Here is a 225,341-nt window from a genome sequence, read left to right on the forward strand (position 1 = left end):
GGCAGTAGGACTAGAATAAAAAGTCTGGAAAGAGAGATATTTAAAAAAAAATAATTACATAGCTGAAATACTCCTACAGGAAAAAAATAAGAAAAGGGAGGGTGTCAAAAGAATTACAGCCCCAAGGCTCATTTTTTATAAAGAATATTTTACAGTGGTCCAGTCTAGTAGTGCTTCAATCACTCCACTTCATCTGCCATCAAGAGACAACCATCTCTAGGGTGAGATATGACTGATGGAGTGAGGTAATACCACACACTCTGGAAAAGTCTGGGAAAATATACAGCCTGGAAAAGAAAGTACGGAATATTCCTGAACCACTAAGACTGGGCTTAAATGGTCAGGAGCGGGAATTCTTCAGGCTCAATCCTGTGACCGGCAACACCACAAAGTGTGGAGGTGTGAGTGCTGTGAGGGTGGATCTCTGACCCACAGTACCTCTCGCAGCACAGGAGTCTCTCTGCTATATGGGATTATCGTCCACATCCAAAGGGAAGATCCTCAGATAAATCATTCACGGCAACATTTCAACATCTGAGGAAAGTTTCCCATCTGATATGATTAATTCCAATATTTCTTGGGGGATGAGGTTTGGCCAGATCATGGGACAAGGTGCAATAGCCTAACAAAATAATCCCATGTCCCTGCTTTCACCAAGCATGGGCAGGGCTCAACATCACTTTTTCCAAGCTGGAAGGTCAGGCTGATCAGCAGACACCAGCTCTCCTCTACAAGTGAGAAGGGGAGCTGGGGGAGCTGGCAGCCAATGACCTCACACAGATAAACTCCTCTGTTCATTTGTAGGATCCTATTTGCCCATCACACTGGACAGAACCTCTGGCCTGGCCATGGGACTTCAGTTTATTGCCTGTTGAGACTCAGCAGAAGACAGAATAGACTGAAGGAAAGGGCTGATAAACAAGGAGTAGACACTGCAAGGGAGGATGGCAAACCTGAAAGATACAAGGAAGAAGAGAATGGAAAATACAATTCCCTAAAATAGAAGAAGTGTGAGGAAGAAAAAAGAAAATCTAGAGAATGAGGAAAGAAAAAGGCAGAAAAATGCTAAGAAAGGCAAGAGAAAGCACAACTGGAGAGGAGGAATAAACGCTCTGTATAGCAGATGCAATCCTAGAGAAAGCAAGAGAAGCCCACATGAGATGGGATGTTTGAAAGAAGGCTGTGCATCACGAGAGAAGGGAAGGAGAGAGAGGAAGAGCAGAAAGGTGAAATGGAGAAAGCAAGAGAAAGAGGAACCTCCTGGAAATGCAGCAGGCCCTCTAGCAACCTTCTTCCCAGGAAGCTAATGCCTGTAAACAGAGGGGGAGGGGAAAAAACGTGTTGAAGCAAATCCACCAAAACCCCAGACAGAGGTTTTACTTCAAGTTATGAATCAAATCTTGTATTCAATTCATATTAGAGACACCTTCTTGGCCACATGCTTTCCAAATTTGCGTGCATGGCGGACCTCCAATCTTGGACCCCTTTTATCACATTGCTCAAAACACTCGGTTCCCCTCAATTATCTCACCAGCCAGAAACTGTCACAATTCACTCCCTCCAAAGCTTCTCTCCGAACATCTGCGGCATCAGTCCCGCGGCATCAGTCCCAGGTCATCTGGCTCATGAACTGCCAGGTGTGGGGACACGGGGTTGTCACTGCGCGTGACAGGCTCGCTCCCCCAGCCAGGGCACAGGAACCCGGGTACAATGTCCCCATTATCCAAGAGCTCCTTGATTTCCCCGGGGCACAGATGGGTGATGGAGAGCCGCCAGCCGGCCCCGCGCTGATGTGAGCGGCGGCAAACGAGGGGTGACAGGAGGGACCGGCGGAGAGGGCACAGCGGGGACAGGAGGAAGCAGCCGCGAGGTCGGTGAGCGGCAGCGGGCAGGGCCAGCGCCGCCAACGTTCCTCTCGCGGAGGAAGCCACCGCAGGCTGCCTTTGCTGTGGAAGCACGGGACAGTTTCTCCATCCGGGTGAAGTTAATGACTTCCACACTTCAGCTCTTCTCGTCAGCCAGTCCGAAGGCAAGCGGACACTTCCGAAGCCCGCAGAGATCCCAGGGACACCGGGGCTCCTTTCCCCACTCGTCTCGGCGCAATGCCTTGGCATCGCTCCCATTGCTCCAGCCCCTGCCTGTCGGCGCTCTACCGGCACCACCCGCACCCGGGCTTCCTAGACACAGCACAGCCAGAACTTCTGCACTGTCCTGAGCCTCTGGATCCAGACAGATGACACTTACCCCACCTTTGACAACAGCATGATGGGGAACAGAAGGTGTCAGAAACAGGGGAGGCCCAACTGAGGAAAACAAAAACAAACAAACAATTAGGAAGACATAGTTAGGAATTAGGAACATGTACAAAAATATATTCATTTTTTAAGTGATAGTGTTAATTCTGTACTCCACTGCTTGAAAAGAAAGCCTCCTATAAAGTGAATGAATACTTCAATTTGAGTTAAAACATGTAACTACACGTTAAAACAGGTAACTACAACTCCCATTTATTGTTGACCAACTTTACTGTCAGTCCTTAATATTGTACTCTCTTAATTACATTAAAAATAATCTATATTGAAATCTCACATCATTTACCACCCTCCCCCTGCATTAATTCTTCAAAACAGAAGTTTTTATGTATCTGCATTGTTATGTAAGTTTCACTTCGGAGCCACCAGATATAACCGTTTCTGTATACACATTAGCAATATTGATGCCTTTTATTTTCAAAATCTTATTTTAGGAATAAACGTATTTCATTTCTCTGTCAGTGCAAGAATTTTTGCATGAGATGCAATTTCATTTCTAATGTGGCCTGTATTTTGACCATGACACAGTAAAAGAAATAATAAGTATTTCAGAAATATGACTATTTTCTGTGTTATCTAATTGCATCACACACCATTTTTCATCATTAGACAAGCAGAAAAAGTTTAGCTCAAACAATAACTACAGAAAATATTTCACTTTTCCTAAGAAACACTGGGGTTTTCCTCCCATCACAAGATTTTCTCCACTCAACAGCTGACTTCATTTAAAAAAATAAAAATAAAAATCAGAACCTTTTTCTGTGATAATCTCTCTCTCTGCGCTGTGAAGCTTGAATGCCATGAACATTCAAACCTGGCAGATTGTTCCTTACTAAACCAGACCAAGGGAGCAAGATCATCATGAGCTCTGAACCTGGCTCAGAGCCTGTGACACATTGCTCTGTATTCACAAAGTGATTCTCGTGTGCATGTAGGGAGAAAGGCAAATGGATCTGCGGTGCCATCAAGGCTTTTCCCTCCCAAGGAGCACAACTCTGTGCCAGCCTGGTGCAGAGCAGTGGCTCAGCAGCATCACTGTCACCACAGCCTGGCTGTCTCGAGAGACAGAGAGAGATGGATGGCCAGGACTGCCTGATCAATAAACCTTTTGTCCAAGCCTTTATCACAAACAATAGGCACTGCAACAATCCAAAATATTCTTAGGTAAATACTGGGAACTAGCAAGCCAAATGCTGCCACAGAGGCCCAAACCAATTCCTCAGCAACACCTTTTCTGGGTTCCAAACAGGGACTGCCAGGAACCTCAGCCCTGCTTCAGCCTGTCTTTTATTATCCCCAATACTCTCCAGGTCTGAGAGCTGCATGAGGTTTTCCAGAGCAGTGACCGCAGGAGTGATGCATTCAAACTCAGTATTAATGTGAGGAACTATTGCAGCAGCTTTACTGAATGGCTCCAGCCCCTCTGGACATCTGTATTGTACAGCTTGGATACAAGTGATAGGCACCTAAGATTACAGAGACTGATAACTATATATTCCTAAAGGTTCCTGTCCCTCTGCATAGATTTTTTTCAGAAGATGAATTTGCTTTCTCCAATCCAGAAGGCAGGATCTTGCCAGGACTATCCACACATACCATCGCTTGTCTTCAGAAAAACCAGTCATCTTCCCTCACACAGAATCAGAGCAGGCAACCCCACCCAACCAATGCTAGGGCAGCAGGAAAGCACTCATCAAATGGCATTTAAAGACCAATGTAACACACACAGATAGGAACAAGTGAGAAAATAAAAAATTACATCCAGGAATTGCTAAGCCTTTTAGACAGAAATACAACAAAATAGTTTTACATGGTCAAGTGCACTTGCTATTGTTGTAAGACAAAAACAAATTGTGTGAAGCTCATCTCACACCCATTGAAAGGTCATGTTGGACAAGGTCACAAAGTTCCTGTGCCCCATCTGATCTGGCAGCCAAGAGAGGGTCTCGTGCCTTCCAGCAGACAGATGTGTGTGCACAAAGCTCTGATGCACAGCAAAAAAAGGCCATCTCTGGCCTCTGCTGCCCACCTCTCAGGGCATTCATCCTGCTCCTCAAACCCCTTGGTTCTTCCTACCCCTGATAGAGGTATTGGGCAAGAGCCAAAGGATTTGGTAAAGCTGCGATTTATTGCTGCAGTACTGGCTCTGCACAGTAATGGGAAAACCCACCATTATTCAGATGACAGAGGTACCTGCTGAGAGGTCTCCAGGTGGGGGAACAGAGTGCTCCCCAGCGTGTTTACACTTGCAGCAGCACATTACTATGGAAAATGTGATGTTTGGATAGTCTAAGGGTCACTTCCACAGAAGGACTGACGCTCTGACATGAGAATTACCTGTTTTGTGCAAGAACCTTCCAGCACAGATCCACCTGTGGAACACAAAGAAATAAAATGAAGGATTTTGCTCTTTCAAGTTGTGGGTTGGAGCCGGGGCTAAATAAAGATCTTTTTTCCTGACGATTAGAGGGTGCAGCTTTGTTACGCTCACACAGAGCTCCCTGAGCTGAAGCAGTCTAACAGCCTGCAGGAAACTTCACTATGTCTCCAACAACATTTTCTAGTACCCTAATAGCATCAATCTATCATCTCTGCTTAGGTAAAAGATCTAGATTTGAGTCAGTTTTATAGATATTATGTTTAACAACCAAAACCATAGAGAAATGGTTTTGCTTTCTCTTAAAGTGTTAATGATGAGTAAAGTGTTGATGAATTGGAGGCATGCAAAGCTCTGATCATCATTTAATGGATTATGCATAAAGGAAATACTTTCTGGAGTAGTAGAAATATTCTGCAAGGGTGAATTAATATCAAGACCATGACATATCAGCAATTCTGCATGAACAAAGGAAAACATGACCATGATGGCACATGGACCACTCAATTCTCTGACCCCTATTCTCCTACAGGTATGAGCTCACTGCTCAGACACTGATTTTGGAATTAAGGACAGAATTCAGGATATTATTTCATTAATTAACTGTTGATAGTTATGCTTTAAAGACAGCTACTTTATATACATACATGTATGCAGTTTGTATACAGTGAGTGCATTTCAGTCACTACAGAGTTAACAATTCTGGTGCAACAGAGGTGGAAGAGGCAAGTAAAGAGGTGGCAGACATTGTTTGAGCCAGGACTCTTGTAATGATCAGCTGTAGGACTGTGGGCAGGTCCTGTCCTTGTCCTGCTCTGCAGCTTTTTTTTTTTTTCCAGAGTGTACAAATTTTGGAGCCAAAAATCTCTATGATATTGTAATTACAGCCAGTACCCACAAAAATGACATCTCACATACAAAAGAAACAACTCCTGCAACACAAGTAATAGATGAGAACCCACTTTATAAAAATGGAAACACTTTTAGTCTATTTGCTCTGCAACTAGAATTCTTCTCTTTTCACATGCGATACTCCCGGTCACCATTCCAGTTTAATTGATCCTGCAAGCTTCCAGCTATCCTCTACAAAAAGGTGGATACCTGTGCTTAAACCTAAATAAAAATCACTTTGATGTACCTCAGTTGCAGAAAGTAGTGTCAGATTCCCTGGCTTGTGCTACTGTGTTCCATCACTAAATTAGCTAAGTCTTATCCCAAATGCTGGCTTGTTTCTGCCAGCCTGCACTGCTTAAGAAATGGGAAGCACTGAGATAAAAGGCAGTTCTTTTCTACCTACTTGAGGAAATTAATATGTCTCCCCCAATAAATCTCTCTTCCTTTCAAGAGTCACTCAAACCAAGGAGGATAGGTTAAAAAAATATTCTTCTGATAACTTAAAAATCAACAGTTTAAGCTTTATCCTCAAACATCCAAGATAAAAGTGCTTAGAAAAGGAATTATTTTAACAAACACATTTTCCTATCTTACAAGTCTCTACATCTGCAGAACACAAAGAAAACTTTGGACAGTGCAAAGGAAACATGAGGTCATTCTGGGATACCAAGGTTAAACAAATCATTGATTTCTGTAGCACACAGATATTCTGGGCTTGTCTGCCAGGGAAGATTCACCAGGCAGCTGCCCCTCTGCATTTTAATCACCATCCACAGCCACATGAGGCACTCATAATTTGTTGTCAGCAGTCTTCAGAATCCTGGAGGTCAAGAGCTTTTTCAGATACACTGATTTTAGGTATAGGCACATCATACCACCACAGCCCAGCTTCATGAGGGTACATCCCCTCACTGCTCTGGCTCTTGGCTGCACTGCTTCTTCCCACAATTCCTTCCTGGCCTCTCGCCACACACCCACTAAGTTACTTTCTGCAGCTGAGCTCTGTAATCCCAAATCCTTGTATAAGTGATCCCATTTGTGGTCACAAGGAGCCCTTGCTCCATCTGCATTAGGCATTGCTCTGCAGCCCTAGGGAATCCAGCAGTAAGAACAATTTCATGTTCTTGCACCGCCAAAATGTAAAGCTATTTAAAAACAAAAATTAAAATCACACTTATATAGTGAAGTTAATCAGGCAGAATGTTCTGCTCACTGTTCCCTGTTCCTATATGTCTGGAGCTGCAAATTTTTTTCAGAAATCTTCACACCACAGGTATAAAGAAGAGACCCATTAGAGCTGTAAGAACATCAGAGAGCTTCAGAGATGCTGAAGATTAAAGTGGATAATACTCATCTACATCTGAAACAGCTTCTTAAAAATATGTATTCTTGCTGTTCTATTTGTTCCCTCTGTTTCAAGCTCACAAATATTCCTATTTCTGAGAAATTGGCTGAGTCTTCTTGTTCTTCAGGAAGAACTATCTCAGAGCCAGCATCCCATCTCTGACCTTGACAGCAGCCTCTGCGATGACAAAGTATCATGTCTGTGCTGGTTCAGTCTCCAGCCCCTGTGATACAGCTGCCAAAGGAGGTGCCAAGTGTCAGGGTATTTCCTTTCTGCGAAGCGTTGCCAGCTTGGCTGGAACCACGCTGCCACTGGCCAGAGGATTGCTAGAACCTGGCCCACAGAAGAGTTTCAATTTTAGCAGATCCAGCCAGGAGCATATTATAAAACAGCAGCTTAAAGTCTAGCTGACTAATTAGGTCCCCAGCTTAGAATATTGATTTTGGTTTTAAATGCTCCTTTTCTTGTCTTCTTTCCAATCCCCTAGACTGTCTCAGTCTAGGCTTAAGTGGCAGAAGATGACAACTGCCCCTTGGCACCCAGCATGCTTGAACTATATTAGAAAATATTATAAACATTATAAATGCTCTAAACTATTATTTTCAGCGTTTCATCTTAAAACAACCTCAATCCTGGCTGCAGCTCCAGGAAGCATAAATAAATATTGGCAAACTCTGCTCCGAACTTTTTATGTTGCACGACGCCCATCGGCATAGTAGCGAAAAAAAAAGAAAGGACGCATTTGGAACACGTTCGAGCCGCCTTTCCTTGATCCCGCTGGCTGTGCTTGACTCGCAGGGTAACATTGCCACCCGGCGGGCAGAGGCTCCCGGGCCGGGAGCGGAGCTGTGGGAGGCTCGGCGGAGCTGAGGAGCCGTTCCGGGGCCGCAGCCCCCGGAGCCGCCGGCCTTGGCCCAGCACCTGGCCGTGGCCCAAGCCCACCTTTAGAAGCAAGAGGCCGCCGAAGTCCGGGGGATGGTGGTAGAAACCTGACAAAGGAGCGGCGGGGAAAGGGAGGTGGAGGACAGGCAAAGGGCACACCGGGTACGGCAGAGATGTCATCAGCGTCCCCCCCGCCCAGAGGGACATCTCCCCCCCGCGCCCCGCTTCTCCGCCGGCGAAAGCAGCCTGCATGCACCTGGAGGGAGGCAGCCGGGCTGTGGGAAGGGCTGGAGTACAAAAGCAGCACCCGGTAACAGTTCGGGAGCAGGGCTGGGATCCAGGCAGCGGGACTAAAGCAACAACCTTTATAACTGCAGCCAAAAGGAATTAATTTATTTTTAAATATAAAAACTCAACAACAAAATGTTTGAGAATTAGGAAAAAAAAAGTCCCTTTGTTTGCTGTCTCAAAACAACATGGAATTAGGCCCTAGGAACAAGTGAACTAGAATAGATCAGATAGTTTTTAAGAATTCATGAATAATGACAAAAGGGACAAAAAAAAAATCAAATATCCAGCATGTAAATGCTAAAGAATTTTTCATATGAAACCTGTAGTGCAGAAGAACATGTCAAGAATTTTGCACAAAACACCCCCAGCAAAAAAAGTCAGATGGTGCCCTGGTGTTGGTTCTCATCCAGCTCTCTTGTGCATAACTCATCTACAATGACCCCAATTATTTCTGTGATCATATGTACGATGACATAATATTCCCACAACACCCACAGTCATCAATGCAAGTTTCCTGGTGAAAAATAAAACAGCAAGGGAGAAATGAGGCTGCTGTTTAGAGTGACTTCAAACACAACCAAAATTGTGGCTGAACTTCCTGCATCCAGTAATAGTATTTTAACTAAATTTGCTTTCAAGTACTGGGTTATTTCTGTTTCTGTTCAGGAAGAAGGCAAAATTTTCCCGTGCTCTTAAGTTTAAAAACTCAAAAGGGCAAAACAATATCGGGAATATAATCAGCTTTGAGTTATGCAATTATCACACTACGAAGAGACTGGCACTGTATCTCTCATGGAAACAGTTTTCATTAAAGTGATGCATCATTACCCCACTCACCTTCTATTCACTTGTGCATCACCTTTAAAATTGCAACTCAAAAAAGAAAAGCCCAAAGGAATGATCAAGGTTCAGTTATTTTGGCAACCCACTACTGCGAGACCTTGAAGCAAATACAAGTTGTCTTTATTTCATACTGACCCTCTGATAAGGTGCTTTGAGGGTAGCATTTCCTCAGTCTCAGAAGTGAGTAACCTTATTCTACAAGTGTTAGAATTGTAACAGTATCCAAGCACCAAAAGCCAAGCACTAGCTCCAAAGATGTACTTTATTTCATTATAAAGCAGATTTTTTTAGGCATTATTTCTTTTTGTGAACATCCATTGTATGGTCAGCAGGTCCTGCTTTGAGGACACAGCTGTTTGATAACAAAGATTTACCACTAGACCAAAAAATACAGATGCACAGAACAAGCGCTGCTTAGACACCAAAGAGCAAATGGTCTAAACTGCAACCAGTTCAAACAGTTATGACCAAAAATACAAGTACAGCTCCAGCCCAGCCAGAGCAGCATGCACAGAAGTGGAGTCTTTCATATCAAAACAAAGTTTGCATTTGGCTTCCTGAAAAAACAACAACAAAAAAAAATCCCCAAAGCAGAATTGTATCAGAACCCTTTCCCTCTCCTTTTAATGCTACTTTTTAACTGTCCCCATTTCACATCACAGTTGTGGTGTGGTGCACTAGCACGTTATGAAAAACAGAAAGATGACTGAATGTAGTGTGACATCATAGTGAATGGCTGACAGTGATCATTTACTAGATACTTCATCTCAATTCTTTTATTCAATTTTCCAGTCGTGATCCTCACCCTGGGCATTTAATTTTCATTGATAGGTGCATCTCATTCCACATGTGCAGATTTCCCACATTTGGTATCTGAATTCAGGGTATTAACAAGGTCTTCTGGATGTCATCTGTGCTCCCTGGGTGTGTGACAGAATCCCACCACTCCAGCAGGAACAGTGACTCACATACTGCCTGCCCAACATGCAAAACCACACAGAAGGCATGTTGATGCAGTGTAAAGAAAAGTTCCAGCATTACAACTCCTCGTTTCCATGTTGTCCAACACTGACTGAGGAAAAGTGTATTTACAAGACTCATACACAAATATTTGCATTTGGTCCTAGGCACCTGATTAGTACTGACAACCTAAATTAAAATGGAAAATTAAGTTTTATCCTGGTCCATTACAGCCTTAACTGTAAACTCTCCAATTTGAAGGTGTGATCTTCAAAAAAGGAATCCCAATACCTTCTGAAAGCACATTTTCCTATGTACTATTCAAATCCATGAGATTATAGGATAGAAAATCCTTTTACATAAACCCCTTAGTGGAGTTATCTGACAAGGGGCTCCTATCTAGATCTACAGAAACAGACAAGCAACATCCATTCTTTCCACTCTTTTGTGGTAATGAGACTCAAAATTCAGTAGATATGAGTAATCAGATAACATTCTGATTGCTACGAGACCAGAATTCATTAGCAAGGAAAGAAACTTCACTCTAGCAAAGAGCACAAGCAAATTTGCATCTAAGCAGCCATAACACTCATTCTTTCAGCCAGCATCAGAAGTAGAAGTACAGCCACTAATGGCAGTAAAGACTAATTAGAAGGCTTTAAGTCGGTTTAACCAAGTTTCAAAATAGCAACTCTTAGGCACAGGTTCTGGCAGAATCTGGATTTACCTGAGTTTTCTGCTTGTGGGGGAGTGGTGGTGGGAAAGGACACATTTCTTTCTTATACAGAAACATGAAAACAGTCTCAAGCCAATACTCAACATCTGACAAGGTCTAGTGTAGTAATTACAAGACAAAACACATGGAATTAAAGATACCATTTAGTAAAAAGAAACAAATGCCTTTCAAATCTGCCATGCTGAAAAAAACCCTGAACACATGGAAACACCGTTTGTGCTTACAACCGTGATTATGGAACTTGAGCATCAGATAGAGAGGTTTCTCTCACCATTACTGCAAAGGAGCTAGAAAAACAAGTTAAATGGAAAAAAAAAAATCCCTTCCAAATATTCATTTAACAAACATTAATTAAAACCTGTAAAGGCTTCAGGTTACTAAATGTGAAAGGGGCTCAAAATTTTTTCAGGAGTCATTGAACTAAATCCAAGTCAGAAAGCAGATTCTCCTAACACATAATTAAAAACCAATTTTCTTAAAAAATTTTTTTGCACATCTTCCTCATCAGTTTATAAAATGAAAATAGTATGCTAGAAAAGTTTGAACAAAAGGGAATGTGCTTTGGAAACATTATTAAAATATGTGTTTCTATAGAATGACACTATCCAGTTTATAATACTTCTTTTCCCCTGACTGGCTACACTTTGAGAATGTCCCTCCTCTCTTTCTGTGTCCATGAGAAGCTAGGTTTAGAAAAGAAGAGCTCCCATACTGCCAACTTCACTCTGTTCCTTTACAAAAATTTCAAAGTACTGATAAATGATGGTGACAGCAAGCAGAATTCCAGTTCCAGAGCCAATTGCCCCAAGGAAGTCTGCCAGCACAGAGAGGGCACCGATACAGAGCCCACCAAAGGCAGCTGCTGTAGGGATGTACCTGTAAAACATGAAATGAGAATAGAAAAGGGGCCATTAGAGTTTGCCCAGGATAGTAACAAAAAAGTCAGTGGCAGTATACTCTCTTCTCTTGTGGATCTGCAATCAAAGGTAAAGTTACATGTAATAATATCAGTACACTGGGTAAGGAAATAAAAGGCACAACTTGACTGGAGAAGAAAAAAAATGCTACACTAAGAGGAGAAGATATTAAGAGTCCACCATGCAATTATGCACAAATACTAAACTTGTAGCCACTGGCTCTTTGAATAATCTGTAAATTACTGAAATCCAAAGTTACAGTAACATTTCTATAACACAAAGGGTACATAGATCTTACCCTGAAATCTAAAAACCTAAAGACTTTGACCCCTGCCCACCTCTGCACCTAGGAGACTTAAGTAACTACTTGTTTTAGAAGCAAGGTCTGCATGAAAACAGTACTCAAGATGAATAACACATGAAAAGTTACAGTAAGAAAATACTTTTGGGTCAGATAAAGTAGTAAAGTAAACTGAAATGCTCATTATTAGCTACCCTGAAAAGAATATATAAATGAAAAAATAAAACAGGAAAAGATCCAGAATTTAAGGCAAATTCTTTAAACGCAAGGCAAAAATAAGCCTGTACATGTCTCCCATTAATGAGATAATGTTCTATGTCTCACACATGTAACATCAAAGCTGAAATAATATCTGTGTTCTAGGATCTAGAAAATGGAAGTCACAGCAAACTTTGCCATGTGTTTGCCCATAACACTTTGCATGAACAGTCAGTGAATATGTAGCCCACCTGTTGAGTTCATGTACCATTGAAGTTTCTCTGTGGCCTCGCATTACCATTTGCTGTTCTTTCAATTGCTTGGCAACCTGTATTGAATCAAGGAATGGAGCAAGTAAGTTTAGTGTCCTTTATCAAGGCCATGAAGCGTGCCGTGCAAGTACTGTGGGAAAACAGAAGTGAGACATTGCAATAAATGGTGGTGGGGTTGGGTGCTTTGTGTATTGTTCTAGGGTTTGGATTGTGTTTTACATTATTCATTTGAGTTAAAAATATCCAGTATTTTAACTTCTGATCAATTACAGTCACAGGCACTTTTCTACTTGCCAATTATACAAAGTTTTCTGGATAATTCTATTCCTACTGAGAAAAGGAAAATTTGGATACTGGTACGCTCTCATACACATAATTCAATCCATGTTTTGCCATCTACCCTTCTCCTGATGAGGGTTTCATAGATGTTGCAAAACCATTCCTTGAAGTGTCCATTCCATTTCAGTCTCCTGCATTCGGCTGAGTCAACTATTTATTTGTGGAACCACACTAGAAACCATACTTAGAATCCCTTCTTGGAACATTATTCTTAAACTGGATTTCTGCAGTTGCACAGGGTTACAGCAGAGCCTTGCAAACACTTTACTAACAACTATGGGTAATAAATGCTAGCAGGGGAACATGAAGGTGCTCATCACTGACTCTACGCACTGAGAAAACACACTTTCAGATGAGTTAGCTGCCAATTTTCCACTTACACAGTGAACGTTTAAGTAATGATACATCAACCTTTATTTCTGACCTTTTTTGCATGAACTTAAAATAATTTTACTTGGTATCAGGATAAGTATTAAAGTGTTAAAACCTGTCTATTGGTTTACGCTGAAATAAAAACTTGACTGTACTTGGCTGTGAGTGCCCCCCTGCATGCCTGAGAAACAGGAGGATGTAAGTCCAAAATGAGAGAGTGCTCACACTGTTACAGTAACTATGCAATTACTTTTTTGTTAAAGAATGGATTAAACCATTCCATATGACTGCCAAACTTCACCTCCTACCCAAAAGTACACAATACAAATATACCACAATGACAGCTATTTTCCATTTTGTTTTCCAACTCCAATTTCAGGATGATATAGCTCCTGAATGTTAAATATCCTGTAGCAAATTGAATTTTTGAGAAGCTAGCCTCAGATACATTAATGCACAGCACTATATTCTCCGTTGTCAGTGTTCTCAAGTTAAAAATAACCTCTAGTTAATTCTCCCTCAAAGGAAGCTCAGAACTTTCTGTGTAAATAATGGCTGTCTGAGATTTACCTGCAGGTTTTTAAATGGCAGCTGCCTGCACACAGTGCACATGGCACTGAAAGAGCTTCTGCATCTCCTGTTACCTTTCCTGCTCTCACACTGATCACATATTTCTATGTTCTAAATGTCCTAATTCCAATGAAAGGAATTCACGTTTTGATGTTGCTTTGAAAAAGCAGTAAAGAAAACAGGAAAAAATTACCCCCATTCTGTCTTAATCTTTCCCAATTAAAAAAGATACAGTCCCTATTTACACAAACAATGAATACTACCAACAAGAATACCAGCAAAACAGCTTTTTCAGAAGAAAGTAAGTCTTATTCTTACAACAGCCCATCTGTTTTCATCATGTAAGCTTATGCAATTTATCATTTAAACTTACATCTTTGGCAGAAGAGCCAGAGACTTCAATCCATGTCTTAGAGAAGAAAGCACAGGAGCCCAGCATAAATACAATATAAACAACTGCATGTACAGGGTCTTCCAACACTGAAGAAAAGGACTCTGGAGGTGACAGGTAATAACAGAGTCCACCAACTGGGTAAGCACGAGCAGGGCCTCCAGATGATGTGTCCTGGAAGAAGGAGGCAAGCAGTCAGTCACCAATCTTCTCACTATTTCTTAGCCATTAAGCCAAGTCTTAGAAAGGTTTGTATCACTTTGGTGTCACTTTGCATCATTACTACTGCAGCAGCACACACATTTACATTCATCACAGCAAGCCTCATACGCTTCCATTAATTCAGACAAATTACTAATTTAGGAGTTTCAGTGTGCATGACTACCTATCAAAGTGTGTCTTAATATTCAGAGAACATCTCTTCCACCCCACATTGCAATGGTGCCCTTGTAAAGACGGATGCAAGATGAGAAGGAATACTCACAGACCAGGTGCCCAGTAGGCTGACTAGCAGGTTGCCACTGAAGCGGGCAGAAAGCATCTGGGAGATGACATACAAGTTTGACACCAGGGCAGATTGGAGAATAATGGGAATGTTGGAAGTATAGAACAACTTGATAGGGTAGGTGTTGTACTGGCCCCGGTAGCGAGCAGATTTGATGGGAAGATCCACTCTGAAGCCCTGAAAAGTTTTCAAAAGAAAGTCCCCCATTATATCTGGATGTGAACCCATACCAGAGATCATAAATTGCAAGTGCAAGGCCTTGACAGCAACAGAAGAAATCTGCAATCATTTTGTGCAAGTACCAATACTCTGCCCAGAGGGCTCTCCTCTCCATGAGGAGACTCCTTCCACAAAGGATCTGCAAGCCTGCATGATGGTCTAAACACACACCCACACACACTATAGAAGGTATGAAAGATTCAGACATCAGAAGAAACCTGAAGTTTGAAGAAGACTGAACAAAGCACCCAGGAAAAGAAACATTAAAACTTCCTATATTCTTCAGCAACAAACAGTAAGACACACAGGCCTAAAAACTTTGAAGTATTTCCCAATAAAAAGCAATAGCATTTGGGTTAGATAATATCACATCTAGGGTATTTTTGGTTTTTGTTTCTTTTTTTCAGAGACCAAAGTAAGTTTCAAGTCTTCTGTGTGACTACAGTAAGTGTGGAAACTGATTAAGAGAAGGCAGTGTAGAATGAACATCCAGATGTTGCAGGTACAAAAATGAGCCTTGTGAATATATAATTTCTTGTTAAAGGAAGCAAATTTCAGACCGACTTCCATATAGTTTTACAACCCCCATTATTCCAACAGACCTGGAAGTAAATGACAATTGCAAAGACAAAGATGGTGGCGATCAGATTCATGAGGTTGGGAAGATTCTGACGGTAAAAGGCCTCACGAAGAGCTCGGACTTTGTCTGTGCGGGTAGCCAGAAGATGGAACAGAGCAATGATGGCTCCCTCAAATTCCATGCCTTGGAAAAGAAAAAGGTGAGCTGTTATCTTCAAGCTTCAGTGTTTTGTCCCATTAAGCATACTTCTGAACTACAGGATTCAGAATGGGATTTCTCTGAGTCTTTTCCATCTTGAGCATGTTCTCAGGCTTTTGTAGTGTCACCCTTCATATCAGCTATGTTATTTCCAAGATTGTTTTTTTAAATTGCCTTGTAGCAGCCTAGAAACTAAAGCATAACCCAGCATAGGATAACTTTACTCGTTCTAAAAACATTGATAAGCACCAAGTCCTCTCTTTCCTCATCCTGATCAAAAAAAAAAAAAAAAAAAAAAAAAAAAAAGTAAGCTTACAGGGAAGCATCAAAGCATCAGGCTTTCTAGTGTCAGTTGTGGTGAGACACAAGTTATTGTTTGGATCAGCAACTGGCATAATCTCACTTATACTTTCTACTATACAGCAGTAAACAGGATCATCTCCAGTGGAGTTTGGAGAACAAGGTCTTCAGGACAAAGTGTAAAAATTGCAAGGAGCAGAAAGAAACAGCTAATATTTGGTCAGTAAGTTGGGCAGCAACCGTAATACAATGGCAGTCTACTACTGCTGACTTTTACTGAAGGCATTGTCAGAAATTCAAGTTCAATAAACATCTTATGAGATACTAAAACTGAGAAAAAATGTCTTTGTACTTGCACTTTGCACAGCAGCATCTGCTGCATTAGCAAGATTCACTACACAGTCAAGATGGTAGTAACAATATTTGACACTAACAGTGAAGGGAGAAAAAAAAAAAAAGATGTTGCCTTTTTGTACAAACTATTGATAAAGAAAATAGACTGTGCCACATTACCTCGCCCAGTGTTCACTGTGGTGGGGCTGAACGCTTTCCACACAATGGTTTCACAGATGTTGGTAGCAATGAAGAGAGAGATGCCGGAACCAAGACCATATCCTTTCTGTAGCAGCTCATCCAAGAGCAGAACAATCAAACCCGCAACAAAAAGCTACAGTAAAAACAGAAATACAGCATTAGTTCCATGTTTTTTCCATTTTGTTAGAAAAATAATGTGTATTAAAAGATTAGACTGAATGTGAAGAAGCAAGTACACTTGGGCCTTTTTTCTCTGCACATGGGACAGCCTGTCCATAAGGCTGTTTTTGGACCTTTTCAGTGGAACAGTAAGTAGAGAAGACTAGAAATTACCTGGATTGTGATAAGCAAGCAGATACCAGCACCCATCTCAGAGGGGTCTCCGTACATTCCAGTCATTACATACACAATAGACTGTCCAATGGTAATGATCATTCCAAACACTACAGAATAAAAAGAAAATTTATGTATTTGTCCTGGATATTTATGTCACAGGGCAACTAGAGAAACAGAAATCCCTTCTTTGTAGAGAATCTTGGTTTCGGCGGAGATAGAGTTAATTTTCTTTGTAGTAGCTGATAGAGTGCTGTGGTTTGGATTTTCCATGAGAATAATGCTGCTAACAGGCTGATGTGCTGTTGTTTTAGTTGTTGCTCAGCAGTGTTTACTCCAAGTCAAGGACTTATCAGTGTCCCCTGCTCTGCCAGACAGCAGGTGCACAAGAAGCTGGGAGGGAGCATGACAAGGACAGCTGACCCTAAGTGGCCAGAGGGATATTCCATACCATGGAACATCACACTCACCACACCAGCTAGGGGGAATGGCCAGGAGGGGCTGATCACTGTTCAGGAACTGGCTGGGCATCCATCAGCTGGTGGGGAGCATTATATTGTGCATCACTTGCTTCTCTGAGGTTTTATTTCCCTCTCTCCTTTTTTGTTACAGTTGTTATTGTTGTTATTATATTGTAGACTGTATCAGTTATTGAACTGTTTTTGTCTCGACCCACCATTTTTTTTTTTTCTGACTCTCCCCTCCTTCCCACAATTGAGAGAGAGAGCCAGCAAGCATCCCATGTGATACTTAGTTGCCAGATGGGGTTAAACCACAGCATTCGGGAAGGAACACATAAGTCACAGGATGTTTAAATTCACGGGCAACTTAACTCTGTTGCCCGAAATCTGGCATTGAAAATAGAAATGCACACAGTTCAGAAACAAATGCACTTAGAAGCAAGTGGGTTTGGTTACCAAAGGCTGCTTTAGATACTGAAAATTCTGAGACTTTTTTTCTGGAAGTCATTATCAACGGATCACAGAGACCCCTTACTGATGAGAAAGACTCATGCCTGGAGCTGCAAGGTATAAACTGCTACAACCAACTTCTCAATCACTATGAAATACTCAGATTAACACTGACCATTACAGTTCAAAAGTTGAGTCTCCACAGTCTCTACATTGCTTCACTTATCTGGGGAGATTACAGCAGCAATGCCAATTGCACTGACAGTTTTCCTTTTCACACCTTCCTGAAGCTTAACAGCCAACGAGGCAGAGAGCTGTCAGTAAAAGACCAATGAAATATAGGTATCTGCAGCAGAACACAACACAGCAGTACAGAAACCCACAGGTCCAACTGCACCATTCATCTCACGGTAAATTCACACCTTCACTGTTAGGGTGAGATACTCTAAACCACCAGTGCTCAACACGAGCTTTTACTCACATTTCTGGGCTCCGTTGAAGAGAGCTCTGTCCTTTGGGGTGTCACCAACCTCAATTATCTTAGCACCTGCCAAGAGTTGCATGATGAGCCCTGAAGTGACAATGGGTGAAATGCCCAGCTCCATCAATGTTCCTGCCAGACATAGGAAGAACAGTGAAGTTCAAAGTTAGTTTTTATCAACCTTTACATCACAATGGAGAAGATCTACAACTCCAAATCTCCATAAATGTAAAAGTTATCAATGATAACAAAAGTTTGTTAGAAGTCAGTTTGATATGTAGTACTCCTCAGTACCTCAAAAATACTGTGTTCCCTGAAAAAGACTTTTGCTGTCAAGAATAGATTTACTCTGCATAAAACAAAGTGTGAGATAAACTGATAGCTCAAATGATATAAAATGATAAAGTGAATTCAGGAAACTGTCACCATTCTTAATTCATAGCTGCATTAGCAACCCTCCCCAAAAACAAGTAATTTATATAAACTATTATGAATTTTAACCTTCATATCTGCATTAGAAAACTTCTACAAGAAACTGAAATTTATATAAACTACTATGCGTTTCAATCTTCTGTGTGACAGACTCAAAGATGTCACCCAGGAAACCACAGGACTCAAGGAATATGATTTTGAAACACAAATGACAAATCTTGAAGATTGCAAGCAATCTTCAGCAGCAATGCAGGTAATTAAGAACTGTCATTTCCATAATAATTTCCCTAAAAAAAAAAAAAAAAAGCAGCTCAATTTTATTTTTGTACATCTAATAGATTGCACACAGTCAACCATAAACTCATTTTGTCCAGAAAGCTGTGCCTTTCCCAATGCCACACAATGCCCTCCTGAAAGTCTGGCCATACCTCTATTTGATGCCAAAATCACTCTCATCCAGTAGAAAGGATCTGCAGAGTCTGATGACATAATGCCAAACAAGGGAATCTGCATTTCCAACCAAGAGCTTAAATTAGAGACTTCATAGCATGCTTTAAACATTTCAGCTCGTCCTTAAAAAGGGAAACAAGCATACCTGGCAGCATACTAAGAAGATGAAGAGTGTGATAGCTGTCCATAGCACCTTTTCCTTAAACTGAATCTAAAGGGAATAAACATAAAACCAAAAGCCAACAACAGATGATAAAGCTGTCAAGATAATAAGACTTAGTCCATCAAGCAAACTTTAATAGCACACTTGATTTTTTTGTGAATGGACAAAATACACAACACCCTAAAGAAAATAACTTACTGTTCATCCCTTTCATTCCAAGGAAAGGTACGAAGCTTTATTCAAAATTTAATCCAAATAAACAAGCTTATGTCAATGCAAGGTGATTGTAGTACTTCCACAGAAATGAGTCTTACATTTTCATGAGTAAGAGCTTATGATGAGAAAAAAGCAGTAATAGGGAGCAGCTTATGTCAGCAATTAATCTCAGATTAGACCTTATGAAGAAAAGTTTTCAAGTTGCTGCTTTAACTTACTCTGGTTTACACTTCAATCTGTACTGCCTTCAACATTTCACCATGCACTGCTGTGACAAACAAATCTGCCCAACTGCATTTATTCCTGTACAACCACATTTACACAAGATGCACCACACATGGACTCCAATAAAAACAACTGTACCTAAAACTGCCATTCTCCCATGAGGGAGGAAGCCCCAAATCCCATAAATGCAAACTCTGAACATTTTACATCACACAAATACAAACTTAGGAAGAAAATTTTATTAACCTACCTTTCGTTCTGGTTTTTGAATTTCAGGCAAGATAACACAGAACGGCTTGATCACTTCAAGAAATTTTACTGGATAGAAATAAGTTAAAAGACAAAGTAAACACACAGATACAATGAACACTGGAAAAAGCTCAAGTTGAATTGAATTTGGACATGTACTTTATATAATAAAGTCCCAGAAGATCTGGGGAAATTTTGGTTGGTTAGTTTGGGGAAGGGGGTGGTTTGTATTATTAAATTCTTATCTGTTTTAATTACACAGAGATTCAGCTAGCACATTTCAAGTACAGCATGGGCTAAGAAGAAAATTAAAGAAAGTCAAGCATTTTCCCTTTTCACCAAGTAGGTTAATAGCACCAAAAAACCTCTGTCATTGCTTTACATGAGTTTATCAACACCCCAGAACATTTACTACATGATAGCTTCTCCCCAGCCTGATATTAGAGAAAAAAGTGCCTTGGGTATTGAGCCATATAGTTTAAGAATTCCTACACACTTTTGGGCCATACAGCTTATGGCCACAGTTCCTATCCATGCAATTCAGAAGCATAAATTCAAGTTAGTCTACAGAACATCTCATGCTGTGATCCTCTCCTAGCCAAAAAGACACATCCTTAGATCAGAAGTCTGTCTTAAAATAAGCATATAATGAAGAGGGGATTTGCAAAGTCACAAGTTCTCCCATAAGCAGAGAGCTCTGAATTTGAAGAAGAGTCAATTCTAAATCTGCTAAGACAAATCTAAGGTTGCATTTGAACTAAGACGAGTACAACAGTGCAGAACTGAAATTACTTGTGCCTTTCCACCTTTTCATGGAAGGCTGCAACTTCAGCGGCAACTTAGTAAAAGCTTTAAGACCAGCCCACAAAAGATATTTTCTTAATTTCAAACGAATATGTCTGAAATATTACATTGGACCGCGATATTCAATTTAATGCAAATCAAGGGTCCCTCGAACATCTACAGTAACACCGCAATCGACTAAGACGCTTTCCAAGTAGCTTTTTCTCAAACTACGGGATCCTGCAGATTCACATTGATCGGATCACTCCGGGATGCAGACACAGTCCCACTGACAACGTTTTCAGAAGGGTCATGCCCGAGGTGACATCCCCCCCGCCCGATACCGCGCCCGGCACCCTCAGCCTGGCACGGGGCACACGGCGCCGGTTCCTTCCCCGAGATGAGCTGGCACCCACAGGAACAGCGCTTTCCCTGCCAGAAGGAGAAGCAAGAGCCCAGCGGGAGCCGCTAAAGCAGGGGTACTCACTGCCCATGGCGGCGCCGGGCGAGCAGCAGTGAGCGGCGGCCGCGCAGGGAGGGACACGTCAGGTTCCGAGCGCGGTTGCCCCTTTCCGCTTCCTGCCACGCGCCGCGTCCGCCGTCGCGCATGCGCCGGACCTTGGGTACGTGGCTCCCGCCTACAACTCCCATCGTGCTCTACGGCCAAAGGAGAAGGATAACCTCTATGGCGGTGCGCCGCTTGCTGGGAGTTGTGGTCCTGCGACTCCCGCCATCTTGATGTGGTATGAGACTGGCTCCTGTGTCGAGGAAGGCGTGTTTTAGCTACCAGGAAGCGTAGCGCTGGTTTAAGAGATTTCAAAAGCTAAATACATAAATAAGCATTTAAAATTCGTTTCCTGGTTATATGCTTTTGTGTCGTCATCGAGATGGCCACAGCACTCAAGGCTGCTCCTTCAAAAACTTCCGAGGGCTTCAAGCATCAATACCTTGTTATCTAAAAGTCTTTCATACCTTTTCTATGTTGCAGTCCCATGAGTAGCTCCACACAGCTCTGGCTCTTTTGCTCCTTCTTCTACCTCCCTTCTGCATTTCCTGCTCACCCCTACTTGTCCCTAGCACAGCCACTGAACCCTGTCTGTCCCTTGCGTAGTGTCTTACCCTTTCTGTCCCTTGCACGACCTCTTGTCCCTTCCTCCTCACAGCATGGCCGGCAGACTCTAACTAAGTCCTCTCCCAGGTAATTCACTCTTTTATCGCACCCATAGCTGTGAGGGTAAGGCTGTTCTTTCTCTTTGATAATTAACACAGTTGTAATGTATGGGGGGCAAGATTGCCTTTAGCACTATCTCTTATCTGTCTTCCCACATTTTTGTAGTGGGATGCTGTAGGCCTTGCTCTGCAGTAAGAACCTTGCACCCACCACACAACAACTGCATCAGAGGGTAGAAAGAGTAGCTTTGTCTAAATGCCTCAGCTGCCTTTGGGCATTTACAAGTGATATGTGTCAGTAGCTCTCTGGACTCTGTGGTCGATGGAGATACAAGTGGAGATGCAAGTGGAGACAAATTCTGGAGAAATCTGCTTTTCTCACACAAGTTTTCAGATGAGATTAATCATCCTCCAGACGTATTTATCTGTATTTATTTTAGAGGGAACTAAGATGACAACTTCAGCCTAGATTATTGTATTTTAGGTGTCTGATGTTAGAGAGCTCCAGGTGTCCGTGACCCACAGTCCTTGCCTGCCCAAGGCCATGTGTAACACACCCAGATCCAGCTGGGCTTTAATAAAATATAAGACATTGTGAAAATGTGAAGCTTTGGGCCGCATGTCAAGGAAGTCACGGGACATCCACACATCACTGTGTCACCCAGCAGCCCCAGCCAGGGAAACATGTTCACAGTGGCTGATTGAAGTGTTTCTTTCAGAGAACCACTCAATGTTCTGTGTGTTTTCCAGGCCTCTACAGGGGGAGTTATCAGCGGTCTGAAAGGGAAGGTAAGCAGAAGTCAAGGGAAAGATTAAAGCAAATAGCAGTGCTAATACAAAGCAATTAAAGTCAGCAACTAAATTTATACACTCTATAAAAGACAAAATCTCCATGATAATTTCTGAGCACTTAGGTATGCTTTGTTTGATTATTTCATCCCTACTTTTCTGGGATTAATTTAAAAGACCAGAACTAATTACCATGTAAATTTTTTTCTTTTACTGTTGTGGTGGGGGTTTTTTGAGTGGTTTTTTTTTGGTTGTTGTTGTTGTTGTTGTTGTTGGACTCTATATTTGCCCTTCTCCAGGCTTCTGAAACCATGCATCTCATATGTGAGTTATTGAAGACATCTGCCAATGGGTGTGAGAATGTTTTAATTCTTGTCCAAGGTCACTCATTTCAAAACATGCAGTTTATTGAAACTGGTTTTAATCCAACATTTTTAATTGGAGATAAAGCAATTGCTTTCCAACTGACATGCTGTCTTGCAAAGTTGATTCGATATGATTGTTTTGACTTAGTAACGGGGACACTGTGCTACTGTGCTGGTGTATCAGAGTGGGTAAGTGGAAAAGGGAGTGCCAGCAGTGATTCTATGGAAGTCTGGATAGGGAAGCACAGCAGTGATCAGGGGACTGATGGTAGAAGTATGCAACGAGATGCCAGAATTTGCACAGTAACACATGCTTTTTGTGCTAGTAAACTTTGTGCCATAAGAATAGAGAAAAATATTTCATAGGCTGTTATTTGCATGGCTCACCTGTCAGACTTCTTGTGTTTCAGTTTTTTATTTTTTTAAAATAATTTAAGACAATAAGGTAATTTTGATCTCTAGTGTAAAAAAAATTATAATTACACAGAATTGTCTACTTAAACAACTCCTTAGATTTTGCCTACCTCTATTTTGTCCATCCTGAGCCTGAACACCTTCACAGTTAGGGTAAAGAAGGTACAGTCCTATAAGTGAAATTTACCCTTGAAGTTCAGTTCTAGGTAGAATAAATGGTTGTTGAAACCACGCTTTCCTTGGATCTTAGAGTGAAAAAAAGAAACTGTTTTGCCAACTGCAATAAAAAGATACACTGAGAGGATACAAGTTCAGCTCCTTTGTATAATCAGGTGCCACTCTGCAGAAGTGAAGAGCCAAAGAAACTGAAGATACAGTTCTTAGGTCATTATTATAGTCAAGCCATGTGAGACACGGAGTCAAATTTTGGCCTGGTATGGTTCCCTGACCTTGACAGTTTATCCTCGGGAACTTTTTTTGCATCCAGTTGCAGACAGTGTGACAAAAATGGAATTTTATACACTAGGGCTGATTTTTACACTGTTTTGGAAGGATGTACTACTGCAAGAGGACTCAATGTGGAGTGGTGCCAGCAGGTACAACTGGAATGATGATGATGAAGAGGAGGAGAAGGATAGCATGTAATTAACTGCTCTTTGGAGAACAGCAACATCTGAGAAGCAGACATAGATTTAAAACAGCTTGTTCTTTTCATGTTTTGCTATTCTTCTTCAAACCAGATCAGTCTCTCCTACATAACCAAGCTAATCCTGCTTCTGAAATAATTTAGAACCATTAAAAACATTAGTATCCACTTACTGGCACTGAAGTTTGTTAGCCAGTGTGTTCCCCTATTTCACACAGTGCAAATCTTCATCCTTTAGTGCAAAATTATATGTTTCTTATATATATATTGCATTAGTGCAAAGCTGACATTTAATTACTGCTTTTCAAATCAAGTTTTGCTCTGTGGTGACTGACTACAGATGCTAGATTTAATTGTGGTGAATTGTACCCTGATGCAAACAGCAAAGACTATATGACTGCTTCAATAGCCAGAGGTAAAAATCAGAAAATGGGAGCAGAGAGTAGAAATGGTGAGATCAGCATAGATGAAATTATATCTGCCTTTAAATGGTTCCTTTTTGTTCTAGTCACTGCTTGCAGAAACCAGCTACAACCGCTCATGGAAAAAATCACGTTATTCATGTCTGTGACTTGCTCACGCCCTGTTCCCACACTAGTACATTTTATCAGTGTGTCATGGATTGCCTGTTGCACTAAAGGCCTTTCCTTATCAGGGAGGATGAAGGAGTCCTTCCAGCTGCTGGGATCCTGGTCTCAGAGCAGCTGTAGGCTGGGATGGCCAGAAGGCATTACAAAGCTTTTGTTTGTACACACGTGTGTGAGTGCACATACACAAACATGGACGTTCACCTTGCAAAACAAGGCTAGCTCATATTTGTAGCATCAGTCTGGAAGAGGGGTCCTGGACAGCAACAGCAGCCCTGCATAGGCTGGGTCTGTTTAGCTGCAGTGTTTGCATTCAGTTCCCTGCCAGTAGTTGTCTGTGTAACCACAAGGTGGAAGAACTGCTTTATTTATGGTGCCTTCTCAGCCTGTATGAAATGCACACGACTGTGTAGGCGAGTTTATTGGTGTCATTATTTAATTGTTACAGTACATCAGTGCTCAAGGGGCACTTTCAGGACAAGAAGTCCTTGTGTTAATTGTAATATGATACAGTCCACAGTCCTGCAAGAAGCTTCCTGCAGACAGATCCCTGGGCCCCACATGGTGCATCAGGAGATCACTGTGACCTCTCTGAAGAGTACAGCTATACTGCGAGTCCCCTTAAAAAATCATCACATGGGGAGCTCCATGAGATCCTGCTCAGATGGAGCAGCTGTATCTCCAGTGCTTTGACAGAGTGTTCCAGGGACCAACCACAACTGTGACATACTTGACGTCCCCTTTGCCTGCCACCCCCATGCTGTCTCTCAGGCTGTTTGGCAGGTGCTTGTTAGATGCTTCTAAAGATTTATTTATATAGCTAGATAGGCTCTAGAGGTGCGAGCATGTGTGGAACAAGGTCACTAAGTGGAAGGTCATGATCTGAATGGCAACTGAGCACAGACATATGGATGACCTTCACGAAACCCTGAGTAGACAACATTGTTTGCTACTCACCTAAAAGAGACAGCTGCTAGCTCCTTTAAGCCAATAGCCAGACTCCATTGATTTCCACAGAGCTAGAATTTCCCTTGTAGTCTGTAATCAGGAGACAATCTCCCAGCTTGCCTGAGGAACCCCAAGCAGCTGCCAGTTACAAGTGGTGTTCCCCAAGGCACCACACTGGGTCCAGTTCTGTTTAATATCTTCATCAAAAATATCATCTGGTCAAGGGGGTGGAGGGCAACCTCAGGAAGTTGCAGATGACACCAAGTTTGGTGGGAATGTTGATCTGCCAGAGAAGACACTACAGAGAGATCTGGGCATGTTGGACTGATGGGCCAAGGCGAACTGCATGAGGTTCAATGATTGTGAAGTACTGGGGCCTGCACTTGGTTGTTTCATACCTGTGCCCATTTGAAAAAAAAAAAAAAAATTCCAATTTCAATATCTAAAATGAGATATCCAAAGGACCGATTAAACAGAATACATCCAAAGAAGTAAGCTTAACTTCTCTGCCAGACATAAGTCCAAAATTGCAGTGCATGCAAGCATTTCCAGCATCATTATCAGGACATGAGAGGTTAACTAAATATCTTGCTACTGCTTTGCAAGGAATGTTTTGAGTCCTGAACTCCCGTTATGACTCATACCCCTATTTCTCAAGTTTGTTCACCCAGGTGCTCCTAGAACATCATTTTATTCCATGTATTTATGGCAATGCTTAAGAAGGTATCTTATGAAGGTAAAATACTGTATAACACTGTACCTTTAACACGCTGTGCTCCCAACTGGCAGCATTACAGCTTTCTCAATAACAAGGATCCTGATTTCTGACTCTGATAAAAAAGACCTTCTACATAACACACACTTTGTGTAGCACAAAGAGTCAGTGGCTGAACCCTGATCTTCTCAAAGAACAACAAAAGTGTAATAGAAGTACTGTTTCATCCTGCATCTTCACATGAAACCTCGATATTTCAAGTAGAAACAAAACATAACATAGTTTTGCAATGAGAGCAGTGCTATTGATTCAGCAAAAGCTCTGTAATAAAGCTACCTTCTGTATGCTAAACCATGCCATGAAGGGGACAAATTATGGTAAAATTATGCAGATCAGCCAACAAGGTCAGATACCATGACCAGTTCATGCAATTTGGGCAGTTGAAATATATGCAAGAAGAATGAAGTAGTTTTACAGCCTTCCCTGAGGGATACAGTGTTGGTGACTGCTGGCCACAGAACCTGTAGTAGGTGTTCTGTGACTTGATTGATAATGGCTGGTTCTCAGCTGACAGCCTGCAAATTGTACCTGTTCATGATGAACCAACAGGTGAGTAGTCCAGCAAGACTGAAAGGCCTACAGCTAATACAATATTAAAGTCTCTGTATGATCTAAATACTTCCCATATGTTCTCCTCCAGCTTCTTTAAGGTTTCAGAAGTCTTCAGCATGGGGTTTTTTGTGTGTTAAACCCTCCTCCCCCCGATAGATTGGTTATTTTTCATGCCCTGTGGCCTATCTAATTAGATTCTGTAAAAAATTATAATAGAGCTAACTAAACCAAATGTTTTCATATTTCTAGGGATTAAGAACTAGCTTTTACTTATATAATCTGGTTTTTTAGTCATCACACTATTGACCTGGAACCATTGTTTAAAAAAAACCAACAAATAACAGTGTTTGGAACATTAAGGAAAAAAATGTTTGTCTTGCAAGTATTGATACCAATTTCCCTTAAGGGCATATAGACTAGTAACCAGATACATACAGCTCTGATAATGGACTAATTTACATAAAAATCACTGCCAGCTTGATTGTAACATTCCCCATGTGGAAATTGGCCAGGGCTGGAAATCATTGGTATTAACCTGAGAGCCTTTACACCTTTGCAGAGACAGATTTTGGCACTAGATTAGAGCCCTAATATCATGCAGAATTTTATGAAGCATTAGCAAAAATACCTTTCATGCTGCAACCACATTGGACCTGTATTTGGGAATGGAAGCTTACCAACAGAGGAGGCTGTTTGATTTTCAAGTCAGCAAATCTTACCTGACACTGGGTCCCTCTAGTCCATCTGGAAATTTCTGACAGTAGTCAAATAACAACGTGAACATTGGACTTCTACTTCAGCTGTTGTTTTTCAAATCAATGTTTGGATATTGAATTTGAATAACCTCATGCACACAGGGCTGTGGAGTTACATTCCCCTCTTGCACACAAAGCTGTACTGATGGGGTGCACACAGAGCGAGGCTGAGCCTGTAGCTGCACAGCTTTTTCATGCAAATTAAACATGTAATACACTGACATTTCTGCATGCAGTAATTATCATGTACATACTTGAAAAGAAAATGCTGTACATGGAAAATTCTGCTTTTGATCCTGGAAATAGAACTGATTTGTCTTTATTTTATGGATATTAGGCTCTTCATAATAATTCTGTGATTCTTTCAATTTTGATCTCTTGACAACATCAGCTTTTAAATCCAAACTCTTTGTAAACTACATTTTGAGCGACTGTTTTTTTCTTTCTTCTGGAATTCTGAGCAGCAGCAGAAATTCGTCAAGTAAATTATCTTCCTGGCTTAAAAACCAAAGCTGAAACTTGAGCTGTTCTGTTTGGTACGTAGTGAATGGGCTTTGATTTGATTTTTATTGTATTTAATGCAAACTTTCTTATAAAACATCTCCCAGGGATGCTTGCATGAGAAACACTTTGCAAGTAAAACAGCATTGTATTTCCAGTCTCCCATTTTTAAAGGTTATTGTAACATTTTTGTCATGCTTGCTTATCTCCTTAATAATCCGCTGTATGGCACACAACTGCAGCAGTCAGGTCATACAGCTAAATGTCTCTGTAGGTTTTCCTAATGGATTTTTTTTTCTCCTACTACAAAAGGGTTTCAATGTGTCATTAACCCAGTGACCAGCACTTCTGCAGTCAGACTGTGGACTGTCCCCAGGCAGCTACATTTCCAGTGTTCTCTGACTCCAGTTTTGTCTCAGCTGATTTACTGACATGGAATTTGGTGTAGCTTTGAGTTCTGTCAAAAAACAATTATGGTTTGAATTGAGCAGATGATCTTTATGGATGGTTCAGTAGTGGGTTTTATGTTGATCCTAATAGCTGGTTCCTTTAGAATTTATCCACACTTATTTTTCAGTGGAATGACAGTGACCTTCAGCAGATGGATAACTTCAAGTTTGGATTCAGGCTGAGCATTCAAAATGTTTTCTTGATCCTCTTTCTTTTTAAGAATTGCAGTTTAAATCCAAACTAGACATAAATTACAATATATCACTTCTTTTTATTGATTTTTGATTACTATTTATCTCTTAGTCTCAGAGAAGCCTTTTTTAAATACTAACATTTAACTGCCTTGGTTTGATCCTGCTTCTGTTTCCATCATTGGCCAAAAATCCTGCTGGGTCACATCCTCTGAGTAGACATCCCTGTGGATCTCTTAATGCACTTTATAAAATGTATCCAGTAAATCCAATAACAACAGAAATATGATTAAATACACAGTGACAACATAGCTCCAAAAAAAAGCAAGTTATAGCTTCACTTTGAATTTTTACTTACAAAGATTTACTTTCCTTGTAAAAGTAGGCCATATAAATCTTTATTAATATTTACTTAGCTTAGCTAGGGAAACAAAACAGTAACTCCACCCTGATCTGTGCAATATCAGAGTAGTACAAACACATTAAAGTCCTCCTTAAATGCAAGTGGGCAGGATGCTGGCCAACTAGGAAGAGCAAGAGAATTGCTAACACGCCTGAGTTTTACAGACATGCCAAGAGGCTTAGCAACCTTTAGTGAACAGTGCTGTTACAGCAGCTTGCCTGAAATAAGAAACAAAGAAATCATATTAAAGACTGAGCTGCTTAGGGCAGCAGCATTAATATGGCAAACTTCCTGGCAAGAGAGCTGTGATTTTGCTGAAGTGCTGGGTAGCAGTGGATTCCTCATCCCTTCTGAAAACACAGAACAATAACTGTCAGGAAGGCTTTATCATCTGTGAATACTGGAATACTGGAAAGAGGGTAAATTTCCTGTCCTGTGGTTTTGTTCATCTGCTGTTTGGCTTCTTTGTATGAGAGCCCAAGAAGCCATCAAGAAGTAAGCTGTTAATGCACCAGCTATGACAAGGCTTTGGAGCAATTTCAGTCTTTATATATAGCCTTTGACTGTTTGTCCCCTCAGAGCACTCCAAAGAGCTGGCTTTACAGCAGGCTGGCTCCAGAGCTGAGGTGAGGGCTGGTGCGTCAAGGCACGCTTTGATGACTGAATTTTCAAGTGGCAGAGCTGGCACAAGCAACTGCTGTGCCACACACCCCTTAGTGAGCATTTGTTCTCGGTGCCTCTCTCTGTGCTGCGCTGGTATAAGCAATTTGTAGCTTCATGGCAACATGGACTACAAAATAATCAAGCTGCAAAATGCTTTTTCAAATCCTGAAGATGAACTACAGATTTAGTCTTTTTTATACTCATTTAAGAGTTCTGACTGCAGCATGAGTGAATACCTTGGTTAGCTTCAGCTGAGCCTGATAATTAATGAGAGCAGTGAGCATATAACAGCTTGGGCTTCAGAATGGGCTGTCCAAGCCAGCTAGAGATCACACTGAATTGCTCTGACAGCTGGCACCTGCACTATTGAATCTCCACTGCTAATCATTACATCTGGCTTGGGTACATCTATTCAGGTTAAAATCGCATCTCACAGCAACAAGATGGCCATAGTTTTGCGTAAATGGAGGTGTGTTCCTGCTGACAGAAGAAGGGAGATGGAATCGGACACCTCTAAAAGTCACTTTTCTTCTTACCTTTTTATCTTCTTACTTTTCCCTATACACTTTATAGTGTACCTGTGAACTATTCAAGTAGTTAAGTGGGCAATGCAACCTTAAAACATGTCTTTACTGAAGGATGCTCAAGGAATAAACAAATTAAGAACCCTTTAAGTTTTACTTAGTTTTATTTAATTCAGTAGCTGAGCAAGTAGGTGCCACATTGTTTCAGCAATATTGTAAAACCCTTTTATGCATATTCTGTAGGCAACTCCCTGCATGCAGCAGGGCCTTTTAGTGGCTAGTTAAATCAGTCACAGATTTGTTACAGAGCTCCCCAGAGAGCTGAAGCTTTCCTAGAAAGCATGGTAGATCATCTAAATTCAGGTCTCAGTTACTCAGTAAATCTACTACTGTTCTGCAAAGCACCTTCTCTTTTTTTGCACCACTGCAACTGTGTCTAAGTGGCATATTTTATTAAATCACATAAATCACATCTGCTTTGAGAAAAATACAGTTCATTCATCCTTCTAATTACTACTGTTCGAATTTAGCCTCAATTAGTGACCTCTCAATTTGCTTAGATTAGTTCTGCCTGTGTACAAGTGAGACTGGCTACAAAGGTACATGTAATAAGCCCTAGATTCCTTCTTCTACTTAACACATCAACAATTATATATGTGGTATTGTTGGCTGCAAACACCCAATCTCTCCCAGAAAGGTTCAGTTTTGAATGCTATGGACAAATATATTGCCAAAAATCGAGGAGGTGAGAGCAGTGAAACAGAGTTACTGTTCTACCACTGTGCAACACTTCCTGGTATGTGGACCTCAATATAACACTTTCTGGTATGTGGATCTCAATATATCTCAATATATCTAGAGATGTGAACCACTCCTTCTAAACAAACACACTGATGCAGACCCACAAAATGAGTAGAGATGTATTATTATAACTGTTTCATATGGGTGAATCTGGGTGGAGAGACCAGATGCCCAAGACTAGTAAATGGAGTCACTGAACTGAAAACACATGCCAGAGGTTCAAATTTCCAATCAGTGCTCAAGTTACAAGACATCTCCCTGTGATCCTCCTCCTCATACTGGGAAGCCTGGAAAAGCCTATTTAATGGGTATTACGGCTTTTTATGTTTGGATTCAGCAGTTGTTTTAGCCACGTTCAAAAGGAATGAGTCAGGAATTTGTGTATGTGGGAAGTGGTTCCTCTCACATTACTGCATGTATGGATGAAATACATTTCCTCTACTAGGAAGCTGCTGAATGAGAAAATAAAGTAGTGCAGCTGACTGGCACTTTAGTAGCTGTACTTTGATGTTGATAATGAAAAGCCAGCAGCCTTGGGAGGCTAGTTTGGATAATGCATTCCACAGAAAAGCTGGTGAAATCACTTGTATTATTATAAAGAATGACTAGAAAATGACAAATTGGAGAAAAAATACCAATATTAACACCTGATAAATTAGAGACCCAGCTCTTTAGTGGAACCTCGCCTGGCTGAAAATGCAGGAGGAAATCTGACTTTAAGACATGAGCTACAATGCAATAATGAAGACACCTCCCCCTGTGCTTCATGCAGTTTTTGTAGCAACCAGTGTTCAGGAATCAGAGATAATGATAATGGCTTGTGCCTGCAGTCATTACAGCCCTGGCAAGCACAGTATGTGGGGCATTTAACGTAAAACTCAGCAGCACCATGTGGTGAGATGGCAGCAGGGCTGAGTGGAATGCGGGTCACCTACCAAACCTGGCCATAGCCACAGGATCTGTGGCATTGCAGAGCAGGCAGGATTCATCTGGTATGAGAATGAAGAGCAGAATTTGGGCTGGGGCTAGAACCTGCCCCATGATGAGTGTCCACAAATCCAGGCAGCTGGTGTGATCTTCCTTTTGCCCTTCAAAGCTGGTTTGATGCTGTAGTGATAGGCTTCTGTAAGGTCTGGAGCTGGTGAACACCCCAAGTGGCTGTTCCCAATAGCTGGGGAACTTAAGGAGAAACAAAGGAGTTTAAGGACTGGACAGATAAGTGGGATGAGGAAGAAATGGGATTGGGGATAAGAATCAGAAGAGATTTGCATAAAGCTTTTGAGAAAACTCTGGGGAGAAAACTTTGAGAAAGAAGTTTGAGAAAACTTCTGAGGAGAGTGCTACAGCCAGCAAAAAACTGGACAAGGAAGAAGACATAGAGGAGTACTAAAAGATTTCCTGATTTGTTCCTTAGCTCAGCAAAGAATTTAAGGGTCTTTTTGACTTGAAGCCCAGAATAGTTCCAATTATTTAAAGACCAACACTTTTTTTTAAGTACTTTGATGAGCTAGGCAGAAGACTGGGTTACCAGGTATGTTTTATAAAAAGAATCTTACTGCTGTCAGTAAAGAACTTCTAAAAATAATGTTTTATTTATAAATATGCATATAAAATACATAGAACATTGTGGAACACTTAAAGGTAAGGTTTGAAGGTAATTCCTTCGGCAGAGTAGGGCAGCCGGTCAGGAGACACAGCTCCACACCGTGCTGGGTCCCTCTGCTCCAGCAATACAAACACACAGCCGCAGCCTGGCCCGCGCTGTGGGTGCAGCCAGGGGTGATGAGTGAATCCCTCCAAAACACCAGGCAGGGCAGTACACACTGAGACAGTCACCGAGAGAGAAGGGAAGTGTACTTCTGCCTATTTTCTATGTATATTTTCACTATTTCCAAATATTTCCTTTGCTTTCAACCTCCACATGTCAAATGATAGTAAATTGCAAATGTTCTAGTTCCAGCTGAGCACACCTGGGGGTGAAATAGCTTTTCTTTGAAGCTGGTGATACAGTCCACTTGAAAAGCTGTAGGGAGAGCTATAGATATTTGCAAATGAGAACTGAATTTCTGACCAAGTGATTCAAAGCATTGTGATTCATAAACTTATTTTCATAAGAGCTACAGAATCCATTAAGAGAGCAGCCAGTGAAAGGGACCACCCCCGTAGCTGAGACAGCAATCACTAGGTAAACAGCTTATTAAAAGAATGTCATAATTTTCCAAATCAACAGAAAAGCAACCTAGATTTTTATGAATATATCTTCACTTCCCCCCCCCCCCCCCCCCCCCCCCCCCCCCATTGACACGTGATCATAGATCTCAGTACACATCTCAAGTAGAGGAAAAAAAACCAAAACAGGATCAGGACCAGGGCCAAATCCTTTTACTTCTGAACCATCCCTATTAATAGATGGTGAGGATCATTCATCTCACCTTGTCTCTACCACATGTTGTAACAATCTGGGAGCACTTCTCATCTCTGTTGTCAGCCTCTTATATTGCTGTTCCCTCAGCCTCTTACCTGGAGCATCTTTGCAGTGCTGGTAGAAGAGCTGACAGCTCTGTGTGCACCAAGGCAATTTTCTTTTGGCAAATCAAGGCTTTCTGAGTGGCAATGTGTTTCTGCTGGAACACAATACAGACACTGCCCCATAAATTTCAGCATTGCACACATGCAAAATGGGTGTTTGCCTGTTGTGGGCAGGGACTGAGACACAAGCAACCAACACCAGCATTGCTGTGTGAGGATGAGTAGTCAGATGCCTGAAGTCTTCCTGTGTGACCACATGTATGAAAACAGACATGAGAAATCTGCGAGGATCTTTATGAAGTAGTTATCTATGGACAATTTCAAAATAAGATTTTGAAATCTGGGGTTAAAAATTGAGAGCTTCAATTAGCTTTTTGTAGCATTCTAATTTTTTTGCTTTATTCCCTGTGTGCCACATGACCAGCTACCATTCCAATATTTTCCTTCATGTATGGGAACTAGTGAAGTACTTCAGCACTTCAAATGAAACTGTAGTATATGCTTTTGTTTCATAAACCCCCCACTCATTTAAACAGTTGGTAGCTTCCAGCACTGCTTGCATTTTAGAGTTATGGATGATGTAAGTTCAGTCTCAATGAAACACTAAGCTAACTGCTGCTCAGATGGAAAGGGGCTGCAGTAAAATATTATTTCAGTGAAATCCACACTTGATGGAAGTTGGAGAATGCATACTCTGTAAATTTTTGTTGTTGTTTGATTGAGTTTGTTTTGTTTTGTTGGGGTTTTTTTTGTTTGGTTTTGTTTGTTTGTTTTTTAATGGGGTTTTATCATAGAAGAAATTAAGACTCTTAAGGACTTTCACAGCAATGTGAGATAACCCATGGACATAACAGACCTGCATACTCTTATACTCTCAGAGGGATGTTGGCTGAGATCTCTACCTCTCAATAAGCATGCTTTCTGCTTCTGCCTTCCTCACAGAAGCAACACTTTCAAATACTAGTCTGGAAATCATAGTCATCCCAAGGGCAACCCAGGAACTGCATAGGGCCCACATAAAATTAAGAAGTTAATGCCCCCATCCTAGATATTTAATCCAGAAAAAACCCATTCCCCTGCTTGATAAATAGTGCTAGACATTCTGACTTGGGCAGAAACAGACACATGAGGGCTCCCACTGGCAGTCAGACCCCATGGACAGGAGGAAAGGTGATGCTCAGTGCATGTGAGGGAAGGTCACTTGGCTGTGCTGCATGGAAAAAAACCTGGTTAACTGCCCAATGCAGTTCAAGCTCTCTGACTGTAAGGCCAATATACAAAATATATGTCATTACTCCCCTCAGTTATCAAGACAGACCTTCTCAGAGTACATACTTTCCTTCCATCCAGCTCATTAAATATCAGTCTTAAAAGCAAAACATTTGAAGTGAGAAAGAAACAGCCAATTCACTACTAAAATAAAAGTTTAATTGAAGAGTGCAAGCTGAGTTTCACATACATAGTCAAATATTACTAATGAAAGGTTGCAAATATCTCCCTTCTCCCCTTGAAATATTTGGAATAGACTGTCTTTCAGAGAGTGAAATCCAGTAGATTAGCTTTAGGTTCAGGCTTTAAACCGCAAGAACTGTAAGGAACAGACCACAGAGCAGAGATCAAAGATCAAAAAAAAAATCCCCTTAAAACAATCTTGCTTATATATATATATATATATATATATATATATGGAAAAAGCAAAATCAGTAGGTACAGTTGCAGAAATTTGAGTTTCACATGGAAATTCTTAATGGATGCTCCAGAGAAGAGCATTGCTTCCAGTTGCCCTAAGAACCTTGTAGAGAAATTAAGACAAAATCATCTTTATTTCACAGTAACAAAAGTCAAAGAGTTTCCAATATTGGATGGTTATTGATTGGAAGAACTTTCTACTAATTTTGTTTAAAACCTTATTAAAGCAGAATTTGCCTCCTTGATCTTACACCTACAACTGCACTTGATGAGGGGTTTGAAATTTCAGGAACGGGTCACTGATTTCTACTGCTGAAATTCATGGTTGTCACAACTCTGCTCTAGGGAGATGACAACCTACATATGAGCAATGGAAAGAAAAAAGGATGGCTGAATAATATCGAAAGTATACAAACACAAGAGTACATGTTTAGACTGTGACACAGATTCTGCTTGGGAAATGTAAAGAGAGACAAGCAATTAGCTTGTAATTAGTAAGGATCATGGATTTACTCTTCTTCTATGTGTTTTCCTCAGTTTCTTTTCCCCAAATCCCTTCTTGTGTTAGCATTCCTCAGTTACCAGGAGTTACCAGGAAAACTTAAGGATGTTCCTTCTAACAGTTTTTACATGACAGCTAAATAGTCCCACTGGATATTTATAGAACAATCAATGAATAACAAAAGTCAGAATTGGGCAAGGGCTTTTGGATCATCCTCTCCATCTCTCTCTGCCATAAGCACTGCAGTGAAAAAAGCAACAAAAAAAGCTGGCATTTTTGCAGCCTAAAACATGCTTGAAAGAGAAAATTGAGATGCTCCAAAATACAAATCCTGGAAGTAAATACAAATCCTGGAAGTAACTATGGGTAAACTACTTTTTTGTTGTTTTTGTTGTTGTTGTTGTTTGGGGGTTTTTTTGTTTTGTTTTGCTTTTGTTGGGGTTTTTTTTGTTTGTTTTGTTTTGTTTTGTTTTTTTGGTTTTTTTGTTCCACTCTTGTTGCTGCTTTTGTAGTTATCAAAAGCCACTTCTTGCTGACAATGATTATTCTCATACAATATCATAGTTTAGTCTTATGCTTGCCTCTGGCATTCAGTCTGCATTGCAGCATGCTGGCATTTACAACCAGGGCCCAAGAGCACAGTGAGATTTCCAGTTCTCTTGTCTGTACTGCCCAGGCAGTGACAGATACACTGCAAGGTAGGCACCAGAGAACTGATGAGTTATTGGTAATTCAAATGGGATAGCAGTATTGGTAACAATTTTCACTCTAACCTACTGTCTTCAAGCCCTATAAAGGCTAACACTGCCTTCAGAAGCACTGTTTGAATCGTTGCTCTTCCCTTTGATTATAGCAAATTCTGTTGGTAGAGAATTAGCCTTATGCTATTCCATTAAAGCTATTTCTGTTATATAAGCATTTATTGTTAGCACATCTCTCCTTTCCCTCTAGTTGCAATACTGATATGCAGATAATACTCGTCTCATTTATTACTTTTTAGTTTGCATCTTTTTATTCATCTCTCAAAGGAAGTTTCCTGAGCTTTAAGAACCCAGTCATACCAGACTTTGTAATAAATAGGATTTAGGTGAAAATTTAAGATTTTTCTTGTCTTTGGTAGAGACTGCCTACCAGCCCTAATGAAAGACTCATTTGTGACTTGCTGCCAAAGGATTAGTTTTCTACTAGCACAGGTTCAGGTCTATTAGCAAAGACAGACAAGATGTCTTGACTGTTATGTCTGTGCTTTAGATGATGTTTGCAGGAGCTGGTGTTCTTGGCTAATGGACCTTGGCTAATGGGATTTCATTTCAAACAAAGGCTTTTCTATGTTTTACCTTTGCATCAGTCAGTTACAGTCTGGCACTTGTTTTTCATCAGCTGACTTAATCTATTTCTTGGCTTCCTGGGTAGCTTAGTAGATCCAAGTGGGATGAACAGCAAATGAGGAATTTCCCTGGCTAGAGCTTTCTCTCATACATCTGCTGTGAGCTGAGTCCTGGGCTGCCACTGTGCCTGTGAGGCAAAGGGTCCCAAGCAGCCCAGGCTTCACTCAACACTGGAGCTTGCACAGCCAGATTGAAGATGAAGAGCCATACACAAAGGCTGGACAACCTTGGCTTTCAACCACAGAAGTCCAGAGCACCAGTACTATCAAATCAAGCATCGTCAGAGAAGCACAGCTCAAAGGGAATTACATCCTTAAGCATGTTGCCCTTTCCTCTCTATGGGATTCAGATGTGATGCAGAGCCAATGCAGCATTTGTCTCCCCAAATTCTTCAGTCTCTGCAGAATCTGGAAGCACTGAGAGTCACTGAACTTCTACTGGTTTACTAAATCTGGAGGAGGAGGGATAAGATCCCGCGGGTTCAGCCGAGCAACAAGGCAAACATCGTAACTGTCAGGCATGAGGACATTGGTGGCCACCACATTCCACTGGTTCTCCCACGTATCCAGCTCAAGGATCTCTTTGGTGATAACTTCATGGCGAGCTGAAAAATAAAGGCAACAGCAGCAGGCATCAGGGGGCAAGTCAAACAGGATCAAAGAGGTTTGGGTAGTTGTTATTATAAACCTTCTGAAAGGGGAAATTAAAAGGTAATTTGTGTGGTACTAACACTGTGTGAAGAGCATGTGAGTTGTCAACATACAGCAAATTAAATAGTGAAGATGGAAATCTCCACTGTGCATTCAGTTCTCATACTCCGGGTGTCAGGTGCAGCTGCAAAAACAAAAGTGTCAAGGGCTCCATCTTTGTACAAGTATGCAGGTGGCATTTTATCCTGCAGTCACTTGTCAGACGCTCATCTTTTAGAGACAGAGTATTGCCTCTTGTATGCCTGCATGCAGTGTGTTCTTTTCTTGGCCCCGACCAAGATGCAATTTTCAGGCTGCAGGAAACACTCCAATACTATGGCTTTTCTTTGGTGCACAGTCTGGACATCTTGTGATTTAGGGAGACAAAACACGACCCCTTCCCCCAGCCTCCCCCACCTCCCCAAGGCTCTGAATGCACTTTAGATGTTCTGAAATGCTGAAGAATTTGTCATGGACAAGCAGGTTAGAATAATGCAATTAAATCACAGCCAATCTCCAGACAAGAAGCTTTTTACAAAGACAAACAAAAAATAGAAGAATCACCATGAAGCAGAGAACCAGCAGCACTATATTAAGATTCTGACAAGACCAGAAATCCTTTCTTTGCTAACAACAGTCCTGAGCTCTGCAACAATTGTTGCTCAAAGCCAATCTTTCCTAAAAGTCATCTTTCATTTCTGCTCACTTCTTCTTTTTGCCTTAAAGTTGCTTTCTCATAGCAAGTAACCTTTGCCTAAACTTCCCTTACTTTGAGCTTAGGACATTCATGTTTTTTGCTGTCAGATGAGCCTTGGGAGAGATGTATTAAAAGCCAGGTCTCAGACTTCCAAGAACAGGCATTTTACAGGTACCAGGATAAGAACCATCGTAACAAGAAACACTGAATCCTCAATGCTGTTTTATTGAGTCTTAAGAAACTGGTGACAGGATAAAATTTACAGGCTCCAGAGTGGGATTCCCATTCAGTTATCCCTTATGGGAATTTTTTTTATACAAACAAACCCCCAGCAACAGCCCTATCTCACATCTATCGATTGCATTTCGTGGTTTGGGCATTGCCCTTATGTGTAACTGACACTAAGGGATTGAAGAACGGCAAAAGAATGAAAGCAGAAGAGCACCCAGAGACACAGATTGTTTCTCAAGCAATTTCTCCAGGGGAGAGCAACCTTGGGGGTTTAGTACTCCCAGGACAGTGCTGTCATGATTTAGGTTCCATGCAAAATTTCTACTAATGTTATAATGATGTAGTGTGGTGGGATTTAAAATACCTCTAAGGCTCCCCTGCAAGGAGGAGCTTTGGGATGTGAGCAGGACAGATGCAAACAAGACTTCTCCTCCCAGGAACTGGCTTCCTTACTGAGTGGATATAGGACAGTTCTGTTTTCTGCAGGTCCTGAACATGCACAAGATTTGTGGATGCTGCACAAGTTTTGTGGAGATTTTTGCACATTTTTGTCGCGCTTATCTAAGGAAAGCACTCACCATCACCCTCTTTCATCTGGATAAAGGAGGGCAGCACAGCATTTCTACCCCAGCTTCCATGACCTGTTCTCATTTCCTCCCCCTTTGTGTCACAATTTATTGTGGTATAATTTTTGCTGGTCCAAAGCTAGACCTCTGGGACTCTGATAGATCTTCGCAAGTTTACTCTCCAGGAGCTTTGAGTAAGATTTCAGGATATAGTCTCATCTGAATAGTCTTTGTTCCATTCCTTTTTGTGAAACAAGTTATGATGGTTTGCTTGTTGAACCTGGACTTTATAGAATAATAATACATTGGAAGACCGTATCCATTCAAGACAGAAGACAGCAAACTGCTAAAAAAAGCCATTTACATGTGAAGAGAGAAGACATGACTGAAAAAAAGCAAACAAGTAACACGTGCCAGTACCAGCAAACTCCTGTATGACCCTGCAAGAGTGAAGAGGTTTTTCCTGAGGCAAATACAGAAATACAAACAGACCAAAGCTGGGACACAGGAGGCTCCTGTCTCAGTGGGGTTTTTTATTAGATCGTTCTCTTTTATGCAATATATTTTAATGCCTCGATATTTTTGGCATGGATGATGACAAAAATGAGACAATCAGATGAAAAATTAATTGAATGCTGGAACCAAGACATTCTGTGAGTGATTGCAACACTTCAGAAAAAAAAAAAAATCGTTATTAAAACATCAAAGGCAGATTCAGCAACCCTTCCTTAGATTCAGCAACCCTTCCTTACAAGCCTTGCTGTGTTTTTTCCTGACCTGGGTGACTCTCAAACCTTTATGTCCCTTGTTTCCTTTTTCTGTGGGATATTCTAACTGGTTCAGTTCCACTCTAGAAATTCTACTTTCCAGCACATGGAGTGTTAGTTAACTCTTAACCCTTGGGAGATAAAAGAATACTATTTTTTAAACAAGGGAAGCAATAATTTCTCTAGTCTTATCTTGTTTAAAGGAAATTAAACAGCACCCTTTAGATGAGAAAGTTCATGTGAGGCAAAGCACTGCTCAGAACTATACTTTTTTCTGAAGTTATACTTCAGAAAAAAAATTACACCTTTCCTATTTAAAAGAGAAGTGAGTTGAGAAACTTTAGTTCTCAAGCCTTATTTTTAAATTTATTTTTTCTCCTAACTTTTCTTGGTGAAATCAACAGAAAAGGTGGTGCTTTTCAAAGAGAATATTACCTTTGATTGCAGGCTGTAATGCTGGATTTGGGCTTCAATCCCAATAAACAGCTTGAAGGTACAATAATTCCTGATTCTTCTTCATTGATTTGCCTTATCTAATTGCAATTTTTACAGGGCAATATCTTAGCAGACAATTTTGCTCATGGGAGAATCATGATACACCTACAAAAAGAAATTTGCTTTTTTACAGAGATTACCTTCTTAAAAAGCCACCCCACACAACTTTCTGTCCTCATACCATTATTCTGCCTCACCAGAAAACCACCTTACCTAATGAAAGGATTTCACTCATTTTATTTCTTCAAAATGAGGAAGTGTTTTTCTGCACATTCTTATTTAACCATGAGAAGTTTTAAGAAGCTTCTTACATTGTGTTTTTCTGCACAGGATTTAAGCCACTTTATATTAGAATTATTCCAATTGTACAAACCTAACCTTGATGCAGATTCTCTTCTAGAAGGAAAACAGTGATTTACTCATACTCAGGAAAGAAAGAGGCTAAAGCAGCAACAGGATCATTAATCCCAGTGTAACGTAATCCTCACCAGAAACTGTGGTACGTTTAAAAGAGTCAGAACTCTTTTGGTACAGTTTTGCCTTCTTGATGTGTAAGTGCAGACTGAAGGTTAACAATGAACCTACAAATCCATCTCTTCTCAGTGACAAGACTTAAATTACACCTGAAAATGCTGAATTTATAAGTGTTAAAATTGTATTTTATATATGCAAATACAGTAGTCAAAGCAAAATTAATCTAATCTTTAAATTAACTTTTATATTCTGGTCTGCAAACAAAACACCTTCCCACAAATTTTCACATTATTTTTTTCTTTGAACGTGCAGAAAGAAAAAGAACAAAAATATTAATTTTTAGTAAGTGATTCCCTGCACTCCATATACACAATCATGTCTTTTCTTGGAAAGGTTTGTGATTCACTCCCCAAATATGGCCAGACTTCATTTTATGCCATAAGTTTTCTCATGCCATTTGAATCAGGACTGAACACAAAACAGGATGAATGATTATTGGAAAGACCCACAGTATGACTGCAGGCATTATAAATATTTAATGTATTTTTTTCATCTGGGTTTGTTATTGTTTGTTTGTTTGTTCAGGTTTTTTTTAACCACATTCCAATTCTGATTTGGAAGCTGGGAAGGGAGGAACAATTTAACATATGACAATAGTATTTCAGTATTTATTGCCACTTTTTTTTTTTTTTAACCTTTCTTTCTCTTTCTCATTTGTAACTGAAAATTCAGGTACAATTATTAGGTTTTGAGTTGGGAGGGCTATAGGGAGAAAAATGTAGAAGAATTAAACAATATGCTTAGCAGGTAGAAAATCCATACTTCATCTAGGACTGCTGACCATGAAGCTATTATGATTGTAAGCCAAGATAAATAAATTCACTCTGCTGTAGCCTGCTCATTGTCCAGAGGACTGAACAAAAAAAAAAAGAAAATATTTTCCATTCACTTAAGTTAAATCTATGGCAAGTTTGCTGAAATGTTGTTGATATTTCATTTGTTTCTTCCAGAAGCCCATTGACAATCAGCTAGGAAGTTTGCTCCAGCATAGGAATGAGGAAGCAGAGTTGTGGAGACAGGGACAGCAGGTGCTGAGTCACAAATCATGATGCCTCTGCATCAGTGCAGGGCAGAGATATCCAAAGTATTTTGGGACAAGTTCAACTGCCTTCTAGCAGTGACAGAGCCACAATGGCACACTGTTAGATGGCCAGCAGCACCTCAACAATTTTATCCAGAGCAGGGCCACCTTGTGTGCTGGGGAAAGCCTCAGAGTCACACATGTGCTTGAGCTCAGTGCCCTGGGACATCTGCACACAGGCCACTTGTCTGATCTCCTCCTGATGTTGGTTCTCAGGCTGATACAACATTTTTTCCTTTACAGTTTGAAGGTTCCTACTATGCTCTGTATTCTATTGCCATAAATCAATCTATATAAGTTAAAAAAAAAAAAAAAAAAAAGACACCAAACCTGTAGCAGTAGAACTGCTGTGTGCTCTGCTTTTGTCATGGAAAAAAAGTACCTGAATATCACAAGGTGCTTGTCATTCAACAGTCCTTGAAATATTTGCTCAGGTGTTTCTTTCACTTGTTTGCCCAGTTCTTGACAGCAAACAGGCACGCAGAGCTGCCTTGAAGCAGTTCAGACTTCACTTCTGGTCTGTACCTGTTTCTTCATGCCATTATTTGTACCAGAGAATGATTTCAAACATATAGGACTAGCATCCGCTACTTATCTTCCTCACCACTAATTGCTGCTTTCCTAATTACATGAGGCAGAGTTAGGTGACCTGGGAATTCATGTTTGTGTTGCAATGGGATAGAAGTGCATTTAGATCATTACTACCAGATGTCCTGGCTCTTCATTTGCAGCAGGAAAAAGAATATGTTTATCAAGTCAGTGGCTTTCAATTCCACTTGTGTGTGTGAGCTGCTCCCTAACTCCACCAGCCTCACAAGCGAGACACAGCCAGCGCCCTTATGAGGTCAAGGACATCCACCATCTGTGCGTGTGGACAGAAGCAGGCAGAGAATGCACAGGAAAGGGAGCATGGTTTGGCTGTTTAACATGCTGGCCAGCCTTCATGATGTGAAGTACCAGGGCAGTGTATCCCATCAGACATACTCAAAGCTGGGAGGAAGGTTGGGGCTTGAATTCACCACTGTGGCAGCTTACTGTTTTCCCAGCACCTGCATGGAGTAAGGTAAGATATTCATTCTCATAGACAGGTCCTCTCCCCCCCAATCTGCTGTGCAATTCTTCAGCACCATAGTTGCATGATCCAGCCATTCACTCACAAATCAATGGATACTAAAATCATATTAAATACATATATAAAAATATTAATATATATATATAATACATATATAAAGAATGGGCTGTTTATAGAAGGGCACTTCTGTTTCAGTTGCTTCAACTGTTATCCTTGGGACTGACCCAGTTACTTAAGCTTTTAAAATCCTTCCAGATTTTGCCTTCTCCTCATGGCCAAGGCCTCTATCAGGGACAATCTTACAAGTAGGTGATAGCGGGATCAAGGGATCACAGGTTACAGAGGCAGCAAGTCAATGCAATATGAACTCATGGGTAAAAAAAGCAAATCAGAGTAAGAACTATTTGGCTCAGGCCATCCTGAAATACTGTTTCTAAATTCCTTACAATAGGTTCATCTATAATTTATAGAAGATCTAAAACATGTTTAGACTGTGCGTGACAGGCAGTTTTGAACAAAATAGAAGATGTCATACATGGCTACAAGCCATGTTTTCTAAACAACCTATTGACCTTTTCAGCAATTAATTAAAATGCATTAAAATATCTATTAATCATTCATTAACCCTTTATAAACAATAAATGAGCCTCAGTAAGAAGCAGGACTGAATAGCTAATACCATGCTTCCAGAGAGTGAGAAGGTCAAATTTAGACGTGAAATGAGCAGGTGCTGCCGCCCAGCAATTCCCCTGACCTGATTTGGCCTCATTTGTGGCAGCACATTTCCAGCTAATGAGCAGGGTAGATGAGCAGCCCTCCCTGCGCAGGCAGCATCTGCAGAGGTCTGTCCCAGCGCCAGGAGCTCATGCTGGTGCTGGGGGAGAATTTGGTGAAAGGTCAAGCTGCGTTCTTTGGGATGGATATGGCTTGTGAGCTGCAGAGCCCTGGCAGTGCCTGTAGCCTAAGTCCTGTGCTGAGCAAAATGCAAGTGTAGCAATGGCAAACACAGGCACGCAGCCCCGTGTGCATGCGAAGAGAATGTACGGCAGAAAACCTCTCTCACGTACCTTTAGTGTCCACCGGCCGTAACCAACACTTAACAGAAAAAAAGCGCCCATTGGCTGCTCAGCTCAGCTGCAGCGCTGCTGTCCATGTGACTCACCACCCAATCAGCTTCCCGTTCACTTGCTGTCCATGTGTCTCACCACCCAATCAGCTTCCCCTTCGCTTGCTGTCCATGCGTCCCACCACCCAATCAGCTTCCCCTTCACTTGCTGTCCATGCATCTCACCACCCAATCAGCTACCCGCTCACGTGCTGTCCACGCGTCTCTACCCAAAACAGACTCTGACACCCCCCCCCCCCCCCCCCCCCCCCCAGCTCACCTCTGATTGCCCAGCCTGCTGCTGTGACCTGCTACAGGGCTTTCTGGTAAACAGAAGCTTTAATAACTAACAGTTATAAGCCCATACCCCGTATACAAAGGCCCTGAATCCCTTCCATTTGCGGAATATTTATTCTAATGGCAACAACTGTGGGCAGGAGAACTTTAATTACTCATCTGTGCACACTAAATTTTAACAGAGGGAAACAAACAGTGCTGCAGATAAGCAGCCTGGGGTTCAAACCTCTGCTTTATTTAGCTGGGAACATGGGAAAGTGCTGGAGAACCAGGTTTTGTTCCAATCTCTCAACCCCCAAGCTTCACAAGTCCAGTATTTACTGTGCCAGACTCCTTAATATGTCTATATTTAATTCCAGTTATGTTCCATACCCACTATAATAAAAAACAAGCACTAGAATGATTCTCCATCTAAATCACAGAAGAGACTAAGGGGAACAACTTTTATGAGGGGTTAGTCAAATAACTATTAAGCTAGTCCACTGTTAGGAGTGGGCAGTGTGGAGATAAAAACTCATTAGCTCAGCTAGAATGCAGTAATTACTGCACAGTTCTGTACTGCTGCAAGCAGGGCTGCTTCTATTCTAATCAATGGATTGCAGATTATGTAAATGAGGAAGAATAGACAGAAAATAATTCCATGGTAATTTTTTTTATTATTTTAAGAATCAAAATTAATAGAGGTAATAGGACTCTGTATCACTGTTACCTATCCTGGGCAACAGTTGCAAGCACAAAATAATTTATATTCTTGCATGTCCATTTCATACATATTTCTTCCCTTTTCCCTTCCTCTGGCTGTAACACTGTTCAAGTGAAAATTAATTTCTACTTCATATCAGTAAGTAATTAAAAAAAAATAGATTAAGCAGCTCTGGTCCCACACGAGACTAAACACATTATGGAAATTTTCAACATACTTGGTAGGGAAGCAGTACATTCACCTCCTCTGCTCTAAGTTACATAGGAGGGAGATGGCAAAACTACCAGTTCAGAGACAGACAGCTCCACAACAAGCCCCATCACCTGATGAGATTATAAGACCTTGTAGGGAATATGTGCTGCAAAGAACAGATCTATTAAACATTTCATAATCTGCAGTGTGGTGGTTGTACTTGTACTTTGCACATTAGCTGATGTCATGTGGGTGACAGTATCACAGTAAAGGTGGCATTTTAGTTAACATAAAATCATTTAGGTTGGAAAAACCTCTAAGATTACCAAATCCATTACCAAGATTACCATTAACCCAGCCACTGCCAAGCCACTGCTATCTCATGTCCCTCAGTGCTGCATCTACATGGCTTTTAAACACCTCCAGGGATGGTGATTCCATCACTGCACTGGGCAGCCCATTCCAGTGCTTGACAGTGCTTTTGGTGAAGAAATTTTCCTCCCTGGCGTAACTTGGGGTTATTTCCTCATTTTGTCACTTGTTACCTGGGAGAAGACCCCAACCCCCACCCGGCTATATCTTTCTTTTAGATGTTGTAGAGCCATAAGGTCCCCCCTGAGCCTCCTTCTGTCCAGGCTAAACACCCCCAGCTACTCCCAAAGAGACTTGTACACCAGCCCCTTCCCCAGCTCTGTTGCCCTTCTCTGGACACACTCCAGCATTTCAACGTCTTTTGTGTAGTGAGGGGCCCAAAACTGAACCCAAGATTTGAGCCGTGGCCTCAACAGTGCCCAGTACAGGGGTCAATCACTGCCCTGGTCCTGCTGGCCACACTATTGCTGATACAGCCAGGATGCTTCGAGTTTAAAAAAAAAAAAAAAAAATCCACTCTGAATTTCAGTTTCTTTCTTTCAAATCTATGAAACAGCCAGCTGGACCAACATCTATAGCCTGAAACTGAAGCAACAATCCCCATCCACCAGTTACAGGCTATGAGTGACAGGAGTGACAGTGACAGCAGATTACATGGTCCCAGCAAACAGATACACACCCTTTCTTTCATTATTTTCATCAGAAAAACATTTATAATGCTTAGAACAAGTCAAAAAGAAAGGGAACCTGATCTGGCAGGCATTTATAAGGGTGCAATCCTGCATACCTGAAGAGCTGCTCCCCCCTCCATCGGGGAGCCACACTAATGAGGCTGCTTCTGCTGGGCACAGGCTGATGTCAGTAGTTGTCAGCCTGTGCAGGTTGACAGGTTTTTGTTCAATGAAAATAAAATAAAATATGTGAACAAGAATACTGTACAGTCAGGCTGCAAACACTGCTTTAAAATCCACAGTTACAGCAGGAAATGTGGCTGTATTTTAGCAGAAATCTGGTTGGCTATTGCGCACTGTGCCCTGCGGAGTATTCATACTAGGGGTAATGTTTCCACTCTGTGCTGAACTATAAACTAATGGAAAAAAAAAAATTAAAACATGTCTGATTATTTTGAGGAATGCTACAAGAGTGCTAGGAAATGACAACATTTGCAACACAAGGCTTCATGAGCTATAGCTGAGACAAGCAGGTTAATGGCTCCTGTTTACCGTAGTAGTTTTAGTAGAAAATGAGCTCATTTGTATAAACTACTGGCCAACAGATGAAGTTTTGCAAGTCTTGCTGAGGAGGAAACGGATTCAAAACGTTTTGGGGTACTTATGACTGTAAAAACATACAACATCCATCAGCTAGTGATAACAATACAGAGGTCTCTCAGGTGTTTGCACCACCAAACCATAGACACCAAGTTCCTGATGTGTTTGCCCTAGGTAAGCCAAGTTAGAGTCCCTCACATCCTGATTTAAACATGAAGCTTTAAGAGAAGGAGAGCTCCTCAGGGTTCTGAATTTATTTCTGCTCTTTCAGAGCACATAAAAAGCACCAAGGATCTGAATCTCCCTCTGAAATGTCTGTGGTTCTCCATCTGCTGCAGAGAACCTGGGGTTACCAAGGTCTTAGTGTAGGCACTGCAGAGAAGTGTCTAAGCTTCAGCTGAATTAATCCCCTTTTCTCTTCTATGGCCAGCTTTGAACAAGCCTCTAACTTGAGCAAGCCTCAGCAGGGGAAACTGTACAAGCTTTACCAACATATCTCAACATTGAAAAATACTCCTTGGAGTTCAGAGGAATCTTGAACACACTTTGGAGTTCACACATCTTTTAGAAGGACTCCTATTGCTACTGTCAGCTGTCCAAGCTGACTTCCCTCTTGAGTAGCTGCAGTTTTTCTTCCTTTTCTCCCAGGGATGATGTTAGGGCTGCACCATTTGTCCTCCCTTCAGGCAGACAAGGACTTGTGACCGGCCATACATATGGAATGGGAATCCTGCCATCACAAAACTTCAATTGTCACATGGCACTCAAAATATGGTAGCTGAGCAGTACTCACCTTTCTTACAAATTTAGGGCCCTTTAGGCAGTTAACAGCTGATTTTCAGCTTTGTTTACAGCATCACTGGGCTCTAATGACCTACTTCGGTCTATTTGCATGCAGGAAGGCATACAGAGCATGACACATACCAGTAAAAAATTAGCATGCAACTATGCGTTTACTAGGTCAACTTCCTGCTGGATCGAGAGTGGGTTTAAGCAAATGCAAAAGCAAGTGAAGGCTGAAGAGACTGGGATAGATCTATACTATCAAAAGAGATCGTTTCAGCCCCATAGGCTAAGACTTCCATCACAGCAGTGATTTTGGCTTTTCTTTTTTTTTTTTTCTCTGCTGTGTTTATTCTTGAATGATCACAGCAGCCCTTTGGCATTCAGCAGGCAGAAAATCCAAAGACTACAGTTGTGCTTCCAGCTTGTTCCAAGAACTCCACTTGGATGAAACTAAATTACAATGTTTTGTAAAATTGGAATATCCTCTTTCAGTTGCATCCCTCACAAAAGACCAAAGTGACATGCCAAGAAGCCCAAAGACCAAAACCAAAAAAACGCATTCTAAAATAATACTATCTTCTACTAAAGCAGAGCAGCACATGCTGTTCTGCACTTTGAAGCTGCTGAGAAGCTGTAATTGTGAAAATGCATAGTCAAATCACCCTCTCCAAGCTCCCATGTAACAGTAATAACACGCTCTCACTCCATCCTTCATCCTCAAAGAGTAAATCAGGCAAGAGCCCTTTCCAGCATGCAGAGAACATGTGGCCAGGGAGACATGCCAGCCAGGTGACATCTTCATATTCAGCTTACAGCTTCTGCCCATCCTTGTCTTGATGATGGTAGCTAGAAGCTGTTATTGTTTATGACCATTTAGAAAGCCCTTTTCCTACAGTAACTTGAAAGTCACATTAAGAAGGCTGTTTTTAAGGCAAGAGTTCCTCTCAATTCCTAAACTATGTGGTTACACTTGATTTGACAGTGAGACTCTTTATTTTGTCTGCCTTGTTAATAGACACGATAGCAATGTCTTACAACACAACTACACGCTACTCCTTTACTGGTGTACAGAATGCACATGTAGGAGGTCAGAATTCAGGATGCACCGGTAACTGCAAAACTGGCATTTTCTAACTTTGACTTCTTGTTTTCCAATCTAAATAACATTATTAGTGCAGAGGAGTTCTATACATAATGATATAGATTGCAATAGTGGAATGAGGAATCAGGACCCCATGGAGCTGGCATTATACAAATATAGAAAAGATGGCCTTCATGAAATCCACAGGAAGACTTTCAACCACTCCCAGAACAGCCACTCTTTATACACGATTCAGTAACAGAATGCGGTGGCATTGTACAGAAAGTGGTTTTATGGCTCTGAAGTTACCCTAGTCAGAAAATCTCATATTAATCTGTTAGTCACTGGAACAAAATTGCTTCATTTTTCAGTGCTAATGATCACAGAGTCATCGAATTTTTTAGGGTGGAAAAGACTTTTAAGATCACTCAGTTCAACCATTAACCCAGCACTGCCAAGCTCACCACTAAAACATGTTTCCAAGTTCCTCATCTACATGTCTTTTATATTCCTCCAGGGATGATGATTCAACCATTTCCCATGATTAGCCTTTTGAAATTTTTACCCACTAACTTTAGGCTCTTTCATAATGTTACTGAGAAGACAACTAGAATGGCGCAAAGTTTGCTATGGAAACACAGTGAGTTGTCATAAGCATAATTTCTCTGATGTCACAGAACTTCTATCAGAGACGACATGAGAAAATGCCTGCTAGGGAGCTGCCAAACAATTGTTTTCAGGAAGCAGCTTCCTCAAACAGTAGCAAGTGAAAGCAGAAGGCAAGTTGTGAACTAGCTGATGAAAATAATCCTTCTAAAATAACAGGAGCTTTAAGTTAGAGGTTGTTATACAAGTAAAAGTGTAATGACAAGGACTATACCATGTGACCATTCCTGATCAACAGTGAGGCTGACATGACATTTATTAGCAGTGGATAACTGCTATTGCTATCTGTACTATTGCTTTTCTCCTAGAAAAGAAAGCTGGGGTGGGAGCTGTATATAGCAGAGTTGCTTAAGTGTGCTTGTTTTGCAATCCTTTGCATTTATAATGAAAAAAAAAAAAAACCCAAAAAAACCTCCCCAGGTTATTGGCACTGGAGAGCTAGATAAAGCTAAGCAAAGTTGGAAGGAAGAAGACTTAAAAGAAAAAAAGTGTCCATGGGGCTAGGATTATTTAAAATTACCAGATCTGGAACTTTAGTTTCTTTGTATCTCAGTTCCCTATCCAGGGTTCTCATCAAGTACAAAAGCTTTTTCAAGGTTGATTACAAAAAGCACTTAAGTAAGTAGGCAGAGTGAGATAACATGGCTAGGGACTGATGGATGGGGCCTTAATCTTCAACAAATACACCCAAGTTCTCTAATATCCATAAAACACTAAGCTCCTCATTTCTGTGACTCTAAATGTAAATCCAGAATAATTCTTCTGAGGTTTTAGATTTGGACAGGTTTAGTGCAGATCAGAAACAGCCTTAAATTCTGCTAAGGGAAAAAGCAAAAATCAAACAGAACCCAATTCATATTGACATTAGGAGCTGGCTGTCCAAAGGGCAGAATCCGGTCTGTGGCTCCAGGGCATGCCAGTGCCACCTGATAGGCCTGATTACTCATCAGGTCAGTCTGTGTCCAGTGAAACTGATTTTAACTGCACAGAGAATGCTGGACTCATTTTAGTACCTGCTCCATGAAATCCTCCACAGAGGTACAGCTTCCCTTCCACGGAGCCTGCGCTGGTAGAGTTTGTTCGTAAGGAGAGGAGGGGAGAAGGCATAGGGGGTCCATCCCTCCAAAAGTCTCCATCAGGGTTATAAATCTCCACTGCATCAAGACATTTCCGTGTCTGTCCTCTGTCATAACCAAGGCACCCAATTCCTCCTGCAAAAGATACATAGGTCAAATGTAGCAGTCCCACATTCTGCTGTAAAATACATTGCTGGCTGCTTTTTCTGTTTACATCTTCTCATCTCCCACTCTTTCCTCTTTGCAGCTTCAGAAGTTTGTGAGAGAACTCAAAGCAGAAGCTACAGCACGTTATCCACAGACACCAAAGCAAGATCCTTTCTGAAGTGTCATATCAAAGGAAGTACAAGCAGAATGTCTTCAAAACACAAAGGTATTTTGTTTTGTTTTCTTCCCAGTTAGTAGAAATTGTCATAATTATTCGTTCTATTTGCCAGACAAATTGCAATGGATCAAAACCTATTTTTCAAATACCGTTGGTGGATTTGACCCTCACACGTTACCAACAATTATCTGTGTTTGTTGGTTAGTTCTCTTCAATAAAAGAAAAATATTACACATATCTCTTACAGCAAGTGACACCTTTTTCTTAAGGCAAATCGAATTCCAGAAACATACCCATCCAACATATTGCAGTGCTAGCTGAGTTATTAGCAACAAGCCGTACCGTTGAGTGGTTAATTAGGGTGCTTGAAGTCAGTATGCAGGATTGAAACAGATCCCAATTTCCTTTTGCTGGGGCAGGCTGCAGATGTACCTGAGATCCCTGTGCACACTGGAAACACTGTACCCTGTAGTACTTTGCAAACTCTGCCTTTCCAAATCCCTTCCAGTGATCAAATCCACATTTTGAATTTACAGCCTTTGGTTCTTGGGAATTAATATGCTGATGTCCCTATGCAGGTTTTCCATCTGTGCCAATGGACACAATACTCTGTAATGAGCACTGATGGCATTCTTTTGTGCATGTGTGTGTTTGTGACTACTTTTAAACATAAAATGACTGCAACAGGCAAGCCATTTCCATGTGAAGGCTGGCATTCCAGATGCACGTGTACGGCTGCTCAACTGTGCAAATCCAAAATGCATTGTAAGCATGTAATTACGCCTTTGCATATGCAAAGGGAAAGGACTGCAACTGCAACCTGTGCTGATTCAGCTGCTTTTAAAATATATTGGCCCTAGTACTCTTAAGCTGGTCAGTCAGAGAAATGAGCCCCAAGTGCTCCAAGTTTTACTTGCATATGATTTTCCATCTACCTCTTAAAATGGACTGTGTTATTTTTTAAATCTTCTGTGCAATCTCCAAAAGTGTTTGCAAGGGGAAGCTCCCTATGAATGGGGACTGCAACACTTCAAATCTGCTAGCACTGTATTCCTGATCTGGATTTTAGAGTCAGGCAAGGATAAAATCAGTTTAACCTGCATCAGAGCAGCAAAATTAGACTAAAATTCAGTGTCTACTATCATCAGCGGAAAGTTTTCCTCTGGCTGAAATTAACAGTTATTTATTTTGTTCAATATTTAATATTGAAAACCTTCACCAAGTTTGGTTTTCATCTCCTTTTCCAGCATGGCAAATCTTTACTTGCCTCAATACCGACCAGCAAGGTCCTTGCAGTTTGTACTAGATACCCCTTAGTGTGTGCATACACCCGGCTGGCATCTAAATGTGTTCAGTATTGACACCCTCAATTAAAGCAGCATTTGCTCTGATGGGCTCCTCCTCTGAGGCTTGATTCACTTGAGAGAGCTGAGGTAGAGATTAACTATGGTCATGGAGTTCTGCTAATCATTTCCATGTCAAAAAGGGAAGCATCACCCTGCTGAGCCTTTCTCATGGTGGAATCTCACTGAGCTATTCCTTGGGATATTTCAGAATTCAGATATTTACTTATTGTATTGTTCTTTACACCAGAAGCATTATCCTCTCCTGTGCAGTCTTTTCTGCTACTCCTTTATGCCTTGTGAAAGAGGCACCACTCTTAGGACAGGACAATATTTCCCTAAATTTATCAAGAAAAAGTTTAAGAGCTAATAAAATTTTAACTGTTAAGTCTATTTAATTGATTGCTTATCTCATAAGGTTTCTGATTGTACAGCTTCCCTTGACAGATTCATTGAGTACAGCATGCAAGACAATTTGCTACCAGTTTATGTACAGTCCACAGACTGCAGTGTAATGCAGAGAGAGATTCTCAAGGCAGTTTTAACTAGAACCAATAATATTAAAACTCCCCACAGACTAAACTGACCCTTTTGAAATGCAGTTTTGTGGTGCCAAAGACAGATGGCTGCTGGTTGTCAGGCTAGATATTTTTATATTAGTACAGTTGTTACTGTACCTCTAATGAAGAATATGCACTCACACAAAAGAAAAGTATTCATGTGAAAAATGAAAGAGGTTCTTGTTCAATCAGAGGAATAAATGGTACCAGTTAGGGAATGCATGTGGCATGTCAGAAACCAATAACTTTGCTGATTGCCTTATTATTTCAAGCAGGGAGGGGGAGGTGAACAAGATGGCCCTGAACTTTTCTAGAAGTATAATACCTGTTTATTTCTTACTGTGTTTTTATTGTAGTTTTCTAAATAGAGTAACTGTGGGGCAAGGTAACTTTAGAAATAACACAAATAATCAGGTACAAAACTGACAAAGCAGTCAGTGATTTTTTTGCAAAAAAAACCCTCACAACCATTACCTGCTAATGAAGACATTCAGCTGCCAGTCCAGGAGATCCACAACCAAATATTTTTCCTGTATAGTTATTAGAAAAGTAGATTTCCACAACCTATTGGTGCATCTTTTCAAAAATTTCAGAGCTACTACATGTTTTCAAGTATTCATGAAACCTTAATGGGGTGGTTTAAGTAACTTATATTTAACTTCTTTTAATCCTTTAATGTTTATCAGAGACAGTCCTGAAGGTACAAAAGATCTCCATTTTTTTTAAACCCTGCACAGCTATTTTCAGCTAAATCAAATTTCATATTCAATCTACAATAGCAAAACTAATTTCTCAGTAAATAGAAAGGAAGAAGGAAAAATCAGAGGGGAGTAAAATTCAGTTTTTCAAGCTTAGAAAAAGAGCATTCTGGCAAACAAGAAATCGTGAACTTCAGCCTCCTCTCTTAAAGCAACGTTAACACTGAAAGGTTGCTAACAAAGGAACTGAGGATATTAGACTCTCTGAGCGGAGAGTCTTTCTGTGTTCCCAGATGCAGAAGTTGAGAATTACTCCTGTGAGAAAGTATATTTTTTCCTCTATGGAAATGGCTGTCTCAGGACTCTTTCCAAAGAACTGAATACAAAAATCAACAAGAAAAAATGTCTCAAATTTAAATCAATTCACATCTACAACCAAGTGAAGGAGTCTCACATTAACAGGCTATTCATTGTCTACAATGTATATACCATGTGAGATTTCAAACTGGCGGGGAAAAAGACCTTGCTGTATCAGACAACTCCAGCCACTTTCTGCTCTATCACTCAAGAATCCAGATCATCCTGTCCCACTGGTTTCTTCATTCATATTTATGAAACCATCAGGAATGCAAGTGGAGACATAGGGAATTACAGTTAAGACCACAAAGATTGTCTTTATCTCAGGTTCTCTGGATAGAGCAGCTGAAAAACTGAGTTCATGTTCTGCTCCTGCAGGAGTCTCTACATAAAATGGGGGTGACATTTAGAGAGCTAAGGCAGGCCACAGAAGAGGGAATAGGAGCTTAGGTCATTTGAGGGACACTCCTGTACCAAGTAATCCATCAGCAGTGCATGGTGTACTTGAGATTATGCCTTAAACTACCGAAAACTATAGTTGGGGTCAGTAAAACACACCTGGTCACAGCCTCCTGGGAGTCCCATCAGGTGTCCCAAGGGCAGCAATGCCTATTTCCATGCCCATGATGTGGGGCGGGTTCTTTGTTAGCCACACTCATGAACAGAGCATGTGAATTCAACCCCACCTAGTTCAGTTCTCAGTTACATGTCCTTTATGCAGGGAAGATGGATTTCTCACTGGAAGTTTTAAACATTTCTGTCTCATTATCACAATGATCATATGAGAAGAAATACACCCTTTCAACACTTCAGGCTTTTTACAATTGCACTTTTCCTAGGAGATATTTCAGATGCCACTGAAGGACTAAAAAAACCACTGAAGCCGCCTTTGTGTTCCACAACCCATTAATGCTTGAGAGCTTTCCATATCACACTTGGATTAGTCTACAATTAAACATACTTTCAAGGGCACTCTGTAAGCAGTGGTACTAATTTAGCAGGAAGCTCCTTTAGTAAAATAAATATATAAATAAAATACATGATCTTTATTAAGAAGTCAGGATAAAGAAGACAAGCCTTTGATGCAAGAAGGCAAGGCAGAGCAGGTGATGAGATTAGAACATCTTCAGCATTTCAATGAGGCACAGTTCTGTGCCGTGCTCTACCCACACACTGCTCTTATCTTGCTGAAGGCAAAGCACCCAGCTTGGGCTGGGATCAGCTGCCTCTCTCTTACCCCATGATCATGAGGAAATGCAATTTAGAGCCACATCAGCCTTAATAACAACACAGCCTTCCATCACTTGAGGGGGAAGTTCCATAAATGATGGTGAAGTGGTAAAGAGTCACTGTCAGTAATTACTTCAGCAGGTGCAAAGGCAATAACTGCTTTAAATACCTCTGAATATTTCTATAGGAGTGAGCCTGACATGCAGTTGAGCTACAAGAAATAGGGAACATTCCAGCATCCACTGACTTCACCCATGTCACTGATACAAAGCAGGCACTGGTACAGAGGAATTGCACTTCTAAGTCTCATCCACGCAGAGTTCTTACGGAATTAAATTTACCCTGCAGCCAAGTCCAACAGTGACAATTTCTTTTCCTCTAGGAAAACCACACAGATGTCAGTCTCATTGCATAGACAGGGTGGTTGAACAAAAAGAACGCCTACAAGGTGTCTGGGGGTCCACACAGGACTGTGCTCCATTGAGACTGACTACCAGATTCACACCTCATAATTTGGTTGAAATTAGACATGCACTACTGTCTCTCAGACAGGGCAGTGTATCGGGGAACAACAAGAGCAGAGCAGCTTCCAAAGGGAAGTTGAGCCGAGTAATAAGCTCGCCATGAGGTCACAGCTCCACAGAACCAGAGATGGGCAATTGCAGGAGGCCCTACTAGCAGGTTTCAGGCAAAGGCTCAGAAGGAATTGACCCCTCAGGCCTGGGTTTAACAGATGCTCCTGGATCTATGTGCAAAAGTGGTGGGTGGAGGCTCCAAGTGCTGCTCCAGATGATCAAGACTTGTTCGTGCTCTCAGGGTACTGTGTTATTCTTTATCCTATAACTGAGTCCTCAGATCACAATATCAAGCAACATGTGCTCTTAGTAGTGCCTCTTTGAATTTTTATCAAAGGAACCTAGGAAATGGGTTAAAAGAAAAGAAAAGAAAAGAAAAGAAAAGAAAAGAAAAGAAAAGAAAAGAAAAGAAAAGAAAAGAAAAGAAAAGAAAAGAAAAGAAAAGAAGTAATTCTTCAACAAACAAATGAAATCCAATATTTATCTCCCATAAAGTAATTCAATATTAAATTGATCTCTGGAATGTACAACAGATTTAATAGTGCTAGTCTCTTATGTAACGTTTCCCTTCATTACCAGCACTCAAGCTGAGTCTCAGCAGTTAAATTTCTCTCTCATTCTCTGCTAAGCAGAGCTGCATAGCTGGTGCCTCAGAGAAATGAGGGAGCCATATACCAGCCCTGGCAGGCACTTCCAAAGATGAAACCAAGGAGCACTGTCATCCTTTAGTAACTCACAGCACAGCAGATGAGGTAATGCAGCTTATAGAAGACATGAGGGCAAGAGATTGATTAGAAGCAAGGCAGATAAAACAGATTATTGTCTTCCTAAGCATGGTCAGTTGTTTCAGATTCAGCTCCCTCTTTTCTCATAAAATGCCTTTCCTGACTTCCTTTGAAAATACTTAAGTGAGTAGAAAGCAGTTTCAATCTCATCTATCAGACCAATTTATCTGCCTATTTTTGTTCCTCCTTGTACATGGACACCTTGGAGGCTGTTGCACAGATTTAAAAGCTCAGAATCAGACCCATAAGCTGCTACTTGTCAGAAGTCCAAATCATATTTATAAATAGACATGTTTATTGCAAAAGTGTTATTCAAATGCACAGTTAATACTCAAGCATGAAAGCTAAAATGTCTCCTTGCACCTCCTCCTACACACACATTCTTTTCCAGAGAGACCCCAAAGTACATATTCAAATAAGTATTTTATGATCAAGACATTTAGTATTTAATTGAACCTCATTTAACAGTTTAAAACTTAAAGAAAGCTTTCAGCAAGAACCCAGGGGGGAAAAAAACCCCAACAAGTTGTAATAGGTAGGATGCCAGTCTGAGGAGGATAAACAAAAATTCTTTGGTTCCTAAATCTTCCATAATAGGATTTCTCATTTAAGTCCTTCAATACATTATTTATAAAGCAGGAATTGTACAACATAAAAGAAATACGTGGCTAAAACTGTCGTAGTGATACAACTTCTTTTTACCAGTGACCTGTATTTCAGAGACACTAGTTCTACAGAGTGTGTTTTATTGTAAGTAATGAATATGGCATACAAATGGATTCATTTGGATAAATTTTCCTCATTTGTATGTTGGCTGAGATATGTTTTTAGAGAAGTAGCTAGAAAAGATTTTTTTTTTTAAGTGAGAGATTAAAATGCATGACCTTAAATAGAGCCCTCCCGTCTGGTTTTCTTCCAAAAGTGTCTCAATTGCCTCTGTCATTAAGAACACAATACTGCTTTCTTGGACTTCCCAACGAATGTAGTTATGTTCCTAGGAGAATATGGAGAGAAAGAGCTGAGACTAGTGAAAACAATGAATGGGAGAAAGGATTTTGAGCCTTAGGAAATGCTGTTCATATACTTGTGAGGATTATGTATGGTGTATAAGTAGCATGAGATTCTCTAGGAACATTAACAGACAACAACATTAACAACAAACAGACAATAATAATGTTGAAGGATTGCTTATTAAGACACGTGGTACAGGTTCTTGAACAATACTCAGGCCAAAAACTCTGATGTATTTCTCATTTTCCTTCTATCAGCATGACTCTAGAATAATTCCAGTTAAGTCATTAGGGTTTTACATGCTGGAGCTAACAATTAGTCTGGGAAGGGGTTTTGGACAGTAGCAACATACTCTGTGCTGTGCCAATAGGACTTTTCAGAAATTAACACTTCAAAAGCTAGGCTTGGGATTCTGATCTGGGTGAGAATAAATGATCTTGGCACAACACAACTGCCATCAGCAGACTACTTACTACAGGTTTACACCTACATGGATGAGAACAAAAATTAGACTTGTCTATCAAAGAATCTGCTACTTCGCCTTATTCAAAGCTAGTATTTCATCAATTCTTTCTGCTTCATATTTATGATAGAAAATGCATTTATACATCACAGACATTAGAGAGAATCAACTTTCTCTGCAATGAGTTTTCATCTATGCTCTATAGTCCCTCAGTGTGCTGACACCTGTGTAAGAGATCCTGTTGGAAAGAGCTGACAATCTTACTTCATTTAAGGACTTAGTTTTCAAGACTTGCTTGAAAGAAATCTAATCTCTCTGCATCACTATGTGCCCAGCTGGAACTATCTCTTATTTCATGTTTTTATTCCTGGGAAGCAGGGTGTGATCCTCCAGGCATACAGAAGATATCTTGCATTTACCTGTTTCCACCTTGCCTTCCTTCCTTCCCTTCCTCTACCTTCAGCAGCTCCCAGTGGATCTCCTTAGCTGGCTCCAGACTGCAGGATGCCCATGGAGATGATGAACCCCAAAAGGAAAAAGAATGGTAGGAGAAGTGGGGGATGCCTTTGGGAATCCAGGCAGTGCCATTCCATGCTTCTGAATGGCCCCTTCATTCAGTGTTCCCTGACTGGGGCTGCATAGGAGCCTGTTAGATGTCCAAGTTCTGTGCACACACAATTGAACCATGAGAAATTTCCATTAGGATTGGGGACGGTATCAATAGCAATAGCAGAAACTCAACGAAAGTCTCTCTCTCATCTACAGCACAAAAAGTTTAGTCATTAAGTCTGAGCTATCTCTGAGGCCACTACATGAGAACAACCTAAGAGCTATGATCCTCTTCAGAATGTGTCTTTTTGCACAAATCACCCTTGACAGCCTCTTTCTAGACTCCCAGAGTGCCTGACACTCCTTATGAAGTGGGGCGATATCCAAGGTATCCACAGCTTTGAGGAGCCTGCAGTGGTTTTCCTACCCTCATGGCAGTTGCTGCTCTTTGCTGTGTCACTATCAAGCTCTATTCTTTCCATTCCTATTCTCTCCTGAACATCATCTGCATGATCAAGTCCCATATCAGCCAGATTTGGAACACTTTCACTACCTTCCTCTCAATGCCATGAATTGCTCGTTCCCCTGGCCAGGGTTACCATTGCAAGTGTGCCCAAAGGGGAACTGTACCCACCTCACAGCCCAGCAGCCTGAGAACTCACAAGGTGACAAGAACCTGTCACCACAGATAAACTGTGGAATATAGCTTTTCTGTGTGAGGTTTCATTACAGTTGGCGAGTGTGAATTTACAGCTGGAGATGAGGCCACGTGTGATGTCTGCAGGGTAAGATGCCAATATAATGTCTGTATCACTGTTTCCAGCCAGAGTTCATTTGGAAATTGCTTCATCACTTTGAGAGGTCTTGGAAAATGCTTTAATCTCTGCACAGAGTTTTCAGACTGTGATCGTTAACATTTAACAACCCCATTGTCTTCCTGCTTTAACAGGTAAATCTCTGTTTCCACATACTCCTGCAGGTGGATTTAAACTGGCATATTCAAAGGCAGAATTTGTTGACCAATCTTTTTTTGGCTCAGACTTGTCTTTCAATTAAAAAATTAGTTGTAATATTATTTGATTTCCCAAGAAAACAAGACTTATGGAATTCCTCTAACTATATGTGTGCTCTCTATCTACATTTACATTATTTTTTCTACCTTACATAGCTTTTGTGCCTATTGGGCAGTTTCGACTAAATTTTGCAGATTTATACCTGTTAAAGTTCTTACAAGGTTTGTGAAAACTGGCAGTGAGAAGTTTATGCAAGCAGCCCAGACCTAGGTCAAAATGTCTTCTCTGCAACTGATATTTCTGATACCTGATTGTAACTCATCTGTGTCCGCACTTGCTGCGGTTACACCTTGAGTGGGCAGATCATCAGAAGGGAGGCAGGCTCAGAAATGTAATGGTAAAATAAGCCCAATCTTTCTCAAAAATCTGGAGCTTGGAGCAGCATGTGAGCTTAGTTAACCTTGGTATTAATCACGAGCAATTTTGTTCATTACAGTGAAATTACCCCAGATTTACACTGTTAAAATGGAGAACAAGCACTGCCTTTATGAATGTTTAGTTAGGTTTAGAGGCAAGAGTGAAGGGTCCAATGCAGCAAACTGTTAAACTAAGCGTGAAGTGCATTGGTTCCCTTACAAACAGGCTCAAATAAAGACTGCCATGGGAAAGAGTGTGAACCAGAAAAATGATGGAGACAGAGCAAAGCCCTGTTACCATCCATGTGCAGATCAGAGTGTAGCGAAGATTTTCTCTCCTACACTCACAGAATTATTGGTAGCAGCCAGCAGGTAAGAATTAAAGTTAGTGTTCATCTCCCTGAATACTGCAGCACTGGCTGCTACACATACAAAACCAAGGCTTTTTATTTTTTAATTAGCAAAATGCTTCTGAAGGTCAATGAGACCAGGAACTTTCCTCAATGCCATTTAAACAGGCATTTTTCACATTTAAGGCTGTGTTTTGTGTTCAATTTGTACATTTCATTACTGTAATCACTCACTTCTTGCTTTGTGAGATTTTGAGGGAAGAAAATGAATGCTGTTTTTCTCATTTGCCACTCCTTTTCCTTGTGCCAGTGTCAGGCTTGCTGTGAAGAAGACTGTCAGTTTGTTTTATCACATGCATCCCAGTGCGGCTGCCTTTTTTGGTCCCTGATTCCCTGTGTCATCACAGCCTACGAGGTCTTGATCTTGGAGCGCTTCTTAATGAAACACATGAATGCTGCTGTTCTCTTCCCAGCTATTCCAGCTGTTTCTGCTGCCCCATTAGAGCATCAGTGTCAGTATAAATAATTATATGTATTTAACCTTTTACAAAGCATAAAGTTTCCACATTTTCAAAGCACCTTTGAACCTGGGCAGCCAAAACTCATTATTTAACAGCACACTGACATTCTCTGTCACCAACCTTTGACAATAATGACACATCTTTCTGTTTACAAAACTCACTTTTCCTTATGGGCTTCTTTCATCCTTCCTCCTGGTTGTGTCTATGGGCCTCTCTCAAACCGTTTAAGAGAAAGAAGTTTCTCTAAAAGAAGACAAATGCAGCATTAAAGCCACTTTCCTCTTCTGCTTCAAAGACACCTTTCCTGTATAACCCCTTGCAAGCACTTTTTGTATTATGAGCCAGGAACAAACTCTGTTTTATCCCTGGTATGTAACAACCCAGACAAAGCCAGAACACCCTGATACAAGAGTTGTATTAAGCTGATAAGACTGTATTTTTTTGTTCACTTTGGTAAGCTTGTAAGCAGGGGTAATTTGAAGCAGAGGGGATTGATATGTCATGAGGTCCTTATAGAATTGCTGCTTTCTTCATGCCTAAAGCTGCCCATGAGGCCATGGGAACAGAGAAGGGCATGAATCACTCACAGCCCACCTGTAGATTGACTGGATGAACTTTTTTCCCTGCTTCTCCAAGAACTTTCCAGTCATATATCTATCTACAACAAGATATTTGAGGCAAAAGATTTTGAGGTAGGTAGGAGATTATTGAACTCATTTCCACAAATTGTAAAACTTTTGGTCAAAGTACTGTTTTGAAACAAAAAACCTGAAAGGATTCAATCAAAAATTGACAAAAGGAAATATTTAGATTTTTTTTTTTTTTTTTATGTGCTGTGTTGAGGTAGGTGGAAGAGAAGAATTCACTGAGTTTTATCAGGAGACACTCATGATGTTGGCTTTGGGAAATCAAAATTTTCTTTATCCTTATGCCTTTCCTTCATGTTGCTGCATATATTCCTTAGCATTTCACTGCTCACCTGTGAAATGGTGCTTCAAGGCTTCTCTACTCACTTTTTAAAATTCATTATTATTTATGGCACTGATACCCCAAAGAAAAGTATCAAAAAAAGTAAATTATCTTTGTTGCACGAATCCAGAACACTCCACGTTCACATAATTTAATCTACATAAATCATAGAAGGAAGAAGTAACGTGAGGAACAAATAACTTTAGAAAAATAATCTCCATTTAGTATGAGGTACTTTGTCCAACAGTACGTAACAAAGGGTGAGATATTTCACTTCACAAAGAAAAATTGCTGGAAAGAAGAAAACGTCATGGTGCTATCAGTTAAAAATCTGTTTCCTCTTACCCAAGACATAAATCTCCCCATTGACTACAGCTGTGCTGAAGCGATACTTGGAGAACTTCATTGGAGCTCTTTCCATCCATTTGTCTTGGCCCGGGTCGTACTGAAATGTTCTGTTACTTAATCGATCCGGCTCCTCGTCAGGCAGATCCATCTGTATGAAATATGACAGCCATATAATAATACAACATTTGGAGCCCTCCACATATGCCTGCAGGCAATTAATCACAGCAGACAGCTCAGCAGATAAATAGCATAAACACATCAATTACAGCTGCAGGGGATTGTACTCCCCAGGGTTTAACAGCACCCATGGGTGGTGGCTGGAAATCTCCTGTAGAAGACAAAGGAATAAGTGGGTATCTATGTCCTGCAGCAATAGAGCCAACGATTTGGGTACTAACAATACATTAGGATTAGGGTTAGGGTTAGGGTTAAGGTTCCCAGCTCTGGAAGAGCATACCCCCTTCCACAAGGCTGCTGTACCATTCTAATAACAACGATGGAAAACCAGTCTGTCTTTTTTTTCCCTGCTAAATCTCTTTCCACTCTTGCTCAGACTGTACCATGTCTTAGTCAGGTACCTAACTCGCCTTTCTCAGTCCTATATCTACATCGATATCTATATATCTTATCCTAATAAATATTTGCATGTTTATTTAGTCAGCCTAACCACAGTGATGTTGTTTAACAGCTGTAACTTCAATTGTTTTCATAATAAGCTCCTAACCCCCTCACTATATTTTTGTTGCCTTAACACTTTTTGTACTCACTCCTACTCCTCTTGTTCTCTCTAATTTTCTTCCTGCTTCTCTGCCCATCTTATACAATGCAGGGAATTCAGATGTTGTTTTCTGGGTACAACACCCTTGAATGTTAGCAGTGGGATGTCGAGGGAGGATTCTGAATATTTTGGGATGGAAGCTTTCACATTGAGAGAGTGAAAAGGAGAGAATTACTTTGCTTGCTTGTGATAGTGTTACATGTGTCCTTGTTTTCTTGTTGTTTTTCTTTCACAAAAGACCTTTCCAACACTAATGTCATGGACAAGATAGTAGGAGGCAAGCTAGAGAGTAAATATAAAGCCCCTTGGTTATTCCCTGTAAGCGCCCGGGGCATGTTCTTTCTCCGTGCTAAGTGTTAAACACTAATTTATTCACTGAAAGAGGGGTATTTGAAAGCTGGTATTTTCAGCACAGACTAAACACGTACTTAGGAGAAGACACCAGTTGACATGCTGTAAATTCACATCCAACCTCATTTTTGTGGTAACATTCTCCTTGGAGTGCACCCTGTTCTCTCTGTGTACAGAAAATGTAACTTCCAGCAGTTCTCTGTGTCTCAGGGGTCTGAAATCTTCCTCTCAGCCTCACCAAACACTTTCCTCCATTTTAACAGCCCCCAGTTACCAAGGCTGGGGTCTCTTTGGGTTTTAACTGTGCTGGCATTGGGCCAGACCAATGCTGAGCAGAGCAGTGCTGCTGTAAGCAAGTCCTTGCCCTCCTAAGCTGTCATTTTATATCCTGGCTTGACTTTGTCTTGTCTTATTTCAATTACAAAGCCTGAGTGGGAAGGGAACATGTATTTATCTCTGTCCTGTAATGGACACATGCGTTTAGGGCACTCTGTCAGTGCTGTTGTTAGGGTTTTTTTCAGGATTGACAGAACATTCAGTGCCGCTCCAGCACAGGGACGGCCCCTGGCTTGGCCAGCTCATTTGCTTTCCCAATGCAGCTGTGGTAACCCCACATATACAATCACTTCATCTGACAGGGGGAAGATAGATGGTACCAGAAGAATTCAGCACTCTCTAGTGCTGGTCTTAAAGCACTTTTTTGAGAATTTTAGATAATTTATTCTGGTCTGTGCAGGTACACCATAATCTTACAAGGCTATAGGTTTTGATCAATTGCTGTTAATCTGCTCATCCCAAATATATTTTTATATAAACTCAGACATCCCTGCATTGTTACTGATAGTACTGATAGGCATGTATCCACTTTAAGTGGATTTTTACAAAATTATTCTTGGCTCAGTATTCCTGACTTGTACTTCTAAGCCACTTTTCCCTCTCACAATCTGTTCTGGAAAAAAGCTTAATGAAGCTGGTTGTCTGACTTCAACATCTATCTTTGTTATATGACATGTCTTTCAGTTCAAGTTTTTTTTACAGACAGATTGTTTCTACGTCAAGTGTTTTTTAGTTCTTTACATATGAGATACCCTTGCAGAGTTGTTTCTGTATCAGAAATACTCTCTATTCTTTCTGTGGCCTCCTTGGGGACTCCCACACTCAAAGTATTCAAAGAGGCGGGGGTCTTGTTAGCTGAATGCATCTCACTTTTAAATACTTTAAACAGTAATTTATTTCAAGAGGACAGAAGCCGTTGAGTTGTGATGACAGTCTGAACATACTGCAATGAGAATTACAGATGCTCCACTTCATTGTCAAGTGAATGTGGGGCTTTTCCCTGAGCACTCAAAATTAAAATTCACCAAGCAATAAGTAAAAATGGGCTATACTCTTAAAAAAAGATATTTTGCACTGGGAGCAAATGGAGAGAGTGAGCTGAGCACTGCCCTTGACATCCATCTTCCCTGTAGCATAGCGCTGTACAATCTCTGTACTACTGAATATGTATCTGTGGCCCTGGTGAAAATTCCTCTAAAAAATTTACATGGCCAAATAATGCAACAGAAGTAAATAAATAGATTGGTTAAAGGACTCTGTTTGCCAGAGAATGCTTTGACTTTTCATTTAAAATGTAATGCAATGAAAATCAAATAAATTAACTTTAACCAAGTTAACCAAGAAGGCTTCCTGAGAAATCAAAGTGAACTTTAAATGTCATATATAAATCTGTCCCTGAAGTGTGCCTGTGTACATGCTTTTTGAAGACAGGGCACGGTTGAGGGCCCCTGTATGATTAAATGCCATTATTTATTATATCTAGAAAAATTTAAAAGGTGGTAAATAAGGAATAGAAAGGATGGAGCCTTTAATGGCAAAGGAGATGTATTTTAAATTCTTGCCCACTGTCCACATCTCTGTGAATAAATACTGCCCTTCCTGAAGTTGTTATTCACAGTGAGAATGGCATAGATGGATATTATTCTTCTTCACTGTGTTTGGTTTTCCTACAGAATATGTTTAATCAGAGGAATGTAAGGAACTTATTCTTCTGTTATCACTCATGTATTTTCCCATGCAAGAAGCACTGTAAAATTACATAACAGTTCTTGTTAGCGCACAAAGCAAACGAAGTAAATGAGCACGATTCTCAACCTGTGGTGTCCATCCGCCCAGCACGTACAGCTTGTCCTTCACTGTCACCACCATGTGGCAGGCCAATGGTACTGGCAGAGGCGCCGTGCTTCTCCAGGTGCCTTGCTTCATGGAATACTTCTCCACACAGTTTGTGACCAGATACTGATTTTTCACTTTCATTTGCCCTCCTATTACATAGAGGTCGTTGTGAGCAGTGCCCAGTGCATAGAGTTCACGGAGCTGAGTGCTGCACAGACTGTGCCAGAAGCGGTTTCCTTGCTGGTGGTATCTGTAGGAAAATCCAGAGTTGTAAAATTTCCTGGTTCACCCAGGTCCACATCAGCCTGTTTGGAAATGTTACCCCCTTTAATTGCCAGTGTTTACTCAGTACAATGGCAAGAGGAGCTCTCTCCTTCACAGAGAAGTTATAAAATCAAGCCCAATGTTTGCAAGATCGAGCATTTTTAGTGTGAGGAATCCTAGGTGTCCTTTCAAAGGTATTTGACCCTAATTGAGGTAAGAAGTCACTTATTTCTGCACGTGCTGCTCAATCACAGTTTCTGCTGAAATTAGCAGGAGCAGTGAGAACTCAGCACTGCAGAAAAGAAAGCCACTTCACCTGACTCACTATAAAATTATTTCCTCAAATTTAGGCATTAGCATTTGAAAATGCTGTCACAATTTTAAAATTTTATCTGTAATCCAGGAAATGTCTAATTTTCTTTAAAATGTGTGCATCTGAAAAAGATATGAGTAAAAACAGAATGATGTTTTTGAGCTATCAATCATTATCTTTAATCTGTGACGCACTGTCATCAACATTAACAGAGAAGCATGTTTTCTCTGTGTTACTAGGCTCATTGGACCATTCACTTGGCTCATTTCCCCCTGCTAATGACCTAGAAAAGAAGTATCCAAGGAAAATACTGAGATTTGGGTAAGGAGAATATAAAATCTACATGCATTGATCTAATTGAGCTCATTTACTCAGACATACCACAAGAGTAACTCCTCATTCTTTCAGAAGAGGCATCAAGATTTGGTTTTATATACATAACTCAGAACTATGAAAATAAGTTGTGACAAATTGATTAAAGTAGCCAAAATTTCTAAGGAAAAAAAAAAAATAAAAACAACCCACAAAACAAAAAAAACCAAAACAAAACAACACAAAAAAACCCACAAAAAAACCCCCACACAAGTGAAAACTGCTTTGTGTATTTGTCTTTTTTTCCTTTTTGTCCTCAAGGACATATTTAGATTTAAAAATTTTAAATAATTAGGGGATTTATGACAGAGGGTACACACCTATAAATTTCAATGCTCCTAGTCCTCTGTCTAGACATTTTGATGGCGCTTGGTTCACCTGCCACAATGATATCATTTTTCTCAGTGACAACACCAGTGCAAACATATCCTAAGCCCTCTCCATACTTTGGGGAGGAAATGAAGTAAGTCTTTTGTGTTGCAGGAGCATAACAAAAGCTGGCATCTGCATAGCTGCCATGCCTGGACCTGATGCCAAGGGAGCTGTTGCCGATGCAAAGCAGGAGATCCGTCGTCTCCATGCCGTATCGCAGGCTGAGGGAAGGGTGGCTGGACAGTTGGATGGTTTTCAGTGCTTCCTCAAACATATCATTGCATTCTGAATTGCACAGAATTATTGTGTTCCTTTTCCGGGCTTCCACAAGAAAAGAGGGGCTGACAAGTACCAGTCTCACTTGCTTGAGGAGCTCAACAAGGTGTTCTGAACGTGACTCTCTGCTGTGCTTGACCCATCTAATGACAAGGTCCAGAATGCTCTCCTCCCTGGAAATATTCAGATCATCTGATTTGATGATAGTCATCAGCTGCTGGAATTCAATCTCTAGTATTTCTTCCTGCAAGCTCACCTCAGCAAAATGCTGATACATGTATTTCCTCGCTTGGTCACATAAATCTTCTGCCCCAATGTGATTTGCAAAGTAGTAGATGCCCACACAGTTGGAAGCATCCATGTGTTCCATCACGTATTTCTGACACATATTGCAAACCTCGTCCATCTGCATGAAGTAGGCAGCCAGGGCAACTGTCTGCACGTTGAGGCTGGTGAGGCACAGGTCCGCGCTGTACATGTAGTGCAGGATCACCGCCATGCCCTTGGCAGAGATGTTGTGCAGCACCACTTCCCTCTGCGTGCACTCTGCCAAGCCACACGTGAACATGGCTTTGAAGTAGGCACTGAAGGCCGCCAGCACCACCTTATGGCAGGGGAATTTCTCACCTTCTGCAATCAGCACCACATCGGTTATCTGTGTTGATTCTTTCATTCTCTTTACTTGCTCCAATAAAGTCAAGCTATGGCGCTGCTTTCTCTTCTCCTCAACCTTGCAATTCATGGTTGATCTCCAAACTTCCTCTCTTTCAATATCCTCAGAACTCAAGGTCTTCACTGGGAAAGTTTCTAGAGATAGAAGCATAATATTGTCCAATAAGAACAAACAAATGAATATTGCTGTAATTATCTAAAGTTAATAATCTGTATGATGTGATATGAATCAGTAATGTATAAAAATTGTGCAAAATTATGGTGAAGTCTCAGATTCAAGGCCTCCAAGATGAAATATAAGAAAAACCAACAATTCAAATGACCTTCAGTATTCAATACCTACCCCCAGGTTTTGTGATTATTTAAAGACAATTACAGATTTCCCTTCAAAGCAGCCTTTTTCAACTGCCTTCTCCCTCTTTTCCCTGATCCTGAAACAGAGCCTGTAAAAATTGAATTGAGAGGGTCAACACAGTGTTGTGGGTTAAGGCAGTTTTTATCCCCAAAATCCCCCAAATGGGGACTGGCAGTGAAGTGGAAGGAAGCAACTTGGTCCAACTGGCCAGATTCTTCCCTCTCACACACCAACGCACAGGTCACTGGTTTCTACAGAGTCGCTATGGGTTTTCTTCGGAATAAGTAAAGATCAGTAAATAGAAGCCAGCCTTCAAGCTGTCCTTCTTCTCAGCAGGGTGTTTATGTGCTGCGGAGTCACAGTTTTGGTTCCGCTCACGGTAAATTCAAGGGACACTTTAAATTAAATTGTAATTATTAACATACATCTTCCAGTTTTATTTATGATGGGGAAAAAGGAAATTTGTGGTATCATTATAATTTCTGCTTGGGTTTTTTTTGTTTGGGGTGGGTCTTTTTTGGTTTGGTGTTGGTTTTTTTTTTTTTTTTTTTTTTTTTTTAAGTCAGGTCCTTTAGTGAATCTCTGTCTTTCTGCAGAATGTGAGGTATAGGTGTTGAATTTCAGTGAAAGAATAACATTTACCATCACTTGAGGGATACCAGTCCTTATCACTGGTTTTGGCTGTACTATGGTAATGAGACAGTTCTGTTTTAGAAATGTACTACGGAATCACCAGTACACAAGTTCTAAACCTGTGGTATAACCATGTTTGAAACACATTGTAAACATGCTACAAAGTTCTTAATGAGACTGTTGCAATGAGTAACGTTCCTCAGCAGCATAAATATTTGCAGGATCAAGGGCTTGTATCGTAGATTGAATTGGTTTTCTCAAATCTTGGCAGCACTAAGAGAAGTCTTAGTTACATTAAACATAAAAAATGAGTATATGAAATTCTTTGAAATTTCATCTAAAGGTATTTTTGCAAACAGATTTTTCTACAGATTTAGATAGATAAATCTTTAAAAATATTACAATTATTTCCCAGGTGGAAAGAAAATCTACAGCTATATCACCAAACTCAAGCCTACTCTTTTAGCTGTTCAATTGTTTTTGGAACTAATCATCATTCTACAAGTTAGTAGCAAGATTCCTCACTTTGAGTGCTAATTTAAAAGCTAAGCATGCTTGAAGATTGGCATTTCCTTAATTTGATCAATTCTTTCCATATTCTTAATATGGAACCAGAAGCACCAAATCTGAGAAATGAAACTGGGTTATTACCAGATTTTAAAAAAGGATTTGGAAGACTAAATATTAACATCTGGATGTGGGCCAAGCTTTTCTTATGATACTTTTAAAATACAATCAAAACAGTAAGTTTAGTACAAAAAAAATGGAGATGGTATTTAAAAATCTTGATTTTTTTTTTTTGTCTCCTTTGAAATTAAATACTGCATTTGAGAAAACATGGGTCTTTAATACTGTATCACTGCCGTTACAGTCAGTAGAAGCCTTCTATGAGATAGGAAATGTTCTTGGTTTTATCCTACATGATAATTGGACAGTTTATTGTTTTCCCCTTGTGCAATTTCATCACTTTGTAATATTTGATCTTCACTGCATTTTGATAAAGGAACCTCCCTATAAGCACAGATATCTTAAAGAAGATGAGCTGTAGTGTCTTGAACAAGGTTGTTCATCTCAAGCTCTATGAAAATGTTAGTAAGCACCAACAAGCCCCAATCCTGTTTACAATCTGACTAATCATGACTTTTCCTCCAAAATGATCAACTTCTCTCCTTTCTCTTTTATGATGTTAGAACTTCATGCTTCCCCCAGCTTTTCTATAATGGTCAAAATGTGTATTTTTAATGTAAAGAACACGTGAGATAATTAATCACCCAGACTTTTGTACAGATCAGGAAGAAGCTGTCTGTAGAACTGAGTTATGATTTAATTTCCTTTGCTTACCACCTTTAAGGTTTCTTTCACTGTAAGAGCAACACTTTGTCAGTGATTACACTGTTCATTAGATTTGTGAATTTTAAAGTGTTCATACCAGTGATCAGAACATCTGGCACAACACCCTGGCAGCCATCTCCTCTGCGTTTTCATCAGTAAGGCCTCAGCAATGGCAAGGTTGAGGCAAAACATAGCTCGTGCCATTTATGTGCTACTTGAGGTATTAAAAATCTGATAGACAATAATCCCATCCCACATCCACTGCCCAGGCACCCAGGATAGGTCTCCTCTGCCACCTCAAAGCTGCTGGTTCTGCTGGACACCCTCTCCAGGAGCTGGCACTAGGAGCAGGAGATGGGATGGCCCCTTCTGGACTTCGTCCATACCCAACAATCACCTCATCCTGTGAGAAGAGTCTGAGCCTTCCAGGCAGGATCGCTGCAACCCCCCAACCTGACTTCACCCACCTCGCTAAGCTCTGCAGAGCAATGCTGCTTTGCCAGGCAGAGCTGTAGGAAGAGTGTGGTTACTTCACACCTGCAAGAAGACAAAATTCACTTTTCCTTGTCAGAACACTCCTTCTTTATCTCTGTGTTTTGACAGCACAGTCATCTCCTGACTGAACTGTACTCAACAAAATCATGCTGTTGACTTGCATGTGAGTCTACTTTCTCCATTCTACAGCTGAGGAAACTGAAGCTAAAAGGTTAAAAGGAAAACAGGATTAAAACCCAGGGGTGAAATCCTTTCATTAACTTCAGAAATTCATCCCTGTGCTTTAGCTGCAAACTTGTCACTTCCCTTCTTGCTTTTAGCAGTGTTTAGGTGAAGTCATTGGAAGAATATTAATATTCTCCTTTATATCTCTGGAAAGACTATTAAAGGGTAATGATGAAACAGTGCTGCTTTGCTTTCCCTCTGGGATACAGAGGGAAAAAGATGGTACATTGAGAGTAAAAGAGAGGATAAGTGTGATACAAACATAATTTGCAACAAGACACTGCTCTGAGATTGTGTCAGAGGCTGGGTTGTCATTATAAAGCTTCCAGTGCAAGGTTCAAATCCTTTATAATGTCACCAGAAGCTGAAATCAGAGTTAATGCTTTACTCAGAATTTTGGGATACTTTTTTCTTCTACTGTGAAAACCTCCATTGGATGTTACTTTATTTGAGAGCTGAGCTATTAATTATTCTCCAGCTCTCTCTGCTACTTTAATTTTTATATCAACCATTTAGTTAGCCTAATTTCACCTTTTCTTTCTGCCTTTGTGCCATGAACTTTATGAAGAGCCATATATAATGCTATGCAGGAGCTCCAGCATATACTTTGGGAAGCAGTAGCATGCTGCATGAGCAGTTTAAAACATAAATAAGCACACTGCTGTGAGCTCAGCTCTCCAGCTTTTATGAGGCTATCAAACTATAAATAAATGCTGTCCTCAATTCTCAGTTACACTGCAGGCTCTTTGAACTGCCCCAGCACAAAGAGACTGTAAACCAGATGGAAGTAGCTTGTTAGGAATTTCTCCCAACCTCTGGGGGGGAAAAAAAGCTACCCTGTAATTAGAGACATTATTTTATCTGTATTTTTTTGCCTGGGATATAGACTTTTTTGCTTTTTTTGTCTTTTCCCAAGGAGTCTTCTATTTCTGTGTTGTGGTGGGATGGTGGGAGCTGCGGGACCTGGCCCAGCAGAGGTCACACCACCCAGCGTGGGGGGCACCGCCTGCATCCTCTTCCCCCCTCTGCTTTTTTTTTTTTTTTTTTTTTTTTCCTTTGCCTTAATGAGGCTGCCCTGCCTTCAGGCGGCCTCCGTTCAGGTGCTGAAAGGATCAGAGTCCAATCACATCAAAGAACGAGTTCTTCTGCCTATGAATTATTTGTGCTTCCTTTGTTATCAGTAAGCTGAGAAGCAAATCTGTTAATTGTATGCATTATGACATTTGGCTGACAGCCACAGTGAGGCAGAAATCAGCACTCAGATGATAATAATGTTATAATCTCAGAGTTCAATTATGAAGGTTGTGCTGGCATTTAAGATCAAGATTTTAAACCGTACAAAAGATCCCACAGTGCTCAGAAAGAGCAAATAATAATGCTATTCTTGATACAAGGAAAATGTATAATATTATAAATAAAGGAAGCCTCCAATGAATTATAGATGTTCCTATATCTGTAGGACAATAGGAATCATTCTCTTAATTCTGACACCTGGAAAGATGCCAGAAGAAATTATTATGTGATTGAATTATAAGGATTTAGAGGGTAGCAAGGTGATAAAAGCAGTTATGGCACCTATTTATCAAGAACAAATTGTGTCAGCCCAATCTAATTTTCTTCATTCTCTTCAGGTATAATAGAGGATAAATTAGATACTTTGTCTACTGATATGCTCATATGTGACAAATTGTAATGAAATCCACAGACTAAACCAACATCAGTTAGGTGCCTAATTGGTTGAAAAAGCAGGTTCTGATTCTGGTAGTCAGACTGGGAAGCATCTCTAGTCTGTGGCTTGAGAGCTGCGCTGAAAAGGTCACTCCTAGTTTTAGGGAATACTTATTTGTGGAGTTTCTTTATGAGACCAGATGACCATCGATGGCAAAAGGAAAAGAGTCTGCTCTCTCTCACCGGGGGAATATTTGCTTTATTGTGGAGTCCTGCCCTTCCTTGGCTGGAGCTCTTTCCCAATGGCTCACCAGTGCCAGAGACAGTGACGCCCTCCCCTGCCGGGGCTTTTTCCCCAGGGGCAGGGCCCAGAGGCAGGGACAAGCCACTGCCCAATCAGGGATAAAGTGGGAGTGGAACAGAGTTGGGTTACATTCCCTTGTGGGGGATGGGCACTGCTGAGCAAGGACAGACCGCATGACACAGAGAAAAAACATTACAAATCCGATGAAACACAATATAAACCCAATTAATGCATTACAACACTTATTTCCTTGCTTTGACTCAGATATGATTTCTTGAATTGATCTAATCCATTCTGTCCAGATAAAATATATAGACTTGTGGCAGAACATTAAGTGAGAAAACAACCAATTCTTTTTAAGAAAATTTATGTCCATATGGCCATACAGGTAAGTGAGAATAAAAGATGGTTCTCTGTAACAATTAGACATTTAGTGTCTGGATGTTCTTCAAGTATCACTGTAGCTACCAGCAGCCAGGGTACCTTTCTGGAACTTTTCCATATTCAGTCAGTTGCCAGTTACTTAGAGAATTAGGATTTTTCAGGCTTTCAAAGGCATCTAATTAAGTTAAAAGCCCAGCTCCTGCTTCAGCTCACTGTGTAATGTAGGAGCTGAAGTGTCTGCATCACTTTTAAAGGTAAAACTTCAGCCTTAAATAGCTTAGGAAATTCTAAAAGATTTGCCAGATGATGAGATCACCTTCTGTTAAAGTCATAGAAAGAACCCTCCTTGCTCAACCCTCTTGTTCTCCCAGGATCAGCTCTGTAGCAGGTGCAGTTCAGGTGATCTGAACTGATTTATTCCTAGCAGGCAAGGAGGAATTTTGAAGTTTTGAAATTACTAACACTACAAATCAAATTACATCATTGGCCCATATAAGATAAAGTCTAACAACCATTCTGAGAGAGATTTTAACTATTTTTCTCCCTCCCTCCCCGTGGCATCTTGTTTCTGTTACTGAGAAGCCTGAGTCAAGGCACTCTGAAGTCTCACTATATCCGAGCATAGGCCTGTTCTTGTTGGGATGTGCCGTTAGGCAGGCTCATGGGAGCTTTCTTAGCTTGTTACAACCTGCAAGTAGTGCTAAAGGAGGCTCTCAGTGCAAGGAGACAGGCTGCTGACCAACAAGCTGCTTCTGTAGATGGAGGCAGCTGCGGCAATGTTGTGTTCCCCTGTGTGCATCCCCTGCATCCTTGCTGCTCCAAACATCCCACTCCAGCACAGCCTGCAGTCATACCTATTCAGACTCCAACAGACACAGCCTAGCCTTTCTTCAGAAGCTTCATTTTCCTCCTTATTGCATTACTCTTCATTTAAAATAAAAATAAAATGAGACTCAACAAGGCTCTCTGAGCTAGGAGAAACCTGGTACCTAACAGGGAGATTTTTTTAAGCAGCTTGCAAAGCTTCAAAAACTGTGTTTGGGAGTATGATTGACCATTGGAGACCTGAAGATGCTTTGATCAGTTTTCAAAGCCTTTGTGTACTTTATGATTCTGGGAAGATTTGACAGTTTGAGCTCCATTTACTCCCAAGACAGGGGCCTAGATGTGGGATTGGATTATTATTGATCCTATCTCAGCAAATACCAGACTTTTTTTTTTCTTTAAACTGTTATAAATTCATGAAAAAAATCAAAGCAGCTAGAAATGAAAGACCTTATAGGCCATCTTTCTGAATGTGCCTTCACCTGACTTAATCTGGTTCAAACCTCAGTGAAGTCAGTGAAAAGAGTCCCACAATTTAAGTAGAAAATTGATGTGGCTCTGTTAACAAACGTCTGTGAACAAACCCCAGTCTGAGCCAATTATGTGCATTAATTGTATGAGAAGAATAGAAGCTAAAGATATACATCCCAAGCCCATTTCTTTTACAGTTCACATATGCAGATCATTTTTCTTGTATATAAAAACTAACTGAAAGGGCGAAGTGCTCATTCACAGAAGGAGGTTGCACAAGTTTTTACAATGACAGATGCCAGCAGAAGGAAAATATATTTCTAAAATGCATTTCAGTAGCTCTTCAAGCAGCCTGACAAGGGCCTTAGGGGTTTATCTTTTTGCATTTCTCTAAATATACTGGCTAGTATAGGAAAGGCTCACTTCTTGGAACAATTATATTATATAATGTAAACAGGTGTATCACAATTAAAAGAAACATAATTTAATAACTGTGCAAACTAGGCTCTCTTTCCATTTTTACAAAAGATTGTGAACTCTAATTGCTAATATTTACATAACTCTGAAGCATGCATCCCTCAGGTTAGCAAATTCTAGTATGTAAAACTTTAATAACCCTATCATTCAGCAGTAAGTTTAAAGTGCAAATTGTAAACCCTTATAACTCAATGTCAGGATTCCATTTGTTACTGTTTGAATCCAAACTTACCACTGAATTTCTCCAGTTCTAATTTTAGTCACTACCAAGCAAACATATGGGTATGTCCAAATTCACAGAGAGGAAATTCAGAGAAACCCATGGCAGCAACACACCACCACCTCCAATATGGCCCCTGCATTGACACACACATTCAATATCTCCTAAATCTGTAATCCTCACTGAACCCTCATATTGAATATGTTCATCCCTTTGGCAGGGATCAGTCCTAGGCACATATAGATACCCTGATGGAAGACGCAAGAGTTTCTCTGAGTTTCCTATTTGGAAGCAATGCCAGATGTTTGCCAGTTTGTGGAGTATTCAAATTTCCCCACTGTGCACAGACCTCAGGCACTGAAATTTCTGCATCCATGGGCTGATCCTATTTCCACACTGCTGACAAAACCAATATAACTGCAATTAGACCCCAAGTTTGATGATGATCAATGGTTCCTGTCCTAACTTTGTAATGAATCTCTTCCAATTCCTTTATGAACTGGACAGCAGGCACTGTAAGGAATAGAGAGGGCTCAGTTTTGGCAACAACAGTGGGTCCTACAGCCTCCTCCCCCTGTTGCTGCCTTGTAGCTGGCCCCGTGTTTATGCTCCTCTGTAGTACCTTGAAGGGTTCCCCAAGACATTCAGATGTCCCTGCCTGCCCACAAGTTTCTCATGCACGCAGCAACCCAAAGCAAACTTGGCCCTGGTGATTCCACTTTGCCCATCTGTCCCAACACCAAACACCCTTCCCTTTCCTGGTCCAAGTGGGGATGGGATTTAAATGTACCTTTCCGATGCTGGAAGCGGCAAGGGCCTGTGAGAATGCATGGAAGAGGGAAGGAGAGCTCTCACACAGCAGCACAGAGCTCCTGGTAACAGTGAGGTGCCAGGGCTATAAATAGCCTTGCACTGGGCTCCTAGCTGGGATGAGGACCTGCTTTAATGTCAGGCACAGGGGCACATTAGGACACAGCTGACAGGCACTGGTACTGTTCTTCTTATCTCCTGTCCATGTGCTGCCTGCCCTGCTGCCTGCCAGGCACTATGCTAGGGAGCATCAGACTCTTCTTTGGGGTGGTGCAGCCACAGTTGGTGACTACTTCAGGAATTCTGTCCCCCAAAGACCTTGCACAGAACCAGGCATATCCCTGGGTGGCAGCTGTTCCTGGGTAGCTGGAGCAGTTCCAGCGCAGGAGCACGTGGCTAACCAACCACAACAGATGATACTGCTTGCTGACCCTATTCAAGTAATCTCCAAAACCAAGGCCATTGTCTCCATAGCTGATAGAAATTTTCCCAAACTGATCTTCCTGCCCTTCTGTGAGATCGCCAAGAGCTGAAGCTGTACACAAAAGAAGGATTGCTGACCAAATTGAAGTATTATCTGTATATTTTATGGCTGTCTTCTTGTTTGTGCCATGTAGATCCACTAAATTGGCCCAGGATAGTGGGGCTGCTCTGATGTACATCATGTACTCTGAAAATTAAAGAGGAACAGAGACGGCCGTAATACACTATTTTTATTTTCATAGGTTTAAGCCAAGATGGAAAAAAGATTAAGCAACATTTAGGTTTATAAAATCGATTAATGTTGAGCCAATACTTTTAGTTGAGAAAGACATGAAGGGGTTTTCCTTTTAAGAACATTTTAAGAATGATCTTTTTAAAATGGCATTAATTTATTTATTCACCATTATAATGCGTTGATTGATGGTAACATCTTCTGAGAAAACTGAAAATGAAATGTATTTCCTTATCTAGATTTTTAGTCGGATGATTTTATTACACAGTTTTTCTAAAATCCATAGAGGAAGTGTGCAGAAATGTCCAACTGCTAATAGCAGTTTGTTTGGTTTAGAGGGAATTATTTTAAAAGCATATTTCATAGCATTTGTGAACAAAACTACGAAAAAAAATCCAGTTATTAGAGTTTAGTCTTGTCAGAGAATTCAATAGACAAGATTACAGAGATATATATTGTCTAAACTCCCAGACTGTTCTTATTAAAGGTTTGGATTTATCTTAGAAATAAAAATACCAAATCTCATGCCACAGCTCTCACAGAAGCCTAGCAAGAACAGTGTGTTGATGAAATATCACAGATGTGATAAAAATGGACCATATCCCATAAATTTCCCTGTTCTCCTCTAATTTGGAACAATTTATAGCATGGTGCTGGTTAACAATGGAGAATTTATGTACTTAATTGTATTTATATGAAACCAGCCCCCTACCACAATAATAATTGTTTCCTTTATGGGTGCATTTCTTCTGATATTTTCTATGATGAGCCTGTTTCACAAAAATGCTAACACTTTTAAGGCAAATTTCTCTTTATTGCTCATGAAATTATGACTATTTCGCTTGCACTTCACTAAAGTAACTGTGACACCCTGTCATGCAGTGGGGGAACCCCCTGGGCAGCTCTCAGCAGCATTTCATGATGTCACAAATGGAGTGTGTGCCCCTCATATTTTTGCTGGAATTAAAAATTTTTTTCTGCTTTATGCCAAGCCTGGTTTTGCCTTCTTCATGTAATTAAGTCATAATCCTTTCATTCTGATATCATTATTTGTTGTCATGGTGATTTTTATTATAAAAATGAATGGCTGGGATGTGGGCGAAGACAAGTTTTTCCTGAACTTTGTTAAGCTAGTATCAAAGGCAAGAATATCTGTGATAATTCAAGACATGTGTGATCTTTTATCACAGTGTATTTGAAAACGAGAAGGAGTAGGCATCAGAGACAGAAAAAGCACGTTTAATGCAAATATATCCCTGTTTAGGAAATACATGTTGAATGCAATGTTTTAGAACAGTGTCTGCATGACACCAGTCATACAGTACATTCTGGTGCTGCATGAGCAAAGACATTCCTTTCTAAATCTCAACTCTTAGTGATTCACTTATTGGGAAAATAGCTCTTTTCTAAGGAGAAAATCTGACCGGTTTCCAAGTGTGTGCTTCTCACAGTCCAGACTTTGAGAACAGCTGCACAACGTTCACTCTTCACCCCAAAGCAGGACACCTGTTCTGATGCATGGGTGCACACAAAGTGTCCATGGGTGATGCTTTGCTCTGGTTTGCCATGAGCAGGACCATGAGTCACAGTCAGTTCTAGCTGAACTTCAGAGGAGTTCTACATCAGCTCAGTTAAACTCTGGTGGGCACCAGGACATGGTTTTTCTTTTCTGCCACTGAAACATTGCAACCGAGGTTCTGAGCTGAACTCATCTCCTCTGACACTTTTGACACGGTTCAAAGCAGAACCTCATTCTCCTCTGAAAAATACACAGTTGTGTTATTAAATGGTGGCACATCATCATGGCCTGGGAGAGGAGACACTCATGCCTGGTGACTCCATGCCCATGGGTGACTCCTTAGCATAGCCACTGCTCTTGTCTCTCGTCTCAGCAGTTTCTCAGGGCTCCTCAGCCTCTTTTCCTGGAGAGTGAGGCAGCCTATGATTTGGCAGCTAGTACCTCATGAGTACTTCTGGTGTGTTCATTCATCCATGTGGCATCAGCCGCGTGGAGGTGCCTCCAGGCTCAGCCAATGCACCAGCCAATGGCACTGGCACCATTCATGACACAGCTGTTCCCTGCTCCCAGAACATCCTGTGTGGGCAGCTTTGGCATCTCCTAGAAGAGAAGAGAGCCCGAGTGCTTTCAGCCCTCAGGGTGGGTCTGGACCACATTACAATGGTTGCTCTACAAACCATTTGTTGTCACAACCAGTAAGGATGTTTTAGTTATCATATATGTATAAACAGTGTCAGTTTGGATACATAGGGACAAAAAAATCAGAAATACAGCGATTTCAAGTTTAAATGTGTTATCTAGTCTCTTATGACAGTCCAGATACAATATTGGTTTGGGTTTTTTTCCTTGGGGTTAATTTTGACCTTTAGATGAGGCCAAGGGCAATCTGGAGCTTGTCCATGACCACAGGTCCGGGAGACAGCACCCTGCAGCCCTTCTGAATTGAAATCTCTTTCTGGCTCTGTCAACTAATTCCCAGTTGCCTGACAGATAATGTGGCATGCCAGAAACCCGCTGCTTTTCCATTTAAACAAATGAGAAAGTTCTGGTTAAATTAACACTCCAGCAGAGGTAATAAGGACCAACTCAGCAGCTGCCGTGATGTATGCAAATTGCAGTTCACACATTAGGAGCTAGATGTTACTTAATTTGTAGGTCTTTCTGTCTTTTAAATGAAAGAGCCTCCATCAAGTTCAGGTAATCTTAAAACAAAAGGCAAAAGAAACCCCTCAAAGTCAACCACTCACCAGTGCTTCTGAGGCACCTACAGTTTTTCTTCTGGGGTTTCCCTCCTGAGCCCCAATAAACAGTTATTAGTGAGTTACACTGCACTGTTGGGTGCTTTTAGGCAAAATATCTGCTGATTTCCAAAGAACAGACAGCCTGATTAAGGAGGCATTTCTGGCCCTTTGGTATAAACAGAAACCTCATTTAATTTGCAATGGTGCCACAATCCAGAGGCCCAATACCCATCAGGGATTTTCCTCTGGAAATGAAACTGTAACAGAGCAAAAGAACAGCTGTGATAGCTCCAGTTAATCAGACAGCAGGAACAGGCTGATAGGAGAGTCCTTTTTCTGCTTTTAGATCAGTAGAGATGAGAATGAAGATACAAAGAAGCATGTAACTGGATGGGGTTTTTGGAAAGGTTGGTGTGTACATTAGTTTTAATGCTTCTTAACCTCTCTAAGAAAATTAGGTATGTAACATATTTCCAAATGGACACCAAAACTGAAACTCAGTAAAGGAAGTGCATCCTCAGAACAGCTGAGCTTGAGGTTATTATGGACAGAGAAAATAGGAATAACTAATGTCCATCAAAGTGTGCTCTTTAAGAAGAAAATATTAAAACATTCTGAATCAAATTTTATCTGGTTCAGAAATGTGTAGCCTCTGTATATAAGGCTAAAAATATATTTGAACCTCACACGATCTTTTCCAGGTTTTATTCAGAAAGGCAGAGATTTCATTCTAAAACAAATCCCATCCACATGATTAAGGGATTTGCCTATCTTTTTTGTTCTTCTGACTTATGTGGTCAGTTCTTAAAAGCTATTGCTACAGGTCTTTGAATGCCTTTGGAGGAGATTCTCCTTCCTCTGCTCTTGTCACCAACCCCTCCGTGCTCTCTTCCTGATCCTGGTTGTCATCTTCTTAGCCTTCACCTCATCTAGAGATACCTTAGTGGCCCCTGGCATCCCATTAGCAAAGAAATAATAGGAACTTGCCCTGTCTAGTCATTGTTTGGCTGCAAACATTGAAACAAACTCTCACAGGAAAATGCAAGATAAAAAACTGCAATGAATTTATGTACAATAAACACTCAGACTATAACCAAAACATTGTATCTGAGAGGGATTCCCAGCTCCCAGACGTGAATGCATAGTCAGGCTGGTTTCCAGCTTCCTGCTGCAGTCAGAGCTGGCAGGTACCTCCTCTCCATTGCTCTTCCTTCTCAAGGAAAGGAAATCTGAGCAAAGTCAGGTGGGATGGGAGCTGCAGCCTGCCCTGAGCTGAGCCACTGGAGACAGGGATTGAAAGAAAAGCCCCAGGTTCCTCCATTCTGCTCTTCAGATGCAGTCCTGCCAAACTTGGGTGGTTTGCAGTTCAGAATACCAAAGAAGACTGCAATTCTGTCTGCTCTGACTGTCACTCAGTACAAGCCCTTGCCACTCTCTTTGGTCTTTGTCTCTCATTGCTGAACTGGGATAATGATGACTTCCTAACAATCTGAGAGATTAATTAGCATTTACTAAGCTTCAGGGCCCATGCGTCAATTGTGCAAATACATGTTTGTGCATTCCAATAAATTCTGCATTTGCTGCAGCCCCCAGCCTGGGATACAATGGAACCACAAAAAAAACACCAAAAACAAAAACAAACAAACAAACAAACAAACAAACAACAAACAAACAAAAAAACCCCCCCCCACTACCATTGTTCATCTGACAAGCAGAGGCAAAGAGGCAATAACTGAGAGACACAGAGTACTCCCATCATGGGCATGAGGCATTTGTCCCTAAAGTGGCATGAAGATGATGTTGGTTCATACATGTCCAGTTGTGAGTGCTGAGAGTGCTGAGCTGGAGGAGGTTCCTCTCTCCCATTCCCATACTGCCCAAAAGGTGACTGGGATTTGTAAAATGTAGTGCTGAAGCTCCAGGCCACATGATGAAACTCTGAACCAGAGACACACAGACAGCCTGGACCGTCTGGCCAGTCCTGGGTGTGCAGGTGACTGGGAGACAGATGGTCACAGCAGGAGCATGGAGGAAGGACCAGCAGCAGGGCCTTACCCTCACAGCCCTCAGTAAATGATGCACATCCGGACACGCTGAGCACCTGATATCCTCCTTCGCCCCGTGATCTGAGTCACCAGGCTGCAACCTTGTGAGTTCACCTCTGAGGGTTCTCCTGAATTAGGAGGTAAAAACTTGGAAAGATCTGCAATATCGCCACTCTTTTAATTGCCCACCTACAGTTACCCATATACATGCAGCTGATTTTGTTCAAATCTTGCAGCTGACCATAGTGGTTTTTCCTACAGCATCACAGAAAATAAACAGAAATTAGGATCCTTCCAAAAAAGTAAAATTTCTTCTATTTTTATTCAGGAGAAAAAAAAAAACCAAGAAAAAAAGAAATGTAGCATCTTCCAAGCTACATCCCATGTGGCAATCTTCCAAACCTCTTTCAATATGTTCCTAAGTGTTGAAAGCCCAAATGTTCCCTATCTTTCTGCCAAATTCTCTGCCTCAATCCAAAAGGCTCTTACAATACAGTTGGATATTGTCTAGTAAAAAAAAAACCCTCAGATTGATTGATAATTAAAAATATATTTGATCCTCAGATAGGGAGGAATGGCCAAAGGGTGCTGTGCTGAATGAATCATTCATGCTCACACATTTCAAAGCAGAAGGATATTTTTCTGATCTTAATGGAGTTGCCCCAGAAATCCCTAATTGTTACAGAACATATTGCTGAAGAGATTTGAAACTGGGTGCAGAGGAGGAGGCAGATGAGCCACAGCAGAGATCTGCACTGCCGGGTGCAGTCTGAGGAACATGTTTGGCAGGCTGCAGAGTGAGGCTTTGGGCTCCAAGAGACATCACTGGATTGGTCTCAGCCTTGTCTCATTTCAGGCTGAGCCCCACAAAACTAAAGGCTAGGAATTTCTCCTTGTTTTAAAGCATAGCTGCTGCTGTAATCCCATCCCTGCAAGTGCTGGGGTACTAGGCAGAGGTCTGGGGATGGGGCTGAGACTACATGTGTTGGTCAGTGCTTCTTGTATACTTTTTATGGCATGGGAGGGAAAGAAAGACTCTCCAGTTTAGGAGCTGAATGTTGCAGCCTCTGATCTGCTGTTCTCTTCCTCAAACCTCCCAAGGTCTAGGAAGGGAGCTTCGTATAGATAACTTCATCCAGGACCTGTCCTTACTGTTGCGTCTGAAAAGTGCAGCATCTCCAAACCTTAGTTTCCATTTAAAAACTTACCCTGCAGCTCCAGAGAAGGTTCAGTAATGTACATGAAAAATCAACAAGTGAAAATAAACATGTGCTGGTGTCAGAGCATAGCACTATGAACTGCAAGAGTTCAGGAATCCCCTCCAACAGGTCTGCAGCAGGAATGTGAACTGACAGGAGTTCATAGCAGCTGCAGATGCCAGTGACTCCACAGCACAAACAAAACCACAGACACCTCTGCTACATGAGAGTCAGTGACTGTAGCCAAGATACAATGGATCACTTGTGTTGGAGGAAACAGGATGAGGTTTGGGGGGCGGGGGGCGGGGAACTCTCAGATACTGTAACTTTTGATGTTATTTATAGTCCATGCTACTAATTTACAGTAAGATCAAATGACAGGTGTTGATGACCCTGGGGATTGAAGACACACCTCTAAAGCATAAGAGGCTCTGGTAACCATCCCTTTATATCCTGAGATTTTCCAAGAAGCATTGCCATCTAATGTAGGAGATACTTGGGGATGCTTTGTCCCATTCATTTTTCACTGCAGTGCTTCTCATTTGACTTTTCCTCTCTGTGTACCACTGGGTCAATTACCACATGCATTTATTCAACCTAGGAGAAAAACAGTGAGTGCATTTTCCTGCGCTAGAAGATATAAAGTAATTGTAGCAGACACCGTGAAAATTAAATAACTGAGAGGGAACAATTATAAACCAGATGCAAACAAGTCTGATGCTTAGTGCAGAATAGGTCACATGTGATTTCATGGTATTAGGGCACAGCACTGAGCACAACTGGGCCTTAGTTCTAATGGTCATCTGGTGTTAACAAAGTAAGAGAATCCTCCCAGGAGCTAGTAGTGCATTTGGAATAAGGTTTCTGCAAGACATTGAGATCCTGCCTAACACCTATACGGGGATGGCAGAGTATCTACTACAGATCTTTTGTTGTTCCATAGCACAATGCTTTATTTTTTCTTTAACATGTATTTCACACTAGGGATATTTTTTATTTTCTCTGGTACTATTTCCACTTTACATCAGTCTGGATGCAGCAGGATCAGGCCCCCAGTTAAATAACTAAAGCAGATGTTTTGCTGAACCAATTTCCTGGCTGGAAAATTAATCCAGTCAGCTGTGGATAAAAAAACCCAGTAATATAGATTTCAAAGTTTTCATACATTATTTTTTTTTCTTAATATTTGAAGAGTTACTTTTCTTACAAAATCTGTTAGGCAGATGTTAGGAATTACTGTACATGAATCAGAAAGAGAATGCACGTCTCACGTTGAACATGAGTGGACTGAGTAAAGAAACTGATGATGGATGAAAAAAAAAAAAAAAAAGGCAAAAATATATCTGAGTGAATTATGCCAGAAATTGCCTCAGGATTATAGGGACAAAGGAGCACAAAGCAAGCTCCTCTCATGAGCCATGTGTTCATTGTCTTTCCAATACAAGCAGCCTACTGCTTTTTTTTATCAGCAGCAGAACCATTGAGAGAAATTGGCTCTGGCTGGGCAGGCAGAGTTCCCATCAACATGTAACATCTAATTGCTTTCCAGGCAATATCATCAGTATCCAGTGTGGTGGGCAGAACTCAAACATCACAAAACTAAAATAATCTCAAGTATCCCAAATAATCCTTAGATCATTAAGCACACAGATAGGGCTGATCATACTAGTTAAACTCTTGTCTCCATCTACAGATTTATTGTAATTTTAATGCATAAATACAAACAATCTTCAAATTATGGTGTCAGGAGTAATAACACCAGAACAATAGGATAGAAAGCAAAACTGTAGAGAAAATGTTGCCCTGAAGAATGCAATTGTCCAGGCTGTGGTTTTGTCCAGGCCATAATATCCCATATATTTATGAAGCTGGGCAATCTTCAGTGGCTAAAAGTTGCTGCTTCCACTGCTCTGATGGGTAGAGTTTGAGATGAGGTGGGAGTTAGTATGACTTATTAAAGAAAATATGGGTACTGATCTGGTATCAATACCCAACTGAGATGGACAAAAACTCTCTAACAGTTTAAAGTTAGAAAGTGTATGTTTATTACGGCACCAGACAGTGTGCGGGATAGCTCCTAAATTCACACCACAATTTACAGGCGATTACAGAGTCCTTTTATTTACAAAAGTATTGAACACCCAAAACACAAATGCATATTCATAACCCTGGTACATCCCATTCCCTGCCTCATATGTCAATCAGCTCAAAAGCTATTAAGCATGCATAGTTTGCTCTTTGAAATGGGTCGGTGGTCCTTTTCATGGGGAGGGGTCCCCAAAATGAGGAAGTAAAGACGTCTTCCTCGTTCTGACCTTTCTACCTTTTCAATGCAAATGTGATAAATGAACCTTTGGTAGGACTCCTATTTCATGTCTTTGTGACCATTCAATGAGTTTCTGGGCAGAGGAGGCCTACAATTGTCTTATGTTCCTAAAAGCTATTCATCAGTTTCTATATTCTTCATTATAAACACAGCTAACCAAACAAAGTTGACAAGTAATCAGTTATTCTAATATGGAAGAGTGATCCCAAACCCAGTTTCTCTTAGTTAATTACTAACTTTTAATTTCAGCAAAGCCTACCTATCTACTTTAGTTAACTTCAGCAAAGCTTATCTCTAACTAAAATCTTAACCCCTCTAAAAATCCTTAATTCTCTAAAGTTTATGTCTCAAGTAATGGTACAATTGGGTAAACAAAATCAGGAGCATTAAGAATGGATTCTGCCCTTGGCTTGCCTCCAGCATTGAACCCTACTTTTCTCTGCCCTGTGGTTTTCCTATGTAAAATACAAAAAATTCTCTTATGTAAAATACAAAACAATATTCTTCCTTTCTGAAGTACTTTAAAATCTTAGGTTCAAGGTACTATATTAGAGTTAGATAAAATATCTCCATGTCTTGGTTTGGAAAGATGGGTGTCCACCAAGGAAAGCTGGAGCTTCCCTTGGAACGGAGAATGTAAAATCTCCTCCCTACAAATTATTATAATTTTGCAATTAGGGGCTTTCAGGCAAAGATATGGGAATACGAATAACAGTTCTTTACTAAGAATATTAAAACCACAAATGTAGTAGTACAAAAAACCCCAAGCAAACAAACAAAGAAATAAACAAATCCTAGAAACACTGACAGAGTCAGAATATGACCTGACACCTTGTTGGTCAGGGTGTTGGTAGCAGTCCAAGTAAATCCTGCTGGAGTAATAGATGCAGTTCTGCCCGAGTAGAGGTGATCCTGTAGAAGGGTCCAGTGGTGGCGACAAGGGTTCAGTATTCGTTTGGGAAATCCAGTGGAAAAACAGGCTTCCCTCCTGTTCTGAGTCTCAGCTTTTATCCAGGCAGGAATGTTTGGTTTCTTCCACTGGCTGGAGAATCTCACAATGGAATGATGTAATTTTATCAGTCATGTGGTGAGCCTTAATGGCCCATTAACAGAAGATACCCCCTTGGGGGGGGGGGTGGTGGCCTGGAGTTATGAGGAATGGGTCATACAAGAGATAAAGAAAAACACCTCCCTAACCTGTTTCAACAGATGGCAAACAGAATACATCCTTTTGGTTACATATTTGTCCTGGTTTAGAAAGACAGGTATCCACCAGGCAAAGCTGGAGCTCCCCTTAGAATGCAGAATGTAAACCCCCTCCCTCCAAATTATAATAATTTTGTAATTAGGGGCTTTCAGGCAAATATATGGGAATAGGAATAACAGTTCTTTACTAGTATGTATAACAAAGCAAAACAAACAACAACTACAACATTAACAACAAAACAGAACCAGGAACCTGGAGGGCTTTGCTTCACAGAACCCGGGGCACTCTGATCTTGGTGCCCCTGCAGGACTCTCAGGGCACCAAGCTGGAACGGTGGAAAATCCCGGGCTGGTGGCTGGAACGGCAGGATGTCTCTGGCAGGGCAGGAGGGTGCGGGGCCACAGCGGAGCAAAAAGAGCAGTGCCGAAGAAGCCGCCACGGCGGGACAAGGCCGGCTCAGCAGGGCAGGAGGAGGCGAGCTCAGAATTCCGGGGCACACGAGCAGGTGATGGTAGATTTCTCAGGACGGGACTTGGTGGTGACCGTAAACTTCTCTCGCAGCAAGCAGCAGCCTGGCCGTTCTCTCCGATGCTGAGAGCAATATAGCGTAGCTGCCTCTCGCCCCGCCGTTTACCTGCTCCAAAAACTCTCGTGATCTTCCCCCTCCCGACTTTTGGCGACCTCTTTGTTTTGGTCAAGCACCCATAATTACCCAGTAGTTAGTCTCTTAGCAACTTACGGGAGAAAAATGTCTAAGTAAAAAAGAGACAAATCTAACCCCCAACAATATTGCCACCCATGACACTCCACAACTGATAATAAAAACACTGTGTGTCTTTTTCCATCACTAGAAGTTAATGCCCTTCAGAGATGGGGTTTCTGTACTTACCTTTATGTCACAGTGTGGCTGGAATCAACTGAGGTCATAATCAAGGAAATGATTCACCTGTACCTTGAAAGCTGCCTTAAGATTCTTTTTTTGGGACATAAACCAGACCTCCAGATTGTGCTTATTGTCACACATAAAGTCAATTTCATTCAAACCACAAATTTCACATCAGTAACTACAGCTTTCTAAAATCCATCCCAGAGTCTATGACCTATAAACACCATAAACATAAATGTTACAAAGGAAGCCTTTAAAATTACAAACTAGACAGAATGTTTAATATTTCAAGTCTAATTTACAATATAAAACCTAATTTTGAGAAATGCTATGAAAGCATCATGGTTGAGTGCATTTTACAACAGCATTTGTCACAAAAAAGGGTTTGAACATTTGGCTTGCCAAGGCAGAAACAAGCACCACAGACTCATTTTACCCTTATGTGGATTCATCAAGGTTGTGCAGTGCAGCTGTTGTCTTAGCAAAAGAAAGTATTGGCCCCTGGCTGAAGGAAACAGAAACATAATTACGTTATGATGAGCTGGAAAACTTGCAAAGAAAAATTGGAATGCAAAGCGTGATAAATGATGCTTTGTCAATTGCAAAGCAGCAAGAAAAGCAGGCGGCACAATAACAACTCTTTTCCAGTCAGTGCTTCCAATTCAGCTACCAAAATAAAGCACTGCTCTAATCATGGCAGGGTAATGCTAGCTTTTGGCTGTAGCATTTACCCCTGGTGCAATAATGCTGGGTTATAGAATGGATTATGCAGTCAACTTTAGGAATAAAACTGAGAAAAGAAATGGCCAGGTACTCCTCAAAACTGAGACCATAATTCCTGCTAGAGAAAATTAATAGTGTTGTCTTACTCTGATTTTTACGCATATTAAAATTCGAAGGTTTGGACTTCTCCTTCAGTTTCCTTTTGTTTATGTCTTCTACCCCCAGAACCTTTTTTCTGCCAAAATGACCAACATTTTCTGAACATTACTGTGGCCCTATGCAAGGAAATGCTATTCTGTAAAAAATTCTTTAAGCTGTCTGTGCTGACATGACAAGGGCAGGATTTCCCTTCAGATAAACCACTGAAGTTCACTCTAGTAATGTGAATAAATCTACAGGGAGAATCGGACTAATTGTATACCAGTACAGGAAACTTTTATTTAGAAATTGCAAAGATAAAAAGGGACAAAAGGGTCTAAAGAAAACCTCTAGCTAGAGGGTAGAATGAATATAAACAACCCAAACCAACCCAGCTGAGGCGTTTTTGGTAGGGTTGCAATGCCCACATGCAGCCCTTGTCTAGCAGAGCTGAGGCTGTGTCCTCTAGCGCTGGCCACACGCAGAACTGAGCTGACACACCTCTGCTGAACCTGTGCACTTCCAGACCTTCCCAAGGCAGAGCTATTCTCAAGCAAAAAGGCTGCTAGAATAACTCCATCAACCTCCCTGCTATGGGAAAAAAGCTCTAGGGCAGAATTTCTACTCTCATTTTGGATTTCCTGCCTTTGGAAGACGCCTCCCTTTTCATACAAAAAATGTCTCAGAATCTGGTATTAATAATCTTGTGGAGTTTTTAATTTAAAAAAACAAACAAAAAAACTAACTAACTAACTAACTAACTAACTAACTAACTAACTAACTACCAAACAAACAACAATTAAAAAATTAACCACCCAACAAAATATGTATTGCTTCTGTAATTTAAAACAAGCAGTTCTCAAATTAGCATCTATGTAGGACAGGTAATCTATGCATCAGTTTAAAAGGCTGAAACTGGTATTCAGTTACTGTATTTTTAATTGTATATTTTTTTGCCCTGTCAAATAAGGAGCACAGGAAAGATACTAATCACTCTGTTCATACAGCTACTGTTTGCAAGTCACAGATTTGTGACTTTTCATGACAGCATGATTTGCAAATTTTTATTACCTACAAAAAAATAGGACTATTTTTACAACTAAATATTTTTATTTACATGGTAAAATTATTTTACTACTTGACTGTGGTTTACATCTAGGGGTATTAAACCACTTGTATCTTAATCTAATAAATTTATTCCTACTGATTGGGGAAAGTGAGATTACTGAGAGGCAACAAATCAGTGGAATGCTGCAAGCAATTTCTGTCATACTCGTGTATTGCCTTGTGCTTACCCTTCAACCTTTCTGCATTTCACACTAATTTGTGAGGAGGTCCATGAGGCTGTAAAATTTTGCAGAACAATCTTGAGCTACTTATAATTCCTCCTGACAGGTTAAGATTAACCTGATCAATACAATATTTTCCTCTAGTATTTTCTTCCTCAATCTGATTTGCATGACACCAAGCTTCTTTTTTGGCTGCAAGTCATTAAAATAGATATTTTACAGGAAAATGAGAACAGTTCATCCGAGCCCCCACTCCTACCTCGTCCCCATACTTCAAGAATACCAACAGGAAAGCAAAGGCAGATTACTGAAATAAGTAAAGATGAATGACTGGACTCTATCCAGGGAATAGTAATAAAAATAATAATAATAAAAATCAGCTAAAGAGAAGGGCAAATCCAAATCAATTACTCTAAACTGACAGCTTTAGCGGCATTGGCTTTTTTGCTTTTCACTTAACTTTAATTCTTCCTCTTCATGCTTCATTTCCCATCATTTCCCACATGTTCTCTTGCTTGTGCTGTCTGTTGCTCTCTCCAGCTGTTCCCTGGCTACTATAACTTCCAGCATTTTTCTGGTTTTGCAGCAGATTCTTCCATAACCACATACTCCTAATACATTTTATTATTCTATCCTTCTCCTCTGATATTTTTTTCCTCCTTCTTGTCAGCAAAAGTTCACTCTGTGGTCCTGGTGAGCAGAATCCCAAGTGGTTTAGCACACACAGCCTACCAAATCTACTTCTCAAACAAAACCACTGCTTTTAAATTTAGGAACATGGTGTCGTCAACAAGAGCAAGAGGCTCTCATACAGTCTATTTACCTTTGCATGCCAACAGGGTGGAATTCATTAAAAATTCATTTTGGGAACAAAAGCCTAACTACAAATAAAGTCCTTGTTCTTGTTCCCTTACCCAACTATCAAGAGCTACACACCAACCTGCTGTGCTTTTCTCCATTCATCCTATTCCTATAAGGAATGAAGCAGAAGAAAGAGAAGAGAAGAGAAGAAGAAGAAGATGCTACGCGTCAGGAAGAGAAGAGTCGATGCAGATCTAGAGAGAGAGCAGAGTATACTCTCCTCCCTCTCCTCTCCTCTCCTCTCCTCTCCTCTATCTCCTCTCCTCTCCTCTCCTCTTCCTCTCCTCTTCCTCTCCTCTCCTCTCGCTGTGATATCAAGTTGCATTACATGTATTTACTCTGTCATTCCAGCAATTGATCCTTTTCCTAAAATTTGCCTCATCTGAAGGTGCACCCCTTTTCTCTATACTCCTGTGCATATCTTGGGGGTCAATGGAGACACTTAAATTAAGCAGGGCTCAGCCTTTACTAAACCAAACATCCTTTTCTACAAGGATTGAGTACTTGCTGAGTTAGTGTAAAGATTCACCAAGTGTGAATCTATTTTTTATTAGAAGTTGATTTAGCTTAAACTCTATTTCTGAAACATATTTCACTGTACCGAGACAAGAGATGTTACAGTCTTATAAATACTGCATGCTCAGGCATCCCTTTGATTTCTCACAGGGAGACAGTATGCAATAATTGCTCTCCTGAAGCTTGGTGTATACTCTGGGTATCAGGTACATGAAGTCCAATCCAGTTTTCTCCAGTGGCTTTTCAATCACAGCTAAAACTCTGCAGAATAATAAGGCAACAAGTCAGCAGTTGCTCCTCATTCATTTTTATGTTGTTAACATTGAGATGGGGAAGTGTGTATTCCCCATGGGAAGAAATATCCTCAAATTTCTGGGGTCTTAGGGAAGCTGGCAAGAGGGGAAGGAGCTGTTGGTTGATTCTTCATTCCAGTGCTGGGGTGAGGATCTGGGCCTGCAGAGAGGGCAGGCTGCACCACAGTTATGCTGCCTCCAGTTTTAGCAACACCGAGGTTAACAGGGTATCAAGGGAATCATGTATCTGGAATGACCAGGACAGGGTCTCAAAGTCAGGATCTTGCCCTTGTGTCCCAACAAACATCTTTTTCCTTGAGATGCTATTTTTATCCAGAAGTTTAAAAGGAGATTTTTTCCCTCACTCCCTCCACCCCTCTGTGGCCCTGGGAACGCTAATATTCCCAGCACCACAGTAGGAGAGGAGCCTATTCCTGGCATCAGATTTCGTGGATGGCTGTAGGGAAGCAGTAAAATGTTCCTGGCAGATAAACCCTGAGCAGGGGAAGAGGCTTCTTTCCTTCTTTCTTTTCTTCTTAATCCAGTTATTATCTGATCTGTATAATTTAAATAATTATATATGTCCTTGCTTCTACTAAGTCTGGAGGTGGCTTGTGATAGCTCTTTAATTCCACCCATTCATGCTTAGATAGTAACTGGCCTAGCAAATGATACAGCTCCAGGTACAGCTCCCAGGGCTCTGCTTAAGAGCCATCTGACCTAAATCTCACTCATTATAAACAACCATAAATGTTTGGTTTGTTTATTTTTTTCCTAATGACAGCAGTTACGGGAGCATGTAATTTTGCTCCTGCCATTTATAACTAACATCCTCCTAGGCATTTAATATAAATGGCACTGAAAGATGAATAAAATAAAATCTGGTTTTGATTTTCTTTTTATTTTTATATGGCTCATCTTGGAGGTTTTACATTTATATCGCTATTAGTGTTAGCATGTATTTCTTTCCTTTCCTCAGCCTTTGTTCACAAATTTGCACTTGATGAGCATGTTGCCTCACTTTAAAAATAAGGTTAATAGCTGCCTCGTCTTAGAAAGGCTGGAGACCTCTAAGCATATGTAGGATGTAAAAATGAAAGGAGCTGATGAAATGTAAAAGTATGAAATGTAAAAAAAATGTGCTCAATATATGCGAAGCACTAAGCAGTATTAAATGACAAAATTCTGTACTGGGATACCTTGAAGCTGGGGAGCTATTTTGGCTTCAGGGAACCTTGATGTGACAATTTTTATAAGCAAGTATCATATACCACCAAATAGATCTCACATTACAGAGTAGCAGCACATGTATTGCATGTAATCTATAGTAATATAATGATTTTTGTGAGTATAAATCATATGATGTGTTTATAAATGGCCTTTAACCTGAATGAGGGTGCAAAGTTTGGGCATTCCTTTGAGATAGCATCTGAGCGATCTCCCCGGTATGGCTTTCAAAGCCCGAAGAGATGCAAATAGCGAAGTTTGGTGTTGGGATCCCAAGGAGCGGTTCGGACCGGGATGCCCAGGAGGCAGCACGGCTCCAGGGCTCTCGGACATCCTGCGCGAGCAGCCGCCCCCGCCCCCGGTGTGTCTCCGCCGTCCCCCAGCTCACGGCAGCTGAGCGGCCGCTCCTGTGGCCAGATCCGGTGCCAGGGATTGCGGGAGCGCTGCGGCCGCTCCCCCCGCCGCGGGGGCCGAATGAGCCCGGCGGGGCGGCGGCAGAGCCGGTGCAGAGCCCCCGCGAGCGGGCACCGGGGAAAGGGGCGGCCGTGCCTCCGCCCTCCCCGCAGCCAGGCGGCCCGGGGGCACCGCTGGGCTCCCCCGCCGCCTGCCCGGCCCGGCCCGGTCCAGTCCAGCCGAGGGTGCGGCACCGCTGCTCGCCCCTCCATCCATCCTTTCATGCATCCGTCCTTTCATCCATCCATGCATGCATCCTCCATCCATCCAACCGCCCAGCCGCCGCCCTTCCGCTGCTGTCTCTCTCGTCTCCGTGCGCACCGTGCGGTGGAGCCACCGCGCTTCGGCTCCGCGGGGCCGCCGCGCCCGGCCGCGGCAGGAGGATGCGTGTGCGGGGCTGGCGACCTGGCATCGCGTCGGTGCTTGGATCCTCCCTCCTCCTTCTCCTCCTCCTCCCCTCCCCTCCTGCTCCCCGCCTGGCAGCGAGGGGCTGGGGAAGTTGCGTTTACACGAGAGATGGCTTCGCAGCGGGGATCGCTTTGAGAAAAGGTCTCCCCCTTCCTCGCTTCCTCCCGTCGCCGCGGCCTCCGAACTGTAAGTGGCAGGAAGGAAGTAAAGTTGCAAACAACCTGCCGCGGCAGGAACTTTGTGAGTCGCTCCAGCTGCATGTGTTCAAGGTGCCTTTGATGTACGTGCAGCAGCTTCTGGAAAGTGGACTGCAGCTTTCCCACCCGCCAGCCCTCCCTCTCCCCAACCCTTCCCAGCTTCCCCTCCCACCACCGCCACTTCAGCCCGCACACGCAATTTGTTTGAGAAGGAAAAAAAAAAAAAAAAAGTGATGAACGAGAAGTGGTGAATTACCCAAGCGACTTTCCTCAAAGAGCGAGCGAGCCGGGGAGAGGAGCCGGGGCGAGCCGCGCGCAGCCCCGGGAGGGACCCGCCGGGCGCCCGCCGGGAACCGCGGGGTTGCCGGGCTGTGAACGCGGCTCCGCAGCGAGATGCAAAAAGCCTCATATGCTTGCGTTTGACTTGCGATGCCGGCTCCTCACTAGAATGCAAACCCTCGCACAGGATGAAAGCAGGTTTGTGGCAAATTCTCCTGGAAATGTTTCGCTCCCCACCGCCGCCACCTCCTTGTCTGAGATGTCAGAGAAGATCTTAATGATGACACGGTGGCAGGTACCTCTGCTATGTACCCTCCACTGTTCTTTGGAGACGTTCTGCCAGAGATAAATGTTTTATGCAGCTGTCTTTTCATAGCTGCAGCGATTGCTGCCTAATTTGTTCTTGACTGCAGTTAAAATGTTCTCTTTAGGATCCGTTTCACAAAATGATGCAAAATAAACTCAGATGGGAGAAGTGTGGAATAAAAGCTGTAAATGAAGTACTGATGGTGGATTGATCTTGCCTTCTTCTTGCTCCCCCCACCTTACCCATCACAATGCTCTGCCTCTAAAAGTGAGCCTTTTCTGGGGAAAAAAAAGTAAAAATTGCTACATTTCTATTTTAAAGTAGTTATTTGGGGGTCTCTGGCTAGGGTTTTGGAAGCAGCCTCCCATCAGTGGTGCTTGCCTTACTCATTGACTTTCTTGAGTGTCTGTGGCTGCTAAGCCCATCAGCCTTTAACTTGTCTTCACCTGTTTTTAAAGTATGTCTTATTTCTTCTAACACCTTGCAGGTCATTCTTCCAGAATGCCAGAGGAAAGTTCACCAAAGCGGAGTCCTCAAAACATCCCATACAAGGATCTGCCCCATATCATCAACGCTGATGGGCAGTATCTCTTCTGCAGGTATTGGAAGCCAGCAGCATCTCCCAGGTGAGCACTTTCAAGCACATGTCCTTTCTACTATCACTAAATACGACTCTCTTAATATAATTATTATTTATAGCTTGACTGGCATTACAGGGCCATGTACATGGAGCTTTATAGAGAGGCTTTATAGAGCTCCTCAGAGAGCTTTCTCTCAACTGAGAAAGTCCCTACTGTAAAGACGGCATTCTTCAAACCTTTACTTGCTCGAGTCAGCCTTATAGATATAAAATGTGGAGTTACTGTCATTCCATGCACAGCTGACTTGGTTGGCAGTTCAATATTCTACCAAGTGGTTCTGGCAGGTGGCTGCTGCCTATCAGCAGTAAACAACTATTCCCAAACTAAAAGTACAGGCAGTCAGCAAGGACAGGGATATAGGCTTTGGGATGTTCAATCTTTGTGATTTTCTCAGTGTCAACAAATTTTAAACATCTGAATTCAGTTTCAATAGTTATAGCAGGGCAACAGGCAGAATGTTTGACTGCATTGCTTTTTGACTGCTTTTAAATTATTTATACTTAGTAAATGATTCAGGGAGCTCTTGCACTGGCAATTGCAATTTCAAAACTGACCTGTGTAATAAACACAGACAAAGAATCAGAGATTTTTTTCTAATATTTTTGTCGTAATTTAAATGATCTCTTTAATAGCTTTCTGTGTTAATTATGATCCACTGTGCCTCCCATAGTTATGATCCTTTTTCTTCCAGTATGTGCTGGCTTGGCATGTATTTGTGCTGCCACTTGTTATGTAGGTATCTACTTCATAAAAATCTGGATATTGGGGTTTTTTTGTGGGTTTTTTTTGTTTTGTTTTGTTTTGTTTTGTTTTGTTTTTTTGCAAGCCAACAGGAAGAGCTGTGTTGATTTTATACAGCTAGAAAACAGTCACAGGAAAAAGTTTTTCAATCTGTTGTAGTGAGTTAAACTTTATCCTGATGTCCCAACAGGTTAGACATCATCCTCTGCCCAAACCAACGACTGCTCTGAGGGAGGGATATGGGTCCAAGTTGGCTGGCCTTGGGATTTATGCCTACAAAACTAAAGGACAATGGGAATAACATAGGGCTGGGTTAGCACTCAGGTAATATAGAGGGTAGGCAAGCAACAAAATATACTGTCCCCAGAGGAGAGGACAGTGCAGCAACCCCACCATAGCTCCATTGCACAGGTTGGGCTGTAGGACAGAGGTCTGGCTCAAGATCTCCTGGTCTACAGAGTATTTTATACTTGTTATACTTGCTGCCTTTCAGAAACAAGGATGAAAGTTTTTGGCACTGATGCATTACATAGTCTTTGCACCAACCTGAAGATTGCCTTTACGGAAATATAATGCAATGAAATCAAGGCTCTACAGTGAAACCAGGCTGTTTTGTATTATAATGGTAATTAATTATTAACTAGCCATAACATTCATCACCCAGTTGTGAAAACTGCTTTTTTATCACATTTAATTTCTTACCAAATTAGTAGTGGGTGGATGGGTCTTTGTTCCAGAAATGATATGGAGCTGAGAGTGAAAACTTGGTGTCTAAGTCCTCTGGGTAGTTAATTTTTTTTTTAGCGGTTTGTGCTCCAAGTAGTTAATTAAGAGTGAACTTGTCCTAGTTTTGTGACAAGAAAAGTGGATGGGATCAGCGTTGCACATTTACAAGGAGCTCCTGAGTGTCTGTCTGTGTGTTTATGTGCAAGGAGGGGGTGTATTGTTTATTATTAGCTCTTCATGAATTGTTATATATGAGAGAGATGGTAAGTGACTGAATAAGTCAGTGCCTGGATCCTGCAATCGAGAATGCCCTTGAAGTGCTTTGATAGGCTAACCAGAAATACATTATTTTTCCCCCTTTCACTTTACATAAGAAGCTCTGCTTTTTCTTCTTCCTATACAGAAGCTCAGCAACTTTCATCTAATTTTAAACATTCAGCAAAACTGATCTCTCTGTATATATGTATAGGGAGAAAAAGAGAGACACCTCAGGGGACTTTTACAGGACCGTTACAATTTATTTCAAATACTAAAAGCAATTCTTTCAATCTTCTAACTCAATTGTTGATTCAGGTTCAAACCTTAACACTAATGAATGATGCTATAACCGTCAAATAGTGGGGTCTTTCATTGATCCATTATGTGCCTAATCCCAGCTAGACCTGTAGAAATACCTGTTCAGTGCAGATGCCCAAAGATTATCATTGACTTGTCTTCTATTAGTATAGAACTTATTGCCCTTGATCCCTCTCCCAGGGAGGGAGAAAACCTAGGATGTCTGCCAAAGGAAATATTAAAAAGTAGCCCTAGCCTGGGTTTGAAGAGCAGACAATGGCCAGGCAGTCTCTGAAAGTGAAGCTAACTGACAGACATCACCCCTTGGAGCTGGTCCTTCTTTTTTATCTCCTTAAACAGACTCATAATGTGGATAAAAGTCTGTGGCAGATTAATGTGCTATAGCATATTTAGGGAAAAAAAAAAAAAAAGCCAATAACCAAAACCTATTTTTTTCAGGAAGATGGAAAAAATTTGTGAGGCTTTATTGCCTCATGCTCACAAATACCCAGGCTCTGGTCCTGTGTGGTGTCGATCTGACTGATCAGCCCATACTGGTGCACATATGGGAGCTTTGTTATAAGTGCCACTGAGGCCAAGGTTGTCCTGCCAGTGAAAGGCACCTATTGTGAGTTCCTCAGCAGGGTCTGCTTTGTTTCAGAGAGGGATTTAGGTGATTACTTCACAGGAAGCTGACACACAAAGGCACTCAGATGTCATAATGATTAGATGGAGTAGATGGAGTAAGGAGTAATGGGACTAAGGAAGAAGAAAATCAGTGTTTTCCACTTGCTTTTTGAGTGGAAAGTCACTTCCAACAGCAGAGCTGGGGCCTGGGTGTTGTCTTCTCTTGCTGCCTGCTGGCAGCAGTGCAGGTGCAGCTTCCCCGGCCAGCAGCCCTGCAAGCTGCCCAACTTGTTGAGCCAGTTCCATCTTAAAGTGTAATTAAGTGGTCCTGCTGAATGCAACAGGGAAGAAAAAGCAGTATGTTCTGGTGTCGTTTTCATGTTTTGTGCCAGCACAGAATTTGTGGACCATGAAAATGGGTAACTCTTTGGCACCAGGTGCTCACTGCTGAATGCAATGCTTAAGATCTGGGCAAGGCATGGCATTTTTAGGACTGTGTAATGTTGTTTGGAGAAATAAAATCATTTGAACCAAGCAGGACTGGTCACGTGCCTATAGCATGTCCCAGTAGCCAAAGAAACTCTGCTTAATGGGAAAGCAGTAATTGTGTAAATGTTAACAGCAGTTCCATGCAAGGCTTAAACCTCTGAGACCACCCAGAGCATTCTGAGACAAAATATGAAGTAACAGGAGGTGAAGAATTAAGAAATCATGTTCTATTCCCAGCTCTCAGACAAAGCTGCTAAGAATAGAGGCTGATGAGGAAGGGGAAGGAAAGTTGGGAGGAGAAGTCAAGACATTTCCTTTGAGGCCCCTAAAGGGCCTGGGGAACTTCAGAGGTGACCTTCTTCCTCTGTGGTCTGTATCCCTGTAGCCTTTTCTGGATGCTTCCTCCATTCTTGTCACTGCCTTGATAAGCACAAATAGTTTTTTTCTGGGGAGCTTTTAGCCCCTCTTCTTGACCTAAAGTAAACCCTGTGAGATTTTTTGACTCAGAGTAATTTTTTCAAAGGTGCTTGTAGCTGCAGCTGCCACTGACTTCAGACAGGGTGATACCCGAGTCTCTCCTGCTAGATCAGTCACTTTAAGCTGGGCATTGGGACACTTGAAGCTAGAGGATGCACTTGAAAATATGATTTCCAGACATCTATGAATCTGAGCTTCCTCCGTCACCAAAGAGAAACCATTACCTGGCTAGTTAGCATGAAGCTTGAGTGTCTCTCACAGGGTGGTCTCTAGGTGGGCTGAAGAGGGTTGCCAGGATCCACTGTGGTACTCTGCCTGTGGGTCACAGAGGCATTCCTGGGCCATTGTTAATGTACACTGGAATGGGTTGGCTCAACTTTAGACATAGTGACCACAGTTTAAGTAAACAGAGTTGCAATTGTCTGAGTAAACAGTGCCTTTGTAAGAGTTCTTTCAGTTCTACACCTGAGACATGTTTAAAAACACAAAATTAAACAAACAAAAAGCACCCAACTCTCTATTTACTTTTTACATTTGTTTTACTCTTTGAAGAATGTCTGCCATTCTTTCTGGCTTGTTAGTAATGAAAGACCAAGCCAATAAAGAGAAAACAGATTTCTCTGTTCCCCAAAGACTTCGCAGATATGCCTGTGGTGTAGAAATACAAATTGCTTTTATATTTGAACTGGCCCTTAAATTGTAAATATTGCTTGATGGTTTTGGCATCTCATTGCCAGCACTTCCATGCCATTTCCAGAACAGTGCAGCTCCCAGCATGAGCAAATGACAAATTTGAATTTGCCTTTCAGACCTTTCCAAAGTGACTAAATAAAAAAGCCAAAGTGAAGTCAAAGCAAAAGAAATCAAGTCACTGATCAAAATGTCTTTAATTATAGTGTATTGTGTTAGTCTCTAGAAATACTTAAAGCAGTTCAGTATCATACTTGAAGAACACTTCGTTTGTACTAAGGAGGTTAACTTGAAATTAAAGGCAAATCTGTTGGATGCAAAGTGACTTACATCAGCACAGTTTGCCATAGCATGAATTCAGATCCCTCTGCTATTCTGATCCCATCACACACACTGCAAAGGGAAATAACAATGATCATTGTAAAATCAACATTCCAGGCTTTGCTTGCTGGATTGCTATTGAGTTTCTAAAGCATCCCTTCTTTTCATCAGCTGTGTATGTGTTCCTTTAATGCCACTGTTATCTTTGCTCTATGTGACTGTCTTATCCACTGTGAATGGGGGCATCCTTTTATGATTCCTTATGTGGTTCCAGAGGATGGGCAAATTAGCAAACCAGCTTCGTGTAAGAGGAACTCTGACAGACTGGGGAGCAGCTTTGGTTCTCAGTGCAGATATTTCCAACAGGCTTCTTCAGTAGCATAATTTCTTTTCAGTCTCCACAGGAATGTCCAACACTAGCAAATCTGCTTTGTATTCCACAGAACCCAAGGAAAAAGGTGAATAGCAAACAGAATAACAGTTGTAATTAAACTGTCCCTTTTGCTCAGTGTCTTGTTAGGATCTGCTTCTGAGCACAGTTGTACAACTTTGTGGCATCAGTGTCTGGGAACAAGGTGACTTTTGGAGTTCCCTGTTGTGAGTGTCAAAGCAGTAATATTTCGTCCTGATCCTGAGAGCAGCAAAAAAAGCAAAATCAGTGTTGGCTCTGTGTGCCACCAGTTGAATTGGAAACAATGCTGTCCAGCACAGTGAATATAAGAAGAAGAGGTAGAAATAGGAGAAAAGAAGGAAAATGGTCCAGAGATAGTGTTGTAAAGATAATTTTTCTGCTCATTATTCTGCCAGAGACTGAAGAATAAGCATACCTGGCATCTGTAAAACAAACAGTTCTTTTGCTTTTAGTTGGAATACAAGTGTGATGATCAGTACTGGCTTTGTGCCATCACTCCGATGGATGCCCAATATGGTCATTTAACATTTAGAGATCTACTGGTCCCTCCAAATGTCTTTATCCTGGGCAGACCCTTCACTGACCCTTTCTTCAGCTCATCAAACTGGGAACGCTCTGAACCATTGTTGGTTTGTTGGTAGTGACACAACAGCTGAAGCAGACAACTCAGTGATCATATCAGGGTTCCAGATGCAAAAGCACTTTACTTCACTGCTATAAGAAATATGTGGGTTTAGTGAAAATAACAAAAGACCTGCACACAGTTTCTTGCGTCAGTTTCTCTACCACTCTTGGAACATCCCTTGGGAACACACAGCAGCTCTTTTAGATCACTGTGAATACATCTACAAGAACTGACTGGTACAGCTGTTCTGGCTGGAAGAGGGTATTTATGCTAAATGTCTGTAGCAGAGGAGTTGGCCTTGCAAGTTCCCTTCAGACTACTGTGACTTGATCCTTTTTTGAGCCAGGGTGAACATCTGATCTCTTTGTTCTTCTAGGGAAATTGCATTGTTCTAAGAGCTGTCCCTGCAGACATATTTGGCTGAGCTGCCTTCTCTAGGTTCAGGCATGTCATTGTCCTAATGTGTTTCCACTTGAATGGAAGCCATCAGTGTTTGAAATCTCCTATTGTCCCTTATCCAAGAGATGTGACACAACCGTGATAGCAAATGGCTGATTATTCCAGGTATCCAAGGAGATAGTATTGCATCTTGTCCATGAGATTCATAAAGATATGCTTAGGCAGGTCCCTTACCTAATCCCACCCCAGTTATATCCTTAACTACACCCAGACATCCCTGTCCTGTACTCTACAGCACAGACATTCTGACGCTGTGTCAGTATGGCTTATTATCCATAACAGGAAGGAAGGAAATTAGCAAACACCAGGTTAAGTAAAGTTTTTAGACATCATTAAAATTCTATCTACTCTAGGGTTTCCTCTTGCAGAGCAATACAATTTCATTTACGTTAACTGAAAGAAAAATACTGGTACAGCAATCCCAAATACCAACCTTGGGCTAGTCCCAGCCATAAACATCTTCTAAAGCAACCAGACTCAGTGGAGTCACTGGGTGGTAGTGGCAGGAAGGCATCCCCAGCATGACCAGATGCAATGCCCAGACAGTGGTTCCAAGGTGGGACCTTGGAGGCCAGAAGGGAACAGCTGGTGGAAGCTGTCCTGGGGGCCACAGAACTGCAGTCAGATTTACCCATCTCCAAGCATGTTCCTATGGGATATCCCCATCAGCAGGAGAGGAAATAGATCTTGGTCTTGGTCTTTCTCTGCTTGGGAATGAACATGTTTGTTCCTCCTAGGCAAATGAAGTATGTTTGTGTCTGAAGGGATTCACTCTTTTTGTCACAGTTTTCAATGTCCCAGGACCTCGAGTAACACCAAACTTCACGAGTACCTCCACTGGCATGAAAGAGTCCCACCTTCTGTGTCAAACACTGTCTCTCCAGCCAGGAACTATCTTTGTTTCTGTTTGGCAGGCACTCACTTGATGATGGAAGCCTCTGAATCCTCCCATACTGAGTGATAGCACAGGCAAATTATTAGACCTAGAGAATGTAGTGTCAGAAAACAGAAAAAAGAAGTCAATAAAGAACAGAGAACAGGCAAACATGGTCAAGACTGTCATTAGACACAATGACCAGTGATTTATAGAATCGGACTTAAAACTTCTCCGTACTTTCGTTTCTTTGGGTACAGTTGTGTGTAGTCATCCAGTCAAGTGACACAAATTGGGGCTGGAGTCTCTAGATGAAAGTTGTTAGAGAAAGTAAGTTATTCCTTGAGCAGCTGGTGGTTGAAGAAGACTTGATGTTTGAAGAGAGGTTTTAAATAAAATCTACTCAGCGATGAATTAGTTGTTCTCACTGTCCTGCTACAGGTAAGTTGTCTCAGCAGCAATTGTTGAAAAGAAACAACAGGGAATAAAGGAGGACAAAATATTGACAGCTGGGCTAAAGCTAAACATTCAGCAGTAACAGGGTAGTAATTGTTTGCTCTGGTGTTGTGTATAAATAGGTAAGGAGAAAATATATAAACCACTATAGATTTGGTATTCAAGAAAGATTGCTGATCTTTCTCAGACATCTGTCTGACCTGTGATAAATACCTTGCTCTGTATGTTTTCTTTCTTCCTTGCTCAAGCTTGAAAGTTGCAGAGTGAGGGAACAGGACCTAAATCATTTGTCTTTCTTTAGAACAGAATTTGGTTTAATTTGCTAAAGATGCCAGCAAGTTAATTGGTTCATCAACAGACAAGATGAGCATGTTTTTATAATTTTTCAACATACTTTTAACTTCTGTTTTCAAAATTATATCAATGGGCTTTCAGATTCAACTGTTCATTCCAGAAATCCGCAATGGTTTAATTTGCTGGGTGAAAGGCATGAAGAGTGACAAGGAAGCAGTAAAGTAATTAAATTTCTGTAAGATAACATCTAGCTGACTTAATGGTTAAGCTTTTTTCTTGATTTTCTCAAATTTATGTGAAAACTAGTCTACAATATTTGGAGCATTAAAATCTGTATTCTGAGCAGCGTTCATAATCTCATGTTATTAAAAAGACATTTAAGTAATCAGCATTCAGTCATCCTCTGTCCCTCTCCAGTCAAGGGGCATGGAGCATCTCAACCCAGGTTGTCCTGAAAATGCACAGAGCATCTCTCTGACATTATTAGATGCCCACAAATTCATTAGGACTGAAAGATTTTTTAAAATTTCCTTTTTTCTTTCCAGGTTCACTGTGGTCCCATGCATGTAGCACAGGGAACCCATGGTGATACCTTAACTCTGCTGTTAAGCTCCTGCTGGCTGCTTTAGAGTTAGGTTTTTACTCACGCTGTGTGTTCATCCTTGCATCTGACATGCTGTGTTGCCACGGGAAAGGTTTTTTACCTCTGTGCTTCAGTTTATGTGGCAGTGGGAAGAAGGGTTGATCCTTGCTTGGGATGGGGTAATGGATCAGAGAATTTCTTAAGGTCCACTAATTGCTGCCTTGTGTGACCTCTTCAAACAGCCTGGTTGCACCATTTGTAAAGCATTTTGGGTTTTCTGTATGAGGGGTGTTGTACAAAAGCCAGCTGCTATTATTTATCCTCTTTATTTACTGGTCGCATTTCTCAGAGCTGGGGAATGGGAAAAAAACCAGTCAATCAGCAGATTCACTTTGGTTGCATTTCATTTCACTTTTAGTGTTTGGGGAATGATGATTTGTTAAACACTATTCCTTCCTCTGAAGCCTGTAATTTTGCCTGTAATAGTGGAAATATTGCCTCATTCTTACACACAGGTGTATGTTTCTCTTTTGAAGCATTATTTAATGGTTCTGCCCATTAGAGGTTTGCTTCCTGCTGGGCACATTCTCCTCCACACCAGCTCTCACTCTTTCTTTGCCAGGAATCAAAGGAATCAAAGCTGGCCTGGCTGGTGGGGTTAATAACAGTGGTATTGAAAGTATTTGCTCTGGATATTGTTGAGGCTTTTTAAAAATGGTCAGAAATATGTGGTACAGTCTCTGGTGAAGTGTTCCACATGAAACAGCATTTCCGCAGCAGAATAACAGCTTGTGGTTTAAATAAATGTTGTTATTTCTGCTCAGCTGTAGGTGTACATGTATGTTTTGGTTCAGTGACTGCCAGATACTGTAAATGAGTATTGATTTCCTTTTCTATTTTAAGCTTTTCTTCAGAAAAGACATCCCACATGCCTTTGGCTTTCTTTGCGTGTACCTAAAATGATTGCAGCCAAGGACTTATCTAACTAAATACTCTGGTTTTTTTATTGTTACCACCCTTTTTTTATTCTAGTAGTTGCCCCTCAAGTTGGACAGGTCCCCATTCACGTTTTGGAGCTTAAGGCTGTTACATCTGTCCCTTTTTGGGAGCAAATCGACAAGACAGGGATTAAAACTCATGGCAGGTAGGCTCCTTATTTCTGTTAACATGGCAGCCCTCACTGGGAGAGGTGAAGCTGCCTTGGCGTTAGAAATGGAATAACATTTTAGGAACCAAGCCTGCAGTAGCTAAAGCGTTTGGACCAGCCATCCAGATTAGCTCAGTGCAGCCAAGAAGTAACACATATCAATTTGGCAGCTATAGGCTGAAGCTCTTTAGTCATCAGTAGGTAAACAATTGCACCTCACCTGTGACTAAAATTCACTTTGGTTCAAAACATGAATAAACATTTCAGCCTTTAAAGCTCCTGTTGTAGTAATCATTGTCTTAGTAGCATTCCATGTCTCATGGTTAACTGCTTACATTCAATTCCCTCCTACCTCAGGTCTACAGCAAACATGGAATAGTAAATTAATTGGAACATGCTGAAAAGCTTGGCAAACACTTTGCCTGTGACATTCCTAATTTCCCAGAGGAGCAGCTGCTGATATTGATTTTGACAGAGCCTGTAAAGCCTCTTGCTGCAAAGATTCCTCTCATAGCTGGGCAATGCTGAAGTGCAGCACTGGGATGTGCCAAGATTTCATTGGAAATTAATGTGTTTAATCTCAAAATATGTTAAAATATACATAGACAATTTATGATTAAGAAACAAATCCTTGAGTTTCTTTCTCTGTGTTTATGGGATAATTCCACCCTAGACTTTGGAAAATCATGATGAGAAACTTGGCAGTTTAGAGACCCATGCTACCTCTGACATCTGATAATGAGTTTGTAAATTAGTTAAGAATAACAAATTAAGATCTTTGCCAGCACAGATTGCTGACAAAATTGGACCAGAAAGGTAAAAGTGAGGATTGACCATTGACTCAGTGCAGGAAGTAATCAAGAGTTCCACATTAGGAGTGGAATAGCCTGGCCACAAACAATATTTTTGGGTCTAAGTATCTCAGGGAATTGAAGTCTTTCTTTAAACCATTGCCATACAACTGGGAATTGCACAGTCAATGCTTTAGTAAAAAGTTATAATAACATAGCATCCTGACTGTACAGAACAGGTAATATGTCATCTCCTTTCTTGCTCCTTCTTTATTCACAGCTCTCTTCCTGGAAGGTGTCCCTGACCATGACAGGGGTTTGGAACTAGATGATCTTTAAGGTCCCTTTCAACCCAAACTATTCTATGATTCCAAGCTAATGGAGATTTGCCCTCATAAGCCCCAAATGCCTGATCAAAGTACTTCAGTCATGCAGGAATAGCTCAGAAACGTTCTTGTTTCTCAGACCCTCTTGTGCAGGTGTGTGCTTTTCAGCCTCTTCCCTGCACTGGTGCTGGGGTGCTGAGCTGAATTCTTCTGTAACAACTTTTTCAGTATTGCTGGTCATGAGTTATCTGTACCATCCACTCCCTGAAATAGCAGCTCGGGACTGGAGGTGATCAGAGTCATGGCTTGAGTCGGAGCCATGGAAAAGCCCATTTTTAAGAACCATTGATGGGGAGGGGGGGAGGGGAGTGTTTGACTATGAAGAACTTCTGGTGCACCTGGGTTCAGACTAGGAGTGTTGTCCTGCATGAAAAAAAACCTTGCGAAAGAATTAAGGTCAGAAGAAGTCTGCAGACTTGTCTTAGAGGACTTCAGCAAATGCCACTTAACATTTAGATGTGGTGTTCTCTGGAGCACTTAATTATTCGTCTCAAACCACAAGCCCTTTGTAACAAATATTTGAAAATAACTGAGCAAGCAGCATGTTCCTAAGGACTTAAACATGTACTTGTGTGGATCTAACCAGGGGCATGGCTTTACAAAAAAAAATAATTTTCATAATTTAGAAGCTACAGAGGCATATCTAAAACTCCTTACCTCAATACACGAATACTGCTGTCTATTTCCATCTTCTGTGCTATGCCAAAAAGTGAGATTAAATTGTCAAAATGTGGCTGGGATGCCATGTAATGAGCATTCTTGTATGGTTTGAGTTCATCCCTTAATTAAACACACGTTGTTCCTTTCTAGGAAGCTGTCCTTGAAGGGTTGAGTTGGATTTGTCAGGCTATGAACTTACAGTAGCAGTAATGACTTGTCACTGGAACAGGTTCCAATGTTCTGAATATGCCAAGACTTCAAAGGAGTTCAGTAAAAAGGAGCTAGTTTTGCACAGCTACTTTGAAATAGAGACATACTTTTATACAAAAACCCCCTATTTTTTGTTCAGAGAGCAGATGTAGTCCTGAACTAGTGAGCAGTGCTGAATTTAAGTGATAGTGATGGTGCAGAAGAAGCTTCTTGCCCTTCAGCTCTAGCCTTCTCATGCTTGGAAAGGACAGTCCAACTCATTACACATGCCTTTCTATTTCTAAGGCTTTGGCTCACTAGGCAGTATCTGCATTTCAATTTCAAGAAGAAACTGCTACACGACTGGCTAAACAGTCATTTTTGTCCCATTGGAAATCATTAAACATTCAGTGCAAGTGAAGAGGAGGGAGAGTCTGTGAAAACTGTTCTTGCTCTTACTCCCTGTCTGTTGGTGCTCCATTGAGAGTGGTGGACCTGCAGCCATCACTCATCTTCAGTGGCTTTTCTTCCAAGTAAAAATGAATTTTTAATAAAACTAACCAGAAATATTTTATTTTTCCTGATTTCCAAGGGGATTTGTGTCAGAAACTCTCTCATTTTTTGGCATATTCTCCCTCCACACTCTAAAGCTAATCTAAAAATTTGGGGATGATTTCAGATTGACTTGAATTTTGCAGCTGATGTCTTCTATTTAAGCAACATTTTTAGACAAACACTGACTACTTTGTGCATCTATCCATATAGCTCCCCTTGGGAGATATGACCTCCGTTTCATCTCCATTGTAACCCTTGTACTGAGCAAAGGCTGAAGCAGAGCAAAGCACAGGACTGGGATGTCCAATTTCAGCATTCCTCCCAGTCAGGTCCTGAGGCAGTCCTGTCCCTCCACATCATTCCTTCCTTATGTCCCATGTGTGTGGCAATGCCTATGCCTTGTCTTGTTGGAAACAGAAGTCATAATCCTTCTTTCAAGGCTTCTTGTTCTCTGTAGAAGGGCAGCAGCCACTGGAAAGCTCAGACCCAACCCTGGGTTGCCCAAGTCTCCAGGGGTCTTCTCTGTCTTGCAGGTTCAGAGCAGCAGGTCTGGCAGTCTGTTCTGCCAAGGCAGATCCCATCTCTGATATCAAAGTGGAGGAGCGTCTCCCCAGGGCAGTCCTTGTAACCCTAGAATCCCTCCTCCTCAGTTTTATCCAAGAAAGGGTTGGGAAGATCTGACCCCATGAATTTTAAGCTACACACGAGGCATTTCACTTCTGATCTCAGCTTCATGGCCCCTAAAATATTACTTTAAAGCCTTCTTGAAACTAAATACAGCTGATCTTAAATGTTAACTTTGCAGAGATTTACCCAGAGCTATGCAGTTGCAAGGACCCAGTAATTCTTTCTCTCCCACCCCAACCTGAAATTTCCTCTCTCTTCTCCCTGTATTAGACTGCTCATGAGTTATTCTCAGTAAGGGCTTTCTTTTTGAAAAACTACAATAAATCAGCTTAAACTATTTTTTCCACATTGTTTTGTGCTGGCTCTAGCTGGATCCTGTTGAACCTTTTGTTATGAAATATATTTGTACTAACTGTCTCTGCTCCACTGATTTATGATACCTGCACTTTCTGAGGCGGTTGGAAAACTTAGCCGTGTTCCTTCTGAACATCATGGCAGTTCTGAAATATCCTCCGAATTCTGTTCTTGTGAGGAGCTGTGATTTTGAGATGTATGATGAGACCAGGCTTGCAGACATGTTGCAAGAGGGTTGCTTACAGGAGCAGGCACAGATTTTAAGACTGAGCCCTAAATCTCTGTGGTGTAAGACAGCAAGATGGGGCTTAAATTAACAGCAGCCCCTTCAGTGGGGCTTGCATGGGAATTTCCAAGCCTGAGGAAATGAGGAAAGAAAGCAGGTAGCAGAGCTTGATGAAGAGGCTGATTTTTTAATTGCCAATTTAAGATCTGGTTCCACTAGTCTAGATCAAACCACATCAAACACAAATGTACAGGACCCTCCACCCCCACAAGCTCTGTATAGTCAAGCAGAAATTGTGTCAAGTTCTGTATAGTCAAGAAAAACTGTGAGCATAGTGCAGGTTCCTTTGACGTGTTCTTTCATGCATAAAGGTTTTTCAAAGTTGCACCCCAGAGATAAACTCCTCCAGATTCAGAGCTCTGTGAGGTATCCATGCTAATGCTGTATGGTCTGTGATTTTGAGAAGGTTGATTGACACTCAGCTCCAGGCTATTGGCATTCTGATTTGCTTTTTCCCTGATTTGGGAAAAATAGTGATAGAGCTGTTAGAAAGAGGTGGCTCCCCAGAGCCTGGGCCGACATAGCAAAGCTGTGGGGCAGTAAGGCAGAGGCTAAGAACGCAAAAACCTGAGCAAGAGAGAAAGAAAAGCTCATGCCTTCTTGCAACATGTATTGGAACTAGGAGAAAAGTCACTCCCTCTTGCACCTTCAGGGGGGCATAACTCAGATGTTGCCTAAGGCAGAAGGATGGCATGAAGGGACACACCTGACTCCATAAATATTCCTGTCTAACTGGAGTCACTAGGCTGAACTCATGGCTAGCTGTGTAGGTCACAAACATACATAACAAGTGAAATTGCTATAGCTTTTTGTAACCCCTACACGCATGTGGCCCAAGTATTTTCAGGGTTGTCTTGGGTCACAAATCACCTCCAGAAAAAAAGTATGCAAAAACTGACTCAAAAAGCAGATATGGAGACAACTCCCCTCCAAACTGTGGGTCTTACACCCAAAGCAAGAGGCTGAAGAACCCTCCAGAGGAAAGGAAAAGATCACCAATAGTGTACAAAATAATAATTTTTCATTATGTCTTCTTGTAAGTTATTAGCTGGATTTTTTTTTTTTTTTTGTAATCTTTAAGCAAATACTAATGGTAGAAAATTAGATTGACACTTAAACCTCAACAAATCTTATTATTTGATAGATAGCTAATCCTCATAGTGAGGCTCATTCACCCAGCTAACACAAGAATGAACACCTTTCAGTGACTTTCCATTATAATATACTTTGGAAGCAAAATATACACATAACATTTTAAACACACTAAAAGATCTGTGAGCAGCTCTCCGGCTGCTTGTCCAAAAATGTCACCAGTAAATAAAAGTTAATTGTTCAGCTACAAAGGAACTGATAAATCAGCTCAAACAACACAACAAAACGTAGTACTTAAGCCAGTCATTTTTCTGGCAGCTTAGCTGGCTCAGAGCTTTCCTGTCAGTTAATTTTTAAAAATTGCTCTAGGAATTTAGTGTCTGGAATTCAAAACTATGCAAGTCAGATGTTCTTTGTTAAAGCTGATCTGGTTCTGGTAACAACACCCATAAGACCAAATGAAAAGCACAGTTGCCTAACATAGAATAACATGGTATTAGTTTGAGTTGTGAGGGCTTGATTCAGGAAATCACTTCTGTGTGTGATTAAATCAGTCCTTATTCTGGACAGCATTTATAAATATTTTTTTTTTAACTTTCATCCTCTACTTTGAGAGTCCAGGCAACTTTCATGTGTTGAAGAAAGTTTCCTGAGGTTAAGGCAAGTGCTTAAATATCATTCTGAAGAGGGATGCTTTTGAATAGGGTGGAAAAGATTGCATTTTTCATATATGCAGTCATAGGAAGCTTGTCTTCCATTCTTTGGTTCAGTCCTAATGTTTTGGGGTTTTTTCTGGGAATAAAAGAGCATGCACGTGGTCCCAGAGGGGTGGCTCTGTCCCCAGAGGACACAAGATGTTAAAGCCACCCTATCCTGCTTGCAACCTTCTTTGTCTAGTTCAGTTTCAACGCGAATTTTGGGGAAAGCAAAGCAAGAACATGGATCTTATGCTCAGCAGGAGTGTTGGACACAGCTAAATTTGGATCAGCTGGTGACCGCTGCAGGAGGCAGGACAGAAAAACAACGTGTTCCGGTGAATTTGCACATAGTGACTGTGTTGCAGCCTGGCCTCCAAACCGCCCACCCTCCCTAATAAAGGATAGGGTGTTTGCAGGTGCTTTGTATTAACGGCGGGTGTGGCACTGCTGTGTTCTACAAAGCTTAACAGACTGCAGCTGCAATCCAGGAGGGACTGATACTTGTCAGGGCTCACCAGCCCAGTGGAGATGTAGGAGCCGGGATAGGTCGTGGGTGCCTATCACCTCCTCAGAGAAGAGAACTAAATACAGCCAGTAGTTGATTTGAACAGTAAAGACAAACATTATTCTGCCTTCTTGTTGTGATAAGCAACTGCATCTGTTTGCCAGACTGTGCAGTACCAGGAGGCAGAAACCTGCAGTGGAGAGGGGGCAGGAGGAGGTGATAAAGGCTGTGGGAAGGGCAGCAATCTGCAGAAACCATCTGTTGCTTTTGCAAACAGCAGTCAATACCGCGGCTTCCTTCAATAGCCCGTAATTGTTGCAGAGTTAGGTGAGACAGAGTGTGGGCTCTTACTCACGCCCAGTTCACACCTAGGCTTTGTGTGCAGACACACGCGAGTCCTGCTGCTGTGTGAGGATCTGGTGCCAAAGCTATGCTATCCCGAGATGTTCAGCAGTCACAGCTCCACCAGCCAAAACCAGCTGGAACATCCGAAGTTATATGACCTTTCCCTGCCTCTGGTCAGAGACATTAGAATTAGCAGGGATTCAGGCACAGATCACTTTTCAGAGAGCTTTGCAGGCTGTGCACAACGTTTCCTACCTGATACATGCCAGCTTCCAAGGATGTCAGCAGCACAGCTGCAAAAGCGGGAGCTGGAGAAATTTCTCCCCATTACCAGTTTGATATATGGCCAAGACACAAACCTTTTTTGAACAAAGTTCTCATTGAGACTGCACAGAAAGGTGCTGCAGTCCTGCAAAATATCAAACACTGCAGGATCTATATTAATTTTAAATCACTGTGTTGAAAGCAATCTCTGATATTCTGTTATTCCAGCCATTGTGGTGTTAAGAAAATCCACGAACACCAGAGGTTTATGTCCAAAAAGGAGACAGAGGAGTCCTTTTACTTTATTCAAATAAAGGGAGAGGCCATGGGGCATTTCCCCTGGAGTCTCTCAGTTTTTCAGATGATGCAGCCTCCTTTTTATCCTAATTTCCCGGCCGCATTTCCCTCTGTCTTTCCCCATTGGCTGAGGTACTTGAGAGGTACAGACTTCCCGAAATGCCTAAGACCTCAGATTCCCCTTTTAATGTATAATCCCCCTAATTTTTTATTATTATGGGATTTATGGGTTTTCCCCATTGTTACTTTCATTTTTCGATATCCAGTTTCATTTGTTGTAAAGGCAAATACCTTTTTTTCCCATTCATCAATCAGTAGAATCCTTCCCATTGTTTCTCTTATCTCTCAGTGCTAGTTTTATCCACCAGCAGACCCAGGACTTGTTTGTAAAGACAAATCTTGTCATTCCTCTCAGTGGTAAGGAGGGAGAAGACTGTGACTTAAGAGCAGGGATATTTGCAAAAATGTTTTCCTACAGGAAAGAACTGCTGTCAGTCAATCCAATAGTTTGTTGTATTTTCCTGTCAGCTTGTGAGAGAAAATATGTTAAATCATTTATTTGTTACACTACCTTCAGGTATTATTTGCCAAATCTAAACTTATTTTGTAATGGAAAATTGGAGATTAAGTGAAAGAGCCAAATCCTTCAATCGTTGTTCAGATGATACTCATACTAATTTCAATTTTTGAAGGTTGTGTTCAATATACGGCCCTTGTTTAGACCTGAAAGCTGCAGCTAAAGAGCTGTGTAGATGTGACCTAGTTTTTAGTCAATAAAGCCACTCTCACTTTTTATTAAACAACAGGACAGGCTGATTTTGTTTCAGTGTAACAAATTGAAAATTTTATGCTTTGTTTATGATTATTGATAGGACAAAACTTTCAAAAGCATCTAAATCTTTTCAACAGCTACTGTTATTAGAGTAAGGCACAAACAGTGCCAACAGTTTTTATTCAGTATTTTGCAGACAAATAATAACCCAGGTCTGTTCCCTGTGGTGTGCCAAGGCTTAGTTCTGTGACACCTAGCAATTGTGTTCAGGTGGAAGGAAAGGTCACAGGAACACCTTGCCTCTCTGAAGCTTTGGGGTTTTATCTTTTCTTACTTGGTTTCACATAAAACGAGGGCTTGGCATCTAGAAGGATGCTGACAGGCAAAGTCATAGTACTGCATCTGTGTGAATAAAAGCAAAACAAGGGCTTTGCTGTCACAGGGATGAAGAACCAAGAATTTCCTGGAAGAGATCTCTTTGACAGCTTCCCTTTAGGTTTCATTCACTTAGTGCCATTTAGTGCATAAATTCAAATAATATTTCTCTGAGAAATGAAGGGCTATATTCAATCAGCCAAGCTGCACCTTAATCTCTGTGCCTAGTAGGCAGAAATAAATATAGGTCTGCTAAAGAGCTTAAGACATTGAGCGAGAAAGCTCTCAGGCTTAAAGGTAGCAGGAGGTGTGGGGCAGAGAGACTTAGCCTGCCTGAGTCTGTTGAATATCAGGGTGATGGGCCCACAGGAAGAAAGTTAATATTCTCCACTGAATAAGTAATGTCTCAATTTCTTCAGCATTTGGAGGTATAATAATAGATCCTGCACTCCTAAAATCAGTCTATCTGCCAGGTGCATTGATAGCTTGACAAATAAATTGATGAGGGACAATGACGAAGGACTGACTGCTCCACACAGATTCTTTTGCAACCTTTAGTGACCCTAAAGAGGATTTGTAAGGCACAGCAAGTTAAATATGGTACATGACCTAACCTCACCCTTGCTAATTGGTGTTAGACAGATACCAGAGCACCTTTGCCTTGTTTCTTTTGTGTTTGCAGAGGACTCTGTACAATTCTTCTGGTCTGGATGGATGCTCTTTTAAATTGTCCACCTGAGCAAATGCTTTGAAGCAGGTGTTAATGAAAGAGCTAGGACAAGAGTTTCTACATCCTCCAACATGTCTTTTAAGTTTAAATAGATTAAGATCTAAGCAGTTTATTGCTGTGAATACACTGTCTAAAAAGGTATTCATAACCTCAATCAAGACAAAGTTGAGAAACTTCCTAGCTAGTAACTGCTGTCATTGTTTTATGTTGTCAGTTCTTGTAATATTTCACTGCTCATGTACTGAAAATGTCAAACCTGTAGCCTTCAAATGGTTTTGTGGTTGCTGATGTTGCAATGGCAAATGATACTTTTAAACAAACAAGTTATGTTTATGTTGTAAAGCTGGATTTTAAATAGTCGCCTGTCAAATCCAGCAGAATTTCTGTAATCTCATTGCTACTTCTGCTATAGTTCTAGCCCAAGTCTATACATCTTTTATCTAGCAGAAACACTGGGGAGGTTCAAGTTCAGTCAATTACATTTGATGACATTCCTGTAAAAGTAAGGTATTATTTGTAAAACTGGAATATTGAAAGATAGGTATTTGCAAAAATAAGTGTCTATTAGACTAGTTTTTTATTATCTCTGTCTGCACAGAGGCTATGTAAGAGTCACTTTTATGATAGAAGTGATGCAACTGTTTTGGGGCAGAAACCAGAATGGTAAAATTAGCATAATTGGGTCAAAACATAAAATTCCAAACGCTAAGCTAAGTGCTGGAGACCAATTCTTTGGCTGAAATTCCACCTTTGAGTGTTCTGGAGCATCAGACAATGTTTCAAGTTATAGTTAAGGACAATGTTGGTATTTGAATCACAGAGAGATACCCGTCCCAAGAGAAACAGATGGCATCACTTACTCGGGAGGAGCCATGTAGAGCCTCAAGGTCTCATGGAGTTATCCAGCTCAGGGACTGATGCTGATTCCCATCTGCATCTTGAACATGCAGCAGACCATGGTGGCTCTGTCCTATGAGCAGGTGCCTTACCTGTAATCCATCCTACAACAACATGGTGAAGGCCAGGTCGACTGCAGGTCAGGGTGACAGCGGTTTCCCCTGTATTCAACTTCTGCAAATTCTGTACCTGCCTTGTGTTTGCTGATGTCTGAAATGCTGTTGCTGAATGGAAGGCGCTGGTTTCCCTTGCAGCTCTGAAGCCTTTGCGGGTTGATTGCCCGTTAACGATTTATACATTGATGCTCCATTTTAGGGCCCTTGTGTTTATTGCCCATGGCGCTGGGGAGCACTGCGGCCGCTATGACGACTTGGCGCAGAAGCTGACAGGACTCAACTTGTTTGTGTTTGCCCATGACCATGGTGAGTAGCCTAAAACTGTACTTGATTTACAGCAGCTCAGGCCTTCGCTAAATAAATGTCATTACAGCTAGTCAGCAGTGAGAGAAGAACCAATAAAATATTTACAACTAGACATAAACGAGAAATACCTGTTGCTTTGTCATGTTCTGCACCCTGTTTGCTTTGAGTTTTCCTCAGCCTTGCCCTTGACATTACTGCTGGTGCTATTTTGACCTCTCACGCTAAGGGACAATCTCTCTTCATCAGTCTCTTGGGTGTCCACTGTGGAAAGTGGGACTAGGAGCCATTTCTGCTGGATTCACGGTCAGTGTCTTAAGTGATCCCAGACAGGAGGCTGAAATGTCAGCATAGCTTTCATATACTGACACAATGAGACAACTGCACCCTTGGAACGTGGACAGACAGACACCTTTGAGCACATCTCCACAATCCAGCAGAGAGACTGGAGCTGGCTGTGCATGCCTCAGCTCTGAGGAGGAACCAGCCTGAAGGAGAGCAAAGCTGAGACAACACAGCAACACCCCTTTGGCCCTCAGCCAGCAGGGTGGGGCAGTGCTGGGCCATCTACATTTAACAGTCCCTCCCTCTTCTGGCTTGAAAATCTCTGCTCCATGCCCCATGCTGTGATAGAGATGTGCTGGGTGTCACCAGGTCCTCTGCAGTGCATGGACCCCCTATTTTCTCTGAAAAAGAGACTATCTAGTCCTCAAGGGAGCTTGCAAGGAAAATGAATTAAACCCATGTGATTTTTTTTGTTGTTGTTTGTTTGTTTTTTAAACAATTGATCACATGCCATGTTTGAGGCTGGCTTTGCAAAAAGAGTTGACCTGTGCAGAAATATCGTTACTCACAACCTAAGTCTCTCCGTGTGTAGGCGGAGTGTTTCTAAGTGTTGATTCTTTCATTTTGATACACTTCTGAGTTGGAGGTAAGCTAGCAGGAGTCTGCAGCAGTCCCAGCAGGAAGTGTCTTCATCCCCCTCTGTTTATCTGTATGTTTCTGGAAAGGGGGATGGAACAGGCCACATACTGCTCACCCTGCAGCTGCTGCTAGCAGACCACACCCCGTCCGTACAAAAAGTTACTGAGCTCCAGGACACGCAAGCAACTTCTTCAGTCTCCGTGAGCCTGTGATGGATTGCAGTTGCTCTCTGTGCATGCTTAACACCGTGCTTTAGCTCCTCATTCCCATAAAGCTTGATAAAGGTTTTAAGAAGTAGAGTTAAAATAGCAATAATTAAAGCAACAAATCAAGAAGAAATGACAAAACATTGTGTTTATCGCATGGATTTTATACAGAGAATGCCTCCTCTGTTCATGGAGAAGGATCTTTGAGGTGCATGTTCCTGTCAGGCATGTTTTGTGCTGTGTGACTATTTGTTCTCTTTTTCCTTAAATATGTGTTTCACTAGAGAAACATAATTTTGTTTGCTTGTTTGGGTTTTTGTTTGTTTGTTTTTAAATACACTAATATTGCTGGATTAAACAGTGCAATTTGTACAAATCTGGTTTCTCAGGTCAGTTAACAACTTTGTTCTTGTTGTCAGACCTACAGTTTTGTTTGCAAATTCTGTTTTCATGATCAGCAAAGAGTAAAGGGTGAAAAGGAACCTGAAAGCAGAACAATGGAAACACAGTTGTGTTACATAAAGAACTGATGTAACTGAGCCTTGATTCACTGTAAGTTAGAAAGACAATTAACATCTTTTAGGCTCTGTATAATAATCTTTGCACTTAAAGAGGCAACACCAAGGATAAACTCTGATAAAATACAAGTTACAGCCTGAGCTAAATTCCAGTGAGAGCTGAAGGACATAAATGCCTCCACTGCTAAAACTGCTGGTCAGACTAGGAGGTTTAAAGGTTTTCTCCACTATTTTAGCTATTCCAAATCACTTCAGCAGTGTGTTCCCCTTTGTGTCCCTTTGTTTGGATATTTTTGGGTAGTATCAATTATTCAGTTTTGTTAGCACTATAATAGCTGTCTGTTCCCCACCTCATATCATGGCTCTCAGTCGTATGAGCTCAGTGTAGACTTTCTGACCAGGATATTTGTTCTGGTTATGGTATTCTCATGGATAAAATTCCCAATACAGGTACATTATCCATGAGATCATTAATGCAGTTCCACAGTGTGGCAAGTGTGATTTCCCAAATGACTTGGGAAGTTACCAGGGTTGTAGTATGTGTGACTTGACTGATTTGTGTTGTGTCTGTCCTTCAGTCAAAAGAAGGAAAAAGAATTTTCATTTTTATTGCCGACTCCATAGGCACTCACACATGGGCTCTAAATCTTGCCAAAGGCTGCTGTGCATTAGTGTTTCCTCTTATGTAAGGCTTCACCAAAAAGGTGCTTTACAGAGTAACAAACACTGTGCACTCCAATTTATGTCTTAGTGTTGGCTCATGTAAGGTATCTCTGGCTCACTTCTCTCAGTATGTCAAGATTTGAACATTTACTAGTTGGGATATTTCATTGTAATCACGTGACTGCTGGACCTCATAGATATGTATTGATCTTTTCTGTCGTGATAGTGGAAATTGAATTCCAGAAGACTTCTTAACCTCTACCTTACATCTAATATTATTAAATGTCTTTGGTTTGTATCAACCCTGAAAGAGGAAAATGGAATTTCTATGTAATACAGCATTTGTTTCCTGTGGTCTCTTATAAGGTGCTTTTAACTGGCAGGTAACTGTTTCCCATAATTTCTAGGTTTGCTTGGCATGCAGCTTCATGAAGGCAGAATTAAGGCTGCTGGGATGACCTTGCTATTTCTGCAAGTTTAGCTTTTTTGAAACAACATTTCACCTTTTCAACTTCATTTCTGTATTACTATTATTTTATTGTGGTAAGATTCTCATGACAAGAAGAAAGAGACAAACAGATTATTGGCAATCAATTTAGGAAAACTCTCTTAGAAAGAATACCTGTGGCGGATTCATCAAAGTGGAGTGATATTACAGTTCTTCAGTCAACTGCAGATTCCAGCTCCTTTAGTTTTAACACAGTAATTATAGGCTGAGAAAAGCTGAGAGCCAAGGAAAACAAAGATAAAGGATAGAGAAGATGGCTTTGTTTTCTCATACCAAGCATTTTGAGTTGGTAAAGCACATGATGTTCCAGCCATCCCCGTTTCTCTTCCTATAACATCTCATTTGCTGAGATCTAATGCACCATGGTTGCATTGTGTGGCCAGAGCCCAGAAAAAACACAATTCAAAAGTACGTCAACTAATAGCAGTCAGAAACACATTTCTAAGATACAGGGACCACAAAAATGTGGGGGGTTTTGGGTTTGGTGGGGTTTTTTTGTTTTGTTTTGTTTTGGTTTTGTTTTTTGTTTTGTTTGGGTTTGGGTTGTGGGGGTTTTTTTGGTTTTTTTTTTTTTTTTTTTTGTGGGGGGAGGGGTTTTTTTACACTATTTAATCATAATTGAAACTATCCCTCTTTTTCTCTTGGACTTGCTCATGCTACTTACGGGTATTGTGTCTGCCTTACATGAAGATGAGGAGGATGAAATGTTCAGCCCTAAACTGGTGGCAGTTTCTAGCCATCAGATTCACTTCCATCCTGCTTTCTCCAGGAGGAATAAACCCTCTACCTGTTCTGGTACATGAAGACCTTTGACCCTTTCACCCTTTTTGAAGCTGTTGAATTTCCCACTCTCAAGTCATGTTTAATGTCAGATCAAAGCAGAGGGAAAGGTTGCAGCTCTAACAGCTTTTTCATATTCCTTAGATGTTTCTAACTGAAGTTCAGCTTGCTTTGGCAGCCCTAATGCTGCTGCTGCTTTGTGTGTGGTGAGCATTTCTGATGGGTTAGCAGGTCCCTCTCTGACACCCACTGGTGCTTCTCTCCATTAATTTTCTCACTGCTTTCTCTGTTTAATGAAGGATTTATTTGTAAAATGTAGAAAATAGCTGGAGCAGTGATTTTTAAATGCATCAAATATTAGCTGCTTTTGTTTAGGTTTTGTTTTTGTTTTTGGTGGTTTTTTTTTTTTTTTTTTCCTGAATGATTGCTGTGTTGTTCTTGTAACTGTTAAAAGACCATTTTGTTGATGAGAACAGAAGGCTTTTATTTATTCATAGCACTGGGAAGGATTGGTCTACACAGAAAGATTAAAAAGAACTAAACATGGTCAAACTGGGAGGGGGAAATGACCAAGAAGGATGTCAGAATTAATAAGAACAAGAGTTAGGGTAGCACTGCAAGTGTGAAGTAACAGCTCGTGTACATTAGCATGCAAGAATGTTCTGGACAGCAGCATTCCCTGACATTGTGATCGGGCAGGCTTCAGGGCAGTCTCCAGGGATGGAGGCAAAGGCCTTGGCAAATGTTATTTGGAGCTGGTTTGTCCATGGAGAAGCACCACTGCTCTTTGGTGCTGGGTATGGGCCCATTAACCCACGGCAGTCTGCTGTCTCTGCTTCCTTGGGATGAGTCCACTGCATTGGAGCAGGGAAGGTTTGAAGTGCTTTTCTGCTGAGCTGTGGGAAAGAATGGCATTCACTGTTTCCTTTCCTTTGACAGGAGTCTTACCATGGCTTGTAGGCATTTACACTTTTTTCCAGCTGAGAGCTATAGGTTCCTCTAAGCAGGGGACCCCAGAGGAGGTGGCTCTTTGTCCTGGCTGGTCGAGCACTGCCAGTGCTGCTTTATCCCTGTTTTGACTCCCTGCTCAGCACAATCCCAAACCTTTCCCTGCGTTTCCTTCTCCAGATGTTGAACAAAGGTAGCAGTCAGGCTTATCTGCCTTCCAGGCACTGGTGAGGAATGCTACCCATGTAGGGCACACAGGAGCTGAAACTACAGTATGGAATTGCAGGGTGAGAGTTCAGATACTGCAGTACACCATGGAATTCCTTAGACAGTGAGACAACTGTGAGAACCTGGAGAAAAGTCATCCTATAAAGCAAATAAAAAAAAAGTAAGTCAACTTAGTTCTGCCTTCTTTCTCTAACTCAGTTTTGACAGTGGAGATTGTCATGGAAAGAGATGAGCTGGGAGGCTACCCTGCAGCCACCAATGAGCTCCAGGCAAAGTGAAACCATTTGTTTCTAACCCCTAGCTCTTCTGGAATCACTGATCTTGGAACTCCGAATCTCAGAGTAGCAGTGACAGCTTGCTGAGGAAACCAGGTCATTCAGATTTAGCTTCTTTGAAATTATAGGCAAAATTACTGCTGCAGATAAGATGCACTGAACAAGGTCTTAAACACAGTCTTTTGACTGGACAGTCTATTTCCCCATGCTTTCTCCCAGGTTGCTGCATGAGCCTGGGTTCTTTTGGTGGTTGTGAGGAGGTATCTCCCAGAGCAACCACAGCTCATGCAGGAAAACCTCCTCTGGATACACCTCCTATAACATAAAGATCCTGAAATGTGCCCATAATTGTATCATAACACAGTGTAGCCCAAGAGAAGTATCTTGTGGCACAACAGGCAGTTGTAAGCACTTTGAGATGGCCTTTATTAAATGGAGGTTTCACATTATTCTTGTTATTTTTGAGGCATTCTATACAGACTTCTGCAGCCCAGTCTTGCCCTGGTGAAGGATTTCTGCAGTGACTCTGCTGCTTTAGCCCTCACCCTTCATGCACACTGGGATCTTGCAGTCCCAAATCTCTGCAGGCACCACATGCCATCTTTCAGGACAGTTAGAGGTGTTTCCATTTGAGAGGAGCAACTACACACAGAAAGAAAACTCAGGGTGAGTTGTGAAAGCACGTATCTGTGGTATCTCTTGCTCTAGAGGAGGCCACAAGCCAGGACTTGGAAAGGCAAATGCAGCCTTTGTTTTGTTTGTCTTTTGAAGGCAGATGAAACAACACTGTCGGGCCAGGAAGCAGCTAGGCCACAGCAAACTAAAAATCAGGAAACAGTAGGGCTCTACACAGCTGATGTGTCTGATGGATACACAGCAGCATAGTATTTTGCTTTAAATATTTGGATTAGGAAAGGTGCAGGGGATACTCAGGGGTGTTTCCTCTCTACTCCACTTGGGGGGATGAGACTTCATTTGTTTCATGGACTTCCCTGCTGATATAAAAGTGGAGAAAATATAGTCTTGCACCTATCTTTTAGGCGAGCTTGGAAATTTTGAGGACTGAATACACCTTTAGCACGGATGCATAGAAGAAAGAGCATCTGAAATCAGACACGTAGTGTCATCTACTGTGAGCTATGAAAACTTGCCAACCACAACCGGGCTGCTCAAAGCAATCTGTTTGTTTATCTGACCCTGACCAATTACTGTTTTTAAAGTCAGTTTTAATTGTGGTACAGTCAGTGAGGTAAGAGGACAGGTAAGCTCTGTGCTATAACCCAGATGGGATGTGGGAAAAGATAATGCAGGTGGTTCCTTCATTACTGTCCCTATATGTGGACATTGCTAGATGATAATGTTGGGCCGCAGCAAAGGTTGCAAAAGAATGGTTGTGGTTTCCTCAGTTACTCTGCCCCTCCCAACTGCTCAACCATTTCCTCACTGCTTTGTATCCACCCTGGAACAAAAGGTTATTTAATAAACAACATGTCATCCAGTCAGACAGAATCTTTGGCTCAGGCCCTGGCTGAACTTAGCTCACTTGTCATCCAGCAGAGCTGTGGTGTGATCTCTGAGGGAAGCAGAGCTAGGACACATTTTACTCCAGTTATGTCTCATCCACCTTCTGGCATGAGTCATTCTCTTTCCTTACTCCATCAGAAGAAGATGCTGGAGAGCCAGGTCCCCTGGCTTTGTTGCAAGCCCCTTTTATGAAGGAATCCCTTTTGGGGCACACTGGGATCTGAGGGCCTGGCTTTTTACTCCAAACAAAATGGGCCAGGCAACCCACCCCAGTTCTCCTAATTATTCACTGCTTACTAATGAGCACGGGGAGAAATGTTAGTAGGTCATTCCATGAGACAGGACATCTTCTCAGCAGCTGCTTCTTGAACAAAGCCTCACTGTTGGCCTTCACACAAGGAGGCATGAGGCTGGAACAACAGTCCCAGTGAGTGTGGACACAGCAGCAGAAGGAACAAAGTGCCCCCTTCAGAGCACAATGGCTGAGCATGGGACTGTCAGCTCTGCCTGGACTGTGCTCCTCAACCTGCCAGTGTTGTTAACTGTTGACAGACAGCATGACAGAAGAAGGATAGGTCATTCATTCAGGAAACTTAAAAGGCTTTTTTCTTCCCATGAGGGTCGAGTCCTTCTGGTTTCTCTTCCATAGTTCTGACACTCAGAGGAGAGGTACACTCCATGATAAAGAGGAGTGGACCATTGGATTTGTGTGTGGTGCTGATAATGTTGGGTCTAAGTGATAGGCATTTTGAATGAGTGGTCCAAATAATCAGGAATAAAACTTCCTTTTTTTGGACAAAGGTTTCACTTTGGTGAATTTGAGAAACTAAAGGGGTAATAGCCCTGACTGGACTTAGCTCATTTCATCTTATAATCTGTTGGTTTGCTCCTGTTATTTCAAGATTCTGTGTAGTTGTCATAGTTGTCATCTGTACTCAGTCTTTACCTGTGTAAATTAATCCCAAAATCAGGGGTCAAATTCTATGTTCACAGCTGCTCATATAAATCCAGGATAACCCTGTCATTATGTCAGAAAGCAGGTTCAAGCTGCAACTTGTAACTGCATTTTGTATTAGTACAGAAGGGTTGGCTACCTCATGTATTGTTTTCAACAGCTTATTTGCTCTCCTATAACCAGCTCTGCAGGCTGTAGGCATACGTCTGCATGCAAGATGCTTGAGGGTGGAAGGACAAAGATCAGATGGTTACTAGAGCTAAGACTGAGAAAACAGATCCTTTCATGTTGCCATCTCTGTCTGTTATCTGGGGCTACTGGGCAGATGTCAAGCTTGCTTCAAACTTCCCTCCTTTACTGACTTCTGTGACAGGACATTAGTTCATATCATCAGGGACTTTGACCTCAAGAAGCATCAGAGGAATCTGTATTCTTTAAGGGAAAGAATAACAAATCAATGTTGCATATATCAGTGGACCTTTTTCATTAATGGTGTGGATGATGGGATGGAGAGCACTTTCAGACAGTTTTCAGGGTGGAAATTGAGCATATGCTGGAAGGCTGCTATTCACAGGGACCTTGACATGTGGAAGAAAGAGACTGGCAGGAACCTTGTGAAGTTTCAACAAAGGCACTTGGGGAGTTCTGCATCTGTGGTGGAGTAACCCCATTCAGCATTAAAGGCTGGGCACTGAATGAATGGAAAGCAGCTTTGCAGAAAAGGACCTGGGGATCCTTGCGGACAAGCTGAACATAGGTCAACAGTGTGATCTTATGGTGGAGAAGGCCACCCTGTACTGAGCTGTACTAAGGGATTATAGCCAGCAACCAAAGAGAAGAGATTATTCTCTTCCATTCAGCACTTTTGAGACCACATCTGAAACACTGGGTCCAATTTGCTCCCCAGTAAAGTGAAAATATTGACATACTGGACCAAGGCCAGAGGAGGGCTGTCAAAACAGTAAGGGTACTGGAGAACTAGATGTGCGAGGAGAGGCTGATAAAACTGGGCTTATTTAGCTTTAGAAGAGAAGAAAGCTTTAAGAAAGCTTATTTAGGCTTAGAAGAGGGGATCTTATTGCTGTCTACAAGTCTCCAGTGGGAGCATGTGGTGACAGCAGAGCCAGACTCTTGGAGGTGCCCAGTGATGGAATGAGAGGGAAGTGACATGAGTTACAGCACAAGAAATAGAAATTATGTACAAGGAAAAATATTTTCACCATGCGGGCAGTCAAATGTTGGATCAGGACCCAGGGAGGTGGGGACATCTCTAGCCTTGGATATATTTAAAAGCCAGCTCAATAAGGCCCTGAAAAACGTGGTTGTATGGGAAACAGTTTGAGTTAGGGGCTTGAACTAGATAATCACCGTATGTCCCAGCATCAGTTATTTTTTATGAACTGGAGAGCATCCTAGCTGCTAGTATTTGGGATGGTGCTTCCAAAAATAAAACACAGAAGGTTTTGAAATGGGTGGAAAAAAATGAGCTTCTTAAAAGCAGACTCTAATAGTACCTACAGTTAAAAACATCTTCAAGGAGATGCTTTTTGACATTTTTGCACGATGAGAAAAAGAAAGTGTGTTTATTTCCACCTTTACAGGGACAATTTTCCCATAGCAACAGAATTTCATTACTCTGCCTAGCTTTCCTATTGTTTGCTAGATATGTCTAATTTGGATGAAGTTGTTTCAGAAGCTAATTACTGATGATTCCTCATCTACAAATGTATCTTCATACAGGTGTGGACTTTGTCATCCTACTGAGATACAAATGACTGTTCCAAGTTACTGAGCATCCTTTGAAAAGTAAAGGGAAAAAACATAGTTTGTTTATATAACTCTGGTTGGATAAAAACATTATTTGGGTTCCTTCAGTATCTTTTTAGATAGATAACAGGAGTCAAAGGAGCACAGTCCAGCTCAGATTAGTACCTATTTCAGCACTAACTTGGAGAAGAGCCTTATTAAGGATTGTGGTGTGCAAAGAGAGCTCTTATTTGCACAAGCAAAGGCAAAGGACAGGCAGAGTTACAAAGAGAAGTAAAACATATAACCAGTCAATAACTGGCCTGAACCTGCCATTTCATCTTCATTTCTAATGCTCTTTGTGCCTTGCCTACATTGGAAACTGAGAATAAAATCATTCTTGCTGAGCTGAACAGTCACAGTATCAGGGAAAATGATTCACTAAAGCAGAAAAACTTCCCAAAATTTCCAATAAGAGAATGGTTTTTCCTTATAACCTCCTAAAGTCATGGGAAGACTCACTTAAGCTGCATGCATTTGTGTGTTTTGATCAAAAGTGTGGCACTCAGCCTGTTTTTCACCAAAACTTGCTATTAACAGACTCCCTGGGCCTACTCCAGGCATACCTGCCACAGTGTGTGTATTGGCACGGTGTGAAATGCCAGGAGCTGGTGCAAGGTCTCAGCCAGCTCCAGGCTCCTTCTGAGGCATCAGCCTTCCACAGCTTCCTCTTCCTTCATTATGCGAGCTCTTAAGTTCCAGAGCTCCACTTGACAAAATAAAGATGCAGAAGAAGCCCATATACTGCTTTTCATAATTTGCAGTTCTAGTGTTTGTTGTTTGTTTATTTGCTCATTCACAAAGCGTGGTGTGTTGTTCCAGAGCTGGAATGTCCAACTCCAGCTGGTGGATTTTCTCCCTGTTGATTTTCCTGGGAGTAGCTCAATTTGTTACAGACCATGAGCAAACCTTTTAAGGGACTCTCAGAAGTCCTAGAACTGATATGCTTCTTTTTATAACAAACGATATACAGACTTTTTAAAAAACAAAGTGTTCTTCATCAGTGCGTCCAAACAAGTGCATATTGCAGCAACAAGCCCCAGAAGGAAAATAATCAGTGAATGATAGGAAAATTAATCCTTTGTTGTTTCACATATTCAGGTTTTTCCCTCTTCAATAAGTCCAACTGTTGCAGAGAAACAGGTTTGGTTATGCAGTGTATTTAATTTAATAGTGCTTCCCCTACTGCGCTTTCATTTTGAATGTAAAAGAAGTTGTTTATTTGATTATTAAGACATACTTATGTTAGCAGCACGGGCAGGAAGACACTCCCTGCGTTATCTAGGCATTTGTTCCTGCAAACAGGATCCTTCTGTCTTCTTCATAAGAGGTCAAAGATGGGTTTTTAAAGAAGTTTGGTTGCCAGCAAACACTGTTGCTGCTGACCAGGCTGTTCTAGGCTCTTGCTCCTCTGACTCTTTGAAGGTCCTCACTTTTTGTCCCAGTGTATTTCTGCCCACATTAGGCCTGTATGCCAATGTTTTTTCTCTTCTCCATCTATCAGTTACCCACAACACGTTAGTTCAGAGCATTTCTCTTTTGGTTGTCTGTGGAGCCTGGCAGAGCGTTTACATAAACTGCTGTCAGTAACTGATGTCTTTCACTTCTGTACCACACATCTCATGGGCCTTTCCTGGTTCTGCTTCTCCTTTCCTCTTTCAGACATCACCTGGTCTGTACTGAGGGAACAATGTCACCAGCTTTACCTCTCTCCTTCAGGGATGGTGCCAGTCAGTGCGTGCCCATCTCAGCACTGCAGCCCCTCATTTTTTTCAGAATGCCTCTAACATAAAGCCATGTTTATAATGATTCTTATGTAGGTTTTGGAGTTATTTCTCAATTGCTTGAGCCTTAATTGCTTCTGTGCCGCTACACACAGAATACATGCTTGCATCCTCTGAAGGCAGTAGCTAAATGCCACTACCTTCACTAGTACCAGGATTTGACTCATAGGTTTTAAGGTTGTTTTTCCTATTTTAGTAAAAAACTAGCATATCTTGGACTATTATTTTAGAGAATAAAATATAATTTTAATGTTTACAGGGCACAGGGAACTATAAAATCATAGTTGGTGCTTTGGGAAAATTATTTCAGAATTTTAGGAAATTAACCTTAATAATTGAAAGCCTCTGGCAGTGTGATCCTCTTCACTTCTGAGGCCATTGGTAAAGCAAAGCATCTGGTTAACCTCTGTTTCATTCTTCAACCCAGATGAGATTCTCCAGCATCCCAGTAACACTCCTTTTGGCCTTGAGCCTTCTATGGAATAACAAAATGAGGATTGCAAAAAGTCTCACAAAACGTAACGCCATCTGAAGGAATGCTTACCTGAAGGTGTGTGTAGAGCTCCCTTTGAAGTCTTCTGTGCACTCTGGCAGTGAGGGAGGCAACTACTGGGGGGATTTTGATTTTGTTATGTAACAAGACATCAAATAAGAACCCATCAGCCCATATCTGTAAGTAACAGCCAGTCTCAGATGGGAGCGTGTCCTGATCTGTGCCAGCTGTGGCTGAATTTTAGTGACTCTTGCTTATATTGCTGAAAACTTCCCTGGATTTCACATCACTTTAATCTGGCACGTGTTCTGTTATGCTACAGCAATGCTGCAATTTAGCTGTGGGTATCTCTTGCACATCAATCCTGTATGATTCAGATCCGGATGTGGCTCATTCTGCATCACAGGAGCAGACTATGCAAGAAGGTGTTTGGAAACTGCCACTTGGCTCTGCCACAAGTTTGTCTTGGCTCTCAGGAATTACACTTCACCTCAGTGTATCTCAGGTTATTCATGAAAACATCTGAATATGATGTTGACCCACTTCCAGAGAGTTTGCAGTTGAAAAGCCCTGAGCTCCAAGAACGTGAAACCATTACTATAAATGGTTCTTCACTGGCTGAGAGGAAGATTCAGCCAGGGAATAGAGCAGCTTATAATAAAACATCTCGCCAATATTGAAAGGGATGAGGCAGAAAAATAAAAAAGGTTAAATTGCACCTGTATAGCTTTTCCTTATATCCAAATTCTAAGCACGTGCTTTCAGATCTGCTAAGGAATGGGCTGTGGATGGAAAACAAAAAATCAGATGTCAGTCGAACAAGCTGCTTGACTAGTTTGGTAGTGACACGTCCTTTGGTTGAATTTGTCTTCAGGATTGCACCTGGAAACTTGACCACTTCACCAGCAATGCAGAAAAGTTACTGTGTCAGCCATTCTAAGTTATTCTAAGCCTGTGCTCTACTCCACCCTTCATCAGTATTGCTACTTGAATAGGAGAAACCTGTTCTAACCACGAAGTGAGATTTCCCAGAGCATTGAAACTGATGCTACAGAACCTGTCCTGCAGCACTCGAGGGTTAATTTCTCTGAAGATACCATCTGTAGATTCAGTTCATGGGGAGAGCTGTTATACCCACAGCATCTCTAATGCTGGGATTTATTCAGGGCTTGGCAGTACTCTCTAATCTGGGAATTATTGTTTAGCTACAATTTTTTTTTTTTTTTTAAGGTGCTGAATTGTAGATGGTACAAAGACTAATGCTCTCAACTCAGATCTCTTAAAATTGACATTCTCCATGCTACATTTATTTTCTGATTCTGAATTTATCCAAGACAAAGCCTGCTGACAGATCCCAGCAGCTTTTCTAATGCTACAGAGTGGGCAGCCTGACCTGTTGTGGTGCCAAGTTCATGCTCAGCTCAGCAGAGGGCTGGGGGAAGGGAAAGGAGGCAGAGGACACTTGTGAAGTGAGCCTGCCTAATACCACCTGTACTTTTGACTACAGTCCTGTGCCTTTTCATGAACCTTGCACCACTCTTGCCCAGATTTTGTAGAGAACTCTCCCTGAGCTGCAAATACACCCTTGCTGGCTGATTGTGAAGTAGCTCTCGTAGCCCAAAACCAGCTTATGGGTCTGCAACCTTCAACAGCTCAACACTTGTATCTGTGCATTGTTTACTGAACTGTAGACCTGCCAGCCAGGATTCATTGTCTACTGTCACCCAGCCTTGGTTTGAACTGTATAATAGAGCACAGAAAGCAATAATCTGCCTATTTGATCCTGGCTTTTTTGGTAAATATATAAGCAGTAAGAAGAATTTCAGAGTTGCAGTGGGGAGAGTTATAGAGAAAACGGTATGAAGTGGTAAAAAGCAACTGAAACAATAACTCTGAAACCAACCTCTACCGAGAAAGGACAACAGCTTTGCTGCAAGACGAATTTAGGAGAGCTATTTTCTGCCCTGCCACTTCCCTGTGACTTCCCCCATGCACCATCTAAATGCCACTCAGCCATGAGCCAACTGGCAGCATTTATGCTCTCGCACACTGGGAAGGATTGACCCACCCAGGAATGTGCTTTGCCAGACCTGCTTCATCAGGAAGATTTTTCCTTAATTATGTTGCTCCTGGTCAGATCTGTTAGGGTTTGAATGAGCTACAGCTTTGCGCGGATGTACCCTGCTAAAAAAACCCCAAACACGACCAAATTAAAAAGGCGTGCTCTTACTTCAAGTAGTCCACCTGCTGCTCACCCATTGAGCTTGTACAAAGTGGGTATAAAAAACTCTCAGTTCTGGGAGAGTGGTATTTCCTTCGTGCCTTGTCAGGAACAGGGACAAATCCCATCTAATGAGGGTGGCACTGCCATGTGGCAATACGAAGGAGTGAATCAAAACGCGAAAATCTTTTTAACTCTGTGGGAAAGCTACCTTTGGACAGGCTGATTGAGAACTGGAAGAGCAACCCATAGAGAGAGCTGACCCTGAATGAAGGGCCTTGAGATCTCAGGTTTGTTAAGGACCTTTTGGCAGATTAATTGGTAAAACACCTTGCTGGTATCCTAGAACATCACTCTTTTTAGAAACATTATTATTCATTTGCCAGTTGCTTAAAAATTATATAACCAACAGTTCTGTGCCAAGATTGCTTTGGAATAGAGAAATGCTGTATTCTGGCGCCAAGAATCTCACAGACTAAACAGAACCCATTGGGAGCCCTTGCTCTAGATGTGAACTCATGCTTATTTTAACATGTAAATAAATCAGATGAAAAATGGGTCTTCTAAATTCTTTTTTGTTTTGTTATTATTGATGTGGGTCCCCACTGGGTCAACTGCATGGAGGGGAACCTTTTGAAGAGAGCTTGAAAGGAAGTTGTGTCCATCTCCCAAGACATTTGTCCAACAGCATGAAGGGGGTTCTTACACGATCCAGCTTTCATCTTCTTTTCTTCATGATGCCTAAACTACTGTAGGCAGGGAGGAATTAAGTCTGTCTTTCCCAAGATTAATTGATTTGATTGTTTATTCAAGCACAGAACTACCCAAGGCACACATCTGGATTTTGCAATGTAAGCAGCTGGTTGGATGCTGTGGCAGTGTGCAGGGCAAGGCTCCCTGCTCAGCCACTCAGGGAGGGGTCATTCACTTGGAGCACTCTTCAGCAGGCAACACTCAGGAGGGTTGTGCACACTCTCAGGCAGGGCAAACGGAACCATCTTGAAGCAAACAGAAGAGCAAGAAATGAATGGCCTTTGTGTAAGGAAAGAAATGGAAATGTTTTCTAGTTAAACAAGCTGTCATTTAGGACTTAATAGCATGTGTGTGTTGGAGAGCTAGCCCACATGCCAGCTGTGCTTTGGAGTAAATGGGCAGGGAAGGGGAGTGTGCAGTTCCACTCCAGCTCTTGTTTTTTTCATTGAAAATCCTGACATTTTGAATTGGTGCCCCAGCTGTTTTAAAACTGGAACTTGGATCAGAAAGTTAATGCAAGTGGATTTTCATCCTTGTTTTCAGCTAGGAAAAAGTACAGTTTGCACCCTTGTTTTTTAATTTATGGGATTAAAACAAGAGAAGAGAATTATATATGTTTTTAAAGCTAAAATAAAATACCAAGGGAGATACCCCTTGGCTGCTTGCCTCTTCCACTGAAGGTGAAACCCTAGCTACCATTAGATATCTCAAGTCATATGTGGAGACCAGAAAAAAAGCTCTTCTCTGCTCTTAAATCAGCAGCATACAAGTCCAATGACCTTGTGAGACCCTGGATTAACTCCAGCAAAGTCCATGCATTTTTTCTGCAGTATCTGGGCATTGATACTGGTTCTGTGTCATGCCATAATAAGTCTCTGAAGACCAACTCCACTACTAAATAAAGTCACCTTACTGATACTTCAGGAAATTATGTGTTCCTCAGTAAAGAGTGGAAAATCTCAATGCAAAACTGCAAGAATAACTGTTAAAATTATAGTGCCTTATAAAAATTATTATAAGCCCCTAAATAAAATCCCTTAGCACTTGATTAGTCAGTGCCTCTGACTCCTTAGAGCCGCTGTAAGTTGTGCTTCGCTGATATCTTATACTGTGTTGTGACCTTCATCCCATAGGAGAAGAGATAAGACAGGGATCATTTCATTCATCAGCAAAGAAACTCTTTTGCAGAGGAACTCAACAGCTACTCAGCCATCTACAATGGCTTTGTGCAATGTTTTTAAACCACTGACCCCAGTAGCTGGGTAGAAAAGAATTTTTCTGCCAGCTGTCTTCTGTTTTTATGTTCTTAAGGGCTGGCTCGGGAGGTGGCACTGCAGAAGGGGCTGAGGAAGAAAGTGGAATACTGTTGTGAATGTGCTTTGTGGAAGAGGAAGTGGGCTCCTTAGCTTCACCAGCCACGCCACAGCAGCTTCCTGATTTTGTGACAGGAATGACAAAGCTGACCTGCTCCAGGCAGTGTGGGAAGAGATGGTGGCATGTGCAGATTTTCACACTCTCTTCGCCCCTTCATCTCACGGCATCCCAGGAGACACTTAGGTTTCTAGTCTGGCCACAGTGGCTGCTGTTTGTAAATGCAGCTCCTTATTTTGCAACACACTCAGATGGGTTTTTTCAGCATGTTTTCATGAGCAACATAATGTTCCAGGAAGACTTTTAAGGAACTGCAGTTCAGAGCCAAATTCAGCAACAGCATTAGAAATGGGCAAGTCTTCTAAAGCCAAAAGAACTATGTTTGTATCCATTAGAGAAGAATTGGCTCTTAACATTGACACAAACAGTTTGCCTTGTTGGCCAGAATTAACGACTCCTCTGATGTGTACCAGGTCATTTTGTTTGTCATCCCTGGCATACAGAAAAGATTGAAAATGGCTTTAACAAGATGACTGGTTCTCTGCTCCCTAGCAATAAGGCACAAATAATTTTAGTAAAGAAAATTGACTGTTGCTTTTTTTTTCCTAACCAAGACAACAAACAATATATCTCTGTTTGCACTATTCTAAAAATACCTCATCTCTGCAAATGTGTCTCTGATGTGGGAGGAGAATGCTTTCAGTTTGCTGCACTCTTTGTGTGAGGCAAGTGAATAAAAACTACTCAGCAAATGCTGAAAGGAAAATTATTTTCCTAACCTTGGAAGGGAAGAGGGAAGCTGATGGACTTGTGCCCTCGGGACAAGGCTCTCTTTTGGTCAGAGAGGGGCAGAATCCACCTGTAGTTCTTAGTTACATGCTTCATACATAAAACACTCAGGATAAGAGGTAATTCTGTTGGGTACCATATCTAGTGGTTGTATAACGTGCTGTGTGGGAAAACTCAGTGTGTTCACTGCACCTCTGCTGGTGGTGCCAAAGAAGGGATGCCCAAGACTACCCAGATGTTAGGAAGGAAAAGCATATGTTGAGCTGTATTTCACGTTCTCAAAGAATATAAGAGCAGAAGCAGTGGTGGGAGAGGATCATCTCCTTTTAGTTCCTAATGGCTCCCATCTGATGGGAAAGTAACCTTCCTGGAAAAGACCGTAGGCTTGTGTCAAACTGGTTTTTCTTCCAGAGAAAACCAGAGTGTGGGAGAGGATGAGAGTGCACAGCTAAGGCTCAGTCAGGTGGACACTGAGACACTCACCTCCAAGGTTTAGCTACAAACTAAGCACAGCAACTGATCTAGATGGCAGCTTGATCAGAGTCAGGGGACCGTGACCCATGTCCTAAATCCTGGAACGGCTTACCCTGCTTTCTCCTGGCTCATGTGTCTCTGTCCTGGTGTCAACGCTCTCCACAAGCAGCAAAATGAAGAGTAGGTACAGATAGAGGGCAGAAATTTCATAGTGCCCTCTGTGCATCAGACTTGATTTCATTGAAGAATGGAAAGAAATTGGGGAAATCAACCCAGAACAAGAACCCTCACTGGGATAAGTCTGTTCTGAGGCCAAGAAAGATGCTTTGATGAGTAGGAATCTGCAGGGTGATCTCTGGGGTGCTTCCTCTGTGTATTTATTCTGCCAGTGGACCATTTGCTTTACATGTTACTGACAATATAGGCACAGTCTGTTGACTTTTCCAGATGTTGACTGTCCTGATTTGAAGCTTCTTCCTGTTGTTTTAGTTGTGTTTGTGTCTGAATGGTGGGTTAGATGTACTGCTTGTTAAACAAATAATTGAACATTGAGAGCTTTGAAATCCAGTATGTTTAATTAATGAGCTTTGCTCACTTGATGAAAAAGATGTGTACTTAAATCATTACAAAACAAGTGTAGTTTTGTCAGTAGTGAACTGTCATGGTAATTTGAAGTGTTTACTAGTTCATTAATAATTTCTTCATTAAACCTTAAAAAGTCACCAAGCAGAAAATCAATGCTTCACAGATTTGCTGTGTTGCCTTGTGTTGTATTGTCTCCCCCAAATTCTCCATCTATGTGCTTTCTCCAAACTCCTCCTCTGCAAAACAAAGCTGCCTTATATGCTGGGATTAGAGTTAAGTATTACTTTTCAATCTTGCTGTACCTTGGACCAAGGTCTGTGGTGATGCCCTGTGGTGCTAGTGCTGTACCAGTGCCAAAAAAAAAAAAAAAAAAAAAAAAAAAAAAAAAAAAAAAAAAAAAAAGGCAGTCCTTGCTCAGAGGAGTTTTAGAGTTTAAGTAGAGCTCATAAATACAGGCATCAGCTGCAATGCCTTGTGACACACTTCATTAACTGCTGCACTGGCTGCTAAAGCTGAAACACTTGGGAAAACATTATCTGCTGCATCTTGTACTTTAAGTGTTATCTCCAAGTCTGAATGCCTTCTGTAAGGGCAGAGAGGAAAGCAGAGGCAGGTGGCAAGAGTCACTGTCTCCCAGTCCATGAGGTCTGGGTATTAAAATGAGCTGCTGAAGTGGTTCTTTCCCATCACACCAGGGTCTCAGGATAGGTTGGGGGCCACCATAGTGAGGTGCCCGCCTGAGCAAGCTGCCACAAGCTCAGGGGTTGGGAGAGGGTTTAGGCTGGCACATTAGACCTTGTGCACCAGAAGAACCATCCACATTTCTGTCACTGGTATCTCCCCTCTGTGGGCTCCAGACCCAGCATCATTCCTCTGTGTGGGCCACCTGCAGAGGGAAAGCATCTATGAAAATTTTTAATTACGTGGGTTTTTTCCTAAACCAGATAGCTGAACAGCAAGCAGGACACAAGCAGGACACACATTCTCATGTCTCTTACCAGCAGCATGACCTGTCATAGGGTGAGAGCAAAAACGGGTGAGGTAAGCTCACCTTCCCACATCACAGTGTCCAACACTGGTGGGAGCTCCATTCCATCTCTAATTCTGGGCAGAAAATAGAAGCAGAGGACTTCAGGAATAAAACAAATCTTTCCAAAAGCTAACAAACACACAATAGCTTCTTTTCCAAAACCCATTTGGGCATTTGCTTCAAATGGACCTGTCAGATTCCAACAAGCTTATTTATTAAAAAAGCAGTGAAAGAAAAGGGTCTCCAACCTGAGCTTGCCTATGGGCTCTAACAAAAATCCTTCCTCTGCACACCACTGTCTGTGCTGTAACTAGCTGCTGCCCACTGCTGCTGCAGTTCCAGTGCTAAAGCAGCAAAATCAACTTTTCTGGCCTACAACAGCTCTTTGGGAATTGAATCATATCATGCTCCAGCTCATTAAATCAAACGCTCCAGCACCGAGCCTTGCCAATGGCCCCTCTGCCATCATTAAGACATTTTTCCACTGTGGGACTCTGTGGTACTGGAGCTGCTCCTCAGCTGTGTCTGGGAATCACTGACTTCACAGTGGTAGCACTTCTCACCTTTAACAACTGAAAACTCCTGACACTCCTGTGTTAGTACCATTGCAATTCAAAACTTGTTTGTGCTGAAGGAGTGGTAAGCCTGGAATTTCTGACCGAACCCCTGGCTCCGCCTGTTCCTGATTCTCCCACTCTAAAATCCTGGAGTTATGCCTCTAGAGAGGAAAACAGATAGTGTTGATGCATCCTGAGGAAGGAATCAAGCCCTGCATTTCTCCTGATGGTTTCTACTATCAGGTGGCCAGGGAGAACATCTCACCCTACAGTGGTGGTGTTCTCACTACAGTAAAAATGGATCCAAATCATCCCCTTTCCCCCAAAGCTGGAAACAGCAAAATATGTGAAAAGCCAAGATACAAATTCTTCCTGACAATTACTGTTCTCTAGGCAGATTTCTCCTGTCCTCTCTCTTTCTTTTATGGATTTTCCATAATAAATAGGGGACAAAGGCTAAAAAAAACAACAAGGTGCATAATTTCTGCTTTCCCGTGACTGTAAGCTTTAAGGAACAGCACTGAAATCGGTGAATTTATAGCACCATAGCTGAACTCAATTTTTGACCTGCATTCCCATCACCTCATTTTCTGTAGCAAAATGTTCCTGCTGAAGGTTGGAGGGTCAATTCAGTCCTCACCTGAGCATCCAGGGTGAGGCTCCACTTCTGTCAGGAGGGTTGAGCACTTGGAAAGAGAAACAAATATGTATAATGTATGGCTTTTGTAAAAGTTAGTGTCTAGAAAAAAACCAGTGCAAGTAGCAGAGGGTGGACACGGTGTGCTGCCACACTCAGCCATCCCCGCAGTGCCTCCGAGGGCTGGCTGCTGAGGCACCCCACAGTGTGCAGGGACAGGTACTGCCAAGCTCTCGTCTCTGCCTAATATTCTGCTTGTCTTCTTTACTGCATTTAAGGACGGATTTCTTCAGCTCTGATGTGGCCCCACAGCCCCAGCAAAAAAGCATCATGCTACTGGAGATTCAGCGCAGGTCCCCTCATCAGAATGAGCCTGACCAACAAGCCCAGAGATGCTTGTTTCTTCAGGCAGTTCCCATTTGGCTTTTAATGAAAAGAAAGGAGTGTCAGATTTGACTGTGCTTTTTATTTACATGTCTTTCAGTGTATCGCCAATCTGACCAGGATATAACCTTTTTTGAGGCATGTGAGCCAATGTCAGCTGAAGACCCTGGCTGCTTTGGAGTGGTTTTCAAAAGCAAGCCCCACAGCATAAGAGGATATGGGATTTGAGGAATGAAGGGACTTGTAGAAGTATGCATTTCCAGGGTCACAGGATCTGTTATACAGGCAGAATCATACCTATATGGTTATAACAGACTCCCCAGAGACCTCACACTCTCAAATACTCTATCCCTGAACTCACAGCTTTGTCTCCCTGTGCAGCCTGTCAGTATTATTTTATCCAGAGAGATGTGTAGTTTTGGAGGATCTATAATCATAAGTGGAATCATGCTCTGAAGTCATGCTTTCTGACAGGACTAAGTAGTTGTTCTTGACTCCAGTGGCAGAGCCGCAGTCTGAGCATACTTATGCCGAAAATAGAAAGAAGAAATTAATAACTATGACATATTGGGCCACATCATTGCAGCCTTTATTCAGATTTCGCTTGAGCAAAGTATGTTATTTTGCATGTGTGGTGTGTTTGGTTGGAAATGGATGCTTAAACCTCCTAATTCTAGATTTGCAGCTTGAAAATACGTGGTTTGGATTCTCACTTTTAAAGACTCATGGAAAGGGTGCCTGTAGTTAGGTCAGTACACACAACCTGAAATAATCACTGAGCTACTGCACAATAACAGTACTCGCAGTGAAGCACACAAGCTGGGTGTGAAGCCAGATAGATGTGAAACAGTTTAAAAGCTTTTGGCCACTGAGCGTGCCGTGAGGATGTGCACCAGCAGTCACAGCTCTGTGCACTGCACCTCACACTGCCCTGTTGAAACCAGGGGCCCCTGTGGGAGTGCTGAGATGAAGAGCTCATGGAGCTGTGATTCTTGGGGCTCGTCTCTGTTGTCACCCTTGGCATTGTGTCACTTGGATGTGGAGCAGTTTCTGGTTAGTTCCAGTTGCTGGGGGAAGATGGGTCCCCTCTTCTTGCACCCACTGTTTTGGTACTGGGACTGTGGAATCACTACACCAGATTCATTCCCAGCAAAACCCAAAGCTAATAGCTTTACATCAAGGATAAACCTGACCTTTCATTCTTACTAGCTCTAAAGGCAAAAGATCTGAGAAAAACACATCAATAGTCTTGCCTGTATTGATGTTTGGTTGTGTGAATATCTTTCATCTGATAGAAGGGGTCTTAGTTCTTCATCCTGAAGCTTTGTCAGCTAGGGGATTCAAACTTGCAATATACTCATTCACTGGGGGAACAAGTTTGGTTTCTTGGAGGGGAAGAATGGAAAACAGTAAAATAAAAGACCATGACCTATCAATGCCTCTTGGCTAACCTTGTGCAAGGGGCAGGGGTAGTATCAAAACAAAGAACTGCATGGCTTTCCTGTCCCACATGTGCAGACAAACTGCTGCTCAGGCTTTGCTCTGTGCCATCTGAGTGGAGAACGGGGGTTTAGTATTTAAAACCAGGGTTAAAAGGGGGTTATTAATAAAAAAACCCAAACCCTGGAAAAATTCAAAGAGGAACTTGTCACAGCATTGCACATGTATTTCTTGGATTCCACAGTCATTACTTTGACTGTTTCGAGCAGTGTCACTCTTATGTGGTAGGAGCGGGGGAAATTCTCCACACTGAGAGCCAAGGAGGCTTTCCAGACCTGCCTCTGTCTTGTCCAAAAATAGACCAAAAGGACTCGCAGTTCCAGAGCAAGGTGTCATGGCCCATTTACAGACCTGGGCCATGGGGGTTTGCTGTCTCTACCTGCTCAGCTGTCTGAGCACTGGAGAGGAGAGACTAGAAGCAAGTGAGGCAGCACTGGAGAAAAAGAAACCTGAAGTGCAGAAGTCTGTTAGGGAAAATGTTCCTCTCTCTGGACTGTTCAACTCATATTAACTACATTTGGAGTTCAATACTAGGCAGAGATAACACATTTGAGGACCATAAAGTGAGTGGACTGGATGTGTATAAAAGTTGTAAAAAACTCACTTTCCATCTGCAGCAAAAACCAGTTTGAAGTTAATAGTTTTCCTAGCCACACACATGATTTCCCTTCTGGATATTATAATAGCTCGTATTTTAATTTGCTCTTTGATTTGTTTCTGGTCACCGATCCATGGAGGATGCTTGCTGTAGCATATTTTGGCAGGAATTGGAGTGTGAGCGTGGAAAGCAGAACGGGTAATACATTATTTATAATTGATCAGCATGACATATATGGGTTTTTTTGACAGCCAGCATAGCTGATTGCAGCCTTCACTGCCAAAAAACCAGCCACAGAGATCACCTGACAGGACAAAAAACAACCAGGTTTGGGGTTCAGTTTTTCCTAGATGGAGTGAATTTAGTCCAGCTTTTTGTTAGAAGTTCTGCCTAATTTGCAAGGTGATGTTTTTGGGTGGCTTACAAGAAAGTTGAGACCTAGTGATTTCCACTGGTATGACCACTTCCAGCAGATGTAACTACCTTTGTGGCTGCATCAGCAGTGCTCTTCTTTGCTGATCACTGGAAGGGGAACCATCCAGAGGGGAACCATTATCAGCTTCACCTCCTTTAACAAGTCATTGTCCCTTTGTGTCTATAAATGTGCCTCAGTGCCCACTGGAGAAGGCCTAAGGAGACACTCTGCAGGAGGGAGATGTTTAACACCCCCTATACCCTAACCCATAGGGTGGGATGTGTTTTCCCCTTCACAATTTTCCTTAACAACCTGCACGGAACAGAAACAAGCAAAGGGGCTGTTTCTAAGGTCAAATCCTATTTGTGATAGATAATAACATGCATGTGTGCTAAGGTAAGCATGCAAACTGCTTCCCCAAGGTGGTATTAATTTCAAGCCTTTGCAAGCTCAGAATTGCCTGGGGCTGTGTTGGTCGTGATGCTGGCTCCACCTCTGCCGGGATGCCACTGTTCCCATGGCAACTCACCATCTCCCGTTTTAATCTTCCCCTTCCCTGCCATTAGGCAAGATAATTCCCAGATACAGAGTGAGGAAACAGTGGCCAGGTGTGGTACAGTTTGCTTTAACACTTCTTGAGGAGGAGGATGCCACTGCAGGCTGTTACAACCTCATCACTTGACCCCTTACCCCTCACAGAGGAGGTTTCCAACCCACCCTGTGCTGCAGGGTATCAGGAGAAAAAGAACGATTGTGAAGCCTATGCATATTCAGGCCCTGGAAAGGCAGTGTCCATGGTCCCTTAAGTTTATAGCAATTGTATCTAGTCTTCAGAATCTTTCTTGCCAAGATGCTACACAGCAGTTTCAGCTGTACAGTGAGCCACCAGACCCAAAGCATATGATCCCTGAGGCAAATCCCCATTTCCCAGGATACAGTGACCCATCAGCAAGGCAAGACAGCCCTTCCTCACCCTGATGTTGGAGGCTGCAAGAAGTAAATCCGTGCTCTTGGTTTTGAAGAGCAGATAGAAACATGGGGGAATAGAAGTCCAAATTTAGAGGCCCCTTGCAACCCCTTAACATTCTATGATTCTATGATTTTTTTTAAAAAGTCGGATCATGGACAGTATGGCATTTGACAGCTCTGTGCAGTTTCCTTTGCATTTCTGCACCACTTTTTTTGTTGAGATATGACTGCAGGAGAAGGTTGAGTTAGGACAAAAACATTCCAACAGGCTTATTTCTGCCAGGTCCTTTCTTGACTGTAACCACCGCTTCAAATGACTTAGCTGTGTGCTCTCCTTTCCCCCTGCAGTTGGCCATGGGCAAAGCGAGGGTGATCGTATGGTTGTCTCAGATTTCCACGTCTTCATCAGGGACAGCTTGCAGCACATCGATCTCATGAAGAAGGAGCACCCCAAACTGCCTGTTCTCATCCTGGGGCACTCCATGGTAAGCACAGCCCCCTACCTCTCCCAGCAGCACCCAGGACATGTGTCATAGTCTGGTGGTACTCATGTGGATGGCAGGAAATAACTCATTCCACAGCAGGAAAACAAAACTACAAGGAACCTTCCCTTCCACTTCATTCACTGACTGATTTGCCAGCATGCTATAACCCCAAGATCTGCCTTGAGTAAAGACAGTCCTTTACTTTTTACCCCCACTATGGTCCTAATTAGTGCCGTTTGAAACAAGAAGCCTGTTTTTTAACACAACCATTCATTCCCATGGCTATGTGGTAAGTCTCACCAGCTCCCTGCAGCATCGGGCTTCCCCTTTCATTTTAACCAGTAACCAGGAGGTTAAGCCCTCCAAAGCTTTGTGAGTAGCATGGGGATGAAATATGAAAATACCCTGTAGCCTCATTCTGTTACACAACCTAACAGGAAAATGTACCAGGGATTAAGGCTGCAAAAACAAAGGCACTGATTTGGTGAACAGATCTGAAGCCTGATTCTGACAGCCCGAGCCAAATCCCTTTATTCAAGCTACCAGTATTCCCACTGATGTCATTGATCTGCCCTCCCTGCCTTCCTGGAGGAGAGGAAAATGAATAAGTACTTTGGGAGTCAGTCCATGCTCAGATAAATAAGTGCTCTTGCATAAGAAGGCATGGCATGTTCTGAAGGGCTCCCATGCTCCAAAGCTGCTGTAACAAGGAGCAATTTCCCAGTGAAGTCTTTGAGATGCTTCTCACTGCTGCTCCATTTAACAAGCCCCTGGTTCTCCAGCAGTGTGGAAGTTCACCAAATATTTCCCTTGGCAACTAATCCTCTGCAAACTTTCCCAAGCTAGCCCACTGGATCCCTTCCATCTCTACCCGTTGCCATCAGCTCCTGTCTTCATGCGGGATGGCTTAGCCTGGCTCTTATTCAGCTCCAGACCACAGGCTGGGTGTTTGCTGCCAGGCCCTTGGCACAACATTGTGGGGCTGGAGGGGCTGGGGACACTGAAGAGGAGAATATTTAATTCCCATTAATTAGTGAAGGTTTTCACATGCCAGTGGCAGCATTGCTGTTGCTCAGGTTACCAGTGGCACAGCAAAGAGCAAGCCCGGCTTCACAGCATCTTCCCTATGCCGTCTGTCAAGCTGATAAACCTCAACTTACTTTTTGAGTCCCACCTGAGCTACCACTTCAGACTTCTTCTTAATTCTTAGTCCTTTTAAGTAAGGAGTACACAAGGCATCCCAGGGAGCTGATGGACATTGCATGGAGAGTAGAGTTCAGTGTGACATGAGGGTTTATAGCATGAGACAGAAACCAGATCTCTTCTCCCCCACAAAAACCAGACACTTCCAGTGCTTCTACTCCTCCAGCGTTCCTTGGTGACCACACTGCACTCTCAGTGGGGCAGAAGTAATTGCTTGCTTGGATTAAACCCCTTCCAGTAACAGGATTACTATACAAACAAGATGTTGGCACCTGTATTAAGCTGTGGGCTGTTATTTTGCATTGCAGGGGGGAGCCATCTCCATTCTGACAGCTAGTGAGCGACCCAGTGAGTTTTCAGGCATGCTGTTAATCTCTCCTTTAGTGGTAGCCAGCCCAGAAGTCGCTACTCCCATCAAGGTAAGAGCAAACCCACGCTGCACATGGTCACCTTGCTCTTCTGCAGAAAGAAAAGTGTTAAGACCGCTGGCCTTGAAATGCAAAACCCTGCTGGGATCTGAGCCACCCAGATGCCAGTCAATACTTTTCTTCTAAGTACCTCCCCCACAGTTCCACCTACTTTTCAGAGGGGAAGTGAATCCTGAACCTGTCCAGAAAAACCTATTTAAGCAAGAGCTGGGTACTGGTGGCAGCAGACTGTGCTTTCTTCACCTCACCCTGTGGCAGCCCACACAATGCCTTCCTTTCCCTTCCTCTCCTACAGCTTTCTTCCTGACTCATGCAGAGTCTGGTATAGTTGCAACACAGGCTGCTGGCTAAGTCAGGCCAGGGTTATTTTTGGCATTTGGGGGATGACCAATTTCTGAACAGAACTAGAGCTCCCGAGTCCCAGAAATCTTTTATGAGCCTCAAAAGAGGCTTCCAGCTAAAGCATCACCTCCCCAGCTGCATCCCCTTTGGCTTGGGACCATTACTGGTTCTTGTCCAGACCATCTCTTTTGGTTTGCATTTAGGCTTTATCCTCCCTCCCATTCACACCTGCTCGCCAGAGCTGTTTCTGATCCACAATCGCATTGCCCAGTTTGCCCTTCCCCAGGGAAGTTCTGCAGAGCAACTGGGCCTCAGTTCTTTCTTCCTTTTTGCATTTTTAAAAGAATAAACAACAGTCCTAAAAGAAGCTGGAAGCAAAGGGAAGGAGCAGCTAAACCAGCAGGAAGGACAGAACCTCTCATTCCCACAGGACTCCTTCCTTTATCCTGTATCCTTTATCCTTTCTCCTTAGACATTTCTCCTAGGGCTAGCTTCTTGTTCTAATTTACTTTTAAGCTATTTCTCCTTTCTTTTTCCTTCCGTGAGGATGGAGACAAATTGCCTCAGCTTTCAGTATAATCCTGTCCCACTTTCTGCTGTAGCCAGAGCAATCTGTGGACCTCACAAATCATTGCAAGCACCAAAAAGGGTGCTTTCCAATCACTTCTTTTCCACTGAAGAAAATACATTAAGATTTCTAGCCTTAAGATTCAGGACCCTGCTGAGATCTGCACCACCTGGATAACAGTCAATATTTTCCTTCTAAGTGCTTTCCCATAGTCTAATTTTAAGAGGAGAAATGAAGCCTGAAGTCATCCAGTCCAAGTAAACTTATTTAAATAGGAGTCAGAGTACCAAAGTCTGGTTTTAGGAGGCCGGTTCTTGATTCTTCATGGGTGAGGCTACATCTGGCATAAGTGTCCCTTGAGCACCAGTGCATCTGCTTCTTCTTACTTTGGAAAGTGAAAAAGAATAACTATTAAGAAAAAATAATAAAGGTCTGAATATGAGAGAGACTGTTAGCCTTTTCTTTCAAATCAAGGAAAACAGAGAAAGATTGCTATAGCTTTACCTTTTGGTAGATGATAAACCTTTTTGAAACAAGGACTCACCAGTTCTATGGGAACTAACATTACTGTAGTCTGTTTTGTTGCAGATCTGTACCAGATGTTGCTTTATTTTCCTGTAAGAAATAAATGCAATGATGCATTATTTAGGTAGGAAATCCTATTCTCTAACTGAAGTATTTTGGAGGTGTTTATATGGTCTCTTTCCTAGAAGGTCTCTCACATGCAGTATTACAACAGCACAGTGAGTTTCTTTCTCTTTCAAATCTATTGTTGCATCTCAAAACTGATGAAAAATGAATTATTCCTGAAATAGCTCTGCTCTGTCACACTCAGTTGAAATCATTTAATGAGTTGAAAAGGTATTTTCAAGAGGAAGGATTGAAAACAAGCAGACTTTTCCTGCATAAGCCACATTTTCCCATAAAGCTGTGTGGTTTTTTTTCCTCTGACAGTGAAAAAACATTTCATGGTGATTGTGCTTCTGAGGAACAAAGGTTTAGTTTTCCCTTGGAACTGGTACGACTTCTCAGCCCCGGGCCATTTCCCAAGGACCATTGCATTCATCTCTTTGCTGGGGAAGTTTCCAGCTGAGCAAGAATTTACCTTGGCCTGAGAAAATGAAGGCTCAAGACAATAACAGCGAGCCAGATGACACACTGGGTCCTTCAGACCCTCTTAGAAATACCTTCCATGACTGTTGAGCCAGCTCTGGCAGCAGCAGAAGCACAGCAAGTTTGCAGGCGCTGTGCAGGAAGAACAAATGATGCTCTTCGCAGAAACACAATTTCACCAGTGCCCTATAAATCCTGTGTCCTCATGGAAGCATCTAGTTGCAAATCCAGTAGAGTGAGAGGGATCTTGCTGCCTTCCCCTTTTTTTTCTCAACTGACCTGGACAAAATTCAGTTCTGAATCTTTGCAGTTTCAAAGGCTGTAGAGACAGGAGTCACATATGCTGGGAAAGGGCGGAGCAGGGGTGAAAGAGCATCTCCTTCTACATTTCTGCTATTGAAAGTTTTGAAATCAGGTGAGCAGGACAACCCCTTAGGAAATATTTCCTGGTGTTTAATCCTGTACTGACCCTCAGCCTATTGTTTAAGGACTCTCTATGAAATATTCTCTCTTTACTTTTTGTGTTGTCCATTTCACTTCTGTTGCTTTCTGGGCATCATGTTGTTCACTGTCTTTCAACCTGAATCTGCACCCAGTAACACTGCAAAGGACTTTTCCTAAGGTGTAATCAAACTGGAAGAAAGTACTATTATTAAAACTTTTTTTTTTTTTTTCCTTTAAATTCCTTTATTCTGTCCAGTTTAGCAGACATGATAGTCATCAGGTTCAGAGTCCATAATCTTGCCTAGGCATAGCTCAAATCATCACTGCCTTGAGTTAACATGAAATGAGGAAAACCCCATTGCTTCTTGGATCATCATAAGCTCATACCTGCATTGTTGCATAGAAAAAATTAATTTTGCTGACACAATGTCATAGCCAGTGAGAGGCTCAGAATACTGGCAGACAGTGACACTGGTTCCTACTCATAATCTACCCCAAGGTACACACGTGTTCCCAAACCTGCTATGAGTCTTTACTGCTTTTCACACCTCAATGACTGACTTCAACCTTGTGTTATTCCTCTAATACCATAATTAATCTGTCATGTGTCATCTGTGATATGAAGTGCCATGGAGTGCTTCAGAAATGATTAGGTATTTTCAGAAACACAGGGCATAGGGGACAGCTTACATCCAAGTGTTAGCTCTGAAAAACAAAGGGCCATAAACCAGACCAATTAACACTAATTGTGTCTTTTCTGACTTAAGCAGCGATCACTTAATTAAAGGCAGCTATCAAAGATCAGAACAGAACTCTGGTATCGATGTGCTTGTAGTGCTATTGAAATGAAAGATGTTACCCTTTCTTCTACCAGCAGTTTCCAGCCTGCACTACTCAATGCTTTTGTGTGTTGCTCCCAGGAGACGTGTGAGCAATGGATTCCCTTAGCCAGTGCATGCACACTTGGCTGTTGTTTATTTACAGGTTCCCCAGAGAATATGCTTATCAAAATGAGTGCAGCCTAGGCAACAGCTGCAAATGGCACCCAACATCACTTACCCACTGCAACCTGAAATCAGAGCCGTGGCAGCAAGGAAAGGGCAATAAAACACCAAAACCCAGCCCTCTAAGAGTTAGAAATTACCTTTTCCTTTCAAAGTACTTAACTGATGCCTTTCAGAAATTAACTTAAGAATGAGGAAAAGGCACAGTACAATGAAGCTGTGCTGCTGCATGTGGATGGACAGCTGATGGCATTTCAGTCTAGCACACCCACTCCCTGCTCCCAGGAGCAGTTTAAACACTTTCCTCATTAAGAGAAATGTTTTAAATATAGGACAGATCTTTATCCAGAGTTAGCTGACAATTCTCAACTATTTAACTCCTGTCCTGATTTCCATCAGCTCAGGATTTGGGCCTCTATGTTTCCTCTCTTCCTCTAACTGGCTCTTTGACTGCTTCCTTTTCTCTCCCACAGGTTTTTGCAGCGAAAGTGCTCAACTTTGTGCTCCCAAACCTATCACTGGGATCAATAGATCCAAATGCAATTTCCCGGAACAAGAAAGAGGTGAGAACCTTAAAGCCATTTAAAGTCACTGCATAGTTGGTATCTTGTCCCAGTCCTGCCTTTTTTTCTTTTAGAAAAACTCCCAAGTGTTTTACTAAATCAGGAGGGCAAAACCTATGCAGGTGTAGAAAGGCGACATATCTCTGAAGCCGTTGGAGCTGACTGCTCACAGAAGACTGTGGGAAAGCAGCTGCTCTTCCCTGGGGTGTGCCTTGCACCCACAGCTGCTCTGGGTACCAGGCATGACAGAGAGCTACAGGTGCAGTGGGAAGCACATGGGAGTCATGTCTGCCTCTCCTGCACTACCACCACTCGTTACAGCAGCAAATCCCAGCTCAGGCAGCCAACACACTGCCAAAGTCAACTCTTCCACCCCTGTTCTTTGCGGTGAAAACCTGCAAAACCCTACAGTCCTGGAGATTTGTTTTGCTACTTCCAAACCAGGACCACATTTTGCCAGATGCATTCAAGCAGAGGAAAAGAGCATGCTTGAACCAAAGAATTTGTTACAAGGTCTCCTGGATCACACTCTGACTGTGCTACAGCCTTTCCAAACAAATGATATATTCATGCTGCACCCAAGAATTATACTTTAAGGAGCTGCAGTTGAAGCAGCTGTTGTAACAACACAGCTCCAGACTCACCACTGTGAATGTGCACGGAACTGTCGCGGGCTTGAGTGCCACAACAGTCTGGGACTCATCTCCCATTCTCACTCACTCCTGGTAATAACTGTGTCAGCCTATTCATGCCATCACTGCAAAAACAGGTGTAATTGAAACTGCTGCAACACCACCTAATGAGGGTTTTTCCTTCTTCCTTTCCTTCTTTCTGTTGTGGGAGCAGTGAAAGGAAAGAGTCACAAACCATAAGTGAATGAAGGTGCTTAGGCTAGACCCAAACTTGGTGCATTTCAGAAAGCACCATTTTTTTCTTGAATTATAGAAAATGGCACTCAAGGGTGTTACAAGAGCTTAGCTGGTGCAAAGTGGTCCTGCTTGTTCCTGTGCTCTGTCAGCTCACATCTCACTGACAGATACTGTAATTTTCCCTGCTGTTCATGCAATGGTTCATACCTCAATTAGGAATTAATAAATTGCCTTTCTCTGGGGAGGCAGCTTGACCAGCATTAGAATTTAAGCTGAAAGGATCAGGTGCAAAGATGGTGCCAACATCTGTGTGAGTGCAGTGCATTTGGGCTTGGCATATCCCACGTCTTTGGCTTACCTATTCAGAAAACTGGAAAGAAAAGTGTTTCATAGAATAGCCTCAAGGCTCAGGGTTGTTTCTTGGCACTGCCAGAGAGGGTTTTGTTCCAGTGACTTTCAGTTCACTTATCCTTGAACAGAGCATAAAATTTCACTGTGTTGGAGGTGGAAAGATCCAAGGAGCTGAGGAAAAGAAGACAGGACTAGTGCAGAGTGAGATCATGTGCATCCGCTGATGCACTGTGTGACATATGCTCAAAAGTACCATATGAGGCTGCACAAAATATATGCTCAAGAAGAAGGCTGACTCCAATCTAGCTGCAGAAACCTGTTCTTAATTACATTCAGCTGCCATAACTTGTTGCATATAATTCAGAGAAAAGGTTTAAATTAGACAATCAATTCACTAAAATGACACAGAGGAAAGTTTTCACATCTACATTTGTATTTAGATGATAAAAGCCATCAGTGCTCTGGAGGAGGAGAGGAATTGGAGAGCTTTATTCTCTACCTGAAGAGTGAACGTCTATGACGTGTGGGTCTTTGCCTGCTTCTGCACTGATTTGTGACACCTGAACTCTGCTGCAGTTGCATTTAAAGGATGTTTTAAATTTAAAACATTTAAGGATGTATTAATTACACCTCCAAGAGCTGGATCCTCTGCCAGAAGATGCTACTGCTGCACACAATAGCTTTGTAGGAGAAAAGTGATGATGTAAGAACATCCTGCATAATAATAAAACATTTAGGAATGTGTCAAAGAGCTTCTGAAGTTGGTGCACAGTATTGATTGAGCACTTCTGTTGTGATAATGTTAGGAATCATCACAGCAACCACTGGACTTACTTTATAATAAATGATATTGTGTTGTCTTTCTAACCACGTATTTTGCTGCTGCTTTGTCTGCTCTGTGATGCTTCAAATCTCAAAGCTTGTTTGGTGCATTGTTCTTCCTCTGCCCTTTCCATGGAGCAAGGGAGAGCCTTTTGCAGTGAATAAAGGTGTAAGTCTGCTTCATTATGGCCTGCCTGTAATGGAGACACCTTCCAAATGAGACACCCTGTGCTGCCTTCTCGCCTATACATGAGCACATAGCTTTCCTGACCCTCCTCAAGCACCAGGATTTGAGGCTCCAGGCACTCGCTGAAGACAAGACAGCATTTTGGTCCTCTGGCTGCCTCTAGGCACATTCTACTCTCCTTTTAGATTCAAGACACTCAGATTTAAAGCACACAATGTGCTGGAAACATCCATTATTTATATGTTACACATACTCTCCTGCCAGACCAGCTTTCTATTCACTTGAAATATTTTTGGGACAACATCCAAGAATTTCCTAATGAGTTTGTGTTCCCAGAAAGCTGTCTTCAGGGTGTGGGGACTAAAACACTGAATGATATAAAAATATTTGTTTGATGTTTGCTGTATCAAACATAAGAGAGAAAAAAGTGAACAAGAAGCAACCTTAAAAACCAATCCTGTTATTCCAAGAAGGAATGACATCACAGTGGCAGGAACCTCTTTACCCCACTAATCTTTGTTAGCTGCCATTGATTTAGTGGCATGGTCCCCCTGACTTGAGCCTTGTTCCTGCCAAGTCCACGTAGGATGAGGCTACAAGAAGAGATGCAGACCTCTAAACAGGTTGATGAGATGCAGCAACTTAATGGTTGCTTCTGTCTTAGAATTATATAAAGATAAAAAGAGCTTTTTTTAGAGACCCTGGAGAGCCTTTGTCTGACAGCATCTGGAAGGAGTCACAGGCTCGCCTGAGGTCACCTTCTGTTCTTGCCCCCTGTCTCAGAGCTTGGTGCAGAAACAGCAGTTTTGGGCTTGCAGGGTTTGCAGACTGTAGCCTGCAAAATAAAAAGCCCATTCCCTGTCTTTCCTCCTTCCCCAGAGAGCCTGGCACCCACCCCATGCACTGAGCATCAGCTCTGATAAGGATTCCTGTTCATTGACTAGGACCAGGATACTGCCCCTATGGTCCTGATTATTTTGGGTGGGGACTGGGTTTTTTTTCCTCCTGCATCATCTACACAAAAATATTTGTTGGCTGCTCAGTAGCTAAAAAAAATGTTCTTTCAGACACCAAGAGAAAGAAAAGAAAGAAAGAAAGAAAGAAAGAAAGAAAGAAAGAAAGAAAGAAAGAAAGAAAGAAAGAAAGAAAGAAAGAAAGAAAGAAAGAAAGAAAGAAAGAAAGAAAGAAAGAAAGAAAGAAAGAAAGAAAGAAAGAAAGAAAGAGAAAGAAAACGAAAGCAAGCAAGCCTTTAGGTCATTCTTCTGGCATGGGACTGGGGAGGGGGCCAGCTCACATGAATTCATCAACACTGTTTTACTCCATGGGAAGGGACCTTATGTCAATCTATCCATGTATCCCTCCTGAATCCCCCCCTGCAAAATCTCTTATTTATTGCATTCAAATTTTAAAAAAAAAGTAAAATGCAACAACAGCAACAACAACAATAATAATAATACCCACCCATCTCAAAACTGTTGCTTTAGCAAAGCACTGTGACATAGGTCCAGATTAGGCTGAAGCCAGTTGCTAAGTAGCCAATGCAACACAGTGGTTTTGCTCAAAAAGCTAACAAAAAGTCACCATATTTGGCTGAGCATGTCAGGGTAGACCCAGATGCCAACAGGAGAGTGAGCTACACCCCACCAGGCGCTTGGTGTTTTGAAAGTCAGAGCTGAACGTTTTCCATGAGCATATTCACAAAGGAACAATTTCTTCTAAACACAAGCAGCTTCTTGCCCTGTTTGAAGGGTTTTGGAGAGCAGGGAAGGTACAGCTGAACAGTGTAGGGGATGAAAGATGCAGATGGAGGTTTCTGCACCAACAAGCTGGTTGGGCACTGGGATAGTCCATGCGGAGCCGAAAGGACTGTGAGCTGTTTAGCCTCTGCTTCCCAGGGCCATCAGCAGGAGAAGATATGTTCACAATGTCTCAATGTCTTAACCAGTGACATCTTTGCAGCTGCCTCTTACAAGCAGTTTTCCAGATCCTCAGCATGCACATACTTCTTTGAAAGGGAGATACCTTGTGTAATATCCTGATAGGATGAGCTGCGGTGATTATCTTTGTCTCCCTGACAAAAATTACTCCTCACTTCACAGCAGCCATAATCTTTCACAGAGACCAAAATACAACAATGGCCTTAATAAAATCCTAGACACATCTACCACTTCCAAGGATCCCTAACTGAGTTCTATGACAACTTGATTTTTTTCAGTCCAACTCCAACACAAAGTGGAGTGGCTGTTCAGCTGTCCCACCCTCAGTACTGTGGGGCTGGGTCTGAATGGTGTCAGCCACTAATAGTCCCAGATTTCCCCCCCACATCTTTCTCTTGCTGCATGTAGGGGTAGAAACCATGGATTCAAGATGGTGGAGACTGGAAGTAAGAAAGTGATGGGGAAAGACTTATGAGCACCAGAGTGCCTCACTGCCACCTCCATTTCCAGTGCTTTGTGCTCCAGCACATTTGAGATGACAACAGGGGAAACCGGCTTCAAACCATATGGCAAATGAATTGATCCAGATGGGAAAGCCCCATCATGTACTGTTCTGCCACCCTGAGAATCTTATCTCACGGCAAATTGAAGACAGAATCCACCCCAAAACCTTTCAGTCCATACTGTCCTACAGTGCCTGCCTGTGCCTGCACCTACACATGTTCTTGGATGGCCTGTTGGTTCACCTCCTACCCATGGTCCCCTCAGGGCAGGCACAGGCAGAAGCAAAAGGACCTCAAGTTAATGCCTTCAAGGTAGAATTTGGACAGACTCTACTGCCTGTGAGGAGAGGAGGGGACTGTTTTCAGCTAACCTATAAATAACCATCATTGCTATAAACATCTGCCAGGGTTGGGAGAAACTGGAGGCTGTGCCAGAGACCAGCCCATAATCAAAGCATTCTGGCAAATATTGCAATAGTGGGGTCTGTGTGGGCCGTCTCCACATACAGTATACAAATATTTACTGTAGATTTGCCTGCTGCAGTAACTACTCCTTCTTAGCAACTTTCTACATCAGCTCTTGCGCATTTTTATCCCCACACAATCTGGCTGAGCAAGTTGTTGACTAGTTTTTTTTGCCTACCACCTAGTATCATCATTTGCTGCCTTGTCTGTCACACTTTGCAGCCAGAGATGATCCCTTGGCTTTGCAGGCACCTCTGTCAGTTTTCTGTAGGTGTAGGTCATGGTCACCACCCTCAGACAGGGAAAGAGAACATCTGAGCCCTCAGCAGGGATGATAATGGCCTGGAGAACATCAGCTTTCAAATTACACATTCTGAAGAGCTCTCTGTAGAAACATCACATTGAAATGACAGAAGGGCACAGCAGACAAGAAAAATGCAGGCAGGTGCCCCTGTGGAAATGGTCTTTGTCCAACTGGTTGTTTCCCTACAGGAGCTCCTTTCAAAGAGCTCTGGCTTGAATATTTTCTAGTGTTGTAAGAGAGAAACAAGCAGCAAAGATCACGTCAGGTTGTGTGAGCAGTGCTGAAAAGCCACAGTACCTCGACCTTGACTCTGACGGCTGGCTGTCCTGAGAGAGTAGGGAATGACTGTGCAAGCCAAGGGAAGACCCTTCACTGCCAGGCTGATCTGCTTTTTCTCATATGCATGAAACATTGCTAATCTTAAATTAACTCTTTCTCCCTGCCAGATGGAGTCTTACACATCTGATCCCTTGGTCTACCACGGTGGCATGAAGGTCTCCTTCGTCATCCAACTGATGAATGCCATTGCCAGAATTGAGCGAGCCCTGCCCAAGCTGACTTTGCCCATCCTGGTGCTACATGGCTCTTCTGACAAGCTCTGCGATATCAGGGGCTCTTATTTGCTGATGGACACAGTGCAGAGTCAGGACAAAACACTCAAGGTCATCTTGCTTTCTTGATTGTTAGGAGATTATGCTGTCACTGTTGGCCTGAGCATGAGTGACCATGAGGGGTAGGCAGCCTGCTGACCTCCAGAGAGCTGGAGGCAAAGAGATGGATTGGTGAGGCTGGACAGGTGGCAGCCCCTTTCACTGGGAGGTAGCCCAAGCTCAGCCCTCCCTGGGCTCAGTGTGGTGGCCTTTCACCAGCTACAGCCCGGCTGGGGGCAGGGGATGGTGGGTGATCTCCAGGCCTGCCCCAGTGCTGGCTGTGTGCCTAGAGGGTGTGTTGGATATGAAGCAGCTTGGTGTAGAAGTCAAGCAAGGCTCATAAGCAGGTAATGTGTTGACCCAAAAAGCTCTTCTGAACAATGCCAACTGTGCAAGCACCAGCCTTACCTCATGTCCCAGTGTGTAAAAGTGCAGGAAGGTCTTTCCAAAATGCTGGACAAAAAAAAGCCACTTCACACTCTGCTCATGTCAAGAGAACCAGAGGTGATTAACCAATTGTTAGCACATGAACAAACCTGAAAGAGAGACTGGGAAACCAAGGGAAAGCTTTTGTCATCAGAAAAAATAACTGGATAGTCTGAGCATAAAGGGAGTAAAATTGCACAAGGCATGATGAGAACATCCCCTGTTGGCCTTTACACTCCAAGGGCATGATAAGTATTTCCTCCTCCTTAGTGGGTTAAGAAGCAAGAAATGTATGGGGCTGGGATATGCATTATGCTCCTAAAGGGCAGCAGGGTGCTCTGGTACCCACAGATGTCAGGCAGCAATGCCAACACCTTCCTGCTCATTGAGGGCCAGCACCATCAGTGGCATCTCCTTGATTTCATAACCTGCTACATCTCTGAAAAAAAATGACAAGTTTTGGGCAGGATGTGTTGGACCTGTGGGTATTGATGAGAGGGGACTGAAGGCTGTTTTGTTCATGCAGATTTATTTCTTCTGTGCTAATCTCTCCTTCTCCCTGGTTGCAGGTGTATGAGGAAGCCTATCATGCCCTCCACAAAGAGCTGCCTGAGGTCTCTGCCTCTGTCTTCACAGAAATACTGACATGGATTGGCCAGAAGATCTCAGCAGCTGGGGAAACCAGCCATACTTAAGGGCAATTGCATTTGCAGCTCTTATTTGGGTTTTCCGGGAATAGATGTTTTTCTTACTAGAAATCTCTTGGGAAAAGAGCTAACATGGAGGGATTCTTGGAATATTTTATCACACACAGCATAAGGGAGGGTCGGGGGAGAGGCCCAGGGTAGGGCATTATTTGCTGATGTAAATGGCCATTGCCCTAATCTGAGGAAGAATTGATAGCTATGGGGTGGCCCTCACCCACCAAACTTTCTCCATGGCCTCCCCTTCTCTGCTTTTGCTGTGGTGACTGCAATAATTATTGGTATGTAAAAGAAATTGGTATCTTCCACTTCATGGTTTTGATGCCAGGTGCATCCCTTGTCCCCACCATCCAGTACCTTAAAAACCCTAATCCTTGAGAAGAGAGCACTAACGAAGGTGCTGGGTGACGAGGAGAGGCTGAAGATGGAGTTGGCAGCTCCCTGAAGGTGAAAGGCTGATTTTCAAGATCAGACCCCTTTGGATACCACCTTTTTAAGCAGACCAGGCCAGGGGAGAGCATAGAGATGTTTCCCTACCTCCCCGCATGTCCTCTGTGAGTTTGCACTTGGGGAAAGTGTGTTGAACAGTGCTTTGATTTTCATCATCCAGGCAGGATCCCAGAGGGAAGAGCAGGAATGTGGAATCAAACCTACTTAGCACATTCATTTCCCATGCTTTCCCCCACATCAAACCCCATCTCCTCTGCAAGATGAACTATTGTGTAAATATTCCTAGGGACAGGGGGTTTTTTCCCTTCCTTTTTTTCTCCTTTTTTTTTTTTTTTTTTTCTTCTGAATTAATCACTTGTGCTGCTGAATCTGAAAAAGCAAAGTTATAAGAGAATATAGTAATATAATATATGATATATAGAGAGGTGGCTGGAAGCTGGGAAAGAAATGGGAGGAGAGTAAGGAAGGAGTTAATCATTCCTTCTCTTGGCAAGGAACAATGTTGTCCTACCAGGATCTGGCCCTCTTACGATAACTTTACAGTCATAATCTGTTGTTTTTCTTCATCAGTTGGAAAATGTCCTGAAAATAATGCTAGAGAGAAGTGCAGAGCATCTGGTGGGTGGGGAGTAGCAGTGGGTGTCCTCATGGTCCACTGGTTTAGCAGGAGACCCACAGCATGAGCAGAGATCCTGTCCAAGCCCATCCCAGTCTCTTCCTAATCAGCACTGGAGTAGATCACTGAGGGGCTGATCTCAGCCTTCTAGGACATGTGGAGAGCTTAAGGTAGAGTGTAGAGTGTGATCATCCATCCAACTCTACCTTGCTGTACCACAGCATCCACAGACCCTACTGCACAAGCTTCTGTGGAGGAGCCTGTGGATGGAGCCTGTGGTGCAGGTAAGCCAAATTCTAGAGCTGCCTGAGTCTCTGCTAGCAGCAGGGTGAGAGGAAAGAGTTTAGACCCAGGATGAGAGCAGAGACATTGTACTGACACAGTAAAAGCTGCATAGTGATGACAGGCTGTGCAGGTCGGTTTATTCAGCGTGTTAAGCCTCAGCATGGATATACTTCTTGGCACTATCCAAAGGGCAGGGGTTTAACCTGCACCTCTCCCTCTGGTTTTGCAAGAAGAGAATGCAAATGTTGCCCTATGAGAGAGTGGGGCATCTGCCTCAGTGACAAACCAGCCCTCACTGCCTTCCCTGGCAGCAGCAAGAAGTATCGCTGTGTCTTGAGCTGCTGTCCCCAGAGCTGGATCCCTCCTTTGACAGTTGGGGGGGTCTCCCACCTCCTCTCCCTTTGGAAGCAGTTCTAGCAAGGTTCAGGAAAGGGACCTCTGTGCAATAACAGTCAGAATCAGGGCTCAGTCCCATTCAGTCCCAGCAGCATGGATGGATGAGAGATGTGTGGATGCAGATTGTGTCCTTGTAGTTGCCCTAAGGGGCCCGAGTCAGGGAAGCTCTTTTATACAGGTTGATCCAGGCACTTTGGCATTTGTATTTTCTTGCCTCTAAAGAGAGGAACAAGCTGTAGTTCTCCCAGCGATGCCAGCTTTTTACTGAAATATATTTCCAGTGCAATTGGCTGTTCTCAGCAGCCCCTGCTAAACCTCTGGTGACACTTATTCTGGGAAGGAGCAATGAGCAGATCACATGCTTTCCATCTTCCATCAGCCTGTCTTGAGGCAACTTCTGTTGCCTGAGCAAGCTCCCTCCCGGCCAGATGCTGCTAGAGAAAGGCAGCAAGAAGAGAAACACTACAGCAGTGATAAATCTCACCTGCTTCTTCAGCTGGAAGGGGAAACAAGTGGGTGTGATCCAGAGGTGACAGACATTGCAGGGGTAGTAGCAAGATGATGACTTAAGGATAGGATTTTGAAAGCAGTTTTCTTGCGGAAGTCAGGAGGAGTAAATCAATACCTATATTCTTTATATCCCTTCCAAAGTGACAAGCACTTTGCAGGAGGGGAAAGGGAAGTGACCCTTCAGCAGAAAGGTCAGAGCCCTTCCTCTCCCTCCAACCTGGCAGAGGAAAGTCCCTTGTCAGTGCCTTTGCTAAAATGTGTCCTTTCACCCACGGAAACATCTTAAGGTGAACAGAAATAAAGGGAAACAAATTATATCATCTGGGGAAGACTTGTCCTTGTGTCTATAGCTAAGCTCAGCAGCGGCACTTAGCCTGGGGAGGCTGTGTTTGAAAAAAAGGTTACCAAACAAAACCTACAAAGAACAACAACAACAAAAAAAGCGCCAAATGATCCCAAAGCCATGGCACAGCAGCAGGTATTGACATCCTCAGCCAGTTTTCTGAAGAGTTACCTTCTGAATCAATTAACACAGGGAAACCTATCCAAAAGAAGACGGGCACTGCCTGTGCTGACTCCACAGACTCCTTGGCTGGCTGCTGAGCAGAGAGGGGCCACAGCTCCTTGGCAGGTAGGGAAATGAGTGCAGAGGGAAGGAGCTAGGAACAAATCAGCCTGGGCCAGGTGAGACACTGATCTGCACATTTCAGCTCTCTCCGCTGTTGCTGATCCCTTTTCCTGCCCTGTAAGCTCCTTTATACTGACCCAGTTAGGTTTCACCAAGCCCCAGAGGAATTCTTCCTTGGCTGACCAGATTAGCAATGAGCAGAGCAGCTGCTGAGGGAAATGTAATTACACTCTATTTCCAGCTGGCAGGTACCACTTGCAGGGAGCACAGCCAGCCTTATGAATGTTGCTGTGCAGAGACGCACGAGAGTCTGGTCTGCCTTGGAGAACAGGTGGCACTTGTGACTGAGCAATAGCAATGTGTAACTACTGTATATATCACCACCTGTAGCACTGAGAGGCCATTTCCCACTGCCTAACCCATCATGTTTTCTATTTAGCCTGTCCTTTTTATACCAATCACCTTAGCACACTGCCAGCACAAACCCATTGGGATCACATTTCCTTTTACAAGTTACTCCTGAGGTTGTCTCTCTTGTTCTGTTGTGTTCCAGTTCAATTAAATACATTATATATCTATATATATATACAAACATATATAAAACCACATATACATCCACAGGTATTTTCAGTGGGAAAAACATATACAAGTTTAGGATTCTTAAAGGGATACAATGTATATTGCAACTAATAATAAAGTTATGTTTTCTGAACAGAGCGTGTCTGACGGTGTAATTGGTGACCATTCCAAAGTCCTTTCCATACCCCAGATTAAACAACAGTGTAGACCTAGTGGAAGATACACACTAACAGGCAAACTCAGGCAGCTTCAAGACCTGGTTCCCATGCTTCCAGAAGCCTACTAAAACATGATGTTGGTCCTGAACTAAACCCAATTCCAACAGGAAGCATCTGCACTGTGGCCAGGAGCAACTGCTTATTAAATCCTACATTTTGCCCCCAGCTGTGACTGTGGATCAGGCTGGGGAGTGGCTTTGATGCTCTCAGCTCCCAGGCAATGCCCAGATGCTGTAAGAGCTCCTGGTCCATCCAGAGCTGGGGTTGGTGCTGTCAGAGCGCCTCACACTGCAGAAACGTGCCCCCTACCCAGAGAGTGAGGCTGGGCCAAAGAGCAGCCACAAGGTCCTCTCCTGCTCTCCTCTCCATGCACATTTCAGGACCAGTCACTTGTTTGTAAGGGCTCCCCAGCCACTCACACTCCAGTACACATGACAACTGCTGCAGCAGGGGATAGACAGGACAGGATGCTCTTGTGCCAGCCCTCTGGCCAGAGTCATTAGCAGCACCAGACCCAACCTGCAACCTTCATCAACTCATTTCATCTTCTTTATGCTTCAAGTCACTAAATCAAGAGAAAAATATTTTCCTTCTTCAGCCCTGTGCAGGCTTTGTGTCTGATCACACCCTAGCTCACCAGGTCAGAAGTTCTGACCAAGGGCTTTGATGCCCATCAGCACAGAGAACAGAGCTGGGGCTTTTCACCAAGCCAGCCAACATACCATGCTAGTAAGGAACATCATTAGTAACAACATTTGCTTTAATTCTGGCAAGTCCACAGCTCTTTCTCCTGATATTTTGGTGTTTTATTAAGCTCATCACAGTTCTGAGGGTCACTGGAGGGTGCACACCATGGTGCTGGGACAGGGATTGAACACAGGAGGGAGAGGACAGCCCTTCACAAGGCTGGGAGCAGCACCAGCACAAAGGAGCTCTTCTGGAAGTGCACTTCTCCCATTGTCACCACCTGATGGCTGGTGAGCTGTCACAGCCACAGGTGGCTTTCCTGGTTTTAGCCTGTGCTTCTACTCTGATTCTGTGAGTCTGCAGGAACCCTGAAGCTTTTGCCTTTTTCTCTTCCCTCAGCCTGTACTCAGTCTTGTGTTATCCAAGGCTGGCTCTGGTAGGGATCAGCCAAAGAATGGTAAAGCAGGAGCCAGAGCAGTTGTCAGGGTTAGGGGGAGAGCTCCTTAGGAGTCCTTTCCAGTCACCCTGGCAAGGACAGACAGCCTGCATAACCACTAGGACGTAACAGAAGAGGTTTCATAGTCACAGTGTAGCAGGGACCATGCTTCTGTCAGACTTCTGGCACCACACCGCCCAGCACCCAGGCCAGGCTCAGGCACTGAGAGCACGCAAAGGCTGCAGCTCCAGTGACTGGTGAAGAATTTTAATTCAGATCTGCTCAGTATGTAACCCACAGAGCTTCACATCCACTTGCTGCTGGTTAAGCATCAGAGGAGTGAGAAGTGGGGCTGCAACCTACTGCAGAGCTGCTGCTGCTCGGGGTGAGCAGGGACTTGCACCTCTCCATCTGCCACTGTCCCTGCCCAGCTTCAGGCAGAATTTCATCATAGGAAAAGGAAGATGGAGCTGAAGGGTTGTGCAGGTGCCACCACACCACTGGAGACCACCGGTGCCACACACATGACCACCTGCCAACACCACTCCTGTTCACCTAGCCTCTCAGAAGTGGGCATGGGGAGTTTGATCAGTCATTTGCTCTTCTCTCCACAAATGAGCACAAGTCTCCTTTGCACACAGAAACAGGGTCATGCTCTCCCAGCTTATCTGTCTGGGATGTTCTCTTTCTCCCTCTGATGGGGAAGCTGCTGATGTGGAGCTGCCACTCACCTTCGTGCTGCTCTCCAAACAGCTGCCTTATTAAGCAAAACTGCCACGACCATGAGCAAACACTGCAGAACCTGCACCTCCCAAGAGGCATAAGCCAAACAACCAGCCTTCCCATGGCCACCACTCCTCGGGAGGGAGTGACACAGTATTAGTTTCCCTTCTTTCTGGAGGAAACTCTTCAGCGTATGGAAACATTCCGGGAATTTGGATGAAAAACAATTCCTAAAAGATCGATTAAGAGTTTGGATAGATTGCATGATATGTGCTATCCAAAGGAAACTTGGCAAAGAAAGCTACTTGGCCTGGGGGGGAGCTGATGAGAGGGCAATATGTCAAGCATGGAGAACACTTGTCTTCTAAGAAAACACACAGAGACAAGAATGGCAGAGGGAAAGGAATGGCAGCTCAGGGGCAAAGGACAAGTGGTATCTTAGGAAGGTTCATGACCAAAGGCAAGAAAACCCCTGCCAGAGCACAATAAACCCTGGCATGAGACAGGGCCCCAAGAAAAGCTGGGCTTTCCAGCCCTCCCAAAGTCAGCAGCCTTTGTGTCAGCATCTTGTCTTTACATAAAAACCATGCAATGGCAACACCAGCAAAGCTCTCTGCAGGCTGACATGGTGAACCCTGGAGCAGATTTTTCAGCAAATAAACAACTCAGGTTTCCCATACAGATGAAAACAAAAAATTCAGCTTTTCCCTCTGACTGGACTGCAAGGGCAGCCCCATACTGAAATGATGGCAGTGAGCCATCCCTGTGGGCTGCACAGGGCAGCCCTTGTCTTTGTCACATCAAAAACTTCCAGGGTTCACCCCGTGCACTTTTAACACCAAGTCCTCTCCTCCCACGCTGAGCTTATATACATCCCATGCTGAGGCTGGTCTATGCCAAACCCCAGCCCTGAGGCAACTTGTGTGGCATGTCCTGGATCCCCAGTAAAGGCCAGACTTCGCACGCAAGCCTGGTGTGCCCCCTCACTGCAGTACCACGAGCATTGTGGTCAGCAGAGCAAAAAGTGCAGGCCCCTTGTGTGTTTTCAGGCTGGGAAGACTGATATTCAGTTGCACACCTGATTGGAAAGGTCACAAAATCAGGAAACAAGAAATACCATCCCCCTGCCCCCAGCAAGAGAAGGAGCAGTCACCCCAGGAGCAGCATGGCCAGTGCCAGCACCTTGAACAGCTTTGAAGATGTTGTGCCTAACTGGCACTCAGGCCAGAGAAGCAGCACAGCAGAAAACAACTCACCTGAAGCATTTTCAGCTTCTCAAGAAAAGCCTTTGGAAAATCTCTTTCGAGATTGAACTTGTCACCAGCAAACTTCTTTTGAAACTAACAGATAATTTTTAGTTTTAGATCATGGAGAAAGGGGATGGAAGGAGCTCTAGAAAGCAGATTGCTGGCTCCTGTTACAGAAGCAAGCTTAATAAAATTAATAGAAATATTGGTAGTTCTGCTATGCTGTGCCAAGAATACGTTAGAATAAATCCTTCTGAGCAGACGGGAGAGATACAATGTCAACTTAGCCCTGATATGAAAGATCAGCTTTCATCTCCTAAAGCATGTCCCAAGGAATAGTAACTAACACACCAGCTTGCCTTCCCTCAGAACAGGTCTATGCACAGCCTGCCTCATACAGTTCATCACTGCCAGTCTTGTACAAATAGTACTGGGATGACCCTGGCTCACAAAGAAGTTATAAAAGAATAAAGAGGGAGGCATTTTTCCTTACTGGAGTTTTAATGACATTGCAGTGCAACACAGACCAGCTTGGTTTTCTCCATGGGAAAGCTAGATCAAGTTATTTTGGATCAATCTACCCTTCCCTGAGCCCATGAACAGAAGCATCTGGCCACACCACAGCACTCCCTTCACCTCTTTCCTAACCCAACATACCAAAGCAACAGCCTTGCCTCCTGCCATACCAGCAAACAGAGCAGGCAGACTGCTGCTGTCATGAGAGAGCAAATTTCACTTTCTAATCCTGCTCTCCTTCCCTTTGAGCTTGCTCTGCTGGTAACAGGAGGAGGGAGAAGAAAGCTCTCACACTCATTTTCAGAGCTTATTTTGGGAACTGGTAACCAGACCCTTGGGACCAGAGCTAGTTGTTTGCATGGTACTGATTCTCTTGCAAGGTTCTCTTTAATGCCTTTCAAAGGTTGCCCTGCACTTTTATGCTTACAAACTTAACCACAACCAGGAAAAGCAAAGGGCTCATCCCCTTTTCCCCAGATGATCACATATAAGCTTGAAGTTAACAGCTTGACTTTGGCTTAAGGATCTGCATGTCCATAGCCACACCCAAATGTGGCTGCTGTTCCCTAATTAACTGCCCCTCTGCAGCCCTTGCCTTGGTTATTGCCAATAACCTACCTCCAATTTCCAACCTAGAACCCTTGAAACCATTTGCAGCCTAAAAATGGCCTCTGTCCTTCTCCCTCAGCACTTCCTCAAGGCAGGCAGCAACCCCAGCCAAGCCAGCACCTTTGTTCAAAACAGGTCCCAACTATAACAAATGGTTTGCTGGTGTGGCCTCTCAATAAATTTGTCAAATCTATTTTAGCTTAGAAGGTAAAACAAAAACCTGCTCCTCAGCACACCCCTCCCCTCTGAGCAGAGAACCAAGCCAAGCCATGGTTTCCCATCGTCAGCTCTAACTGGGATCGCTCATCCCTGGGAGCTGAGCACAGACACATTCCAGCTCCCAAACCTGTGACTGGGCTTTGCCAGGCTGCCCACAGCAAGAGAGGAAAACAGTACCACCCTGAGCAGATGAGTCTGTCAACGAACACCGACTGTGAACTGCTATGTGCGAAGTGCCATCTCCAGCCGGACCATGACTGTACAACATGAAGAGCTCAAGCCTCTTGTGGAAGCTGATCCTTTATTCTCACAGCACAATGCTGCTCCTTGTGTGCACTGTTGAGTCCCAAAAACCTGATTAAGCCTTGAACTTTTCCAAGCCTTTCCTTCAACACCATTAGTCATTCAGATGTTATTAGTATCTCCTCTCTGAAAATTGCATGTTCCTACACAGAGCAATAGGGACAAGATGGATGCTCATTCCCTGAATTCCAGTCATGCTCTGAAGTCAGCAGGGGCTGCACAGGCAGCTCAGCTATTGCCTCTACCCAAAAAATTGTAGCCACACAGGCATACAAGCAAGCAGACAAGAAAAAAGGTGCCTGTGTGCTCAGAGAGGAAGAGAACCTGGAGCAGTGCACGGCCAGCAAGCGTCTGGGACTGTTCAGACACTTCAGCAGTCAAGGTTTTGGAGAAAACACAGGTTTCCAACTCCAGGAATGCACTGAACAAGTCAGAGTAGTTAAGCACAAAGGCTGAAAAATCTTCACCCTTGGATATAACAGACAGTCATCAATGACAGGTGCACAAGATGACAAGAAGAAAGGGAAAGATAACTCACCTGTAAGCAACAGCAATTTTCCGAGACAAACATCACCTCCCCGACAAACAACCATGGCAGTGACCAAGCCTGTGCTAAAGAAAGGGAATAATCCTTCAAGAAAGGTGACAGTAAAAACCACTTAGTGCTTTACTCACGTGTTGTATCAGGACTGTACACACTGCTTGGAAGCCACACATTGCAGAGCCAGTCCTTGGCCTGCGTAAGGGAAAATGAAGGAGTCCACAGAGCCCTTTCAAAACTAAAGCCATGCAGATGTTGTCAGTCAGTAACAAAGAGACCACAGCCAGAGAAGATATAGTGAAATAGACTATTTTATTGCTGCACACATGCTTAGACATTTCATCTTAAATATAATGTCGGTCTAGTAAATTCTACAATCTTCTTGATGCAGCAAGTGGCTAATAGTAAATAAAAAGGACAGAGGCAACAAAACACAGAAAGGACACTGGCAACAGAAGAAAAATCAGAAGATTCTTATTTTGTGATAAAATTATTTGCAGCAAGAATAAAGTGAATTCAAATCTAAGTTTTGTCCTGGCTCATCTTAATTAGAGAGCTTGCTTGCAAGCTGACCATCTGCTTATGCAGGCTTTTGGATAGCCTTATTTTGCCAAAAGGCATAGGGGGGAGTTAAAGGATCCCAAGTAATTGGACAATCTGACAGGCCTCACAGATGTGACCACTAAGTGCACGCAGACAGATGAGGCATTTGCTTGGAAGCCCACGTGGACTTGCACTGCTGGGGAGACAGATCAAAAGGCCATGCTGACCTTTTCTCCCACATGTACAACTGCAGCCTCACTTGCTCCACACGTAAGGACACAGGAATGGAATTATTCAAGAGCAGCCATATGGAAAATGCTTCCCAGCATTGCTGCTCCTCCTCTGCCTTCGTTCTGCTTTGCCCACTGCCAGTATCCATTTGCTTTAGCAGCTGAAGCATCTGCAGAGAAAAGCATTAGCACATTCCCTGATAATCCTGCTTCTGCATCTCACTCAGTACAAGCAGAAAGCAAAGGCCACGTCCTGTTCTCTGCTGGCTCTGTGCAAGCCTCGTGGGCTGTCACAACCACTGCTGTGGAGAGACAACTGCTAAGATGGCAGAAGCAGAATTTCTGCTGGAGGAGGAGAAGAGATGTGATAAACTAAACATCCTGCTTATGTTCAGTGTTATCTTCAGCTATATACCGAGGAGAAACATAGAGGAACTGAACCAGCTGCCGGTTTCTGTAGCAGATTTTCATGAGCCTGACATTCCACACAGCAAGAAAGCAAGTAGTTCTCCTTTCTCCAAAATATATGGGACTTCATATTAAAGCTTCCTCGATACCCCTTCACCCTTCCCAGGTTCATGGAGATACCTTCATCAGTTGTGCTAGGCTCTTTGGTGCTCCTGTCAAAGACACACTAAGCTTAGAGGTGGACATGGAAGTACATTCCACAAATCACACAAGAAATGCAAAGCTCCTCTCCATGTCACTGTCCCAAACAGAAGCACACTCCTGCTGCTTCCTGCTTCCATAAAGAAACACACTCCTGCGGAGGGACATCCTCCACCCTAACCCTAATATGACTGCAGAAAACAAACCACAATTGCTCCTTGCACTTCTTCACAAAGGTCTTCAAACAGAATTGAAGCTCATGCTGCTTGAATAGCCCTGCCACCGTCATTCCCTGCCTCAGAGACTTGATCTGCAAGAGACACCATTTAAACGCAGATGACAAAGAGCACAAGCATCTAAGGTTCAATTATATCAATGAATCCCAGCTCCCCCCACCCCAGCTCCATCCCCAGTTGCTTCTGTTTAGTGCAACTCAATCCTGACACATGATTTTGCCAAAGTCTGGCTTTCCCTAACCACAGTGGCCAAAGCCTAGAGTCCCCTCCTCACAACTGAGTGCAGCCTGTTTAGTGAAGGTGGTGCCCAGAGCCCATGTACCTGCCAACAGCTTCAGTGCAGGAGAAGTACATGCAGTGAGGCTGCAGCTCTCACTTGCTGTGGGGTATCAGTCTCTCGCCTGGTGAGATCAGCAAAGAAGAAAAACCCATCCTCCGAATATATCCACACCTGAAGCAAGTCCCTGCCAAACCCCAGATTTCCAAACGCTTTAGCCATGAGAGGCACCACCACCACTACAGAAAACAACACCCAGAAGCTGCAGGGGATCTTTGCCCAGTTCCCACATCACATAATAAAAGCACACCTGGCACAGTATATCTCAAGCTCTTGGCTTAGAAAGTGACCAAAATTATTAAAAAGTGGTCATGGCAGCCCAGTGCCTGTGCAGGATCCCCATGTGCTTCACTCAATGCCTCTTCTCCCTCCCAGAGCACAGCATAACAAAGTGTACCCAGCCTGTACCTTGGAGACCCAAGACTCTCCCAACACACCGCTCCAGAGGTGGACAGCTCCAAGGATAGCCTATTTGGCAAAGCAAGTTTTATGCAGGGGTATCACCTGCTGATTAGTGCCCAGGAGAAGAAACACCATTACCCTCATTAAGAATCCAGGAAGACAACATGAGATAACATGACTTACTGCAGAACACATATTTAAAAACATTCATTAGTACAAACAGTGAATTTCCTGGAGAACAATAAAGCTACAAGGTTCAAGGCTGAGCAAAGCCAGAAGGTCACAGAGTGGGACAGCAGCCCTGTGGGAGACCCAAAAGGCCCCTTTCAAAAAAGATTTCCAGTGACCCCTCTTCCCAGACCCACCATCAAGTCAGCCTTGCTCTACCACAATGGACAAAAATAAAGGGAAAAGTGCTGTTTCCAAGAAGAAGCTGTTTAAGAACCTCTTAAAAATGGCTGCTCTCCCTTCTTTTGTGCATTGAAAGCTACTGCTTTCTAAGAATGCAAGGATTCTGGTCTCTACTGTATTCCCAAAGATGCTTGTTCAGAAAGCAAAGCTTTTCAATTCTGAGCACTTCAAAGCAATGAAAAGATAGGGAAGACCTGGAAATCACTTTTTTTTTCCCCCCATCTAAGTACAAAATAGCAGGTGAAGATAGTACCTTCCACGTAGCCAAGTACCTCTCTGTCCCCATTAGGGAAGCACTGTCCAGTTCTGCCAGTCTTAAAAAGCTGACAGTGACAGCGCTGACCTCCTTTCCCAAATACTTATTAAGACTTTAATCCAGTTTTCTTCCTCTGCTGCTGGTAATTCAACAAATATTCTGGCATGAGCTAGTTTAGGAAGTGTATTATTGGACCACAGAATGGGATGGGTTCTAACCCCAGGCAGTAGGAAGTCCCCAGAACAGCTCCCTCATCATCCCTAACAGCTCACAGTCTCCTCTCCACAGTGTATTGTACAAAGGAGTAGCTACTGACTTAGGCTGAGCTCTGGGAGCTATTTCTGAAAGGAGAAACAAAACCAAAAAAAACCAAAGTAAAACCAAACACAAACCAGAAATGCAAATGTCCAGACACAAATAAATTAAAAAGAAACCATGCCTGAAGGTGGATGGGAAGGAGGACAAAGAATGGGAAGCACGACATTCAGACTCAGATGTTCTTGCACTCCGAGCCAACACAGTGAGGGCTGTGCAGGCTGCATATGACAGGCAGGGTTTGCACACATCAGCATTCAAGCCCTATACTGGCCAGGAGGTTTTCTAGAGCTTCAAGTTTCTGGTTGGCTTCCTCAATGGCACTGTAAGTCTGCACATTGCTGGTGATGTGGAAGCGGATGTCATCAACCAGAGGGATGGAGTCAGTCTCCTGCCGCTCCTCCACGGCCTCTGCGTTCTCCTTCACAGCAGCCGCAAATTCCTCCAACTCCACCAGCTGGACCAGAAGGACAAGAGAACCATTAGGAAGACAAGAAGACAGGTGAAGAGATGCAAAGGGTGGGGATAATGGTCCTAGACACTGTTAAAAGATCCCCCAGAAAAGAAAGGAAAGCTAGGGTACATAGAGACCCAAATCCTCCTACACTTGGAGATGTATCTTGCCATCCATCCAAAGGATACAGTAATACTCCAACAATAAGCAGTCTCAACTGAAGGCAGTCTGCACCTCCAACACTACTCTGTAACACCCTCTAACTAAGCATCCCTGGTTCTGGTATTGGGGCACGTGCATATAGACAATATTACCCCCAAAAAGGCTCCCCAGCAGGAACCAGGAGATGCTGCCAAACACTTTTGGGCAATGTCTTCTAGCAGAGAAGCCAGTGAGTGCTTGTGCTCATTTCAGAACTGGAAGACACAAATGACTATCCTCCCTTGACTCAGCCCTACCACCACCAGCAAGGCAGCTGCTCTGCTCTGCACTTAACCTGACAGAATTGGGTCACCCATGATTGATTCTGCATCAGGTTCCCCAGGAACGTGTGGAGAGAAGGGTGAGAGGCAGTTTCCATCTGTCTTACACTACTGAGCTGTGCCTGGGCACAGCAGGTTGCTGAGCTCTGCTCTGCAACCACACTGCCAAAATCTCTTCCTGCTGCCATCAGTGCATCTCCACAGGATGCTGGCAACCACTGATGTCTGAACATCAGCAGGGGTGGCTCTGTCTGTGCCAACACCCTTAAGAAGACACACTGCCAAGGCTGAGTTCAAGGACTCCCACTCAAGCTAGAGAATGGGGAACACACAAGCAAAGCCCTATCCTGATCACTACTTGGGATATTCAGCATCTTTTAGATCCTTTATCAGAACCCAGAATCTGGGTACACGCTGATGTATCTGTTATTCCCAAGCTATACACCGAACAAAGTAACAGCCCCAAACCCATTTCCTTCATTGTTTTCTCATGCCAAAAATAATTTCACACCTTTCAAGCTGCAGGTGAAAATGTTACATTCCCAGGTGAACTGCACAAGCCATTTATATAGATCTGTCTCAGCATAAAAACCTTTCATAGGTTCTAGTTTATCCTTCTATATGGCAACTTTATCCAAGAGTCCTGAGACTAAGCTACAATCACTCAGGATAACACTTAAATTGAGCCCCATAAGGAAAACTTCAGTGTTAAATTCATTACTTCTTGCTGTTCAACAGCAAATTTTCCACTGAACAAACCCCTACTATTTGATTTCTCATCCTGAAGGAGATTAGAGATCACATTGATTTCTTCTATCTAGAGCATTATGCCAGGAAGAATTTTCCCCAGAAAACACTGAAAAACATTTCCTGCACAGAGCTCCCCTACACAGCCCTTTGGCTTCTCCAGGCTGCAGCTAGTGTATTCAGGTAACACCATGGCTACTTGGGCACAGTGGCTGAAAGTTCAGTGGAAATTACCTGCCCCTGGGACTTGCAAAGCTTTTTGGGTAACTTTTTCACCCCTACATTCCACAGGGATGTGCTAGCCAGAGACCAAACTCTGTCTTACTGTGGTGACATCAGGTACTGCCATACTCCTCCTCCTTTGTCCTAACTCACCATGTGCTTTGCTACTTGACTGCTGCTCATTTTCTGAGATTAATTAAACATTAATCCAGAGAAGACAACCATTAACTACAGACCAAAGTACAACCATTCAATCTATTGTCTCTATGGCTCAGATATGGGGGCATACGTGGTCACTGCCATGGGGAGTGTTTTGGTACCTTCTCGATGATCTTGGCCATGTACTCCGTGCACTGGTCTTCCAGTCGGGTCAGCTGGAAGAGCTTTGCAATCCTCCAGATGCTGATGATGTTGTCCTCATCGAGGATCTGCGCCAGGGTCCTGCCACAGAGGCGCTTGAGCCCAGGCAGCAGGTACATGTCTGCCACACACAGCACGTCATAGGCATTCTCTGGAGACAGCTGGCAGTGCAGAGGGGAGTTACTGCCCAGTCCTAAGCATGCTGCTTGTCACTGGCAAACTAATGTGCTGTTTGGCCCATTACTGGAAAAGTGCTGACTGTGGAGAGACAGGAATCTGTCTTTCAGGTTGTGCCTCCCACTCAGTTACCACAGAGGAATTTAAAATGGAGCAGGGAGTTTCTCATGCTGCAGGTAACCCCTCTAGCTAAGTATAGGGCAGTGCTGAAAAACCCAATTGCATCTGGCTGCTAAAAAATGTTCAGTGTGACAGTGGCAGGTTGCTTTTACCAGACATACTTTCAAGAGACAAACAGAAGAGGCTGGCAGGACAGAGCAGCTTGTCCCCACATTTTTCCTCCCATCTTATACTGCTGGACTTGCATTTTGTGAAAAATATGCAAAATTCTCTTAAGAGCCAGCACAACCTCCCTGGCACAGGGGGTACACTCAAGGACACAAAATTGAACGCAAAATAAACTGTAGGTGAGGCCCAACTGAGTAAGAACATATTTTGCACATCAAATACTAGTGGAGCTCCAACGTGCATCCAGAATGGACTAAATAAATGGACCAGATTGCTCAAACTTAAACAGTTGTGAATGGCCTTTAACATTTTGAGGCTCTTGAGCAAGAGAACCATGTTCCCATTTCCCTCTTGAGTACTTGCAAGTGATCTGAGGATTAAAAAAACCTTATCGATAAAGTTGGAGACACCACCTCCAGCTCCACTCAGCCTCTTCCCCCTGGCTGGGCCTACTTTTATCAGCCATCCACGTCACTAACCTGGAACTAGAGTCTCTCTCTGTTCCTGCTAATGTGAATTGCAAAGAATTCAGCTACCCACGTCCATTGTAACAGTGGATCTGCGGGACTCTGCATGCCCTAGCTGTGGGGGAGGCAAGGAGCCTTCATTCAGAGACAAAGCAGTTGATCTGCATGGAGAAATGTTAACTGGTGCAGCCTGGCCCACTCTCCTGATAACTAGTGAGCAGCAAACACACTGCTGTGCACACCTATACATGTGGTTGTTCACTCTGACAACTGCAAACAGCTGATTTTTTTCTTCCCCCACAGCTGTCTGCACCTGTGTTCAGAGAGACAGCTCCGGGCTAGAGACCCAGCTACATAACACTCTGCAGCAGCTGGGCAGAAGAATGCAAGATGTAGGAGAACCATGCCACGAGGGCTATGTATGCACATGAGGTTACAAAGCTCTTGGGGTTATTAATCAAGTGCTGCTTCATCCCTTCTTAAGCTGTGGAAACCTCAGGAGCTGGAGGTGTTTGAGCCAGTAGTATTGATGGCTGCAGCTCCCAACCGCTTTATCAAGGACAAACTTGGCAAATGTTCCTCCAGGAACTGCCCTCAAGCCTACTCAAATATTCAGCAACTTATCTTTGTGCCTGGGACATTTTATGTGGAACCTGAGCTATATTCCTGTCTTCCCAACCATTTTTCCTGGTAGTTTCTCATGACAGGTGAACTCTATGCAGAAGCTCACATCTTTGCTGCTCAGTCTTAAACCCAAGCTATGCACCATTCTGCATATGAAACATATGAGTAAGGTCCTTTTAACTCCTACACATTGCTGTAGGTCTGTCCTCCTGACCCATAGACAGAGCAGCTGAGGCATCCATTGGAAAGGAATAGCTGCTGGAGAAACATCCTTCATGTGAGTCATCATGAGGAGGGCAGGCAGACGGGAGAAGCGCAAGGGAACAGGGTCAGGCTGCAGTGCAAGGGAACAAGGTCAGGAGGATCTTCAAGCAGTTTCTTTCCCTCTCTGCCTGCCCTTTCAGCAAGTGGCTGAAGAAGAGTGCAGGCAAGCGAAGGATCAACTCTCTGGCATACCAGTAGCAATCCTGCCCTTGCTGCCTGCCAAACACATCTCTCTCCACTGCTATCACCCAGAGGTGAATAGATCTGCAGAAACAAGGTCACAGCAATGTGAACTCTCTGTATGCGGCACCTAACCCAGAGCACAAACACTGGCTGGGGGAAGTGACACTGGCAGATGCAGCAACATCTCCAGCCACTGCCCTGATGCCAGAACGTGTTCTGGGATCTTGCAGTGAGACCTGCTGAAAGCATTTGCCACAAAACCAAAGCAGGAAGCTAATTAAACGCTGGGATTTACTGCATCTTCCATTAGGCTGAAAACTAAGTGGATTAGGGCTATTTTGTTGCTACTTGCGATACTGAGCACAGCAAGGCACTGGTCTCCCTGTGGAACCTTTGCCCGCCCCAGTAATAAATAACAGTGGAAATAATGACTTGCTACAAATGGAAAAGTAGGCTATGATGCCAAGAGCAAGTAAGCAGAATCTCTCAACCTGTCCAGATTTCCAAATGTGTTCAATCTGCCATCTACTGGCAGACGCTTCCCTTATCTTTCCACAGAGCCCAAGAGGAAAAGCTGCAAAGCAATGTATTTATCATGTCAATAAACAGCATGCAACCTAATTTCCAGATTTTTATTGTGGGATGAAAGACTATGTATTTTCTTCCTGAACATCAACCACATGAACTACAACCCTGCCTGGCTAGCAGCACATCCCAGTATGTGGATATCTGAGACAAAAGTGAAGTAGCAGAGTAGGTCAGTGAAATTTAAGAATATACACAAACATCCTGCTCTAGATTTAGAAAAATACTGCTGAAAACACCTCAGAGCTCACCAGCACTGAAGGAAGGATCAATGGCTGGGCTCACCTCTGTATCATCACTGTAAATGTAGTAGAGGATCCGGATAAAGATGTCTTCTGAGATGTTGTGCAGAGTCACCACAGGGATGCTGGGCTGTGTCTGTAGCTCCTCACTCTCACTGAAATGATCTTCAAGAAGGGCTTTGAAATAATCACTGCGACCACAGAAAAATGCCTGGAGAGGAATGAAAAACCGAAACACTGACATCTTGTTCACTGCACCAAACCAAAGGGCACTACCAAACAGCTGTCAGAGCAGCTCTAAGATACTTCAGAAGTTCAGACTCCGTAACTTTGATTTTTCCCTACATTTTCAAGCTGTATCTCCAATATTTTTCTAGCCCTTATACTATCCATGCCTACCCTCAGAACCACAAACACAAATAGCAAACTCAAGAGATCTGAAATTAGCATGGCACTGGGGCAGGACCTTGAGTTGAGGTTGGATCTCAAAATTCATTCTTACTGCTGTTCATCTGCAGATCAAACATTCCTCTCTCCAGACACTGGACTCATAAGCCAGCAGCAGCAGATTTTGCAGCTGCGAATCCTATAGCTGAATTTATAAATTTATCTCCACACCTTTGAAAGAAAGGCAGGCTTTGCTGCTTTGTTAAATGCTTTAAATGCACTTTTCCAGCTGAATCAATGCTGCTTCTGCAGAGTGTATACAGCATAGAAGGAGTGGGGGACACAAGTGGACTAGAACCATGGCAAAAAGGGAGGAGAAGTGTGGAGGCTGTTAAGCCAGACTGTGTTAATACAAACACACTCCCCTGGAGAGAAGCCAGAAAAAATATAAACATGCCCCCTTAGAAAAGGAGCGGTTAGGCCAGAAGAATATAAACACAACCCCTAAAGGAGAAACGCAGCAAACAGCTCTCTTTTATGGTGAAGAAATGTGTTAATCAGTTATATCCCATTGGTTCTTTTTTACCCAAGCCGATTGGTCCATTTTGGATCCTTCCCCTGATTGGTCCCTTTCCCAATTCCTCTCCCCATTGGCCAAGCTGTAAAACCCTACCCCTAGCTACCCTATATAATCCCACTCGCCTTGGGCTCTGGGGTTCTTTCCTGCTCCACACATGTGGAATAAAGAAGCTTTCCTGGAGATTGAAAAGACCCCGTCTCACTTTTACTCCTGCGTCACCCGGGCTGGCAAATGTGGCTCTGCTGCTCAGGCAGCTAAGCCTCAAAGAGCAAACCACTCTGCACTCAAGACTGCCCTAGAGAGCGAATCACTTTGCACTTGATAGTGCACCAAAGAGCAAAATCGCTTTATACTTAAGGGTGCACAAAGAGCAGAACCACTCTCTGCCTGAGAGCGCCTGTGCCTCCATCAGTTTAGGTGTCTTTTTAAAGACGTTTCTAGTGAGGAAGGTTGTGGCACCTTCACCACTGGACCAGACTGCGACAGAGAAGGAAGTATACCCCAAGCACATACCTTATGGCACAAGAAGTTGTAATCTTCCACCCGGAAACACACATCGGGACAGCTGTTGAAGTTGTCGGTGCTGTCAAACGGCAACTCCCCAAAACCAACCTAGGAAAAGAGACCAGAAAACCCTCCCTTTAACATTCCTGCTTTAAACACGCTCGGGGTCCCAAGTTCAGACTCCTATGTTTTCCCAGAAAATGCCATCCCTCTATTTCCACAGCACATTGCAGAGCACCAGAGATGTTCTGAACACAGATTCCAATGTTAAGAAATTAAGAACTTGCACTTCTGATAAGAGATATTCCTGGTACAGCTGCCTTCTTTATCTATGGTAATTTCCTGATGCTCCATACGTTGCAAAGTGTTTCTCTGCCATCTAACAAGGCAGATAACCAGGTAGAGGTGAAGTTTACTTCATGCAGTAGATACCGTAAGTATACTGCAGCTTAGGACCAGCCTTTAACTGGGTACATGTCAAAACATACGGATTACATCCACTTTGAAACAGTTTGGCTACAATTATCGCCTCACTTGAATAATCCAACATTCTAGAGCACATTTTAGATTTTTGATTTGATTTGCAGCCAAAGATAGTGTTGTTGCAGTATTAAAACTCGAATTATTTTAACAACACACCTCCACCCAATCCCACATGCCAACAATGACAGCACACACACAAAAAAACCCCTCGTCCCTCATTTGTCTTATGTTATTTTAAAGCGACAGTTCCAAATATTTTTCCTTTCACCTTATTCTAGGTACAGTGTAATTCAATTGCAAAAAAAAAGCAAACAAAAAAGAAGAAAGTTTATATTCATAGACACGTAGCCAAGACAATCTCTGGAAAGAAAAGTTTCCCCTGGTTTTTGCTTTCTATAAACATGTCCCTGAGGTACCTAGGATAAGTAGTTCGTTCCTGCTGTCTTTCATCCAGGAAAATTACATCCCATATTTGCACCCAGGAAAACCCTGGGCTGGCAATAAAGATTGGACTCACAATAGCAGACTGTCCATTTCCAGCCCACCTAACTCCAACTGGACTTCCAGCTCTACTGAGCAGCCAGATGACTCCTGCCTGCTGAGCTAAACAAAGACAGAGACTGGAACAACACTGGGTGGGACCTCTCAGCCAGGCTCAGTGAGGTTTCTCACGAAACATGTTCTCGAATGTGGCAAGGCACTAAGCTGGCAAAAGCTCACATCACCACTGACCATGGCAATCTGGACCCATCTACCATGCTCTTTGTCTGTCCACAGCAACACTTGGCAGCTTCTGATTCCTAATCACAGGAAAAGCCCAGTGATGCAAATCATGCACATGGCTGTTGCAGTGATACTGGCTCTCCACAGAACCCCTCTCCTGCAGTGCTGCTCCACTGGCCAACTCCCATTCCAGAAGAGATGCAGCAAGTCAAGGAATGTTGCCCACTTGATCTATCACTTGCTTTTCTTATAGGTGCAACACGAAGGGCAACAGCTGCAATACAAAGGGTACCACCTCATCAAGATGAGATGAAATTGTCCCATTTGTAGATTCCCCAGGGTGCTATTTTACTGTTATCTGTATTTCATATTTCAAGGCTTTGGTCCTTGGTCCAGAGATCCGCAGCCTCACTCCGTGGCAATGTGTTACAAACACCAGTATCACAATGCAACTGCTCACCTCGCTGCTCTCCCCACCCTATGCCCATAGCTTCCATGTCCTCTCCTATAAATTCTGACATAAATCTGAAGGCTACAGATATGCAGGCACAGCACAGGTAAAACAAACCTAGAAACAAACTCGGACAAGATGCCACTCTGTGGCACAGGAATTTTAATTGAAATAAACGCCACATCTCCTACGTGCATTCCTTCTTTGTTCTCCATTCATTGCCCAAAGGTAAATCTCTAAAATGAGTCCACCCCTCTGGAATGGATATGGGAGTTTTATTTGTCTCAGAGCTTGTCTCCTGAATTATAAATTTCTCTAGGCTTAATTTCCTGCTTTTAGCCTTGCCTGGTCCCCACTCTGTTGCTCAGGTTTACAAGGTTATTTTCAATTCCTACTACAAAAGCAGGCTCATGTCTTTGTTTCTCCTATTCAGCATGAAGTGGCTGTGCAGAATTTTCCCTTTTACTCCCCTTTCAAGTCTCTACTACTTCTACTCTCCTCCCTTGTCACGCTTGAGGAATCTAATCTCCTTTTCAGGATCTTCCTGCAGAAAATTGGCTTATTCCTCCCACCACCCCTATTCATACAACCTCCTTCATGGGCCTCTGTCCAGGCAAAGCACAGCTGCAAAAGTCAAGTATTCTGCCCAAGGAGCATGACACAGTCCAGCCTACAAGGTGCAAACACATTCACAATAATTCAATCACCATATAGAAACATTCTGAATACTCTCATCACATGTGGAAGATCAAGTCTTTGCTGCTACAAATTTCCTATTAGAGCTTAAATAGAAATGTTGCTGGAAGCAAAAACATACTAAACAAAACAGTGGCAGCAATTTGTACTTTGTCCAGATTACCTCAACAAGAAAATTGTAAATAAATTACAACACAGAATACAGGGGTTGGTGATTCAAGAGAAGATTAGCAGCTCAGAACCAGATGTAAGTGGATTGGATTTAAAAAAAAAAAAAAAAAAAACCAAAAAAACACCTAAACTGGAAATACGTTGTAAATGTTTCAGTTAGTTAGTTTCAGTTTGCCCCTGCCAAACTGGCAAAGCAAAGCACAGGAATCACTGCCATGGACAAGCACAGTACACAGGTGCAGACAGACAAGATGGAACCCATGTACTTGTTTCAAGCTGTTCTTCCTATGCATTACAAGATCGAGTTTTACCCCCAAAGTGACAAATGGTCTCTTTTTTGCAGCCACACCACATGTCAATTATGGATGGAAAGAACAGTATTTATAGCATGGTAAACTCTGATCCTTTTAAGTCTGACTTCATCTTGGTTTGAAACATCTCAGTTAAAAGGTAACTGAAAAACAGTTACAAGGAAACCATGCACCTACAGCGGAACGTAGTGGAAGCCCTGGAGTCTGCAACTCAGAGGACACCCGGCAGACGTGAAATGAAGAACCAGGGAGACAGTGGGAAGCCACATGTTTTTTTACAGTTGCTTAGCTTTTCATGGTATTTTACTTAAATCTGTCACTGCTAAATTTTATTGCAACAAACTGAGGAAGCAGCTGTTGTGGACAGAAAAATCCTGGCCATTACTACTTTAAAACAAAACAGAGACAACAACCACACCTGTAAAAGAAAACATTGGGGGAAAAAAAATTAAAAAAAAAAAAAAATGGTTTCAAGCACAAACAGGAAAGAAAAACAAGGTATTAGAATTATAAATGTTTTTGAGATTTCAAAGGCTAGTTCACAGTCTAGAAAATAATAATGAGCAGCAACTGGATATCAAACATTCATTATTATTTTAGTCATGTAAGATGCCACTAAGCCTGAATTTGGAATGCACAAAGTTTTGTACATTATCCAAGTATCAAAGACATTGCATGCAAATTATTTGTTTATACTGAAACAGAAAGCTGAATACATCCATATTTCATATAATACGGCATTACATGACATGCAGCAGTTCAAAAAGTTTGTTGCCAGACTCTGGAAATGCTGACTTTTATCCAGAAGCCAAATATCTGTTTTGTTCTGCACAGGCTGGAAAAAGAAAGTAATGTATGTTTCTCTTCAGAATACAGATGTCTATGAGTGACTACTCAGTTGTTCCTGACGTTTTAGGATACATAGTTTATATCCTATTCCTTGTATAACAGCAAACCCTCCAAGAACGAGGATGTGCAATGCCTCTGTCCCAGAACAAAGATGCCCAATTCACAGAATTTAACAATTTGAAAACATTAGAATAAGAGATAAATGGCAAACAAATGAAAACAAACAAACAAGAAGTACCTAGAGAGAGAAAAATCTGAATCTTTTAGAATTTATCAGGGTTAAACTAAGTACCCACACTTGTGCGTGGCACACAAATTCTCTAGTGAGCAGGTGTGTGCGCCCATGCCCTCTTCACTTTTACAGCTGTAATAACTAACTAATGCTGCCTTCATTCCAATCTGTGAACACAGCAAGAACACCACAGCTTACAATTCACAGTACTGTCAGATGATTACATTATTCCAAGTTTCCTCCTTTCCTTCCAGCTCCTATTCTACATCAAAGAATTAAGAAGGAAAGTGTTTCTAACTCTAGAAGAACAGCTTGACAGGAGTATGCCATCAAGGTCTGGAAACAAGCAATCAGACAGGAAGTATTCTTTTTATTTGTGAAGGGACTTAAACTATATGTAAATCTAACTATTTTGGGGTCCATGATCCTTTTTTTAACTCCCGGAGAGATAATCTGAAGCTTACTTATAGTATCACCTCCTTTTAAGGCCTGCAAACATTCAGAAAAGCATATCAAAAGCCACAAAAAATGTAGTTATCTGGAGGAGGCAGGTTACACAGGAAAGATTTCTGAACTGATAGCTGTAAACTTGATGGAGGAAAAAACTCCCTCTATAGTGAAATATATCTGAAAATACCCAGCACAAAACACGTTGGCTTATTAAGGTAAGAAACCTTATTCATGTACACACACTTTGCACCAGGCAGGTCTATTTGGCAGGGGACAGAAAGAGAAAAGGCAATAAAACTTTACTATATCACTCAAGTCATACAACCTCTGGGTGCAGCAGCCACCTAAAATTCCCCACATTCTTAAATACAGCAGTTGGTATAAGAAAGAAGACAAAAAAAAGGACATACATAAGACTAAAATGAATCTACTGAGATTACAAGAAAACATCAGATGCAGAAAGAATGAAGACAACTAATAGTTATTCTATTCTGCAAATGGGGGAGAAGATCCACATATGTGATCCTAACTAATAATATAATGGTATTTTAACATAGTCATCCTCAACCTGGTGGCTATTTCTGAGGGACAAGACATAGTTAGGAAAAGTAGATCTATTGCTAGTCAAGTTAAATTCTCTTCAGAGGGACTCATTTCTGCCAGAAATATTTTCAGAGTTTGGAAGCATCTCTCTATTGCAGTGCGTCAGTTCCTAGCAAGCAAGCTCAGCAAGCCATCTTCCACCTATATATCCCTTTGGGTACCAATGCCTGCTGCCACAACATTTCTAATTCTCAAGAAGGACAGCAAAGAGAAGAGATGGGGGCCTTGTCCCATTTTATATTTTCAATGGGGAAATCCCCACCAACCACATGGAAAGGGTTTTATTTACCAAGACCCCTGCTGGGGGGAACACCCAAGGGGAAAGACCAGCACTGATGGTCTCATTACACAATTTTACAGCATTTCCAAGCAACAAAAGCCTTCCAGCATTTGGAGCACCAGGAAACAAGCAAGCACTAAAGTCCACATAGCAATGATGTGACTGGACCCAAGCGAGCAGATATCCCATCCCACAGAGCCCACAAGAAGTAGAAGTGCTCCCTACCCGCAGTTCAGCTGGCAGGGCGCAGTCTGCCAGGAGAGCCAGGTCTTCCTGCAGCCGGCAGTTACCTGCAGGCTCAATCGTCAGCACTTTCACACAGGTCCCTGGCTTGGAAGAGACTGGAAGAAGCAAAAAAACAAAAGAGCAGATGCCTGAATTCCTCTATAAACATTCTCTCCCATTTAGATAAAAGACATGCAAGGAAAACCAGTATTATTGCTGTTCAGTTTTTACTGCAAAACACACACAATTCTTCTACACACACACATATTCAGCACCCGTCACTGCAGCCAGTGAGCAGAGCTAGAAGGGGATACCTGTATTGTTGTCTCTCCTCAAACCTCCACTTAATTCCTTATGCTGGAATATCAGCTGTGGGAACCAAAGTTGGCACAAGCATATTTCAAGCCCAATTTGCTATCTGGAATCCGTGTCATCAATTACAGTTAAGGAGCATGGATCAGGCTGCCCTGATCCCTGCAGAAGCCACTCACACGCTGCCTTCCCCAACCAACCCCTACAGCTGAGAGTGTCACCTGAGGTAAAGCTCATGCCAGAGAGTTTTTAAAATTAATCTGCTTCCATGCCTCTCTGCTCCACCACGTACTTTCACCAGCTCCCATTTCAGCTGTGCCATCCTGATTTCACTCCAGGGAACAAAGGGATTTATTCTTGTTTAGCCAGTAAGTTCATCAGGTATGAGTTTGTTCTCTACTCTCCATCTATAGATCCCTAAAGCACAAAGGATCGCAAAGTACCCGGACTCCTGCATGTGCCTGAACTAAGCATCACTACCATCAAAGAGCTCAAACAGACCATTCAGAGACAGCAACTTCATTTGCCTTTTTCACCTAGTGTGTCTTCTTGTCTTGTCTTATCAGTCTATGCAATAAAGCAGCCTATTAAAGGGAAAGCAAAATACATGATCATACTTTAGTGGTCTGGCTATGACCAAAGTTGTTGTGAAGCTCATAGAAGCCAACCCTATCTTCAAACGAGTGGCAGCCCAAAGTAGACTCAGGGCCAACACAGCCTTTCTTGTTTCTGGTCACCCTGCTCCACCACGTCAGCTCACCACCGGAGGTTTGTTCCCAGGTCAGCATGGTTTGGGGGAAGAACTGAAGCATGTAAGACATTCAGGAGTCCCTGGCATACAAGGAAGCATGTGAAAAAGATAAAGCACCACTGAAAAATGCAAAGTTGTGGTGAAGAAGCTTTAGGATACTGCTGGGAGCCAGAGAGACAGAGAGTTAACTCCAAAGCATTCAGAAGAATTTCTGACAGGTATGATTCACCACATTAAAACCCCTCACAGGTGAATCACGCCACCTTGAGACCTCATTTCTCCTGACATTTTGCACAGCATTAAGTGAGCTCCATCAGATGACTCCATTGGGTCGTGGGCGAAAGAAGACCACGATGTGCCACAAAACAAGATTTCCACCCCCTCCTCCACACACACACACACAGCAGTGACTGCTGCACTCCTCAAATATGCCACCACTGTACCTCTCCACAGGCCACATATCCCAGAAAGATTTCTGAAAAGGGAAGGATAACCTACCAGTACAAAATAGTCAGGTACCATGATTGCTACACACAAAGCTCACCAGCAAGGAGACAGGCTGCCCTATTAGCACGAAATTCTACCCTCAAATAAATGACTTCCAGGGTAAATAAGCTATGCGGAGGCCTGGCACCAACACAAACCAGACTGAGTGTATTTTCTCAAAAAGCCCTGATCACCTACACATCACCATGAAAGAAGGGAAGTTCCTACTTTGCAATTAGAAATTCTTAATGGCCTTTGTATTTCTGTAGTACTTATTGTAACAGTCACCAGGTCAGGCTCTGTAAGTGCTAATGGACTCAGCAAGTTTTAAGCAGCAGTCAAGGCAAAGAATTCTCTTGGGATCCACAGAGCATCTGTGCACTTTCCCAGTGACACAGAAGAACAGAGATCTTTCTGAGAAGCAAATCTATTCAGACACTGCATCACTCAAATCCAAAGGGACAGCATTTGGTATCACTCGAAAATCTTTCCTAACAAAGACAACAAAAACCAAAGTTGTGAAATAGGAATAAGCTGCTGGCTGCTAGCAAGCAGCAGGGACCATGAAAGAGGACTGCAAGAAAGATGAATGGAGGGGTTTATGAAAACAGCAACATAAACAATGCAAAGAGCTGAAGGTTAATGTGGTTTACTGTGATTAATGTTGAGACTGGGTTTCTTCCCAGTCTAGCAGAGTTGCATAGCACTGACTCTCACCCACCAATGTATCAGCTACCTTGGTTTTCCTGCCCAACACTTCTTTGTAGTCTTCTGGTTAAATTGAGTCAATGTATCACAAAACATAAGAGCCAGAAATAAACCCCATTAAACTCCCAAAACCTTAAAAATGATGCCACACGCAGATGCATCTTCTTCCAAATGGCATAATTAGCTACAACCACAGATTCTGCACATCCAGTGTCTTTGCTACAATGGTAAGCATCTCAAACCTTGTTCACACACTTTTTGCCCTAAAACTTGCTGAAGTAACTGCAGAACATTTATTTTCTAATACATGCACTTCTAAAGGAAGGATTATGTCATAATCTGGACAAATTGTTTAAGCCCTTCCAAACAACGCAATAATTTTTTCTTGTTACAACCACAATATACACAAAGGGGAAAATAGGCAAGCATTCACACCCAAATATATCTCAGGTGCAACAGAAGGCACTGGGTCATCCTCTTCCTGTACTACTGTCTGTGCATGCCAAGATACTAAGTGCTTTTGAAATACTGATTAACTCTAAGTAATGAGATTGTAGACACTGCAATTATCCAGTGAAGCTGCAGAGGCTCGAGTTCATCTTGCTTTCTTGTTTCAACTTCATAATACAGATGCAATATATGACCCTACTCCGCAGACCTTAATCAAATGTCTGTTCCTAAAACACTCAAAGAAACAGATAAGCTTTGTCAAGTGCCGGACATGATGTGATCTAAGATCTTTCCAATTTTTTAACCTCTATAACTATTACATATATGCCTTTCTGAGGAATCAAGTTTTCCTGACTTCCACACGAGATTTAAGAAACAAACTTTTAACGGTTGTTCTATTTGTTTGAATCCAACCTGTCTTAAATAAAAATCAAGACTAGTTCTTCCATCAGTGCTATAAACCACCCATTGACAGTCTTCTGTCAGGCCTCAAAATTGAAGAATTGTTCCCTCCCCAAAGTACACGGAATTTAAATGATTTGTCCAGTGCCACTGTATTTCCAAGTGCTGCTTTTATCTAAAACTTCCAACTAACCTGAAACTTTACTTCATTATTTTCCATTTGAAAACCCACCAAGAGGTCAGCTTTTTAGCAGTTCACAGGTTTACGCACCTTCTTTTCCTTCCACAATATAATATGAGATTTCAACTAAATTAATTATGGTGGAATGTCTCAGCTAGACTCTGGGAGAAAAATATAAAAAGGAGCTCTGGCATCTCACTGAATTACTCTGATATCAAAAGATGACACTTGATTTCTGAGTAGCTTTTATTTTATATTCATTCACCACTCCCCTTTTCTGCCACTTAAATACAAACTGATACCTTACAGCTTTTGTAGATACCAAGAAATGCATTTCTAATCTCTTCAGGTCTGTGTTTACATAGGAGAAGTAAGACCTGTGACACAGCTTCCATAAGGACTTGGACCCTGGTCTACATGGGAACAAGCTGTACCATGGTAAGCTTGTGCCACCACCCCCCTCCCCGGCCCCCACCAAACAACTGCACATATGTAAAGGGAAACTGCACATGGTAATATCTTCCATGTGATTTAGAGATGAGGAATTTCTTGAGCCAGAAGTATTCTATCAATTATGTCCTGCAACTTCAGGAGGCTGAATAATCACAGCTCATATTCAAAAGGAAAAGGTGGAACAGTTATACCCCTGCCTCTTAGACCAGGGAAGAAATGCTATTGACTTGAAACTATAGACTGGAGTCTCTTCTCAAATAAAAATTAACTTGATTAAAGTAAAGGAGTTAACTCAGAGCACGGAACGATAATCAGAAGCTTTCAGCCTGAAGGTTTTGTTTTTTCTGCTTCGTGACTAACACCACTTGCGCTGTTCTGATTGTTCTTCACGTGTCTGTTAGCTTGAGCTATGGAGATGAAAGAAAAACTCCAACTGCAGGTCCTCATGCAATTAGCTTATGTCACAATTAGATCACAAGTTATTTGGATAACAAGAAATCCTTAAATAGAAGATTGTTTCATTTAAGGTTTGACAAATCCATGTGTTACTAATATACACATGCTTTCAGAAATACTTCTCTGCTTTTAAAAGAAGTGTTGCATCTCCCTCTGCACCCATTTTGGGCCAGTTATCAAACATTTTACTTTGGTTAGGGGTCAAATAAATGGAGAAAATTATTTCTGACTTATATTTTATCTTTCTGGGGATTTAAACAAGTTCCCTGTTGGAAGGCACTTCCAAATATATACACCACCATACTCAATTGAATGTCTGGCAACCACAGCAAAGTCCTGCTGCCACGGCTGCTCTACTATAAAGAAAGCATTCAATACAAAGTATAAACATGCATGTGTCAGAAAGTACTGCAGGTGCCCTACAGAAAGGCCATGACTAAAAACTATCATGCAAACATGGAAATTCCACAACAGAATCATTTTCTGGAAGCCTCAAGGACACCATGAAACATCCACCATCACACTTTCCTGTTTCTCCCTGAAAGGGCACACAGGCACAGCAGAGACAACAACAAGTCAAATGCTTACCAAATTCATAGACTTTTTTACATTTGGTCTCCAAATCATCGATGAGGTCCTGCAACCGACACTGCTTGGCCAACCTCTTGCAATCACTGACATATTCTACATCAATATCCAGACGACCTATCAGGAAGAAATGCAGTCATCTCTCTTAATCCACAGGATTTAGGTATAAAAATGGCAAAAAATAAGGTCTGAAGACTTGATAGCACAGAAATTTAGTAATTAGATACACTGCTCACTTTCTAGCATCCACTTACAACTCAGTCCCAGAAGCTAAGACATAGTATTCCACCATCACCCACCACTTAAATCAACAACAGTTTGGCATTTAATTCACATTTCCACTTTCCAGGGTTCACCCTAATAGCTTCATTCAAAAGTCCAAAGACCAAACAGGCTATACAAAACATGTCTAATTCCCTCAGAAAATCAAAAAACAGCAGCACAACAGCAGCAGGCATGACTGCTACCGTTGACTATCCCGCTCTGAGAAAGAATAGACTTTAGGCTCACAAGTTTTCTTCCCAGAATCTTGTACAATCAGTGAAAATGCGGCAAGGGACTTTTCTGAACACACCATATTGGAAAAAAGAGCCTTGAAGACAACGTTAATTTCTGGCACCACCTCCTGGCCGGAGATAGTTCAGCATTTAGCATGCCTACAATACAACACTGGGCATTTTCATAGAAGGTTTAGGATCAACTTATTGTCATGGGTTGGCAAAGGTTTTTAGTTATGGAGGAATGTTGAATGTTTTTCCTGGTCGGGACCTTGGAATTGCTTTAGAAAGGACAGGGACCGATCAGAAGGCTAGTCTGGGATATTGGCATCTGTTTTAGCCACTGAGAATGCCAAATGTGACCTTGGGAAGTACCCATATAAACCCTGGTTCCCTGCAGGTCACTCTCTTGCTTCCGGGTCAGTCACCAGGTAACATCATGGGCAGCAGGGGGGCCCGGCTCAGGGCCCGGCCAGGCCTCTGGGAGCCAGTGCCCGCACGGGGGCCGGCCGTGTCCCCTTTTCCCCGGCCGTGTCCCCTTTCCCCTGGCCGTGTCCCCTTTCCCCCGGCCGTGTCCCCTTTCCCCTGGCCGTGTCCCCCTTCCCCCGGCCGTGTCCCCCTTCCCCCGGCCGTGTCCCCTTTCCCCTGGCCGTGTCCCCTTTCCCCCGGCCGTGTCCCCTTTCCCCCGGCCGTGTCCCCTTTCCCCTGGCCGTGTCCCCTTTCCCCCGGCCGTGTCCCCTTTCCCCTGGCCGTGTCCCCTTTCCCCCGGCTGCCGGCAGGAGAGAGGGGAGGCTGTAGCTCGGCAGTGCTGGCCACGTGTTCAGAGCCGCGGCAGAGGGGGCCAAGCCATGGCCCGCCTCAAGAACGGCTGGCAGCAGAGAAAGAAAGCCTGCAGCTTTGTAACAACTCCGAGCTGAGCCACCATCAGTGAGACCGAGGGGTGGAAGAGAAGACATCCACCAGCCTCCCCCATCAGCACGGCTTTGTGTCTATACAGCCCTGCAGCCAGGGGCAAAGAGCACATGGCCACTGCAGGCCTGGGCAGATTGAACCCTTTCCTGGCAACATGAAGCTTCCAAGGCCTAACCCTTCCATGAGAGAGAAGAAAGAGACAGACTGCACGTAGAAGAGACACCGCATGAAGTCAGCGGATAAGAAGTGAAAGAACTGACAGTATTATTGGACAGAGGGATCGAAGAAGGGGACATTTTTAACCAGATTTCTCTGGGGTAAACTATGGAGAAATGGACTCTTCCTTGTAACATCTTAACGTTATTTGGGGGAATTCTGGTTCTACTCAATATCAGGGACTGATATATGATTGAGATTTAAGTGAGAATCTCAAAGCACTCACTCCTGGGTTAAAAGGAGGTCTCAACCTTTGAGACAAAAATGACTTTAGAGAGGAAGTGATTTGAAGCCCTCGGCTCCTGGGGTAAAAGGAGGTCTTTATTTCTTTTGAGATAGAGATGATTTTAGAGATAGAAGAAGAGAATCCTTGTTTATACTAGAAGAAGCATTCTTAAACAGTACCCCAGATACACTGAGAGGCCCATGAGTAGCCAGGGGAAAGGCTGCTAATGGGTGGAACAGCACAATCTGCAAAAACTCCAGGCAGTTGCAGATTTGTGACACTGGGAGTCACAAGACTGTTTTTGTCTTGTGGTGAGTGTCTCCAAGGTACTCTAGAGAGACTCCTCTGCCAAAGTCATGAAAGATTATGTTTAAATTGTGAAATTGACTGAAAAATCACAGGTTGTGTCTCTCTATGTTGTTTTGTAAGAAGGTTAACAGTTTGCAAGGGGAGAGAAGAGTGTTTTGAAGTTTCATTCTGCTTTGTTTTAGTTTTTTTCCCATCCTTTTAGTGTGTGTTAATAAAACTATTTATTTTTAAGCTTGAGCCTGCTTTGCTTTTTCTCCTAATCTTTCTCCCACAAAAAGAGAATAAACCCTAAGACCACTACACAAAATTTGGTAACCAGAATTTGGCGAACGTGAAACCACTACACTTCTGTTCAGAAAAAATATTAGAAAGTAGTAAAAGCATGCAGCACACACTGCTCAGGTTTACCAAAATGAAAATGTCCTCCATGGGAAACTGGCTTTTCATCAGCTCAGGAGGCTGTTACACCAGATGACAGATTCTCCTTCCTTAAGTTAAAAATACAGTCTCCAAATCAATCCAACCAATCAACCTAAGCTGACTTTGGTTTTAATTGACTGTATAATTACTGGCAGGACAAGTGGCAGAAGGTACAAACATCTTGGAAGAGCCGGCGATTGCTCACATTCTCCTTTTCTGCTAGCAGAGAGGATTTGTTGGCAACTCAAGCACCCAAACACTGCTGAGTGCAAGCTTGTGCCACTCAGTGCAGAGGCACAGACAGTTGCCCACCAGCCATGTAAACAAACAGCAGAGGGCAAGGTCATTTACCTGTGTATAGATACTGCAGAAGAGCACCAAAGGCTGCTGGGTTAATCTAAAATAAAACAAGAGAAAGTTACATTGGGAATCTCCATGAATTTAATAGCAAGTTTGAAACATGGTCCTTAACAAGTAAAAAAAAAAAAGACAAACTTAAATAAGAACTCACACACTGCACATGACTTCCTTGCTCCCCACATAACTAATGCTACCACTTCACCTAGCTTACACAGCTCCTTACTGTTCCAACTGATACTAATACCTTAGGGGACAGGACCTGACTAACGGAGGAACTCAAGAGACATGGTTGTAATACAGGCTCTGCAAAATCTAGGTTTTTACTGATCAGAAACATTTCCACATCTTCCCAATTCCAGAGGAAAGGTGTTCTTGTACAAAGAGAATGGAGAGCAGTGTTCTGAGAAACCAGAATTACGTTTGTCACAAGAGGATTTGCACTGCCAGAGTCAAGTTACAGAAATGTGGTCCGGAGTATTGGTGGTTAATGGATGGAATGCACTTAAGGCCTATTTAGTTCTTGCTGCAAAGGCAACAAAAGGGACTCAATTAGTGCCAATTATGGAGGTGATGTCTTCACCACAGACCACCTGTCCACCAGGAATTAAGACAGACAACTCATCCTAAAGAGGGGTTGTGACACAGCTGGCAGATGGTAACAGCTACATGCTACTGCAATTAAGATATGTTTGAGTCCATGACAGAGGGAACAAAGGGAAGGTATGCAATCTGCAGCTTTTTGTTATCTGAAAAAAATTCAATTTTACTGCATAAAGTGCCTCCAGCAAGCCCTTCTCCTCAACTAGGGTTATTCTGAGCCCCAGGAGCTATTCACTGTGGAAGTTAACCCTCAAACTCACTTTCCTCACCCAGCTGGAACAGCAAAAGAAAGGAAAGAATGGAAGCACAGCCTTGCTTACCAGGGGGTGCTTCAACACTATCATGTTTTTCCCCTTCCATTTGGTCTCAAACATCTCTGCAAAGTAGGTGCTGCGAGCGCTGAGGATGCAGCGGTGGGCACAGAAGGATTTGCCATGAACGATGAAAACAATGTCACTCTGGTAACCCTGCTCCAGCAACCTGCAAGGAACAGAGAGAAAGAAAACTCATTGCAAGACGAAAAAGGAAAGAATGGAGTAATTCTAGTGGGGAACATGGTACAATTAGGTCTAAATGAACAAATACCCCAGTCCCTCCCTGCTCAGCAGGAAGGCCAGCATGGGGCTGGTACTTCACATACTGGCATGGAAATGTCTCACTCCCTTCCACAACTCAAAGTTTTGTTAGTGCAAAAGAGAGTCTGGAGAATGAAAGCTTCCTGCCTTAGGTGAACACCGGGAACAGATTTTAAAATGGAACTTAGCTGCCCCCAAGTACATCTTTATAAGTTAATACTGCTTTTAAATTGTCAGATGTCAAAAAAAAAAACAAAAAAACCAACCCTGCAAAATTATACACTTTCAAAAAGAACTACCCTGCTATAAAGTAAGATGCATCTTTCCTGCTCTCTGGGTACTGTCAGTGTGCACACTTTAACCATGTAACAAATAGGAGTGGACTTGATGTGACACACCTCAGAAGAAGGAAGGATGTGACAGGCATGAAATATGGGCAATTACCACATCAAAGGCAAAGCCTCATTTATGCCTGCATGCCCCTACCTCCATTCTTCAAAAGGAAAAAAACAAAACTGCTACTTCTAGAGCCTACAGCAACCATCAGCAGTGTTTTCTAATGCCCATCACTCCTTGCACATATATCCTCACAAACATCCTCAAGAGGTCAAATCAGGTGGACATCAGGCATCATACTCCTAGAGAGCTGGACTGCATAGAAAGGTGTGGAGTCATACATGGAGATGTTGTCAGAGTCTTGAATGCTAATCTCAATCTCCTGCCCCTAGCATACTCTTCCTTCTAAGTGTCTTGCCCCAAACGAAATAAAAGCATCAGATTTTTACTTTTTGCCCCCCAACTGTTGCTCTTTGTTTCAACGTTAACAAAAGGTCTGCTTGAATAAGAAGCAGAAATCAGCATATTTTAGCTTTCACATATGATCAACCCTGAACCATCTGAGCCACAGTCACCAGGGCAGTAATAAATCACCCTGCAAAACTGTACTTCCCTGGAACACAGAATCTGATTTTACTTAAGATAAATGAGTTTCCTTCCTCCCCACTCTTCCTACAGCTTCAGAAATTAGGACACTGTAGTAACTGGGAAGATTGTCAGATTTTTCTAGGACTTATTAACACTCCTCTTTCAAAGATTTAAAAAAAAAAGGCACATCAAGGTTTTAACATTTGTAAGTCAGTCCAATGGGAACTAAAAAGAAAAAAACAACAACAACAAAAAAAAACCCACCAAAAAAAAAAAAAAAAAAAAAAAAAAAAAAAACAAACAAACAAAAAAAACCAAACAGCAAATCTGTAATAACATCAGAGTTACCAAAGTAGAGAAACAGCAAGAAAAGCTTGAAACTATTCCTCTACTCCTGAGCAAGTTAGGCTGCCACTCAACCTCTAGTACAATGTGGGACAGGCAACTTTCAAAATTATCTTAACAAATTTTAATAACCAAAAAGAAAGAACTGGGCAATGTCACCATGAGTCAGTTTGAGGCTTCTTAAAGTGCTCTGTTTCACAAATGAGAAACATTTTATCAGTGTTGAAAATTTCATCTTGCAAGCTATAGTACCTTTGGTCCTGAAACTGAATTTCAGTTGACATACTATCAACTAAATTGCTGATGTGGTTTTAGTGATCTGATTTTGGTTTGACAGTCAAGGATGATGGCTCGGTGCTTCTGCATTATAAAGACCAGCTTTCTGTTGACTCTGGAGTCTGTACACAACTCACTGGAGGCTATGCACACACACACCTGGAGATCACCCTTAGGGCACAGAGTAACGTCCCTTAGGAAGCTCTACATGCCCAGGAATGAGAGAGGGTACTGATCAGCTGCCTTTCAAAGCTGCCCCGAACAGAGAGCTCAAATATGCAGAAGAGCTCAGGAAGGATGATGGGATGCTCTGCACAGGCCTTGTGTCCTTACCGCTGCAGGAAGACATCGTAGTAGTCCCTCTTCATGCACTTGGCTGTGATCTGTTTGTACTCCTTCAGCAGCCGGCGGATGGCATCACTCAGAGCTCCGTACAAACAACGCTCTCCATCAAAAGTGTTTGCCTCACACTTCGCTCCTGTTAAACAACCACAGGCACAGGCCAGCAGGCAAACTTAGATCCTTCTCCAGTGTCCCCAGATGGTCATTAAATGAGTGTGACTACTGGCTGCTGACATGTTTTGTTTTGTCCCCTCTGGTGACAAGCATATTGACAAAAACTGAGCTTCCCTCACATGTGTACAATCTAAAGCTGCTCTCCCACAGACAAATCCCTTTCTGAGGAAGTCATGACTTGTTTAAACTGACCCATGTAAAAAGCCTCCCAGCATGGCTTCAGCAGTGGTCTGGGAAGACAAATCTCACTGTGCAAAGAGGGCAATCATTTCTTGGACTGTTAAGAACTCCTCCTAAAAAGTATTTCTGCTTTGTAAAAGACAGGAGATGCCTCTTTAGGTTTACCTGATAGAAATTTGGAGGGCATTTGCATTTTCCTATTTAGAATTACACAAGTCGTTGATTAAGATGCTGCAAATGCAGCAGAAAACCAGACCTTTTGAGATGTGACTGCACTCTGGTTCCTCTGGCAAAACACTAGCAGTACCTAGGAGAATTTGAGTGCTGAGAACCAAATGGGCAGGCACCTGGCCTGAAGAATTGGTCTTGCTTTGTCTGACATTAGCAAAATCCCTTGTATTTCACATTTAAGTCCTGCTTACAAAGCCACGCTATCAGTAGAGTACAAGGAAGTTTTACACAGACAATTCTTCCTATGAAATACAACTCTTAGATCAGCATATTCCCAACACCATTGAGCCCTCACAAAATATCAGCTGCGGTTTCAGGAAGTCAGGCCACCTTAAGCCATCACAGACAGCTTCCCTTTCTGTGCATTTTCAAGATTTCAAGCAAATCAAGAAATTTCAAGCAATTTCAAGAAGTAAATTCAAGCAGCAAATGGCCTGCAAAAGAGACCATGAAGGTGTATGCAGGGCTCCTTCTGTAGCCTGAGATCGCTGATCAGATGGTTGGTTGTAACAGAAGAATTTTCCACAAGGGACAGCTAAGAAGGACATACAATCCCAACAGACCACAGCAAGACACTGCACCCATATTAGGAGACTTGCTCACCATTGGCTAGAAGATAACGTACAAGCTCCTCATGTCCACAGAGACAGGCGTAATACCTGACAATAATGAGAGAAAGAAAATTAGAGATGCAGTAGGAAGCAAAATTCAGTGTTTTGGCACATCACCACACACAGGTTACCGCACTGAGCATCCCTGAGAAGCTTAGGAGACGATTCCTCATAAGAGTGAAGAATCGTTACCAAATAGCACAAAAGCCTGATCCCAGCAACAGACTAAGCAGGATCTGTTCCCAGCAATCCTAGGCACTGCAAGGAGCTCTCAAGGGTTCAGCAGTTCCCAGTCTGGGTTCAGCATCTTCTGTTGCACTACCAGCTGCCAAATCCATTGTCATTTTAATGGAGATCATTTCATGGGCACACAGCAGTCCTTGAATTCTCAAAAACACTCCATCCTCCTTCTGTTGTCAGTCTGACTGCCACACACTACACCAAGGACAGTACCCACACTGGATGTAGAGCAAATTCACCCTCCACTGAAGTTCTGTTTCAATGAGTTTTGTTTTCTCTTTCAGAATCTAAGCCTTTCATGATCCTCTTTCACAAGGACCTCAAATTCTCCTACAAACTAGGAGAATCCTGTAACGCGCATTGCAGCAGCCAAATGTCAGTCTACCTTTACTCTGGGAAGCTATTCTGTACTCTAAAGATATTGCAGATGTCTAAATATACTTTGGAATTGTGGGGAGGTAACAAGCTCACAGCACATCCCTCAGCACCTCCAGGGGGATTCCTCATTATCTACTGCCAGACAGACTGTGATCCCACAGCCTCCTGACATTTTATCAGGCCAAACTTTCACCCAAAAGGACATGCTAGAACGCCACAGACTTTGGTTGGGGAAAAGCCCAATCTAGCTAAGAGCAGAGTGCTTAATCCAGGTAATTGGTCACAAAACCCTGCTTCTGAGCATCACTACAGCAAGCCACAATCAAATGGGGAGACAAAGACACATTCAGCACAGCACCCACAGGGAAGAGAAGCAGAACTATGTAGCTAAAGCTCCAAAAAAGCAGAACCTGACACATTTTGTAACAGTGCTCATGGCTGCTGATGCAAAGAGAGTAAAGGAGCTCTGAAGGCCCTACCCCCCGCCCAGCCAGTGCTCCAGGCTGCAGCACTCACAGGGGTGTACTGTCCCACTTATCACGGACATTAATTTCCACATCTCGCTGTTCAAGAAGGTATCTGGAAGAAAAGGGAGAGAGCGAAGTTATACCTTCATGCAGCTACTCACTCAGTCACAACCTCCTCTTGCAGAAGATGTAACTTCAAGTTCATTGAGTAGCTTTCAAAGGTATGACAGGATCTTGCACTGGACTTGGGGAACTGTCACCTGTGCCTCAAGGGGCATCAGCCAAATCTTCACCCAAAGAATGGTGTTATACAGCACAGCCTCACAGCCCCCTTCAATTTTAAGTGGTGCATATGGGGAAAGAGGGTAATTAAATACATCTCTAACAAGGCAGCAGTCTCAAAAAAATTCTGAGTACTTCTGCAGTACCTTCAGATTCCCCAACAGTGCTCCCAGCCTTACAAATAAGTGGCCAATTTTACAAGGCCAAGACTGGACTCCCATCCTGCTTGTGGCTTCTCCTGACAAAAGCAACAACATCAGTATCACTCCAGACTGCTCTTAAATCCTGCCACTTCCTTGTCTCGCACATTTAGGCTAGATCCAGTGCTGCCAACATTCCCTCTTTGACACCTCTAGAATCTGGGCTTTGCCTTGCAGACAAATCTCCTGCACAGCCTGGCTCAAATTCTGGTTTTTTATCACCCACCACATGAGTCCTCTTCTTCACTCCCTTCACCTTTGTTGTCTCAAACTTCAGGATCCTCTGACCACATTCAACACACCAAGCAACTCAGCTCCTTTCTACTCAGTCCCATGTGGTCAATTTGTACCCCCTGCTCTGACAGCACTCTCAGACTCTCATTTCTCCACCATTACTTCTATACAGGTCATCTTAAGGCCTCTGTAAGGCCATCCCTCAGACCCCTCCTTCTACAGTAAACCTACAATTTACTGCTTGCAATGATTTAATCTAACAGAATCACAACAGATAACAATGTTCCCCAGACCTTATCTACTTGCACACTTACTCTTCATTAGCAAGCACCTTGAAACAGAGGTTGCTTGGGTTATCTGGCATATCGCACATTAAGAGATGGAAGGATCAAGTAGGATAAAGGGGCGAAGAAGAGTTTTAGATTCAAACCATGAGATGCAGGAAAAGAGCCTGTTGTAAACCCTGGACCTTGCATTCACCCTGCAGACAACAAGCCCATCTGCCTCACTGCAGTTAAGCTGTGCTGCTTTGAAATGAGCAAGGAAACTTGACCTGAAATTTTAGTATCCCCATATTTCTCAGAGATACTCCCATAGTCTACAGCAAAAGGTGTCTAAACATTTCCATGACGATCGCAACCCAGGGATCCAGCTTCCTACCAACGCAAATACCACTTCCACTGGTAAAGAAAGAGCCGCTGGAGAGGAGCCTTGTGCAAGGACATTTGCCACAGGCCGCATCCACATCCACGAGTACGCAGTGACTGTCTGACACCTGCCAGAACCAGGTGCACCTCACCCGAACCTAAGCACCCCGGTAAAGACCCAGGTGCACACCCGGCTCCTCGGGCTGCAAACAAGCTGCATTAATGTATGAGAAACAAACTGCCCTTTCTGCACCCCGGCACCAAGGCCGCCCTGGGAGGCCGGAATGAGCTTCAGGTAAGCACTTCTCGGCGAGGCCAGGCCGCCCCGACAGGCCCGGCCCCGCTCATCCCGATGACCAGGGCGGTTAAAGGGCAGAGGCGGGCGCGAGGGACACGCTCCCCGGCCCGGCCCGGCTCACCGCACGCGGCTCACGTCGCCCTTCTTGCAGCTGGTGAACAGGTCGCTGGTGTCCATGGCCGGGCGAGGCCGCGGGGCGGCGGCACCGCATTGACGCGGAGAGCAGAGCAGCGGCCGCCGGGCCGGGCCGAGGGGCAGCGGTGGCGGGGCGGGAGCGGCGGGCGCTGTAAACACGGCGGCGGCACCGCCCGCCCGGCCCGGCCCCGCCCCCCCTCCGCAGCGCCCCCTGCGGCCCGGAGGAACAACTGCCGGCCGCGCTGCGTGGGGACTCGCGGGCCCGGGGCTCGGGAAAAGGGGAGCTGCTCTGGAACAAAGCAGGGGACGGATCTGGAACACACCTGAGGAGAGAAGCTGGCCCAGAACATGGTTGGGATGGGGTTTGGAACATATGCAGCGCTGTCTCTGGACTACGTGCAGTTGCAATGAGAGGGCGTCTCATTAATACATTCAAAGGCAGGTGACAAGAGGATGGTGCCAGACTTTTTGGTGGTGCCCAGTGACAGGACGAGGAACAAAGATCATAAACCAAAACACAAGAAGTTCCACCTAAACATGAGGAAGAATTTCTTTACGTTGAGGGCAGCAGAGCCCTGGAACAGCTGCCCAGGGAGGGCGTGGAGTTTTGGGAGACATTCAAGCATTACCCGGATGTGTTCCTGTCACCTGCTCTGGGTGACCCTGCCTTAGCAGGGGGAGTGAGCTGGATGATCTCCAGAGGTCCCTTCCAACCCCAATAATTCTGTGATTCTCTATGGGGTCCAGATCTGGAGCAGGTGTAGGATGGTGAAGAGCTGTGTGGGACACATACGACACAGGGCACACAGGCAGGGATTCTGCTGTAGAACAGAGGCTTCTGCTGAGCCACTCTAGCAGGAAAGCGTCCTGGGGTGGTCCTGTGGGTACTGGAGGGGCAGAGTACTCCTATGGGGGAAACCTCTTTCCACAGCCTGGACACCTGGCATGGCTCAGGGTTTCCACAGAAATCTGTGATGGGAGAATTAAGGAGTGCACTGTGGGGAAGAGGGGGGCGAGGCTGATGACCCTCAACCTGGCAGAGAAACCCTGGCCAGCACTGTTTTACAAGATGCAGCAGACATTAATTCAGACGGATCTAACCAAACAAAGCACCGTGCTCAACTCAGTGTTTAGACACCCCAGAGGTGCATTTTATTGCAAAGAAAACAAAACCACAACCCCGTTATTTCCAGGGCCAGACACAAGTGTTTCTAAGTGTCCTCCGGCAGTAATCCCAAGCAGTGGTCAAGGCTTGCAGTTTGTGTCCAGCAGAAATGAAGGCGTTGAGAACGGCTCAAAGTCTGGCTGTCAGCTTAGATGAGAGCATGAGGCTCTTATGAGCCAGCACAGATGAAGTTGCTTGTTATGTCTGAGCTTCCCCAAACCTGCTGTGAAGGATAGATGTGCTCCTGCATGGCTGCAAAGGCAGATGGGAACAGACGAGTTGCTGACGACAGTGGCTGCAGTGGGACTGCTGCAATGCTCTGAGGTCATGCTGCAATAGTCCTTAGGATAATGTACCTTCATTTCACACCACATCCTCTGCCAGAAGGATCCTTAAAGTGTATCTTGAGCTGTATCCTCGCAGCACAATTACATCCTTCGCAGCACAATTACTGGGAGACTCCTCATTGTTTCTTTCCACCCCACATACCCCAAAGTGGTGTGCAGGATGCAGAGTCCTAGGACACGTTAGACTCCATGTTACAGGCACAGATCCAGATATCTAGGTGACACCTCAGAGTAATCTGAAGCTTGGCTATCCCAGATCACATCTGGCCATGATCCCACAGAGATGAAGAGCCACTCTGATCTTGGCCATGCAGCCAGACAATACTATCACCAGTGTTCCTCGAGGCACTGCACTCCTGACAACAGTACACGATGCTCTGCTCTGAAGAACCACCTCCAAGGCAGATTCTCTGCATTGCAGCTGTGGTCCCAAGGAGCAGACGGAGCAAGTGGCAGACAAAGGAGGAAGATGGAGGTGAGACCTTTTGTTGCTGCCTAAGGCCTCTATACTGGTGACTCCAGGGAATGTCCCATCTCACTACTTTATAGACAAGGACGTACTATGTTTATAGCCAAACCGTCCTTGACATGCCTGGTACAAGCCCCTCTGCTCCCACTTGAGTCTTGCAGCCCCTCGTGAATAAAGCAGGTTATCCTAGGCAAGTCCCAGGAAACAAATATTCAAAGCTAAGAGAGAAGCTCTTTTCTTTTTTTTTTTGTTTTGTTTTGTTTTTTTGTTTTTCTGTTTTTGTTTCCAACTCCCGACCGCCACCAGGTGTCAGCGCGAACAAACATTTGGCAGATGGAATTACGGTGATGTCCGAGTAGGTGGCAAAGTTTTCCAGGAATTGCTTTGTCTCCTGCATCTGCTGTTGTCTGGCACACTGCTTTGAGAAGTCCAGCTTTCACAGTTTTTATTAAAAAGAAGTTTAACTACATTAGGGTGATAGAAAAGCTTCCTGTTACAAATGCTAAGACAAAGGTTTTCTTCCTCTTTACATCCTCCCTGTGCAGAGCTGGAAATGCAAGCACTGGACAGAGTCAAGAGGGCTACCAACAGCCTCTCTACAGTGCTTCCCAGCCCACAGGTCCCTGAAGAAGACCCGTCTCTGCAGGGCTGGCAGGAGAGGGACGACAGTGCAATCGACTTGACAAGATCAGCCTAGTGCAAAAAAATGATATAGAGAAAAAACAAACGGTAAAAGGATAAAAAGTGTCACCAGACTAAAGTGAAATTCTATCAACCAGTAGACTTCTGAAGCTAAACTGGGATCATACAGCCAGGTGCACCCTGTCAGAGACAGCAGAAAAGTGTCCTCAGCCTCACAACAGCCACCCTTAAAGTGTCTCTCAAATCACCTGGATGCTCCAGACAGAGAAGAGCATATCTGGAAAATCTTCCAGGCCATGAGAGGCCAGAAGGGCAAATTAGGAAAACTTTCTATCTGATTATTGAGCCCACATAGCTCCCTTGGTTTATTTAAAGTTTGAAAACTTTACACGAGACTGGGAGGTGCTGAGCCCAGCCGGAAGCATTGCTTTATCAATGCCTTGTTGTTTCTCTGAATTAGGATAGTGGAGAGAAAACAGGGCAGCAAAGCAGCTCTTAGCAGGGACATGTACCAAGGAAGTGATTTGTGGGTGAAATTATTCACATCTGATTGGTGGCATTATCTTTTTAACAGCCACTGGGCATTAAAAACATATTTGATGAAGATTATTTGACTTGGAAAGATTTAAATGGTGTAGCTGCCTAAAGGCCACAGGCATGCCAGGCTAAGTGCTATAAAAACTCAAATTTTAACTCCATGCTTTAATTTAATTTACTCACCATAACAACAATTTGCATTTAATCCTGTGAGCTCCAAAGTGCCTTCAACACAGCCAATGGCCTTGTGCAGTTTTACTCAGCAGGAGCCATCAGTGAGTGGTGGTCAGAGAGGGCCATGTAGTCCACATACATGGTCCCCCACTACCAACTGCTGGGGCAGGAGAAGGAACTCTGAGCATCTCTGCAACCAACCCTATCAAGGTACAAAAGGAGCTGATGATCACTGTCTCCTACACAACACCAGGAAAGATATGGAGGCAGGCTAAAACCACTGAAAATTGGAATCTGGAAAGGAAACCAAAGGTTATCACGTTTTTTGAATCCCTAATAAACTGGTATCAGAATGGCCCTACATTGAGGTGATCTGTGATTCAGTCTGTATGCAAAGCACTACACAAACTGGAACAACAGACTCTCAGGCACACGCACCAGGGAGGAACATGCTAGAGGTCTCTATACATACAGTGATAGATTTACAGACTCAGCATCAGGCTGCACATCTGCAGCCTCTTGTATACAAAGGTTCCCTTCAAGACCAAGTGTGAAGCTGCATCTCGCAGGAAGAAAGCATGCAGATCACCACTAGGGAAAGAAGTACCCATAGCACACTTCGGTGTCTCTGACCAAAGCAAGTCGCTCAATCCCTCAATGAGAGAACAAACAAATGTTCTGGGATTTCAGGCTTGACAGCAGTTTAGGCAGGGCTCAGAGAACAATTATGCATATTCATGTGCCTTTAGCACACATCTTCAGGAAGTTGGAGCCTCAAAGTTGCCTGAGGCATGCCTGAGAAACATTCATCGGGGAGCTCTTACATCCAGTTCTCAACTCATCAGAACTGGCTCTTACATTGTTTAAATGCAATGATTATAAAGATGTTACCCTGATTTATATCTGTGGGATATTAAACATTTACACCTATCCCTCAGGGCAGGATGCTGAAATTGAAACAAAAGGATCAGAACATTACTTGTTCCCCTATTTAAAAAGTTTCACATAGTCTTCATATTTACTGCAAAATGACCAACTGAAACCAAACTATCCTGAAAAATATAATTGGAGTGGAAAGGGCCAGCCAGTTTAAAACCTACACTTAGACAAGGGATATATTCCTGCTGATTCCCCAGGCTATTGTGAAAGAGGCGTGTAAACATAATTTTGAGCAACGCTCCAACCTAAAGCACGTTTCCATCTAAAATGTTGCACCATGGCACTGAATTCTCTGCAATCAGTCAAGCAAGGGTAAAGTGCTCAAACTTTGCAAGCTCACTTTGAAGTTGTGGAGTTGAAAAAAAGAGTGGGGCTGTTTGTGGTACCAGGGGTGAAATGAGATGACAGCAGGGAGTGGGTGGGACAGGTGTTTTCCCCAAATGTAAACTTCAGCTTTCATACAATTAGTAGCTGAATGCTAGAGCACTAGAAAACCTGTTTTCACACGGGAAATGTAAACTCTGCTCAGGACACCGATGGAATCTTGGCTCCCCTCCATGAGAATGCACAGGTTTTACTGCACCTGCATGGATTGAATGTGATCTCTAGGTCAGGATCTGGAAAGTGAATTTACTCCCCAAATCTGGACTCCTGGTGGCAACCCCACCATCTGTTTCTCCAATACAAACACTCTCCAGCCACTACCACAGAGCTACAGTAAGTGCATTTAAAGGTGATGAAAGCGTTGGTGCTACTGATAGGAAGGAACGCACACACACGGATATCCATAAACCCACCCCTCCTGCTTCCCTCTGTTCCATGATCCTCCTGGCTCCTAGCCTCAGATGCAGGCTCAGGACTTCCATAGGGAAAACTTGCCCAAACACCTGTTCAAAGGTTTTAAGAAGTTCCTGAGAAGCCACCTGATCCCATAGTCCGTCAGTCAAGATAGGAAAGAAACAAGTGCGTTTAAGAGAGTGGTTCCCTCCTTTGTTTTTCTAAAGATGTGTGTCTTCCTCAAACACATCCACATCCTCGCTCGCCTGCTTATTGATCAGGACATCCCAGCTGTCAGGCCCATTGATGGTGTTTCCACCGTTCACACTCGGCTTCTTCTCCTGCATTTCCGACTGGCTGTCACTGGCCACGTCCAAGGTGGGGTTGTCATGGCAGCCGTTCTCAACAAAGCGCAGCTCCTCGCCGTGTGACTGCCAGGGACAAGAGGACACAAATGGAGACAAAAGGGGACAGGTCTTAATGCTGCTGAGAAGCACAATCAGACCAGGCTATGAGGGTCACCGAGAACTTTGCCGAGTCAGTGGGAAGAGGTAGATTTATTCCCAGCTCAAACGTCACAGTGGAAATGAGCTGTCCTAAGCACATCTGCATCTCTCTTACACCTGAATGAACTCCACTGCTGCTCCAGCAGTGTATCCAGTTATGTCCCATAATTGGACAGAGGAAAACAATTGCCCTCTTAACTTTCCAATCTCCTTCATCCCTAGAGCTAAGAATCTGGTCACCTTCTCCACCCATCCAATGCTCACCATGTTCTTCATCTTGGGAAGGCGTCTCTGCCAGCAATTGTAGATGAGCCCCAACACAATGATGATGGCGCAGATGGAGCCGATGATCACCAACACGACAAAGAGCTTCCCATAATCACTGCGAGTCTGGTTAGGGTGCGACTGGCAGCTTGTGGCGGTCGAGTAGTTCTGGATACCAATCTGGAAGGAAGGAAGGAAGGAGTACAGTAACAGTCCTGACCTGCAAGCAGATAGAATCCTGTTCAGACTTTCCAGGGTCCAAGTACAGGACCACAAATGTGGCCAGAGGAAATAAAAGCCAGGGCTGGAGACGCAGGTTGTACACTGTCTAACATTACTACAAAGCTCCTAAGACCATTTTCCATGAAAGCTAACACATCAGCAAATGACAGCAGACACAATTTTATTTTGTTCACCTGCACAAGGATATCACACCTTTGTGTACAAGGAGGCCTTCATGGGAGAAACTGTCCAAGACTGAGAGTTCCCAAGACAAACTACAGAGCACTGACAGGTGCTGAGGCTTTGGTAACTGCTTGGCAGAGAATGTAACCCTAATAAATAGGTTTCCATTAAAGCTTAGGTCCTAAGAGGGCATAGTGGTCTTTACAAGGTCTTGAAAGTGGACAGCTGTCTGCTGAGCCTAAAAGCTTAGGAATAGCTGCCCTAGAAAATGGCCCTCTGTGGCTGTCAGCAAACAGCCCAGCCTTGGTCCCACTTGGCAGATTTGGAACAGGTTATGTATCAATTCAACAGTAAGTGTGACAGGTGTAAGAGAATATCCTCCCTCCTCCTTGCAATCTCATGCTTGTGCAAGGGCAGCACTGTGAGCAGAGTTTCATTACTGACAGAGCCAGAGAGTCAGAGGAATGGAGCAAGGAGGCTCTGGTAGGACTCACATTAACATGGGGCCACAGTTGCAAGGTCAAACCTTGCATCCACACAAATCCTTCTTTCTGGACAGCTCTAGGTGCTGATACTTCAGTCATACAATTTCTACAGAGTTGGCTTTTTGCACTTTCTCTGGTGTAAGCCAATCAATACAGCACTGAGCACTTAATTTGCTTTGTCTAACTGCACCAGTTCGTTAGGTCAGGGAAAAAAAACCTGAGAGCAGACAGCCAGCAAGGCAGTGGCGCAACCCTGCTGCTAAAATCAGCAAAATTACTCCAGTGGTTGGCATAAAAAACTCAAGCAGAATCAGGTCCTCAGTGCTTACACTGATTGTGGGACTGATCTGTCCTCATCTCTACCCTCTTCCAAGCTGCCCAGGGTTAGAAGGGAATATGTGAGGCCTGGAGGCAGCTGGGAGATGAGTCTGGCATCCATTGACCCAGGTTCCCTGCCTGCCCTCGTAGAGGCAGCTGTTAAAGGAGTGAAATGCAGACCCTGGAATTGTAGAAGGTTTGTGAACATGTCTAGAGAAGCCAGTGTATGTAACACAGCTGCAGGGTGAGCAAGGCCAAATGTAGGCCAGCACCCACACTGCTTTTGACAATAGTATGGAAGGGGTAACACTGAGAATCCCAACAAAATGAATGTGTGAAAAGCGGTCTCACAACCAAGCCAGAAAAGCAGGGAGGGAATAACCCATAGTTACTCTCTTAAAAAGGAGCAGACATTTGATGGCCTGGCTACTACCAATGAAGGGAGAAGGGAGTTTGCCAAGCATCTGAACAATCTGTTTGCCTGCTGTGGGTTCGGCACTTGGTTAGACTGAGATATGCTCCCAGTTTTCAAGTTACTTATTTTAATTGTATAACTGGCCTTAACAAATGGATGCAGGCAGACAGGCTCTTACCTCAGCTAAGCTCCTCTTAACATCCCCCAGTGCCATGAGAACATCTTTTGTAGGGATAACGCCTGTAAAGTAGAGGAAGAGATCAGTACTGTTCTCAGCTCAGATGACTCAGTCATATGTAATCATCAGTCTAAAATCCCCAACAGGATGGAGGCATGGAAACACACATTTTTGTTCATTGGTATTTTATGTCAGGAGGCTGAAAGAACACAGGATCACAGACAAGGGTACCTACAAATACTCTTTAAAGGAGTAAAAAAATCCAGGGACGAACTGATATCAGAGCAACCTAGTTACCCTCCCCACCACCGCAGAAGCTCTCAGGATCTGTGTCTGCTCTGGGAGCAAGCAGCAGCATTCAGGAAGCCATGGAGACAGGTTCATAAAGGCCATAGAGGCCATAATGTCAATATTAGAAACACCTGTCACTAAGCAGGCAGGAAAATGACCCCTGTACCAAAACGGGAATAAAGAGATGGTAAAATGTTCCAGTCCAGCCCACGTTCAAATTTTGTTTCTTTGGGGAGGAGGGAAGGCACTATGAGGAGCATCCTAGTTCAGACAGAATTGATCGGTTAGGAAGTGAACCAAGAGCAGGTTGTCATATCCTACCATGGAGGGGAGTACATAAGCATAAGGAGAAAGCTGACAGATGCTCAGGGAAAGGCAATCCAGGGAGGCAGAAAAGCTGAAGGCAAAGTGCAGAAGACGGAACTTTGTGCAAGCAGTGAGGGACAACCCAGAAGGTAGATGTGAAGAAAGATGTCCTCAGTCCTTCTCCATCCCTCAAGTCCAGTGAACACTGAGAACTGGTGGGATTGAAATGGATTGGAAAGCAAAAGCTCCTTCGAACATGGCTGTGTGCATCCATTTGGGTGCCCCTTAAATACATTCCCCATCACAGGAAGGCTCCTTCTGCCAGCACTTACCCTGTTCCCCTGCCAGTGTCATTAGCAAGTGCTTGTCATTCTCATTGGGTTTGCTCAGAGAGATGAGCCAGCGGTCCTGCAGACCCTCTGCCTGCCTGGAGAAGGCATCCTCCACCAGTGCCAACAGCTGGGGACCCCTCTCCAACCGAAATTCCTCCTGCCACAGGAAAGGAACCTTGGTGAGTGCAGCTGTAGTACTGCAGGGCTGGTACAGCTGAGACCTCACATGTGCCCAAAAGCCAGCAGTGTTAAACCCGGTGCAACAGTCCGCTGCACAGTGCCGCAGGTTGGACCCACAAACATCTCCTGATGCACCAACCTTCTTCCTCAGCTCCTGTAGCTGCCATATGCCCCACACCAGCTATCCAGGCACACAGGGATCCTGAAGCAACATTATGGTATAAGGTGAGAAGGAAACAGCCAGGCTCTTCTCCACAACCAGTGCTGGGTCAGCAGGTGCTGCTCAGCCTGATATGCTCCAGCCATCCCTCTGCAGGCTCCTTTGCTGCTTTCTCACTCCTCTGTTTCTATTCTCATCCCCAGTTGCCATGCCAACCTGAAGGCCACACAGATGATTAATAAAATGGAGAGTTCTTGTTGCCATGGCAATTTGAAGCACTCAGGGCAGGCACGGGCCTGCACCAAAAACGGCCTAATTGGAGAAGATATTGATGACTGGAGCCTGAATCACAAGAGCCTGGCAGTGCCTCCTCCCATCAAATTATGGGTTTTGGTATGGGGAGGCAGGAGGAGCTGCGTGAGGAAGCAGCACCATGATGCTCAGCTGCAGCTCCAGCTCATGTTCCCACTGCCAGTCTGAGGTCTCTTTTGGAGGATGCAGAGGAAAAGGGAGCAGAAGGACAGAACAAGATGTTTCTGGTGATGGGGAAAGCAGAGGTTGCAGAGCACTGATCAATTTTCCATGGTGGAGAGGAGGGAGCAGTGAAGGAGCCTGAATGTACCTGTGCCAAGGTGGAGGTCACCTCCCGAGGCATAGCCAGGTACCACTGCTGGGTCAGATCCTGCAGTCCTCACTTGGGTAAACTTTCCAGGTATGTTAAGTGGGATACTTGCCCAGAGAGAGACTGAAGTGATTCCTTTGCCTGGAGAAGACTAGGGAAGATATTCCCTTCCCGCTGGGAAGACAAATGGGCTTCCAGCTTAACCCAGAAATACAGACATGGTCCCCACAGCAGGTAAAAACCCGGTGCCATGAAGCGTATTGAAGGTCAAAGTGGAACCGTCTGGAAGGAGCTAAGCACCCTTCTCAGCTTTTCAGTGGGACTTGATACACACCAGATCATGGCACAAGAACACTGAAATATGTGAGAAATACCCATTAACACTAATTTAAACTACAGCACTTGCAAGCCGTGCTCTCCCTCAAAACCCCAGAAACCCAAACACCACAGACTTTCGATACAGAAACAAAAAAAAACAAAAGGGACAAGGCAGACAGTAGGTCAGGTGCCCAAACTGAGCAAATTACCAAAGGTAGGAAACAAAATGCATTAACATTAGTGGAAAGAAGAGCTTGATTCCAGCTTCACTCATGCAAAATGGTAATGGGAGGCAGGGAATGATGAGGTGCTCGTGTTAAATATGTATGTCAACAAATGTCCCTTTGAATAAGGGGTATTAGTTGGGAAATATACTTTGAAACTTGAAATCAAGTAGAAAAACAGTTCAGTCCTGCCTATCCCAGGGCACCATCTTCTTCCATCAAGGCAGAACTGAGGATTCAACAGCAAAGACATAATTCAGTCAAGAGACATCTGCACATCTGCTTTTCAGTTCTTCCCCTTACAGAGGTTTAAACAACTCAAGTGACTACAGAATTACAAAATTAACCAGTATTTAAAGTCCACAAAGATGGGAGAAACAGTGATGGGGACATGAAGGAAACAGGGCAGAAGAACTCTGGTTTTCAAGGACTCCTTTTCTGCATTACAGTTGTGAACCGCAGCAGAGATACTTAAAACCCTCCACACTGGTTTGCCTGAATTAGACGGAAAATGACTGATTTTTCATCTATTCTTAGAGCAATCGGCATGCCATACTGTGTATAGGAATTTCCCCATTTTCCCTGTCTCCAAAAAAGTCACCTTTAAAAAAAAGAAAAACAAACCAACCTAGAACTCACCACTAATGGCAAGAGGTCAGTGCCACAGAGCAACCCTGCAGTAACAGAACCAGCTGGCTCTGCCCACAGCAGGAGCCCCACAAAGCAGGAGTGCAGACGCACGAGGCCAGGACATAAATACCTCAATGGAACATTTTGGTCTCAGGTTATCAGGCTCATAATAATCTCTTAGAATTATGAAAGGCACCTTGATCCCAGGCTTTTCATAACTGGTTTTTAAGTGTCTCATGAAAGGCCCAGCAGAATTGAACAAGCCCTTTTATCAGAGATCCACAACAGATTCTGGGGTCATGAATTAACTGTAGCTCTATGAGGATGGATGGACAGGCATTGGATTAGCAGAGCATGGCTGGTGAACAGACACAGGTAACACTCAAGATAACAGGGTGGGGAGAAGAGACCCTTTAGGAAGATTTAGTGATAGCTGCTTGATACTTATCCATGCACAGTACAAATGAGAGTCCCTATTTCTCTGAGCCATCAGAGGATTGTTACTATATGCTGGAAGGAATGGAAAGAAAAGGAAGAGAAGGAATTCAGTCCTGTAAGAGGTGAAATGTTAAAAGCTCCGTCTCATGACTATCCAGGTACTGACTGGCACAGACTAACAGTCAGAAGTTAGTAAAAAATCCAGTATGGAACTGACATGTGCTAGACTTGGAGCAAAATCATCTCTCTCCACCCACTCTTTTTCCCTTTTGGAGGACGGGAATATTTCTGTCCTCCTCCCCTTCTCTTCACAGCCTCTGCAGGTTGAGATTTGGTGCTTTTAAAATGCTTTGTGATGAAAGCAGACAGCAAGAGCTGTGCCTGCCTTCACTTCCCTAAACACCACTGCCCCTGTGGCATCAAATCTCTTTGGGCTGACTTACACAGTCAATGTTATCCGACATATTCAGGATGATATAGTTCTTTCCCACAAGATTGCTCCAGTCTTTGCAGATCACCTGGGGAAACAAGACAAAGACAGCTGGGTTCAGGTGTGAATGTAACTGCTGCTGAAAGCACAAGCAACAGGAGCAAGGCACTGTGCCATACTCTCAAAGCACTCCTCAAAGGATGTGACTGTCCCTTAACTCTGTTCTAAGGAGGAATCACCATTCCAGTGCTAACATAGCACAGGGACAAAGTTTCTCTGCCAGCTTGCCACAGCTCAGCTTGACCTTTCACCTCTATCTAGACTCAAGGAGAACACAGGTTCCCAGTGGAAAGCTCTCTAGCCTGCAGCTTTATCAGCACTTAACACAAAACCTAACCATGAGCCTCTATGGTCCTTAAACAAACTGGTGACACAGGGCAGCACTTTGAAGGCAGGATAGGATGCACAGAGGGACTAGGTCACTTGCTCAGGCTCCTGAGTAGCATGGGACAGAAAGCAAAATTAAAAGCTTTGATTGGTACTTTCTCACCAGTCATCTCCTTGCTACATATCTTCTCTTAACCAACTGCCAGTTTGATGGATTCAGGAACTGCAGTTCACCCCTCCTCTCCCATGGGCTCACCTAGACCCAACATCCTCACACATAACTGTACTCTGCTCCACCTGCTCCACACCTGGTCCCTGCAGGCAGGAGCAGCAAAAACAGCACCTTCTTTTCACTCCCTTTCCAGAAATCCTTGGGGCCATGTTTGTTCTGACACTTCCAATAATGCAGGCCGAGGAAACAAGGAGCTTTCTCTGCTGTGCATGCCCCAAAGGAAAGGTGTTCAGCTTCTGTTTATCAGAAGCAGGATTTTGTGAAGCTGGGAAGATGTGAGGGGCCAGGGTTTTCACCATAGGTGATGGACACCCTTAAGAACTGCTGCAAATAACTCTCCCTGAAAATTCAGTTTTGAGTAGGTAAACAGAAAATACTTCTAGCAGCCAGACTTAGGGATTTAGGTTAAACACTCCCCAGGAGCGAGGTACCCAAATATCCCCACTGAAACATCCACTGAAACACTCCAGCCCCTGCTCCCATTGCAACCTGTGCCGAGTCCCAGGGCAGCTCAGTTGGCGACATGGCCATGCGGGCATCTCCAGCCTGTGGTGATGAGCTCCTCCCTGCTGCCGCAGTCTCGGTGGCTGACTCGGTGTCATTCCAAACAGGATCCAGTGCAGGCTCATCAGCTCTGTCCCACGGAGACACAGAAGGGGGGTGCTGCTCACTACCAGGAAGAGTCTGGGTGCCTGGGGAGCTGCTCGCAGGAGAGGGTGTCCCCACAGGTGTTTCCACTGTCTGTTCCACTTCAGTCAGCATCGTGGGCTCCAGAACCTCCCATCCCACCGTGGGCTCTGAGACCTCCTCCCTGGCTGAATGCTCTTCCCCACCAGCCTCCGCTGTGGTCTCTGCAAGCTCTGCTTCTGTTGCAGCCACAGTCAGCTCCGAATCTGCTCCCCCAACAGCCCAAGTGTCTCCAGTTGTCACCTCTAAGGGTTCTTCCAAATCACTGGGAGATCTTGCAGCAACAGTAGCAGAAAAAGTAGAGGGCACAGGTAGAAGACCTGGTCCCATGCTGCTCCCAAGGTCTAAGCCTGGAGAAACAGAGTCCTCTTCTTGCCCTCCTATGGCTGCCTCAGTCACAACACCTGGCCTGGCAGAGGCTGTGGAAAACAGAAGGGAGAAGGAGTCCTCTTGGTCCACTGGTTCAGGAGATGTAACATCTGGTCCAGAGGTCTGAAGGCTCTCCATTCCTCCCCTTGAGTGGTCTATAGGGAGCAGCCCCTCCTCTTCCTCTAGTGTGGAGAAAGGTGTGTGTAAGCCAGGCTCCACAAATTCTACTGGTGGCTGGACAGTGGCCATTTCCCAGCTGTCTACTTGTGTCCCATTTCGTTTCAGCAATGCCTTCTGAGATGAAGCAGGAAAGGTATAATCTAAAAAGAGATCCAAAAGACTTCATGTTACATCTGAACTAAGAACTCTGAGAGGCAGAGAATACCCCATTATATGTGTCCAGCCACAGGTGGGGGGTCAAATGGCAGAGATCCTCCAAGAGCAGGTAGCCTGCCACAGCAAAGAACCATCCCATCCAATATGTGCCCTTCTCCATCTACCCATCCCATCCCACTGAACCCATATTCCCAAGGGATAATTTCCATATTTGTTCTCTCCACATCTGTCTGTCCATAGGCATTTTCACAGACAATAACAAATAACAGTTTTGACACCCGGCATCTTTAAGCTGAGGTTATGAGTGCTAGGAATCAGCTGGAACCCAGAGATTCATTTCAGATGGGATTGAAAAAGATATGGGGTGGTAGCAGCAGTCAGCCACAAGCTAAATGGAAATACTACAGAAGAGAAACTAAAGCACAGAAAACCAAATCCTCCTTCCTGGCACACCCAAGTAATACCACCAAACCCTGAATCAACCTGGGCATATTTGAAATGCAGTATTTTAGTTTGTACAGCACTTCAGAGCAGAAAAGTGATCCCACAAACATCTGCATTAGTTTTGCTTTGCTACAGCAGCTGAATCTAACTCCCCTGCCTTCAACTACAGCCCCTTTTGTTCTGTGGCTCTGACCACATATGGAAGTATTGTTGCTAGGCAAACATAGATGCTGAAGGAGATGCAGTTCACAAATGGAAGGTCAGAGCAGGCTGGGGTATCTTCTGGAAGCTAACAAAGAGCTGGGGACTCAGGAAAAGGAAAGTATCTGTGAGATCAGATATGTTTAGCTCAGGGTGGCAGGCACAAATCCAGCAAGCATAAATCAACCTTCAACTTTCTTGAGAAACTGCTCATACCCACAGAGTTCTGTTTCAGGAGTCTGCATCCCAATGAACTCCCTTTCTCCCCAAGCCAAGCACAGCACATTCTCACTGAGAAGGGAAGGAAGATGATTCCTTCACAGCCAGAAATGAGCCCCCTGCTCTGTCTATGGTTATTAAGTAAATGACTGTCTGAAATTCCCAAGGCTCCCATTTCCTCTCCTGCCTGCCAAAGCAGATGCTCCCCTGAGCACAGTGGGCAGCAGCTGTCTGGATGCTTTACAGAGATCTGCACAAAAAAACTCCACACATCCCTGACTCCAATCCATCACTTGCTGCTGCCAGAATGGGTGCAAGCTCCCAGACAGAGAGGGCCATGTCAGCAAACACACACATTGCCCTGGGTATTCCCTGGCAATCAGGACTGCCCGTGCTATCACCCAACCCTCCTGAGCAGAAAACACACTGTTCCATCCATCCCAAGCAGGAGGTGTAAAGATCCTCCTGCTCAGCTGGCGAGTGAATTCCCTAAACCACACCTCATTCCCTTTATGGTGTCAGCAGGTCCTCCCAAATATTGCCCAAAGGTAAGTGTTACCCAGCTGCTGACCTTCAGAACCGTGGCATGGAGACTGGCTCCCAGTTCTGTCTGCCAAGAAGCCACTGAGATTCACTGCCCAGGGTAGGCAGAAGTCATGTTACTTTACTGCTGTGTCTCACTAGAGAGTGCCCCCAAGTGACATCCCACCCAAAACCACTGAGGATTAAAAGATTTTTGCTTCCCAACAGCCAGCTGGTGATGATTTCCTCATAGGCCAAGGAGGCTGGTAAAGAGCAATCAGCAGCAGCACAGAACAAAGAAAACCCATCTCTCTTCCGCTGCCTGCCACCCGTCTACCCAAAGGCCCATACCAACAGGTAACATCCCAGTGTCTACAGACATGGTCACTGCTTTGCTGGAGGGATAGCAGGAACAGCCACAGGCCACAGGATTGAGGAGGTTTGGGTGGGATTGTCTTCAGACAGATAGTAAAGCTTAGTGCATCTCCCAGGGCTCTGCTACTCCTCCTGCTGCAGGGATAACTCAGGTTTTACACCAAGAACCCCTTCTGCCCTGACATGCTGTGGGTAAAAGTGAGGGTTTCACCCTTTAAAACAAGGCCCTGTCAGATGAGATACTATTTTCAAAGATCAGTGACCCCATCTGCCTCCTCCTTTGCCTAAAGACATTCTAAGATATTCCCAACTCCTCTGCACTTTCCTCTCTTCCATACTCTTCTTTCCACCTGGAGCAGAGCACGAACTGGCAGGCAGATGTGCACAGCAAAAAAACAAAACCACGAAAAACCAGCATGAGGTTTGTCCCACAGGACCAGTAATCCTCCCAGCCTGTCAGCTCTCCTTTGAAGTCACACACTCAACCTTTCCTTAAAGTGCTCTGTCACAGATTAGTTGGCTCCCGTGGGGGAAAGCCCCACATGGTGCAACTGTACTGCCTTTCCACCACCAAGATCTAAAGATCTCAGAGGAACTGACGTGTCTGCCATCTCTTCCAGGCAAAGAAAGTTTAGGACCCATCCCACTCTCTCCCAGCAGACTTCTATCTTACAAAGCAGCCAAACACTGAAATCTGAGCTGCTTCTCTAGGCCAACAAATCAACAGGGTAGAAGCAGACACAGGAATCCTCACACTTGCTACTAACTGGGTTAACATTCCCACTTGTCATCAGTTTCCCCACTACCCTGCACGGTAAGCTGGGAACACCCTTCTATCTGGTTCATAAGACCCTACTTAAGAACCTGATTAGAAACTCAACTCCTCTCAAATCAGGAGAGGGCTATTACTCAGATTCAAATAGGGAACAGTGAAACTTGAGGCCTACGGACGCTGGATTGTGCTCCTTAAAACAAGGATCTCTCCATATAACCTAGTTACCAAAGGTTCAGGAAGGACCACAGAATCATCAGGGTTGGAGGAGACCTTCAAGATCCAGTCCAACCATCAATCCAGCAGCACTATAATCATCCCTAAACCATATCCCCAAGTGCCACATCCAGATGCCAACTATGATGAGTCAATCCTTCCTTCCAGACTCCTCAGCTTGACAGTTCCCATCTGGAATCAACTCTTCCTGTCTCACTAACAAGGGTATCTGTCAACTTCTCAAGATCAGGTTTCTTTAAGGCACTCATATTTTCTTTTAGTTTACACCCCTCTTCTATGATTTGAAGAAATTTTTGCACCCTGTCCATTTCCCTGGTATGATCTCAGCCCCTAAGTTGGTCCCAGCATATTCTTCCCAAGCCTCCATCCAGACAAGCTGTCCTGTCACTCATCTGTGCAATGCAGAGCTAACAGCTTAACCATTTGAAGAGTCTTCTCAGCATTTCCTTGGACTTCTCTTCCCTCCAACCCTAAGGGAACTCAAGGGGTATCTCCCATTTTTAGCATCTCTTCCAGCATTCAGATAGTGGCTCCCCTTCAGCAAATGGTTTACAACCCCCTTGGCCCACCTGGTTGTTCTTTGCCTTCAGCAGACCCAATACACCTGGTTCCCATGCTCCGGGCATATGGCAGTGCACCCACAGACCTTCCCATGCCAGTGCCATCCACTTCCCTTCCCACCACTTTTGTGGGGAGAAACAGCAACCACGAAACAGAGAGGCAGAGAGAGACAGCAGCCTGTGCTCCTGCTGCAGAAATGGGACAGTCTTCTGCTAAAGGAGACAGATATTATGGAACTGGCTGCAATGCCAGATTTGCCTGGCTCATTTATCAGCTCATCTAATTTCAGGGAGGAAGCAGAGCTCAAGGCTCTTGCCAAGCCCATGGATGCCCGACGAGGGAAGAGGTAGTTAGTGCACACATCATCAGCTCCTTCTCTGCCAGGGTCTGCTGTCTCCCACCAATATCAGCAGTAAGCTGGGGCACAAGAGGAGCTTGTGGCCACACAGTCGTGGCACGTGCCCCTTCCCCACCAAAAACAAGAGAAGCCAAGCCACAGTGGAGCCAGCCTCATCACAGGGGAGGACAGCTCAGGAGAACCAACCACTGGAATGATTAAACTGTCCCATCACCTCTGGCAAACAGTCTAGCAGGGATCCACCAGAGGAGTGTAGCAGGCTCTACATCATGTACCCTCCCAGAGCTTCTCAGTCACAACATTCCCTTGGGAGTCTGGTTCACCGATATGAAATTACACACCTCTATCTCACCTCTTTGCCACCACATCCTTAGCTTCACCTCTTAATGCTTTCCATCAGTGGTGATACTACATATATTGCAGAATCCAGCTGCCTCCCACAAGCCCCCAGCTTTTCCCTTCCAAGCTCTCTTACAAAAACCCTCAGGCAGTATTTTTTAAAGAAATCATCTTTCACAGCCTTTCCAAGTCTTGCCCTTTGCATCTCCCAGCAGACCCAGGTCTGGGTCACACAGATCCATTTTCTTTGCCTGGGGAGATGATTTTCCCTGGGAGAGGTGAACATGTGCGTCAAACCTCTGCGAAAGCCCCCATTCAGGCAATGTCCTGCTTCCTCCAAAATCAATACCAAAACTTCCCTGACACCAGATGGGCCAAGACATGGCACTGTGCCAAAACACAATTCCCCGGCCAGACATTTAATTCATTACATTTCTGCTTCTAGTCATTCAGAAGAGCTGGTCTCAGTTACTGCCCTACAAGGCTCCCTACCCTTTAATTGCTATTAACTGTTTAAAGCAACTGTGACAACTCAGGAAGAGGGTGATCCTCATTGTTTTGAAAACACATAACCCAACCATAAGGTGTTTATTGGATTAAACTGGAAGATCATGTTAACCAGTGATTGAATTACTGATAACGAGAAGGTACTGTAATAAAGACAAGATCATTCCTGGGCTCCAATCACAACACATAGCATCATTCACACTAAAACATCTGCCAACTTTTGGAATCACAAGGTGCACTCTACTGAAAATGTAGCCAGGTCTGAAACTGCATCTGCCCTCTTTTTTGCAGTACAGAACAGTAAGGCCTACTGCAAAAAAAAGTTATACTCCAGCTGACTGAAACCACAGGGGGATTTTAAAGAGGCAAAATACAATTACTGGCGCTGGAATTGAGCCAGCTGGGGCTGATATACTAATCTTCCAGAAGAGCTAGGAGAGGTTATTATCTGCAACTCCAAGACAAGTCCACACACACAAAAGAGATCACAGTCAAAAGAGAGACCCAAAGTAGCACAGTGATTAGGCCTCATTATGGTTGAATTTGCCTGAGGTACAAACCAGGCACCAAGGACTACAGCTGTTCCCAAACAGCCTCATACCTTATTCCAGCTCAGCACATAGACTGCAATAAAGGCAGAATAAGCCATCCTCACCCAACACAGTCAGTCAGGGATAGCTGCACCAGAGTAACACCCTGCCCAGAGAAACTCTCTGTCACGGGTCAGCCTTTGGCAGCAATGCCTCGGCAGAGCTGGTTTGTCCCAAGACAGATCACTCACGTCCCTGTACACTAAACCAGGGAATGAACAAGAGGCATCCCGGGAGCTGAGCAAGGGCAGGTGGCTGCCCAGCACTAAGCTGCTTATGGAGACAGTCTTTACCAGGTGCTTCATTTCATTAGTGCTTGGTTGGAGATGGTATTAAGAACTGCAGATCTGCTGTCAGTCTGGATGAAGAGGAAGTAGATTTCATAAGGCTGAGAGATACCAGGATCTCACTGGCCAGAAGCAAGTAATTCATCATGGAAGGAAATGAATCTCACTATCAGAGAAGATGGAAGGTATTTTATTCTATTAGCTGGACAGAAAACTTATTTTTTATGGAATATAGTCTTTCTAACTTGTCTGTCCCACTATCCCTCATCCTAACTCTTCTGAGAATCCCTTCTGCTAATTACTATGAATAATTAAAATATTACAATTTCCTCCCCCATCCCACAAAGCACCACACGCTGTCCTAGGAAATCACCAATTTATAAGACTAAATTTGATAGCTCCCAGTACAGTCATCCTTTGGTCTTCAAGCACCTTGGAGCTAAAAGAGCAGACCCTGGCTGTAATGAAGTGAGCTTCATGCCAGCCCACTGTAACACTGGAAAATGGGATGATGCACTCCAATCCTTAAGTACTCAGCTGTTGGGCAGGGGAGGAGAGTGACTAAGTGCCCTCATGCACTAGACATTGACAAGTCTTGTGTCCACTTTCAGGAGCTTACACTTCCCAGCAATTACTGATTAGGCTGCCTCAGACTCAAGCCTCCACTGGTAGAGAGGAACATGTGGAACAATGCATCCTGACCAAGCCAAAGGAGAACACTGAGAGCTGCAGAGAGCACTCCAGGGTGGATACACCACCATGTAACTCTTTCACCAAAAACAAGGATTCAAAGAGACCTACTGACTCCATCTTCTAGCCCTAAAGCTGGATGGAATGCTTTATCTGTTGTCAAGAACATCTGTGTAGCAGTAGGCAACTCAGGGGACTGGAAGCCTCCAGGCAAAACAAGATGGAGAAATGGGAAGAAAGGAAAGGAGGATAGGAAGGGCGAAACACAAGACCCTGCACGTCCACTCATTTCAGAGTTGATCTGTGGCTCAGGCCAATTTGCTACCCAAAGGTGAAGCAAAGCAGTCAAACCCAAACTACAGCCAGGAGCTTCCGGGTTCCCTGGAAGCCTGAAGGGATGCAGAAGTAACAGCTTCACAGCTCCACTGACTTGCCTTTTGGCTGCAGTACAAACCACGCATTGCTTCTCTCCATAAGGATATAGCATCCAAATTCCCACCAGACCTAATCCATCTCCTCCACATGTGGCTCCACTGGGAAGCAGCTGTGCATGTGTACATACATGCAAGTGCACACTTCTGTGCACCCTCAGACAGAATGAGAAAAATGTCAGGGCCCTTCCAAAGGTTGGTGCTCACTGATGTCAATATAAAAATCACTGCTTCGTGATCAGCAAAAGCACATTGATTAGGAGAACCAGCTCCCCAGGCTGAGCTGTGCTCTGCCACTGGGAGTTTGTTCTCACTTTCTAATGGACTAACAGGTGGCCCTAGAAATGTTTTCTAGAAATATTTTAAAGGATGTTTTTTGTGCGCTTAACAAAAAAAAAAAAAAAAAAAAAAAAAAGCAGCAGCTGCACATTGTTATTGCTTTTTAGCTCTTGCAGCCTTGAAGTCACATAAAGGCAAGGCAGTCTCCTCACACAGAGTTCAGATAGACATAAAAAAAGGAGAGATGGAGATAATTTATACAGCTTTTTGAATAGCAGATGCGGCCAATCTGCAAGACCCCCACCAATTCAGGCCTAATATCTTTATACAAAGACAAAAAGAAGCCAGCACAGGTCTCCTTTCATAGCAGGTAAATTTTTCTCTCTAGGAGTACAACAATCCTGTTCTGTGCCTTGACTGATGCAGTGTTTCCAGTCTGTGCCTTGGACAGAACTACCAGCTGTGCTGGGCTATACTTCACTGAATGAAACCTCACATAAGGAAAAACTTACATCATAAACTTTTTTTGCTTAAACAGCAGCTGTTTAAAACTGTTTAATGGATATATGCATTGAAAATAACCTAACAGATGTCATCATACAGTTCCACAACCTATCACATGGCATCTGTCACACATGCAGGATGTAAGTTTCACTGATTGGATGCATCTCTCATACAGAGGCTATGCATGACAGGAGAAGACTGCCCAATTTAAGGATGCTATTACAATATCCTTTATTGTAAAATGACACACGGCAGGTTTCTAATTAAATTTTAAGTAGAAATGTGCTTCCAGCTCTTGAATAATTCAAACTGTTCTATTAACCAAGGTTCTGAAATGCCATTGAGACATGAGCTCTGGACACAGCAACTGTCAGGGGAAGAAACAGCACTTGGAAGCAGAGCAGTGGTTAGCTGGGCAGCGGATAGGGCAGGGTATGCATAAAGGACAGCTGAAAGAGCACATCTGCTCCTGGAGGAAAGAACTGCAGGCGAGAACGGAAGGAGGGAGAAGCGTGTTCTGCATGCAAATGGGGCAAGACACGTGCAAGAGGCAAGGCTGGGTTCAGTACCCAGTCATCTCGCTCTCAATGCACAAGCACATGCTGTTCTCCAAGTCACGTCCAGATCTGTGAGGACATGCAGGTGCCTGCTGGCACACCAAGAAAAGCGGCACTGAGCACCGCCAGCGCATGAGAGCAGCTGAGCCAGCGCGTGTCCTAGGGATGCGCCGACAGGAATGGCACCATCCCCCCCAGGAGCCCTGCTCGGCACAGCTGCCCCACGGCCAGGCCTGCAAGTGCCCCAGGGCAGCAAGAGCACAGTCAGACAGGTTTAGCAGCACTGTCAGTGAGCAAAGGAGACCTAAGCTGGGGTGGCCCTTGCCCTACAGAGAGTGCACTGTGCCCCAGAGGGCAACTCAAGCCACAGCTCTGCAGCAGCTCTCAGCTCTGTGTGAGTACAGGTGTTTTTTAAGGTCACAGAAATAGGAGTGGAGATAAAACAAGACTTGTGCTTTCTAATTGCAGACCTCAGTCAGGTCTGCTGAGAGCGATACTGCATGTGGGAGGAGGGATAAGGCTGAAGCCTGGCCCTTGGGTAGCACTCAATACATGCCCCACATGACACTTAAGAGCAGGAGCATGTGAAATAATCTCCTAAGCTACTGGAAACCCTGCAATGCACCTCCTCCTTCCTCCCATCCCTCTCCCTGAGAGCATCTCAAAGCCAATGCGGGGCTTGGGCAGAGACTACTGAGATAACTCAGTGGTCTCAGAAAAACACTTAACAGAGGAAAGTGAACTCAAATGCCAGTGAAACCCATTTTGGTCATGACCTCTCAGGAAGTAGCAGGACAGGGCAGGCAACAGGACAGCTACCCAAGGGACAAAACCTGCTGTCTTCTCCTGGACCAAACTGCCACTGAAGTCACAGAGTGAGGAATCCAGAATTTGACCCAGGGAATCCACCTCCGACTCAAATGCTAAGATGACCTTGATCTCAGTTGGGCTCTTGTGACCTTTAAGTCGTGCTTAATAGACAGCAACAGAAAAAAGCAAAAGAGATGAGAGCATAAAGGGGAGAAAGTGAAAGGAAGGCATGCGGCAATGGGAAACTAGATGGAGGCAATGCTTTTCCCAGCTCATAGCCACTCAGGAATAAAAGCTCAGCTGTAACTTGGTTTCTAAAGCCTGTGCTTGCTCAGGGTTCACTAGGGACACATCAGGCACTGAGGTGAGAAAATAGAGCTGACATTTAATCTCAGGCCCTCTTAGCAAGAGTTGTGTCAAAGTAGTATCCTTCCACTTCCCCAGAGTCCTTACAGAGTGGGAGGAAGAATGGGGTAGAAATAACTTACCTGTTGCTGGTCCCAAGTCCAGGCTGGAGTCATTGAGCTCTCCCCCATCTTCCCAGAAGTATTGTGGGGGCTGCAAGATCTTGGACTCCTCATTCTCCTCACTGGCAAAGCCTGACCCTGGAGCAGCATGCAAAGAGCCAGGGGCAAGATCTGGCTCTGCAGCCTCGGGGCTGGTTTGCTCATGTGAATTCATGGCCTCCAGGTGGGACATCATAGCAAATTCCAGCAGGGAAGTTGATGTGAGGCCATCAGTAGTTAGGTCCTCCGAGGAGGCAAGGCAGAGGCACCAGGTCCCTGTATAATGACAGTAAACACACATCAGAGAGAAGAACGACACCCACAGGGCTTGTCTTCCCCTTGAAGCCTATTCCTGCCAAACCAACCTGCCCTGAAGATAAACTGTGCTCTCAGCTGATGAGGAAAAGTAGGGTATTTTGGGAAACATCCACAAGCATGCAGAGTAGCATTCACATCCAGGAGGAATCAGTGCCAAGCAATCATCCAGCCTGGGGCACCTCTTTCTGGGGTGATGATTCACCCTCACTGAGGTGTTTTTGCCTCTGCTGAAGGATGAGGTGCTTTGTCAATCATCACCCAACCTGGAGAGGAGGCGGAATGTCTTATACTTCAGCCATGAAACTCCAGCGTTGCGAAAACAATGACAGTTTCTATCACTGACCTGATCTACAGCTATATTATATGCAGGGAGACTGATTCAAACCAGTACTATTTACAACCAGTATTAATCATGTTTTAAATCTGTAGGGTGAAAATCTATTTTTTGGTTTGAACTTCAATGCCCTCACATTGCAGGTTTTCATAAGGAAGGACAGACCATTACAGGTAACAATTATATTGTGACAACAGCAAACATCTACCTAACGCTGAGCAGGGAAGCAAGCTGTATTTTGCACTTTTCTTTCATCATTATACTCTTATTATTTCCATCTTAACTATTAGAAGGATTGACTGATACTTCTTGATTCTTAGTGAGACTTTAATTGTGATTTGTGTCACGGTACATTCACATGCATATTGAACTTCAATCAAAATGAAAGAAAACGGCACCTGGGACTTGGCTTTATTCAGCTGCTAAATACCATTATAAATATGGAGGCACAAGGAAAAAATAAAATTACCAAAAGCTGTTTTACATTTAAAACAGATTTGTTAAACAAGTGAAGTAACTACTTTGGGTGAACTGAACCATTTGCTTTGCAGCCCTCTATTATTCAGCATATCAAAACTAGAAGATTTCATCTTCTCACAGCTGATTTTTATTCATAGATGAGAAGAAAAAAGGACGTTTTCTTTCCTTCTCAGCTCAGACTCAGTTTCTCAATTGTTAATGAACTAGTCACTGAAATGAATTAATTGAATAAGCTGAAATGAAGACTAATTTGTTGGGTTTTTTTTCTTTGACAACTGATTTTCTAGACAACAGAAATGCTGCAGCTCAAATCCATCTGGACTTCAGTAAAATATCTGATACAGTGCCTCATGCAAAATTACAAGAGACACAAGAAAAGACACTTTTTAGCAGAAAACCTGTAAAGCATTGGCTATATAAAAAAAAATTACAGTGAGGCCACTAGCAGAATTCCTCAACATTTGTACGTGGATCTGCTGTTCTATCACATTTTCCTAAGTGACCTTGGAACAAAAAGTAGGAACACAATAATGAAATTAGCCAAGGACACAAAGCAAGAAGACATCCTCGCTGCACAGAAAAACTGTAGGTACAGCTAGGTGATCTTGAGAATGGGAATAACAGAAATATTATTAAAAGTGGTAACCCACCCCTTTGAGAACTAGCACAAAACATTTCTAATACAAGATGGGAAAACATCCATTCTGAATGTCTTAAGAGAAGAAACTCCTGTATTAGGAACAGCTCTGAGATATCACTGGAATGCAGATGTGAAAATCTTTGCGGAGTTGTGAAGCATTAGAAACAGAGATCTTACAAAACACTGCTGACACATCACCTGGGTGCTGCACACAGGTCTGGATACATGTGGCCTGAAATGATTTAAGCAGAGCTGAATTGTCTTCAGGCAAGGGCACAGACTAGACAACCACCCGATGTTGCTACCCATCACTGTGCCCTACAACTCCGCATCCCAGAAGCACAAATCCAAATCAGGGCAAGTGCTAAGACGAGCTATTGGCCCAATGGCAGCTGGGTTGGCCCTGATGTGTTCATTGAAAACATTGGCAAGTTGGCACAGGAAGTTTGGGAGTCTCTGCTCACCCGACAGACTGATTACCAAACCTGTCCTGGGAATACGAGAAGCCAGAAATTATTTTTTTAAGTCTTCTGCCTGCTCTGACCCTCCCCACCCTCCTTTAGTATTCTCTGAACTCAGCAAAAGCCAATACTGGTTACCCTTCTCCATACACACTCGGGCCAGGCTTCAGCACTTCTCAGTCTTGTTTATTTTGCCCTATTGATCCAAGGCAAGATCAGCTGAGGCCTGAGCAGCAACAATAAGGGAATGCCAAAAGAGGCAGTGTATCAAAGGGGAAGGAAGCTACTGCAGCATCACAGAGCCTGCCAAAAACACCTCAGGGCATCTCTAGGGATGTGCCAGCTCCTGAACCGTGCACGGTGAAGTCCACAGTTGGAATCAAGAGCTCGCATATCCCTTGTGCATGAGCACAGACCTGGGAAGATCTGGCCAGGACAACCCTGTGCTGGTCCAAGGGTGCTCAGCAGGCTCCATTGTGAGCTTCCCCAGCTGACAGACGACACCTGCATTACTGATGGAGCAGCCTATCAGAGAGAGAACTTGTCTTGAGAAACTTACAGCTTAAGCAAACATGACAGAGAGCAACAAGGAGGAGAAAAGAAACATTATTCTCGAAGTTATCCAGCAAAGGAGAGCAGAAGGATAAGAAGAGACCATGGCAGGTGCAAGGCCACGTGGAATATTTGGTTTATATGTGACTGCAACTGACTGCTTGGATTCTGAGCAAGCTCTTTATTCAATCTTTATCCCCAGTGCCTCAGTTTCCCATGACACCCATTAGCAGAGACATGGCTAATGTGGCACCTCAGCTTTCCAGCCACACAACACAGCATATCCTGGGTGTCCCCAGCAGCAAGACAAAGCCTCAAAAATGTATCTCTGTGCCAACATCTACATTGCCTCAAACCCCTCTTCCATTAGGTTCACTCTGGACTGCCTACAGAGCTCAGCCAGAGCCCATCCCACCCCTTCTATAGCACACATCTCCTGGCAGGTGAACCTGGTAATCCAGAGAGCTATTTCCAGCCATGTGGGAAGCTCATGCTGGGAGTTTGTTTACCCTCCTTTAACTCTGAAGTGTTTACCCAGTTAAAACCCCCTAAGCTGCATTATCTGGTTTACTGGGATGCTGCGCTTTCCTCATCCCAAGATAAAACTACACCACCTCATCCCTAAGAATGAGTCATGCACAGCCTGAGCAAGACGGGTGTCTCTTGGGGTGGATGTGAGTAACACCTTGGGGTCTGATCTACAGGCACAGGATGCAGAGACTGGTCTGCAGGAACCCTCTGTGCCAGCACCAACCTGAATGGCCCAGGGCTTAAAGAACCACCACACCAGGTTACAAATCAGTATCTCTCCAGACACCATCCTGACACCACTTCATTCCTGTCCTCTGCACCAACAGCAAAAACCCAAAGGCTTGGGGTGCCAAAAAGAAGTCCAAAGATTTGCCATCTTCGCCCTCTCTTTCAAGCCTCTCATAGAGGAACTCCACACAGCTGTCAACTCCAAGGCAAAGAAAGAATCAAAGCATGAGCTGAGCTGGGAGGCAGGGGAGCACAGCTGAGAGAGGAAATCTAATGCCCAAAACTTCAGTTGTAGGCCATTTTCCTCCTAGGATGGATAAAAGGGATTAGACAACTTCTACCATCCATCAGTCTCTTGATTTTGTATTCTAAAACGCAGATCAAGTGATAGGAACAAAGAAACGAATAAAGACCTGCAACTGTAGATGGGAGAGAGCAGGGAACAGAGCCAGGGCTCACCAGCTGCTTCAATGGGGTGTTTGTCTCTCATTTCTATTTTTGTGGCACCTCTGCGTAGCACGGAGGAGATAAGGCTCTGCATGCTAAAAAGGGCAGCCAGCCTTTGGAGAAACACCAGGGCTTCGATCACGAGAGAAAAAACCCTCCCAGAGCAGACATAGGAGGGGCAAGAAAGGAGAGAAAGTAGGAGAGGAGATTGAGAGGGAACAAAAGCAGAGAGCACCAAAACCAGGATGGGAGCTCCTGCGCTGGCTGCACGCCATCCTGCTGCCAGCATCAACAAAGGTGACATGTTGAGGCAGTGCAAAAGATGTTTCACCTCTATAAGGAGCAGACTGGGGTGATTCCAACAGTAGGGAATAATGCTGCAGTGTTACCTTTCTGAGGCCACTGAAAAAAGCCAGTCAGGAAGATACCGATGAAATGAGTTTGCTAGTGCTGACCCCACTGACCCCTCAGAAAGTAGTTTTAAGTCAAAGTGGGAAAGCTTGCTCTGTTCAGCTCGGCAGAGGATCCAACACAACAGTCCCAGACAAGGAGATGAGGGAGTTTCGCTCAACAGAAAAAAAATCTGGAGAAAGACTATCTGCCATCTTCCTCACAAAGCGCTGTGAATAAGAGCAGTTTCAAAATTCTAAATAACTCTAAAAGGACCCCAAAGTGTTTTCTACATTGGCTGACCAAGAATCACTTCATCCCTTTGCCACAAAACAAGTCACCTCTCCACGGGACAGGGCAGCTATTTAAAAGCTTCCAACTGGCCTATAGAACAGGACTAGAAATAAAAGAGAAAATAAAGAGGAAATAAGTCATTTTTGTGTCCAGCTGAAATGAGAAGAGGGATTTGGGGAGCTGAAATGGAATCTGTCTGTGACTGAGTCAAACAGCCTTTAAAAATGTTTTGCTTTTTAATTAGTAACAAGCAAACCTCAATTTCTCTCCAAGGAAACGCACAATCATCTCTTAAGATGTCATTACATCAGCTTGATCTGTAGAGGGGCTAGAGCGCTCTTCAGTTTACCCAACAGAAGGTTGGTTTTACCTCCCCTTCCTGAGTGTTGAGGCTACACCATAGTGCCATGGAGGCAGGATCAGCCTGCTGAAGAGAAGAACATTTGCCTGGAGCACACTCTGATTTACCTGTCTGTCACCACCAACCCGCAGAGCCTGCACACCCCACCCGAGCACACTTGCACAATGGGTACCAGGGACGGAGGTCAGAGCACGGTGGTATTGCCAATGAAGCAGCCGCAAGAATGTCCATCTGGCCCTGCTACTGCTGACCTTCCTTTCAAGCCCATCCCACACCCAGGAGCTACCCAACCATGTTATTTCCTAGGAGAGCTGGATCGGGAATGGGTCATTTACTGATAATCGGTTAAGACAGAAACACAATGACCAGATGAGGGAAGCATCTGCCAGGGATATTCCCTCCCCCAAACCACTTTGCCGGGAAAGGCCAGGGAGCAAGGCCCAAGGGCAGAGAGGAAAGAGGCCCCAGGGCAGAACGGTCAACGCACAAACCCCTTCCAGAACACAACAAAATGGAGGGTAATTTAAATAACAAACAAGGATCCCAACCATGGCCAGTGGAGGAAGAGATAGAAATGTTGTTTGACTGAGGGATGTCCAAGCCGATTCCCACATAGTCACCTGGAGCCTCTGCACTCCAAACCCTCAACAGCTTGCATGGGAAAGCATATGGGATGACTGTGTATCAAACCAAGTTCTTGTGGTGCTCATTCAGAGTTACAGACCATAGCTGTTCTGGGACACACCACCTAAGAGAACTCTCCCACTCCAGCTCCCACACTTCTTATTGCTGCTCTCCCACAATGCACTAGACTACTCACACATCCAGCCATGGCCCTAATCTCAGAGATAATTTCCAATTAGGGCTTCAGAAAACAAAATCAGACTGCCAACTTCCTCTGGTACAGCCAGAAACCAGGTGCCTTACTGAGTGTCCCTCTAAAACCATGCACCTCCCTGTGTCTCCAGCACATTTTAGAAAGCAATAGGAAAAGCACGTGGTGTGCAGGGAGCAGATACTTACCAACCTACACCAACAAGAGCGACAAGGCACAATGGAAGAAGCCCTTGCAACGGGGCAGCTCTTTAGAGAGGGATGTTGTGCCAGAATCTTTAAGCTTTTACAGCTCCTTACAGCAACCATAATGAGAGCTCCAACACCCAGCTGCAGGGAGTGCTTGTCTGCACGTACTAGGTGGGCACCACCTCGCAAAGAACTGCCACCATCTGCTCCCTTGCTATTTCAGCAGAGAACATCCACAGCATGCTGGCCCAGGTATATCCATGGGAAACAGCAAGGCACTGCCAGGGGATGCACCTGCTTTTGCAGATAATTTCAGATGTGTCCTTTGTCAGTACTGGGGAACAAAGGGGTGTCCAGGGAGGCTGGGCATCCTCATCCCAGCACCAAGACGTGTCAGGTCTCCTGTCCTTAAGATCTGTAACATCCTGACAGCTCTAAACACCTCCACCCATTTGAGCACAAGAGACCCCATGCAAGCAGGTCAAAGACACTTTGACATGCCTGCCTGTCCTCTCCCCTCTGTTCAACCACTCATGCTGGGAGTCACAGTCTCACTTGGTTTCAGTCTCCCAGACTGTTTGCCTTCACTCCCTCCCCAGACTGTCTCCTAGCCTTCACACCTCCCTCCTCTCTGCTATAACATCTGCTCTCGTCCATGATTCTTGCTATTGACAATGGCAGCTCTCAGCTCAGGGGCAGGAGAGACACAGCCCCTGGGAAGAAAGCATTGGGTAGACAGTTCTACACAGTAGAAGTGAATTTTCTTTCCTCAGGTGAATCTTTCACTGGCCTCTTCAAACTGCCCACAGACCCCCATCAGTTAACAGACCATGGGATGAAAGCCACTGATCTAAGAGAAAAAACACAGCTCGCAGGCTTCTTTGCCCTCTCACAGGCCCAAAGTATTGCATCTGTCTTGCCAGGCCTGTGCTTCCTCTTCTCACTCTGTCCCAGCCTGGACTATGTACTGCATAGTGCTCACTTCTGATTTCCAGTACATCAAATAAAAGCTCATGCTTGCTTCTTCTGCAAAGCCCCTCTGCCCAGGCAGAGCAAGCAATATCTCAGGTGCTTGAAGGACTTCCCTTGAGACGTGGTCACCTGTCAAAATATAACTGAAACCTTTAACACCCCAAAAGATCTTTATATCCTCTGGCACAACACTGAGCACAAAATGGTTACGCTGCACTCCAGCCCCTGCAGCAGGGCAAAGACAAACACCCTGCCACACGCTGCACCCCCAAGAGGCTCCACTCTCCAAACAACCTCATGTACCCTAGACAAAAAAGCTCATGCAAAGATTTGGTGGTCCCAGGGCACATATATGGGTTCTGACTACCTTCACAACACCAGGCAGGACAAGAAGAGCCACGGTTGCAGTTGGTATATAGAGGAATGGCTGCAAAGCTGATTTCCCAGCACTAATAAATTGACCCCAACAAAGAATGTACATCCAAAGCCCAGTAACCACAACAGGGCTTCACCAGGCACAGGAACAGTCAGAGACTGATCTGAGCCCCAACAGGGTGTACCTTCCTTGCCAGCATCCCTGGCCCTCTGAACAAACCAACACATGCGTTTTCTTGGCCTCGGTGCAGGCTGTGCTCGTGTGGCTGACAAATAGCCTCTCTCCATTCTTTTGGGATTACGTGTTTCAATAGTGCCCTGGTTTCGACAAACAGCCAGCAAGAATGAGGAGCCAGTTCACCCAAGCACCAGCTGCGAGCCTTGATTCATCTTCCTCCAGCCCCTCTACCCCAGCCCTGCAGCCCTGCTTGCCCAGGTACCCACAAAACGCCACAGCATCTTCTCACGCAGTGAGTGGAAAAACTTCTGTGCACTATGATCTGCAGCTCGTCACCAGCAGCTTCCCCTTGAGGGCTTAATGTGGTTATTTCTACCCCTGATGCCTGTAATTAAAAGAACGTTTCCTTATGGCAGTGAGACGGCCAAGGAAAAACTGACTACAGGGAATTTTCATTCATCCTGATCTATACTCTCTCATCTCTGGGTTGTTCACACAATGCCAACAAGACATATTCTAAGCAGGCAGAAAGAAAAAAAATAAAACAAACCCTTAAACAGCCCACATGCAGACAGCCACCTGGGGAGATAAAAAGAGGAAGGAGACCAATTCCTTCCTTCTCCCCCTGCATCATTTTTCTACTTGCAAAACCAAGGGGGGTCAGACACACTAGAGCCTGGAGAGATGTTTCCACACTCTGCCAACAAACTTGTGCTGACCAGCAGTCTGATGGGACCCTGATGAGGCACATGTCCCACTTCAGCACATCTCTGGAGGCTCCCAGCGCAGGGAAACGTGGGGAACAGCATACAGCCAATCCAGCTCCCCCTCAGGTATCAACTGTTCCTGTCCTGTGGGACTCGAGAGATGAGGCCAGAGTGTTTCAGACTGGAACTGATCCTGAACCACTGAGCAAAGCTACTAACCAGAACAGAGCTTGATACACAAATTTCTAGCAGTTTGCATCTCCACCTCTGAACTTCCATCTAGATAGGAGCCCAGTTGTCCGGGGACACCCGGCCAACCAAGTCCAGCACCACAGTGCTGTCACAGCCCACAAGGATTACAAATTTCACTAGATTAGGAACTTAGCTGCCCCTGGGAGATGCTCCTCACCTCCCACCCCTATGTTTCTCCCTGCTAGGATAGCAGAGAGGATCACAGGGAAAAGCCAAGCAACTAAATCCTCCGTATCACCACCAGCTGAACAGCACTAGAAAGTTTTTAGCAGCCTCAACAGAATATGAAGCAGATCCTCCCCTCAGCACAGCAGTACCAGTGGTGGTCCTTTTGTCTGCCACATTTTAAAACCACCATGAGGTCCATCTCCTTCCTGTGCAGAGCAAACATAGCTTGAAAGCTATGGGGATAGGGTCAACCCTTGCTGGCACATTGGCAGGGTGGGATTGTGGCAGTTCCCCGCCTCACATCTTACACTCCTCTCCGGAGGAGGCAGAGGTTTGGCTGAATTTGAGGACAGGGGTTTCCTGCTGAGACGTAGCTGAAGAACCTTTGCCAGCTGTGCCCAAGGTTTTCCCTTAGTGTGGACAACCTGCCTGGAGGAAGCCACAGGCGTGACTCCCTCCTCAGCCCTGGAAAGACTTACTGCTTCTGTGTCACATAGTACTGGCTCAAAACACCAACAGGTTTCCAGATCCATTTTGCTCTTTAAGCTCACTATTGTTTGCAAACCTAAAAGGCTTTATCTCTTCTCTTTAGGGAGCCCCAGGCAACACAGACTCACGGCCCATGGACAGAGAGACTCTACAGATGACACATTCCCCCACGAACATTTTCAGGAGATTGGGGTAGTAAGAGAGATGTGCCAGGGGACTGGATGTCACTGTATCACAGCTTGGTCGTGCTGGAAGACAGTGACTGGTTGATAAGTCAGCCCTTCCCTCCCTGTCAGAATGACTCAAGACAAAGACTCCTCCACACTTCAAATGTCTCTGTTCAGAACTCCTGTTCCACACTAACCAGATTTCTGTACAAAGGGATGGATTAGGGAGAATGAGGACAATCGCAGCCTCATGGGTCTTTGGGGGATCCCTTTGTTGGGAAATTTCCCCAGACTATTTAAAAATAGAAGCAGAGCCCTCATAACTATTCCGAGTATAATTATTCCTGCACTTAATTGCCTTTCCCTGGCACCCTACCTCTCCTCCAAATTTCAAGAGAAGGCTCTTGGGAAATCGCGGAGCGATTTGTGGTGGCCCGTTCTTTGTATCAGATTCGCGGTAGTTCGCAAAAACACCACAAAGCCATCGATACCCAAGCGGGCGGTGTGGGGCGGCGCTGCCGCAGCCGAGGCTGCCCCGGCCGGGCCGGGCTGCGACCAGCCGTCCCCCGCGGCGTGCGGGCGCCCCGCGAGTCCCGTGCCGGCTGCCCCATCTCCGGGGCAGGAGAGCCGGGAGAGCAACCCACGTGCATGCAGCCCGCCATGCCGGGAACGCGGGGGGGCCCTGTCAACCCCCGGGGTACCGGGACAGACACCGGCTGCCCCACAGGGCTCTAATGCCAGGGTGGGGGCAGTGCCCGGCACACAGGAAGAGCTCCGCGGTGGGAAACTGGGAGCCGACGCAAATCCCGGTACCGGGGGTCAACGGTGCGTGCGGGGAACGGTGGGGTGACGGAGACCTGCCTACCGCAGAGGTCCCGGCGCCTCGGGGTATTGGACCCACGGTGCACCGCTGTTCCCCGGGCGGGGGAGCGAGCAGACCCGCTTCCCGGCGGGGGTCCCGGTGCCCGCGGAAGAGATCGACGCCCACCCGCCTCCCATCCCGCAGGGATGGCAGCGGCTCCCGCCGCGCCAGCCTCACTCACCGACGGCCAGAAGCAGCAGCAACACGGGGGCCCGGCGCGAGGGCTGCATGGCGGCGGTCGCTGCCCTGCCGCACCGCCTCATCACGGGGAGCGGGGCCGCCCCGCCGCCCGCCGGGCTCTGCCCCTCGCCGCCGCGCCCGCCCGCCGCCCGGCCCCGCACCGCATCCCGCCGCCCGGCGCCGCCTCCTCCCGCCGCCGCTGCCGCCGCTCCGAGGGCGGGGAAGCGGCAGGGGGGTTCGCACTGCCCGCCGGCTGCGCGGACACAGCGGCGGGGCATGGGCGGAGCGCAGCCCTTGGTTTGCTCCTAATTTCTGGCTGCGGAGCCACCGCCCCCCACCGCCCCCGGGCCGGCGCCCCGCGGCCGCACGTCCCCACGCTCCGGCCCCGGTGCCCACAACGAGTGCCGGCGGCGCGGCTGCTTGCGCCGGGCGCGGGTGATCAGCCCCGCCACGGGCAGCGAGGATGCGCCGGGCCCCGTCGGCGGCAGGGGCAGAGCCCCCGGGAGGGCAGCTCCATGTCAGCCGCAACCCCGGGGCCGGCAGCGACGGCCCCCAAACCCGAGACCCTCCGCATCCGCCTGCCGAGCTTTCTTTAGCTGTCCGCGGCTGACAGAGCTCCCTCTTCTCCCTCACCCCTCAGCCGCACCTCACTTCATTTCCTGGAAAAAACTTCTGCCGCTGGGCAAGTTCATTTCCTCACTTCTGGAGGCCATCTCGTCCAAGCCCCTACTCAGGTGGGTCACCTACAGGAGGTTTCCTAGGACCATGACCAGATGGCTTTTGAATTTCCCCGAGGCTGGAGACCCCACGCCTTCTCTGGGCAACCTGTGCCATTGCTCGCAGTAAAAATGTGTTTCCTGATGTTCAGAAGGAATCTCCAGTGTTTTGGTTTGTGCTCATTGCCTCTGGCCCTGTCACTGGGCACCACTGGAAGGAAATATGGCCCTGGATACCATCAGTACCTTTGTGATAAAGGCACATCACTGGCTCACATTTTATTTAGTGTTGCCACGACTTCCAGGTCCTTTCCTGCCAAGCTGGATCCCCCCTGAGTGGCCCCAGCATATACTGGTGCATGACATTGTTCCTCCCCATGTGCAGCCCTTTGAAAGCCTTGTTGAACTGCAGGTGGTTCCCCTCCTGTTCCACTTCTCCAGCCTGTCAAGGTCCCTCTGGATGGAAGCTTGACTCTCTGGTTTATCAGCCGGATAAAGATATGCAGATATGCAGCCCAGTTTTGTTTAGGGATCCTGAGCTCCACCATGTCATGGTCACTGCAGCCAAGGCTGCTTTTTACCTTCACAGCCCCAATGAGCTTCTCATTGCTTCTCACTATG

At 43.5% G+C, this 225,341-nt stretch overlaps 5 protein-coding genes across 9 annotated transcripts; 1 reads left to right on the forward strand and 4 right to left on the reverse strand.

Moving 5' to 3' along the window:
* Nucleotides 1-9,185: 9,185 nt before the first annotated feature.
* On the reverse strand, nt 9,186-21,163 carry SEC61A1 (SEC61 translocon subunit alpha 1). The gene is made up of 12 exons (XM_040076243.2): nt 21,067-21,163; nt 19,798-19,865; nt 19,089-19,154; nt 18,922-19,000; nt 18,062-18,193; nt 16,670-16,779; nt 16,316-16,469; nt 15,327-15,487; nt 14,485-14,682; nt 13,983-14,174; nt 12,308-12,384; nt 9,186-11,516 (listed from the first exon to the last, which is right to left on the reverse strand). The coding sequence occupies exons 1-12, from the start codon at nt 21,071-21,073 to the stop codon at nt 11,330-11,332; spliced, it is 1,431 nt and encodes a 476-aa protein (XP_039932177.1). The 5' UTR covers nt 21,074-21,163; the 3' UTR covers nt 9,186-11,329.
* A 13,885-nt stretch (nt 21,164-35,048) lies between these two features.
* Nucleotides 35,049-76,264, reverse strand: KBTBD12 (kelch repeat and BTB domain containing 12). Its single transcript, XM_040076704.1, has 6 exons — nt 76,165-76,264; nt 66,986-68,120; nt 65,696-65,966; nt 62,413-62,563; nt 50,840-51,037; nt 35,049-37,825 (listed from the first exon to the last, which is right to left on the reverse strand). Exons 2-6 carry the CDS (start codon nt 68,053-68,055, stop codon nt 37,656-37,658), a joined length of 1,860 nt encoding a protein of 619 aa, XP_039932638.1. The 5' UTR covers nt 68,056-68,120; nt 76,165-76,264; the 3' UTR covers nt 35,049-37,655.
* A 16,924-nt stretch (nt 76,265-93,188) lies between these two features.
* MGLL (monoglyceride lipase) lies at nt 93,189-155,229 on the forward strand. Of its 4 annotated transcripts, none has more exons than XM_040076709.2 (8): nt 93,189-93,416; nt 94,501-94,639; nt 114,269-114,375; nt 138,616-138,752; nt 140,264-140,374; nt 144,328-144,417; nt 150,302-150,517; nt 151,501-155,229. In XM_040076709.2, the coding sequence occupies exons 1-8, from the start codon at nt 93,206-93,208 to the stop codon at nt 151,624-151,626; spliced, it is 1,137 nt and encodes a 378-aa protein (XP_039932643.1). In that variant the 5' UTR covers nt 93,189-93,205; the 3' UTR covers nt 151,627-155,229. The 4 variants fall into 4 exon arrangements, with proteins under 4 accessions (XP_039932643.1, XP_039932639.1, XP_039932641.1 ...); XM_040076707.2 differs by lacking the exon at nt 93,189-93,416 and adding an exon at nt 93,449-94,001; XM_040076706.2 differs by lacking the exon at nt 93,189-93,416 and adding an exon at nt 93,450-93,904.
* Nucleotides 155,230-160,891: 5,662 nt separating this feature from the next.
* Nucleotides 160,892-190,984, reverse strand: ABTB1 (ankyrin repeat and BTB domain containing 1). 2 transcript variants are annotated; one of them, XM_040076080.2, is made up of 12 exons: nt 190,830-190,984; nt 189,097-189,159; nt 187,955-188,010; nt 186,758-186,902; nt 184,625-184,784; nt 183,696-183,741; nt 180,765-180,881; nt 175,978-176,093; nt 170,513-170,611; nt 169,076-169,243; nt 166,163-166,363; nt 160,892-164,394 (listed from the first exon to the last, which is right to left on the reverse strand). In XM_040076080.2, the coding sequence occupies exons 1-12, from the start codon at nt 190,883-190,885 to the stop codon at nt 164,188-164,190; spliced, it is 1,434 nt and encodes a 477-aa protein (XP_039932014.1). In that variant the 5' UTR covers nt 190,886-190,984; the 3' UTR covers nt 160,892-164,187. The 2 variants fall into 2 exon arrangements, with proteins under 2 accessions (XP_039932014.1, XP_039932015.1); XM_040076081.2 differs by lacking the exon at nt 189,097-189,159 and having other exon boundaries at nt 190,830-190,945.
* A 982-nt stretch (nt 190,985-191,966) lies between these two features.
* On the reverse strand, nt 191,967-224,116 carry PODXL2 (podocalyxin like 2). The gene is made up of 8 exons (XM_040076405.1): nt 224,006-224,116; nt 213,578-213,871; nt 203,504-204,390; nt 202,409-202,483; nt 199,394-199,550; nt 198,465-198,526; nt 196,664-196,843; nt 191,967-196,324 (listed from the first exon to the last, which is right to left on the reverse strand). The coding sequence occupies exons 1-8, from the start codon at nt 224,085-224,087 to the stop codon at nt 196,115-196,117; spliced, it is 1,947 nt and encodes a 648-aa protein (XP_039932339.1). The 5' UTR covers nt 224,088-224,116; the 3' UTR covers nt 191,967-196,114.
* Nucleotides 224,117-225,341: the final 1,225 nt, after the last annotated feature.

This window comes from Hirundo rustica, chromosome 12 (genome assembly GCF_015227805.2).
Source record: "Hirundo rustica isolate bHirRus1 chromosome 12, bHirRus1.pri.v3, whole genome shotgun sequence".
NCBI lineage: Eukaryota > Metazoa > Chordata > Aves > Passeriformes > Hirundinidae > Hirundo > Hirundo rustica.

Bases quoted from the DNA above. Each gene is read 5' to 3' on its own strand.
- SEC61A1 (XM_040076243.2), bottom strand. The intron at 18,194-18,921 runs GTATGGCCAGAC...TATGTCTGGCAG, and splicing joins GATTTTGGCATCAAATAGAG to GAACATTGATGGAGCTGGGC. The intron at 12,385-13,982 runs GTAAGTTTAAAT...GATTCAATACAG, and splicing joins CTGGCTCTTCTGCCAAAGAT to GTTGCCAAGCAATTGAAAGA.
- KBTBD12 (XM_040076704.1), bottom strand. From the start codon at position 68,055: ATGAATTGCAAGGTTGAGGAGAAGAGAAAGCAGCGCCATAGCTTGACT. The intron at 62,564-65,695 runs GTTGAGAATCGT...TATTTCATACAG, and splicing joins TGGGCGGATGGACACCACAG to ATGGATCTGCCTGACGAGGA. The intron at 37,826-50,839 runs GTACTAAAATGA...TTTATTTTTCAG, and splicing joins TGGAGGATTTCATGGAGCAG to CTCGCCATGAAGTTATCACC.
- MGLL (XM_040076709.2), top strand. From the start codon at position 93,206: ATGCGTGTGCGGGGCTGGCGACCTGGCATCGCGTCGGTGCTTGGATCC. The intron at 93,417-94,500 runs GTAAGTGGCAGG...AACACCTTGCAG, and splicing joins GTCGCCGCGGCCTCCGAACT to GTCATTCTTCCAGAATGCCA. The intron at 140,375-144,327 runs GTAAGAGCAAAC...TCTCTCCCACAG, and splicing joins AAGTCGCTACTCCCATCAAG to GTTTTTGCAGCGAAAGTGCT.
- ABTB1 (XM_040076080.2), bottom strand. From the start codon at position 190,885: ATGGACACCAGCGACCTGTTCACCAGCTGCAAGAAGGGCGACGTGAGC. The intron at 189,160-190,829 runs GTGAGCCGGGCC...CTTTTCTTCCAG, and splicing joins GGCGACGTGAGCCGCGTGCG to ATACCTTCTTGAACAGCGAG. The intron at 184,785-186,757 runs GTAAGGACACAA...TGTTCCTTGCAG, and splicing joins TACGATGTCTTCCTGCAGCG to GTTGCTGGAGCAGGGTTACC.
- PODXL2 (XM_040076405.1), bottom strand. From the start codon at position 224,087: ATGAGGCGGTGCGGCAGGGCAGCGACCGCCGCCATGCAGCCCTCGCGC. The intron at 202,484-203,503 runs GTTGCAATGGGA...TTGTTTCCCCAG, and splicing joins TGCCCTGGGACTCGGCACAG to GTGATCTGCAAAGACTGGAG. The intron at 199,551-202,408 runs GTAAGTCAGCCC...TTCCTGTGGCAG, and splicing joins TGTCGGATAACATTGACTGT to GAGGAATTTCGGTTGGAGAG.